Raw genomic sequence first — 219127 nt, 5'->3', positions numbered from 1 at the left:
GAGCCAGAAGTCCAAAATTCCAGATAAGCTCTGGAGATCAAAAACTCTAGAAAGTCCAAGGGGCAAAGAACACTGGTAATCCAAACGAGACGAGACTGACAGAATAACAAACATTCAATGGACCGCCAAGAACACAGAGACAGACAGGGCTTAAATACGCTGGGAGAAGTGATTAGGGAAAATGGGAGCAGGTGTGTGAAGTGAGAGCTGGAGGGAAGACAGGTGAACCTAATAATCAAAATGGGCAAACAGAAACAGAGGAGGGCCAAATAAACCTAAGAAACTCTAAGACACCAAAACTAAATCTAAAGGCTGCGGGAAGGACTAATACACACACACCAAGGCACTAATATATAAACGGGAAAGGGGAATGGACAAGCACACACACACACAGAACAACACACACACACACACACAAACACACAAACTGAGCAGGAGACTGGATCTCACACACACACGTTGAGCTGGGGACAAGGAAGCTGGGGACTACAAGGACACAGAATGTAAACGAGACCTGGAGGACCTGGGGAAGAATGAGATGACACAAAACCTGGGAGGACTAGACTTAAAGGACTATAAACATAAGACACTAAACTGACACGCAGAAAAAGGACACATGAGGGCGCCAAAGAGCTACAGCATAAGACACACAACAGGGATACAGACAAGGACACATGAGGGCGCTAAAGGGCTACAACACAAGGGGAGAACATGGAGTGGAGCACAAGAGGAGCTGGGGAACAAAGAGACACAAGAGGGAATCTAGAGAGGGATGGAGGACACCAGGAGACACATGGGGAAGACAGACGCAGACCATGACAGTACCCCCCCCTCTAAGGGCGGATACCAGACGACCATAAGACAGACAAACACCACAAGCAAAAGACAAGACCAAAACCAGACACGAAACAACCAGAGGGAGGGAGAGGAGGGAGCAAACAAAACACAACCCAAAAAGGGGCGGGCGAGGAGGGAACAGAAGAGTCTGGGGGGCCGGCGACGGGGAACCAGGAGCCTGGACTGTAGGAGTCTGGGGGGCCGGCGACGGGGAACCAGGAGCCTGGACTGTGTCAGCCTGGGGGGCCGGCGACGGGGAACCAGGAGCCGGGACTGTGGGAGTCTGGGGGGCCGGCGACGGGGAACCAGGAGCCTGGACTGTAGGAGTGTGGTGATAGGGGAAACTGGACCAAGACTAAGACTGAGAGGGAAAACTGGACCAAGACTAAGACTGAGAGGGGACACAGGACCAAGACTAAAACTAAGAGGGGACACAGGATCAAGACCACGACTACGAGGGGACACAGACTGGGGAACTTCAGACTGGGGAACTTGAGGGGGCGTAGACTGGGGAACTTCAGACTGGGGAACTTGAGGGGACGTAGACTGGGGAACGTCAGCCTGGGGAACTTGAGGGGACGTAGACTGGGGAACGTCAGCCTGGGGAACTTGAGGGGACGTAGACTGGGGAACGTCAGCCTGGGGAACTTGAGGGGACATAGACTGGGGAACTTCAGACTGGTGAACTTGAGGGGACATAGACTGGGGAACGTCAAACTGGGAGGCTTGAAGTGACTGGAAGGCTTGAGGTGACTGGAAGGCTAGAGACTGGGAGGCTTGAGGTGACTGGAAGGCTAGAGACTGGGAGGCTTGAGGTGACTGGAAGGCTAGAGACTGGGAGGCTTGAGGTGACTGGAAGGCTAGAGACTGGGAGGCTTGAGGTGACTGGAAGGCTAGAGACTGGGAGGCTTGAGGTGACTGGAAGGCTAGAGACTGGGAGGCTTGAGGTGACTGGAAGGCTAGAGACTGGGAGGCTTGAGGTGACTGGAAGGCTTGAGGTGACTGGAAGGCTAGAGACTGGGAGGCTAGAGACTGGGAGGCTTGAGGTGACTGGAAGGCTAGAGACTGGGAGGCTAGAGACTGGGAGGCTTGTGACTCGGGAGGCTGGGAGACTTGAACACTCGAGATGGGAACACTTGAGGCTTGGGGAACTGGAACACGTGTGGGGAGACTTGAGACAGAGATGTCCGCTTCAGAGCAGGAGGAGGCGACGTCGGCTTCAGAGCCGGGCGAGTCTGCTTCAGAGCCGGAGGGGGCGACGTCGGCTTCAGAGCCGGGCGAGTCTGCTTCAGAGCCGGAGGGGGCGACGTCGGCTTCAGAGCCGGGCGCGTCTGCTTCAGAGCCAGAGGGGGCGACGTCGGCTTCAGAGCCGGGCGCGTCTGCTTCAGAGCCAGAGGGGGCGCCGTCTGCTTCAGAGCCGGAGGGGGCGCCGTCTGTTTCAGAGCCGGAGGGGGCGCCGTCTGCTTTGGGGCCCGGGGACGTGGGAGCACCGTCTGCTTTGGGGCCCGGGGACGTGGGAGCACCGTCTGCTTTGGGGCCCGGGGACGTGGGAGCGTCTGCTTCGGGGCCCGGGGACGTGGGAGCGTCTGCTTCGGGGCCCGGGGACGTGGGAGCGTCTGCTTCGGGGCCCGGGGACGTGGGAGCGTCTGCTTCGGGGCTCGAGCCGGGTACGTCTGCTTCGGGGCTCGAGCCGGGTACGTCTGCTTCGGGGCTCGAGCCAGGTACGTCTGCTTCGGGGCTCGAGCCAGGTACGTCTGCTTCGGGGCTCGAGCCAGGTACGTCTGCTTCGGGGCTCGAGCCGGGTGGCGTCCGCTTCTGGACCACCGCTGAGGCGAGGTGCGATGCGTCCACCTGGACCACCGCTGAGGCGAGGTGCGATGCGTCCACCTGGACCACCGCTGAGGCGAGGTGCGATGCGTCCACCTGGACCACCGCTGAGGCGAGGTGCGATGCGTCCACCTGGACCACCGCTGAGGCGAGGTGCGATGCGTCCACCTGGACCACCGCTGAGGCGAGGTGCGATGCGTCCACCTGGACCACCGCTGAGGCGAGGTGCGATGCGTCCACCTGGACCACCGCTGAGGCGAGGTGCGATGCGTCCACCTGGACCACCGCTGAGGCGAGGTGCGATGCGTCCACCTGGACCACCGCTGAGGCGAGGTGCGATGCGTCCACCTGGACCACCGCTGAGGCGAGGTGCGATGCGTCCCCTTGGACCACCGCTGAGGCGAGGTGCGATGCGTCCCCTTGGACCACCGCTGAGGCGAGGTGCGATGCGTCCCCTTGGACCACCGCTGAGGCGAGGTGCGATGCGTCCCCTTGGACCACCGCTGAGGCGAGGTGCGATGCGTTCCCTTGGACCACCGCTGAGGTGAGGTGTGACTCAGACGCAGGTCTCCGAGTAGGGGCCTCTGAGATAGGCGGCACCACTCTGGCCTCAGTAGAGTGCTGGTGATGGCGTTGTCGTCTACGATGAGCACGACTCCTAGGAGGTGCGGGGGTGACTTCAACAGGTGCGGAGGAAGTGATACAGCCCACCGGAGATGAAGTGGTGGCGCTGTCAGAACCTGGTGAGGGTGTGGTGGTGTACTCCATCTGAGAAACTGAGGTGGCATCAACATGCATAGGAGAGATTGAAATGAATCCGGTTCTGATGGTCTGAGATGGGGAGTTGATGCAGTCCGGATCAGGTGAGGGTGTGGCGGTGTGACACATCGGAGAGGAAGTGGTGGCCCTGTCAGGACCTGGTGAGGGTGTGGCGGTGTGACCCATCTGAGATGCTGAGGTGGCATCAGCGACTGGTGGAGGAGGATCTCGGCCAAAAGTGCGGAGGAGCAATGCAGCAAAGTCCCAAAAAGACACAGCCTTAAGATCCTCTATGTCGAACCGGTCAGCAACCCACCGCATGGCTTTACCCCTCAACCAGAGCACCATATACGACACCTTGTTGAACTCTGAAGATTCCAAGTCCAAACAACGGGCACAGTCCCGAATGAAACCCATACAAAGGTCTGGATCACCGTCATAATAGAACATCTCCTGTGTACCTGGAGTTCCTGCTGGGTCCTGTTCTGGTCGGTCCATTCTGTCACGTTCTGAGGATGTTAGGACCCAAATATGCAGTTACCCAGGATGACACGAGGCAGAGATGATGAAAAAGTAAAATTCTTTATTTTGAAGGCGGAACAAAAGTAAATCCAGGCAGCGAGCCAGAAGTCCAAAATTCCAGATAAGCTCTGGAGATCAAAAACTCTAGAAAGTCCAAGGGGCAAAGAACACTGGTAATCCAAACGAGACGAGACTGACAGAATAACAAACATTCAATGGACCGCCAAGAACACAGAGACAGACAGGGCTTAAATACGCTGGGAGAAGTGATTAGGGAAAATGGGAGCAGGTGTGTGAAGTGAGAGCTGGAGGGAAGACAGGTGAACCTAATAATCAAAATGGGCAAACAGAAACAGAGGAGGGCCAAATAAACCTAAGAAACTCTAAGACACCAAAACTAAATCTAAAGGCTGCGGGAAGGACTAATACACACACACCAAGGCACTAATATATAAACGGGAAAGGGGAATGGACAAGCACACACACACACAGAACAACACACACACACACACACACAAACACACAAACTGAGCAGGAGACTGGATCTCACACACACACGTTGAGCTGGGGACAAGGAAGCTGGGGACTACAAGGACACAGAATGTAAACGAGACCTGGAGGACCTGGGGAAGAATGAGATGACACAAAACCTGGGAGGACTAGACTTAAAGGACTATAAACATAAGACACTAAACTGACACGCAGAAAAAGGACACATGAGGGCGCCAAAGAGCTACAGCATAAGACACACAACAGGGATACAGACAAGGACACATGAGGGCGCTAAAGGGCTACAACACAAGGGGAGAACATGGAGTGGAGCACAAGAGGAGCTGGGGAACAAAGAGACACAAGAGGGAATCTAGAGAGGGATGGAGGACACCAGGAGACACATGGGGAAGACAGACGCAGACCATGACACAAGGTTCCTTACTTTGTTCTCGGAGATTAATGTAATGCCATTAAGGTCAGGCGATTGGCTAAGCAATTTCCTTTTCTGGATTTCTGGTCTAAAGATGAGAACTTCCGTCTTGTCTTGATTTAAAAGCAAAAAGTTTAGAGTCATCCAATTTTTTATGTCCTCAAGACAAGCCTGTAATCTACCCAAGCGATTAGGTTCATCAGGGTTAATGGATAAATAAAACTGAGTATCGTTAGCATAACAGTGGAAGTTTATCCCATGCTGTCTAATGATTTTAACAATTGGGAGCGTATATATAGTAAAAAGAATTTGTCCAAGCACTGCACCCTGTGGTACTCCACAAGTAACCCTGGAGTATGAAGACGATTTGTCATGTACATTTACAAAATGAAATCTGTCAGACAGGTAGGATTTAAACCAGCCTAACGCTGTTCCTTTGATCCCCTACATGTTCAAGTCTCTCTAAAAGAACATTGTGATCAACTGTGTCAAAGGCAGCACTGAGATCTAACAAGACTAGAACAGACACAAGATTCTTTTATCTGAGGCCATGAGAATATCATTTGTAACTCTCACTAATGCAGTTTCAGTGCTGTGATACTCTCTAAAACCAGACTGAAATTCCTCAAACAAAGCATTAGTTTTTAAATGCTCACATACTTGGATGGCCACTATTTTCTCCAGGACTTTGGATAAAAATGGAAGGTTAGATATTGGTCTATAATTCATTGGGTCATCTGGATCCAGAGAAGGCTTCTTAAGTGAAGGTTTGATTACAGCAACCTTAAAATCCTGTGGTACATATCCATTTACTAAGGATAGATTGATTATATTTAGAATGGGGGTAGTAACCAAAGGAAATGCATCTTTAAATAATTTGGTTGGGATTGGATCCAAAATGCAAGTTGAAGGTTTAGATGAAGCTAATATTTTTGATAACTCTGAAAGCTCAACTGGATCAAAACGGTTCAAGCACAGATGAGGTTCTACAGTCACCTCTGATGCTGCCTCGCTTACTGAGGAAGAAGAAATCGCATTAGGGAGGATGCTAAAGATTTTGTTTCTAATAGAATTAATTCTACTTGTAAAAAATCCCATGAAGTCATTGCTGCTGAGGGCTAAGGGAATAGATGGCTCAGAGCTATGATTCTGTGGAAGTTTAGCAACTGTATTGAAAATAAATTTAGGATTATGCTTATTCTCCTCAATTAATGCTGAGAAATAAGCAGTTCTAGTTTGTCGAAGCTTATTTTTATAAAGCACAAGACTATTTTTCCAGGATAGGTAGGCCTCCTCATGGTGCGTAGAGCGCCATGTTCTCTCCAAGTTTTGTTTTAAGGCTTGTAAATGAAAATTAAACCAGGGAGCCAACTTCCTGTCCCTAATTACCTTCTTTTTTAAAGGGGCAACATCATCTAATGCCACACGTAAAGAGGAATTAACATGATGAACTAAGGCATCAATTTGTGAGGGGCGAGAACTGAACATATTGCCCTCTGCTACATGCCTCTGAGATGCTGAGGACAGTAAAGATGGAACAGTTGATTTAAAAGATGCAACTGCGTTGTCAGATAGAGACCGACTATAGTGAAATTTACTTTCATGTCTCGAGAACTCAGTTATAAAAAACTCAAAGGTTATCAGAAAGTGGTCCGAGAGGACTGGGTTATGTGGAAAGATCGTTATTTCCTCACACTCTATGCCATAAGTGAGCACAAGGTCTAATGTATGATGGCAGGAGTGGGTGGAGCTATGTATTCTTTGAGTAAAACCAATTGAGTCTAGGACATTACTAAAGGCTACATTGAGACAATCGTTTTCAATGTCCACATGAATATTAAAATCCCCCACTATAATGACCTTATCAGTATTTAGCACCAAATCTGATAAAAAATCAGAGATCTGATCCAAAAACTCAGAGTAAGGGCCTGGTGGACGATATAAAACTACAAACAAGAGTGGTTTTACAGTTTTGCAATCTGGATTAGGAAAACTAAGAATAAGATGTTCAAACGAACTGTAACTATTAATCTGTAAGGGACTGATTAATAAGTCAGAATGAAAAATGGTTGCTACTCCTCCTCCTCGCCCTGTACTTTGAGCAATATGATGATTTAAATAATTTGAAGGAGTCGACTCATTTAAGCTAACATAGTCCTCTTGCTGCAGCCAGGATTCTGTGAGAGAGAGCAAAGAGATCTGATTATCACAAATCAAGTCATTAACTAACAAAGTCTTAGAAAAAATGGATCTAATGTTCAACAACCCACATTTAATTTTTCTAGTTTTCTGCTCAGTTGAATTTGTTCTAATATTTATGAGATTTCCATGATTTGCTTTATTAAGCCTGATATTTAATCTGTGTGGTTTTGGCCGTGGGCAGGACACTGTCTCTATGGGGTAGTGGGTGGGTAACAGTACTGAAGCTGCAGAGGGGTGGGTTAAACTACGACTCTGCTTCCTGGTCTGGACCCTGGGTTGTCATGAAGGACTAATAAAACTGGTCATGTTCCTAGAAAGAAGAGTTGCTCCATCCAAAGAGGGATGGATGCTGTCTCTCCGCATCAGACCAGGTTTTCCCCAAAAAGTTTTCCAATTATCAATGTAGCCCACGTTGTTTTCAGGACACCACCTAGACAGCCAGTGATTGAAGGACAGCATGCGGCTAAACATGTTGTCACTGGTCTGATCGGGTAGGGGGCCAGAGAAAATTATGGAGTCCGACATTGTTTTGGCAAACTTACACACCGAAGCAACATTAATTTTAGTGACCTTCGATTGGCGTAACCGGGTGTCGTTACCGCCAGCGTGAATAACAATCTTACTGTATTTACGCTTGTCCTTAGCCAGCAGTTTCAGATAAGATTTAATGTCGCCCGCTCTGGCCCCTGGTAAACATTTAACTATGGTTGCTGGAGCCTCTAATGCCACGTTTCTGACTATGGAGCTGCCAATGATCAGAGTCGGCTTGTCAGTGGGTGCGTCACTGAGCGGGGAAAATCTATTAGAAACGTGGACCGGTTGGTGGTGGCCCACGGGCTGAGTTGTATGCTTCCTGTGTACCGTCACCCAGCCGGCCTGAAGTCCCGGCTGCTCGGGTTCTGCTGGAGGACCGCTACGGGGTGGTTCTGAGCTAGTTAGCCCCGCGCTAGCTAAGTAGCTACGGCTGTTTACGGGTTTTTCAACAGCGCGGAGCCGGGACTCCAATTCCGTCACCCTTGCCTCCAAAGCTACAAAAATGCTACATTTATTACACGTACCATTATCACTAAAGGAGGCAGAGGAGTAACTAAACATCTGACACAGAGAGCAAGAGATAGGAGATGGAGAAGCAGAGACAGAAGTAGCCATAGCCGTGCTGAGGCTAAGCTAACTGGACGAGCAAACTGTTCAACACCAAATAAACTGCGTGCAAACTCAAATGGTTCCCTAAAAGCTAGGTGGAACAACAGAAAATGTGTGTTTTAGCGTGCTTTTGTGCTACAATAACTCAGAGATATCCTAGTACAGAGAAATTAAATCAGCTTTAGCGAGCCCCAAACACCAAACAGCTACACGTAGTGCAACACTGAAAACAGGAAACGCCTTACCGCCAGGTGCAGCCAATCAGCAATCCAATCCAACTTCTCTGTGCCACCACCACTGGAGTCACTGAACGTCGATTCTTAGTGGGCTTCCTAAACTTATTTTGGCATGGCTTTTTCCGTCTTATTACTCATAGCAACAAGTAAACATCACGTAAAACGTTGCCTCGTGTTTCTGTGTGCTGCCGTTTACATGTTTTAGGATCACAGCAATTAACCGGCTAAGCTGTATTTAATTTTTAAGCAATGGCTGATCAATTGTCAGATCACACATAAAAAGCTTTACTTCCTCAAAAAGTTCTGTGAGCTTAAGAAGCTGTTGCATTACCTTAGCCAGCTCCTCAGACATGCTGTTTATTGACTTACGGATGTCCCCCATATCGTATTCCGTCTGCAATACTCTCTTGGGTGGCATCTTTTCTCTTTCAGTGTTGTATTGTTTAATTTTGTTTCCTAACTCCTTTGTGAGAAAAAAAAGTTCCCCTTGAAGAGACAGAAAGGAGACAGAAAAGCATTACTCTCACAGGGTGCCGCCATCTTGGAATTTTCTAGATAGATAGATTTTCTGGAAGTTGATTCAGATATCAAGTTTTACTTTTGAAACATGTTATTTCCTTTAGTCGAAACATGTTTTTTCCTTTAGTCAATATTTTTGTTCTATCAATTTCTTAATTTTTGTTTGACCGTCAAAGTGTTTATCTTGATCATTTTAAGAATCTGATTCAGATAGTAAGTTTTTCTTTTGAAACGAATGTTTTTTCTCTCAATGTCTTAAAATTTGTTTGATCTCCAATGTGTTTTTCCTTGATCTTATTGGCACAAATCTAATCCCATAATGGTTGCTACAACATTGAGCTTCCATCACAACACCTCACATCCACCAAACCACATCTCCTTATTCATATCTTGTCATGTATAAATTACTAGTTTAGGAAAAAGAATTTAATTCATTTTATAAACTATATACTTGACTCTGTCTGAATTAATACGAAGTTTGTTTATGGTTACTACAGAAGCAAAGAACCCTAGAATCTTCTGATTAAACATTCAAAGATCAATCAGATTGATATTTCATATTTCTATGGAATCATCACATCTTATTGATCATCATCAAAAATGTATTTTACTTCAATAAGCAGCCATCCGCCACAACTCACTGGGGATAGAGAAGACAGAGCAGACACACGCATACACCAACACCCCCCCCCCCCCACACACACACACACACACACCATATATACCAAGTAGTGTTTCTATAGTTGCAATGTGATTTCTTAGTAAATACTCTATTTAGTGAGAGATAAACTTTATTGTATTTATCCTAGTGAATCTATAATTAAACGGGTAAACTAGTAGTAGTACATTCAATGTCAAAGAAAGTAAAATGCCGTTATTGTCACAACGCGCTGGTGAGTGGAGCGGAGGTGAGGATCCAAACGCTGGGGAGGGATCAGGCAGGCAGACAAACTGGAAAACTTAAAAGGTTTTTAATGATCACAGGACACAGGACATGGAAACAATGAGGCAACAAGAGACACAGAACTGGAGGGGTTTAAATACAGGAGGGCTGGGAGCTTGGGTGATTGGGAAACGAGAGGCAGGTGGGAGCAATCAACAGAGACATAGGCTGAACCAAATGGGGAGACAGGACAGGGTGTGACAGTACCCCCCCCCCCCCCCCCCCCCAAAAGGGCGGCTTCCAGACGCCCACAGGAACACAGAGCAGGGAGGGAGGAGGGGGACCCAGAGGGAGGGCCAAGAGGGACCGAGGGGCCGATGGAGAGGAGGCAGGGACCAGCAGGGTCCCGGGGCCTGCGTCTAGGGCAGAGGAGGCGGCGACGACGGGCTCTTGGGGGCCTGCGTCTGTGGCAGAGGAGGCGGCGATGGGCTCTTGGGGGCCTGCGTCTGTGGCAGAGGAGGAGGTGACGATGGGCTCTTGGGGGGCCTGCATCTGCGGCAGAGGAGGAGGCGAGGATAGGACAGAGGAGACTGAAACACATGGGGCACTGGAGACTCTTGAGAGGACGTAGACGGGGGCCAAGACTCTTGAGAGGACGAGACTCCCGAGAGGAAGGAGACTCTTGAGACTGGAACTCTTGAGGAGGGGAAGACATCATCTTCTTGGACTGGAGACGTGGACCCTTTGGATGGATCTATGGGCATTGTCTCTGTAGGCTGGACCGGGGACAAAGTCTCTTGGACAGGGGATAAAGTCTCTTGGACAGGCTGGACTGGGGACAAAGCCTCTTGGACAGGGGACAAAGTCTCTGGACAGGCTGGACCGGGGACAAAGCCTCTTGGACGGGCTGGACCGGAGACAAAGCCTCTTGGACGGGCTGGACTGGAGCCTTGTGGAAGGGCTGGACTGGAGCCTTGTGGAAGGGCTGGACCGGATACGGTGCGACCTCTGGAACCACCGCTGGAATTGGAACTGGACACGGTGCGACCTCCGGAACCACCGCTGGAATTGGAACTGGACACGGTGCGACCTCCGGAACCACCGCTGGAATTGGAACTGGACACAGAGCAACCTCCGGAACCACCGCTGAAACTGGACACGGAGCGACCTCCGGGACCACCGCTGGAACTGGACACGGAGCTACCTCCGGGACCACCGCTGGAACTGGACACGGTGCGACCTCCGGGACCACCGCGGGAACTGGACACGGTGCGACCTCCGGGACCACCGCGGGAACTGGACACGGTGCGACCTCCGGGACCACCGCGGGAACTGGACACGGTGCGACCTCCGGGACCACCGCTGGAACTGGACACGGTGCGACCTCCGGGACCACCGCTGGAACTGGAGACGGCATCGACCATGGGACTGGAAATGGTGGAGATGTCGGACTAGAGGGGACGTCGACCTCTGGACACGAAAGAGCGTCGACCTCTGGACACGAAAGAGCGTCGACCTCTGGACACGAAAGAGCGTCGATCTCTGGACACGAAAGAGCGTCGATCTCTGGACACGAAAGAGCGTCGACCTCTGGACACGAAAGAGCGTCGACCTCTGGACACGAAAGAGCGTCGACCTCTGGACTGGAGAGAGCGTCGACCTCTGGACTGGAGAGAGCGTCGACCTCTGGACTGGAGAGAGCGTCGACCTCTGGACTGGAGAGAGCGTCGACCTCTGGACTGGAGAGAGCGTCGACCTCTGGACTGGAGAGAGCGTCGACCTCTGGACTGGAAAGAGCGTCGACCTCTGGACTGGAAAGAGCGTCGACCTCTGGACTGGAGAGAGCATCGACCTCTGGACTGGAGTGGGGGCGTCGACTTCTGGCCTGGGGGCGTCGACGTCAACTTCTGGCCCAGGGGCGTCGACTTCCATCGACTACTGGTCCATCAGCTCCTGGACCGCTGGCTTCTGGGCCGCCGGCTTCTGGAGTGGAGGAGGAGTTGCTGCAGACAGGACCGCTTGGACAGGTTGGACTGGATGCGGCGCGACCTCCGGGACCACCGCTGGAACTGGCGCTGACTGGACTGGTGGCGCGGGACCTGGTGGAGCAGGTAACTGGAAAAGCAGGGAGGATAGATTGTCCAACTGGAACTCCTGGAGACTGAGGATCTGACGGAGTCGGTCCAGCTCAGCTCGGTGACCGGCGAGCTCTGTTGGATGGACTGCGAGCTCGGTCCTTTGGCCTGGAGACGAGAGAGCTGCCGACTGGACCGGAGGCGGGGCCGCTGGCTGGACAGAAACCCTCCCCTGGAGGACAGTGTGTCCAGCTGGAACTCCCGGAGGCTGACGAGCTGATGGATCCGGCCAAGCTCCGCCCGGAGACCGGCGAGCTCTGTCAGCTGGGCTGTAGGCGTGGTTCCTCCGCGTGCAGATGACGGAGGCGCTGATTGGACCGGAGACGGGACAGCTGATCCAACTGGAGGCGGGTCCAAGCCGGTGCACCGAGCCGGGGCAGCTGCAAGCTCGCGGCTCCGTCCGGGGACAAGGGGTGACGGTGGAGCCCGGCATCCTTCCAAACGCCGTGGGCCAACTCCGGGGGAGCACATAGCCAGTCTGGTGCCCACATAGCAGGAGCGGTCCGTCTGCGCCTCCCCGTCCAACTCTCCTTCCGGCTCCGAGAGGGTGGAGAGGATCGCTGAAGCCCGGGCTCGGCGGCGGCGTCCGCGGCGAGGCGATGCCGGAGGAAGAGGAGCCGGCCAGTGGTCCGTAGCTAAAAACTGGGGCAAGCACTCCCAAGGGAGAACCTCCCCACTGGATCCTTTACTGGGTTGCCTCATTCTGTCACAACGCGCTGGTGAGTGGAGCGGAGGTGAGGATCCAAACGCTGGGGAGGGATCAGGAAGGCAGACAAACTGGAAAATTTAAAAGGTTTTTAATGATCACAGGACACAGGACATGGAAACGATGAGGCAACAAGAGACACAGAACTGGAGGGGTTTAAATACAGGAGGACTGGGAGCTTGGGTGATTGGGAAACGAGAGGCAGGTGGGAGCAATCAACAGAGACATAGGCTGAACCAAATGGGGAGACAGGACAGGGTGTGACAGTTATCAGGAGAGGGAGAATGTTTAAGTAATTAGTAGTGTGCAAATGATGGCCCCCTCCATGATATATATATATACACACACACATATATATATATATATATATATATGTATATATATATGTATAATATATATGTATTTGCATTTCCTCAATAAATCAGCAACTTTAAAATTAGAGAACTGTGATACCAAAGGTCTCATGATAGCCCAGTAGTAAAGTTAAAATGGGAAGGGATGAGGAACAGAGATATTAAAATGAAACTGGTGATGAGTGATGAGAGCTGGAAGTTGCTGGATGAACTGAAACAATGCCATCATTCACTCCAGAGCAACGCCCATTTGCAACAGTCAAATGAGCTCCTCTTCTTCCTCTGGACAGTCAGCCACCTGTGCATGCTGCTGCAGCTCTGTTCCCACGGCTCTGCAGACAGGCAGGATGGCCATGAAGTCCGCTGGTGACCTGCAGATGGAGAAGGGAGCAGGAGGTGTGAAGGAGCTGGTGGTGAGGTGGTTTTCTGAGACCCAGGCACCGCTCATCCTGAAGAACGGAAACTTCCCCGACTGGTTCCAAGGCCTGGCTGGAAGAAAGTAAGGGCATCAAGCTGTGGGTCTACTGGAACAGCAGGGAGAACCCCATTCCTGATTTATATTGATGGCTGATTAGCAGGAGGATTTAAGCGGTGAAACATTTACAACATGCAGGACAGTGGCTTCTGAGGACTTTCTAAAATATGATCAGTGGATGAATTTAATTCTGCAGGCAGTCAGTATTCCATCCAGAGGATTGTTTGTTCTCTAGAACGTTAGAAAGGAACATCTGTTTTTGATGTATTTGTCAGTTTTCAGTTTAAACCATCTCAGATGAACAGACCAATAGGTTTTCACCCTGAGAGGTTGGGCTCGGGGTTTAATAATACTTTTGTCTGCTGATGCAGGTTTGTAATCGTTTCTGTGTTTTTACCAGTTTCAGAAGCTCAAGGCTGATTTTTTGTAACATCATTTATGAAAGTGATCACCCAGACTAGTTATCCTGCTCAAACTAAAAGTTGCAGAGCTTATTTTAAATCTGTACATTATGATCCTCAGGATTTTGACTCGTTTAAAATGAATTTACAAAAACAACAACTTGCATCACAGATTTTTTTTTATCAAAAACCTAGCCCACACGACCAGAACCTCCATTAGTCTTCTGTAGGACCTCAAAAGTGTCTCGTGGTTCTGGTCCACTCTTCTTCTGAAGCACCAGTGCATCTCAGTTAGTTTCAATTCAATTCAATTCAAAGATACTTTATTAATCCCAGAGGGAAATTAGAGTTTCAGTACACACAATTCAGAGATCAGACATTCATGGGCAAGACACATGACAAGAATTGGTGACTGGTCATTCACAACCCTGAGTCGCGCTACCTTAATAGAGATAAGAGGGTAACATGAGGAATTGGAGGAGGGGAAAAAAGGCACTTCATAACTACTCTCCCACCAGCTTTGCTCTGCAAAAAAAAAAAAAAAAAACACCTCAGACAGATAAGCAACAGACTTCAGACAACACAACATAGATACTCCGATAGGATGGCAAGGGGTGGGCTGGGATCCTGTTTCCCCAGCGAGAGCAGCCATGTATGGTGCTCAGCCACTGTAGCCACAGGTGGGAGGGAGTTCTCGGGAGGAGCGCAGAGCACATTGACTCCTGCAGGTTGATGACCTCACCAGGCTGAAGTCCACCAATCTGAAGGCGGGGGTGGGGGTGGGGGTGGGGTGGGGGTTCACATCATCTGTCTGCATTCCTTCGTGGGGGTTTGTTGTTAGCATCTCGAGGCTGCTCTGGCGTCAGATTCGGATAACAAGACTTTGTTTGGGTCAGGCTGAGATAATTTTCCTCTCTGCCTTCAGTCTTTACTGATCATTCCAGTCCTTCAGTGAAGCCAATCTAGTTTTTTAAAACTTGTCCATACCATCTGGTGACCCTCTCCGAGATGACATCCCTTTTGCGCACTAATACCGGTATCGCAGCTAGAACATTGTCCAGCTTACGATTCACCTCGAGTAACGTCCCAGTCTGTGAGGTCTCCACACGGATGGTGCTTTCCTTGGGTGCGGGCCGCCCTTCAATCGCTCCCGTCTTCCCAAATTTCCAGTAAACCAGATATCCTCCCACTCCAATCAGGAGAAATCCAGTGATCATCAGGCCAAATATCCACACGTCTTCGACGTCCTCAATGGACAGCTGGGAGAGGCATACGATCTTCCACTCCCTCCAGTAATCCAGCATATACCCCGCCAGGTGTGTCCACTTCGGGCAAGTGGGAGCCCCCTGCTCCGTTCTCATTGTTGAAAAAATCTTATCAATGGCGTTGAATGACCAATTCCTCAAATCCATAGTTAAAAATAGAGTTTTTCAGAAGAAATGCAGAGAAGCGCTCTGTGGGCAGACAGGACAAAGAGCCTTGGGAAAAAAAGATAAGGGAGTAAAAAGAGAAGCGTCTGTACTCAGCGAGTGCCAGGATAATTCTCACATCAGACTCTAGAACCTTCATCTAGAGGAGTTCCCGATGGACTCAGCAAGTTCTGTCGAGCAAGAACCAGCCCAAACCATCAGTCCATCACCACCGTGCAGACAGCTTAGATCAGCTGATTGTACTGCAGTGCATTATGGGTAAACACCTCCACCCCGATCTTCCAGAAATCTCAAAGTTTATAACCAACTGAGCTGCTGTTGTCCTGCCATGGCCTTTGACCTTTAAGCTGCTACCTGAGCCCTGCACAATCTGAGATGATACTCTTGCTTTCATTGCCACTTCTCTGACCTATGACTTTCAGATGACCTTTTTGGGTTGTTGTTTAAGATTTGTGTCCAGTTCATGAGACTTTGTTGGACCCGACCATCTCAAAACTCGATCCAACTCTCTGCCAGACAGCCGGGCTTCTGTGGACATGCTGTCCTTTGGTCTTGGTGATCATTTGACCTCTTTTGACCCTTTAACTTCAACAACAAGAACAAGAATATTTAAAAATGCTTTTCTTTATATTTTTCTTTATTTGGGGTAAAAATAGGAAGACCAAACATTGAAAAGTGAACGAGTGTTTGAAACCAGATGGGATAAATCCCACATGATCAGCCAACCTCTGACTGAAGCATCCACCCGTAGTTTTCAGGTCCAGGACCAGAAGGATGCTGCTCGTAGTTCATCTGCGATTGCATGAGTTCAGGAGGAGAACATCTCGGTTTCTGGGTCGGACTGAAGCTCTGATCCATTGAAACCAACGAGCCGCACCATCCGAGCTTCCGTTCTGACCGCACTAACATTTTTAGACCTAATTTGCCTGCAGATTTGTCTAAAAGCTTCCATCCAACTTTACTGCAGGGATGCAGAAGATCTCCTGAGAGATAAAGCTCTGGGCTGTTTTCTCATCCGCCTCAGTGATAAAACCATCGGCTACATCCTGTCCTACAGGTGAGACAAAACAAGTCCTTCAAACTGAATGCTCTTCTCACCCCCGTATGACTAATCTACCCCCCTCCCCCCCAGAGGTGAAGACAGATGTCGCCACTTTGTCATTTCCCAAAACCGCGAGGGACAGTTTGCTATTACTGGAGACAGTCAGCTGTTCAACAGCCTGAGCGAGCTGATCAATCACTACCGGTTCTGTCCCATCCAGCCCTTTGGAGAGGTCCTAACCTCCACCTGCAGCCAGGTGAGTCTCACAACTGATTTGATCCTGGAAGAACTCCAGGTTCTCAAAGTGTATTTTTTATTTTTTTTTCAAAGACGAGGCAGAATGTGACTCGCTCAATCCCAGGATGCAGCATTTTTTAAATAACAGAGAAAAGTTTAACTCCTACAAGTCAGATATTTGCTTCAAGTTCTGGTTTACCCCCCTTTGGAAACCTTCTGTGATCTGGTTTTTGTTGATTCCAGACCACCAAAGCAGAACCTTTTTATACTGGGTGTCTGTTTTCAGGAGGACACCGGTGACCTGTACGATGTGGTGAATGTCAAGAAGAACTCTGGGGTCAGCGTTCAGGCTCTGAGGACCATGTGGGACCAGAAGAAAGAGGACCAGACTAGTCCTGGTGGGAATCCAAGGATCCAGCAGCATCAGAGGGACTCTGTTCCTGCACTGCCACCGAAATCCAGAACCAAAAAACTGACAGAAACCATGTCTGTAGATACCACGTCTCTCTCACAGGTAAAACCCCGACAGGTTTAGTCTATTTCTAATAAAAATACACCTTCAAATGGAACAAGACCAGATCAGAACACGACCCATACTGATCAAAACCCAAAGCACAAGAATAAGAACCAGGGTTGTTTATCAATTCCAGCTCCTCTAAACCTGCAGAAACAACAAACACAAACAAGCCACAGGTCCAAATGATGAAATTGTCAAAGTATTGGAAACAGGAAACAAAAGCTATTTAACTAAAGGGAAGTTATTATGCTAAACTCACCTTTTGCATCCTTTTGTGCTGCTGTGTGAGTCTCTACTGCCTCTATAAGTACTATAAACATGTAAAAATCCTTCCATCCATTTTTGTCCGCAATGCGCACATAGGAAAATTTCTAACCACGCGGACGTTCGGACGTGGAAAAACATGGCGGACCAGCAAGAACTAGTATGGCAGAGGTTCGTAAAGACATTTGTATGATTCAGCTGTCAAAGATCACCGTGATCAACATGTTGTTAATAATTATTGGAGAGAAATAGCTCGCACTGTCGGAAAAGACGAGGACGCTGTTAAAAATGCTGGAATGCCATGCTGTAAACAACAGTAATTTCTACTTCTACTATGGTGTAGTGTTGGATGCATGCTGTAGAGCTCCATGCTGCCCCCTTCAGTTTGGGAGAATATTGGCTCACCGCAGAGACAAGCCGCATGAACCATAAACGCTGCGAGTTGTGAAGCGCATTCCATCTGCGAGCCGCATCACCAAGTGGAAAGTGAATGCATCAAGCATAAACCAAGCTTAGCACTTCTCAGACCTGCCGGGACTACAATGGAGCAAAATATTTCTTCTTCTTCTTTGACACAACAGGCACGCGAACCATCCCACACCGTGTTCCCACAGAACCACCAACAAAAACCCACCACCAGCTCACACCCCAGTGAAAACACACAACCCCACATGGAGGCTCACCCCATACTCACACTCCCACCCTCACCATCTACAACCACCACCAAGGGTGTCCCACAATCCACAGCAGACTCAGAACCCCCAACACCCCGCAAACACGTTGCCCCCACACCTCCTCGTGGGACATGTCAGAAAAACCCAACAAGGCCCCCACCACTGCTGTCACCTCACGAGCTACATTGGACTTGGACACTCCATTCTTCACCCTCCAAAAGGCCTCAACTAGAAATGCCAAAAACTTCCTCTTATCCCTCACAACCACCACACCTGCCCCCTCATCCCCACCACCAGTTGACAGCATGACAAGGCCCGGACGCACCACTATTCTGCACCCCCATACAACGCACTGCCTCAGCATACGACACCTTATGCTCAGCCTGAACCTTCCCCACCTCCACCACCGCCCTATATACCACACAGCCCATATACGCCGCTTGATGGTTCCCACCACAGTTACAACATCAGAACGGTAAATCGCAACTCTTGCCATCATGGTCACCCCCGCACCTCCGACAACGCACCCCCACCACACAGGCACCAGCCACATGACCATATCCCTGACACCTAAAACACATCAGAGGAGGTTCCTCATACACCTTCACCATGAAACTTAGGAAGCCCAACTGGACACGAGCAGGGAGCTCCACCGCGTCGAAAGTAATCAGCAGCGGAGTGGACCCACCTGCGTTAAACCCCAGACGCTGAACAGCCACCACCGCCGCCCCACTCAGGGAACCATACACCTCCGACTCAGAGACCTCGTTGGAAACACCGTACACCACACCCTTAATCATACAACCAGACCTCGACTCAGAAACCATCACGTCCACCCCCAGGAACTTCTCAAGCTGCAGTGCTTTTTGGCACAGGGACTTATTCCGTCACAGCCCACTGAACACCATGGTAGCATCTAGCACATCCCCTACCACGGCACTCAGCTCCCGGGACACCGCCAGCGGGTTAGAGGTGGCAAAACGTGCACCTCCTACCGCCCTGATTCGCATCACAAAGCCACCCTCCTCCAGCCTCTGTTGCTTCAGCTGCGCATCCCAGTCATCATCTGACACATCACTGCCGCTCCCACGGTCCCTCTTTGCCACCCCCACAGACTGAACCGGCCCTCCTGCCCTACTCGTCCCTTTCCTCCCCATTGCCCGCAACAACCGAGGCTGCTCCGAAGAGAAGCCGGGCCGCTGTCTTACCGGACCTGTACAGGCCATCAACCAACCACCCGAACAACCCTCGAAGTCAGCCCAAACTCCAGCTGCAGGATGATGTGGGTGAGGGGGTGGAGGGTCTGAGTTTGGAGTATCTGGCCTCATTAACACTCACTAACACCATATTAGAGCAGGCAGAGGGAGACTAGGGGTCTTAGCACACCTCTGTTGTCGCTTGGCTTCCTGGGGCTGGAGGCTAGGAAGGAGATCCGGCCATCCGGTTGGGGTCTGGGGTGGTGGGTTGCGTTGGGCGGGGGAGCCTGCTCATCAGCACCCCAGCAGAAAGGGTTGAACTCTGGGAACCTGTAATGGTTGTACCCCATGTGCAGCAGTACCGGGACCAGAGTGAATAGGGTGTGTATGGGGAGCATGAGTGGGTGTCCGTCGTGCATTTTTGTAAGTCTTTGGTTGTATGTGTATGTGTGAGCATGAGGGAGGGAGTGTGTGACTGTGTTTGTGTATGACTGTATATGTCAGGTGGGGCCTTTGACTCCTCCCTTCTCCTGGGACTTCTTTTGATGATATAGATCTTCTTCTCCCCTCTCCCTGCCACACCTGGTGTGGAGTGCGGTGCCTTGGTCTGCCTGGGTCGTGGCTCCCGGGTCAGGGAGTTTAAGATTTTTGGCATCTGCCTGACCAATCCCAGTGGCTGCCTGGTGGGGTCTGGGTCCCTGGGCTCTGCTGGGTCCCCAGCGGGGTGGTGGCCCCTGGGTCTCGGGTCGCTGGGTCCCGGGCTCAGCCGGCTAGGGGGTGGGAGGCTGAGGACGGGCCTGTGGGCTTGCCGCCGATATCTCCCGGGCCTCTGCCGGCTGCTGGTTGTGGTCCCCCGGGGCGATCCTCTGCGCCTCTCGAGGGGGGCGGGGGCTTTTCTGGTCGCAGTCTCCCTGGGGTTCCTGTGCTCTGGGGCAGCTCCTGGATCTTTGGGACTTGGAGCTCCCTCCGTCTCCTGCACATCTTTAGGAGGCAGATCTGTGGTCCCTCACACTCTCTACTGAACGCTCCTATAGAGAAATCTTACATAAACAAGTGCGTGTACACACACAGGTGCTCACATGGTGCTCTCATAAGTATAGACTTGGGCACATTAAACACAGGTCTTAAGACTATGGTGGGCACTTAATGCACTGTGATTTATTATCGTGTGATTGTTTTCTCTTAAACAATGTTGATTATAAATTTCTTCATCAAGTTGATGCAGTGATAGCTTGATCTTGTTGTATTGTTGTTGTGTCCCATTTTTTGTTTGTTTTTTGTGTATTTGTTTTTTTTTCTCTCTTTCTGCAGGTCTAGAAGCAGACTCTTGTTCATTATTGTTTATTTTTGTGGACCCCCCCCCCCTCCCCCCCAACTTTTGTCTCTTCCCTTCTCTTTCACCTCTTTCTCCGTGTCTGGTCGGAATTAAAAAGCATTCAAAAACAACAACAATAAAGTTTTAAGTATCAGGCGTGACATTAAAAGCAGACGCTTTGATGCTCCACCTGAGAGTAAATCTGTAAGGCTTGTCACCAGCATTCAGACATCAATTCTGTTTGCTTCACAGCCAGACAGGACACGGGGGAATAAATAAATAAATAAATAAATAAATAAACAAATAAATAAATAAACTGAATTTGTTTACCTAAATAAAGAATGGACCAGCCTAAATTACATTAGGCCAGACCATGACGGAAGAAGTTACACTTATTAAATGATCATTAAGATGTGAAATTCCATATAAAATTGAATTATCAATCTGATTGGTTTTTGAATATTTGATTTAATATTAACTAAGATTCTTTAGACTATTCAGGGAACACACACTTCATATTCATTTAGTCAGAATCAAGGATATAGATTATACGAATGAATTTAATTCTATATTTCTAAACTAATAATGACACAGAACAAATTATGATGAATGATGGATGGACAAGATTACAGACAATGAATGATGGAATGTAAGCTCAGATGTTTTGTAGCAAAACCTTATTAAATATCTGTGAGATCTTAACAGCAAACAGTCAACGTCACAGGGACGTGCAGATAATGTCTATATTGAGTCTGTTGGTCCAGACCGGGGGTCGGCAACCCGCGGCTCTGGAGCCGCATGCGGCTCTTCCATCCATCTGATGCGGCTCTCTGTGCTTGTAAAACAATGAATGGATATTTAAATAAAAAGCTTTATATTTTACTGCATTAATTTTACATCTGTAAGCTAATTCTAAATGTAAAGATTGTCTGCGTAAACCTGAACAGTTCCAACCCGGTCTTACTGTGAGACCGGGTTGATGCGTCACGCTTGTGCGTAATCATAGGTGCTTTCTGAGCTGAAGAGGATGTGAGATTCTGGGATTCTCCACAGACAGGCTCATGGATGTGACGCCACATTGGAGACAGGAACAAGCGCTATTCAGCCAAAGTTTCATAATCAGGGAACATTTTCTAAGTGACAAGTCTCTCTGAGAGACCGGGTTTGGAAAATGCTAGCTTCAGTCGGAGGAATCTTCCTGCATGCGCTCTGGTTCTGCGACGCGCTCCAAGCCCCTCTCCACATCTTCAGCTCGCTGTGCACCTTATGTACGCGCTGACAGTGAGCTGCGCTGAGCAGTGTCCAGCTCAGATCTTCAGAAAGAAATCTTTTCTTGAGTGATTTAGCTACATCAGTGATGTGCATAACGAATAAAATGTCAGTTCGTCTGCATGCGTCGGGGTAATTCTTTCTATTCTTTCTCCGTTAAAATAAACGGTCAAATATGGGAACTGTCCGGTCAACACAAGCCCTGCTTTTAACTGTTCTGTTTTCTTGTGAAAATTGTTGCAAAGAGATATAATTTAACTTGATTAACACCAGAGCCTGGCGCACTGCGCCGTTATCTCCGTCACTGTAAATGAGGGAAAAACAAAATGATCGGATCCTTTTCTGACCTTCCCCACCTACAAAGTTTAATTACAACAATCAAACGTGACAGAGCCTGGATTTGTATTCTGAACAGTCTAAACATGTTTTAAAAAGAAGCGTGTGACAAAAGTGGCACCTGCTCAGTAAAACCACCAATAGGGTGAAAAATATCAAAATATTGTCGGCAGAGACGGGCTACGACTTCTGGATCCACTTTATATAAATCGTTTTATTGATTATCTTCTTATGAAAGATAACTTTGACGTACACGAGCGACCGGTACTGGCTGCTGTCACCTGTTGTGATTGGTTAAAGCAGCTCTCTGCTGTCTGAGGGTAGGCCCCGCCCACAACGCCGCGGCTGCTGTGGCTCCCAGTGTTTTCTTTACTGTGGGAAACGGGTAATAATGGCTCTTTGATGGGAACAGGTTGCCGACCCCTGGTCCAGACTATGTCTGTAGGACATCCAAACCAGGTCTTTGCACATTGGGATGATGTCTGGGTTGTAAAATCAGTCCTACAGTATGGTTTAACAAGCCATTAGTTATTCATGAAAAAGCCATCCCACGACAGTGTGCAGACCTATGATACCCTTGTGTGTCGGCAGCTCTCTGCGGTCCGGAGGAGAGGAAGCCAGAGTGGTGATGTCACCGGATTGAGTGGCTCCTGGAATCTTAAAGAGTTGCAGCTCCCTTTGAATTCAAGTATCACATAAGATGCTACCAGGGTCTGCTAGTTAGATGTTCCACGTCTGATGGGTTGATGCGTCTGATGCCACTTTCAAGTGCAAAGAGGCTTTGACCTTGAGTCAAGAGAGAGGATGGTTCCAAGTGCTTTACTTACCCGGTCGGCCGAACCGGGAAGCTGGCTGAGAACTGACTAGTCCAGGAAGTGAACTTGTCATGAACAGAACTTGGTGGACCCGTGATGACACCAAACACAGTAAGACATTTTTAACAGTCTTTATTAGCCAGAAGCTAATAGGAGGTCTTACCGGAAAAAACTCAGGTAAGGGCAGAGTCGAAGGCAGGCGTGGGTAGAAACCAGATCGGAGCTAAGCAGGTACAGGGAGCAGGCTGGAGACGTGGTCGTAGACAGGCTAGGGTCGTGGTGGCAGGCAGAGTTCTTGGTGATGGTCAGGCGCGGAAACGAGGTCAAGGGACTGTGATCAGGCTGGAAGGAAGGCTGGAAGATTTAAATCAAATCAAATCTAATCAACTTTATAAAGTGCTTTCACATGCCCAAAGCAGACAAACAAAGCGCTGTACACCAATAAAAAACACAGCAATAAAACAGACATATATAACCATTAAAATACAATAAGAATTCCCAAGTACAGTTTTGCAGTCCATATCAGCCCTGTTTCCAGAATCAGATCCAGAAACATTCAAAGTGACGCTGCCCACCCAAACCCAACTTCAATGTCCAAACGCCATCGAGAACAAATGGGTTTTTAGTCGGCTTTTTAAGCTCTCAAGTGATTGGGCCTGCTTCATATCGGCTGGCAGCTCATTCCAGAGCCTTGGTCCTAGCACTGAGGAGGCACGGCTCCCACGAGACTTCAAGCTGTACCTGAGCACACTTACTAGTCTCTGGTCAGCTGACCTAAGGGAACGCACCGGGACATGCCGGTGGATGATGTCTGACAGGTATTTAGGTGCCCCCCCAGTTTAACGCCTTAAACACAAACAGGATTACCTTAAACCTGATGCGATGGGAGACAGGGAGCCAATGCAAGGCACGTAGGACTGGTGTAATATGTTCAGACCTCCTGGTACATGTTAACAACCGAGCTGCAGAGTTCTAAACTGCCTGGAGGCGTGCTATTGGAGCTTGCCCAAGCCCCGCATATAGCGAGTTGCAATAATCCAGCCTGCAGGTAACAAAGGCATGGATTACAGTTTCCAAATGGCTACGTGACAGAAATGGCTTAATCTTCATTATCTGCCAGAGATGAAAATAGCGAGATCTCACGATTCCATTTACTTGAGAATCAAATCTGAGCTCTGCGTCCATGTTTCCCATCATTCATTATTAGACATGTTATTAAAACACTTTGGATTTAAACATATTGTCCATTCAACAAAATATGATTATGAAAACTTGTAAACTTATGTAGTCATTGGAGCCAGGGAAGATAAACTTCATTCAACTCTTGTCGTGATTGGCGCTATATAAATAAACTTGAATTGAATTCAAAGAGGATAGATAAGAAGTCCTGCATCCTCTGCAGCCATGAGGACTCGTGACGTACATAGACTTCATGTCGGCACCACGGTGTCAGATAGACCTGTATGAAGAAGTTTGGTCTGTAAGTTAAAAGTTCATTTCTGGTCATTTAGATGAAATATTTGGCCATTTGGTACGCTGCAAAGAGCAAACATGAAAACGGCTCACTTTACCTAAACATCAGATACCTTTTAAAAATCTTCTATACCTGTGTTTCTGACCTGACCCTAATCCCCACGTTGTGTTCCAGGTTCTGCCTCCAGTACCAAAGAGGGGAATGCCTCCAGCCTTCAGCCTGAGTGGATCTCTGCCTGAAACGACACCACATCCTAGTGAAACCCAGTTTGAGTCCAACAAAGCTCAGAGACTCAGAACCAACCCAACTCAAAAGATCAATGGGGATTTGTTTAGACCTTTAGAATTGGAATGTCCCGATCTGACCCAGGTGGAGACCAGGAGCCAGTCTCTGCCTTACCTGGGCACCAAAGTGGAGGAGGAGGAGGCATACTCCAACCAGTTAAGCAGCCTCTCCCTTCAAGCACCTTCTTCTCCAAAAAGGGTCACCTGTCAAACCTACTCCCTCCACGCCCCCGAAGGAGATCTGAGAAGTTTCATGTCAGAGCAGCAGATCAGAAACCAGGACCAGCTGAGGTCTAACCCTCTGTACGAGCCCTCCAGGGTACCTGGAGAAAGTGCAGCTCAGCGGCGGGGTGTCATGTACGCTGAGGTTTCTAAGGGTTCAGCACCAACTACGCAGACAGAAGACACCTATGAGCTGGTCCCTGGAGAGGCCACTGAAGTCCAAAGCAACACCTACGAGTCTCTGGAGGACATGAAGACTAAGAAACCCAAAAGCACCTGGGGCAAAAATGTAAGATGCAACGTCATGTGCTGGTTTTTATTACAGAGAGTAAATAAATAATCTGACGTTTTTTTTTAAATAATTTTGTCTCTACAGAACATAAAATGGAGGAACTTCTTAAAGAAATAAATATATCTTGTGGAGTTTCTCAAGTTCGGGGCTTCCTCCTGACGTCAGGAGACTTCATTCAGAATCTCTAAGAGATGAAAATAAAAACAGGCCTCCTGGAGTGAGATTCATACCTGCATGATCAATTATGGGGTGAAAAGAGGGGGATACTGACCACCACAAATTACAGCAGGCCCAGAAAATCCTCCCTGTTATCTTATAGCAGGGGTGGTCCCGATAGCCAGCATGATTTAGTTGTTTCCCTGCTTCAACACACCTGGTTGTAATCAGCAGGTGATTAACAGGCTTTTACGGAGCCTGAGGAGCTTCTGAACAGGTGATTCAACCACTGAATTATGTAGAGTATAGAGGAACAACGAAAACATGGATACCGCCCTTTGGAGACCAGGATTGAGAACCAATGTCTTAGAAGATTAAACTCTTGTGGATCAAATGACATTATCCTACATGTTCACATGTATAGGCTATGCTGGGCTACTATAGTGAGCTTAATATCTGTATTGTTTATTTTGGGACTGAAGGACATGGGACACTAGCCCCAGAAGCCCTTCAACCCCTCCATCCTAGAAGTGTTGAGATTTAGTTATGCAAAATGGTAAATGGCCTGTGGCGCCTTCTAGGATTCTAAAACCCCCCAAGGCACTTTACAACGAACCAGCCATTCACCCATGCACACACACATTCACATGCTGGTGATGGTGAGCTACAATGTAGCCACAGCTGCCCTGCTACAGCGAGATGTGCAGGTCACTTTAACTAACTGAAGAGATAAACACTCAGGTTAGCATCATTTTTATACTTTATTCATAGCCTAATTATACTGTTATTAATGAATGTATTGATGCCTAAAAATAAATAACTTTTAAGTTTGAAATCACTTTATTTATTTGACACTTGGTGAGCATACAGTATTCTACATTTAATGAAAAAATAATGTATTTATGAGTTTTAAGGCCTCCAAATTAATGTCTTCCTCAATATGCGCGTTCCCGTAACAATGCATGCAAATGTCTCGGCTGGCATTTTCGGTACACACACCTCCAGGTTGCGCTCCGTCCTGTGGCCGCTGGGGGGCAGAGTATCCGCTGCATTCCGCTGTCAGGATTCCAGCGAAGAAGAAACTATCTCCCATCTAATTCCCGTCGGACAGTAAAATCTCGTCTTTTCTGTTTTAACAAAATCATTTTTGGACCCGCTCTCCAGTGTTGGGACGATGGGCACCAGAGATGATGAATACGACTATTTATTCAAAGGTAAAGCGGTGTTTGTTGTTATTTGGCAGGCTAGGCGGTGGAGCTAACGGAACCGCCGTCAGCCTTTTGTGTTCGGGTCTCAACAAACTTCTCTGACGTGAGTCAGCGCGTTGAATCGGTTTTCCGAACTCCCGACGAACCATGTCTGACTCGTTCGGGTAGGAAATTGTTCATCCGGTGCTTGTTGTTCGTGCTAAAGCGCATCTTGGTTCGGGATAGCGGTTAGCTCGGGTTAGCCTGCCGACAGCCAGCGGGACACACCTAGACCTAACATGATCAGATCCTCCTGATGCGATCCGGACCGATCTGCCAGCAGCACCGTTAACGGGCCCGAGACGACGTTTAACAGCAAATTCAGAGCCCGAGGCAGAACCGGGCTGGTCCAGCTGAGGTGAAACTGGACGAAAAACTCTTAACTGCTTTATTGATCAGGTTATTAATATCAGATTATTGATCAGGTTGTTCATCTGTGGGTTATTTATATTCCACTCTCACGTGAGCTTCCGGTTTCGTATTCTCACATTTCTTCCACTAACCTCCTGTTTTCCCGAGAGTTTTAACTTCATTTATCAGTTTATAAAAACACCAAATCCTGAAAGGAGCAGAATCACCAAAGAGAACATAAAATAATCAAGTATCATTAAAATAACTCCTGAATAAGAAGTAAAACGGTTGTATTTGTCTTTTTCAACCCCCCCCCCAAGCGATTTATTTTAGTGCATCTTAGTTAAAATTGAAATATTCTGCTTAAAACTGTCAATGTTGTCAGGTAAAAACTCTGCACTGCATTCAAATTTAAATCTGCCATCGCTATTGGCTGAGAAGTACACTATGATGTCAGCTGGTACATTATGAGATCACAATGTTGTTGGCCTTGTTCGAGTTGAGCAGCGCCTCGCTTGGAAAACAGATGAAAGCAGACGGATGCAGCAGGGGGAGTGGCTGAAAGCCGGCGTTTAATGCCTGATTCATGCTCCTCCATCTGCGTCAGTGCTGAGACACGCAACGTCAGAGAGCTCCGCGAGGACGGACGGAGTCGAGCTCTCTTTTCTAAACATCCGTCAGTCGAGACGGAGAACGCAAGCTTGTGATTGGTCAGGACGCCGCTGTTGTCTACAGCGCCGCCATTGCGCCCTCAAAAACATAAAGAGAGCCGAGGATAACTAGTGGCAGACACGGAGCAGCTTGAAGAATACCTCGCGAAAAAACTCTAAAATATGAATGTTTAATTCCCCAGTGACAGGAGGAGTGAAAAGATGCGCAGCAAGCGTTTTATTAGTGGATGGAAATGACAGGAAACGTGGGTTTAGAGGTGGCGAGCGCATGAAGAGGTGGAGGAGAATGAGAGACAAATTTGTCTGTTAAAAAGTCTCTTATATACAAAAAAACATAATATAAACACACCATCTTGGACCGGATGCATGACAGGATACCACAGAACAGCCTACGTCCTCTGTTGTCCTGCTGGGGAATTGCTTTGCAACACTCTCCAGGAGACGGAGAAGTATGAGAGCAAAACGCTTCCGTCAATCCGTGCGTGTCTGTCCTTTGCGGAGCTGACGGAGAAGCATGAACCAGGCTTAAGATGATCAAATTTCCCTACATGTAGCTCGCAGGTGATGATGGATAAAGATATCACATTCATTCATACTTGTTTAATTTGTAATTAAAGTTCTGGTGCTTGTTAGCAACTGAAACACATCCTGACAATATCATGTAATGTTGACATGTGCATATGAAGTAATAATAAGTAAAGGTTAGCAGCTGTAGAGTTTTAGTGTGCTCATAGGAAATGTGACAATAAAAACACAAATCACATTTCTCTTTATGGCCTATATAGTTGTCATCTTAGATCAGGTGAGAGCGAGGCGTTTCCTGTCACGCCCTAGGTTTTGCAACCGGCGGAGAGCAACTGCAGCGCCTTGCTCCAAAATCTGCGGCCGCCTTGATCTCACGAGGTTATCGTTGCCTACGTAGGCATGACATCAGAGCAAGTCGGCGTCAAGTCAGACACAAATCTAACCAGCATGCACTGCGCGCCGATCACCGGTGATCGAATCTGCGCAGAACTGGATCATCTTGAACACGGCCAATGTGAGCCTGTGTGTGTGTGTGTTAGCGGCTCTGCCCTTTCGGTCTGCCAGGCAGCAGCATTTTTTAAACAGGAAATGGGAGTGGAGTGAGACTCTGGTAGGGGTGACTTGCTCTTTAACATGGCACCTGTCAGTGGACGGGGCCAAGGGGGTGGGACTCCTAACATCCTGATAAAACGATCCCGCTCCTATGTATTTTAGACCAGATTTTTATGGTTATATGTTACAAAGCAACAACTGGGAATTATTTCATTCATTTTCAACAACATTTTGATGGATATTTCCTGAAATTTATGGTAAAAACTTCAAATTGTCTCTTTAAAAAATATTGAGTAAAAAACGCCCAGAGACAAATAAAAAAATATAAATAAATTACGGGTGCACCAATTGCAGTTTTTGGCTGATCACTGTTCACCAATCTTGAAAAAAATAAAAACAGACTTGCTGATACTGATTTTTGTCTCAACTAAAAGCAGATTATGTCAATGTTTCAATTTCCTTTTATTGTGAAAACCAACATGAATACTCATGAAACAATACCATTTTCAACTGGACATGAGGTAATGCTCTCAAGTAGGGATGCAATGATACCACTTTTTTCCAAAACGATACGATGTCGATACTTGGATCTGAGTACTCCCCGATCCCGATTACCAATACCGATACTTCTACCAAACAAAAAAAATGCGATGATTTGGAATACAGATTTGATTTTCAACAGGAAAAGTTTGTGAAGTAGATAAAAAGTAAAATATATGAATGGAAATCATCACAAAACTAAAATATTAGGTGAACAGAAATGACAAGTTACAGGGAAGCCATTTTCAAGCAACTGCATTGGTATCAGTTCCTGGTATCGGCTAACTTTTACCAATACTGGTATCGGTATTGGTACCAGTATCGTATCGGTGCATCCCTACTTTCAAGCATAAATGAACGTCTTTAGCATTGCTGTTTGAACAACAAAATCATATTTGTTCCTTTAGACTTTCATTTTTCAAAATTTGAAAACAAAACTTTTGTACCCGTTTTCACACGCATGTTCAAAAATTATTCTATAGCAATGATTGGCTTGAAAAGAACCCGAGATTGGGGCCGATAGATTGGTGCACCCCTAAAATAAATGGCTATAATAGAAACTTTTGTACCAGAGCCAGAAAGGTCTAGAACCGCTCCCGGGTTCTGGATGCTTGATGTTGTTCTAAAGGTTCTTTAAGGATAGTGGGTCAGGGAGCACCAATAATCCTGCATCATAAATAAAATAGACATCCATTAGTTTCTCCTCATTCTTGTTACTTGGACTTTAAACTGTTTTTATCTTTATTTCTGCGGTTTTCTAGATTCAGGATGTCTGATGTGTTTCCTTTGTCCTGCTTTGCCTCAGTGGTCCTCATCGGTGATTCGGGTGTAGGAAAGAGTAACCTGCTGTCTCGCTTCACTCGTAACGAGTTCAACCTGGAGAGTAAGAGCACCATCGGGGTGGAGTTCGCCACGCGTAGCATCCAGGTGGACGGCAAGACGGTGAAGGCTCAGATTTGGGACACAGCTGGACAAGAACGTTACCGGGCCATCACATCAGCGTGAGTACAGAACCACAGGTCTGGTTGGGTTGGACCAGCACTGATGTCACACGGAATCGGTTTTAATTTACTATGACAGGATTGGTTATGTTTTGCTGCCTTTACCCCTAATTCCAGAATCTCACTGTGGGTGACTGGCCGGAGACACAAACATGCAAAAATATGCACATTTTCAGATTAAACTGGTCCGTAGACAAGTTTTAGACCTGACCAGGTCACGAGACCCTGGGCTTAAAGTCTGATCTCCTTCCTGGTTGGAAGCTGCTGATGTTTGGTGCGTGTGCTGCAGGTATTACCGAGGGGCGGTGGGCGCTCTCCTGGTCTACGACATCGCCAAACACCTAACCTACGAGAACGTGGAGCGCTGGCTAAAGGAGCTGAGAGATCACGCCGACAGTAACATCGTCATCATGCTGGTCGGCAACAAGAGCGACCTGCGCCACCTGAGGGCCGTTCCCACCGACGAGGCCCGAGCGTTCGCTGGTCAGTCTCGCTTCCATCCCCTTTAGGCTAGAGACGTGTAAAACATCCAAACTTTGAGTTGGGTCTGCAACCTGTGGCCAGAAACAACATGGAAATTCAATTCATAGAACCAGCCAATCAGATCCATCCATTTGAGTTGATATTTTATCGATCAAAATCCAGGAAGTCGGAAGCGTCCTTCAGAAAAAAAACATTTCAAACATCGTAATAAACAAATTACAACATTTTCGACAACAACAAATAAAGACTCAAGTGAATGAATTTAGCTAAACTGAACTAATTTATTTGGATTTAAATGTTGAATTTGTTGTTTTCACAAAACCTAAAAGGACTCAGAGTTTAGAATTTTATCACAAAAATCAAGAGTTAGTCCTTCATGCTGTATTTTTAGAGTTGGAATTGTATTTCTACAACAGCGTCAGCAGTTTTATTTTGTAGGAGTTTTATTTAGAGGGAAAAGGACAGAAGTGTGAAGGCTGCACATTGTGGTGAATAAAAGTAAATAATTGATCACGGCAAGAACCTTTGAGTCATCAGCTGAACAGATAAGAAGTTATGTGGTGGGAGGGAGTCTCTGTGAAAACATTTAGTGGTTCTGTGTGGTGAAGCGGGTCAAACGGGCCGTTATCAGAGGAATGCTGCTGGTTTCATGTCTGGAACTTTTCCCTCTAGAGAAAAATGGTTTATCCTTCCTGGAGACGTCGGCTCTCGACTCCACCAACGTAGAGACGGCCTTCCAGACCATTCTGACAGGTGTGTGTGTGTGTGTTTTACTCTCTCATTTTCGTTTGCAGGTGTTTTTCTTATCAGACATTTATGATAGGGCCCGACCGATATGCCTTTTTTGGGACTGATACTGATATAAAACTTTTAACAAAGGCCGATAGCCGATATAATGGCCGATAAATCTCCCTCACAAAAAAAAGAAATGAAAATGTTCTTAAGCTTAAACCCTTCATTCTCTGCCTTTTTGATGCAAACTTATTTCTCTATTACACACCAAAGAACTGTCTCCATAACTCACTAGGGCTTCCAAGTCATGCAAATAAGATTTATTTAGCAGATCTCAAAAACAACAGAACACACAAACTCAGGCCCTGTCCACACAGCTGGGGATCTGCCAAAACGTAGATATTTTTCTACGTTTTGGCCTGTCATCCACACGAAAACGGAGTTTTTTCACACGAAAACGGATCTTTTTGAAAACTCCGGCCAAAGTGAAGATCTGCGTTTTCTCCGTTTTGGGTGTCTGCGTGTGGACAGACAAAACCGGAGTTTTAAGGTCCGCAACGTCACTTTCCGCGACAAAAAAATGCTGACATCACGCGTGCGACCTGTGTTTACACTAGCCGACAGCATGGATGCCCTCAGAGCTGCGCTCGCTTTATCAATTGTCCAAGCGCTTTCTGCGTGTTTGTTTTTGCTCCTTGCGGGGGACCACAGACGAAGGACGAGGTTAAGAACGGGGGAAGTACTGCCGCCTACAGGTCTGGCATGTCTTTAACAACCAGTGGCGGCTGGTGAAAAATATTTTTGGTGGGGCTGTGCTATTTTTTTTTTAAACAAACTTGTGCTTTCTGAGCTTTGTGCACAACTTCACTATTTCCTGAATTAAGCACAGCTCTTTTATTTCCTGTCTTACATCATTGGACAAACTGATTAATCCAGGTGTGTCTGACTATTGGCACGCTGCCTTGCAGACCAAGGTTGAAAAATACTGCATTAAATTGCACATAAAATAACATGACCATAAATGGTAAATAGGCAATGCAAGAGGCAAGTAACAAAAACATTTTGTTTAGTTTCAACATTTGAGTGAACACCAAAAATTATGAGCAGGTCACTGTTACAGTAATGGTAGTAAACACCACTTAGACAAAATGCCAGAAATTTACACTGTTAAATATTTCTGGAGTGTTGTGCCAAGGTCAACTTTATACAAAGATCAAGTGGATGCATTTGTGTGTGTGTGTGTGTGTGTGATACCTCATTTGTACAGAAATTTTGCCCTTCTGTCCTTCTGAGTGGCAAAGCTCTCGATTAGCTTTTTATTGAAGTCAGGAATGTTTGTGACAAGCTTTTTTTTCCATGGAGAGCATGGCAAGAGCATTCAGCCCATCCTGTGTCATGGTGTTCCTCAAGGAAAGTCTTAATCCTCTTTAAAGTAGAAAAGCACCTTTCTGTTTCGGCTGTGGTCATGGGTGTGGTGACAAGAATCTTCTTTTGCATGGCTCAGGATGGTGTGAAAAACCTGTCATATGATAAATAAAAAACAACAGATGAGTACATAGGAAACACTTTCATAGGAAATAATGTCATCAGTATCCTCTTACAAATGTCATATTTCCCAGTTTTTGGGACAATAAAACATTTCTGATTCTCAATCAGATGTTTTTACATTTGAGGTAAAAACATCTAATTGAGAATCAGAAATGTTTAATTGTCCCAAAAGCTGGGAAATTTGTTTGCTGCAGCAGAAGTGTAACAAGTAAAATGGAATCAGATTGATGTATGTAAAAATTTACATGAAATACACATTTACGTGATTAAATATGTATAATAAGTATGTGTGTTGAAATTAGTTTTTACAGTTATTGCACATTAAACATGTTATTAAACAAATGTCCCGGTTTGTGGGACAACCAAGGATTTCTGATTCTGATTGTCTTGTTCACAGAAATGTAATGTACAGCTTACCTCTGCACCCAGCTGCTGTTGTTCCCTGCATGGCAACGTTAGCTCTGCTGCCTAGCATGGCTAGCTTCACCGTGTTGTCCATGTGTGCCCGGGATGACTCGTGTTTCTTCCCCTTCTCAGAAAAATGTTTCATGTCTGTAACTCCTGACTCATCCATGCCTTATCTGTCCCAGCCGTTTTGAATAACAAACACAGAAAGCAAAATAACGCATTAGCGTGATTGCATCCAGCTAGCCAAGCCTTCTTGGTGTACCAATTTCGGGAGAAGCCTAGTGTGTACAGTTTACCTCTCTCCTTCTCCTGCTGGCTTATACGTCGGGCTGATCTGGTCCAAGCTCTTTGACATTAAGTTTTTCCACCATAGTTCTCCTCTCGAACGGATACTGGAGAAGAGACCGAACTGAATTCAGTGGCTGCTGAGATCCGGTGTATGCTGGTTCTAGTCACCGGCGGCGTCCATGTTACATCTGCGTCACGACCAAAAACGACTCTGCCGAGTTCTACTGAACACCAACGAATCCTTTGGCGGTAGCTCCATCGCCCATCATGCTACTGAAACGTTCTGAAACAACGTCGACGCTGATTGGATACATTCCCATTCGTACCCTTTGATATTCTTGTCAGCAATTGGACAGCTGGTCTCGTCCTGTTTGGGCGATTGAAAAACAGCACACACAGCCTCCACCGCTCGGCAGAGGTCGGCAGAGACCAATATAGATATATATATATATATATGATTTATTTTTGTTACAAAACACACAATTAACTTAGAATATGTAATTATTGTTAATTTTATTTATTTATTTTTTAATAAAAATTAAAAACTGGGAGGGCGGTGTACTATCGCCCTCTACTGGCCAGCCGCCACTGTTAACAACGTATTTATCCGGATACGTGTGGACAGTTTTTTTTTAAAAACGAGGTGGTGTGGATGCAAGTTTTTGGAGGGGCGGATATTCGTTTTTAAAAAAACCGGCTACGTGCGGACTAGGCCTTAGTCACAGCATAAATCTAACATTGAAGATTTTTCTTGTAAACTGTGGTTTCCACAAATACATTTTAACTTTAAGGAATATTCCACCACTCAGTAAAACGGTGTCTTGTTAAGATTCCCCAGAGTTAGACAAGTCAGAAAAAGCATTTTATAACCAGCCCAACATGATCTGGCAGCAGCTGGTTTTCTTAGTTTAGCAAAAAACAATGTAAGTGAATTCACATACATTGTAGTGTTTTTTTATGTAAGTGAATGCAAGCCTTCCCTTCCATTGCTGTATGCTAAAACAACTGGTTACAACATGTTTATTCTGACTTAGCTAACTCTGGGGAATCTAACAACACACACACGTTTAGGGACAGAAGATCCCTATAAGAATATTAAAATAATAAAAATTCAGCAATAAATCAAACGTAATACGTGTGCTTTGTAACAAAGTAACACTCTGAGGAAGTTAACTTGGTGAACTCATTCACCCTGGGCAGGAAATAATTGCACATAAGAAACATAAATAAGAATAAATTAAAAAAGTTCCAAAACAATAATTTGTGTTCAAAGTTCAAAGAAGTGGAGCCACACAACATGAGTTCATAAAGCTGGCGCCATCTGCTGGATAGGTAGCGCAATATCGGCCGTCTTTTTGGCCGATAGCTGATACTGTTAATGACCCCAATATCGGCCAGCCGATATATCGGTCGGGTCCATCGACATATAAATATTGGACAATGGGTTTCCATAGAATCCAATAATAAGTTTTTGTGCTAAAATGGGAGGTGGCCACCACCGCCATTTTGACCGTGTCACAGGTTCCGTCAAGCCCAGACAATTCCATAAAAGGGAAGAGAGGTGGAGCTGAGGGTGGGGCTGTAAGGCTGGGATCAACTGACGACACCCAGTCGAACTAGCTACAAGCTAACCTGAAGCTAACCCAAAGCTAATGCGGAGTTGGGAGCTAAGCTAATGGAGGTAGCAACCTAGCTACAACCGGAGTTAACTGTGCACAACACCGGAGCTTCTGAGTCAGAGATACGCCGGGCTGACCGCTGGGTAAAACCGGGTGGAACACAGAGGTCTCCCGAGAGCTCCACAAGCCGGCAGCCGCACAGCAGACAAGCGCCGCTGTGATCTGAGATGCGCAGAGCTGCCGCTGGGGAGAACCGGGTGGAAAGGTTTCCATCCCAGAGCTCCACAAGCCGTCAGCCCGCACAGCACACAGAAGCCGCTATCAGACAGAGATGTGCCGAGCTGCGGGGAGGAGAGAAACGTGTGGGAAACATCCGTCTCCCGAGAGCTCCACAAGCCGATAGTCGGAACCCAGCTCCACCAACATGTTATATTTTAACCCATTTTCTAAAGTGCAGCATTATGTTAAATGTACTGGGTTTTTCCCTATTACATTTAAATTTCATGGTTAAACAGTACATGTTAAAATCTAAGCTCAGCTCGGCAGTGACCTAAAATACATACATATAATTTTACTTACTGAAAAAAATGAAGTGGAGACTCCTTGGACGCTCTATTAGTGCAATTAATGCCACAGCAAGTCATTTTGTCCAACAGTTGCACAAATAATATCCAAAAAAGAATACACACACAGAGAGACTCAAAATCCCGGAACAGTTTCCAAGCCAGACCGAGGCTCTACTGAGGCCTTTCCACGGAGGTAGCTCTGTGGTCACGTGGGTCTGATGCTCATTAATTATACAGAATTTTAGGCTTTTAATACACTTAAACAGAAGAGTGAGAAAAAATTCACCCCCCCTCAGAGTTGTCATGAGTGTAAACTAGATCATTTAAACAAAAAACATGTTTTGGAACCAGGCTGTAAACATGTTTATTTCTGCTGTGAAATTTGTTTTTTTAACATGGGAGTCAATGAGGATTTGCTCGCTTCTGGTACCAGCCCCTAGTGGATGAGGGTGGAACTGCAATTTTTGGTACTTCCGGGATTGCTCAAATTTTTGAGCTGCATTGTGGGGGCTTGGTCGGGTCCTAATTTATGATGTCGACAGGTTTGAGGAAGTCCGGTCTGGAGTGAAAGGTTCTGTTCTGACCTGTATCAGTGTGGGCGTGGAACCAACAACTTAAGAGAATGTATAAGTGTTTCTGCCTTACTCAGATAGCTTCATGAACAGCCTCTGCTCAGAGAAATTGGTTATTGTCCTTCAGAACTGATGTGCTAACGGCTAGTTTGACATCAATGTTTGTTCCTGTCGTCTTACAACAGCGACATTCCCAGTAGAGGTGTGAATCTTCACTTGTCTCCCGATTCGATAACGATTATTGGGTCAACGATTCAATTCGATTCGATATCCCGATGCATCACGATTATTTCATATTGATTTGTTTTCATCGATAAATAGAAGATGTCAGATAATTGCTTTTTTTTTAATCAGAAACATAATTGACACAACCTGCCATCCCTCAAAAGCTCTCGATTCACAACAGGTTAGGACAAAACATTTAAACATTTAAGAAGATTTAACAAAGTAAAACATCTGTTTCCTCGTTCACCACCACGCCTCAGGCTGAGAAAAACACGCTTTGCAAAAACTCACAAAATCTAAAAAAGTACTGAAAACCTACAGGACACATAATGTAATAATAAAATACATAATGGGTTCATATATGAGTGTTTAGTGTCTCTGAGCAGCTCTAGAGTCAAATATTTATGCCACAGTTGAAGGGTGTCAGAAATAACACCAAATTAAATGTTTGACTTAGTTTATTTTATTTGAACCCAGTGGTTCATTTCTGAAATGTTGGAGAATGAATCAAGTTCTGTTTGATGCAGAAAACAATAAAACATAAAACAAATTCTACACTTCCAATAATATTTAAGATGTGTGTTTTATTCTTCCTGATAATAACACCAGCAGAAGGCTGTGGGCTGGATTAGGATTAAATTACCCAGCTGATGGATCTCTTCCACTAACCAGCTAACTACAAACCTTTCCACTAACCTGACCTGTGTGACCCTCACCATGTGACCCTCATGTCCATGCTGTCTCTGGGGGAGCAGATAGGAGACAAGATCTCCTGTAACTTAAAAGGAACCAAAGCTTCCTCCCAGTTTCTCTTTAAGATGAATTTAACATCAGTTTATCTTCATGAAACAAAAGAATAAAGTGGAACAAGAACTTCTATCTTCTATTTCTCTCTCCTTTTAACTTTTCCGTGTCCCTACATAAAAGAGACAGACGATCACGCTGCAGCCGCCATCACTGACCCCGCCCCCTCCCCAAGACCGGATCTCCCAGCATCACAACACTCGGTCTGACTGAGCGCTTCCAGGAGAAATAATAATTAAATTATGAAAATAATAACGTGTTTGGAGCATCGGTTTGGAGGAGCGTCCTCCGATCCTCTCGTGTGAGCAGTGTCTCTCTCAGTCGCTGATCGAGCGAGCGGAGCACGCCGCATGACATCCTGCTCATTTAACATAATTCACGGCCCAAATCCAACAGAACCGGTCGGGCTGATTCGGTTCCGGTTCGGTCTCAGATTACAACTCCAGCGCTCAGCCCTGCAGTACCAAATTAAGGCGGAACCAGTTGGTAAATGTGGAGGACGCTCACTCTGACAGATTTGGATGCTGCGCTGGACAAACTACATTCCATTATAATCGATTATGGCGTACTCTTCTACGATGCAGAATCGTTTATGTCCCGCATCCCGATGCATCGAACAATTCATGCTACCAGATTATAAACACGAAAATCTGTGTTCATTTACAAACTAGCAATGCGTTCTTTGGTTCTGTCAGACTTTAATCAGAATCAGAATCAGAAGAATTTTATTGCCAGCGCTCCTTTCAGAGCGTAGGAACTTGACTCCACAGTACAACCTGACCAAGGTTACACACACACACACACATATAGACAAGACAGATACAGGCAGACCATGGGAGCAGCCATAACGGCGCTCCTTTGTAGATGAGTAAGGGAATACAGGAGGGAAGTTCAGGGAGGGAGAAAAAAGGCATTAACAGGGTTACACCAGCAGGGTGTAGCGCTCCAATGCAAAAAAAACACCCGACATGTAAGCAACAAACGTCACAGTTCACAACATGAGACCCGGTAGGTAGGGGGGTGGGGCTGGGATCCTGGTTTCATCAGCGGGGGCGGCCTGTGTGGCGCTCAACCAGCTGGCTCCGCAGGTGGGAGGGAGGTCAGGGGAAGCACAGAGAGCAGTGAGTCCTTCAGCTTCATGACCTCGGTAGAGAGCACAATCTGAAGGGGGGGGGGGGGGGGGGGGGGGGGGGATAGAGATTCACAGCATTTGTCTGCATTCCTTCCAGCATGGGGGTTTTGCATGCAACTCCAAGGCTGCTTATGGCGTCAGATTCGATAACAGAACTTTGTTTTGGGTCAGACAGAGATAATTTTTCCTCTCTGCCTTAAGTCTGTATTGATCATTCAAGTCCTCCAGTGAAGCCAATTCAGTGATTAAACATCTCCACACCGTCCGGTGACCCTTTCCGAGATGTTATCAATCCTGCACGCTAACACCGGTAACGCAGCCAAGACATTGTCCAGCTTGCGATTCACCTCGAGCAACGTCCCAGTCTGTGAGGTATCCACCCGGACGGTGCCGTCCATGGATGCGGGTCGCCCTCCAATCGCTCCCATCATCCCAATTTTACGGAAAGCCAGATATCCTCCCACTCCAATCAGAAGAAATCCAACGATCATCAGGCCAAATATCCACATATCTTCGACGTCCTCAATGGACAGCTGAGAGAGACAGATGATATTCCACTTTTTCCAGGAATCGAACATGTATCCCGCTGCATGTGTCCCCTGAGGACAAGCGTGAGCCCCCTCCTCCGTCCTCATTGTAGAAAAAATCTTATCAATCGCGTTGAATGACCAATTAATTAAGTCCATATTGAAAAATAAAAAGGTGATTGCAGAGGAAATGCAGAGAAGCGCTCTGTAGGCAGACGGGACAAAAAGAGCCTTGGGAAAACACAGATAAGGGAGGAAAGGCAGAAGCGTCTGCTCCCTGTGAGCGCCAGAGAAAGGGACTCTATTTAACTCTATTTTTATGAGCAGAGGCTGTTCAGGCAGCTGTAGAGTAAGACTTGAAGTATTTCTAAGTTTTACACAGAAACACGTCGGAATGACTCCATTAATCCCATTTGTTGTTGTCACCAATCTGCTCCTCTACCTCTATCTATGGGTGTTCCTCAAGGGTCGATACTGGGCCCAACCTTATTCAAAATCTGCATTAATAACATTGTTCATGCTATTCGCAGTTCTCATTAGGGTTGGGCATCGTGTGATTTTGAACGATTCCGATTCCAATTCCTCCTTTCGATTCCGGTTCCTATTGATTCCCGATTGCGATTCTTTCAAGACATTCCATGTTTTAAGTGAGCCAGCTAACCACAGGTCCTACTTGATGAAATAATCTTAACTTCAACATGGATTTTAATTCTATGAACAACAACATCACCTTCATTTAGACAAAAACATGTTTTAGAGAAAAAAATGGTAAATGGCCTGTATTTGATACAGTGCCTTTTAGAGTCCTGGAACGCCCCAAAGCGCTTTACAACCAATCAGTCATTCACCCATTCACACACACATTCACACACTGGTGGGGATGAGCTACAATGTAGCCACAGCTGCCCTGGGGCGCACTGACAGAGGCGAGGCTGCCGAGCACAGGCGCCACCGGTCCCTCCGACCACCACCAGCAGGCAACGTGGGTTAAGTGTCTTGCCCAAGGACACAACGACAGTGACAGACTGAGCGGGGCTCGAACCTGCAACCTTCCGATTACGGGGCGAGCACTTAACTCCTGTGCCACCGTCGCCCCCAAAAGACTTGCAGCACAACCAGTGTGTTTGTTTCTGACCACAACCAAAGTCTGGAAGAAGCCTCTGGGATGAGAGGCTAAATGTCTCCAGAAACGTCCAGCTGTTTTCCTACCTGCAGCAGCATTCAGTCAGAGCAGAAACTTAAATGTAGCTGCTGTCAGTAACAATCTAACAGATTTTAAACATTAAAACTCTCAACAGAAATAGTTCAAAAAGGAAATAAAAAATGTTATTTATTATTATTATAACTATTTATTGTGGCAGAAGCTGGTGTGGTCCACCACAGAGAAGCTTTTCTAGCATGATGACTTTAATTATTCTACAGGTTATTGTACGGGGGGCTCGGTGCTGCACACAGACAGCTGGTGTGATCAGCTCTGAAAAGCGTTGATCACAAATTGCAGATCACGTTTATTTTTCACGGAGAAAGGCCACGGATTCCTCTTCCGTCTGCATTCTAGGAATCAAAAAGAAAAACGATTCCGGGAAAAACTAACAGTTAGAACCGGTTCCAATCGATGCTCGATGCCAAACCCTGTTCTCATATACATTTATATGCGGATGACACCTTTGGTAGAGCAGGAAACGCAGGGATGGTAGCCCTCGAGGACGGGAGTTGGTGACGCCTACTTGAGGCAACCTGGAGTTTCATTTTAAAAGTCTGATCAGAAGATGTTTCTGAAACTTCCTGATTGAATCTTCTTCTCCTCCAGAGATTTACCGCATTGTGTCCCAGAAGCAGATGTCTGAGCGCCAGGAGAGCGACATGTCGCCTAGCAACAACGTGGTCAACATCCAGGTGCAGCCCACTGAAAACAAACCAAAGATGCAGTGCTGTCAGAACATCTAGCGCCGCCGTGGACCTGCTGCTACCCCCGCCCCATCCCCAGAGAACAGACTGCTTCGGTATGGAAACATCAAACCGCAGAGTCAAACCTGCAACCTGAACTCTACCTGCCCCACCTTAGTTAACCACCCACCCCCATTGTAAGACTAAGTGCCCCCCCCCCAGCAAAGCCCCATGTCTTTAGGCTACTGCAGGACAGCAGGCGTTTCCTCCCTCGTTAGATCTCCTTCCTGTAGAAGCGCTGACTCGTCTCAGAAACGTCTGAATGTGATTAGCTCCCCTCCTTCATTCCTCCACTTTTTTAATGACTCGTCTCGTATCTTCTTACTATATATAAATATATAAATCTGAAGCACATCGAATTCGCTCTGAAGCATAGTCCTCTGTCCACTCGTCTCCTGTCATTATAGCCCCGCCCCCTCCTATAGTGCAATGTACTGTCTGGAAACCACGTGGATGTATCGAGCGCACGAGCGCCGTTCGATCTGATGTCTGTGATTCTGTTCGCTTTGGGCGTGACTCGGTTTTATCATCACCTCTGCATCAGGTGTCTACGGAGGCCTGAAATGGACAAAAATCAATAAAAAATACATTTAAAAGGCTCAAAACAGTATTAATGTTTATCGATGCTTCTGTATGAATTTAAACTTCATTCTGTTATCAGTGTATTTAGAGCTCTTATTTGTTTCCGTATTTTGTTTTTAATTTACCTTTTAAGTAAATTATTGCACTTTTGAAAATCTGATGTTTTCTTTCATTTTCTCCTATCTTTTATATTTTCATGAGCTTAAATATGACGAGGCCTGTTGGCCGTTCTGGTGTCAGAACTACAGCTGATTTGGAGCTTTTGTGTTATTTTAGCTCAAGGCAGCTAGCCTTGTAGCTTAGAGGCTAAACAGGAAGTGTTTCTGTCCTTTTCTGGCTCCGTTTCAGGATCTCTGTTCGTCAGGAGATCTGAGCCAGCTCTGAGGAACAGACTCCGTCACAAAAGGAAATGGGAATAAAATTAAAGCAGAAATCAGAACAAATAAACACAAAATATAAAGATAAATAAGATAAATAATTAAACACATCTGATGAAAATAAAACAATTTTTAAAATCGGACAGTTTTTGGGCCGTTTTTGAATATGTATATTTTTGTCCTTTTCGGCTGTCCATACACCGCTTCTCATGCAGTGACCATCGCTCTGCTGCACTGCATGCTGGGAAACGACATGGATCTGGGTCAAGGGCAGGACTCCTGAACGTTCCGGTTCCGATGCCTGTGCTGAGATGTGATGAAACCCAAACAAAAGCGATTTAATTTTCACAGATCTAAAGCAGACCTGATTGGGTTTCTGATCCCACCCTAAACAGAACAGGTGAATCCCTTCATGACATTCCTCTGACCCACAGAACCGCTGGCTTGCAAAGATAAAGACTGACCCACGCGGAGGTCCGATTCCTGCACTAAACATCTGTAACTTTGTTCTGGTCAAAGATTAGATTTTTTAGCAGAACCAGAACCACTGTTTTAGAACCAGACTAGAGGAATCGGTCGAGCTGATTCGCAGTACCTCCTGCTGCTTGGCCGCCATCGACCCACATGTTCTGATCCGACCCGATCCTCGTGTGCCGTCACATAAAGCCTACATACACCGAGCTGCCTCTGACTTCCACACAGCGCACGGCTCCACCTCATATCGCCTTACATAGTCATTCAGTCATCAAGTAGTCAGAACCGTGCACGGTCCAACCCGACCCGGTTCGGTCCGGTCTGTAAACCGATGCCTCGCTAATGTCTCAAACCCCTGAGTGTTTGTGTTTAGTTACAGAGGGTAGCTCTGGAGTTTGTGAGCCTGGCTGGTTGTTTGGACCCGCAGCACCGCCAGCCTGACCTCTCCAGAACCAGCAGCTGGTTGACAGAGAATGAGTTCTGATCCAGATCAGTTGATTCCATTGTTGTTTTTTAAAGAAGTGTTTTGATTTTTATCTGGTTGATTCTGTAACTGACTGTAATGAAATGATGTCATTTCACCTAGTTGGAGGTTAATGTGAGAACGGGTCCAAATGGGTCCAAACCAACGCTTTTATGTTTGTACAGATCGATGAATTGTACAATGTGTCAATAACTTAAGTTATCAGTTTATCTTAATAAAGCTCACCAGTCATAAACCAGCAGACTTTCACTTCCTGTTAAACACCAAGTTCCAAGTTTAGAGGTGCCACCACGTCCCAAAGGTTCTGGACTGGTCTGAGATCTGAAGGTCGTTGGGAGACCTGTGAACTCATGGTCATGTTCTAGAAACCAGTTGGGGAAGATGTGAACTTTGTGACATGGTGCATGATCCTGCTGGAAGTAGAAGATGGGTCCATGTGGTCAAAGGGATGGACATGGTCACCAACAAGACTCAGGTAGGCTGTGGCGTTGAAACCAAGCTCAGGTGGTACTGATGGGTCCAAAGTGGGATTAGAACACCCCCAACAACTAATACACCACCAGCAGCCTGAAGGGTTGATACAAGGCAGGATGGATCCATGCTTCCGTGTTGGCGACACCAAATTCTGACCTGACAGCTAAAATCCAGACGCACCAGACCAGGAAAGTTTTCTCCGGTCTCTCCTGGTCCAGTTCTGGTGATCCTGTGGGAATTGTAGCTTCAGTTTCCTGTTCTTACCTGACAGGAGAGACACCTGGTGCAGTCCTCTGCTGCTGTGGTTCTGCAGACCTGAGTAGGAACCATAGCTGCTGTTGACTAGAACAAGGTTGGGGTGGTGGGGGCAGAGGTGTTGAGTGCCCACCCTGTAACTGGAGGGTTGTAAGTTTGCATCCCACTCACTTAAGTTGTTGTGTCCTTGAGCAAGACACTTAGATTTTGTGAAGCGCCGTGGGGTTTAGAAGGTGCTAACATTTCAGTATAATTTCTGGTTCCTTTCTGCGGTGTCTGTGCAACTAACAAACCATAAAACCACTCATCTGAGTTCTGACAGGTTTATTCAGTTCAGACTCGTTACACCTACCGAAGCTTTTCTCGGGTTCACGGATGAAAGCGTGAGCAGAAACAAACCATTTTACATCCGGTCAGCTTTGGAGCTCCTCAGGGCTCGGTGCTCGTTCGGCTTTTTTTATGAAATTGTTTTTATTCTGAAACAAAATCATCGTGTTTGACTCTGAGGAAACGCCATCTTTAGCTGCTTGTACAGTTAGTTATACGTCAAAAGGTGAATGACTATATTTAGCATTTTAAAGTCAGTTTTTCAGCTTCATTTCAAACAACTTAATCTCTTAATTGTAACATTAAAAATACTGACCAACAATTATCCTGTAGTACAAACAGTATATACACTCACTGGCCACTTTATTGGGTACGCCTTGGTAGTACCGGGTTGGACCCACTTTTGCTTTCCGAACTGCCTTAATCCTTCGTGACAAAGATTCAACAAGGTACTGGAATCATTCCTCAGAGATTTTGGTCCCTATTGACATGATGCCATTTCACAGTTGTTGCAAATTTGTCGTCTGCAAATCTCCCGTTCCACCACGTCTCAAAGGCTCTCTATTGGATTGAGATCTGATGACTGTGGAGTCCATCTGAGAACAGTAAACTCATTGTCATGTTCAAGAAACCAGTCTGAGATGATTTGAGCTTTAGGACATGGCTCATTATCCTGCTGGAAGAAGCCATCAGAAGATGGGTACACTGTGGTCATAAAAGGATGGATCAGCAAAAATATTCAGGTAGGCTGTGTCAAAGATTATCAGTTAGTACTAAGGGGCCCAAAGGGTGCCAAGAAAATGTCCCCCACACCATTACACCACCACCAGCAGCCTGAACTGTTGATACAAGGAAGGATGGATCCATACTTTCATGTTGTTGACGCCAATTTCTGACCCTACCATCCAAATGTCGCTGCAGGAATTGGGACTCATCAGACCAGGCAACATTTTTACAGTCTTCTACTGTCCAATTTTGGTGAGCCTGTGGGAACTGTAACTTCAGTTTCCTGTTCTTAGCTGACAGTAGTGACACCCGTTGTGGTCTTCTGCTGCTGTAGACCATCTGCCTCAAGGTTCAACTTGTGTGTTCAGAAATGCTCTTCCGCACATACCTTGGTTGTAACGAGTGGTTATTTGAGTTACTGTTGCCTTTCTATCAGCTCGAACCAATCTGGCCATACTCCTCTGACCTCTGGCATCAACAAGGCATTTTCACCCACAGAACTGCCGCTCACTGGATGTTTTCCTTTTTTTGGACCATTCTCTGAAAACCCTAGAGATGGTTGTGTGTGACAATCCCAGAAAATCAGCAGTTTCTGAAATACTCAGACCAGCCCATCTGGCACCAACAAACATGCCACGTCCAAAGTCACTTAAATCACCTTTCTTCCCCATTCTGAAGGACCGGTCGAACGCCATCTCCAAATCCATAAAACACATGTAGTTTGATTGGGCGAACTTCCACGCACCCTCCAGGACCCCCCTAAGGGTATAGAGCTGGCCCAGTGATGATAAACAAATTGATGACATACATAAAATAATTACTCAGAAATTACCCATCCATCCATCATTTGAACCAGCTTGACCACGCAGGGTTGCGGGGGTGGGTGGGGGGGTGCTGGTGTCTATCTCCAGCGGTCAATGGGCAATCAGGCAGGGTACACCCTGGACAGAGAGCCAGTCCATCGCAGCTCAGAAATTATATAAAACAAAAATAATATCTTTGAAATTTGAATCTTAAGCTGCTATTATTATTATTATTAAGATATAAATTGAGTGGTTCTGAAACTAATAAATACGATAAAAAGAACCAACATAAGATGTGTGTATCGAGCATAAACATGACATTTCCCATGAGCCTATGGTGAACCAGTAGGGGGCGTGTCCTGAGAGCAATCGGGGTTTCAGTAAAAGTGGCCCACCCCAAAAACATTTAGATTTTACTTTATGCATTTATATTTAATTAAAATACTTCATTGTGATATTGGAGCCAATGTGGCAACACACACAGCTGTTTCTTTTATTTGTTTTATTCACAAACAAACCCTAACCTGACTCTGGTCCTCAGCTTCTCTCGCTTGATGCTTTTCTGGAGTCCGCCTGGACGACTGGGTTCCTCTCAGGAACCTCATCTGGTTCTGCAATCTACAAACAAGAAGGTCTCAATCTCATCTGTGCAGAAACGAGCTACCAGACCGTTCCTATTCAAAGACTGCCTCTTCTCCAAGAACTCACAAAGATTTTACACATGAGGTCCAGATGAAGGAGGTGCTGTTGGTTCCAGGATGGAAACCTAGAAACTGTGTATCTGTACTGGGTTTAACTATCTTCAGGAGCAGCAGCCTGGTTGTTACTCTCAGGGGTCATCACCTGTAGTAACCATTATGTGACCTTTTAAAAGGAGGAACAAAAGTAAAAATATAATATAATATAAAAACAAAGTTTAGTTTGACTAAAATAATTACTGGTTAGGTTTGTGTTTCCTGTCTCAACAGGCTGAAAATCTATTAATATTTACGTTTTTAAACTTACACTACCAACACTATCTATAGTGGGGACGGTTTGCTGCTGACCTCTACTCAGGAAGTTGTGGATTGGTGGGCAGAATACTTCGAAGACCTCCTCAATCCCACTGACACGTTTTCCAGTGAGGAAGCAGAGTCTGGGGACTTTGGGTTGGCCTCTCAAATCTCTGGTGCTGAGGTCACTGAGGTGGTTAAAAAGCTCCTCTGTGGCAAAGCTCCAGGGGTGGATGAGATCTGCCCGGAGTTCCTTAAGGCTCTGGATGTTGTGGGGCTGTGTTGGCTGACGCGGCTCCGCAACATCGCGTGGACATCGGGTGCAGTCCCACTGGACTGGCAGACCGGGATGGTGGTCCCCTTATTTAAAAAGGGGGACTGCAGGGTGTGTTCCAACTACAGGGGGATCACACTCCTGAGCTTTCCTGGTAAGGTCTATTCAGGGGTTCTGGAGAGGAGGGTCCGTCGGATTGTTGAACCTCAGATTCAGGAGGAGCAATGTGGTTTTCGTCCTGGCCGTGGAACACTGGACCAGCTCTATACCCTTAGGGGGATCCTGGAGGGTGCGTGGGAATTTGCCCAACCAGTCTACATGTGTTTTGTGGATTTGGAGGAGGCGTTTGACCGCGTCCCTCAGGGGGGCCCTGTGGGGGATACTCTGGGAGTATGGGGTACCAGGCCCTCTGATACGGGCTGTTAGGTCCCTGTTTGACCGGGGTCAGAGCTTGGTCCGCATTGCCAGCAGTGAGTCGGGCTCGTTCCCAGTGAGAGTTGGACTCCGCCAAGGCTGCCCTTCGACACCGATTCTGTTCATAACCTTTATGGACAGGATTTCTAGGTGCAGCCAAGGTGTGGAGGGCATCCGTTTTGGTGGCCTGAGGATCAGGTCTCTGCTTTTTGCAGATGATGTGGTCCTGTTGGCTTCATCAGAATGTGATCTTTAGTTTTCGCTGGAGCGGTTCGCAGCCGAGTGTGAAGCAGCTGGGATGAGAATCAGCTCCTCTAAATCTGAGACCATGGTCTTGAGTTGGAAAAGGGTAGAATGCCTTCTCCGGGTCAGGGATGAGGTCCTGCCCCAAGTGGAGGAGTTTAAGTATCTCGGGGTCTTGTTCACGAGTGAGGGAAAACTGGAGCGTGAGATCGATAGGCGGATTGGTGCTGCATCTGCAGTGATGCGGGTGTTGTACCGGTCTGTCGTGGTGAAGAGGGAGCTGAGCCAGAAGGCGAAGCTCTTGATTTACCGGTCGATCTACGTTCCTACCCTCACCTAAGGTCATGAGCTTTGGGTAGTGACCGAAAGAACGAGATCGTAGATACAAGCGGCCGAAATGAGTTTTCTCCGCAGAGTGGCTGGGCTCTCCCTTAGAGATAGGATGAGAAGCTCGGTCATCCGGGAGGGGCTCGGAGTAGACCCGCTGCTCCTCCACATCGAGAGGAGCCGGTTGAGATGGCTCGGGCATCTGGTCAGGATACCTCCTGGACGCCTCCCTGGTGAGGTTTTCCAGGCACGTCCAACCTAAAGACCCAAGAGACCTAAAAGTAGACCCAGGACACGGTGGAGGGACTATGTCTCTCACCTGGCCAGGGAACGCCTTGGGATTCCCCCGGAGGAGCTGGCCCAAGTGGCTGGAGAGAGGGAAGTCTGGGCCTCTCGCCTTAGGCTACTGCCCCTGCGACCCGACTCCGGATATGCGGATGAAAATGGATGGATGAATGGATGGATGGATGGTTTTTAAACTTCAGAGAATTCATTTGGTAAATAAAAGAAGCAACAAAAACATAAACGTATTAAGTCACATGACAATAATTCTAAAAAAACCTGCAGTCTAATTAAAATTCAAACTAGACACGTGTTTTTCTGACTAACGCTTTGGCATGCACATGTTTTAGACTCCACAAAATAAAAGCACAACGATATTTACGTTACTTTGTCCACAGAAAATACAAAAAGATACGTTTCCAGAGAGAAAATCCTTTCAACATGTAAACAGGGAATAAGAAAGTGTGTAAAAATATCTGAACTGTACAGAGTGGGAATCCTTCACGTTGAGAAAAAGATCTGAACGAACAGTTCTTGTGTCAGGAGAAGATCTGATTAATGAACAGTTCTTCTGTTAAGAGTCCAAACCTGAAAAAGACGACTCTCTCTCTCACCAGGAGCTCCCGGATCAGTTTCAGGTCCAGTTCCAGGAGCTCTAGTCCATCGTTTCAGTTTTAGATCCTCAGATCAGGACACCTCCTCCTGTCTGACGAGACTTCAGTCATCAGGAGATCTTCAGAGGTAAAAAAGTATCTTACAGAAGCTCCAAACACACGCACGCACTCGTATGTGCACCACACACTCGCACAATTACGCACAAACGCAAACACACTCACGCGTGCACACACAGACGTAAATGTTTGTGGTTCTGGTTCAGAGCAGCGAGCTGGTGGGGCTGCCGGGCAGCGGGGGTGTGTGGCTGTGGGCCGGACTGGGTCGGACCGGCAGCAGGTCGTAGTGACTCGGGATGTGGCTGTTCCTGGGCAGGTCATATGGGTTCTGGGGGTAACCAGGAACTAGAACTGGTCCGGCACCCTGGATGATGCTGATGGTGGGTTCTGATGGACGGAGAGCAGAAATAAAATTGTTTGTTTTTACTTTCAATCAAATAAAAACAATCAACATATTAGAGCTACGGATTAGAAACTGGTATTAAAACCAGGTTTGGATCAGAACCGGGCCAATTAGAACTTTACTAAAGGTCTCGATCAGAGGACAGTAATGAATAAATACTTAAAAGTTTACTGGATCAGAGAAGAAAATCAACTTTTACACAAAATGTGGTTTTCAGTAAGTCTCACTTGAGACAAAACAAGTGAATTTATTTATTTTGTGCAAAGAAATCAGAAATTAATTCAGCTCTTTTATACTTTGTTCTGTTGTCTTAATCATATTTAAGCTTTATTTAACTGATGGTGATCACAGCAGGTCCAAACGTCTAGATCTGGGTTGGGGGCGGAGCCTCTCTCTAATAAATGAATAAAACCTTTCTGTCCACTTTAACCCTCAGAGATCCACCCGCTCTCACATTGTTTGGTTTTTAGGGTTTAAGCCTTTTACTTTTAAGTTTGCCATCATTACAACGGAACCGTCTCCAGGTCCGGTCCAGCCGGGTCTGCGCTGAAACGTACCCATGTCGTATACGTTCTTAGCAGGAACGCCGCTGCTGCTTTTGTTGATGACAGCGGCGGAGCAGCGGTGCGTGGAGATTTCGCGGTGAGCCGGTGACTTCATCTCCACGTAGCTGCTCTCGGAGTGTTTGCACAAGGCGGGGGCGTCGTTGATGGTGGCGTATGGGTTCTCGCTGTTCAGGGAGCAGGTGCTGGACATGGAGCCCTTCATGTAGTCTGGAAACACAGAAGAAGAAACTCTGAGTTCCTCCAACAGTCAGGAGGAAACACTGATGCTGAAACTTGGTCCAACTTCAATCTGGAATCATTTAAACCAACAAACATAAAAACCCGGAAGCTGCTTCTTCATTTCCGTTTTCATCAGAAGTTCTGATCATTTTAACAGACCCAAACCCTGACCCAGTCACAAATGAGACACAGAAATGTCCCACACAAGGACAAAGTCCACTGAACCGTTTCCATCAGTCACTGATTCAAGATCCTCAGAGGAGTAAAAACACCTCAAACTAAAATCTGTCATTCAAAGGTTTCAATTGTTTCCTAAAAACAGACAAAATCCAGATCCACTTCCACTACTTCCACTAAAACATCAAAACTCTCCCAAAAACTTTATTTATTTGTATAAAACCCATTTAAATTCTGAAAAGAGACTGATGAGTCACTCCGACCTTTGGGTCAGAGTACGGATCATCAGAACCAGAATCGCTCAGACGGTGTCTGATGGATTTGATCCTTTTGTGGAATTTGTTGAAAAGAAGAAATCCTGTTAGAATAAAGACTTGATCCCAATCTGGAGGCAGGAAGAGCTGGGTCCGTTATGGTTTTATTTTTTTAGAGCAGTTGAGGGAATGATGAAGGTGAGAAGAGGAAGAGGAGGAGTCACCCTGCAGAGGCACTAAGACACCGGTCAGGACAGGAAACCAGGCGAGACTCAGACCTGAGAAACATCTCATTGATTCAAACCACAACATGCAAGACATTTAAACACGGGGAGCTGATTGGCTGAGCGAGTGAGAGGATTGGCTGAGAGGTCAGGAGGTCAGTGCAGGTCACCCTGTACCTCTGCAGTGAGGCTCCAGGTGGTGGCTGAAGCGCCGGTCAATGCAGTAAACACCTGCACAGAAACAGAAGATCAACACAAATACTTCCTCTCCTCTGATTCCACTTCCTGTCAGCTGATTTCTCTCTGTTACCTTCATTAACCCAGTGATTGAAGACTAATAGCAGGCTAACAACTGATGAGTCCCGTGTGATTTCACGTGTGGAAGAACAAACTGATAGTTCAAACATGATAACGGGAACCAAAGATCTCCTAGAACACACACCATCCTGGTTGTAAGGTCTAGATTTCTATATGTTATTAGCTCGGGGGTGTTTGTTACCAAACCTGCAGAAATCTAAACCCCAGAATGACCTGGGAAAACGTGCAGCGCTGCTCAAACCCCAGTGGCCCCGCCCCTCTGTAGCCTCTGCTGTGTGGAAGGATCGCAGAAGCAGGTGAGAGCCCGAGTCTGAGCTTCTGCTCATTCTGTTTACAAACAGAAGTCCAAAACAACGCTGCAGTGAGACGACGGGAAACAGTTTCTACTTTTCAGTGAATCACTTAAGATCACGCTGCTGGGACTCGACCGAGCTGCAGGTTTCTCTGTGTGCGTGTGTGTGTGAGAAAGAGAGAGAGAGAGAGAGAGAGAGAGAGAGAGAGAGAGAGAGAGCTTGTGTGTGATTGTGTGAGTGTTAGTGTGTTAGTGTGTGTGTGACCGTGTGTGTGTATGGGTGTTCTTGTACTTTTTATTAATTAATTTATTTATTTATTTATTCCCAGGAATTCAAAACCTCTTTTTCAAGGGAGTCCTGCAACTACTACTTACTACCTACTGAGGACCATTTTCACTATTTTCCCTACAATGTGAGGATTTTTCAATGTGAGGACATATTTTTGGTCCTCGCGTTTTAAAAAGCTTACCAGTTGGTTTTAGAGCTACGGTGTGAGTTAAGTTTTAGTTAAGGTTAGGGCATGGGTTAGGCATAACCCAGTCACAAAAATGAATGGGAGTCAATGGATGGTCCTCACTATGATAGAAAGACAGACATGTGTGTGAGTGTGTGTGTGTGTGTGTGTGTGCGCGTGTGTGTGCATACGAGTGTGTGTGTGTGTGTGTGTGTGCGTGTGTGTGTGTGCGTGCGCGTGCGTGCATACGTGTGCGCATGTGTGTGCATATTAGTATGTGTGTGTGCATGCGCGCGTGTGCATACGAGTGTGTGTGTGCGCGAGTGTGCATACGAGTGTGTGTGTGTGCGCGCGCGTGTGCATACGAGTGTGTGTGTGTGTGTGCGCATGTGCATACGAGTTTGTGTGTGTGTGTGTGTGTGTGTGTGTGTGCGTGTGCATACGTGTGTGTGTGTGTGTGTATGAGAATGTGAGTGTGTGTGAGTGTGCACGTGCAAGAGTTTGTGTGTGTGTGTGTGTGTGTGTGTGTGTGCGTGTGCATATGAGTGTGTGTGTGTGTGTGTGTGTGTGTGTGTGTGTGTGCGTGTGCATACGAGTGTGTGTGTGTGTGTGTGTGTGTGTGTGTGTGTGTGTATATGAGAATGTGAGTGCGTGTGAGTGTGCACGTGCAAGTGTTTGTGTGTGTTTTAGCGCGTTAGTAAATGTGCGTGTGTGTGTAACAGACAGGATTTGAACCAGAGAACAAACTGACCCAGTTCACTCAGGTTGCAGTAAGCCCCCCACTCCGGGGCGCTGTTCCTGAATTTCTTTGTGTTCACCTGCAAACAGAAAACAGGTGAGAAGATCACTGACTGGAAACATCTTGGGATGTTAACACTAGAACTCCCAGCATCTTCTGATTCCCTCAGCTCTACCAGAGCTAATGTAGCCAGCCACAGATGATGGGCCAGTGGAACGTGCTTGAGTGTCAACAGTGACTCTACTTGTGTCTGTCCTGATTCTGGTCAACTGAACTTGTTCATCCAATGGAATTTATGACCGACTGCTTTTGCAAAGACTCATCGGAAGCACACAAAGAACAAAAATGATTTTTATATTGCGCTTATCAAAACAAACAAAGCACGAGGCGCTTCATAAGAACTATTAAAATATAAAACAGGTAACAAGATCATAAAAACATTGGAGATAAAATGAAGAGTTAAGATTTGAAAAATTAGAATAAAAAGGAAAAAAAAAAGGTTAGCAAAGGATCCTGAAAGTCTTCTGGGTTCTGGGACCTACAGAGGCCTGCCAGAGCCTCACAGGGTTAGGGTTGGAACTGTCCAGCTAAATGTGAATAGGTGATCTTCAGTAGGGGAACGTGCTGCAGTTGCATTTAAAAGGTGGTTCCTATGATAAGCTGCTTTTCAGGTGTTGAAAACAAGTCCTGTTCATGCTTTAGTGGGTGTTGCAGCGTCAGCCGTTCCCAGCCCCGGCCTCTGTTATTTACAGGTTTTACTTCTCATTAGTAACTAATAATCAGAAAGGAGTCTGAAGTCTGATTCTAATGTTTAAAAAATCATCTGAAAATTGTTTGTTGTTTTTGTCCCGTCTGAGATTAACGATAATCTAATGTTCCAAATTAAAATTAGCAACAAACAAAACACCAACAAAAATGTAAATAATCTGTTTTTTCTCAGTCTGATCACATTAAAATTAAATAAAGCAAACACAAATAGTCTGAAGGAAACAAAAACATCTTAATTACTTAACAGAATGTAATAGTTCTCATCGTTTCTGCTGCAGGATAAGAGAGCTGTTACTAAACTTCATAATAAAGGTCCGTAGAAACATTTGAATTAGAAACTCATTTCAATAACTTATAATTAAACAACTTTCACAATTCATTAAAAACATGTTTATTAATAATGAAACCGGCATAAAACCAAGTTCAGGTTTTAATCTGCGATGATTCTTTCAGGCAGAAACAACGCATCAATAACAGAAGATTTATGAAACAGTTTTTATTTTGATTCAAGCAGAAACTTAAACGATAAATTGTTTTTGTATTTTGCTCATCTGAGGGATAAAATCTGTTTTGGGATCGGAAACATTAGCACGACGACCTTCGGGAGGCTCACCTTGGTGCAGCTGCTCTTGTCGGGTTTGGCGTAGTGCACGGCGTACATGCGCGCTCCCAGAGTTCTGCAGCTCGGGTTGGAGAAGCAGCCGGCGGCGGAGCGGCTGCAGCTGGGAGGAGAATCTGGAGAAGACAGCAGACCTGCAAACGGCAGCCCTGCTGCACCCGTCATCAGCATCTATACAAACACCAGAACCCTGGTCCGGGCTAGAACCCCTGATCCAGTCCACACCTTCTGAAGGTCTTTCAGAGCTTTCTTTAGACTTTTTCTCTTTTGTTTTAATAAACTTGACCTAATTTATTTATTTTATTTATTTATTTATTTTTACCAAAACCCACCAGAACCAAAACCTGGGAGTGAAGAAGTCACATCAGGACAAAGGACTGGTTTGGTTAAACGTATAACCGGGTCTGAATGAGGCCGATATGCTGACCCAGACTGGAATCTGCTCAGAACAGTTCTGGATAGGCTCTCTGTGTCCATCATCCACCAGCTGATCAGAGCTGATGTTCTGGTTCCTGTCAGACCGGGTTAGCTTTGGTGTTTTAATAGATTCAACTCAAGAACCAGAACCAGAGCCCAACTGGGTCTCTGTGAGGTAACTGGTCCCAAAAAGTCTTTATAACTGGTTCCTTTGGCTCATCCCTTTGAGTTACGGAGCTAATTTCTGTCTGAATGATTCAGAGGTCAAAGGTTAAACATTCCTCAGAAAATGTTCTGGTACCAAAAAAAAAAACTTGGTAAAAAAAAAAAATATATATATATATATAACCAAACTCCTTCAGACATTCAGAGAGTCTGGAGAACTCCTGATCCAGAACCAGATTACAGTAAAGTCTGGACTGGATCAGGGGTTGAACCTGATGACCCTCCAAGTTCACCACCAGAGTGTAGAGGAACATTTTTCTCTGTGGAAGGCTCTTTAAAGGTTAACAAGTGAAAAAAGGGTCCAGTTTGGGTGGACCAGGTGGTTCTGCTGTGGAAGGAAGTGACATCATCCAGGTGAGTGAAACTACCTGAGAGGGAGTAGTCGGTCGAGTTGATGTGCAGGGCGGGGGTATACGTGACGTTGGGAGTGTGCTGGCCCTTTTCTCTCTGACGGTACCGGAACCAGACCACCAGAACCAGCATGGCCATGATGAGCAGCAGCAGGAGGATGATTCCCAAGATGGCGCCGGCGGACTGGCGCTCCGACGCCAGCGCCGGGCTGATCTTGGTGTACGGGTTCAGCTCCTCCATCATCAGAGCCGCTGTGAAGCCACAAAACACAGCATGGAAGCCCAACCAGCAACTCTTGCAGCACGCTTTTATTCTGAAAATGTCTCTGTGACAGCTGCCCTGCTGTCACACCTCGAGTGAATGGCTGTCTGGTAATGTTTCTTTTATTTTGAATATGTGAGTGTTTTGTTTCTATGGATTGACCATTTAGGTTCAGTTACCTATCGGTTTTAGTCTGTAGGTGTTAACATGATATATGTTTTCTTTGAGTTGCCAGTGGCCTTGGAGTGGAACAGCTGGAGCAGACCACTTTACTTGGCCTAATCAGCACCATTGGGTCATACCAACTCTTTTGTAAATAGTAGTTGGGTTTTGACAGTAATGTGTATTCATTTTAAGTAACTCAAACGTAATAGACTGATTAGTATGTATTTGTTCGGGGTAGTTTTTTATGTTCTTTGTTAATTGATGTCTCCCTACCCTAGTGTGTTGGCAGTGGTCTGATCAGCCACTATTTAAGTTGATCCTGTTGTGTCTGTAGAGTTTGTTTTTTTTGTACATTTCTGTAGTCAGGTCCTGAGTTTCGGTTCCTTTGTTACTATGTCCATTGTTGAGTAATTTCAAGTACTGGTTGGAACCCTCTTTTGAGAAAAGAATAAAAAAGTAATAAATTAAGACTCGATTTACCGGTCCATCTACATTCCTCCAGTCACGGGGAATTAAACGTTCATATTTTAGAGTTTTTTCGCGACGTATTCTTCAAGGTTCTCTGTGTCTGCCGCTAGTTATCCTCGGCTCTCTTTATGTTTTTGAGGGCGCAATGGCGGCGGTGTAGATGACAGCGGTGTCCTGACCAATCACAAGCTTGCGTTCTCCGTATCGACGGACGGATGTTTAGAAAAGAGAACTCGACTCCATCCGTCCGTCCTTCCGGGGCTCTCCAGCAGGCCCGCAAGGACGGATAATGGCGTTGAGTGTCTCCTCACTAACGCAGAAGCATGACTCGGGCTTTATTCTGCTTGGAAGGCTTCCTAAAGACAAAGATATTCGCAGAGCAACAGTTGGACAGAAGCGACACCGACCAGAAATGGCTACCCCAGGTAATGCCCCTTTAAGGGACCTTCAGGAGGCCGGTATATCTCCCAAACCATAAAGAACCTGTCTGGTATTTATGTGGTCTGCGAGGCCACACCAAGCCCATGTGTCCAAAGAACCCCCCTAAACCCACTCAGCTGTGTGTTGTCCCAATTAAAGAAAGACGACACCCATGTGATGAACAGTCTGTAAGACTGAGTAGGGTTAAAGTAAGTGGGAGGAGCATAAAAGCTCTGATTGATACAGGTAGTGTCCAAACACTTGCGGAAAAGAAACTGGTCCCATCACACATAATCTCCACGTCAGATGCTATTCCTGTTCGATGTGTGCACGGTGACGAACGGTTGTATCCCACTGCAGACCTGTATAGTGAAGTGCAAGGACAATCTTACTTGCTAAATGTGTGTGTCGTTGAAAGACTTCCTTATCCAGTTGTCCTGGGTGGTGATTTACCTGTCCTGTTTGACTTGATTCAATTCCCATTAAACTGTGCTGTGGTTACTCGCTCTCAGGCCAAGCAGCTGGAGGAGTCTCCACTGCTCCTCAGTGCACTGCCCTTTTATGATGCAGATCTGGAGGAGCGGTCTGGGAAAACACGCAAGTCTCGTCAACAGAAGAGACGAGATAAATTGCTTCACACAGCAGGTACATCTGCTGAAGACATGCCTGAGGGCTTCAAAATGCCTCTGAGGATGGCACAGATCCAGCGTGATGACCCGGAGCTGGCTAATCTGAATCAGAGGGCCGTAAGATCTGGAGGAGGTAAGCACAAGGCCTTCCTCTTCCCCTGATTGAAACCCCTTTTGAACGTTTGGGGATGGACATGGCTCGGCCCGTGGAGAGAAGCAAGACAGGACATCGTTACATGCTGGTGATCACTGACTATGCCACCAGATATCCTGAGGTGTTTCCTCTAAAGACAATGAAAGCGAAAGCAGTCGCTCTTTGTTTGGTACAACTCTTTTCAAGGGTTGGTTTCCCTCACGAGATAGTAACCGACCAGGGCACTAACTCTGTCTTCTCTTTTAAAGCAGGTGTATCAGCTGTTGGGGATCAAGGGAATGCGATCTACCTCATATCATCCACAGACTGATGGGTTAACTAAAGCCCTTTTCAGATTGACATTTTGGAACATTTGCGGACAATTCAGTCTGGTTTTTAACCAGAACTGTGTTTTCAGACACACCACTTTTGTACCGGAACTTGTCCTTTCGGCTGCCTTCACACAGCAGGGAAAAGTTCCAGATGTCTGGGGGGGAGGGGGTGGGAAGGCCGTACCCGGATATTGCATAAACATAGTGCGGCGGGCGTACATGCATCATTTACCCAAACAAAGCTACTCAGTCAAACATGGCCGACGAAGAGATAGAATTCCTCTCACTGATCGGACTTGTGTTAAGCATAATTCTGCGCACACGAAGACGCATAAGAGACCTGGATGATGAAGCTCAATGGTTAATAAAGGAATCACGGAAGCGGTGTGAAGCGCCCCGTCGCGCATCTAGGAGACGGTACCGTAGGAGGCGAGCTGCCATGGTTCGCCGCATGCTACAGGAGCGAGCTATCTAGGTGCGCACAGCGTCCCCCGGTCCCCTCCTCCTCCCCCTCCTCCCTGTCCGGAACTCGACCTCACCAGTCTGAAGCAGCCACCCTGTCCGTGACGAGTCCGATCCTGTTACTAGGGGCTTCGTCCGGTTTAATTACGGAAAAGTTTATCTGGATGTTTGTATTCAGACACATAGGTCTTAAGGACAGAGTCTCGAACATTTCCGTTTTTCATGGCCTGTCTGAAGGGGGCTTGAGAGATTTAACCAGACCCTCAAACAGATGCTCCATAAGTTTTTTGATGAAACTGGTTCTAACTGGGGTCAATGGTTGCCTTACCTTCTCTTTGCCTATAGGGAGGTACCCCAAGTCCCAGACAGTTTCTGATTTAAATTCATTGGATTTAAGGATTTAAATTCCTTATCCAGAATTAACCATAGGAGGGGGAGGGGAGAAGCCAAAGGTTAAGGTGTTAAATCAAATAAATCTGGACGTGCATAAATAACAATGGGGATATTTTCTACTCATTACTTCACAATGTGAGCTCAAAATGCCAGGAATAGCAACGGCTCACATCTCCAGACTCCAGGGCTTACTTGATGCCTTGTGTGGGACTATTTTTTAATACAGCTCCTGTTGCTCCATGGAAAGGCCAACCAAAGTCTTCAAAAGAAACTACAGCAAGTTCTGGAACTAAACCCCAGCAGCAGGCCTGTTGGTGCAGATCATGTGTTTGGATCCACCCAAACCAACATGAGAGGGGGGGGGGGGGGGGGGGAGAAGAAGAAGAAGAAGAAGAAGAAGAAGAAGAAGAAGAAGAAGAAGAAGAAGAAGAAGAAGAAGAAGAAGAAGAAGAAGAAGAAGAAGAAGAAGAAGAAGAAGAAGAAGAAGAAGAAGAAGAAGAAGAAGAAGAAGAAGAAGAAGAAGAAGAAGAAGAAGAAGAAAAAGAAGAAGAAGAAGAAGAAGAAGAAGAAAGAAGAAAGAAGAAAGAAGAAGAAAGAAGAAAGAAGACGAAGAAGAAGAAAATATTTCTATAGCGCCTCGCAAGATAAAAATCACGAGGCGCTTCACAAAAACAAAAAATGTTAAACTATCAAAAAGCATTTAGAAAATGTTTTAAATATATTTAAAATGAGCAAAAGTAGACAATTGTGATAAAAAATGTTAAGAAAGAGAGAGAGTGAATAGGAAAGAGGGAAATCAGTGGATCCTGAGGAAGGTGGAATAGGTGGGGAGAGCAGAATAAAGAGAGAGTGGTGAAGAAGGTCATACAAAAGCCAGCTTGAACAAGTGAGTCTTCAGCTGCTTTTTAAAGGAGACCACTGAGTCCACTGATCTCAGGCTCAGGGGGAGAGAGTTCCAGAGTCTGGGGGCCACGGCAGCAAATGATCTGTCACCTTTGGTCTTTAGCCTGGTGCTGCACAACCAGTAGGCTTTGATCACTGGACCTCAGGGACCTGCTGGGGGTGAAGGGACTAAGAAGATCACCAATGTAAGATGGTGCTTGTCCATGTAAGGCCCTATAGACCAGAACCAGGACCTTGAAATGAACCCTGAAGTTGACTGGCAGCCAGTGAAGCTGGAGGAGAAGCGGGGTGATGTGGGTGTGTTTGGAGGACTTGGTCAGAAGCCGAGCACAGGCGTTCTGAACCACCTGTAGACGGTTCAGGGAGGTTCTGCTCAGACACGTGAAAAGAGAGTTACAGTAGTCTAAGCGTGAGGAGATGAAGACGTGGAGAACTGTCTCAAGTTTAGAGCGGGACAGAATGGGACTCAGCTTAGCAATGTTCCTGAGATGGAAGAAGGAAGAGCGAACAAGAGAACTGACATGAGAATCCAGTGCTGCTGATGAGAGTTCTGTTTAGTTTGGTCCGACTCACCCTGGTCGCAGCGGATCCCTTTAAAGCCAATGCTGCAGTAGCAGGTTCCCGTCACGTAATCACAGGTGGCGTTGTTCATGCACTCACACAGCTGCTGGCAGCCATACCCGAATGTTCCTGCAGGGCATTCTGGAAGAAGAACCCAGGTTACACACACACACACACACATATGTACACACACACACACACACACACACTCACTGTAGCGTAAGAGAAGGCCATGTAACACAATGGTTATGACATTTGTCAAAAACCTGCCCTACCATTGGGCAGAGGTCACCTGGCATTAAGTATCCAGCCAGTTTCATCTGCGTGGAATATTCTGTGCTTGTCCATAACATTGCAGTCTCCTGTTTTTTTGTTCCTACCCTGGCCATCTGGATACGTCGTCATAACAACCTCACGTTTACATGGAGCTTCACTCAGAAGGTCTCCTCTAGCAGACCTGACTTTCATACTCTCTTTACTTTAATAAAATCTTATTTGGTCTCATAAATGATTTCTCCACTTTACAAGTTATTTACAATCATGAATGTTTTATCTAAAGTGATTTAACAATGTCTTGACTGCTTTACACCTTAAGATGATCTAAAATAAGGCATTTCAATCATAAACATTTATGTTGATTCATTCATTACTGCAAAGCAGTCAAGACATTGTAAAGTCACTGTAGATAAAATATTCATTGTAAATAAAACATTCATTCACACACAAGTACACACACACACACACACACACACACACACACATTTTCTAAACACTCACTGAGCTCACAACTCGGCCCAATGAATCCGGTCCTGCAGGAGCACTGCCCGCTGATGTGGTCACAGTCCGCTCCGTTCTGGCACCGGCACACCTCGGAACACTGGGAGCCAAAGAATCCTGACGGACAGCCTGCAGAGAAACGTGGAATAACAGCAGTCTGCAGAAGTTTTCAGCTTCAGAACCCACAAGCTGCTTTACTGGCATCAGCCGATCCAGTTGGTCACAGTGGAACCGGATCAGCTGGAGACTCAGATCATCTCCAGCACATTTGAAACCCAAAGTAACAGCAGGTGTGAAGCTGTGTCAGGAAGAAATACTCCAGGAAACAAAATTCCCAAAGAAGCAAAGACTCAACAAGCCCTCAGTCAGGAGCAGCCGATACACGAGTTCTGAGGACGCCATTTTTATTCCTGTTTAATAAAACTAAAAACTGGAACTTCTTTCTTTCAGAGTTTCCAGCAGGTTTTAAAAGTCCCGAAAGCTCCTTTCATATCATTTTTAGCTGAAAAGAGAAAATGTTTACGATGCTGTGAAAAACTATTGGATTTATCTTCATTTCAGCATCTGACTGGATCCAGGATCTAGACTGGATCAGGGATTCTGGTCTGGACCAAGTTGAACGGTTTTGGTCAGAAAGATAAAATTATCCATCCGTGCATTTTTACCCGCTTATCCGAGTCCGGTTGTGGAGGTAGCAGCCCCAGCGGAGAGGTCCAACCCTTTTCTGGTTGAGAACCTTGGATTCATATTTGGAGGTCTTCATCCCAGCTGTTTCATGCTCAGCTGAGAACCTCCCCAGCAAGAGCTGAAGGTCGCTGTTTGATGGAGCTAAGAGGACCACATCATTCATAAATGGCTGAGATGAGATCCTTCTGCCACCAAATGTTAAAGTCCCATATTCATCATCACACACTGGTGAAATTCATCTCCACATTTGACGCATCCCCGTCGGGAGCGGTGAGCTGCAGCTGTGGCCGCGCTCGGGAACTATTTAGTGGTTTAACCCCCCAGTCCAACCCCTTCAAGCTGAGTGTCAAGCAGGGAGGCGTTGGGTTCCCTTGTTAAAGTCTTTGGTATGACCCGGCCGGGATTTGATCCTCCGGTCTCCCAGTCCCAGGGTGGACACTCTTCCACTAGGCCACCGAGAGGGTTACAACCCCCCACACACCCCCACCCCACGGCTGCACAGAGGAATTCTGTCCATAAAGACAGCAAACAGAACCGGTACCAAAGGGAAGCCCAGGTAGCGTGTGGCCCTCACAGGGAACAGGTGAGTCCTGCTGCTGGCTGCACAGACCAGCTTCACACTTATTAGCCCTTAATAGAGGGACATCCACCCCATATTGCCTGAGTCCCCCCCCCCCCCCCCCCATTGGGTTTCCATGGTGACAGGAGCATAAGCCTCCATATCCACCAGACACATCTGGACTGGTTGGATTAGCCCCCTCCAGCTCCCTAGCCAGAGTCAAGAGCTGGTCCACAGTTCCACGGCAGGGACCAGAGCCCAGAACACATTTATAAACTGCTTTTATTGTCAGAAACTCGTGAATCAGAATCAGAATCTGGACCCGACCAGAACCAGACTTGTTGTTGGGAGGAGGTGATGTTCTATAAATAGCATGGAGACAAAAGGACACTGTGCACTTTACTGATCTCCCACTAGATGGTGGCGTTACTTTAGTTTATTAAAGCACTGTAGATTCAGAGAGAGAGAGAGAGAGAGAGAGAGAGAGAGAGAGTGTGTGTGTGTGTGTGTGTGTGTGTGTGTGTGTGTGTGTGTGTCCTACGCTGGGTGCAGTAGAGTCCGGTCCATCCTGCGCTGCAGAAGCACTCTCCATCTGTGGCGCTACACTCAGCTCCGTTCTGACATTTACAGGTATGGATGCAATCTGGACCCCACGAGCCCGCCAGGCATGCTGTCAGGACACACACGCACACACGCACACGCACGCGCGCGCACACACACACGCACACACACACACACACACACACACACACACACACAGAGTCATCTATGTTGTCTGAGTTAAGGACCAGCAGAAATCTGAACCAGGTGGGAGGGGTTTGTGCGGTCCACATCCAGCTTGTTTCAGATGTTTCTCTGCTGATTTAAATCAATGGGTGACTTCTGCAGAACTTTGGACCTGCTGAGGAGGTGAGTCAACCATCAGTCTGGTGTGCTGGATGGAGAAACATCTCACTCATGATGCACGTTAGACCTTCAGAACCAGGAATAGTCACCACTGCACAAAAGCATCTGACCCTGAGCCGATCTAGAACTCCTGATCCAGTTATCTCCTCCAGCAGTCAGACATTCCTTGAATCCCTTACACTTGTTCTGGAACATCAGCTCCAGACTCTGAAAGCATTTTCCTTCTTCAATCAGGTGAGACTGGATCAAGAGTTCTGCTCTGTAAGGTCATGACCCTGACTGCGTGAGGTTTAGCTCACGTTTGGAGCAGTTGTCTCCGATCCATCCTGGGAAGCACTGACAGGATCCATCGATGGGATTACAGGTGCTGTTGTTAAAGCAGGAACACGAGTCGGAGCAGGTCCTCCCAAACTTCCCGCTGGGACACACTGTGGACACACAAACATCTCATCACGAAACTGAACGTGGCCTCTAGAGCTTCCTGCTCCAGGTTTCCTTTCCTAAGAAATGTTCCAGCAGAGTAACATCAGATTTGGAAGGAATGAGGATTTATATTTAAATAATAAAAACACAACAAACGAAACTAACGAACCCAAAACAACCTGAATAATTATGTCCTAGCATCTACACTGACCTTTGAACCTCAGAGGCTCATCATGAGACACGAGAAGCTTAAAGTTTATGGAGCTGGTTTATTAATGAACTCTTATCGACCACCATCATCAAAGAGGGAAAAACCAGAGAGTGAAACCAGTCAGAACCCAGTTCTCAGAGTTCTGATCCATCAAGCTGGAACCTGAAGGATTTCAGCTGAACTTCATGAAGTCACCTTCTAGCTCAGAGCCTTCATCACCACCACAGACCAGATAAATGTACTCAGTACTTCAGAAGAAGCTCTGTTATCTCCTCCACTGAGATACCAGAACTTTGGTAGAGGCAGAGACCCCCTCCCAAGCTAGTTCAGAACCAGCTCCTCAGACTTGGCGGGGCTGACTCTCATCCTGGCTGTGAACCGACACCGTCTGGACCTGAAGACTCCAACAGAACCACATCATCTGCAAAAGGTAGAGATGAGACCCTGAGGTCCCAGACCCCTTCTCTCCAGGACCAGATCTTCGGATCTGGTCCACGAGGACCACAAACAGGCTCAGAGCCCAGGGACAGGTCTGGATTTGGTTCTGCAGGAATCGCACCGGTCTCTAAAGTGAGTCTGATGACCTGAAATGTGTCACATGTTTCCTTCAGGTTCCAGGTGAACTAGGTTCTGATGTCCAGCAGAACTAAAACCAATGTGGTGATGAACCTTCTTCACTTGGCTCTGATCAGAGAAGTTCAGAATTGTTTAGTCTGACCTCTTGGTTCTGAAGCTTCGCTGATTTAATCTCAGCAGGTTTGTTCAGGTAGAAAAAAAACATATTTGTTCAATCAAATGATGAGTGTGAAATAAAAGGAGCAAATTTCAAATTTCCTTTAATGGACTTCAGTCAGACCCGGTTCTGAGAAAAGCTCTGATGTGCTGATTGCCTCATTTTCAGGTGAAGATAATTACCACCAGGCTGACGGGCAGACCCTCGGTTTCTGCTTCATCTTTAACAGTTTAGGAGGAGGTTGGATCTGAGCTCATCTGGAGATAAACATGATCAAACCCAACAGGAACGAGGCTCTGGGAAGGTCCCCTCCCAGTTTCATCCTATTAGAAGCAACTCTGAATGGTTCTGAGGTCAAAGTTCAAAGTATTCCTATGAAAGTTCTGGTACCAGAACGAAAACTGGGTCCAATTTCAGACAAAAACCTGTGGTCCAGACTCGTGCGCAGGGTTCAGGGGCCACACAGAGGGGGCCCGTGGACTGCCTATTCAGGACCACCGGTTTATAACATGAATATTATCGTTCAAACGGAGGTAACAGAAACAAAAACCCAACAAGTTTTGGTACAAACACGAGATTAAAGAAGAAATAAAAAAAAGTGAAGGAAGAATTTGATGTTTAAGTCAGATGACCTTTGACCTCTGTTAGAAGAAATTAATTTATCCTGTTTTGTTCGTCTTTAATTAGAAGAGTTTAGTTAGTGATGATTTTGTAAAATATGAATGAATGAGGAGTTTAGCTGCTGCTAACAAACTGTTGTTACTGTAAAGCTTCACATGAAAGCAGCTTATAAATGGTTTATGTTTCTAATACGTTCTGTTCTCCAGGACAAAAGGACGAAGATACAAACTAACGATTCTGTCTCAGAACTCTGGAACAGTCGGCAGGAAACTGGTTCGTTTTGCTGATTCGACCTCGCAAAGACGAATTTCCTGTTGCTTTGGCGTCTAACATTCCTCTTTTATGTTGGCGCTCCATAATGAAACACGGACACGTGGATAGAGCCTGACAAGCCTGCCGGTGAATTCATGTGCTCCAGGCCTTTCTGATTATTACCAATTAACGTGAGCGGCTCACAGCGACGGCGCTCGTCTGAGAGCTTATTAACGGAGGGCTGAAAAAGGCTCCGAGAGCTTCTCGGCAACCTGCAGCTTCCTTCAGAAGAAACAAACATCATTTAGAGTCGCTCAGCGGCAGAGTCACAAGGCCAAGCTCTTCGTTTAATGACTCAGTCAAGGATTTTTTATACTTTTAGCAGCAAAAATTCAGTTTTGCTCTGATTTTAATTCTACTGATCATTTTAATCAATTCATCAAAATAATAATAAAAATAATGTGGTCCAAAAATGGCTATTTATTCATTTACTGACCTAAATCCAAACAGAACCAGTGAGCGGAGGTGGTTCTGATCAGGATGCTCTTCAGAACCAGAACTGAGGCAGACTCAGAACTCTGGTCCTCTGGAAGAGAGGTCGTGGTTTTTGTCCCGGACCTGGAGAAACCAAAGCTGTGGTGTTTGCCCAGAATGCACTGCAGCTAAAACCAGCTGATCCCAGCTGTCAGCACGGTGGTGGAGTGCTGATGATTTGGGCTGGTTTCGACTCACCAAGACTCCACCAGGAACTCCTCTGGATACCAAAGTGGAGGCTGATGCAAGTTTATCTGTCTGAAGCGTGGATCAGCACCAGGTCTAGAACAGAACCAAAGTTCTACAGAGGTCCAGTTAGAACCAGCTGCAGCTTCTTCTCTGTAAAGTTATTCATTAAGATCTTGATTAGGGCCGTTAACGAGATCTTCCCACTAACGTAACAGTTGGCAGAGTGTGACCATCGTCTGGAAACTCGGAATCAAAGCACTCTCAGAGCTTAAGGAGAATAATTAACCAGACAGGGAAGGATCGGCTTTCCCGGGAGTTTTGTCTGACATTAAACCAGTTTAACTTCCCTCTGTTCTGCTGAAAAACACCAGATTTAATTCAGAATCTGATGAAATTGTGAATTGTGAACAGGAAGAAACAAACGGTGCAATAATTCACTCATTCTGCTTTCTGCTTGGAAACACATTCCTGACCATCTGATGTTGCAGCTGAAATCCAAAATCATCAGACCAGGGAAGGTGTTTCCAGTCTCTTTTGCTCCAGTTCTGGTGATCCAGTGGGAATTGTAGCCTCAGCTTCCTGTTCTTAGATGACAGGAGAGACACCTGGTGTGGTCTGCTGCTGCTGGAGTCTCTTCAGAGTGTCTTAGACCTCCTTTCTTCTCCATCCTGATTCTCAGTTTGAACTTCAGCAGGCCGTCCAGGTGAATAAATGCTGCCCTCTGATTGGACAATTACATGTTTGTGTTAACGAGCTGTTGGGCAGGCGTGCCTGTCAGTGAAATGTGTTTGAGCTGATCTTTAGTTGTGAAAGAGAACTTCGGAACAATCTTTTCACTTCTTATTCATCTTTTGGGCTCTTGGATGAAAACATGGTGAAAACCTACAAGTTTGCTCAAAGTTATTTTCAAATTCAATTCAATTCAAATACTTTATTAATCCCAGAGGGAAATTGATTGCTGTAGTAGCTCAGAATAATAATAATAATAATCAAGTCATCAAAGAGTTGTTGTATATTACAATGGCTGTTGGCAGGAAGGATCTCCAGTAGCGGTCAGTGTTGCAGCCAAACTGAAGAAGCCTCTGACTGAAGACACTCTTCCGTTGTCGGACAGTCTTGTGAAGAGAATGCTCAGGGTTGTCCATCATTTTCTTGATTCTCTGGAGAATCCTTCTTTGCATCATCTCCTCCAACGGTTTTGAAACTGCCGAAACTCTGGCTGAGTCCTTGAAAGGGCTTTGAGTTCATCCATCTTGTTGGCCAGTGATCTCACATTGCCCATTATGATCGATGGAAGAGATGGTTTGAATTTCCTCTTTCTCTGTCTCCGTTTTGCTCCCGCTCTGCACCCACGCTTCTTGCGTTTTAGCTCATTTGGGATTTGTGGCTTCAGTTGAGGTATTATTTCAGCCTTTCCAATGTTAATCAGCTGCTACCATCAACATATACATAAATAAAGTCTGATTGGCTCGTTGAGAGGAATAGGTGTACCTAATAAAGTGACCAGCTAAGAAGACTCACACCTCCGTTCCACCAGACGTGAAAGTGGTGTGTAATATAATAGCAGTGTTTTACCCACGAGCTCCCTTACAATTGGATGAAACAGGAGCGAAAGCGTTCCACGCTGCTGGTCACGCATTGCACGAGACCAGGTGATGCTTTAACTCCAGTGTTTCAGAAGCACCCATGCAGCTTCAGGCGGAGGGAATCATGGGAAATGTAGGAGCAGAGGGGTCTGAAATTGCACCTGCTTTGTTCTAGTTTAGCATTTTAGAATGTTTCTGCATGTTTAGAGACTTTAAGTTCTGTCTTGTTATTATTCCCGTATCGGAGCATCTGTGCACAGGCGGCTGATCACTCAGGACTCACCTTGATTGCAGAGGGGGCCGAAGAATCCGGAGAGGCAGCTGCAGTGTCCGGTGACGTGGTGACACGATCCGTCGCTGTGGATGCACTGAGGGCACGACTGGGTGCAGCGGTGGCCGTAGGAACCAGGCAGGCAGGCTGCGGAGAGGAGCAGGTTAATCATTGATGGAGTGGGTTTGTGTCTGTTAGCTTGGCCCCTTTGGGTCGTTCCGTTTTTCCTTCCAGAGCAGATCCTCACTCATACGTCTTTATAAAGCGTTTAATTAGCTTTAATTGATGTTTCTCTAAGTGCTGAGGCTTTCCTCTGCAGGCTGACCTCCTCCGTGCTCCAGCCTTCTCCTAATTAAGGTAATTACTTAAACTGTGAACTGAGCGGCCTTAAATCTCTCACTGAGGGGCAGGAGGAGCTCCGATCTCCATCAGCGTGAACTTTGCTCCAACTCCCATTACCGATATGGAACCGGGTTCTGTTGGGCTGGATCTCTAGTGGTTCCAGGATGTTTCGGCTGACAGTCTCTGATCCTCAGGAACAAATCTGGAATAAAATCACCTGTCTGAACATTTGTTCTGACCTGATTATTGCAACTTTCCTAGGAATGAATTGCAGTGAGATACGAGGAATCGGACGAGTAGAAACATCCAGGATGTCTGCTGTGACTAAAGGAAGAGGAGTTTCCAGGGATGTGCGGTTAGAGGGTTCCCTTACTTCTCCTGCAGTTGGTTCCACGGAATCCCGGCGCGCACACGCAGGAGCCGTCCTCTGGTGAGCAGGATCCACCGTTCTCACAGGTGCAGCTGTAGGAGCAGTTTGGCCCCCAGAGGCCCTCCTCACAAACCCCATCACAGTGGACTCCTGTGGGTGGGGGACACACAAACGTTACGCCCAGGCAATGGCTGTTAGGAGGCTTTTAATGTAGCCATTTGTAATTTTTGCCTTTTAATTCGTAACGTTTTAGAACTTGTACATGAAACAAACGTTAAAAACATTCAAGCATGAGTTAACACATAAATCAAATTAACAGCTTAAACAGTTCATTAAAAGGTGTTCGCATGGCGGCGGGGGAGAGGAGAGAGCATGCGCAGACGGCCCGATCACTGGACACACGGCGGCGTTTTGAAGCAGATGGCAGCTTGTTAATCAACTTCCACAAACAATTAAGACAGATTTTCGCCTAATTTACTCACTGACAACGCAAAAAAATGAATAAATCTGGTAAATATAACATACTCAACCTGGAGGTAAGTGGAGAAAATTTAGAAAATTTGCAAATATATATTGACGAGGTTTTTGAGCTTTTTGTCATGGGACCGAAGAAAGCAGCAGCAGCTGAGACGGAAACACCTGGGACCAAGAGGAGCCGTCCCCAGGACTCGCCCGAGGCCTCATCTCCCCATAAGGATGTCTTAGATTTACTACAGTCCATAGATACACGGCTTCTGGGATTTGAGGGACGACTCCACCTGCTAGAGGTGCTTCACAAGGAGTTCCAGGACCTCCGAACATCTCTGGAGTTTAGCCAGGAGCAGGTGGAGCGGCTCGCGGCTGGAGTTGTAAAACAACGCACGTGCGTGTGTGTCGGCTGGGTAATCTAAGCGTGCCACCACCACGGTCAGAACGTCCAGATTTCTCTGCGAGAATCGGTTTCCTCCTTGACTGCAGGACTAGATCGGATCTCCCAGGACAACAAAGCTCTAAAGGAGACGGTTCTGGATCTCCAATCACGCAGCATGAGAGATAACCTGGTGTTCGCAGGCCTTTCAGAGCTGACCGGAGGAGAAGCTGAGGATTGCGAACAAACCATCAAGAACTTTCTCCACACCCACATGAAGATTCCTGAGGAAACGGTTAAAAACATCACCTTTCATCGGGTACATTGCCTTGGAGCCAGGAGAACAGACAGCAGAAGATCTCGTCCCATCGTGGCTAAATATGAGCACTTTAAGCAGAAAGATCTTGTTAAAAGCCGCGGGAGAGAGCTTAAAGGTAAAGACTACAGCGTTAACGATCAGTTTCCTAAAGAAATTCTGGACCGCCGCCGAGTTCTCTTCCCGCTGCGCAAGAAATACACCCAGGATGGGAAGCGGGCTGTGATCTCCGTGGATAAACTGTTTGTTGACGGTAAGATCTACAAAGACCGAGGAGTAACAGACTGGCTTTATTAGACGAACTTCAGGTACAACTTTATTATTATTAACAGCACTCACTGGGTTTGAACATGTCAGGATTTGCAGCTGCTAGATCCGTTTAGAAATGTTCACCTGTTCCCTCACCACCTCTCACCCACAACACTTTTTCTTTTCTTTCTTCTTTTTTAACCTTTATAATTCCTTTCTTTCCCTTTTTTTATCTGCTTCTGGGTCTTTACATCTGCATGGCACAATTTTTTTCCCTCTTTCCACACTGCAGCACACAACTTGCGCACACACACACACACACACCTGCAGATTGACAATTATTATGCAGAAAGTGCATTTCCCTTTGAAGCAATCCTGCAGGCTGACCTGCCCTTTGTTTTGCATTACTGGACACACACACACACACACACACACACACACACACACACACACACACACACACACACACACACACACACACACACACACACACACACACACACACACACACACACACACACACACACACAAGGATCAGGCTCATTATTGATTCGTATATATTGTCTGTTTGTCTATTGAAATGTCAGGAAGAACAACACATTAGTGTTTAATGAAACTGGGATGAAAGGTGGTTAAACTGGTTCTGCCTACGTTTAACTGATGACACAACATTAATCACCAGTTTTACAATAAATAAATCCTCATTAATTTATTTAATAGCAGCAGAGCATCTGATTCATGTGACAGATGTTATTATTTATATTTGCTGAAGTCCAACGGAGACAAACAGCCGTCTGAGAATCCATTTCCAACACAAACTAATAAACGTGTCACTGCACAGTCGGAAAAGTAAAATGGACTCATTCATCTGGGATCAGATAAAACAAACAAACAATAAATCAGTTTTAAAACTACATATCTGATCATAAATGTAAATGTGTTTTCCTGCTGTGACAGACGTCTCATTTATGTTCAGTTACTTTACAGGTGAGTGGTAATGTTTTTGCCTGTTAGTGAAACAAGTGTTGAACCAACGGATGGATTTTGATAGTGATAACAGATAAGAAACATCAACAGCAGTCAGCCTGTGTCAAGATGGCCGCCACAGCTGACCAACCATTACCAACATATAAATGTCTGCTTGCCATGTTTGGTCATTTACATCCCACTCTTGTACCCAAGCAAAAGAAAAACCAAGAAAACATATAAAAAAAGTGCCCACGGTATGTGGGTGTGGTATTTATTAACTAAATCCAGGTGTGCTGGCAGGGGGCATGTCAAAGCTAAAGGGACAGAAACATAAAGACACATACAATTTAAAACTACATGGATTCAAGAAACCCAATAAATCACAACCAAAACATGAAGAAAAACTTTGAGTTTTATTCTGGAACACCTTTTGCTATCAGCTCTGTTTCTTACCTTTTCTGGTTGACCTCCACGCCTAGTTAACCCCAAACCCTGTAAATATCCACACCAGGTTCACCTTTAGCCCTGGTTGACTTACAAATCACATTAACCACCAAACAAGGTTCACTTTCACACCTGGTTAACCTCCACAACTGGTTAACCTCTACACCTGGTTAACCTCCACAGTTGGATACCCACCACAGCTGTTTATGCTTCACACCAGGTTCACTTTTACACCTAGTTACCACATCAGGTTTCTGGTTTGTTTTACTAACTCTGAAGTTTATTTTTTAATTTCCCGACACATGTCTGTATTACACACCGGCCGCCGAAGCGCCGGGAGGCGAAGCGCTCACAAAATTCGGCCGCTGCTCCTCAGTTCAGACCAGACGCTTGTTCCTCCGCTCGAGGCGCGCCTCGTAGTTTTTCTTTTAACCACTTGGTGTCCTCCATTTCCAAGTGGTGCTCGCTGCAGAACCACAAAGGTGGAGCTGCACCAGAAGGTGGAGCTGCACCAGGGTCAGCCCCACCCATTCCAGAGTCAGCCCCGTCCATTCCATCAGAGTCAGTACAATTCCTTCCAGTTGTCAGACTTGATAGCATTCTGGAACCAAAGAGGGTTTTATAGCTAAAAAATACAAGATTGAGGACGGAGGTGAGAAGTTAACTGAACAGTTTTTGTAAAGGTTCTATATAATTAAAAATCTAACTTTTGGAACTTTTTTATCATGTTATATTGTCATTTCCTCATAAGAAACACGCCAAAGCCATTTTTGGCCTCATTCATGCATTTTCCTCCCATCTCAGCTTCAATTTGGTCTCCTCCCCTGAAGTGGGTCTGGTCTTGGTTCTCAAATCTGGATATTCTGTGAATTTTCTGACAAATTATTTCTGAAATGACTTCTACTGAGACACCGCCAATAAACCATACATCCCATCTCCAAAGACACACTGGATAGGACAATTACATGTAACGCCACTTACTTCATATCAGATGTGGTGGGGTAGAGGCTATGGAGGCAGGTTGGCATATAGTTTTGCGCAGGTTCGACTCCCGGTGGCAGAAATCTTAGGTAGATTACAACCCATTTTCTTAATTTCTAGCTACACTTGCCAGTACTATGTTTACAACAATTTACTGGTATACTGTTTACAATACAATGACTAATGTGTTTATTTATTTATTCGTTTATTTAGCCAGTGTGAGTCCATTTGTGAGCAGAGTTTCAACTAAAATGCTGTTTAGGAACGACCAAATTCAAAGAACTTTTAGAGACATAAATATTTTGCTGAAAAATAAACATTACAACTAAAATATAAACAAATTCAATGTTTCAGCTGGCTAAATAGATTGATGCCGACCTCACTGAGAATCGAACCAGCATCAGCTGAGGGTGAAGCAAAATTTGCTTCAGATGATCTTACCACTGGACTACCAGAGCACATATGACAGTCACTCATGCTGTTGCCCCACATTATTGTTAGAGCGGCTGTGGGCAGATATCTGCTAAAAGAAATCGTTTCATTTCAAGATGTATTCAGGCTTTGTCATGTAGCAAGTTATATTTATCTTGTTTAATTGGAGCATTAACATTTGTAAAGTAGTAATAGCCATAATTCATGTGGGTCAGGTTAGTTTGCGATGAAGTTGGAAAACAAAAACGGAAGTCAGTGGGCTAGGCTGAGTTTGCGTGAATGGGCGGGGCTGACCCTGGTGCAGCTCCGCCTTTGTGGTTCTGCAGCGAGCACCCTCTCTCCATTTCCTCTCCGCCTTTTCTCTGCTCTTTTCCTTGACACCCCCCTCCCCATGCAGTTTGTGTGTGTGTGTGTGTGTGTGTGTGTGCGTGTGTGTGTGTGTGTGTGTGTGTGTGTGTGTGTGTGTGAGAACCTATGGTGTGAACCAGTTGTTGGCCTACGACTTTCTGCCTCTCTGTCCTGTTTGCCCCGGTTGAAAGACACCCAAAACCACAACCCCTTCACGTGGTTGCACACACACAATTTCGCTCTGTGTGTGTGTTTGTGTGTGTTTGTTCCTGTGGATTTAATGCATTGTCTGTTTACAAACACATTTGCCTATCACGGAATTGTATTTTGAAATGCTTTACTTTTTTAAATTTACCAGCCTGCCTCTTATGTCTAGGTTTGACTTCCTGCCAGAATTGACGCGGTTCACCCGTGGCTCTCGAAAAAAATAGAGCAGACGCTGAAACGATCGCTGCACGGCGCAGGCTGGAGTGGCACGCGGCGCTTTGGCGGCCCATGTTGTCTATAGAATAGGATAACAAGGGCACTGAATGAAGGCGGCCCCCTTTTCGCGGCGCTTCGGCGGCCGGTGTCCCCTCGGCGTTAAACTTCACCTCCTGGCGGATATCTGTGTCCGTTTTTATTTCAATAATGGTTTCCATCTCAACACACATTAAATGTAAAAACTGTAATATTTCTACATTTTTTCTATGACTCTTTGGCCTTTAATCCTCTGCTGAAGTGTCTCTTTATTTCATCAGTCTTACGCGCACACGTTGGTGTCTTTGTGCGTCCTGAGAGGCAGGAATCAGTCTTCACAAATGCTGGTTTGCAGAATGGATCAGAGCCTTCGCTGCTCACGGGAGATGGTCTGGAGACGGCGGCACCCAGGAGGCCTGCATTACATTAATTCTTACTTACTCCGACTCTCTGCACACAAAGAAGTTTACCAGCAGGTCTAAATTTAGACAGAGACACGCAGACGGAGGAGTGTATCTGCCCCCCGTGGTGCAGCAGTCTGCTATGCCGGCAGCTCATTACAAACTTTCTTTGACTAAGAATATGAGAGAATATGAGAGTGAGGCGCAGGCATCCATTAGGATTAATAAACTTTTAAGTTGGTGAAAATCAGAATCTGCAAAGTTAAAACAAAAGCTGAGGAGGAGAGGTGGAAGAAAGGGAAGTTTTAACACGTTCAGTGAATTCAGAGTGACTCAAACTCTTTCCGACCTGGTTCAGTTTTAAACGAACAAACTGGAAATTCATGTTTTATTCTATAGATTTATTAAGCATTCAGATCCACCGTTTGTATTATTGATTATATTATTGTAGCGTGATGAATTGCCCATTTCTGACCTAAAAGGCCCTGCTCTGTTTTGCTCTGCTCAAGCAAAACCAGAAGTTTCTGACACAGAACTCATCTGCATGAAATATTACTCAAGGTCTCATGCTCTGCTTCTAAACTGCTTCCTTTCCAGCTCAAGAGAAGAATGAAGACAAAGGACTCTTTCTTTTAATAAATCAGAAGAACTATTTTTAACAAAGCTAATCAAACAAAGTGTTAGTCCAATAATAAAATGTGAACCAATCTGTGAAATGACAATGTTTATGATCTGTAGTTGTAATAAGTAATATAACTTTAAATGTTTCCACTAGAGACTGATCACACGTAATGTTAAGTCACATGACACATTTCCTTTTTCTGATCCAATCAGAGCCTTCCAGATGTGTCGCGAGGCGTGTTTTGTTGGTGCTTGGTAAATCTGTCCTTTTTTGATTCGACCGTAAATCAAAACATCCAAATTATAAAACTCTGCCCACGTCATCTGAAGTTCAGTTCAAGCGTTCTAAAGAAGTGGCCAATCCGTAACTTTCCTCTTCAGCCGAAAGAACCTAACAACAAGCTGGATAAAATCTGTTGCTGTTCCAACTGCTGCAACGGTTCCTTTCAGAATAAAAGCTGAACCATCACGACCCCCTTTTTGGGTCTCGCTAGATGCTAATAAAACTGTCGTGACCCGGAAGTATCCCAAGACTGGTCTGGTCGGACGGCAACCGCTGCTTTTCCTACCGGCTTCGGTTCCAGAGAAGGTCAAGCTGTCATGGCCTGAGGTATATTGTTCCCCACACTAACCCTTCTCCTGCAGGTGGGCGGTGCCGGAGAACTGCCCAGCTGCAGCCACTCAGCTGCAATCACCGGCTGGCTATATGAGGGGCAGTCTGAGACCTACACGACGTCGGATGATTAACTCGTTTGGGTATACGACCTAGTCTCGAGCTCTGTCGCTATCTTTGAGCGTGTTTTGTTTTTGTGCCCTTGCTGATTGCATTTTCCTACAGCAGATATCACTCTACATCATCCCGCCAGCCGATCTCTCTCTCTCTCTCTCTCTCTCCCTCCCCCCCCCCCCCCCCCCCACCTGCCTCGCTTAATGTTTTGGACCCCTCATCATCCTCACTCCACGTCTCCAAGGATTGGATCTCCACCTCAGGCCAGACCTATCCTCTCCTATGCATCTACACCTCTCGACCATAAAGTAAGATCGCATCAGTTTGCACCATTTACGCTCCCTGCCGCCGTCCCCTCACCTTCCTGTGTTTCTCCTGTTAGATTCTGCCCCGTACATCAGAGCTTCCTCGAAAGTGCCTCACCTGTCATCACCTCGTTAGATAAATATCATTATTGTCTTTTACCTTTGTCTCCCGGCTCTGATTCTGCATGTGGGTTAGAAAATTAGACGCCAACATGACACAAGCTGGACCTCGACATTCCTGATCTAACGGGGACTTCCGCAAAGGGTACGTAGGCCGACAGAATGGCGTCTCAATGTGTGTTATGAATCTCCAACCAAGCTTAGCGCGAAACATCATCTTCACTCCCATCAGAACTAATCGTTTCTCTGGATCTGCTGGTTCTGAACATATGCACACATACACCATTCTCAGTCTTACTTTGTTGGATAAAAATAGTGTCAAACAGAGTTCATTAACCTTATCCACATTTATAATGGTAAATAGTTGGATGCATAAATGATGATTTTGTCTGGGAAAACATCTGGTGTTGTTTTGCTCCTGCTAGAGGGAAAAGTCGACCTTGTAAGTCTGCAGTCGTGTTATCACAACAAAGCTTCTAAGGAGGAGGTTGGGTCAACTTTCAATGTGTGTGTGTGTGCTTTGACATCTGTGAATAAAACCTTTTGATGAGTTTCTGCTTGTTGAGAGACTAAACGACCTCCTTGTTGTGCGAGTTTCCTTTATTCTCTCCGGTTTTGCAAAATCTGATTACTGATTATTTATGGTTATTGGTAAATGGTTTTAATAACAACAATATTATTTCTAACCCCCTTTGTGTGCTTTGGACTTTCTTTGAGGTACGCCTGGATTAAATAAATAAAAAATACCCAACATACTTCATCTTAGTTACACCATACATTTAGTGTTTAAAGTTAGTCTAGTTTAATTTGTTTAGTAATAAATCTTTAAACTTTTAAAACTTGACTCACTCTTTTCTTGAAGTTAATATGAAGTGTTGCTCAATCCCTGCAATAAAAATATTCGATCTTCTGATTAAATTTACTTAAAGATCCATGAAGGTGATATTTCACATTTTATGGTTTCTAAATAAATGTAGGAACATCTTCTCTACATTATTAAGATGAGCCAGTTCTAGGGCTGGAGCCAGCAGGGATTACATGACTTTTCATGTTGTGTGACATTCACGTGCTGTTGTCATGTTATCAGCATGCTGATATATTCATTTTTGACATGTTAAAGAATGTAAACATGAACACATCGACATTAGCCTTTTTCAGAAATGACTGAATATTTGTACTGTTATAAAATATATATAGACGATCATACTAATTATCACAAATACCAAAATAAGACTCCACATAAACCTTGTGTCAAACAACTCAAATCGATATCTGAGATTAAATTGATCAATTTTTCACCTTGTTAAGATAAAAATGAACTCTATTTAAATCCAACCTTTAAACCTTAATGTTGGACTGCTTCATCCTTGTCATCAGGCTTCATCTTCATCACGTCATAAAGCGATGGCATCATCAACATCGATCCGCCATCAGAAGGTTGAACACAGACATTTGACACACCTGGATGGAGTGGAGTCTGAACTGACCCATTTAACTCATCTGAGCTTGAATCTTCATCAGTTTCTAAATTGCAGGTTTGGACCTGATGTGTGTCACATCGATCTCTTTATTCACCTTCGCCTCAGGTGTTTTCATCCCAATAAACAATAGAAGTTTCAAACATCAATTTCCCGTTAAGTTCTCGGCTTTAAGTGTCACGGAGACGTTTTACACGCTTCTGCAAGGATTGTAACATAAATATATATAGACCTACCTATAGATGAATGTAGAAGTGTGTGTGTGTGTGTGTTTTGGGTCATAGTCATTCCCCCCAGAACTCACCAGTCCACCCAGCGAGGCAGCGACAGGCACCGGTGGTGGGATGGCAGCTTTCAGCATGAACACAGTCACATTTCTCTGTGCATTCCAGCCCGTATGATCCGTCCTGATGAAAGAAACACAGGAAAATAAAAACACACATGGACTTCGGAAAATTTTTACAAATTCAAATAACTTCTGGTCACAAAAACAACATCTGTGACAGCAAAACGAATTAAATAAAAAGAGAAGAGACAAACGATCCAGAGTTCCTCTTATAAACGAACTAAAAAAATAATATATATACATATATATATATATATATATAAACGTTACCAGTTTTATTTGACCTAATTATTTTATAAAACATGCTAATCTAAATGTGGAATTATAAAGTAAACATACAGATGATTAAAACTAAGCATTTAGAACAAAATATAAACACACTGCCTGGCCCAAACAAACATCAAACACTCTAATATTTAATTGGACAGCGTTTTGTTTTATTAAGGCACGCGTTCGCTGTGGCGTTGTTTCAATAAGCCTCTGGAGTGTCACCAGATTTATTTCCATCCAGTGTTGCATTAATGTTTCACCAAGATCTTGCATTGATGATGGTAGTATGACTGCTGCACAATGCCTTCTCCAGCACATCCCAAAGATTCTCTCTGGGGCTAAGGTCTGGACTCTGTGGTGGCCAATCCATGTGTGAAAATGATATCTCGTGCTCCCTGAACCACTTTTTCACAATTTGAGCCCGATGAATCCTGGCTTCATTGATCAACAGGGGGATCACACTCCTGTAACGGAAGGAAATGACTGTTTTCCACCTAAAAGTCATTTCCCCCCTCTCCTCAGCAAGAACTAATCTGCATGAGACTGCCTCAAGGTCTCATGCATTTGCTTCTAAACTGTTTTCCTTTCCAGCCCAAGAGAAGAATGAAGACAAAGGACTCTTTCTTTTTAATAAATCAAAGAACTCTATTTTTAATAAGCTAATCAAACAAAGTGTTAGTCAATAATAAAATGTGAACCCATTTGTGAAATGAAAATATTAATTACTTGATATTATAACCCTACAGAATATAATAAGTAATATATCTTTAAATGTTTCTACCTGAGACTGATTACACGTAGCGTTACGACACATGGCACATTGCTTTTACTGATCCAATCAGAATCTTCCAGATCTGACGGAGGCGTGGTTTTGGTGGTGCTTGGTAAATCTGTCATCTTTTCATTCGACCGTTAATCAAAACATCCGAGTTATAAAACTATGCCCACGTCATCTTTAACTCCAGTTCAAAGCGTTCTAGAGAAGTTGTCGGAGTGGCCAATCCGTAACTTTCCTCTTCAGCCGAAAGAACCAACGACAAGCTGGATAAAATCTGTTGCTGTTCCAACTGTTGCAACGGTTCCTTTCAGAATAAAAGCTGAACCATCACAACCCCGTTTTGGGTCTTGCTAGATACCAATAAACTGTCGTGACCCAGAAATATCTCAAGACTGGTCTGGTCAGCAACCGCTGCTTTTCCTGCCGGCTTTGGTTCCAGAGAGGGTCAAGCTGGACCTCGACATTCCTGATCTAACAGGGACTTCCGAAAGGGTATGCAGACCGACAGAATGGCATCTCAATGTGTGTTATAAATCTCCAAATCAAAGCTTAGCGCGAAGACATCACCTTCACTCCCATCAGAACTAATCGTTTCTGCGGATTTGCTGGTTCTGAACAACATTCCACACTACACCATTCTCCGTCTCAATTCACCTTAGTTACACCATACATTTAGTGTTTAAAGTTAGTCTAGTATTAATTTGTTTAGTAATAAATCTTTAAACTTTTAAAACTTGACTCTCTTTCTTTTGTCTCTGAGTGAATACGAAGTTGTTACATAATCCCTGCAATAAAAAGTTCCAATCTTCTGTTTAAAGATTGATTTCATATTTTCTATGGAATCTCATGTCTTATGGTTCATTAAATAGATGTAAATTAAATTCTTACACTCCTGAGACTTCCTGGTGAGGTCTATTCAGGGGTTCTGGAGAGGAGGGTCCGTCGGATTGTTGAACCTCAGATTCAGGAGGAGCAATGTGGTTTTCGTCCTGGCCGTGGAACACTGAACCAGCTCTATACCCTTAGGGGGATCCTGGAGGGTGCGTGGGAATTTGCCCAACCAGTCTACATGTGTTTTGTGGATTTGGAGAAGGCGTTTGACCGCGTCCCTCGGGGGGCTCTGTGGGGGGTACTCCGGGAGTATGGGGTACCAGGCCCTCTGATACGGGCTGTTAGGTCCCTGTATGACCGGTGTCAGAGCTTGGTCCGCATTGCCAGCAGTGAGTCGGGCTCGTTCCCAGTGAGAGTTGGACTACGCCAAGGCTGCCCTTTGTCACCAGTTCTGTTCATAACCTTTATGGACAGGATTTCTAGGTGCAGCCAAGGTGTTGAGGGCATCCATTTTGATGGCCTGAGGATCAGGTCTCTGCATTTTGCAGAAGATGTGGTCCTGTTGGCTTCATCAGAACATGATATTCAGCTTTCGCTGGAGCGGTTCGCAGCCGAGTGTGAAGCAGCTGGGATGAGAATCAGCTCCTCTAAATCTGAGACCATGGTCTTGATTCGAAAAAGGGTAGAAAGCCTTCTCCGGGTCAGGGATGAGGTCCTGCCCCAAGTGGAGGAGTTTAAGTATCTCAGGGTCTTGTTCACGAGTGAGGGAAAACTTGAGCGCGAGATCGATAGGCGGATTGATGCTGCATCTGCAGTGATGCGGGTGTTGTACCGGTCTGTCGTGGTGAAGAGAGAGCTGAGTCAGAAGGTGAAGCTCTTGATTTACCGGTCGATCTACAATCCTACCCTCACCTATGGTCACGAGCTTTGGGTAATGACCGAAAGAACGAGATCGTGGATACAAGCGGCCGAAATGAGTTTTCTCTGTAGGGTGGCTGGGCTCAGCCTTAGAGATAGGGTGAGAAGCTCGGTCATCCGGGAGGGACTCGGAGCAGAACCGCTGCTCCTCCACATCGAGAGGAGTCAGTTGAGGTGGCTCGGGCATCTGGTCAGGATGCCTCCTGGACGCCTCCCTGGTGAGATTTTCCAGGCACGGCCAACCGGGAGGAGGCCTAAAGGGAGACCCAGGACAGAACATCTTTTCCACAACCACCAGATGTGTCTTTCCACGTGGTTGTTTAAGAAATGAGAATCAACTCATTGCACCAGCTGGGTTAAATAACTTGTTGCAGCTGAAGGATAATCCTGTTTGCTTAGTTAAATCCAGCTTGTGACTTTTAATTGGCCTGACCATGTATTTAGTTTGCATCGACTCTAATTTTTTAGTAACATTTATAATTAAACACCAACATTTAATTTGAACTTTTACTTTCAAAATTAGATTCCAAATGTTTAAATTAAACTTTATTAGAACTTGTATTCAAACATTTAGACGACCCACAATAATGCTCTCTATTAACGTGGTAAAAACCTGACTAATCACTTCACACCACATTTATTATTTTATTAAATTAGGCTAAATGCAGATGTCATTTCATGTATTAATTTCGGCCCAGCACCCCATAAAAAGCTCTAGATTTTAATTTTTTTACTTCCCAAGTTTCAACAACTTGTTTCCAACTTGAGAGTTAAAAAGGAATAAATGAGGCCAAACTTCGAGTGGTGGATGACTACTGAGATGGAACCACTCACAGGACAAGGGACCTCGCAGTGCTCGCCCCTCCAGCCCGGCGAGCAGCTGCAGGTTCCGTTGGCCGGGTCGCAGGCCGCCTCGTTGGTGCACTGACACGTCTGGTTGCAGCCCTGACCCCAGGTACCGCTGGAGCACGGGATGCTGCAGTCCACGCCCTGCCAGCCTGAAGAAATAAACATGCATTTGTTCCAGAAGGTTCTTCAGCAGTGTTGCAACATACAGGAGTGGATTCATACATTACTACAGGTGGGCAGAATATAGTGGGATAATTTTTTATAATATTCCATTTAACAGATGCAGGAACCATAACCTCCAGATGTGGTTGAGTTCTCCCTAAAATGCTGATCTAGTTGACTGTATGTTTTTTTTCCATTAATTTTTATTAAGGAATCTGTAAAGAAAAAAAAACTAATTTAACAACCAAAACCAATCTTCGTGTTTAAAACCAACTCAAACCCTGCCCTCCCATCCATGTCCACCTGATCCAGGTGATGGTAAAGATGTGACGCTGACATTTTCAGCAAGTATTTAGATCATCTGAAGCAGGAAGCTTTTAAAATCTGAATTTGTGGAAGGTTTGTGAAAATTATGCTGATTAAGACTTAAAGGGACACTAAGCTGTTTTGGTTGCTTTTAGCACCCCCAAGTGTCTGTTAGTAAAACCAAAAGTGAAACGATCTCCTCGTTGTGCGTTTGACTTTTTTACATCTTAATCTAACAGCTGGAATTTCTCCCAGCCTTCATTAGTGATTTGTTTAATTTATTGATTCACCACTAAATTAAACAAATCAGGTGTGTTCATGAACTAAAACATGTAGGAAACGTGCTGGAAGCAGACTCAAGCACCAGGCATGTCAGCCCCACTTTAGAGGGACCGGCCCAGCAACTTTGAAGTTGCAAGAGCAACATTCTGGCCACAGAGGGCGGTGGGGTCTGAGTGGCATTTCATTATCCCTGTAAAGGATCATTTTAGAGCATTCTGTAGATGATGCTTTTATGTTTTATTTCTTACAGTGGAGTTTAAATCAGCAGGAGGAGGTCGGTGGCTTTATCTGCATAAACTGTTACTGTGGTCAATGTGAGAGCTGATGCATGCAGAGCTTGTTTCTCAGGTAAAATATAAACGTTTGAAATCATTTTGAATGAAAACGGACAAAACTGAGGCTAGAATTAAGTGTTCCTGCTGGATTCCAACAGCCTGGGTAAGATTAGGTTATATCCTGTTAAGATTTGAACAAACATGACTGGAAGTAACAGGATGAGGTCTGATTTATCACCAATAATTCAATCTGAGGGAATTCTGGGACATCTAGCACACGTACAGCTGAGTGTCATTTACATAGAAATGATGTTTCTTATGGTTTGCAATTAACTGAACAGGAGGAAAGAAGTAGAAGAGAATGGGGTGAGGAATGACCCCTGAGGTACACCACAGCTAAGCAGAGCTGCTGAGGAGGTGGATGGAAAAGGTTCCGGTTTGGAAATACTGAATGCAGAGTCCAGAGCTATAAATATGAGTGTAGAGACTGAATTTTGAAGGTAATAATCCTATATTCTTGGAGACTGAATGACTCAGAGGACACGGGACATTCCACTCCAGCCCGGCGAGTGGCTGCAGGTTCCGTTAGCTGGTAAATAACCGCTGGGGAGCTAATTACGAACATAGCACACGAGGGACTTTCCAAAGTGTTTCAGAGCTTTCTTAAAGGTTTTCAGTTTCCATCTGAGAATTTTTAGTATGATGAATGAAGGATGAAGGAAAGGTTTATTCCAAGCTAACAAATCAAACATAACATACTGTACTCAATTTATGTATATTATTCACATCAGATAACAAATAAATAAAATGTGTGCAACTAATTTCTCCTCAGGAACAGGCACAACAACAGCTTTAATTTCTCTGCAATTACATCACATTAACATCCGGATGCAGTTGCCGCTCCACGTGAGAACAGGAACTCTTTCATGAACAGAAGATTGAAGCGAGTCAAACCTTCTCTGCAGATGCAGGAGCCATCGATGTGCGAGCAGGAGATCTCATTGTAGCAAGAGCACAGGGAGGTGCAGTTGGTCCCGTAAAATCCTGGAGGACAGCTGATGGAGCAGTCGTCTCCCTGAGCATAAAAACACAGAGTCATGCCCCATTCATCTACTTACTCCAAGTTCAAATCAAAGCTTTGTTTTAAAAGAGGAACGTTGGTCATCAGAATCAAGTTGTTAGTGCAGCTAAGGTTCCGGCTGCTGGAAGAAAAACATAAAAATTAGGACAGGATCTAAGTTTATCCTGGATTAGAGATTGAACTGTTTATTTAGGAATCTGGATTAAAATGTGATTAGATTCACTGTTAAAAGAGCAAGTTCACTGAGAATTATTTTTTTATTTGTTTTACTTGAAATAGAATCAGTCACTCTGAATTTCTAAACATGAAAAAACGTCCTTTCTCTTTATTTCCTATTAGCTGCTGATAGAAAACAGACGGGTGAACGATCGGATTAGGAGCCAGTCAGATCTAAATGAAATTTAACATTCACGGACTCCCCCATCTTGGCTCAAGACGGGGGAGGCTGTTTCTGGTTTAGCGCCCAGGAAACAGCAGAGAAACGTCTCGGCTAGTAGAAGCTAACTGTTAGCATTAGCAGCTCCGCCACACGGCAGAATTTGTTCAGGCTTGTGTTATTTGTGGAGTTAAAACATCAACATTTCAGAGCAAATGAAATTAGAGGAGAGATGTCAGGAAAGAGGACTGTCGGCTTCTGCTGATCTCTGCTCTGTCTCTGATGGGTAAAAGCTGATATTAACATTATTAATGTCTTGACTGTTAAGCATCTGGTGTTTTAAACGTGGCTTCATCCATTTATTCTACTGATAGATAACAGGCCCCTGCAGGTCTTACAGGGAGGAGGTTTTAGGGGGATGACCTAGCCTCGAAACGACCTTTATCAGTAAAACTCCCTTGAGAAAGTCCAGAAACTGCTTTGTTGATTTAGTGCACCTGGAGAAAGCTTAAGTCTCCCTTTTTTACGGCTTTCCGCCTGAGAGTCTAAGGAATGTCAAAATGTGTGTGCGTTCATCTTTTGAGTGTGTGTGCTTAATAAATACTGTCGGAAGGTGTCAGGCCAATGAGAGTGAACTGGCAACCGTTGACTGGTGTGTATTTTTCCTCTCCAATTTGCAACGTCTAAATTGATTGTTTTGATTGGTATTGGTGTTGATCAATTGATTACTATAACCCCCTGTGCTTTGAACTTTCCCTAAGGTAGTCCGGGATTGATAAAATTACCCAACAGTCTCACTTCTAGTTCCTGAAACAGGAGCGCCAGAGCTTTTATCCCACAGACATCAACTAAAAACAAAAGAACCTGGTCTTTAAAGCATGTGACGGCTCTCTGCTCACCATCAAAACAAAAACAACATAATCAACAACAACTGATATATGTGGTTTAAACTGGAACACAGCGACCTGAATCCAGGCGCCCAGATAGGGTGGGGGACGGGGGGGGGGGATCTGTCCCCACCAGATTCAGATCGACCCCGATCCATCCCCTGCACTAAGGCCAGAAAGAAAACAAAATCGGAGGTTAAGCGCTTGAAGCTCCTTTTTCCAATTGCATTGAATGCAGCATGACGTAAACAAACAGACTCCAGAGGCACCTAAGTGGTTGCTGCTAGGATGCAGGATGAAGCGAAAAAGACAAGCAACGATTACTGCGTATTTTAAAAAGACCAACAGTGTAAGTAGGCGGACCGATCTGTCTGTTTATGCATGTTGGTTCTAGTTTCAGTACATCGTTGTCAGTGTTGGGACTTACTCGTCATAAGCACCAAAGCCTCATTGCTGACTTTAACAAATCTCATCTACAAATATGATCCCTCATGAAGTTACTACTTTACATCAGAAGATAGTGGAGATGTGGAACCTTCAGGCTGAGCAAAGTTTGGGAGTTTTTACAGTTTGAAAATTGCCTCCCGCCTAGAGGCTCGTTTTGTTGCCAGCGTTCCACTGCATTATGGCTTCAAACACGTATATAAAAGTTTTAGTTTTTACGTAAACCGTTGGATGAAATTACACAAACTGACTGAGCTCTAGTTAAGGCGTTTGCAATAGTTTGTGTATGTGAATGTGTACGTGTGTGTGTGTGTGTGTGTGTGTGTGTGTGTGTGTGTGTGTGTGTGTGTGTGTGTGTGTGTGTGTGCACGCGCGCATGTGTTTGGGAGAGGGTAAATTGGAACTTTGTCCCCCCCAGTTTGAAAATCCTATCTGCGCCCCTGCCTGAATCCTCCTTCTGAGAATGAGTGGAGGGAAAAATAGTAAGACATGGAGGTGAGTTGGTCCGGGCACTCAGCTTCACACCTTTAGGAATTAAACCCATCCTTACACACACTTAGAGATGAAAGAAGTCCATTTATCAGAATTTTCATGGTCTAATTAAATGAATCAGGAGGAGTTGAACTTCAGTTTCCAGCATGAGGAACATCTACAAGTGAGGGTCATTTTCATTTATCATCTCAGCTGATGAGGAACTCCATCCTTCAGACTGAGTCAGAGTCTCACTCACTCACTCACTCACTCACTCACAGTAGGTCACGAACACCCTGATGTTGAACAGAAGAGCGGATCCTATGTTATGAAAAATCATTTTTAGAAACTCACAGATAAATGATTTGATCTTTTTTGGTCTAAAACAGGAATACTTGTCTGATAAGAACTTGTCTAGCTGAAACAACAACCTGCTGGGGGCCACATAAACACACTCAGAGGGGTGCTTGTGGCCCCCAGGCCGTGGTTTAGACATACCGGATCTAAAGCACAGAAGGTTTTATTTTCAGGAATATTCTTAAACATAAATAAAAATAAACTATTTTGTAGTTAATGTAAAGAACTTCCTGTTATGAATAGCTCAATCACATCTGAGTGTCTGAATGGTGATTGGCTTTGGTGACCATCTTGAATAGTGCTGCTAACCCTAGAAGCAGACAGCTGTAGGTGTATCCCTGGCTTGTTAGAACCCATCCGCCCCATGGTTCTGTGAGGAATGAATCTCAGTTGGGTCTGAATCTTTGCTAAATCATCATCTAGACGTTCAGCAACTGGACTAAGTTTCCATCATCATCATCATCATCACCATCACCCTCATCATCATCACCATCATCATTATTACCATCATCATCATCATCATCATTACCATCATTATCATCATCATCATCACAATCACCACCACCATCACCATGACCATTATCACCATCATCACCATCACCCTCATCATCATCACCATCATCATTATTACCATCATCATCATCATCATCATCATCATCATTCTCATGCCCACCACCATCATTACCATCAGCATTATCCTCATCACCATGACCATTATCACCATCATCATCATCACCATCATCATCATCATCATCATCATCATCATCATCATCATCACCATCACCACCATCATCACCATGACCATTATCACCATTATCACCATTATCACCATCATCATCCCCATCATCACCATCACCCTCATCATCATCATCATCATCATCATCACCATCACCACCATCATCACCATGACCATTATCACCATTATCACCATTATCACCATCATCATCCCCATCATCACCATCACCCTCATCATCATCATCATCATCATCATCACCATCATCATCATTACCATCATTATCATCATCATCACAATCACCACCATCATCACCATGACCATTATCACCATCATCCCCATCATCAAAATCACCCTCATCATCATCACCATCATCATCGTCATCACAATCACCACCATCATCACCATGACCATTATCACCATTATCACCATCATCCTCATCATCATCCCCATCATCACCCTCATCATCATCCTCATCATCATCATTACCATCATCATCATCACCACCATCATTATCATCATCATCATCATCACAATCACCACTATCATCACCAGGACCATTATCACCATTATCACCATTATCACCATCATCATCCCCATCATCACCATCACCCTCATCATCATCATCATCATCATTACCATCATTACCATCATTATCATCATCATCACAATCACCACCATCATCACCATGACCATTATCACCATCATCCTCATCATCATCCCCATCATCACCATCACCCTCATCATCATCACCATCATCATCGTCATCACAATCACCACCATCATCACCATGACCACTATCACCATTATCACCATCATCCTCATCATCATCCCCATCATCACCCTCATCATCATCCTCATCATCATCATTACCATCATCATCATCACCATCATTATCATCATCATCATCATCACAATCACCACTATCATCACCATGACCATTATCACCATTATCACCATCATCCTCATCATCATCCTCATCATCACCATCACCATCACCCTCATCATCATCATCATCATCATCATCATCATCATCATCATCATCATCATCATCACAATCACCACCATCATCACCATCATCACCATGACCATTATCACCATTATCCTCATCATCATCACCATCATCATCATCACAATCACCACCATCATCCTAATCATCATCACCATCATCATCATCACAATCACCACCATCATCACCATTCTCATGCCCATTTTATCCTTCTCAGCAGCAGCACTGCAGGTGCTCTCCATGTCCAAAATGTATGTATGCCATAGTTAACTTAAAGTTGCGCTCATTTTTCCGCTAAGTTTTCTTTCATAAATCCCAAAGTTTGCGTGGAAAGTTTCTCACGCAGTTTTCCGACCCTGTTATGTGCGTAAGCAAGCTCGATAAATGAGGCCCCTGATCAGAGTTAGGAATAATAAAGTTCTATTCTATTCGGTTTTGTTCTATTCTATGTACCAGTTTTGAACCTTCTGCTGTGCAACTCTTTAACACATTTTTAATACTTTTAATCACTGATTTAGACCAAATTTTTACATTTGAAAATAAAAATGTTGATGTTCATTTATAAACACGACTGAACTGCAGTTATGTGACTAGACAGTTTGACCTCTGACCCTCGTCCAGGTGAGATAAAAGGAGGTTTCATTCTTCCTGTTCTGCGGTTGTAAATTAGGCCCGACTCAAGGAGAACTTCCTATAGGAACCAAATGAGAACAACAGATTCAGAACCTCTGAGCTGCACAGGTTTACGAGCATCGATCCGATTGTCCCAACCAGTGACAATTCCACATTTAAATTCTTTTGAAAGCTGCTTTCTCATCCATGTGGCCGTTACTGGAGTCGGAGCAACCAGAACCACATAAGTCTCCTCTGGGTCGATCCCACTCAGAGCCACATCATCTGGGTTCAGCTGCTATAAAACTAACAGAGGTCCAATCCCTAAGGGTCTCAGTCCAGCTATCAGAAACCGGGACGAGAGGACAGGACTTAGAAGTTCTGATCCATCCGACCAGGGGGTTCTGGCCCACACAGACCAAAGAACACTTTTAGCAGATTCCTATCCAAAGAAATCATATCAGAACAATTCCAGCTGAATGAAACAGGAAGTGACAATTATCCTTTTTAATTTTATCCTGTTTTAGTTCATTCTGCTCCTCACTAACTCTGGTTCCCTGATGCTTTAAAATGTTTAATAAAAAAATAAAAATAAAACAAAAATTAACTAAAGGCAAAAAACCTGGAATATTAACATTCAGGACCAAGATTATTTGAAAACGGGTCAAAAATCCTCATAATGTTCTGGTGATGAAGATGTAAGTCAAAGATTTTTAACTCAGGGGACAGACACACACACACACACACACACACACACACACACACACACACACACACACACACACACGTTCTCGGTGGGTTCCTGGACACACCTCTGGCTTACCCACATCACCTGGTTCACACCTGCAGAATTCCCCCGATCCCGAGTCTAAACCTGCAGAGTCAACAGAACCTGATAAATCACCTCCAACGTCTCAACGTGCACGCTCTGCACCTGCTCGTGCACACGTCAGCTGGAAACCGAATCTTAACTATTCACAACAGCGACGGGGCGCCTCTGGGTGAACGGTTCTGGAGGATTTAAACACGCTCGTCTCTCAGGAAATCCCTTTGATTCCTGTTTTGTTCTGAACGGTCCAACAGCTGATGCAACCCATGCAGACAGAAGTTCTTGCAGACTGAGGACATTCATTAGGCGGTTCTGAGTCAATACCGGCATGTTCTGATCAAAAAAGGAATGTTTCTCTGAAGACTTTGGAGAAGAAAGGCGGATGAAGGTTTCTCTCTCCTCATCTCAGATTGGATCATCCAGTAAAATAAAACAACCAGAACTTGGACAAACTCTGCTTGGTTCTGTTTTCATGTGGCTTCTCTTCCCTGGTTTTTAATAGACTGGTACCGGATGGATCGAAGCCCAGTCTGAATTGGGTCTGTGTGTTTCTGAAGATTGGACCTCAGGTGATGAGGACTGCACCAGAACTAAAACGCTCCAGACCGTCTGGCTTTCACACTTACTATGAATCCTGGCGCGCACGTACAGGATCCCGTCACGCCGTCACAGTCGGCTCCGTTGGTGCAGTCACACTCCTCCCTGCAGCCCTCGCCATGGTAACCGGCAGGGCAGGTCTCGTTGCAGTAAAGCCCCGCCCACCCTGCTGCACAGGTGCACTCCCCTGACAGAGGGTGACAGCTGAGGGGAGAAGAAGAGGAAATAAATCTCAGTTTTGATTAAACCACACGATCAGAACCCCAGGTTCTGGTCTGGATCCGGAGAAAACCACTGTTGCTAAATATATTCACATGCTAACCCTAACCCTAAAAAACTGCACGGCTCTAGACCTACCAAATAAAAATGTCACCTGTAACCTGTTTAGTGATAAGACCCGTTGACTAGAACCCATCCCGCTGCGGTACCTGAGCGTGTTGTCCATCTTGCAGGGACAGTGTCTGTCACAGATGAGTCCGTACAGACCAGCGGGACAGAACCGGTCCTGGCAGCTTGGACCCTTGAAGCCCTCGTTACACAGGCAGGCTCCGTTGATGTGGTAACACTTGGCCCCGTTCTGACAGTCACACTTGTGGGCACACTGGGGTCCGTATGTCCCTACCGGACATTCTTCCTGACATCTGGACAGGGATAAAAACAAGCAGAACGTCAACATCTGATGGGAGAATTCTCTTCCTCCTGAATAACTCCTGACATGTTTCTGACATTGATACGAAGTATTTTTGTTAAACTGATAAATAGAAAGAGCTGAGAACCATCAGTTGTTGGTTCCAGGACACAAACAGCAGAACCACCAGTTCAGGTCCTGACCTAGCATCAGACTCGGGTCAGAATAACCCGGTCAGTCATGAAGTTCGTCCACCTAACCAGTCCCAGCCAGCCTCATCCTGCTCTTCTATGGACCTCTGAGCTTCTGACCCATCAGCAGAAGATGGGACCTTTATGGTTCAGACTCATCCAGGACATTCCAAAATACTTCATGCTTTTGCCACAGGAACCCAAAGCAGCACACTGTCCTTCATCCCATAATGCAACTTGGTGCCATGTCTTCTCCAGGGAGACCACCATGGACTGGACCATTTACATGAAATGGAATAATCAGTATCTATCTAGTGATTGGCTCCTTGATCTTCTTGTAGAGGGTGGACCAGTGAAGAGATGAGTGACCAGAGTAGGAAGGAGGACCAGTTTTAGTTGGTTCTGACCCAGTCTCTGCAGACCAGAACATTCCATTGAGTTGTAGTTCCGGAGATCCTGATCCAGTTTGGTTCTGCATAAAGTCGCTTCATCAAAACAGGTGGTCGCGTCTCCACCCATTCCCCTTTTTAAAATTATTTTACCCGAATGAACTACAAGTTTAAATAAAGTCCAGATATTTTTATTAGTTAATAAAACAAATTAAAATAAAATAAACAGAATAAAAAAATGGGAAGAAAGATTATTTTCCAACCAAACAGAACCTGGACTGTGTTGATTTCAGATACAGATAAATGACTTCAACATTATTCAGGTGTGATGTCTAATTGCACAACGGAGGAGGCAGATTTTCTGTGTAAAATGTAAAAAAAAAAAAAAGAGTTTAACCTTGAGCTGAAATCCTTCTGTAGAGAAAAATAACTTCTAATCAACGCAGAGTGAAGCTGTTTCATCAACTGTCTGAAATAAATATTATCTTCATATAGAATTAAAGTCAGAATATTTATGGTTTCACAACAACAGGAAGAACATTTCTGCTGACTGAGGCAACATTTATTCTAATCTGAATGGATCCACTTATCCACCTGGAACCATGCTCCGATAAAAGCAGGGATACCCTAACCCCACAAATACCCCATAATGCATCGCTGTCTGAGCAAACAGCATGCTAATGCTAACAACTGATTATAAAAGGTTTTCTGACTGGTTTCTGATCATTCTAGCCATCTGACCTGTAAAGGGTCTTGTCTCTGGCTGAGCTGCAGGAAGGGAGAGAAAAGTCAAATGTGATAAAACCTATTGTTCAAATTACAAATTAATAATATTAAAGGTTGCATTCACTAGTGTTTTCAAAGATGCCTTGTGAGTCATTTTCTGTGGAAAAAAAGGCTCCTATGCTTGTGTGTGTGTGGTATGACAGAATCATGAATCTAGCTTATTGATTGTTGTGATACGCATACATCTAGCATCTGATTGGCTAACAGCAATGCCTTCATTTTCTCTTCTTTCTTTCTCAGAGTTGCGTTATCTCCTCTATTAACCCAAGCCTGAATGTATAAGATGTGTTCCGCCATGTTGAGGAGTTGCTATTGCTAACGGTTAGGTCCGACTTTCCGGCACACACACTGCTCTCTAGTTCCTGTGGGCAGTTGACATCCAAGGTGGGCGTGGCCATGAATAGTAGTTTTTCCAGTGACGTAGAAGAGACTGGCCGTTTTCTGACCCGATTTTTTCCCCGTCCATTTTCTATTGAAAGTAACACTGAACAGTTTCCTGCTCCTCTGCCCTACTGGTTGAAACTGGAATTGCATCTGTCATAAACAACCCTGAAGCAGCCCCCTGTAGCTAGCGTTAACAACGAGCTAACACTAACATGAGTCAACTAACACTAAAACAAACTGCTAAGTAAAAAGATCCACATTGTTGGACAAAAAAAGTCCAGTAGCAACAAAGCCAGGTCACCATCAGTCTGTGATTCTGTAGCCTCCATTAGCTCCCTCAGGCTGCGCCGATGTTCACTAGTTCTAGTTTTAGCTCTTTGCTTCACCTCTAAAGACATTACTCTCTTACTTTTACTTCCAGGTTCCGCCATGATGCCAACAAAAAATGCTCAATTCTTCTTTTTATTGATGATCAGCGAACTGAAAATGCTGACCGCTAGCATCGCAGCCATGTAGCAGGTTAAGAGCTCCCCCTAGAACACCTACCCACTCCACAAAAATATCAACTGCAACTTTCGGTCAGCAGAGTGGTGTCAAATATGAAACTGGTCAAGTTTCTAACGCAACAATTACTGAGAACAATGTTAAAGCTCTAGCTTAATGTTTAAAAATGATCTGTTGCTACTAGAAGGCAGGTGATCTGGGCTGAAAAACATGTTTATGCTCAGCAACTTGGAGTGATCAAAAGTATTTCATAAAGAACAAGTATTACATGGTTTCTCAGTGAGCCGGACCTCAAAACATCCCAAAGGAATGCAGTTCTAAAGCAGCTGGATGTGAATTATTAAACCTTTATACTGAAATACAACATCTGATTATATTAACTAACAATGGGTGGATGCTGAAGGTTGTGCTGCAGCTGCCGGTCCAGACTTGTTACTGTAATTCGTTTCCACGTGGAACCAGGGAACTCTGGATTTAAATCCCAGCTAATGATGGTAAAAGTAGCTGGATAACAGCGTCAGTCACCTCAGATCCAGGTGGCTTTCATCCAGGTGAATCCTACCTGGAGATATTTACACATTAGTTTGGAAATTTGGCACACAATTATGAGTCATGCTGCATTTAAGAGATGCTGGAAAAGTCAAACACCATTCCGACTGTTTCCTACACAGATTAAAATATGGTCTATGTTATTTTCTTCTTAAACAGTCAAATGTGTTTGCTGTTTATTTTATTTTGACCCTTCAGAGCTTCCGTACACACGGGCGCAATTTTTCCTAAAACATATTAGAACCAATAATGTGAAGAAAATCTAAGAACTTAAAGAAAAGTTATTTACTTTAAAGTTTTTTAAAGTACTTTCCTTCAGCCATTTCTCTCCTGAATCTGTAGATTCTTTTACCATCCTTTTACTATAGTTTTTAATACTTAATCAGTATGCTTATGGATATGTGTGTGTGTGTGTGTGTGTGTGTGTGTGTGTGTGTGTGTGTGTGTGTGTGTGTGTGTGTGTGTGTGTGTGTGTGTGTGTGTGTGTGTGCGTGCGTGCGTGTGTGTGTGGGTATGTATATAGGTGTGTGCGTAAATGAACATGTGTGTGGGTATACATGTTCTTATGTGTTTTTAGGTATTTTTATTCTCATTTATTATGGTTGTTGTATGTTTTAGAGAGCGAACATCTACCGAAGACAAATTCCTTGTAAATGTAATTTTACTTGGCCAATAAATCTGAAATCTGAAATCTGATCTGAATCTGTACTGCACCAAAACATAATGTCTTTGTTGTAAAACCAGGAAGTATTTGACATAAAAAGCCTGAACTCCTCTGTAGCTCTGTGAACTCATTTCCTCATTGATGACACAAATGAATCATTTAAAATCATATAAAGCCAGAAAATTGAGTTTTAGAGCAACAATGACACAAATGGACGAACATAACCGATTATTATTTTTTCATTTTCACTCTAATTCGGTTGCAGACTTTAGCTTGGCTCAGGAAGTTAAAGCAGAACAAGCTGACCTGCAGATGCTAAGTTTGAGGTTTATTGGAAACAACTATCAGGAGTTATTACAGTCAACAACGTGCGTCCCGCAGTAAATCCTCCTTTATGAAGGTTTTTATTGGACCTGCTGTGGAGACGAGTAAATCCAGCTGCAGGATCATCGAGGAGAAGCACTTTGAGGAGCCGGAAAATCTATTATTCAGAGAGGGTCTGGGTTAATTAGACTGCACTCACTGATATTAATGTGGTGCTGAAAATAATGGAAACACCTGACAGAGGAACACAAAACAATGAAATATTTTAATGCAACACTACTGGAGAATAAAAAAAGTGGTGGGCATTTAGTTTCAGGTTCAGTTCATAAAGAATTTAACAGGTTTTTATTCTGATGATTCCAGGTGACTTCAGCCAATCAGAAAGCGTCCTGAGTATGAACTGCAGGTGAGAGACTGAGAAGAAAAAACAAATAAACTAGAACAGAACAGGAAACCGACCGCAAAGAAGGTTCTAGAACCAGAGAAAACAAAAGTCCAGAAAACAAAACAAAGGTAACCCAAACCAGAAACGGCAACACAAACACAAATGCCTCACTCTACATTGCTAAACTATTATTTTAAAGTACCAATAGATAGTTTTTTAAACTTTAAAGAGCGAGTGACCCCCTTGCAGAGTCCAACTCTATTCCCATTTCCTGTTTGAAAATTGCGTCACAAAGAGGCGTTGCCTGACAGACTGAGAGGACGGAGCCGCTAACAAATACACACACACAGGCTCACAGCGGCACTGTGACATCATAGGGTACCAGCTAGCATCATAGTGTCAGGTCCTCATCACGCCCAACCCGCAACACCTGCGCATGAACTATTCCCCGCCTCACAAATGGACAACATGAGCCTATGGACCTTAATTGTCGAGTATGTATGTCAATGATGGGAACTCCGGCTCTTTTAACCGGTTCTTATGGCTCGGCTCACCAAAATGAACCGGCGTCAGTACCAGATCGGCTGGGGGTCCCGTGCCTGCCGATGACATCACACAATGGCAAATCCACTTGGCTTTTACACGTAAGTTTTGGAAAGATTTTAGCAGTTTTTATATACTATCTTGTGTCTTTCCACCCAAAGTTTTTTATGATAAAGTATGTGTTCCGTCTTCATGGGATTCCCAAGGAGATCCTCTCGGATCGCGGCCCCCAGTTCGTTTCCAGGGTCTGGAAGGAATTTGCCACCGCTCTGGGGGCCCGTGTGTCGCCGACCTTGGGTTTCCACCCACAGACCAATGGACAGTGCGAGTGCATGAATCAGGAGCTGGGCGCCATGCTGCGCTGTGTGTGCGCCACCAATCCCGCCTCCTGGAGCGACCCCCTTGCCTGGGTGGAATACGACCACAACAGCCTCGTGTCCTCAGCTACAGGTCAGTCCCCCTTTGAGGTTTCCATTGGTTACTAACCCTCTTTGTTTCCCCTCCAGTCTTATCCAACCACCACCACGCCACAGTTTCTCCGCCGGGCCCGTCATGCCTGGGCCGCCACTAGGGCCGCTCTTCAGCGTACTGCTGAGAAGAACCAATGGTTGGCGGACCGGCATATTTGCCTGGCACCGGTCTACACTCCTGGACAGATGGTCTGGCTGCCCTCCAAGGATGTACCCCTCAAGGCCACGTCTAGGAAGTTTGCTCCTAGGTTCCAAGGCCCTTTTAAGGTTGCGGCCGTTCCCAGTCCTGCGACCGTCCACTTGGACCTCCCGTGGTCCCTCAAGATCAATCCCACGTTTCATGTATCCTTGGTTAAGCCCGTGGTCACCAGCTCTCTGTGCCCGACCCCGGCCCCGCCTCCGCCTGCCCGACTCTACAAGGGGGGTCTGGTCTACCAGGTTCGGTGGATCCTCGACTCTCGAGGGGTGCAATGCCTGGTGGACTGGGAGGGGTATGGCTCGGAGGAACGTTCATGGATTCCTCGGTCATTCATCGAAGATCCCTCCCTCATCACCGACTTTGAGGCCTCCAGGACCGTTGCTGGGACGGCTGGAAGCGCCCGTTGGGGGGGGGGGGGGGGGTTGTTCATGATTCACGAGCCGAGGTGAGTGCCTCCTCACTTAACCACCTTTGAGGCTCTTTTTCCACAGGTGAGGAGCGGAGAGGACACCAGCTGTGCCGCATTCGCAATCAGAGGCTCTGGGTCAAAGGTCACACAGAGGTTATTTGGATCAGAGCAGGCAGAAGAGTAGAGAGATGTTAGACTCTGCTTCATTCTTCACACGTCCACAAGTTGAAACCATCAAGAAATAGACAAATCACTCAATTACCAGGCTCGGTAAGGACTTCTGTTTGGTGTCACGTTTAAATCACACAGACTTCCTCAGGACTCTTATCTTGGATAATTCCATTAGAACGCCAACAGAGAGGAAGGGAACTCCATCTGGAAATTATTCCATGTAGGCTAATTCACCTGTCTGTAGCCTGAATGGATGGAGGTAATTTGGCTCAATCGAGAATTACGATGAGAGAGGAGTTGGGGGGGCAGGTGACCAGAGGACGGTGGGGTAACTGATGATGGAGGCAGTAAAACGAAAAAGAACTTTAAAAGCGTTCTGGTCAGTATAAGTACGATTCCGTTCATTTGGGAGTGAGTTGGAAGATGGTTTTGTCTACTCTGCTTGGAAAGAAACAAACTCATCAGGAGGTCAGAGCTTTACTTTACACACTGGTCTCAAGCAAAACCACTCCTAGAATGAATAATGGTGTGTGTGTGTGTGCGTGCGTGCGTGCGTGCGTGCGTGTGTGTGTGTGTGTGTGTGTGTGTGTGTGTGTGTGTGTGTGTGTGTGTGTGTGGTGATGGTAGGGGGGAACCACATTTAAACCAAAAGGTAAAAAAGTTTTAACCCTCCCACTGTCTTTATGGGTGACCCCACGAGGAAAGCTGACCATTGAGCAGGATTGATGGTTTATCCCTTGAGGTCCACGTGGCAGGGGTGAGGTGGTGCTCACTCCTCACCAGTGTTGGGAACGTTACTTTTAAAAAGTAGTTAGTTATAGTTACTAATTACTTTGTCAAAAAAGTAACTCAGTTACTAGCTGAGTTACGAGATTATAAAAGTAACTAATTACCAAGAAAAATAACTACTTAGTTACTTTTTTCATTAAAGAATGCAAGAAAATGGGTTAATAGAACTTACTTAATTTACTATAAATTACTACAATAGTGAAATATAAATGACTAATGACTGGAACATAATAAAATGTATGTCCAAATGTTTTTTATAAACCTGAATAATTGAAATAAATAAGCACTTAACAGGAGGAACTACTAACAGGAACATTACACTAATCTAGACTATTAAAAGGTCACTGTGTGATTTTTAACAAGACCCCAGTCAGCTAAAATTTAAAATTGCAAATAGAAACACCTGTAAAGGTTCCAGAGCCTTTAAATGGTCTCCCAGTCTGGTTAAATTACAGAAATAAATGTAATTTTTTGCACAGTATTTTAATTTTTCCAGCTTCACGTAATTGTGTGTTTTTAGCAGCATTTCTGTTGCTGATAATCTAGTACTGGTTAAGCAAATAAATAAATAAAATCCTTTAAAATGACACTAGAAGAGGCACAAGCCTGATGGAGGACTTACATTTACTAACTTGGGTCAGACCCAACCACGGAAGAGCTGACGCTGGGCGGTAAACACACACAGGTAGTTCTAATAACACCTGAGCTCCATGAGGTCTGAGACTGATGCAACCAGTGATACAGCGGGACTAAAGACATTTAAGACATTGAAGTGTGGCGGTCAGAAAGCCTCACACTGTTGCTCAACGTTCGACAAGCACATAGTAACGTACAACCTTCCATCCCCAGTAACGTAACGGCGTTGCAACAGTGGGAAAAATAATTAGATTATTCCGTTCCCCAAAAAAAGAATGCTGTTATTTTAAACAGCGTTATTCCCATCACTGCTCCTCACCCCTGCCACATGGACCAAAGGGATAAACCATCAACCCTGCTCAATGGTCAAATTTCCTCGCGGGGTCACACCCATTAGAACAGTGGGAGGGTTAAGCCTAATTTATACTTCTCCATCTGCGTCGGGAAGGAGACACGCAATGCCATTATCCTTCCTTGCAAGCCGGCTGGAGAGCCCTCGCAAAAACTGACAGAGTCGAGCTCTCTTTTCTAAACATCCATCCAAGGAGACAGAGAATGCAAGCTTGTGATTGATCAGGACACCGCTGTCGTCAACATTGCCGCTATTGCGCCCTCAAAAACAGAAAAAGAGCTGAAGATACCTCTGGAAGACACGGAGAAGCTAGAAGAATATCTCTCGGAAAAATTTGAACGTTTTATTCACCCATCACTGGAGGAGTGAAAAAACATGCAGCAATTGTTTATGCAACAACTATCAAACTCACATTTCAACACTTTTCCAATTCTAAGCTTCTTATTTAAATCCTTTTTGTGTGATATCTTTTGTGTGCTACTTCTATTTTATTTTACTGTACTTGTGCTGTTACGATACCACAATTTCCCCACTGAGGGGCTTTTAAAGTTATATTTATTCATATAATTCGTGGATGGAAATAATGGGAAACGTGGGTTTAGAGGTGATGAGCTTATGAAGAGGTGGAGGAAAATGAGAAACAAATTTATCAGTTAAAAAGTCTCTGAAATACAAAAAAACTACAATATAAACAGAATAGTAAATGTACTATCTTGGACTGGATACATGACAGGACATCACAGAACAGCGCTACACCCTCTGCCCTCTGTGTCTGAAGGCAAAACGTCTCCGTCCGAGCGTGCATGTCTCCCTCGTGGAGTTGACAGGAAGTATAAATTAGGCTTTGGACACGCCCCTGGCCACGGCTTCCTCGCTGTGCTCCTTCCTGGACTCGCAAGATCCCGAGATCCCTCGAGGCTTCAGAACACGGTTTGTTTATGCAATTCACCATTAAACCAAAAAGAAAGAAATCACGTTTGATATCGCTGCTTGACGTCATAAATGATGTTGTTCCTCTCCACTGCCAGGATTAAAGCCATGAAACACACACCGCTGCACTTCTGGAACAACACTGTGAGTAAATAAGCTGTTGGGTCACACGTAAGCTTCATATATATGAAATTGCATCGCTGCAGTACTTTTATTTTGAAAATTACTGGGGATTTTACACTGAAAAAGTGTGGGATTTCCTGTTTAGCCCTAAGTTAACTGCGGAAATTGATGTGTCCCAGAAGCGGCTTGCGGCAAAAACAGAATCCGGTCCTGTCTTTAGTGGCGTGGCGTGGCGTGGCGTGCCGCTTCTGGGATGCGTCTGGAAATTTCTGCGTCGCTGCTGGTTTGAAGCAGTTCATAGACTATAATGGATTCTATTTGAAGCAGTGACGTTCCGCGCCGCTGATGCTTTCAGCGTGAAACCGGGGGTTAGTCTGATCTCAGTCTGCTGCATTAGTCTGTGTTCAGCTGGCTGTGTGCTAATCTAAACTTAGTAGTATTTGTGTTAATCTGGTAATCTTCTGACTTATTTATTACCTCTCTCCGATGTAACCGGCCGTGCACTGGCATTGTCCGCTGATGTGGTCACACAGGCCTCCATTACGACACGTGCATTCCTCGGAGCAGTTGACGCCAAACCATCCGAACGGGCAAGGCTGAGCACATACTGGACCCTGGAGTAGAGGTGGAAGGGTCACAGGTGAGACAGGTGAGGTACACGGCCTATTGCCTGTTTGTGTGTGTTGTGTCGGGCCGCACCATCCAGCCCGGGAGGCAGGAACACTCTCCGGTGATGTGGTGGCAGGTCCCTCCGTTCTGACAGGGGCAGCGCTGCTCACACAGAGAGCCATGTTTCCCAGGAGGACACGGCTCTTCACAGCTGCAGGAGACAACAACAACTGGTGAAACTGGTTCAAAACCATTCTACTAAATGGTTGAAGGAGACGAAGCAGAGGAGCCTGAAAACACGCTAAAAACAGACCCTTTAAATTTGATTAAGAGCAAAAAACAGAAGCAACGTTTTACCTCTGATTCAAGTCAGACCAACACAGAGATGCCCATTAAACTGAAATGTGAGGCACTTTGATGCTCACCTTCATCACACAGAACATCACATCACATCATATTTAAAAAATTAACAGCATGAGAACAAATCTGAACAAACGACTGTTTTCACCGTATCGCAGCATGGTGTTAGCTGCTAAATGTTTTCAGATATAAAAATCCAGTTTATTAATACAGATGCTGACGGGTTTAATTAATTAACACCTTGCGGACCTTTTATTTATTTTACACTGACAAAAAGTTTTGTGGTCGACTTGTTTTCAATATTCATGTCCGCCAATTTTATTTAGAGTAACTCAGGATTTACAAACCAACTGTAACAACGTTCCTTTTGCTGGTGGCTTAGAGCTGCTTTCTGTTGGAGCCGCTGCCTTAAGTAACCTGGACTGCCAGACTCCTCCTCTGTTTAATTCTGCACAGAGAATCTAAAACATGACTATGTCCTATTTCTTGGTGATTTTAACATCCATATCTGCTGTCCTGACAATGTTTGCTAAAGGTTTTTTGAATTTGCTTGATTCATTCCATTTAACTCAATGGGTATCGTCCCCAACTCATGCCAGGGGTCACACCCTGGACCTGGTTCTCTCTTTGGGTCTACCTGTCATGAACCTTGTGACTTTGCCTCCTGTGTTCTCTGTGCAGAATTAAACAGAGGATGAGTCTGGCAGGCCGGGCTATGCCTCAAGGACACAAGCTCTCAGATGAAGAACAAAAATAAATACAGAGAACTTATTTAACATTGAGCAAAAATGAGCCTTAAAGGAATTTTTTTTTTCCTGAAGTGATGTTCAATCAGCTGCTTATCTGCAGTAACAAATACTGGAAGAAACAGGGAGAAGTCTCTCCAGCCAATCAGAGGTGAGAAAGGTGGGACCTTCCCAAGATACTGCAAGTCACACGTTCACAGGCTTGAGCAAAACTCAAGGCTAGCCAGATCTCTGGTTCTCTAAATCACTCATTACTGTTACTTACTAGACTCCTGTGTATCCCGGAGCACAGAGACACTCTCCGGTCTGATGGTGGCAGGTGGCGCCGTTGAGACACTGACACTCCTGCTGGCAGTCTTTGCCGTAGAGGTTTGAGTCACAGTGTTCCTCACAGCGCCACCCTTGGAAGCCCTCAGTGCAGACGCAGGCTCCAGTGATTGGATTGCATTTGGCGCCATTGCGACACTGACAGCGGTTGCTGCAGTGGGGACCCCAGAAGTCGCTCTCGCATCCTAAAAGCCATGAAGAAGAAAGTGTGAGGCATGGAAATGAGCCGTTTCTGATCATTTTCAACCCATAAAGAATCCAGTCAGAATGAATAATCCCGACTGGATTACTTATTCTGATAACATTTAGATCCTGTTAGCAGCTTTGAGACAAATTTACTAGTTGTTCATGACTCATCAGATCAATGCTGAAGCAGAACAATCATTGGTCTCCTCTGGTATCATTCATAATGAGATTAAAAATTCCATAAATCACTCATATTATCAGAAGGTTCGATCTGATTTTATGTTACAAATAAGAATAAATAAAAATCCACCAGAAATGAGTCTAAACTAAACTTCTGATTTACTGATGCACGGACAGATTCAAAACATTTAACATTATGACTTTTTTTTTTTTTTTTTTTGCTGGGCTGCGCAGTGACGCAGTGGTTAGAGCTGTTGCCTTGTAGCAAGAAGGTCCTGGGTTTGCTTCCCGGCCTGGGATCCTTCTTTGCAAGTTCTTCCTGTGCATGCATGGGATCTCTCCGGGTACTCCGGCTTCCTCCCACAGTCCAAAAACATGACTGTTAGGTTAACTGGTCTGTCTAAATTGTCCTTAGGTGTGAGTGTGTGATTATTTGCCCTGTGTGTCTCTGCGTTGCCCTGTGATGGACTGGCACCCTGTCCAGGGTGTACCCCGCCTGGTTGACCATTGACCGCTGGAGATAGCCCCCCCCCCTGCAACCCCACGTGGACAAGCGGGTTCAGAAAATGGATAGACTTTTTTGCTTGAATGCAACTCTTTCAAAGTGCAAAATTAAAAATAAATAATACATTTCTGAGTATAATGTCAAAATGTAGATCAAAACTTTTTGTCCCTCTAAACCAGTGAATCCCAACTGGCTGTCACGTTGAGGAGATGTTTAGGACCCAAAATGCAGATTACCCAGACGACAGGAGGCAGAAGTTGATTCAAAGTAAAAATCCTTTTATTTACAGGATGAAAGAACAAAAATTAATCCAAGACAGCGAGCCAAAAGTCCAAAAGTCCTGGAGCACAGGACACCCAAAGTTCTCTTAGAGCACCAAAAACCTTCAGACGAAAAGCTCAGACAGAGCACGAACTAAGGGCTGCATGACTTAATTTTTTTAAAAGTCGACAGTCAAGTAATGAAAATCGAGTCGACTTCGACTAGTCGTTGATGACGTCATACACCTGAAGGGGCAGGGGGTGGGGGGTGGGGGTCGGTAGGTTTGCTGGAGTTTTTGACAATTAAAATTGCGTCCACATTTTCTAAGTTAACACATCTCTTTTAACAACGGTACTTTCTGCATCCTGCTTCAGCCCTCTCCCCCCTCCCCCTGCGCAGCGGCCGCAATCTCACTGATGCGCCTGCAGCCTCTCAGAGTTCCTGCTGCTCTAAACATTAAAATAATTATTTCATTTTCTGTTCCTCACTTCTGATTACTTTCAATGGTGTCTGTTTGTTGCAACCACCAGGTATAAAAACTAACTTGTTTTTATTTGACTATTTTTCTGTCCTGTTCATTATCTTCCTGCATCTCCTCTCAGTCCTAAAGAAAAACTACTACCTGGCTTCATATCACCTTATGAGTTACCTTTGAACTGCAGTTCTAAGATCTACAGACCAGAAAACAGCGGAGTGCCGCTGCTCGCCGGCCGACTACAACGGGACCATTTTTGCTGCGGAGTTTGTGCCGGAGCGGAGATAGTGGAATTTTGGGGGTGCGTCACCGGAGGACAAAACAGGTGATGTGCCTCGCTCCGCAGCAGCAAAACGCATCAGGCACAAATAACAGACAGAAAACATGAAAGGAAATGAGCCGACACGAACGATCGCGTGTTTAATTTGTTTTTGAGGTGGTGACACCTGATTTGGCGGTGCTCAGGACGCAGATGTCTGGAGCGCATCAACGATCAGAGCTTTGCATGCGCAAACTGGTTAAGATTAGGATGGGGGTGAGGGGAAGGTAAAATTGCAAGAGGGAAAAGGTCACAGTTTGGTTAAATGTCCATTTTACCGCCGGTGTCGATGCTCTGGCACAGCGCGTCGCCTCCGCCTCCCGACGCAGGGGCTCATCACCTGCTGTCTTTTCCGAGGACTGCATCTTGTCATTATCACGTGACAGCGATTAGTCGATGACAGGCATAAAAAGTCACTACAGAGCCGTGAAGTCGACTAGTCGACTAGTTCATACAACCCCTAGCACGAACACACGCTGACAACAATACAATGGACCGACAACCACACAGAGACAAGACAGGGCTTATATAGACTGGGGATGAGAGGGAGATGAATTGCAGGTGTGTGGGGAGAGGGACCAGGTGAACACAATTACTAACTAAGGGAGGAGGAAGAAAACACTGTTGGGAAAAAAACACACTAAATAATGAAAGGCTGTAACAAAGGAAAATGACCTAAGAGAAAAACAAAAGACCAGAAGGTATGAACCATAACTAATATTCTAAGGGGAAGCTGACACTAAAGGAAAACACTACAGAAAGAAACTAAAGGGGCGTGGCTAAGAGGGGGCCAAGAGAGCACAGGACCTGGGAGAGGGAAGTCTGAGGAGGGAAACCTAGAGGGCAAATGGGGAACACCAGGAGACACATGAGGAAGACGCAGACACGACACATGACACTGGTGGCCCGTGGGCCACATCCAGCCCCCCAACCCTTTCCACCCAGTTCCCTAACGCCCCCCAATTGTGGGATTTTTAAGTTTAGCAGTACAATTCATGTCCCAAATACCAATATTTGTTTACGTTCTCTAAACACAAATAAAACTACAATCCAAACAGTTTAGATGAAAAACAAAGCCATTTTAAATATTAATAAATTAAGATAATATAAAACTTGAGCTTTATTTTAGAAGAGCATCTGGCCCTCACAGTGTCTGCTGGAAAAAACTCCGGCGCTTGAACACATTTAGCTGAGGACCTCTGCTCTAGACAAATCTAAGCAATAATAATAACAACAACAACAACAATAGACAAGATATCTGCCTGTGTCTTGGACACATGGGTGAAGAGAGGGGTGGGGCTGAGCTATCAACTGACCACCACCTGGTGGTGAGTTGGCTTTGATGGTGGGGGAATGCCAATCAGACCAGGCAGGCCCAAATGTATTGTGAGGGTCTGCTGGGACTGTCTGGCGGAGTCTTCTGTCAGAAGGAGTTCAAATTCCCACCTCCGACAGAACTTCCAAATGTTCCTGGGGAGGAGGGGGCCATTGACTCTGAGTGGGCCATGTTCCGTGCTTCCATTGTTGAGGTGATCAACCAGAGTAATGGCCACAATGTCGTCAGTGCCTGTTTTAGTGGCAACCCCAGAACCCACTGGTGGACACAGATAGTTAAAGATGCTGTCAAACTGAAGAAAGAGTCCTATCTGGTCTTTTTGGCCTGTGGGGCTCCAGAGGCAGCTGATGGGTACCAGCAATCTAAGCAGAACGTGGCTCAGTTGGTTGCAGAGGCAAAATCCCAGGCATGGGAGGACTTTGGCAAGACTATGGAGCAAAATTTCTGTACGGCTTCGAGGAGATTCTGTTCCACCATCAAGCGCCTCAGGAGGGGAAAGTAGTGAGCTACCAGCACTGTTTATAGTGATGTGCTGCTGATCTCGATTTAGGACATTGCGGATTGGTGGGCGGGATACCTTGAAGACCTCATCAATCTCACCATCTTCAACTGATGATGCAGAATTCAGAGACTTTGGGTTGGGCTCTCCAATCTCTGGTGCTGAGGTCACTGAGGTGGTCAAAAAGCTCCTCGGTGGCGAGGCTCCGGGGGTGGACAACATCCGCCAGGAGTCCCTTAAGGCTCTGGATGCTGTAGGGTTGTGATGGCTGACGTGGCTCTGCAATATGGCGTGGACTGGATTGGCAGATTCAGGAGAAGCAATGCAGTTTTTGTCCTGGCCGTAGAACACTGGACCAGCTCTTTACCCCTAGGGGGGATCCCGGAGGGTGCCTGGGAGTTCACACCTAACCAATCTACAAGTGTTTTGTGGATTTGGAGAAGGCATTCGACTGCATCCCTTGGGGAGTACTTCGGGAGTATGGGGTAACAGGTCCCTCTAAAACAGGTTGTTAAGTCCCTGTATGACCGGTGTCAGAGCTTGTTCCACATTGGCGACAGTAAGTCGGGCTCGTTCCCGGTGAGAGTTGCACTCCACCGAGGCTGCCCTTTGTCACCTATTCTGTTCATAACCTTTATTCTAGGCGCATCCTAGGCCTAAGGATTGAGTCTCTGGTTTTTGCAGATGATGTGGTCCTGTTGGCTTCATCAGAACGTGATCTCCGACTTTCACTGGAGCGGTTCGCAGCCGAGTGTGAGCAACTGGGATGAGAATCAGCACCCCTAAATCTGAGACCATGGTCTTGAGTCGGAAAAGGGTCAAATGCCTTCTCCAGGTTGGGGAGGAGGTCCTACCCCAAGTCGAGGAGTTTAAGTATTTTGGGGTCGTTCACGAGTGAGGGAAAGATGGAGTGCAAGATCAATGGATGGATTGGTGCTGCATCTGCACTGATGCGGGCGTTGTACCGGTCTATCGTGGTGAAGAGAGAGCTGAGCTGGAGGGCAAAGCTATAGAATTACTGGTTAATCTATATTCACACCCTTATCTATGGTCACAAGCTTTGGGTAGTGACCGAAAGAATGAGATTGCAGATACGAGCGGCTGAAATGAGTCTTGGCTGGGCTCTCCCTTTAATATAGGGTGAGAAGCTCGATCATCTGAGCGGGCCTCAGAGTAGATCTGCTGCTCCTCTGCATCGAGAGAAGCCAGTTGAGGTGGCTCGGGCCGGTCGCCTCCCTGGTGAGGTTTTCTGGGCACATCCAACTGGAAGGAGACCCTAAGGAAAACCCACGAAACGCTGGAAGGACTATGATTCTCGGCTGGCCAGGGAACGCCTTGAGATTCCCCTGGAAGAGTTGACCCCAACTGGCTTGAGAGAGGGAAGTCTGGGCCTCTCTGTTTAGACTGTTGTCCCCCGATCTGATTCTGAATAAGTAGCTGTAAAAGGATGGATGATAATAATAATAATAATAATAATAATAATAATAATAATAATAAGCTGGTCTCCCACTCCCTCTGCTTTCTGAGCACAGAGGGATTTTTGAGAATTAATGTCTCTGAACTTGTTGAGTATTCGCTGCACATATCATCCAGATGTTGAAGAGGACAAATGGCTTTTAGAGAGACTCCGCGGCAGGATGGACGCTTCCCGTTTAGCATTCATGTTTGAAGTAGCAGCTTCCCGACGTCTACGTCTGGAGAGTTCTGCAGAATAATTCTAAGCAGATAAGTGTGACCTCTAATGCCGCAGCTGAAGCTGCTGTGCTTCTGAATTAAATCTCTGATTGTGTGTCTTTGTCGTGGCTAAAATGAGGAGCCGAACAAGGTGAGAGTCACCTCCTCTCCTAAGATGAAACGCCAGTTGTTTTAATTTACCCTGAAAGCATCAGGAGGCTTTAAGCGAAGTGCTTCGTCCTCGCTCTGTGACACATACCAGCATTTAAACTCACGCCTGCATTCATAGCATCATTGTGCAGTAAAAATCTGCAGGAGTAAGTGGAGTTCACAGTTTCACGGAGCTTTAAAATCATTGTCTGGATCATAAAACTGCCTCTAAAACAAACTCCTATGACGGCTGATCCTCCTCCTAAAGCAGACAGAAAGATGCTGCTGCAACAGTCTGGGTGTGCAGAGGTGAGAACAGGATGATGAGTTCAACTTTTATTGAGTTTGCCGCCGAACTTCGACACATCTTCCTTCTCAGCGTGTCGACAAACAGACAAATGCACAGATTCGTAGGAGAGATGGGCAGGGAGCGTTTTCCTCCCAGCTCCGAGTTCAGTTTCCAGAACCAACAGATTCACTTTTAAACTAAACCTGGAACACTGAACGTTCCTGATGTGTCCTGATGTTTGATAAGAGAGAAACTGCTCCGGCTGCATAGGAAACATTCTGCTACGCAACCCCACTATTCTGTGTTCTGGTAGACTTCATTTACCAAAACACTCACATCAGTCGGGTTTTGGGACATTTTTCATGGGAAGTCAGTTCCTCCTCTTTACTCACAATGATGGTTTCACATAAATATACAATAAGTTGAGGAATTGTTGGTATAGATGGAAAACTAATGAGATGGAAAAAACATATGATTGTGTTTTATCTTAGAAAAGGGAGCCAGCCCTTGTATGTGTGATATATGATTATGGGTTGGATGTGAGGGGAAGCCGCTCAGAGCCGACGGTCGTTTGTTAAACAGAAAATCTGAAATGTCGCTGCAGCTGGCTGCAGGATGAATTACACACGTTTTCCTTCTTCCCGGTGGCGGTTTCACAGATTATAATGTTAAATGTTTCATCAGAACCGTAGTGGACAAAACAATCTGATCACCCCCCCTCCTTCCTGCGGTTCACGTTTCTCTCCATCTTCTATGTCTCTCTTACTCTCAGGGAGGACGCTCTCCTTGTTTCCTTTAACTAGTGAGCCAGCACAGGCAAATCCTTTATCCTCTCACTGCCTCAATTATTCAGAAGCAAAGAGTCCAAATCAAGTGACTAATGACTTTGATCAAGAGTAGCTCGCTGGCACCAAGTAGAACTTCCTGCACTAAATTAACAGCTGCATAATATACTTTGGCAAAGGCAAAGTCTTGCAGGAATATTTCTGAATTTGTCAACAGCACCCTCCCCCCAACACACACACACACACACACACAACCAATAACAAACTTAGGGCTTTTTTCCCTGATGTTAGAAGCAGAGTCACACCTAAATACCGTCCAGAGGAACAGAACCGAGACTAACCAGTAGCTTTGGTTCTGACACAAAGGTTAAAAAAGAAGGTACAAGAACTGAAACATTCCAACATTTGTATGGAAATCAAAAGCTACCGGGCCACTGATGTTCATATGAAGGAGAATCAGAGTATTTTTAAGTAATTTCAGGAAAAACATTTATTTAGCTTGAAGGTGTTTTTAGGTTTCTTTCCATGATAACAGATGCTGGACACCCTCCTGTCTCCATCTCCATGGTAACAGATACTGTACACTCTCCTGTCTCCATCTCCGTGGTAACAGATGCTGTACATCATCCTACTTCTTTCTCCATGGTAACAGATGCTGTACACTCTCCTGTCTCCATTTCCATGGTAACAAATGCTGTACACCCTCCTGTCTCCATCTCCATGGTAACAGATGCTGTGCACCCTCCTATTTCTTTCTGCATGGTAACAGATGCTGGACACCCCCCTGTCTCCATCTCCATGGTAACAGATGCTGTGCACCCTCCTATTTCTTTCTCCATGGTAACAGATGCTGGACACCCCCCTGTCTCCATCTCCATGGTAACAGATGCTGTGCACCCTCCTATTTCTTTCTGCAAGGTAACAAATGCTGTACACCCTCCTGTCTCCATCTCCATGGTAACAGATGCTGTGCACCCTCCTATTTCTTTCTGCATGGTAACAAATGCTGTACACCCTCCTGTCTCCATCTCCATGGTAACAGATGCTGTACACCCTCCTGCTGCAGCTCTAAGCACACCTGAGCAGGATTCTGGCAGCCGCTGGTTCCCTCAGACGAGTTTCCCATTAATCAAACTAACTCATGACCACCGCTCAGTAAAGTCCCAGGCTGGCCCACGAGGCAGCACAGATCAAAAGCGAGAAATTCAAAACAACATTCAGCAGCTTTAATGGCATTTTTTACCTCCTAACTCTGAGATGCAAACAAAATTGGAACAAGAACTCAGCAAATGGATCTAACACATTTAGGATCAAAGATCTGATGATGGTTCCCAGTGGATCTCGCTGCCCATTGAGCCAATGATGGACGAGCATTCGGATGGGATGAGAACAACCTGGGAATTCCCTGCCAATAAAGAGGGGCAGAGGAGGGATTCTGCTGAGTGGCCAGAAGGCTTCAGCAGTTGTCAGAGCAGGTCGTGTGCTGAAGAATGGAGCGTCAGTCACACTCATTCGTCTTGGATAAACCTCACCCTGAGAGTCGAAGCTCTACGTTTGTTAGGGAACACCTGGAGAAATCAGACGTGAAAGTGGAGCGCCGGAAAAACGCAGGAGGAGGACGGTGAAGCTTACAGCAGAGAAATGTTTGTTTTCATGTTGCTGGTCTTTAACACTTCTTATTTCCTGTTTGATCCAGTTTTGAGTTGAACAGACTTTTGTTTGGATCAGTCGACTGTAGAACCAGCTGGTTTCACCTTCATCACTCAGCGTTCAGCTAATCGAGAACATGATCCACTTCCACCTTAATGTTTCTAGTCAGCTGATTGATAAATGCAGGGATCAATACTCAGTAGAAATGGTCTGCCTTGCCTTCTGGGTTCAATTTCAATAATCAACCACAGAAATGAGCTGGTTCTTCTCAGAGTCCAAACTGGATGAAGGAGAAGAAATGTGATTACTGTAAATCCTCTAATATTAGCCTGTATTTAATTAACTGCCGGGTATCATATTTTGGCCGGTGTCGGAGTCGGCGGAGATGAATAATGGCCGTTTTTTTTATTGTGGCCAGGTGGAATGTGGTAACAAACAAGTACGGGGGGTGGTTGTGTCATCCTTCTCACTTTTGATTTGCCAGTGATAGACCGCGAGGGTAACTTTAACTCTGCGGAGACGAAGAGGAGGCGAAAATTTGATATCAAGTTCAAAGAAAACGTGCTGATTATGCTGCAGAACACTCTGGGGAGCAGTAGGGGTTGTATGAACTAGTGACTAGTTGACTTCACTGCTCTATAGTGACTTTTTATGCCTGTCATCGACTAGTCGCTGTCACGTGATAATGAACGGCAAAATGCAGTCCACGGAAGACAGCAGCCTGCTGTCAGCAGGTGACAAGCTCCTGTGTGTCGGGAGGCAACGCGCTGTGCCAGAGCGTCGGTACTGACACCCGCCGTAAAACGGACATTTAACCAAATTGTGACGTTTACCCTCTTGCAATTTAACCTTTCCCTCACCCCCATCCTAACCTTAACCAGCTTGCGCATGCAAAGCTCTGATTGTTGACGCGCTCCAGACATCTGCGTCCTGAGCACGGCCACAGTATCATAATCAAATCAGTAGTCGCCACCTCAAAAACTAATTTAACACGCGATCGTTCATGCCGGCTCATTTCCTTTTATGTTTTCTGTCTTTTATTCTTTTATTTGTGCCTGATGCGTTTCGCTGCTGTGGAGCGGGGCGCATCACCTGTTTTGTCCTCGGTGACGTACCTAACTGATGTGGCCGGGAGCACTCCGCTGTTTTTGCGGTCGGTAGATCTTTTAGAACTGCAGTTCAAAGATAACTCATGAGGTGAATATATATGAAGCCAGGTAGCAGTTTTTCTTTAGGATTGAGAGGAGATGCAGGAAGATAATAAACAGGCAGGACAGAAAAATAGTCAAATAAAAACAAGTTAGTTTTTGTACCTGGTGGTTGCAACAAACAGACACCACTGAAGGTAATCAGAAGTGAGGAACAGAAAATGAAATAATTATTTTAATGTTTAGAGCAGCAGGAACTCTGAGAGGCTGCAGGCGCATCAGTGAGTTTGCGGCCGCTGCACAGGGGGAGGGAGGAGAGGGCTGAAGCAGAAACTACCGTTGTTAAAAGAAATGTGTTTAACTTTGAAAATGTGGGCGTAATTTTAATTGTGAAAAACTCCAGCGAACCATTAGTTCATTTTGCTCAAATAGAAATTGAGGCCTGCCTCTAATTCTGGCCCTCCTTCCAATAAAGGCCTGGAGCTTGGTGAGCTTGAGCCCGGGCCTGTATTAGAGGATTTACGGTATCTTGGAAGAATGGGCTGACTGGTAGAGGCTAGCTGCAGACAAAAAAATCCCAGAAATGTCTCCAAACTTTGGGATTTATCAGAATGGTTTGGTTCTGGAAATTATTATAGCAAGAAATTTTATATCTGGCTGGGTCACTGTTGGGGTAAAAAGTAGGGATGTCCCGATACAACTTTGTTCACTTCCGATACAATATTGCAGCCTTCAATATTGACCGACACCGATATCAATCCGATATATCAGCACAAATCATGCACACTTTTACCTATTTCATAGTGTGGAATGTATAAAAGGCTTGATCAAGTGATATTAATCAAACAGAAACCAATAGCCAGCAACAATAAGTATAAAAAACTGACCAATTTTTTATGCACCTTTGGTTGCATAAATGTGATCAGCTGAGGTTAGGAACACAAGAATATATATATATATATATATATATATATATATATATATATATATATATATATATATATATATATATATATATATGATGTCAGGTTCCCGTCAGTTGAGAAAAGCTGTTTTTCCACCGACATAATTACGTACTGGGTAAATATAATTTGTGGATGAGGAACAGAACACGCATGAATGACTGATGCCTTCAGTACTGCAGTTCCCCTGTTCTACCACTAGATGCTGTTCCTGCACATGGTCAGAGCTGTTCTTAGGGACATTTTCACACACAAGTACAAATTGGTAAAAAAAAAAAAAAAACGCACAAAGCGTAAAATTGTTCCCACACACAAAATACACGGATCTGTTCGTAAGTACGGTTGATAAATGAGGGCTCAGGTCTGTTCCAGATGGGTTCAAGACCAGTACCAGACCAGTCACAGATACATTTTAGACAGGCTCCAGACCAGTTCTAGATTCATTTAGACCAGTTCCAGGTGGGAAACCAGGCCTGTTTCACTTGGAATCCAGACCAGTTTTAGTGTCATTCCAGACCAGTTCTAGATGGGCTCCAGACCAATTCCAGATGGGCTCCAGACACTTGAACAACTTAATTTTAAAACTAAATTTGTCCCAATTTTAAAAAGATGATAAAAATTCCACAGAATTCTTTGGGCACGAGGCGCTGGGACTGGTGAGAGGAAGCTGGGAACCCCGGAGAATGTTTTAAGACAGAGTTGTTCTCCACTAGTCAAACTGCAGTGGACATACTGGATTTGGAACCTGGGAGACACCCAGAGTTCTCTTTGGTGGTTCTTGTTCTCTGACAAGCAGCAGAGACTGTCTTTAGTTGAGGTCAAAGGTCACCATCTTCTCTCATCAATCACAAGTTAAACCCTCAGATTGGAACAGTGACCAGTGTTTTCAATGGTTTTTCCTGGTTCCAGTTTCAGAGGAACTTTCTGTAATCAAACAACTGTTTACTTTTTCCGTGTGGTTTAATAAAGTTCAATTAAACTGCGCTCAGATGGAACAGATCGTCGTCGTGTCCTCGTGCCCTCACGTGGATGTCTCCTTTATTGTGGCCGTTGCTTTTATTCCGAAGGGTTTTTATTCATTATTGGTCCTTTAAAAGCTTCTGCTCCGTCTTTAGTCCGATCTTCCCTTAATGGTGCTTTTTCCTCTCTTCTCTCGTCACTTTAAATGGAATCTAAAAACTGTTTTATCTGCATTTCTTTAATGTACTTTTAGTCATTATTCTTGTTTGATAAATCTGTTTTCCTCCTTTTTTTCACGGCTCTGCAGAATAATAAACCCACTGACGCTGTTTCAGTCCTCTGTGGTGTGGAAACGGTTAAACCTTACTTAACTGATGATGAAAACAACAGATATTTTTATTTTTATTAACCTCAACTTCATAGTTTTATTAAACAGTTTTAAATAATCAATGAAACTGTTTAATTGATCTGAGTTTACACTTTTATACCTATTTTTATGTACCGGTATGTCAAAGTGAGAAAAAGTTTTTAAAGGGACACAATTTTTTTTTTACATTTGATTTAATTCATTGCAGGTTTGTATAAAAATATATTTCTGCAAAAATAAGTATTTGTATTTATTCTTACTATAGGAAATAATTTGATTTCGAGATATTAGAAATAATAGATATAAATGAATGAAAAACTTATTTTTTTTTACTATGGATTGATGAGGATTGATTATTTCCACATATTTTAATTAAACTAATTTCTCACAGTTACTGTTTTTCTCAAAAAGTGTTTTTAGTTCTGTTTGAGTCATTCTATCAAAAAAAAAGAAATAATAAAATAAATGTACACAAGTTTGACTCACAATCATAAGTAAATACATTTGGTACATCATTTCTTTTGTCATTTAAACACATTTCATTTATTAACTTGACTTTTTTTATTTTAGAAACATCTATAAATATTATGTGGGATTTTGTATGAAAATGAACAGAAATGTTCTATATTTTCTCCCATTTTTTATTTCACATTTCCCCTCTTAACCCTCCCACTGTCTTCAGGGTGACCCCGCAACGAAAGTTGACCATTGAGCAGGATGATTGAGGTGGTGCTCACTCCTGCCACGTGGACCCAAGGGATAAACCATCAATCCTGCTCACTGGTCAACATTCTTTGCGGGGTCACCCATGAAGACAGTGGGAGGAATAAACACAGTGAGGATGATGATGATGATGATGATGAAGAGGAAGATGCTCCTGCAGCAGAACAATCCGGTAAAATGAGTAAAGGATTCTGGGTTCTGCAGTGAAAAAATCAGCCCAGTGTGGGTTAATACCAGAGCCTTCTCTCATTGGACGCTGTCTACCAGGTGACCGATTATGTCACCACTCGCCTCCATACACGAGTCAACAAGGTTGAATAAAACCAGCAGGAGGTAATTGTTCTGTTTCACCTCTGCACTCAGGAGGAGGCTGCGGCTCTGCTGCCTGAAACGGGCCGGCTGCGTGTCAAGCCCAGCTGAATTATTAGGAAACAGCTGACCCATATACAAACATGAACAGTTGGGTTTAATTCACAGCCATTGATTTCCTATTTCCAATTAATAATTGTAATTAGAGGCAGCATATTTCAGCGGTACGCAGGCGGGTCGATGAGGACGGCCCAGATGCATCACACGGTCCTGCTGCTCCGAGGCATGAAGTGTCAGTTTACTGTGACACTGACCGACTCCTCGCTCCTGTGATGGAGTTTTTCCAGATTTTCTTTTTAATGAGGCCATTTTCACGTCCAGTTAATAAGCGGAGCGAGTCAGAACTGCGTTGATCGATGCTGGAGTCTGCAGGCGAAGCGTTCGGGTCCTCCTGACTCCTCCACACCAACAGACTGAGCTCCAGGACTGAATAATTGCTGTCATTAGTGCTCGTCAACAAGTTAGCTGTGGAGTGGTGCACGAGATGAGACAACCTTTCACTTGATCGTTTACAGAACCAACGTGTGTGTGTGTGTGTGTGTGTGTGTGTGTGTGTGTGTGTGTGTGTGTGTGTGTGTGTGTGTGTGTGTGTGTGTGTGTGTGTGTGTGTGTGTGTGTGTGTGTGTGTGTGTGTGTCCTGGGCTCAGACGCTGGCGTGTCTTCTTCTGTGGTAATTGCATTTTAATGATGTCTTTTTATGCAAACTTGGGGCATAAATCTGAGATCAGGTCTAATGAGAGCCGGCAGGTGGCCGTCCTCCCACTGACCCGCCTGCAGATTCTACACGGGTGAGAGCTGCACATCCGACCACTGATGGTGTCATTTAGCCGGGGTCAAAGGTTAAAGCATAAAGCGTTTCTGAACCAGAATCAGCCATCAGAACGGGACAACGTGACCATCATTCAGATTCTGGGGCTGATTTATAAAGGAGTTTTTCTTTGATGAGATCTGTCTGCATTTGGAGCTGAACCATCAGCAGGAAGCAGCTCCTTGCTCCACGGAGAACATCAGGAACCAGTCAGGGATCTGGAGGAGTCCCCGCATCCAAAACCATCACAGAACCAGAATTACACCCTGATGTTGCCCAACTCCAGAGATGGTGAAGATGGAGGTGAACCACAGGCATGATGACTGTGATGGGAAAATACTTTGGAGAAAATGGATTCTGTGTGCTCCAGAAGCAAAAGAGTGTCCAAACTGGCCTCAACACCGAGTCCAAACACTCGGTTCTGCACAAGCTTCAATCAGGGTTCTGTGAGGGTACAGGCTCACGATTCGGTCTAAAAACATGGTGGTTAATTCTTCTTCTGGCGTCTGATTGGATGGCTTGGACGTGTCCTCTCTGTTTGTCTTGGAAGACAGCTCCAGAAAAGGGTTAGTCAAGTGTCATCTTAATCCGAGGGTTTGAGAGGACTCGGTGGGTCCAGGAAGCAGACTAGCTTAATACAGCAGCTCTCAGTTGGGGGTCACATGGTCTCCTGCCTCCGCTTCACTAAGGTCAAGAATGCTTGAAGTGTAAAACGACTGGAGGAGGAAATAAAGAAGACCAAAACTTTTACTTCTTCTCTGAGAAAATGCAGAGTGATGAAAGGCTGATGAATAATTCCTAAAGTCAAAGAGGGTGGAGGAGCTTCTATTGTGGAGGCCACTTAAGCTGAAAGGAGGCAGAGAACGATAAACAAGTTGGTCTGAAAATTAGTCTGGGTGAAGAGAGACAGAGGAAAACGGAGGGAGGAGAAAGATGGAGGAGGGTAGGGAGAGGAAGAGGGAGGAGGAGGTCAGTAAAGCAGAGGTGAATGGTTTTAATCTGTAACGGCGTGTCCGCCACGGTGCCCGGCAGCGTGGGCTCCCACGCCACGAGAAGGAAAATAAGTAATCAGGTTTCTGAGGTGAGACGCTTTCCTCTCAGATGACTGATGAGAAAGAAAAGAAGTGAAAACAGCAGCCGGAAATTCTCTGAGTGGAAAAAACAAATATTTGTTGCTTCTGATCAACAACTTGCTGGAGTTTTCTTTTAGATGTTTTTCTTGTTTTTATTTCACCCACATTCTAAGTTCTTTACTGTTTTATTGTTTGTGCTCTGTTGTAGAGCACGTTGGGGCAGTGTGAACTGTTAATGTGCTACAGAAATAAACGTTGACCTTGGAAGGAGGGAGAGAGAGAGAGAGAGGGAGAGAGAGAGAGAGAGAGAGAGAGAGAGAGAGAAAGAAAGAAAGAAAGAAAGAAAAATGGAGTAATGATGGTGTGAGGGTCTGTCTCAGGAATGATCAGTTTAATCAGAATTGTGACCAAACCTGTAAATAAAACTGAACCATCACTGATGAAATAAATCAACCTGCTCTTGTAGAAGCTGCATGAATCCTTCTGAAAACTACATTCTGCTTTTCCCACAACAACCGTGGATGTGAAGAGGAAGTTCAGTGACTTCAGCGGGAAACGGAGACGTGAAACCAGGAAGGACATTAGTTTTCCCAGTGGGACATTTGGGACGGTTTTCTCTGAACCACAGAGCAGATGATGGTTGAACAGTGGGGCACCATCTGAAGCTTCCCGTTTCACTCTCAGAAATATTCCACAAACTTGTGAGTTTAGTCAGGAAGTTTTTATATCTCAGATTTATTTCCCCCTTTTTTGCTGATCCAACTCCCACATGAGGGTTTACGCCGTCCGAATTTTATAGAAATATCCGGTTCTTATCCTAAAAAGGGTTTCAGACCATCGTGGTGGTTCCATATCGGTTCTAGTGACATCAAGGTTTTACTATCACCAAACAGCTGATGATGGTCGCCTTAAAATGTGGACCCTGTGTCACGTTTTGAGGACGGTTGGGACCCAAAATGCAGATTATCCCAGACGACACGAGGCAGGAGTTGATATAAAGAAAAAAATTCCTTTTATTTATAGGATGAACAAAATAAATCCAAAGGCAGGGAGCCAAAAATCCAAAAATCCTGATTCAGGAGGACAAAAGCTCAGACAGAGCACAAAACCTAGAGGCCAGGTAACAAAAGCTCACTTGGAGCACAAAAACATGGAGACAAGATACCAAACAACGCTGACAAACAAACAATGGACTGACAAGACACTGAGACAAGACAGGGCTAAAACACTGGGGCATGATGGGAGGCAGATGGGCTGCAGGTGTGTGGAGAGAGAACCAGGTGAGACCAATTAACTTATATTCTAAGGGGAAGGGAAACTACAAAAAACCTGTGGAAAAAACATACTAAAGAGACTAATAAAATGAGAAGCTGAACCTATAAAAAACTGCAGAGGGGTGACTGGGGGAGATTGAAGGAACACAGGACCTGAGAGGGAATATCTGGAGGGCTGAAGACCAGGGGACACATGAGGAACACAAAGAGACACAGACGATGACACCCTGGGTATTTTTTCAGGCCCTGTCCACACGAAGCCGGGGATCTGCCAAAACGTAGATATTTTTCTACGTTTTGGCCTGTCATCCACACGAAAACGGATTTTTTTCACACGAAAACAGATCTTTTTAAAAACTCCGGCCAAAGTGAAGATCTGCGTTTTCTCCGTTTTGGGTGTCTGCGTGTGGACAGACAAAACCGGAGTTTTAAGGTCCGCAACGTCACTTTCCGCGACAAAAAAATGCTGACATCACGCGTGCGACCTGTGTTTACACTAGCCGACAGCATGGATGCCCTCAGAGCTGCGCTCGCTTTATCAATTGTCCAAGCGCTTTCTGCTTGTTTGTTTTTGTAAGCGGAATTACTGCTCCTTGCGGAAGACCACAGACGAAGGACGAGGTTAAGAACGGGGGAAGTACTGCCACCTACAGGTCTGGCATGTCCTTAACAACGCATTTATCCGGGTACGTGTGGACAGAGTTTTTTTTTTTAAACAAGATGGTGTGGATGCAAGTTTTTGGAGGGGCGGATATTCGTTTTTAAAAAAAAACCCGGCTACATGTGGACTAGGCCGCAGTTCCAGAAAACGTCTGAAATAAAAAATGTGTGTTTTTAAGAATAAAAAACTGTTAATTCTAAAAGCTTTTTAATTCAAAATCTAAAACCAAACAAAGCTGAACAATGGTAACGCAAACACAGACCATAATAAACTATCTAGTGCTTTTATTTCGGCGAGTTGCACCACAGAGTGGTGTTTTAGTCTGAAGAGGAGAAATAAATGTTGCGTGTTTCTGAATTCAATGAGCGAGCGTGTTAAATCATCCTAAGTGTGATTTTTAGTGGAACTGAGCAGCTCTGAATCCTGCAAAGCTGCAGGTGGAAATCCAGACCAGCGCTCGTGATGGGAGCTGATTAATGGATAAGCAGTAAAAAGGAAGCTTTACGAATCAGCAGCAGTAATGAACGGACTCTAACTCACATCCAGCTGGAGTCCACATGGTGACGAGTGTGCTTGTAGTTTTAGGATCTCACTGACTGACGGAAGCTGCTTCATTACAGGAAACTGAGACATCGGCAGCGAGTGTACGTCTCACACTTTAAATTATTCTGACATATAAAATAAATGACATCTGAAGCTCTGCAGGAGTGTGTTGCATTGATATAAAAAGACTTCCTAAGAGGAACGAGACTGTCCGACTCTCTTAACGGCAGGAAATGTGTGCTGAATATCAGAATTTCACATAAAAACCCAGAGTGACATTTGAGACTGGTGCTTTTTGCTGTAATGTACCTGACCTGCACAAAACACTGAAGGGTCACTTTTCTTACAACACTGCAGACAAACTGATGTTTCCCAGCTGCTCCGGGCCTCCGATTAGAGGAGAGGGATTTCACGGCGCCAGGTGGAGCAGAACCACTCGCCCTCAGGGGCAGGAGAGAAATTTGATTAAAAAGTTTGTTGGTAAATTAATTTTGACCAAACACAGAGGGCATGCTGATGCTGCTGTAGCTGTTAATTGGACTTGGCAGCAGAGTAAGTCAGCTCATCAGCGCTCTGTGAATGTGCATGTGTGAGGCTGCGGTCGTGTCAGGCAGGACAATCAGCGTCCCCTTGGACCGTGTTTTATCACTCAGGACCTGAATGAAGTGGGAGGACAAACATCCAGAGGAGCTGCAGCCTTGGTGAACGGAACACACTCTAAAACCTCTGGGTGAAAAAAGGACGCCGAATATGTACAATCACAAACCTCTAGTTACGTAACTGCACACACACACACACACACACACACACACACACGCAGAGGCACGCATGCACACACACACACACACACGCAGAGGCACACACACACACACACACATCCACACACACGCAGAAGCATGTGTGCAAACACACACACATGTGTGCACACACACACACACACGCAGAGGCACGCATGCACACAAACACCCACACACACACACGCAGAGGCATGCATGCACACACACACACATCCACACACACGCAGAAGCACGTGTGCAAACACACACACACGTGCACCCACACACACACAGAGGCACGCATGCACACAAACACCCACACACACACACGCAGAGGCATGCATGCACACACACACACATCCACACACACGCAGAAGCACGTGTGCAAACACACACACACGTGCACCCACACACACACACACACACACACACACAGAGGCACGCATGCACACACACACACACACATCCACACACACGCAGAAGCACGTGTGCAAACACACACACACGTGCACACACACGTGCACACACACACACACACACACACACAGAGGCACGCATGCACACAAACACACACACAGGCACGCATGGACACACACACACACAGAGGCATGAGTGCAAACACACACAGAGGCATGAGTGCACTCACACACACACACGCAGAAGCATGTGTGCAAACACACACACATGTGCACACACACACACACACACATATATGCACAGAAGCACATGTGCAAACACACACACACACACACATGCACACACACACACACACACACACACACACACACACACAGAAGAATGTGTGCAAACACACACACACACACACATATCCACACACACGCAGAAGCACGTGTGCAAACACACACACACACACACACACACACACATATCCACACACACGCAGAAGCACGTGTGCAAACACACACACACACACACACACACACACACACACATATCCACACACACGCAGAAGCACGTGTGCAAACACACACACACGTGCACACACACACACACACACACAGAGGCGCGCATGCACACAAACACACACACAGGCACGCATGGACACACACACACAGAGGCATGTGTGCAAACACACGCAGAAGCATGTGTGCAAACACACGCACATGTGCAAACACACACACACACACACACACACACACACACACACACACACACACACACACACACACACACACACACACACACACACACACACACACACACACACACACACACACACACACACACACACACACACACACACACACACACACACACACACACCTTCTGTACCGGAGTGGAACAGTCTTTATGTCGGAGGCCAGTTTTCTAACGCACATGTAAACTAGGATAAAGACTCCCAGCTTATTACAATAAGATCGACCTGGATCGACTTAGGTGTCAGTCAGAGTGTGGGGGTGTCGTGTCTCCTGAGAGCTAATACTGCAGCGCCGACAATTGTAATTTGATGACGGTCTGCAAAAAGCTGAGTTGAGAGTTGTTGTGAAGTGGTTGCAGTAACCAAATGTTACCACAGGATGTAATTTTTACTTCATTTCTACATATTTTTGTCTGAAAAGAAAATCTTTAAAATGAGCTGCTCCAAGCTATTTGGTGGGAGGTGTTAAAAACATGTCTGTCTAAGGGCGGGGGTTGCTTTGGCCAATCACCATAGGATAATCTAAAGTCTGTGATACGCTGGTATTAGCGCCCAACTTGGCTGCAAATTCACTCATTGGTCGGTGAATCTGCTGATTCGGAGAGGGAGAGTGTTGTAGGATTGTAGGCCTTTTCCAACTGTTCAACTGAATGCTTATAATGGATTATAAAGGGGCAGCTGCCACTGCCTATACATATTCAGACATCACATTTCAGGTGGGGTTTTTTTCCAGGGTCCACCTCTTCCTCTCTGCTGTCTCTCATGCACAGAAACTCCAGCAGCGCTGCTCTAAACAACTCGCTGAACTCCATCTGCTGGGTAATAGAATATACACTTTTCATGAGTGTTTTCCTGAACGGGGTTTAGAGCAGGACAGAACCCACAGGACGCTCCCGCTAACGGCGGCTGACCTCACAGTTTCACCTCCTCCAACTCAGTCAACAGGTATTAGCTGCCTAATGAACTCGATGCTAATGAAGAGCAGCAGGAGTTCAGAGTCGTGCACGACCAGGCAGAGGAGGGCTGGAGAGACGGAGCCAAAAGCTTCGACTTTAGATTAAAAATAAAACAGAATCAAAACAAAGACGAGCCGGATAAAATTTTTCTCTCGGTGCATTCTAATTTTAAATGGAGTCAGCCCTTTTCAGTTTTTTTCTGAACATAACGCTGTAAAGCGTGGAGCTCCAGGTTTGAAATAAAGAAACACCAACACGCTGTAATTCTGAGGAGCTAATCATTTTACAAGCATGACTGAATTTTTCATGTCCTGAGAGACCATCTGAGAGGGTTTTCATTAACCTCCCAGAAGCAGCAGCACCACGTGTGACTAAAAAAGACACAAACTGGCTGTGATGGTACACAGTCGGAGAAAAATAGTTAGGCGGGACAAGTTAGGAAGCACAGGAAGCTGCAGCTAGCTTAAAGCTGTCACTCCACCCCACAGGAGTCTTCATTCAGCCTACACGATGTACAGATTAAAGTTCTACAACCACAGAAGATTTATGTGCAAAAGGTCGGGTAATAACACAAATCTGGGCCTTTCCTCTCGAGGATAAAGCTAAAGGCAGAAACGGTTCTGAGGTCAGCTGGAGACTAAATTACAGCAGAAAGTGTTGAGTTCAGCCGCATAAACAGACCAAAAGCTTTAGCTCCCCGCAGTTTCCATTAAAAAGAAAATCATTCAGAACTTTTCACATCTTCACTTTTAATAAGAAGTTTTAAAACTGAACAGAAAAACACACCTTTAGAAGCAGGGAGTGGGCAGAATTTAGTTTTGCTTTAAAACAGAAACAAAAACGCAGCTAGCATAGATGCTACTAACGTTCTGAACACACCCCAACCCGACAGGAAGATAAAAACATCGTTCCTCGAAGGAATGAAGACGTCCTGTCAACCTTTAGTGTCGGATATAGTAGAATTATAAAGGTTTTGGTTCATTCATGAAAATAACGTGAAAGCACACACACACACACACACACACACACACACACACACAACCATGCACCCCTACAATTACGTGCACGTGCATGCACACGCTCTCAAACGTGGATGCACAGACACACTCAGATTCACCCACACACATTCACACACACGCACACACACTTATGCACCCACACATGCACACACGCACCTCCACATACGTGCACGTGCATGCACAGGCAATTAAACACACACACACACACAGTGTATTTTCTGAGTTCTGGTGGTTCTGATCATTGTTCTGGATGGACTGCAGAGAAGGCCTTCAGGGATGGATGGTTGCGCCACACGGATCTGGCACATGAGCGGACACAGATGCATGTTTAAAAACACAAGAGGTAACCAAACTGCCACAAAGCAGCAGAGGATGGAAGCTAATGAAAAAACCACGGGGACGAACTCAGACCACGTCCACTTCTGTCAGCGAGCAGAAAAGACGAGAGAGAAAAATAAATCCTGAATCTTCAAACAGCTGTGAGAAAAGATAAACAACAGGCAGATGGACGTCCAAACAGATGACACCTTCATCAAATGCTCCGTTTGATAGCAGAGCCATCCACTCATCTCCTAATTAACTCCATTAGTTGAACTTTCTGTTGGGACTTTTCCACGGGAAAGGTAAATGTATTCCACCACTGGTGTCCCGTGGGACTGAGACGGACCAGCAGCTCTCCTGCTGGAGTCCTTGAACTCTGTGACCTCTCAGATAAAAACACTAACTAGTGTGAATGAGTGAGTCCTGGTGTCTCATTCTGATGGAGGTAATCACCATGAAAGGCCCAGCTGAACTGCTCCCATAGGGTTTCTCTTCTTTCAGCTTAGAACAGCCTATCAGCTCCTGATGGGGGCTTTGCGCCTCCTTTACTCCAGTCAGTTGCTCTCCATGGTGCTGAATTGGTTTCCTTTCGTCTCCCTAAGGACGGATGGCCTTCCTGTCCCATTCAGGACCAAAGAGCCACCGGTGGGCTTTGAAAACTCTTTTCTTCTAGAAACACGTCACGTTCAAATCAAAGCCGTCGCCTCGTCAGGCTCCGGTCTTATTCCAAACGACGTAATCTCCTTCACCTGCTGCTGAATTCCTCCTCCTGGTAATTTATCTCCTGCACCTCCTGAACAAGAGTTTCCTAAAGCAAGTTGGGAGACGCGATGAAGCTTTTTTTTTTCCCCCAGAACTTTTTAACTTTAGTGGGACGTTTCATCACTTATGGATCCAACTAAAACCAGTAAAACTAAAGTTCTGATTCTAATCATCTTTTAAATCTGGAGCTGGCAGAACACAAATAGTTTATGAATAACTTAGTAAAAGATTCCAAATAAAAGATCCGATCTAGCATGGCTTTAACGCCCACACATGGAAAAAGAAAAGGGGCCTTTTTTTGAATTTCTCATGAATATTAAGCAACAACGGTTATAAGGAACATTAATAATATTTTTAGTGAGGTAAGCATTAAACAACTCATGTTGGAGACAAACTGTCTTCATCAGGACATTTCAACTGATTTAAGTCCAAAATCTGAGCCAAACCAGCTCCTAATGCATGACTACAGCTCTAGCTAGGATGTGATGCATCTTCTGGAAACACTCAGCTGTTGTCCTTCATGTAAAAGCTGGAACAGCTGCTGTAGATCCATAAAACCTGGGAACACGAGGCCGATAGAGGGGAGTCCAGCATGGAACTGCTGAGTCTGAGAGAACAAACAAGCCAAAGCGGAGCTGCTTTGTAACGGATCGGTTTGGATCAGCTGAGCTGCAGAGTGGCACCAGGAGATAAGGAAGCTCCAGGAGATAAAACCCAGGAACGGTGTCTTGCATTACCCGACAGGAATTCCTTCAACAGGAATGTCAGCGAGGACACGGAGAGAAGCGTGTTCTTCCGAGTATTGATGGTCTCTGCAGGAGGAGACTCGAGGACCAGGGCTGCAGCCGAATGCTACATCAGTCCAGAAATGTGTCATATTTTAATTTCTAAGATCAATTTGTAATATCAGAATCTGTTTATTTCTCAGCTGTTTTATGTGGCAAAAAATCCTAATTGTGTTTTTTGTCAAACCAAAGAAAAATGGTTGACATTCAACACAGTCATAAACTAAACAGTTGATTTTTGTCATTATGATAACATTTAAATAATGAATTAGACAATAATCTCAATCCGATATTTTTAATTAAAACATTTACTATCTAACTTCTACAAATTGAACCTGCGTCTGTAATTATTATTACTGATCATGGGGGTATTTGTTCTATTTTCTCTTTATTTCTTTGTTTGGTTTTTAAACACCAACTTTTTTAGCATCTCTTTCTTGCGTTTAAGCCCAATTCTTTAAGGTGGTATTGTTCCCCTCTCACCCAGAACCATTTGGGTCTGTGGTTCTGCGTCTCAGGAAATGAAATGAGAGGTTTCTAAAATCATCAGGATCCAAACCCTTCTTCTGTTATTATGACGAGGTTCTAAGAAAAAGGGATCTGTTCCACTTCCTGTCTTTAAATAAACGTATCATTGGGAGTAAACCCCGCTTTTCTTTGTCTGATGGTCAAAGTTCATCCATTACAGGAGCAAACAAGTGAAGAAGCTGCTCACCACTTGTCAGGAAAAAAAAAGGCATGCTAATGTATTGTGTTAGGACACTGGTGGTTTCCATGGCGACAAATGGAAATCTGTACTGAGGTCGTCATGTATGTTCAAATAACAACCAGAAAAAGACAGAGGAAGACTGAGGAGACTTTATCAGAAAATCCACCCCAGATAGTCCATCCATCTGACGGGCTAGCAGCCTGGTTGCAGGTTTGAATCCCACCGGCAGCCTTTCTGTGTGGAGTTTACATACGTGGGTTTTTCTGGTTTCCTCCTGCTGACCTGAAACCTTTATGTCAGGGTAAACGGGAGACTCTGCGTTGTCCCTGAATGTGAGGGAGTGCGGGACTGGTTGTGTGTCCCTGTGATGGACTGGAGATAAGTCCAGGTGTCCCCCGCCTCTCACCTGGAGACCGATGGAGACACCCGCTTTCTGAGACCCTAGTGAGGATGAAGCGGTTCAGATGATGGGTGATTGTAATCCAGAGAAAACGTTATGAATAATAGAGAATTCAATCAAGGACAAGTGGAAAACTGATGGAGAGACTTGGCTGAGAGCCAATCGGGAGCTGATGGAGAGCTTCAGGAGGTGGAGTAGGTAGAATCTGGCTCCATCCTCGTTGGGGGATGCTGTAGCTCAACAATGTTGGAGAAACCGAAACCGTTCTGGAGCACAACAGAACTTTAATCTATTATTGTTATAAATAATCCAGTGTGACTTCAGGGTCACTTCCTGTCGACTCTTGTTTTGTCTACTGAGGGGTTCTGAGATCTTCTCCTCTCTGCTGTTTGAGCTTCAGCTGTGTTTTTCCATGGTTTGTCTTCTCCAGACGAGGAACCCAGGGTTCCCACTGGGAACTATGTTTTTGGTCACTTCGGTGATTTTCTGCCATCTGGTGCGACACCAGATCCTCAGATTTAGTCCACGTCAGAACTAGAATTCCTGTTTGATGTTCCACACTGGATAAATCAGACACCAAAGCTAATAAAGAAACCAGAAGTTTGGTTATGTTCTTCGCCCTGACGGTGAACGTTTCCTAATGAGTCACCTGTTAAACTGCCTCAGCAGCAGTTTGTTTCCATCTGACTGATTAAGAATCTTTATTATCTGAAAGCGTTTCTCAGCAGAATTCTCTCTTTTATCTGATTCGTGGTTCCTTTGATAAACACTCTCATTATAATCACGACCCGAGGAGAATGTGATCATTTTCATTAGCATTCGTCCACAACTGTCCTCAACTCTGCTTGTCCATGATTGTCTCTGTCCTACTGGACCGGAGAACAGAGGTTCTGCTGCTGCAGCTCACCGGGTAACAGAGGCCTGATCCAGGTCTGATCCTGGATCATCACATGTTCATACCGAGTCTAGATGAGCTCTTAGATCAATAGAAGTGATGAAGTCATTGTGATGAAGCTTGAATCCGTCTCCTCTGTTTTCATTTGGGAAGGTTTTTCAAACATTTTCTCATCAACCCAGCATGGAACATTATCTCCACCAATCAGAACCCCCAACCCAAACCAGCTCCACGCCACTCCGACTAAACCACAATACTCTCCTGAGATGAAGCAGATTAAAAGACTGGCAAACCTGCGTGCAGGCGCGTTGCAAGATTTTCAAAAGTGTGGGGGATGTTGTCTGTGCCTAAAATAATTTCATGTTATTCATCTTAGTTTAATTTCCATAATAGCGGAGCAGGTGCGAATTATAGACGCGTCACGCATGTCTCCATTTTAAACATGTTTAAAGTGTTCAGAATACAAATCCAGGCTCTGTCTCGTTAGATTGGTGTGACTAAAGTTTGTACTGAATGAAACTTTACAATCGTTTCCCCCTCATTTACAGTCACGACGTACAGTGCAGTGCGCGTGGCTCTGGGGTTAATAAAGTTTAGTTGTTTCTCTTTGCAACAATCTTCACAGGAAGGCAAAACTGTTACATGGCAGGTTACAGATATTTACATTTGACTTTTATTTTGATGGATAAACTCAAGGATGTTGGTTGTTTTGAAAGAATTACCCCGACGCACACTGATGCGCATGGATGAGCTGACATTTTAATCATTAGGCACATCGCGGAGGTAACTAAATCAATCAAGAAATGATTCCCATCAGAACATCAGAGCTTTATACTGGACACTGTGCTCAGCGCGGATCGGAGCGCACACGGTGGACAGTGAGCTGAAGATCTGTAGAGGGGTTCGCAGCGCAGAACCACGGCGCATGCGATAAGATTTCCTCGCACTGAAGCGGTCTGGAAAGCCGGTCTCTCTGAGGGATGTGTCACTTGGAAAAATGTTCGCTGATTATGAAACTTTGGCTGAACAGCGCTTGTTCCCGTCTCCAATATGGAGACGCATGACGCATCCAGTCTGAGACAGAATAGCCTCTTCAGCTCATAAAACACCTGTAGAGATATTTGATCACGCACGAAGTTTATGTGGAGCAGAAGCGGTCGGGCCACAGCAGGTGAAATGTTCCTAGCCTACATGAAGTGAAACTGTTTAATTGTAACATTAATGTGTTACTGGACACGCTGGTCTGGTTGGTTAGACCAGTGTTTGAAGTGGAAAACACACACACACACACACGCACACGCACACGCACACACACACACACACACACACACACACACGCAAACACAAACGCTCACACACCAATTAAAATAATGCTGATAGCGTGGACTAGAAGACAGGTGATGGTTTACGTATTTAAATGATGATCAGGTTGCTGTAAAATTTAATCTCCATCCACATCCAGACAGAATTATCCTCTATTCTTTCTCTATTTGCTCTGCTCTTGTCTGGGCTGACATAGCTGATGGTGCGCACGGCGCGCCTAGCGGCTGTGATGCACATTTTACACATTTGGAGAGGTGGGCTGGATGCGTTGCTTTTACTGGAAGATGGATTTTTTTTTTGTTCAAAAATGTCGGAGATTTCGCCCCATGAATAACCGTAAAAACTACTGGTGTGCATGTACCCTTATGAAAGAGTCCTACGTGGAGAGGTAAATATTAGAAGTGCAGGTAATGCATTCTGGTGCCTATAAATGAAAAATGACTAAAAATTAAATTGGGACTTTTTACTTCATATTTTAAAAATAGAAATGACGGGGGGGGGGGGGGGGGGGGGGGGGGAATTTATGACGTCTTTTTAAACGAAATTTTCTAGCGCAACCTGCCTGCTTCACTGAAGTCACTGCTTATTAAGGTCCGTCCAAAATGGCCGTGGCCCACCCAAAAATGAAAACCTGGCGCCTCGCCTGTTATAAACCTCTGCAAATTGTTGTTCTTCACTTTATCAAACTCAGAGTTTGTACAGCTAATGTCAAGATGTAAAATTATGAATTCAGTCGAGCTCTTCCCTCTCTCTTCTGTTTTTCCTTAAACCCGACAGCCGACGCCGACACAGGAGAGGGAGGGGAAGAAGGAAATGAGGCAAACGGAGTGAGTGCGATGTAGAGAAACCAGACTGGTGTGGAGGTGAGCAAAACGGCTGGAAAAGTGTGGGTGTTGAACGATCTCAATGAGAAATGTGTGGGTGTTGAATCCCCCACATCCCCCACGGGTGCGACGCCCATGCCCGCGTGAGACAAACAAAACCAGAGGATCCGATTCCTCACAACAATCCAGTCCAAACAGGAAGGAGATAAAAACACTTTTCCATCCGGACGGTATGTGGAGTATCTTTAAGACAGTCCTCTGCAGGTGATGGGCTGTTAGTTCAGCTAACCGAGAGGTGCACATGATCCTCGTGCACACTGATTTTTAGTTTATGATCAAATTAAAAAATAAATTTAAAAAAGACTCTCAGGCTCACCTGGACCCACCTGAACCCAGCTGTGGGCTTTTAGCTCCTCCCCAGACAGAGAGCTTCTGACTGATCAATATTTCATCTTTAGCCTAAGAGCTGTATTTACCTAACCTCTGTGTCAGCCAGCGGGAGGCAATAAGAACAAGTAAACATAGTGTGTGTGTGTGTGTGTGTGTGTGTGTGTGTGTGTGTGTGTGTGTGTGTGTGTGTGTGTGTGTGTGTGTGTGTGTGTGTGTGTGTGTGTGTGTGTGTGTTTGTTTAGGATACAAACACCACAAATGAGACTCCTGCTGAAATAAAACTCCTCGTTTTAGCCTGAAGAGTAAATCTGATCTGATACGGATCGGGCTGCTGTAGGGCCAGAACTCAGGTCCAGCCTGGGTTCTCCAGCTGGTTCTCCTGTTCTCTATACCTGCAGCTCATTAAGGAGACGGACTCACCGCTGGAGCAGTCCAGTCCGCCCCATCCGGGCTCACACTGGCAGGTTTCAGGAGACACACATCTGCCATGGACACACTCTTCGGAGCACAGCGCTGAGGAGACAAGGACACAAATTATCACAAAACACCTGAAATTATAGCAAGAACCAGCAGGTTCTGGCTGAGCAGAACCCAGAACCCCAGGATGCTGATCCGGTCCAAACTTCATCTTTGTGAGAGCATCAATTCAATTCAATTCAATTCAAGTTTATTTATATAGCACCAAATCACGATAAGAGTCGTCTCAAGGCACTTCACATAATAAACATTCCAATTCACAGTTCATTAAGCCAATCAGAAATAATGTTTCCTATATAAGGAACCCAGCAAATTGCATCAAGTCACTGACTAGCGTCAGTGACTATACAGCAATCCTCATACTAAGCAAGCATGCAGCGACATTGGAGAGGAAAACTCCCTTTTAACAGGAAGAAACCTCCAAAGAATCCTGGCTCAGTATAAGCAGCCATCCTCCACGACTCACTGGGGATCGAGAAGACAGAGCAGACACACACACACACACACACACACACACACACACACACACACACACACACACACACACACACACACACACACACACACACACACACACACACACACACACACACACACACACACACACACAGCAGATTCCTGTTCCTTATGACCTGTCAGACAATTGTGGATGATTAATTTAAAATAATAACAATATTAATCCGCCCCCAGGGCATGACTTTGCGTGGTCATCGGGGGCACTTCCTGTGGAGTGGCAGACCGGGGTGGTGGTCCCCATCTTTAAGAAGGGTGACCTGAGGGTGTGTTCCAACTATAGGGGGATCACACTCCTCAGCCTCCCTGGAAAGGTCTACTCCAAGGTACTGAGAGGAGGGTCCGATCGATAGTTGAATCTCAGATTGAGGAGGAGCAATGTGGTTTTCGTCCTGGCCGTGGAACTGTGGACCAGCTCTATGCCCTTGCAAGGGTGATGGAGGGGGCATGGGAGTTTGCCCAACCAATCCACATGTGTTTTGTGGATTTGGAGAAGGCTTATGACCGTGTCCCCAGGGGCACCCTGTGGGGGACGCTCCAGGAGTATGGGGTGGGTGGCGTTCTGTTAAGGGCCATTCAGTCCCTTTACCAGAGGAGCGTGAGTTTGGTCCACATAGCCGGTAGTAAGTCGGACCTGTTCCCGGTGAGGGTTGGACTCCGCCAGGGCTGCCCTTTGTCACCGGTTCTGTTCATTACCTTTATGGACAGAATTTCTAGGCGCAGCCGTGGTGTGGAGTGTGTCGAGTTTGGTGGCAGGAGAATCTCGTCTCTGCTTTTAGCGGATGATGTGGTCCTCCTAGCTTCATCCAGCTCTGACCTTCAGCTCTTGCTGGGTAGGTTTGCGACCGAGTGTGAAGCAGCTGGGATGAGGATCAGCACCTCCAAATCTGAAACCATGGTTCTCGACCGGAAAAGGGTGGCTTGCCAACTCCGGGTTGGGAGAGAGGTCCTACCTCAAGTGGAGGAGTTTAAGTACCTCGGGGTCTTGTTCACGAGTGAGGGTAGGAGGGATCGGGAGATCGACAGGCGGATTGGTTCGGCGTCTGCAGTGATGCGGACGCTGAGCCGATCTGTCGTGGTGAAGAGGGAGCTGAGCCAGAAAGCCAGGCTCTCGATTTACCGGTCGATCTACGTCCCAATCCTCACCTATGGTCATGAGCTTTGGGTAATGACCGAAAGAACGAGATCGCGGATACAAGCGGCCGAAATGAGTTTCCTCCGTAGGGTGGCCGGGCTCAGCCTTAGAGATAGGGTGAGGAGCTCGGACATTCGGGAGGGACTCGGAGTAGAACCGCTGCTCCTCCGGATCGAAAGGAGCCAGTTGAGGTGGTTTGGGCATCTGGTCAGGATGCCTCCTGGACGCCTCCCTGGGGAGGTGTTTCGGGCATGTCCTGCCGGCAGGAGGCCCCCGGGTCGACCCAGGACACGTTGGAGAGGTTACATCTCCAATCTGGTCCGGGAACGCCTTGGGGTCCTGCCGGAGGAGCTGGTGGAGGTGGCCGGGGAGAGGACGGTCTGGAGCTCCCTAGTTGGCATGCTGCCCCCGCGACCCGGACCCGGATAAGCGGAGGAAGACGAAGACGACAATATAAAGACTAAAACCTGATTAATCCATCTAAACCTGAAAACCTGAGGTGTGGTTTATTCCTCCACAAACCATTGTACCTGATTCAGGTCCCACAATCAGACACCAATTCTAGTCAAATAAATACAAATAAACTCAAACTACAGCTGATGAGATTTTATTGTTTTATTATTTTAATATAATCTTTCAATTCAGATCCTTCAGAATAAAAGTCAGCGTGTTTGGGAGGGAAGTCATCCATCAGCAGTTTTGTTTCTGACTGAGACACATTCATTCATCACAACTTATTTTATTATTGTATGTATTTATTTATTTAGCAGCTGAAGAACACCTTGTCCGGATGTGAGGAGATGCTTCCTGCTGCCTCCTGATAAAAAAGGAAGCCGATAAGACCACGCTCACCTTCATTCTCACCTCGTGGTGTCATATTTCATCATGACGTGAACTTAGAGCCCAGAGTCACCAGGTCTTATCAGCCAGCTCGAAAACAAACAAACAACTCTATCGCAGAGTAATAAACGAGGCGGCACGCTGCTGAGTGTCACTCTGTCGTTATCGAATAATGAGGCGGGAGAAGAAGAAATCCTTGCGAGGAGAAAGGGACGACCAACAACAGCAGGAATAAGTCTGACCTTCTTAAAATGATTGAAATGAGACAAAGAGATTCTGAACTTAAAATGTTTTGCGATATTTTAAAATAAAAACACCAAAATCAGCTGAGAGTTTCTGTTTGAGGCTGAAAGTTTCCTCTGATCCTGTGATGAGAATAAAACCAGAAACAGGCAGAAGCTCTCGCCACATCCCTGATGAACTGAAGCCCGTTTCCACACCCTGTCCAGCTGCTCTCACAAACATCTCTGCGTTTTTATGAACGAGGCTGTAAAAAGCCGCAGAACTTTCACACGGCCTCTCAGACCCACTCACTAATTATCACGCAGCAGCAAGGCGTCGCTGTTAGGATTCGTTGGTGGGAAAAAGTAACCTCCAGGAGTCTGAAACTCCGACGTTCCCTAAGAACAATCAGAGGGTGTGAAACGGATCTGAGGAAGGATGAGTTCTGACCCGGTTCTGTTGGTTTAATCAGTCCTCCATCTGCCTCTGGGTTGGATTGTCCTTCAGGAACATTATCTGATGTTTCACCACAAACATTAATCATTAATCTCTCCTTCTTCTTCTCCTTCTTCTTCTCCTCCTTCTCCTTCTTCTTCTTCTTCTTCTCCTTCTCCTTCTTCTTCTCCTTCTCCTTCTTCTTCTCCTCCTTCTCCTTCTTCTCCTTCTCCTTCTCCTTCTTCTTCTTCTTCTTCTTCTTCTCCTTCTCCTTCTTCTTCTTCTTCTTCTTCAACCTGAAGCTGCTGAACTGAGGCTCTGACTTTTGGTTTTGGTTCCAGAACCATTAAGTGGAACCCTTCCAGAGACTCCTCAGAGACAGCAGCAGGAGGGGGTCAGGAGGGGGAGGAGGTTTCTCTCCTCACTCTAAAGGAGTTCTGGGAGTAATGGAGCACCGCGCTGAGCCTCCTGAACCTGGCTGAGATATTCTCATGTTCTTCTTCTCTGGTTTTCAGAAACCAAAACAGAAAACCTAAAATGGGAGTCAAACTAAACCTTTTAGGCTCAAATTGTTTTCTGAATCTAACCAGACTTCTTATTTTATCTCGACTCAGCTTCCACGAATGAAAGGGTTTGACCTTTCACCTAAGCATCTTTTTGTATTCAGTCTGGTTGTTGGTAAAGTTTTACCCAACATTTTATTAGAGCGAAAATGGGACTTTTTGTTAATGTGTGTCGATAAAAGCTGGGAAACGGGGGTGTAGTGATGAAGAGGAGCAAGGTGAAGTCACAGGTTGGCGGAGGTCTGATGAGGTCTGAGAAGAGCGAGCTGCATGGGTTCAAAGGTCAGATGGGCGACAGAAAAAGAGGAAGGAGATGAAGGAATAAAGTCACAAAATGACCTCAGAATCAAAAATACTTAAAATGAAACAGATTTTAACTGAATGAATCCTTCATGTGTTCATCTGAGAGTTTCAGATAAAACAGGAGAGAGAAGAGTAACCAGACCATCTTATCAGCCCTCCTCCTCCTGGAAGCCTCTAATTAGCCCCGGTCATAGGACGCATCCAACAGAAGTCCTGTCCCGGCCCGTTGTCCTCGTTAAGGATGAAGAGATGCTGCTCCGCATTGAGGATGCTCAGCCAGTCGGAGCGGGACGCTTCATGAATGCGCAGCTTCACACAAAGGAGCCAAAGGTCACTGGTTCAAGTCCTGAGGCAAAATCTGATGTAGTTGTTTACAAGCAATGGGGTATGCATACTCCTTCTCTGTTCAGGGACAAACCCAAACACTTCATCATCTGGGTCGGAAAATTCACTCATCCAGCTTCATCGGGAGATAAAGGCGAACTGGAGACATTTTCTTGGATGCTGACACAGATTCCAGCTGCTCCCGAATCCGGCTCCAGTTTTACTTACATTTATTTATCAGCCCGATTGTAATCAACCACTGATGATTATAAATGGCCTCGATATACTTGTTTGAAGGTATTTCTGAACCCCCACCTTTTAACTCATTCACTGCCAATAATGACTAAAGTCGTCATTTGCATGTTTTTACTGTGTGGGCGTCGGAACGAGCCCCCGCACCGTGAGAACAAACATCCCAGCTCTAAAGCCGATCTTCATTCGCATACGCCACAGGTCACGTGATCAGGAAGCAGAACATCCACGTTAGGAGATCGTTTTGGGACGCTGCTGTAAAAAAAAAAGTGAGGCGCCAACCGAAAAAGCATCTGCCGATCGCAGTTCGACAACAGATTATGAAAGAGCGGATAAAGCTCGAAAAGCGCGGATTCTTCAAGATGTAAGAGGTGAGTCTCCGCTTTGTTTTGGTTGTTTTGGTGTTGACATCATCCTAGCGCGCAACGTTCTGTCACTCTTAAAAAAACACTGAGAAACGATGGCAGCGAAGGGCTTTTCTGATCAGCAAACAGCTGGCAGAGAATGAGTTAAAAATAAAAAAAATAATAAATATAAAAAATGTATAAATTATATTAGTAATAATAATTATGATGATCATAAGAACATGAGAAAGGACAAAATAATAAATAAGTCCGTCTGGTTTAAACAACAACAACAAAACGGATCATTAAGCTTTTATTGCATTTGTGAACTCTTATTTTGAAAAAAGCAGGTTGTGCTTAGGGTTAGGGTAAACGTCACACACCTGATATGATCTGACTCGACACGGTTTACTCAGATGAAAGCAGAACCCCACGAGTGGTTTGCTACACCACAGCTTCAGGTTTAACAGACTCCAGCTCCACAAACACTCCGAGGTCAGATTTAACTGTGAATGGATTTGTGGCAGTGCCGGATTGATCCGGACCCAACGGCCGGATTGATTAATGTCTGACGGCTGGATCGATCTGGTTTTGAAGGCCAGATTGATCCGGATCCGATGGCTCCTCCAACCATCGCCATACAGATCTATTCCTGAGTGGAACCAGAACAACTCCACCAGAGCATCAGGTGGAAGAAGGGGAGAAAAGAAGTGATCAGACGACAGAAGCTAAGGAGGTTCTTCTAATGAAGAACATCAGTTTAAAAGCAACCCCTTCACAGAAAATAGGATAAAAGATTTTAGAATCCTCAATCCTAAACTTCCATCCGTCCGTCCGTCCGTCCGTCCGTCTATCCATCTATCTATCTATCTATCTATCTATCTATCTATCTATCTATCTATCTATCCATCTATCCATCTATCCATCTATCCATCTATCCATCCATCCATCATCTATCATCTATCTATCTATCTATCTATCTATCTATCTATCTATCTATCTATCTATCTATCCATCTATCTGTCTATCTGTCCATCTATCTATCTATAGAGGTAGAGATAAATGTGTCAAATGTAGCACAGGCACATTTATTTGTTATATATGTAATAATATGTAATATAAAACAATTTCATTTCCATCTAGAGGTAAATCATGTCCTATCATCCACAATATTACAGGTTATTATTTCTTGTCTAAAGAAAAAATATCAATTACACACACTCACAGGCGCACGCGCACGCACACACACACACACACAGAATTAAAAATAAATGATGGGAGCGGGGGGGGGGGGGGGGACTTTTGTTTCCAGATGTTAACATGTGCTTCACCTAAGCAGAGGCACCTCTGGAGCCGCATTCTGTCCTGTTTTCTCACCACAGATAATAAATCCTATTTAATCATGTAAAGGTGATGACATCACTCACGGACACACAGGTCTCCACTCTCAAAGAACCCTGGGCAGCACTGGGAGCGTCTCCGGTACATGGTCCTCACGCCCCTCCGGTACGCCGTCTTATAGCTGATCCTGGATCAGATTAAAACATGAAACACTGTTTTAAATGTTATTGTGATAGCTGTCAGAATCACTGAATACAGATTAAGAAAACTCCAGTTTTACTGCTTCTTATGACCGTTTCCAGATAACCCACAGACCAGTACCAGTCCTTGGTCCAGAGGTTGGGCACCACTGCTTTAGGCAGAAGAACCTGATTGGATCAGAACCAAGACTAAAAGTGTTCTGACCTGTGTCTGGTGCACTTGAACCAGTTGAGGATGTCGGTGCAGCGGGTGTAGTAGATCTGGTCAAAGGGATGGGCATAGGACTCCTGCACGGTCACCGCGTAGCTGCAGCACAACAATCACAGTTTTATCAAGAAAACGTCAAATTTTCCTCTAATGGCACAATACAGCGATCACAATCAACCAGCAGATCACAAAGGTAGTGCCGCTAGATCACAACACATTAATATAATAGAGTTAGCCAGTAACCTAACTGATGTAATATTTAGCCTATCCACTGTTACTTTGGTTACCATAACAACGTCCCTCTTTCTTGGAAGCTGAAGAACAACAATCACAATCTACAAGCAGCAGCAGCAGCAACGTGAGCTCGCTAGCTTTTCAAGGAATATAAAAGTGTTGTATACTGGTTAATGCAGAGAGTTTCTCTATTTTTCCAATCCAAGAGGATAGTTTTCTTAGCGATGCATATGGCAGTCAGAACCACGTGAACCACAGATGTTTCAATCGGGACATCGTCCAGGTTTCCCAGTAAATAAAGATAGGGGGAAGTTGGGATATGACATTTCAGACACTTTGACAGGTCTTCACACACTCTACCCCAAAATTCCTGAACAGGTGGACAGGACCACAGTGCATGAATGTAATTGTCAGGAACGATGTTTGTGCAGTGTGTACAGGTGTCAGACAACACAAACCCCATCTTGAACATCCGATGACCTGTATAGTGTACTCTGTGTAGAATTTTGTACTGAATTAATTGTAAATTGGGGTGTCTGATCATTTTAAACGTTTTTAAACAAGTTTGGGACCAGAAGTCCTGGTCATGTCTGACTGATAGATCCACCTCCCATTTTTCAATATGGATTGCTATTCTATCGTCTATTTTGGACAGTGTCTTATATACTTTAGACAGTAGTTTGGGGGGGGGGGGGGGGGTTGAGATTATAGAAGTCTAATACCCTTGGTGGTGTTTGTAATTCTATTTTATTGAGCTTAAATTTTTGTTTGACTACAGATTTAATTTGGTGATATTCTAAAAAGCTATTCTTATCCATTCCAAATTGGGAGACTATTCTATTAAATGGGATGAAGTCCAGTCCTTCATATATGTGTTCCAGGTATAGGATTCCTTTATTTTTCCAGTCCGGAAGGTTCCTCATTTTATTATTTTGCAAAATATCAGGATTATTCCAGATAGGTGTGCGTCTGCATGGTACTAGTGAAGACTCTGTCATTTTTAGATACTCCCACCATGCTGTCAGAGAGGTGCTGATACTAATACTTTTGAAGCCTTCATGTTTTCTTATGCTTGAGCTAATAAATGGTAAGTCTGAAAGCTCTGTCGTATTGCAAAGTGTCTGTTCTATGTCTAACCAAGACTAATCTAGTGGGTTATCTTGCAACCATCTTGGTATATATTGCAGCCTGTTGGCTAAGAAATAATAATAAAAGTTGGGTAGATCCAGTCCTCCTCTGTCTTTGGTCTTCTGAAGCGTTTTTAAGCTATTTCGTGGAGGTTTATCCTGCCAAAGGAATTTGGTAATTGAGGAGTCCAGAGATATAAACCAGTCAGCTGGTGGTTTGTTTGTTTGTTTAGAAATCTTTTGTTAGATCATATTACACTTGATTTAGCTTCTGCTTCCACTTCAAATCAATCTCTCTGGGCTCCTTTGATCGGTTCCATCACATAGCGAGGGTGGGGGACTGCTGATGTTGCCCTGCGGGATGGTGTGGGTGGGGGGGGGTCTGAGTTTGGAGTATCTGGATGTTCCCTGGAGGTGGGTTCACTGGGGGTGTCTGGGACTGGGGGGCCGTTGCCCCCCTCGGGAGGTGCTTGGGTTGCCTCGGGGGGTGGACTACTGGCGGTTGTGAGTGGCGCCCCTTGGGCATCTTGGTGGCGACTATGGGTCACTGCCTGGCAGCTGCATTGCCCCTAGGCGGGTCTGGGTGGGGGCCTGGGGGCTCGGGGTTTGGGGGTGGCCGGCCCCGTGTGGGGATCTGGGCGGGGCCTTGGGGGTCGGGTCCTGACATGTATGCTGCTGGGAAGAAGGCAGGAACATGCAGCAGTGCCTGGCCCAGGTTCGGGGGCCTTGGGTAGACCTTGGCTCCTCTGCTGTCCCATCACAGGGGAGGGGGAGGTCCAGGAGGGGGAGGACCCAACCTTACCTGGATGTCCCATGTCTTATATATTCTGGAAGTTGTGCAAATGCAGGGATGGGCATAGATATTCTGCTGGGGTGGGGCTGGGTTGGTGCCCTCGGACTCCGTGAGGCTCTGTAATGCTGCTGCTTTGGGCCCTGGCAGGATGGGCTGGGGTCTCCATGCCCTGGGTGGCAATTTGACAACAGAGGAGCCTATTGGGGCCAGTAGGGGAGCTGGCTCCCTGGAGGGCTAAGCCCAACCAGCCATTCCTCCCCAACCCCGCATATTTCTCTCCTCCTGCTCCCTCACATCATCACACAAACCGCATTCCTGTGGCAACCTGCCCCCCAATTTTATTTGCACCTTATACACTTCCACTGATGACATTCCACACAAACACACACTTAGGGCCTTGGGAGTGAGCACATTCAACGGCATTTGGCAGGGGGATATCTCAGCCTCCTCTCGGGTGCCAGTGCCCACTCCCAATTTTAAACCACACTTAGACAACGAGGGCTGAGGGTGTAAGTGGGGTGGTGCGGTGGCATCAGCTGGCATAGGCCGGATGATGCCCGCACTGCCCGCTCACCACAGCCATGGAATACACCTCATGATCACACAACGCTATATTGGAGCAGGCGGAGGGAGACTAGGGGTCTTAGCACACCTCTGTTGTTGCTTGGCTTCCTGGGGCTGGAGGCTAGGAGGGAGATCTGGCCATCTGGTTGGGGTCTGGGGTGGTGGGATGCTGTGCTCAGCATTGAGCGGGGGAGCCTGCTCATCAGCACCCCAGCAGAAAGGGTCAAACTCTGGTTACCGGTGATGGTTGTACCAAATGTTCAGCAGTACCGGGACCAGAGTGAATAGGGTGTGTACGGGGAGCACGAGTGGGTGTCCGGCGTGCATTTTTGTAAGTCTTGGGTTGTATGTGCATGTGTGAGCATGAGGGAGGGAGTGTGTGACTGTGTTTGTGTATGACTGTATATGTCAGGTGGGGCCTTTGACTCCTCCCCTCTCCTGGAACTTCTTTTGATGATATAGATCTTCGTCCCCCCTCCCCCTGCCACACCTGGTGTGGGGGGTTGTGCCTTGGTCTGCCTGAGTGTTCGTGGCAACCGGGTCTGGGGGTTTAAGATTTTTGGCATCTGCCTGATCAATCCCGGTGGCTGGCTGGTGGGGTCTGGGTCCCTGGACTCTGCTGGGTCCCCGGCGGGGGTGGTCGCCCCTGGGTCCCGGGTCGCTGGGTCCCGGGCTCGGCCGGCGAGGGGGTGTGAGGCCGCGGGCGGGCCTGTGGGCTTGCCGCTGATATCTCCTGGGACTCTGCCGGCTGCTGGTTGGAGCTCCCCCCGTCTCCTACGCATCTTTTTTTTTTGGGGGGGGGGGGGGGCAGATCTGTGGTCCCTCACACTCTGTTGGACGCTACTATAGAGAAACCTTACATAAGCGACAGTGTTGGGAGTAACGCGGTACAAAAGTAATCAATTACTGTAATGCATTGCTTTTTGCTGTAATGTGGTAATGTAAGGCATTACAGGGAAAGAAAATGGTAATATATACTCTGTACAATTGTCAGTAACGCGGTAATTACAATACATTTTTAAACCCAGAATCAAGATGTGGGTTTTCTAAAAATTCTAATTGCGGGAAGCCTGAAAAAAGATCCAGTATCCACATATATGACATCATTTATGGACTCAGCTTTGCGGGCATTCTATGAGCAGAGAGGACGCAGCGGTAACGGCTCAAATACTACAGCTGCATCCTGCGCACGGCCGCTGTTATATTAACAAAATCGCTCCACCAAAACAAAATAATTCGTTTGCGATCGTTTATATCCGCCCGTATTCTCTGGTACTTCATGTACTTTTCAGCTGACTTCATAATCTGTGCCCCGGTGATTTCAACTCATTGCTGCTGGAGCGCAGCGCATATGAAGCTTTTATTTATTTTTTTTTTTTGCGTTCGGTAGATCCCTTTGGCTGGTTAGTTAGAAAGTAGGAAATCTAGTTAACAGTTTTTCTGGAAGACGGAGAAAACATGCAGCATGCAGGAAGGTTAGAGAGAGAAAGGGCAGGAAATTATTCTAATAAAATCAAGAAAACAAAACAAAGTGCTTGAAAAGAAAAAAAGTAGGTGGATTTATCCCCAAAACACATTTTTACCAGTGAAAAGCAATAACATATAAGCATTTAATATTTACACATGTGATAGAATCAGATCGCCCCAGAAGTCAGTCCCACATCCAGGGCCGTATCAAGGCATTTGGGGACCAAGGCAAATATAGGCTTGGAGCCCCCACCACCTCACTCCCTGCTCAGATGGCCCTATAAGATGGCAGCATGCTGAGAGTACAGATTGTTGTTGCTTTTATTTAATAAACAATCATTCTAAAACACTGTTATTATATCTGACTGTTTTTAACAGCAACCCTAGCTCAGACACCACATCACCTTCCACATATATGTCATGAGCTCACTGAGCGTCACATTACCAGATTCATACTGAAGTTGTTTTGGTGAAAGTAACTTAAAGTAATGCAAAAGTAGTGTAATGCCTTACATTTTAAAATCAGTAATATTGTAATGTAATGAATTACTTTAAAATGAGGGTAACAAGTAATAAATAATGCATTACAGTTTTGAAGTAACTTGCCCAACACTGATAAGCAAGTGCGTGTACACACACAAGTGCTCACATGGTGCTCTCAAAAGTATGGGCTTGGGCACATTAAACACAGGTCTTAAGAGTATGGTGGGCACTTAATGCACTGTGATTTATTATTGTGTGATTCTTCAGTTAAACAATGTTGATTATATATTTCTTCATCAAGTTGACGCAGTGATAGCTTGATCTTGTTGTATTGTTGTTGTGTCCCATTTTTTTTTGTTCTTTTGCTTTTTTTGTCTTTTTCTGTAGGTCTAGAAGCAGACTCTTGTTCATTATTGTTTATTTTTGTGGAACCCCCCCACCCCCTGCCCACCTTTTGTCTTTTCCTTTCTCTTTCACCTCTGTCTCCGTGTCTGGTCGGAATTACAAAGCATTCAAAAACAATAACAATAAAGTTTAAATAAATAAATAAATAGAAAAAAGGAATATAAAAGTGTGTTAAGGGTCTGATAACAAGTGGACGTGTCATATTCCACGCATGTCTGTTTAATAAAATATTCTAAGAAATTGACACTGCTGCTTTGAGTAGATTAAAACAGACTTTGCATGACCTGAACCAGAACCAACGACAATGTTCAGGTGCTTCTTATTCAGGGGAAGAGTCACAGTGTAGTGTGTTTCTGAACTTGAGCAAACACAATAATCATTGTTATACTTGTATTCACACACACACACACACACACACACACACACACACACACACACACACACACACACACACACACACACACACACACACACACACACACACACACACACACACACACACACACACACACACACACACACACACACACACACACACACACACACACACACACACACACACACACACACACACACACACACACACACACACACACACACACACAGCCTTTGTCAGAAGTGAAAACTATAATCATCATCAGAGCTCATATCCATTTTCAAACTTCCCATCGATCACAGCAGCTCCACTGGCTCTCATCAGAAATGGCACGGTGCCTTTTCGGGTCGGACCACATTGCAGCCGCTCAGAATTTACAGCCTCCATGTGTCCCCGCAGTAAACCTTTTCCTTTCTGCATCTGATTATTGGCAAACCCCTCAGCCTTGATTTGTGGCAGGAAGTCCATTAGTTCACTGCAGCATTTCAGAGAAGAACCTACCTCTCCCAGTGGCTGCACACATTTGGGTCATCCGGGTTGAGGGGCCGCACCAGAGGGATGAAACTGAAGAGGATGAGACACATCAGAGTGAGGGGAGGGACCCCAACGACCCCCATCTTCCTCCTACTCCTCCCTCTCCCTCCGTCCTGCAGGAAGCAGAGAGAAAACAAAGGAGAGCTGGATTTAAATCACTCAGGTTCTTGTGACTCCCAGGTCCAAACATCCAGAACATTCAGCTGCACATAAAGACGGAATTAGATTTCCTGGAGCTTTAAATGCAGGTTAAAAGGTTCAGAAGGCGTTGAGAGTGGCAAGAACTCAGTCCGACAGGTAAAAAAGTATAACTGGAACAAGATACGGCAGCAGAATCTTAATTGGTACCAAGAAAAACCCGTTCTGAGGGAGGGAGGAATGAGGGTGATGGATGCACTGAAGAGTGAATGGATGCTTTGATGGATGAGTAGATCAAGGACGGATGGACAGATGGATGGATGAGTGGATGATGAATAGACGATGGACAAATTTCAAACATGGATGAATGAGTGGAGAAACGATGAGTGAATGATTGATGGATGAATTATATATGAATGGTAAATAGCCTGTACTTGATATGGCACCTTCTAGAGTCCTCCCCTCAGAGTGCTTTACAACACAGTCATTCACTATAATTCACACTCACACCCTGTTGGTGGTGAGCTACATCGTAGCACAGGCACCACCCACCACCAGCAGCAAGCAAGGTGGGTTAAGTGTCTTGCTCAAGGACACAACAGCAGCATTCTCTGGTGGGAGCCGGGATCGATCCCGCAACCTCTCATTACTGGAGAGCCCGCTCTAGCTCCTGAGTCACTGCTGCCCCACGGATGAATGCTGAATGGATGAGGGATTGGTTTATTTACTCCTTTGCAGTTTTTGTTTCTTTATTCTTATTTTTCACATCTTCATTTATTTTAGAAATGAAAAATATCATTACTTTCATAATTGTTTATTTTTATTTTCTCTGAACTTTGGACCAACTTGTGCAAGTAAAGTTGACCCGATGCAACTTTTTTTTATTTAAACTACAAAGTCGTGTAACAGAAAACATCCACTTTTATTTTTCTCCAGCACCTTTAAAGAACTTAAAGCATCGCAGGAGGAAAACAATAAATACCATCATTTACAGACGCGTTTCAGAACAAACCATGGGACGAATGAATGGAAGGGACCGGAAGAGTGACAGGCAGCAATTCTGTCTATGTCAGAATACAAAGAGCAAGAGGTTGTGGTGTAAACACATTTCCTCTGACGGGAACAATACAGAAGCACGAGGCGGTGACACCTGAGGAAGGGCAGGAGGAGAAAAGGGGAGGAAATGCTGAAATCTGCATCTGCTTTATGCAAAATAAAATAGAGCCGGAATGGCGCTGAGCCTCTGGCAAGCTGTGAGCTGCGGGTCGATGAAGGGTTGTGAGCGGAACACCAATTTAACTTGAAGAAAAATCACTCCACCTTTTCCACAAACACGTGCTTCAACTGGAACATCAGCAGCAGGAGATCTCCTCTCCTCACGGCCGCTTTTCCTCAAGACAAAATAACAACCCAGACATGATTCCAGCATCACATCGGACCCCAGGAGGATCATTACAGATGTCAGAAAAACTATCATGTGTTTATTTTCAGGTCTGATTCAGAGCGTTTGCACATCGTCCAGGTGATGCTGGACGAGCCAGAGTGACAACAGCCCACGCTGTCCTGCAGACGGATGTCTACACGGCTCTTCGCTGTCATCATTAGTGAGACCGAGACGTCGTCTGTTTGTCAGCAGGCTGCAAACAGGTGAGACGCAGGTGAGGCAGCCAATCAGCCTCCACATGATGAAACAGTGACGAGTTTGATTTCTGCTCCCTAAAACGTGAGAATAACCTCAACTCCTCGCCTAATGGGACAAAGAGCTCATCTAAAGTGTTGAAACTCAGGAATTTCATTTGTTTTTATTTTAAATATGATGACTGCAGCAAGTTTTCAAAAGTTGGGCACGTGACATGTTTACCATGGCGTTGCATCAGCTGTTCACAGGTAATGACACTCGGGCAGGTGAAGGTCTGGAAACCCAAACAAAAAAAAACCGTTTTCTCCTTGATTTCCAGCAGCTTCCTAAAACAAACAGAAATAAAACAGAAATCTGCAGAGCCTTACAGAGAGAAGATGGATGAAAGGTGTTGATGGTGATTTGTTATATTTTACACACTGTGGTGAACAAAACTTCATCACCATCACGTGAAAAGAAACAAATGTTTAAGTTCTGTTTGTTTTTGAAGATCTACTTCCTGTAAACTCTTCTGCTGCTGCCATTTAGTAGATATTTCTCAAGTTGTTCAGATGGAGATGAACTTCAAACATCTGTTCCTTAAAAGGAACGTTTGACTTTTTCACAAGTTTTGATTGTTCTATGGTCAATTAAAAATATGTTAATTAAGTTCTTTGCACTGAATCCTTCTCACATGAAGCAATTTCAGCAGTTTTATTGACAGTTTTATGACCTTCCAGAATGAGCCATTTCAGGGCTCTGTCACTTAACTCACTCACTGCCAGCAGTTTCCTGATCAGAAAAGGCCTTCGCTGCCAGCGTTTTCACTGTTTTTTAAAGGGGCATTATGGACGTTTGACAGCCAAAACATGTATAGAAATAATAAATTTCTTCTTCATACATTCTCCTGCAATGCCCTGGTCCTGTAGAATGAGCACTGGCATTTTTACTGTGATTGCCTGTTTTTCTGTAAAATCACAGAAAAAGAGAGCTGCTAGGGTTGAGCAGGCTGCTTCATGCGCGTTCACGCTCAGGCATCGCCCTCCGAACCGTTCTTTGAACGTTGTTTCAGGTGTCATCAAGGATATAAATGTTAAAGATACACAGAATTTCATTGGTGCTTTAGCTTGCCTAGTAAGACATTGGACTTTCGTGCAGAGGATCCAGGTTCGATTCTGGGTGTGAATATAGTTTATTTAGAGTTTCTTTTTTACATTAATGGTATATTTTTTTTTACAGTAAGATGCCCAAATTTTTATTTGAGACTTGCCGAACGGCATTGAATTCACCAGTGTTGGGCAAGTTACTTCAAAACTGTAATGCATTATTTATTACTTGTTACCCTAATTTTAAAGTAATTCATTACATTACAATATTACTGATTTTAAAATGTAAGGCATTATACTACTTTTGCATTACTTTAAGTTACTTTCACCAAAACAACTTTAATATGAAACTGGTAATGTGACGCTCAGTGAGCTCATGACATATATGTGGAAGGTGATGTGGTGTCTGAGCTAGGGTTGCTGTTAAAAACAGTCAGATATAATAACAGTGCTTTAAAATGATTGTTTATTAAATAAATGCAACAACAATCTGTACTCTCAGCACGCTGCCATCTTATATTAACTGAGCAGGGAGTGAGGTGGTGGGGGCTCCAAGCCTATATTTGCCTTGGTCCCCAAATGCCTTGATACGGCCCTGGATGTGGGACTGACTTCTGGGGTGATCTGATTCTATCACATGTATAAATATTAAATGCTTATAGATAATTGCTTTTCACTGGTAAAAATGTGTATTGGGGATACATCTACCTACTTTTTTCTTTTTTTCTTGATTTTATTTGAATAATTTCCTGCCCTTTCTCTCTCTAACCTTCCTGCATGCTGCATGTTTTCTCCGTCTTCCAGAAAAAAACTGTAAACTAGATTTCCTACTTTCTAACGATCAGCCAAAGGGATCTTCACATGCGCGGCGCTCCAGCAGTAATGAGTTGAAATCACCGGGGCACAGATTATGAACTCAACTGAGGCAAAGCACGTCAGAAAAGCACAAAATACCAGAGAATATGCGCTGATATGAACGATCGCAGGTGAATTATTTTGTTTTAGTGGAGCGATTTTGTGAATGTTGCAGCGGCCGCGTGCAGGACACAGCTGGAGTATTTGAGCCGTTACCGCGGCGTCCTCTCTGCCTGCAAAGCTGAGTCCATAAATGACGTCATATATGTGGATACTGGATCTTTTTTCGGGTTTCCCGCAATTTGAATTTTTAAGGAACACATCTTGATTCTGGGTTTAAAATGCATTGTAATTACCGCGTTACTGACAACTGTACCGAGTAAATATTACCATTTTCTTTCCCTGTAATGCCTTACATTACCACATTACAGCAAAAAGCAATGCATTACAATAATTAATTACTTTGTACCGCATTACTCCCAACACTGGAAATCACAGATAAAAAAGATATGAGTTCAACTTTCATTTTGGAACAATTTTTCAAGCAAGGGAAGGGAATGATCTGAGCGTGCAGGAGGACTGACCCATCATAAACCTTTGTCGGCTGTGCTGAAGAGAAAGGTACAGAACTAAATTATTTAATTAATTAGCTGCGCGTTCTCCTGTCCTCTGTCCTCCAGGCCACACACACACACAAGGGACTGTCTCAGCTGTTATTTTCTTTAAGGAATGTGCACGTACAGCATGCGCGCCTCGTGCACGAGCCTACTATTGAAGCTGCCATTACGCTTTTGGCCTGAGGGGGCAATCGCGAGCATAAAAATTCAAAACTCCGTAAAGTCCCTTTAATGGGCTCGACACATGGGAGGCGACGAACGACCGCGATCAGCAAAATTCATCACTGTCGCTTTTATTACCCGACACACGGGAGGCGACCCGCGGCAGCGGCCAGCGGCAAAACCGTCTACGCGTTCTGTTCCATGGCGAAACTGAAACTTCCGTTGTTTTGTTTGGCTGTGCCAGGTTGGAGGGAATTAAGGTTATTTAAGCGGTTCAGAGTTAATAAAGTGGTAGATATGATGTTTCACAAGGTGCTGTTAGAGTTATGTGAAATGATTTTACTATATAAAACATAATAATCAACTTCTCCATGTTTGCTCGGAGATGTACGGAGCATTATGTCCGCTCATTGGTCAGTGAATGAAACCTCCGTTGATTGGTCCTCGTCCGAGCGACAGCGATGAAAAGTTGAAAATATTTCAACTTTCTGGGATCGCGTCACTGGGTCGTCCGTGCACGACAGGTGCACAAGCGCAAAATTTCGCACGCACGTTTTTCACGTTTCGCTTGGTAGGAGGGAGACCCGCGATTATCGCTTTGTCGCGCATGTCTCACTGAAAATGAATGGAGGAGAGGCGATTTCGCCTCCCGTGTGTCGAGCTCATAAGAGCCACAGAACGATGCGCGCTATGATGATGTTGACACCAAAACTACCAAAACTAAGAGTAGACTCACCTCTTACATCATGAAGAATCTGCGCATTTCGAGCGTTATCCATTCTTTCATAAGCTGTTGTCGAATTGTGATTGGCAGAAGCTTTTCCGGTTTGCGCCTCACTTTTTTTTTTTACAGCAGAGGCCCAAAATGATCTCCTAACACATGGATTTTCTGCTTCCTGATCATGTGACGTGTGACGTACATGGATGAAGATCAGCTTTAGAGCTGGGATGTTTGTTCTCACGGTGCAGGGGCTCGTTCCGACTCCCACACAGTAAAAAAGAAGTCATCATTGGCAGTGAATGGTTTGATTTAAATTAACAATTTTTGAAAAAAATTAAATAAAATTAAAAATAAAATGATGACTTTTGTCGTCATTGGCAGTTAATGAGTTAATAAAACAAGGTGGCACTGGCCACACCCACCCAAACCCCACTCAGGCTGCTATAAGCTGAAAAGCTCTGACATCTGGGAGGGGCTCTGAGTTGAACTGCTGTTCCTCCAGCAGCAGCTTTCTCATGGGAGGTGGTTCTATTCTACTTTCCTCCTTCGAGACATCCCAAGCAAGGAGTTTCTGTAATGGCTGAAAAAGAAAAAGAAACACTCTTTTCTTTAGCACCTCTCAAGATAAATATCACGAGGCGCTTCACAGATCAAAAATTATAAAATAAAAATGATTACTAAATTATTACAAATTTATTTTTCTTTAAATCATTAAATTAGAAAAAGTAAAAACTGTGATTAAAATGTGAGGAAAGGGGAAAAGAAAATGAATAAGAAAGGTAACCAGTGGATCCCGGGAAAGGCGGAATAGGTAGAAAGAGCAGACTTAAAAACCAGAACCAGGATCTTGAAATGAACCTTGAAGTTGACTGGCAGCCAGTGAAGCTGTAGAAGCGGGGTGATGTGGGTGTGTTTGGAGGGTTGGCCAGATGCTGAGCGCAGGTATTCTGAACCACCACAAGTGAAAAGAGAGTTACAGTAGTCTAAGCGTGAGGAGATGAAGGTGTGGAGAACTGTCTCAAGTTCAGAGCGGGACAGAATGGGACTCAGCTTAGCAACGTTCCTGAGATGGAAGAAAGAAGAGCGAACAAGAGAACTGACATGAGAATCCAGGGTGAGAGCTGGGTCAAAGGTCACACCAAGATTCCTGACAAAAGCTGACCAAGAGAGTCTCTGACTTTGGGAACCAACTTGTCTGGGGCACAGATGAGGATCTCAGTCTTATCTTCACCCAGCCATCCAGGTTTTAATGGAGTCTAAACAGGTGTGTAACAGCTGCAGCTTAGACATCTCATGGTTCCTTTTGAAAAAATAATTCCTAAAACCAAACACTGATTAAGAACACCTTTTTCTTATGTTTGAAGTGTTTATAGAGGCAGTAGAGACCCAGTTGGCAGCACTATAGGATGCATCAGGTTGAGTTTAACATAATACGTCCCCTATAGAAGATAAAGCCGCCAACACTACAGCTCTGGGGTCTCATTTATCAAACATTGCGTAGAGTACTTACGCTCAGCAAAAAAAATGTACTTACGCCAAGTAAGTTTGTGATCAATCAAACATAGAGTACGCACAGCTGCACGCAGTCTCCGCTTCATAAATCAGAGACTAACGAGAATGTTTCTCAGCTGCATTTTAGTCACAGCCCGCCCTCACCACACCCATTTACTGCCATAAATGGTCAATGCAAAGTGCCTTGTGGATCTCATGCATATACATAAGCCGGATTGTTGCAGCATTTCGATCACGACCGCAGATCAAGGAAGCGCTATTTCACAAGCAGAAGTTGAGCTACTTGTGGGTGAGGTGGAGAAATGAAAGGAAGTGCTTTTGCAAAACAAATAAGAGAAAATCCAGGGAGTGGCACAGCGTTGCTGAAGCCGTCAATGCTGTGAATTCTTCAGAGAGATCTGTGGCGGATATAAAAAAAAATGATCCAATCAGGATTCGATCCACAGACTCCCAGGTGAAAGTCACACACTCTAACAAGTCACCCAAATAGAGATCTCCCTGGTCCAAGTAGCCAGGGCGCATGATCAATTGGGTCACAGTGACAGGACACACACTGTCACAGACGCATGACATTCTGTCTCAATCTGTCCCCCTGCATTCCGTATTCTGCGCTTCAGGCTGTGTGTGTGTGTGTGAGTGTGCGTGCACATGTGTGTGTACGCACACGAGTGTGTGAGTGTGGGAGGTCTTGTTCTGTGTGAAAAGATTCACAGCTTCAGAACTTCTGGGTTCAAAACCGAGAAAAACTCAACATTACAAAACGATGTAATAATATTAGTGTTCCTACAGAACCAAGCAGCTGGTTCTGGGTGAATAAAACCCGAGTTTGTTGTTTCATTGATTATTCCAACTTTAAATCTGCACCTCATTAAGTGTTTCTTTGGGTGTTTAACTGCAACAATATTGTCGTCATCAGCGCGTTCTTAAACACACCTGAGGACACCAGAAGTGCCAAGAACTCACTTCCTGTAATTAGCTCAGCGTCAGCACATCCAGAAGCTTCCATCTGAGAATCTTTAAGATTAAAAGAAAAGATTATTTAGGAGCATCAAACGTTCAGTCAGCAGGGATTTTACTGAGCTCTGCTCAATTTTATCACTGCAGTTTATGAAAATTAAAACACACACACACTCCTGTGTGTGTGTGTGTGTGTGTGTGTGTGTGTGTGTGTGTGTGTGTGTGTGTGTGTGTGTGTGTGTGTGTGTGTGTGTGTGTGTGTGTGTGTGTGTGTGTGTGTGTGTGTGTGTGTGTAGAAAATGTTTCTTTAGCTCATGGCTTTCTCACACATTCACCTTCTTTTTATTAAGGTTTTTCTTTTTAAATATATGTTCTTTTAAAAAACGTAATTCTAACGAGTTTAGTTCTTCAGAGGTAGAATCTTCTTTGAGTCTCAACGACTCCTTTTTGCCCATTTTTGGTTATTTTCTTTTCCTGTAACCAAACATGCAGCTCAGTGGGGAGAGGGCTGCTCGAAGCTATGGTATCAGAGCCACCAAGGGGTGGCACGGGGGGCCAAGGTCCCCCATGGAAAATTTCTGGGTCCCCCACTGGCCTGCCCAGGCCAAATATGAATGTAAAATCCAATAAATTAAGTAAATAGATAAATTGCAATCAAAAATATCTTGCTTCTGCTCACCATTTTCAAAAAAAGTATAAATAAGAAGTTTTTGTGGACGCTTTTGTTAGAACTGCAACAGATGAATGAAACTATTCTAAATACTAAAACAATAAATGTTGAAATTAAAATAATTGACATAACTGAAAGGCTTTTCTTCTGAAATGTTCATGTTTCTCAGATTTGAGGTAAACGTGTTGGATGCAAAGACCTGCTGATTTTTTTGATGACAAAGAGTGAAAGAGCAATCCAGTGCAAAGGCTAAACACACACACACACACACACACACACACACACACACACACACACACACACACACACACACCTGAACAGTTGGGGTGCCACTGGCATCAGAATGTCATAAAACGATCGTAGTTTGCTTTATTAGAGATAATCTTGATGTTCTGATGCTAAAATCCTCTGTTGGATACTTTAAGTGGATCATCATTCATGTAAATCCACTCAGATGTGTTTAACTCAAAGTCCAGAACTCCTGATCCCTTCCAGAAGTGGAGTCTTCCTGTATTCCTTCAGCTCAGGAGTTCTCCAGACCTTCTTTCAGAGTTTTTCTTTGGATTTTGGGTTTTTGTTCCTGACCATTCTCAGAGACGCCGTTTAAACCGAACAAGTTCTCCCCACTGAACCAGTTTCCTTTTATGTCCGTTTATCACAGCAGCAGAGGACTGAAACCCGCTCCTGCAGCTGCTGCTGCTCTTCATGAGCAGAAACAGCAACAGAAAATCAATAAAAATGCTGATATTGTTGGTTAAACAGGATTTCCTGCTTCTGAACGTCCCAGCATCAGGACCGTTCAGAGCTCTGAGCTGCCAGCATCTTCATACAGGAAGTGAGTCACAGCTGTGTTACGTCCTCATCTGTGAGTGGCTTTGGACAGAAATGACTGCCAGATTCACAAGCATGTGAAACAGAATGAGCAAAGAAAACAGATTCTCGATACTAAACAACAACATCTTCCTTCAGGATCCTCCCGCAGGAGGATTTATAATAAAAGAAGACAGAATAAATCCTGTTTGGAACATTCTTGTTCTGCTTCAGAACTGTTAAATGAACAGAAGGCTTTCCATCAAACCAACTTTCACCAATAACTAACCCTCCCGCTTCTGTTTACGTCCAACTCGCAGCTTCCTGTAATAAAAACGGATCCCAGATCATCCCCTGGCTCAGGTTTTAGGTCGTCTCTGATGGCGAGTCACATCGGACCGGACAGGACCGCGGCTATGACTGGTATCTGCCGCTGCAGAACTTTAATAAGAGTCTTCATTGACCCGAACGCTCCCCCGAGACGAGGCTCAGCTCCTGGTGATGGAGAGCTGCTGACGAAGAGCTGCTGACGGCGATTCGCTCAGAATCTAAATGCAAACTTTAATGTAACCCGTTAAATTGAACAGAACCGAGGCACCGTCAGCAAAGCTTTTACATTTAAATACAATAAAAGGTTTCTAAAATAAAAGCAAGATGGTTCTTCAACCCAACACATCCCACCCGGCCAGAACGGTTTAATCCGAAAAGGTGAACTTTATAAAAAGTTTATATTCTTTTCTTTTGATGCTTAAAATATGTTTTTCGCATTATACAAATTTGTAAACCTAAACAAAAAATACAAGCACAAATGAGAAGGTCCATTATGGATAAATAAATTACTTTTATTTATTAACCCCATTTTTATTTTATGGTTCAGATCAAAGCTAATATGGATTAATAAATGTTCCTAAATCTGTTTCATGGACATTTTGTGTTTCAAACTAACTATCTGGTGTTTATTTTTCATTTCATTTAATAAAAATATTTCATCTGTAATTAATGTTAAAACACATTTGATGGGTGAGTTTTGAGATGTTTAAAAAAGTATAATTTCATAATTGATTTTATTTTTGACTTGTTGACTCGTGTTGACTCGTGTTCCTTTCAGCTGTGCAGTGATGAAGATTGAAGAATTTCCTTTATGATGCGTTGATTTCAGATGCACGCAAATGATAAATGACCTGCCTTTCAGTGTCAGAGGACTCCAAAGCTTTTTACACTACATTGTATCACACACACAGTCACACACTGGTGGTGATGAGCTACAATGTGGCCACAGCTGCCCTGGACCTGTCATGGTCCGTGGTGAGCTGCCAGCCTGTAACCCTGTTTTCTCCTCTGAGTATTGTTTTCACAGGTGGGCGTGTCTGAGAGCTCCGAGCTGCAGCTGGTTTCACCATCAAGGCCCAGGGGATTTAAGGAGCTGTGTGACAATTCACCACGCCGGATGATTACTCTGTTTGGGAAGCTCTAGGCTCCAGCCTGACTTTGATATTTGTATTTTGTTCTTGTTAACCTGTCGCTTGAAAATCCCTGAATGCCCTTCCCTGCTCTCCTCCAGGTTCCTCTTAATCTCTCACCATCTCCAGAGCAAACCCGGATCTCAGCCTACCTGACCACACTGCTTCATCCCCTGGCCGCCCGCTCTCAGCCGCTCACCTACCAACATCCATTCCTGCTCCTGACAACCCTCCCTGTACATTTACCTCTACCAAGAAACAGTAAGCCCAGCCTCCAGATAAGTTTCCATTATTTCCACCTCATATTCACTCTGTCTCCCTCAGAATCTCCTCCTGGAATCCTGCTGCCAGTCTTGCATCTTGTCTGTTCCCTGTCTCTCCCGTTGCTCCTTATTTAGTAATGAAAACCTTTTTACTTACCTTCTTGCTCTCCGTGTTGTGATTCTGCATGTCGTGGGTCAAGAACCTGCCACCCACCATGACAGGACCGCACTGGCACGAGGCTGGCACCATCAGCCCATCCGACCACCAAGGTGGGTTAAGTGTCTTGCCCAATGACACAACAGCAGCACTCTCCGCCAAGAGCCGGGATCAACCCCACAACCCTCCAATTGCCTCCTGAGCTACTGCTGCTCAGGTCTTCACGAACAGCTGATCAGATGTCCGTCCACACAGAGACAAGTCCCACCATCCTCCAGCCTGTCGAGGCAGACGCCCTGGAGCTACAAACACGAGTCACACGGAGAGAGACTCCTTTAAAGCTTCAGCCGAGACAAACTGATGAAACAAGAACTCATCCTCTTGTTAGAATCAACTCAACAGTGTCGTCTCTTTGTGTCGCTGACATGAAAAGAAGCATCTGAAGAACTCATAAACACAAAGACAGAAGTGAGCAAATGGATCCAGAGCAGAAACAACTCCCGCCTGGAGATGAGTGAAAGCGTTTAGATGCTAACAGGCCTGATAAAAAATCTGAGTGTGTGTGTGTGTGTGTGTGTTTACACAACAGGTGTTACTGATGAACTCTTGTAGAGGAGCTCTTCATTTGCATGTTTCTTTATGTTGCGGCGTTTTGATCTCTCCACTAACTAGGAGCCTCTGAGCTGATGTGAACCCACACAGATAATGGATTCCTGGGTCTAAAGATTCATTCCATCCAAAAGGCGTTGGAAAATAACCCTGAAGTGATGAAGGGATGAACGACGGTGACAGTTTAAAGAATTCACTCAAATGTTTATAAATAAATACAACATCAACTTACATAATAATCACACACACACACACACACGTGTATGTGTGTGTCATTCCATCCATCCATCATCTTCCACTTATGTGGAGTCAGGTCATGGGATCAGTAGTCTAAGCAGAGAGGCCCAGACTTCCCTCTCCCCAGCCACTTGAGCCAGCTCCTCTGGGGGAATCCCAAGGCGTTCCCTGGCCAGACGAGACACATAGTCCCTCCAACGTCTCCTGGGTCTTCCTTTAATCCTCCCCCCGGTTGGACGTGCTCGGAAAACCTCACCAGGGAGGCGTCCAGGAGGCATCCTGACCAGATGCCTGAGCCACCTCAACTGGCTCCTCTCGATGTGGAGGAGCAGCGGATCTACTCCGAGCCCCTCCCGGATGACCGAGCTTCTCACCCTATCTCTAAGGGAGAGCCCAGCCACTCTGTGGAGAAAACTCATTTTGGTCGCTTGTATCCACGATCTCGTTCTTTCGGTCACTACCCAAAGCTCATGACCATAGGTGAGGGTAGGAACGTAGATCGACCAGTAAATCAAGAGCTTCGCCTTCTGGCTCAGCTCTCTGTTCACCGCAACAGACCGGTACAACGCCCGCATCACTGCAGACGCAGCACCAATCCGCCTATCGATCTCACGTTTCATCTTTCCCTCACCCGTGAACAAGACCCTGAGAAACTTAAACTCCTCCACCTGGGGCAGGACTTGCTTTGTTAAAACAAAGTCCAGCTTCCCGTGACCCGTTTAAACTCTGGATGATATTTCTACTGGGACGTCTACCTGTGCTGTAGAGTTCCAGAGGAGGCGGGGCTACATCACCTGTATCACCTAAATTCCACTAATGTCTATGGGGACGTTCCTTTGGTGGGAAAATGGATGAAACTCCCTCAGAAACAGGAAGGGAGTGTTTCAGACTGTAAGGATAAAAAACTACAGACTCTCTTTATGTAGCAAATCTAAATCTCACTTAAAAAAAATCCTTTTCACAGCAGAAGGAAGTTGTTTTTCTTTAAGCATCTAATCAGTGAACATGGAGTGATAAACCACCGTGATGCTGCTGACCTCATCAGATTTCCTCTCCTCTGTGTCTTTAAGAGCTCAGCTCAGCTGCCGATGCACCAAACTGTGAAATCACCCTAATCTGCCAATTCACTCTTCATCCCTCCTGATCAATGAGCACCTATGGACGGGAGGAGCGGAGGATGGAAGGATGGTATTGATGGTCATGGACCCGGGTCGATAAATAGATTCCTGTAGTCCCCTCTATCTTTAAGACACGCTGCCATTATTGATCAGAGGCTTCTTGCATTTTGCTGCAAATGGTTTTCAAATATTAGCTCTTATTAAACTTGCTAAGCAGGCCCCACAACAGCCAGGAAACCTCCACGGGGCCTCAGAAACTACAAGATGAGAAGTTTCTCTGAGCTGCTGCTGCATCTGTAATGAGCTCGAAAGACAAGTGTGGTCATCGTCTGCATCAACAAGCACCAAGAGTATGTGTGTGTGTGTGTGTGTGGGGGGGGGGGGGTCATTAATTGTCTGTGGTGACCTCCTTTATTTCCCTCTGCAATTAAGACGACAAAGCCCCGTTTGTCTCAGGAGTCTCTCCAAATGAACAGGTTGAAACGCTGGAGAACTTTCAAACGGAGAACAAATAAAAGTCAGTGACGGTTCAGATCCGGCATCATAATTAACGTTCGCAGAGACGAGACGACAGAGACTCCGGGACCGTTCCGACAAAACTAAACTTTACATTTCTGGGTTTTTAACAAAAAGAGAAATAAAATCAGAACAACCTTAACTAAGATCCGACACAGAATCAGAGAACCGAAGCTTCACACAAACAGCTCCTGGAGGTCGGGTTCGATCCAGTTTCCAGAACGCAAAAGATTAATGAGTCAAGTTAACCACAGAGCGCCTTTCTCTAAAAATGCTGAGTCACAGTTTCTTGCAGCAAATAGAAGATCTGAGTGTGGTGAGGAAGAGGAGAACCTGGAACGTGTGATAGGGGGTGGGGTGTTACGGCTGGGTTGTGTGTGGGTCTTTATGTTTGTTCTCTTAACTGTGTTTGGATTCAAAAGAAGCAAAACACTCAAACCTGTTTAGACTTACAGGAAGTGAACTTTATTTGAAGCAAAGTATAAAAATAAAAGCTGTTCTAGAGTCCAGAGTGTGGTTCTACTGGAGGAAAAACGGGTTCCACGAAGCAGAACTTCCCTGAATGACAGGAGATCAGGTGTGAGTCTTCACTAGTCCTACGATTCCATTCTATTATGATTAAAGATGATAAATGACCCGCACTTGTGTAGCGACTTTCAGAGTCAGAGGACTCCAAAGCGCTTTACACTTCAGTGCATCATTCATCCATTTACTCACACATTCACACGCTGATGGTGATAAGCTACAATGCAGCCACAGCCGCCCTAGGGAGCACTGACAGGCTGCTGAGCACAGGCGCCACCGGTCACAACTTTTTATTTATTCTCATTTTAACCTTATTTTAAATCATTTAAAAAAATCTTTTTTTTTTTGTTAAATTGTTTGTTCTTGTACGCCTCGTGATTTTTATCTTGAGAGGCTCTTTATAAAAGATCGATTTCTTTCTACCAGTCCCTCCGACTACCACCAGCTGGACAAAACAGCAAAACTCTCTACCTGGAGCCGGGATCGAACCTGCAACCTTCTGATTAGTGGACAACCCACTCAACCTCCTGAGCCGCTGCTGTACACAATTACAATTATTATGTCAGTGATTCAATTCCATTTGACATCTCAATCCATCACTATTATTTCATTTGGGGTTATTTTCATCTATGAATAGAAAATGTGTCTGTAGTATGGAGTATAATCAGACTTGTTAATGTATGGAATTAAGTCTGGATTATGTCTCTCATTATGTGAAATCAATTCTAGGCTTTACAAGATGTATCCGTGTGTGTGTGTGTGCGTGTGCGTGTGTGTGTGTGTGTGTGTGTACAGGCAGCCGTCTAGCCCCCTGAACTGTGATGTCGTAAATTAGTGATGTGCCTTCACTCTGCTGATATGGTCAAACGATTCATGTTGTGGATATAACCTGTTTTGACCTGAACATATGTTGGGAGTAAGCATGTATGTCATCTTTTATCCTCTGTGGAGTTGGTCAAGATGCTATAAACATACAAATAAGACATCTTGTCCAGCTCATGTTGGAGATGACCAGTTGACCCGGGACAGAAGAAGAAAAGGGAGGGGTAACCACACGGCCCCCCCATTGACCAATGGCTACGAGAGGAGGTGATGTAATCCCAAAGAAGAAGAAAGGAAAGCCTGCAGGAGGCGCTGAGAAGAAGAAACAAGTGAACGGATGAAGACTGGGAGAAGAAAAGGTGACATCATGACATCCAAGATTTGTGGTCTCTTCGGGGCTGTTGGAGAAGTAACAAGAAGAAGAGGAACACGTGACCAGGAAGTCTGAAGTCTGAAGCAGCAAACAAAGAAATGACTGTGAGGGAGGGGGGACAGAGTGAATAAAAGGAAGATATTGGGTCTGTTCAAGAGTTGAGCTTGATGGGATGAGTGAGAGTCAGTCAGTCTTTGACTGAGCGTTTTGGAGAAAGGCTTTTGAGAGTTTTTAGAAGAGGCCTTTGATGGGAGGAGTTTGTGAGGTACAGAGATGGAAAGAAGGAAGCTTTTCCTTTGAGCTTTTTGTCTGTGATTATCTGACCTAGTGTCAATTTTGGAGAGCTTTTTCAGCTCAACTTTGCTATAACTCGGTTTATTGGCAACAAGTTGTTTCACTTTTTAACCCGCTTTGTCGGGGTTTCGTTTGGATTACTATTCTTTTTTCATCTGTGTGAAATAAAACCTAGTTCCTCGGATTCGAGGAACAAAAAAAAGGATTTACGTGTGGGGTCTCCTCCTGTCGGTAACCGAGCAAAGGTGAGATGCTGGTTGTAAATGCCATTCCTAGGTGTAATTGATATGAGTGGTTTCCTCCATCCTAGGCTACAGGTAAAGTCAGTTGCCTCCTCAGCATAAAAGGAACAGCTGGCAAGGGTCTTAACCTGAAGTGTACACAAGCTTCATGGACTGAGGGTGTGTTGTGAGTAAACTGAGTCTCCACTGAGCTGCATAAAGTTGGTTTTGTCAGAATCAGAGTCTAGGTTAGCGGTGATTGCTAATCAGCTTCTACAGAGTGCGGGCATTTTAAAGAGTGGCTGGTGTCACGCCCACGCAAATAGAAATACAAGTCAACCCTGAGACGTTAACATCTTTTGAAGAGTGAGGCTAGCCTGGGAAGATGGCTTGCAACAGTGTCTGAAACAACATGCCTGCTCCTTAGGACAATGTAAAAGTTCAGAACATTTTAAACATTTAAAATGTTTCCAGGCTGTTGGAGAAACATGCTCTGCAGATGTTCAAATCTCAAAAGAACCTCAACACTTATAGAACGTGTCCAATTCTTGCCTCCGTTTGGTTGATAAAATCCACAATGAGTCCATATATTAGATTTGAATGTCTTTGGAGCAACTTTAGAATCAAATATTAATGTTGCGGTTAAAAATCAAACTGCATTACATAATAATTGATTCATCGATTTGATTCGCAATCATTTGTTTCCACATCTTGATGCATCGATTATTAGATTAATTTCCTCAGCTCTGGCCGGTTCAGGTGACAGGACCTTCAGGATAAACACCAACTCGATGAGGATCAGTGCCACACCTGGTCCTGGTCTCCGCGACACTGTATAACCTCTACAGAACCGAGTGGTTCTGAGTGAGTTTGTAAAACGAGTGTGAAACTTATCACCTGTAATGAGGCTCTGTTAAAACGGTGGTTCATTAAAAAGTGATGTGCAGAACCGGAGGACCCTTTCTACCAGCTGATTTGGGCAAGATTACAGATTAGCAGATTATACAAACTTCACGTATAGAAGCAACGGCACATAAATGCATTTGTAGCGTCGAGAGGATTTCTGCCAGAATGTTTGTCTTCCTGTTAGCTTGTTCATTAGCCTGTTAGCCAATTTGATGTTCTATAGCTAACTTAAGCCAACTTCTCAACACCACCAGAACTCCCAGAACCAGAAGCAGCGGCGGGTGGCACAACCTCTGTTGACAGGCCAACGGTCCTCTAGAGACAGCTCGGAGTTCCTCCAGAGTTAGCTGGTTCACACCTGTTTTAGTAAAAAGCTCTTCCAGGACCTCCTCAATGCTCCTGCAGACAAACGTTTACCTCCGCTGCTTTCTTTATCCTCTGTTTGATTTCACACCTCCCTAAACCAAAAGGACCAAACCTCCATCAGCTGGACCTCCAATAAGCTGTCTAAACATTTGTACTAAAAATAAAAAATGATCAGAGGTAAAAATCATGTGGAAATCGAAATTTCGTTTCCTGGAATCACAGATGAGTGAGGTGCAGTAAAAGGTTTTTTTTTTTTTTTTTTTTGAAAATTGAGTATTTCACCCTAAGCGATGACTAAAAGGTCTGAAACTTGTCACAGCCAGACAGGAGACCATCTCACCTGAAGATCTGAGAGCAAAGCAAACGTTTAGACCTCAGAAACAAAACTTTACCTGGATTTTTCCTCCTCTACCTGGAAAGCTGGAACACTTTCGGTTTCAATTTTTCGTAATGGCAGGAAAAATAACCTTCTTAGCTGTATTTATCCATCCACATGTTTCATTGTGACTCACAAGCTCAATGAATGCTTCCAGCAAAAAGACTTTTTTAGTGTTCATTCAACCTAGATGTCTCCTGCTGTCCTCACAGGATTCATCAGAGATTCAGGAGCTTTTCTTTGAACCCGAGAGGTAAAAACAGGAAGGTCTCTGACAAAAATTACTTTAAAAGCATGCTTTATTATAAATTGCTGTAACCTGCTGGAATAACGTTCCTCGGTAGGAGAACCAAGATGTAAGAAACAGAAGTCCAGGTCAGAAAAAAACACGAGCCTCCATAGTCACCAGATCTCAGTCCAGTCCAGAATCTTTGGGATGTGGTGGAACAGGAAAGTCTGTCAGTTTAGCCCAGAAGCTCTGAGGAACGTTTCCAGCAGCTTGTTGGATTTGTGACTGAAGATTTAAGGTGATTCTGAATATGGATGCATCGATACCGATACTGGTATCGGTATCTGCATCGATACCGATACTGGTATCGGTTAAAAATAACCGATACCAATGCAGTTGCTTGAAAATGGCTTCACTGTAACTTGTCATTTCTGTTCACCTACTATTTTAGTTTTGTGATGATTTCTATTCATATATTTTACTTTTTATCCACCTCACAGTCTTTTCCTGTTGAAAGCAGAGAAGAAAATAAAATCTGTATTCGAAATCATTGCATTTTGTGTGTGTGTGTGTGTGTGTGTGTGTGTGTGTGTGTGTGTGTGTGTGTGTGTGTGTGTGTGTGTGTGTGTGTGTGTGTGTGTGTGTGTGTGTGTGTGTGTGTGTTAGAAGTATTGGTATCGGCAATCGGTATCGGCGAGTATTTAGATCCAAGTATCAGTTTGGAAAAAAGTGGTACCGTTGCATCCCTAGTTCTGAAAGAGGAAGGAGGTCCAGAGCAGGTACCGGTACTAGCCAGCTCTACGTAATAAAGTGACCGGATGATGCTTTTGTAGCTTTGATCCTTTTAACTTTAAAATTCATTTTCCTGTTGACTCAGTCAGGAAACAAAAACCGTTGCCATCTTCCTGCTCCTTCCTGTCAGAGCAGCTCCCATCATTTAACCCACGTTTTTTATACTTGGCGTCACACATGACTAATCACAACTTTAGAGCTACGTTCATAAAACACTCAAACACAATGCCCCGTGATTACCACACACGCCTTCTAGACTTTTAATCGCCTATTTAATAAACGAAAAATGTGAAGAATCAGAGCCGAACACAAAGCTCCAGCCTGCAGGACGGGAAGTGTCTCCGTGCAGCTTTAAGGTTTGAATGTGAAAACGGTTGGAAGAGCAGAAAGTTTCTGTCTGGTTATTTATGCTGAAGAGTTCCTGCAGAAGAAACTAGATATGAGAAGTTGACCTAAAAGCTAAATTTCTGCAACAGAAAGCCCAAATCTATCTGCTGTGATTAGAGGAATAATCATCCCTCCAATAACTGACCTGCTTTCACAGATGACAAACTGAGCCTCTCTCTCTGTCCAGCCTCTCCGAGCATCTTGTTCTGTTAATTAATATACAAACGAGTCCACACCCAGCGAGCAGGAGCAGATCGATGTACAATCCTGCATAATGAGTACAAGCTGTATAATGACCCGCTCTGCTTTGAACGAAGCCTCGGTCTGCTGAGCACAAACAGCTGACGTGACCCAACTCGCTCGCCCGCTCTCAGATGGAACTCAAACATGGATGTCCCACTTCCAGGGACTCTTAGGGCCAGAGATGTGAATGCAGTCCCGCTCAACCACAAATCTGTTCGACCTTTTCTAACAACATGCTGCCGGAGCTCTCGGAGCCGATTCCAACTGATGAAATCTGAGTCAACACGTGTTCTGATCTCCGTTCAGACCTCGACTTTCCCTCAGCTCAGACTTTAAAGGCCTCCAAGAGCCGCGAAGCAGAGAGGAGGTGAACAAACAGCTGATGCAAAACCTCCCGTCAGTGATGTCAGCGGTGATTCATGTGCCAAGCTTGTCGAGGCACACGCACATGCACACGTACACACACACGCACAAGTACACACATGCACACGTACACACACACACACGCACACATACACACATGCACACGTACACGCGCACACCGCTTTAAAGCTCCAATCAGGACAGAATCTGTGTGACTTTGACTAAAACTCGTGATTAAAGCCTTCCTGGTTTTATCTTAATGATTTTATTTAAATGATTTAAATAACAAAATACAAGCTGATGTTTCCACTAAGGAATTTCACCATAAGCTTCATCACTTTATAAACATCTGTTCCTTACATCCAGCTCTGAAATCCGTGCAAAGTGGATCAAATTTTTTAAATCAGTCCAAAATTTTGTAAATGTGTGTAAACACGTTTTTTTGTTTTGTTTTGTTTTGTTTTTTCCTGAGAGAACAGATTTCTAAAAGCTCCCTTTGTTTTTGTTTTTGGGGCTGAAGAGAAGTTTGACACTCAAACTGCCCAAAATGCACAGAAGTTTAAAAATCGGAAGCAGAAACGAACGGGAAGCAGAAAGCTGCTGCTTCACAACATTTAAAGTTTTAACACAAAATGTCACTAAGTCAGATTTTTATTTTAAGCGTTCATCCTGACCACAGAACAAAACCACCATTTTACCACAAGGTGGTTAATTTAAAGTCAATAACGAATTTTCAACAGGAAACACTTGACTAAGGGCTCCATGATGACTCAAATCAACAAAAACAGATTTATTCTACATTTCACCTGCTCTCTGAGGACTTTTAGCTGTACATGTGACAAAAACCTAACCTTTGACCCCATCTGTTACAACCACAACATCCAGCTTCCATGCTTCATGCTTTGATTATTTGATCAACATTTAATTTTGGTGTCTTGATTTGACACAATTATGATCAAAACTCCATAAAACCCTCCTTTTGTCTCAATAAAAGCAGCCGGAGAGAGAAAGTTCAGGTGTTTTTCTCTGTTTGGCGATTCTTAATCTGGAGGTATTGATGAGTTCTTCTCTAATCGCTCTTTCGAAGGCGCTCGCTCCTCTGTGTTTATTGAGCGTCGGTGTGAGGAGTTTAACCGCAAGGCTGCAGGTTGATGCTCCCCTGAGTCATCCGGCACACACAGGAAGGCATATCAGCACTATTTGTAAAAAGTCACACCGAGCTCTGCAGAGGACGCCACGCCTGTCACTGAGATAAACGGACTAATAATTGATCTGTGCAGAGACGAAGGGAGGGTTAAAGAAAACCCTGGAGTCCTTCAGTGTGTGTGTGTGTGTGTGTGTGTGTGTGTGTGTGTGTGTGTGTGTGTGTGTGTGTGTGTGTGTGTGTGTGTGTGTGTGTGTGTGTGAGCCCAGTAATGCAAAACAAAGGGCAGGTCAGCCTGCAGGATTGCTTCAAAGGGAAATGCAGTTTCTGCATAATAATTGTCAATCTGCAGGTGTGTGTGTGTGTGTGTGTGTGTGTGTGTGTGTGTGTGTGTGTGTGTGTGTGTGTGTGTGTGTGTGTGTGTGTGTGTGTGTGTGTGTGTGTGTGTGAAGACATTTAGAAACAAAATTAGTTTCTCTTTCATTTTGTTTGAAGTTTGCTGAAGTAAATTTTAAAACATCTTATGATGCTATTTTCTGTCATCATGTTGGCGAATCTAACATCAGACCAGCCAGCAGAAAAATCCTCCATAATAAAGAAAATAAACTATGAACAGAGATTTTATATTAAAACTACGTTTCTCCTATCAGGAACTTCATATCAGTAAAACTGAAAACATTCAGAGCGCTTCGGTTGCAGGAGGAAGTCCGTAAATCCACGTCTGTCTCGTTTTTATCGGCTCAGACTAAAATGTATCAAACATGAGTGAATAACTCCACATAGACTAAGGCCTAGTCCACACGTAGCCGGGTTTTTTTAAAAACTAATATCCGCCCCTCCAAAAACTTGCATCCACACCACCGCGTTTTAAAAAAACGAAACTGTCCACACGTACCCGGATAAATACGTTGTTAAGGACATGCCAGACCTGTAGGTGGCAGTACTTCCCCCGTTCTTAACCTCGTCCGTCGTCTGTGGTCTTCTGCAAGGAGCAGTAATTCCGCTTGCAAAAACAAACAAGCAGAAAGCGCTTGGACAATTGATAAAGCGAGCGCAGCTCTGAGGGCATCCATGCTGTCGGCTAGTGTAAACACAGGTCGCACACGTGATGTCAGCATTTTTTGTCGCGGAAAGTGACGTTGCGGACCTTAAAACTCCGGTTTTGTCTGTCCACACGCAGACACCCAAAACGGAGAAAACGCAGATCTTCACTTTGGCCGGAGTTTTTAAAAAGATCCGTTTTCGTGTGAAAAAAACTCCGTTTTTGTGTGGATGACAGGCCAAAACGTAGAAAAATATCTACGTTTTGGCAGATCCCCGGCTACGTGTGGACAGGACCTCAGTCTGAACGGACTTATGTCCAGATTTTGTCTCCGTTAATCAGGACGTGTTTCTAAAACATGACTAACATAGTTCCACCGCTGTCAGGACCTCCGACGTTTCATCGTTTTATAAACTTCAATATAGTGACCCGCACTTGTGTAGTGCCTCTCAGAGTAAGGACTCCAAAGCGCTTTACACTACAGTGCATCGTTCATCCGTTCACACACACATTCACACACTGGTGGTGATGAGCTACGACGTAGCCACAGCTGCCCTGGGGCGCGCTGACAGAGGCGAGGCTGCCGAGCACAGGCGCCACCGGTCCCTCCGACCACCACCAGCTCACCAATATAACTGGATGGCTTCAACTCAACTACAAATCAAACCGTCCAATCAGAGAGCAGACGGTCGGTCTGAACCACAAGTATAGACAAAGGAACACAGAGCAAACACCCTCTAGTGGCGGGTTATAGTATAGATATAGGCTAGGTGAGAGAAAGACCTTCAACCAGGTGAGTGGGCGGAGTTTTCAGTCATCTGGACCTAGGATCATGGCGGATCCTGTAAACGATCTCATGGCTTCATGGTTCCGTCTCTGTGACATGAATAACTGAAGGTTTTAGACACATTCAGGACATTAAGGCGTTTCCATGCTTTCAGAAGCTTTTAGCTACCTGAGTCACGCAGGTGAGGAACAGCGAGGACAGAGACCAGATCCTGTCTAACTAATGAAGTCTTAAACATTCCCACACTGGGATCTTCGGGGTTCTTGTTTTGCTTTGATCTGAGAGAGTTAGATTACATTACTAACTTATAATTCACCGACTCAAAACATAAATTTAACAAGTCATTTCTTCAGTTTTCTTTATTCAACTTCATGTGAGTAAACGCTTAACTCAGAGCCGTGCACACGCATGTGTTCAGACTCAAACGTGTTCAGGACCTCTCAGGATCGTCAGTCATAATTAGTATGTTGTTGCTGCAGGACTAAAGCAAAGGAAAGCAAATTTGTCTCCAAAGTTCCTTCAGATACGTTAGGATTCCCATCAGAGCCGGTGAAGGTGTTTCTGATGCGCTGCAGCAATCAGCGCTTCCCTTCATTAGCAGCCTGAAGGCCCAGCGCTGGTCTCCACTGCTGGAGACGCTGCAGCAGCACTTTAAACGGCTCAGAGACGAGTCCGTTTGGGATGTGAGAGTCTCCATCAGTCACATGATCTAAGAGTCTCACCTGAAACCTTCAGGTTCTCTAAGGAGATCCCATCAAGGTCACCTTTAACACGGGGAGGTGAGCCGGAGGAAAGACTAACACATCATTACTACGGAGGTTTCTAATCTGCAAATTTCAGAAACGTAAATGACTGAAATTAAAATTCAGTCTGGTGTCAAATCCAACCTTCAAACCAATGATTATAAATAAACGCATCATCAGATTGATTTGGATCCGTTTTAAGCAGCAGAACTCGTCAATCTGAGTGAACATAAAGAGACAGAACCAAGCCGGTCCTGCTGGGCCCTGCTGGACCCCATAATCCACGACGTATTCAGCGCTCCGGGCTGTCCATCAGGAAAAGCTGGTTAGTGAGACTACTGACATCCCGAGATGAGACAGAGCTTCAGACCCAATCAGGATTCATGGCGTTCTGCTTCTGTCACCCCGACCCTCCACAGGACGAGCTCGGGTTCAAATACGCGTCTTTATTAGGAAACATCTCAAAACACAGCAGAAGTTCTCATCCAGATTGCATTCGAATTTGATAACGGCAGGACAATTCACTGAAACATGATGACATCAGAGTGACATCATCTGCTGGCAGGTAAACAAACATATTCCAACTTAAACCAATCAGAGATCAGAACACCAGTTCAGCCATGGAAACTTCCTGTAACCCGTTTAGACTCTGGATGATGTTTCTACTGGGATGTCCAACTGTGCTATACCTGGTTCACCTAAACTCTTCTAACGCTTATGGGGGCTCAGCTCATGAGTGCGGGCTGGTCATTCTGATCCTTTTATTTGGGTTTAGTTATGAAAACGTTCCGACAGCAACAAGGAAAACAGACGCTTTGTTCCTGATCTATAGGAGCAGTTAGCCATGGTAGACTGTGATCAGAGGCAGCAGTCAGTGAGAATCAAACAGAAAACAAACATCTGTCCCAGTTCATCGAGCTGATGGACCCCAGAAACCTCCACGACCCCCCACCCCCACAGAGCTGCTGTCTGTTTAGTGCCACTCAAGCCCTGAGGAGAACGGTCCCCCCCCCCATCCACGCCAAAGTCCCCAGAAGGCAGGAGCACTTATGTTGCTCCTCTTCCTTTTCTCCTGCTCACGCGCTTTGTTGGAGGATGAATAAGAAGCTGAAAGCCGACGGGCTGCTGGCCTTAATGGTCCCTGCGCTTACCTCCACCTCAGGACACATTTGAATTTCATGGCTGATGCTTCTTTACTGATTCACCCAGAATGAAAAAAACCTCATTTCTTAACTGTCCTTCCATAACTCATCACACACACACACACACACACACACACACACGTACACACACGTACACACACACGCACACACACACACACACACACACACACACACACACACGTACACACACGTACACACACACGCACACACACACACACACACACACACACACAGTTCTACGTTAGAATATTAACTTGTTCTGAAGTCAAAGTAAAAAATATTTCTAACGTTTTATGTCTCAGAGCCTAAAAGTAAAAATCTGGACCTGCTTTGGTTTTAAAATGTTTTTTATTTACGACGAACAACGAGTGATCGGGATCAAAGAACTGAGTCCAAGCGGTCAGTGGGAGGGGAATAGGTTTAGGCCTCCGGAGCATACAGGCGTGTGTTAACACAAGGAGGAGAGACATCAGCAGAAACCAGTCACACCTAGGGACAATTTAGAGTCCACAGTTATCCTGACATGCATGCAGGAAGAAACCAGAGAAGCCAGCATTTGAACCTGTGGCCTTCTTGCTCTGAGGTAACAGAGCAACCAGCTGCTCCACATGCAGGCCAGAAATTTTATTCACAGTTGGAAAACATGTCATGCATCTCAAGGTCAAAGGTCAGTGCTTTGACAATGACCCAAGAGCTCTTTCGGCAGATTAAAATCTTGTTCGGTGAGAAAGCGTGTAACACTTGTTCTGTCTGAAACACAAGCGTCACTCTGAGCTGCACATGCAAGCTTCAACCCCTTCGCCTGCTTCAGCCGCAGAGGAAGCAGACAAGAAAATGATATAGTCACAAAGGCCAGTCTTCTCTACGTGACATGGAACATTAGCATTCGTGGCCCCACCCACCTTTGCTTGTGACCGCCCGCAGGAAGGACAGAGCAGAGTGCGTCTCAGCTAACAGAAGCTAACCATTAGCATTAGCAACTCAACATCACGGTTTGGGCTTGTGTAATTTGTAGAGATAAAACATCAACGTTGCATTTCTTTTTACCCAAGAAAGAGCGAAAGATGTCAGCGGAAGAGATGTGTTGCCGTTAGCCAATCAGAGGCGAGATGTTTGCTTGTCATGAATATTAAGGAGTCAGACTCATAATCCTGTCGTTTTTGGCCCCCACTCCTCTGACTTCTGAAACTGGAGCGCCAGAGAATGACTCACAAAGCTTTACTGATGCTGACCAGCGCCGATTTATAGAAATAACGAGTGAATGAGACCTTTAAAGGTCACAGCAGCTCAGATTGATCTGAACAAACCAAAACTCCAGGATCTAGAAACGTTTACCCATAATGCACTGTAGCACCAACACCTGATCCCAGTCCTCAGCACAGTGGTGGAAGGCTGATGGCTTGGGCTGGTTCTGACCCAAGAGGACACATGAGTTCACCTGGACCCCTCTTCAAGAGTCTGATGTGAGACCATGATCCCAACACAGCAGCAGATCATTAGAACAAAAGTTCTGTAGAGATCCAGCCAGAATCCACACCAGAACCTGGTGAAAACTTAAGAGAGCTGAATGTGTGGGGACCAGAACTCCTCCAGAACCACACCATACTGATGTGGTCCAACAGAAGAGCTCCTGCTGCTGGAGGTGGTTCTGGACTCACTCTCTAGTTCTGAACTTTAGTTCCATTTCTGTTAAATAAAAAAGTTCTGTTGTTGGATGTCTAACTATCATCAAATCAATCATTTATTCTGCTCTGATCCAAAATCAAAAACTGAACCAGAATCCCATCTGAGTGAAACAGCAGCTAGCATTCTGATCCGGACTCTGGTATCGACCCGGCTGATTATGGATGAAAAGGTCCATCAGACCGGAAACACAGCTGCTGCTGCTGTTCCCACTGAGGACCCTGGTTTAGATGAGGCCCACAGAACCACCGTCCAGTTCTGAATGAGTCCAGACCCAAAGAACCAGATAAAGAACAGCAGCCTGAACACGATTCACTCAGACGCAGAATGTGAGATGTGGTGCATTTCTGTTCTGTGACCTTTGACCCGAGGACTCCTCTGGTAGGATTCATCATTAATAATAATAAATTATATATTATACATTTGTGTTTTTTGGACATAAGTGATAAAACAAAAGCTAAAAAATTGTTTTATCCCTGAAAGACTTTCAACAGAGCTGAAAACTTGCCGCTGATTTATTAAACTCACCAATAAAAACCTGAATCCCTCCAGAAAACAGCAGCACTCAGAATTATTCTTTTATCTTCAATGACAATAAATACAAGGTATTGTATTATTCTTTGGACAGGTTCCCAAAAAAATACGTGTTTGGAGAAAGTTGAACTAAAACTGATCCTAGGTTGTTTTTATATGTATTTTTTAATTCTACTGAGATTTTAGGTGAGTTTAGCTGCTGGGGAAAACAAAGTTCATTCATTTTCACTGTCCGTTTATTTCTGTATTTTTAGGTTTATTTATTGTGTTTTTAAAGAAAAGAGCAGTGATGAAATGTTTTTCTGTCTAAATAACGATTAAGCCTCGGCATTTTGTAATTGTTTAAGAGCAATTTACAAATTAGTTTTGACCTTTATAAACGTCAATCATAATCAAGAGATTCTTCTCTTGATTATGATTGACTGAATCAAAGTATTTATAACTTCTGACTCAGAAGCTTATTCCTCTCTGAGCTCCGAACTTCAACCTCCGAAGGCTCAGCGCCTGGAGGGCAGCACCTCAGCATCGCCCCCCAGCGGTGATGGAGAGTTCCGACACTACACCCAGACCAGCCAATTAACGCCACCTGGGGAGGACGGGGAGCGCCGTCCTCCCCAGGTCCGCGTCTGGTAAATAAAACCGAACCAGACACGATGCAGCGGAACCAAATGGGTCCCAAAACGAACTTTTCAGAACACCAAACGGAACTAATAACTGACTCATAACTATTCGTGTTTTCGTAAACATATTTTTAAGTTCCCTGCCGCTCTGAACACCGGCCCGTCTCTATTGCGTCAATATGAGTTAAACTCTAATAAATGGATCCAGTCTGAAAAACACGGGTGAAAATCCCATTAAATGTGTTTGAAAAAAACAAAGTGTGACGGGTTTAACTTCTTCTCTTATCGTTTTTTCATGTGAGTTTTCGCGTTCTCAAATGTTAACGGGAGATGTGTGAGAAAACAAGTAAAACCTCAGAGACTCACCTGAATAAAGTTCGTTCGGACCGGCTGAGGGTCTGGAACTCGCACGAGCCGCGTGAGAAAGGTTCAAAAAGGTTCCGGTCCTAAAACGAGACTAAAGTCCTCCGCGTCCACGTCGCTGCCACCTTCAGCATCTGAAGTCGGAGCTCAGCCGCAGCGACTCTCCACCGAGCTGCCAAAGAGCAGCGAGGCGACAAGAGAAGTCGCCCCTTCATCACCGAGCTGCCAAAGAGCAGCGAGGCGACAAGAGGAGTCCCCCCTTCATCACCGAGCTGCCAAAGAGCAGCGAGGCGACAAGAAGAGTCCCCGCTTCATCACCGAGCTGCCAAAGAGCAGCGAGGCGACAAGAGGAGTCCCCGCTTCATCACCGAGCTGTGAGAGAACGTTCTCTACGTCACCGAGAGCACGAGACGACTCTTGTGAACGCTTCAGTTTAAGCTAATAATGGTTCACTATGAACTATTAGCTTAAACTTGGAGTGGAAAAACGTCTTCAGGAAACAAGAAGAGTCCAGTTGTGTCCAACTACCCTTCAAGAGCGTACAGAAATCCACAGAGACAGATTTTTCCAACCACACTACTCTTTTATTTCCTACATCTAAAATAAAACAATTGTTTGATCAAAAGACTGTATAAATTAAACCTAGCTCATACTAAGAGTGGCCTTGCAGGACATCAACAAGATAAGAGTGGATTAAATTGTGTTAATGTTGTAATGGCCATGAAGAAATGGTTGCTTCTGAGAAAAGCTGCAATCAAACATCATAGACACCTCAGTAAGCATCTCAAAATTGAAGCCAACATGGAAGTGACAAAAATTGCAGCTCCACTCTCATGGGCTAGGTGCTGGCCTGAGAGCAAATTCCCATTGATTGCCATGTAAAAAATGCTAACTTCACAGCAGGAACAAACATGATAACAGCCTGAAACAGAAGCATTTCAGGTTTAATTGAGCTCCGGACGTCACATGACTCTCAGAGAGTAGACACCATGTTGGCAGGCAACAAAGGTAAACAAAATGAACGGGATCGGCGTGGATTTTACTTCGTCGGAGTTTACTTCACACTTTAAAAACGAAGAAATCGTTTTATATAGTCAGAAATTAAATAGACTAAACATCTCCTACCCTTACCGTGCCCCTGGGATACTTTTTAAAAATGCCAGAAGCTGTCGGAGCGGACTTCTTACCGGACCTGGCCAGGGAACGCCTTGGGATTCCCCCAGAGGAGCTGGCCCAAGTGGCTGAGGAGAGGGAAGTCTGGGCCTCTCGACTTAGGCTACTGCCCCCACAAGCCGACTCCGGATAAGCGGGTGAAAATTGATGGATGGATGGACAAATAACACAGATTTACATGTAAGAAGTTTAAATAGAGTGCTGTGCCGTTTGAATGTATAAACTGAACGCCAAGAGAAATCACTAGTCCGATTTTTTTCCGTGAATAAAATAAATTTGTCAGGCAGGAACATCTCAGGACCTGTCTGAGATCTGTCTCGGTGAGGCAGATAATAGCAATCCAAAGTGCTTTTTATGTGTGATCTGACAATTGATCAACCATTGCTTAAAAATTAAATACAGCTTAGCCGGTTAATTGCTGTGATCATAAAACACGTAAACGGCAGCACGCAGAACTCACGAGGCAACGTTTTACGTGATGTTTACTTGCTGCTATGAGTAATAAGACAGAAAAAGCCACACCAAAATAAGTTTAGGAAGCCCACTAAGAATCGTAATAAAAGCATTTAAAATAAACACCATACACAGTTGAGGAAACGTTGGTTTAAGTACCTGATATGAAGTGGTCGCTGCATAAGTGAAATCCTTTACTCTCGGGATCCCACAGCTTCATTTCAGCCCGGTCACTAGCGCGTTTTATTACAATGATCCAACGTTTGCGGCGCTCCGGATCTTGGGGAATCCTGTAGATGGCTCATTCCTTATGTCGTCATCTGTTCTGCATCCTGGGGCACAACAGGAATCTACCATATTTCCCGTTTGATTGAGTTTTCTGACAACAACAAATAGTCCAGCTGCGGGCTTCTGCCTGCCAATATGGCGCTGTTTCGATTTGAACTGCTGCATGCCGGGAGATGTGACGTCAACTCCCGGAGCTCTATAGGTCAAGTTTACAGTCATGACAAATGGGGGGGGGGGGGGGGTCTATTTTTGTAACTCAGTCATTTAGATGTAATTAAAGCTAGAAATTATGAATGATTAGATTGACATGTAGTGCATTAATCGTCAGATCTAGCACTAGCGGCTTGCTCCAGAGAAGGCCACAGCCCCACAGTGAAAGTGTTTTGATTTTCTTAACTTTAGTTGCCTCCTCTTTGTATTCATGTTTGGATGCTAATTTTGCATTGATTGGACAAAGATGGTTAGCTGTGGACTTGGTTGTACTAACGGACCATCAAAGAAGTCTGAGCTCCGTTTTTAGTTAGCTAAAACGCTCAAAAACCAAGCCAAACACACAGCCTTGAGAGAATCAGTTAACCTGTCCCTTCCGGCAGACAGAACCAATTTAACCTCTTAGTTATCACACCGGTCTATTCATTTACCACTTTATCACACCAGTGTTACGTTTCTATTTTTCCGGCTAAAACGCTTAAAAGCCAAGCAAAACACAGCATTCCCGAAATCTGTTTATACATCTTTTCTGGTAGATAAACCAGTTTAGTGTCCTCTGAGTTTTGTGTATCAAAACCAGAGTTACGTTTATATTTTCGGCTAAAACGCTCAAAAACCCAGCCAATACAGCATTCCAGGAATCTGTTTAACAAGTTCCTTCTTGCGGACGACACCACTTTAATCTCTGGTCACCTAGGATTTTCTCTTGGTAAGACAAACGACAAAACAAGCTTGTCTCACCAGATCTCTCCGCTCAGGTCTTGACTTCGTAGATCTGCATGTCTCCCAGCGACGTCAAGACCCTCATACCGACCTCCCAGCGAAAGCTCAGCGCTGGAGGAGATTCGGGTTGTCGACAGTTCCCCGGCGTGGGCTCTTGGCGCCGCGAGGTGAACTCAGGACCCCGGCTTTCGAAGGACCAAATTATGTTAGGGATTTTATCAATAAACCCATTTCCTGCAGTCGAAGAGAAAAAAAGAGACAGTAAACAGATAAGCCATCAAATTGCACTCTGGGCAGAGCTCATTTGCATCTGCCAAGAGATCCTGCCCTGAGAGTGTATTTTATAACATAAGGAAAGAACAGAGGTGTGTGTATGTGTGAATGGGAACGAGACCGTCACTGTGAGAGAGACGGCGTGAGAATGCTTTCAGGCATTAGTTAATAGGATTAAAGTAATGAAATATAAAATTTCCATAACACAGACTTTGAATGAATGCCAGATAGATCCACAGCCGGCCAATCAGCACCTAGCTCATTTAATTCCATGTCCTGATCATAAACATTGACCCTTTGCACCTTCGCCACCTAATCACGGTGGGTCCACCATACTGGACGGTAAAAGCAGCGACACAATTACTAAACAGAGAGAAAAGTGGGCTGCATGGTGGCGCAGTTGTTAGCACTGTTGCCTCGCAGCACGAAGGTCGCAGGTTCGAAACTCGGCTGCGGCCCTTCTGCGTGGAGTTGCGTGTTCTCCCCATGCATGCGTGGGTTTCCTCCGGGTACTCCGGTTTCCCCCGAAGATCACAACACGCCCTATAGGTTATAAATTGTAAGTCGCTTTGGATGAAAGCGTCTGCTAAATAAATAAACATAAACATAATAAACATAAAAGTAAAGCCTGAAATTGTTATTGCAAGCTTTAGCATTCCTTCAAGTAGTTCACGGTCCGTTCAGTTATCAGAAGAAGTAGCACACCTAGGAGGGTCTCATAGAGAGCAGTATGTTAACTAGCTTACAAACGTTAGCTTAAGTTCTCTCTGCAACTGTTGTTTACCGATGGATTTATAACATTATGTTAAACAGCGCTTCACTTTACACCGAAGCTGAGTTGCGTTTACATCCTTGTCTGTTAGTGCAGCCAACTGCGCTGCAAGCTATTATTATTGTTCTGTGAAATCAGCAAAATAAAGCAGTAAAAGGCTAGAAACTGGCATGTTTTGACAAGCTTCACTGGAGTTTCATTGTGCGTAAACTGTCTTTTTGCTGTCCATCATAGCAAAGGGGGCGGTCCCATGAGTGGTGTGACGTCACAAGTGAAGGGTCAATAGAGAGACTAAGGCCTAGTCCACAAGGTAGCCGGGTTTTTTTATAAATGAATATCCGCCCCTCCAAAAACTTGCATCCACACCACCTCGTTTTGAAAAAACTCTGTCCACACGTACCGGGATAAATATGTTGTTAAGGACATGCCAGACCTGTAGGTGGCAGTACTTCCCCCGTTCTTAACCTCGTCCTTCGTCTGTGGTCTTCCGCAAGGAGCAGTAATTCCGCTTGCAAAAACAAACAAGCAAAAAGCGCTTGGACAATTGATAAAGCGAGCGCAGCTCTGAGGGCATCCATGCTGTCGGCTAGTGTAAACACAGGTCGCACACGTGATGTCAGCATTTGTTGTCGCGGAAAGTGACGTTGCGGACCTTAAAACTCCGGTTTTGTCTGTCCACACGCAGACACCCAAAACGGAGAAAACGCAGATCTTCACTTTGGCCGGAGTTTTTAAAAAAATCCGTTTTCGTGTGAAAAAACTCCGTTTTTGTGTGGATGACAGGCCAAAACGTAGAAAAATATCTATGTTTTGGCAGATCCCCAGCTACGTGTGGACAGGGCCTGAGTCACTTCCGCATCATGGGTCCCCTGAAGAATGAAAATAAATGCAAATCAACGGGGATAAAAAGGCTATTTTCTAATCTGCTTTGCCTTATGCCCTGGATCGCAGATATGTACTGCAATTTAAATGAAAAGTAATGATGGGTGTTTTGACCACGCCAGTCATGTACTTTGAGATTTTTCAGCTTGTAAAAGTTCATAATTAGCATGACTACAAACCAGAAATCGACACGTCGCATATATGACATCATCACATAATCTCCTCTCCCCTAGCGTAGCTGCTTACCAAATGGCCAGATTAATGGTGGCTGACCGATGTGGCTGACCTTACATCCATTTTCCCACAGTTTTCTCCATGTCTGGTTTGATAACGTCACTTTCGTGAAGCTCAATTGTAGTCCTGGACTTATTTTCACACAAAACCTAAAATAGTGTTTCCCCCTATTCAAAAATAAGCACATTCTTGGTATCAAAATGCATCTTTAAAATCCACTGACATCATATGTGAAATCCATGGCACAGAACGAGAGGAATTAGAAAATAGCATTTTTAGCCCCGTTGACTTGCATTCATTTTTTCGTTCTTCCGTGGACCCGTGGTCCGGAAGTAGATGGGCGTGACTTAGGCTCCCCATAGGCGGCTCCTAACACCTTCATCTTGGCTGTGTTGCACGTCTCATCACGCCCAGACAGTCCAAACATGAGAAAAGAGATGAAGCTGAGAGTCGGGCTGTGAGGGTGGGAGCAAATGACTGACACCCATAAACTGAACCAATCCAGCTACAACAAGCACTTTTTTTACTTCCGTGTTGGTTTCAGGTCTGGGTCTTCGGGGTTTCTGCTTGGTTCTGACCCAGTGGGCTGGCTAAACCAGTTTATAGGTCTTATTTGTAGGTCTTTATTATAATTTTGTGTTTGATCATTTATCAGAGCTCCTGGGCCATTGTAGACCCCAACAACATTTCATAGGCTGTACAAAGGCTCAAAAAACAGTTTCTAGTTGTAAAAAAAATGTTTTGGGTCTTTTTAAAATTGTATATAAATGTAATATCCTCTGGTGGCAAGAATAAGCTCACGGAGAGTGGGTTGTTCTTTGGGAATATTTATTACTCCAACACAGGTACAGCCATGCTTCCCGGCAACGAACTTCCGCTTGTCTAATGTTAAAGTACACCCCACTTTGCATCCAGAACACTAGGTCCACCTAGAGGCTTCCTGTAAAATGTTTAACCTCTCACAATACTACAATAAATTCATCACATGAATCATAAAAGATTTGCTGTTTGCCACAGAGGGGGGAAAAAAAGTGCTGATGACAGAATTTCCTGTTTAGTATTCTAACCAGAAAAGGTGTTCAATACTAGGCTAGTAAAACTAGACCAGATTCCTCCCTTTTAAGTTTAAATACAAATAATATACTTATTTAGTCTGGCTTGCCAGGCTAGTTCAACACAGATACCTTTAAGCAAACATTTAACTGTTTTGTGAACAATTTTTTAATGTGAAACTTTTCCAGATAAAAGTGTTTTTAATCAACCCCTAGAACATATTTTGTAAACGTCGTCTTTTTGTTTATTTCAGAAAATTCTGGTAAATTCAAAAACCTTTTGAAAAACACCTGAAGAATTTCTGTTTGCGGGACAGAAGAGAATCCATGAGTTTTCTTTTGTCCGACAGTACATGAACGCAAAAGGACAGCACCAACCGTGGCTCCGACTCTCTCAACACGGAAACAGGTGTTGTGCCGAAAGGAGCATGCCTGCCGAAATGCGTATCCCCATGAAATAAGCATAGAGGTAAACTAGAATACTTTATGAGCGACGAGGCTAACACGCTTCTGTTACGTGTTTTTCGTGAAAGCGTTTTGTTTTTGTTTACAAATATGATGAAATAGTTATAAAAAAATTACGTTTTTGAACGTTTGAGAATAATGTTTTAGTGAGCATTTTTTATGTATTTTTGTGCTTTCTCCCAACTATTTTGTTGTTGGTTCTTAAAAAACACACGTGACACAAAATTACTCATTTTAAAATATTTATTACTACTTTATTACTATTTCTTCAAATAAAAATGTTTTAAACATAAATTTCTTTAATTTATCTGCCTACAAACGATCTTTTTGTAAGGAATCACGCAGATAAACATAATAATATTACATTAATAGTACTTTTTAAGCGCCTTTCCACAACGGGGATGCACATTTCGCCAGGCATGCTCTTTTCGGCACAACACTTGGAGCTTCCCTCTCACAAGTCCGCCAAAACATAGTCTTCACTTTAAAGTTCCGGTTTGTAAACTTTGGGTCAGCGGCTGCTGATCCATTTCGGTTCAGAGTTCGGGATGATTAAAACCGAGAAGATTCTGCACCTGAAGAGTTACCGAGGCCGGAGGGTTCGGGTGGTTCGGGAGCACTATCTGAGGGAGCGGGTTCCCTGCTTCAGCTCTCTGTGTCAGGCGGCCTGTGCTAACGGTAAGTCCGCCAAAACACACAACTAGTTGCTAAAAACACACAAACAGCCGTTTAAAACACAACTAGTCGTTACAAACACAACCAGTCTATAAAACACACTACTAGTCGCAAAAAACAAACAAAAATAACTAAATAAACCGGCCGATAAAACACATCTAGTCGCTAAAAACACAGCCAGCCACTAAGAGCTAACGAGTGTTTTATTTCCAGTCCTTCATTTATTAAACCTTTATTTATTTTTATTTAACCAGATGAGTCGATTGAGAGCTCATTCTCGTTTACAGAGATGATCTGGCCAAGATGCAGCAGCAACAGACACATAGTTAGCTTTACACTAAAGAAAAACAGATAAGATAAAAACATACAAGATAAAACAGTTAGACATAAAGACAAAGGACTGTTCTATTATATAATATGTACCAGCGATCCAAACAGACTTAAAACTGTCTTTAATGTGCCAGTGTGTATTTTTCCTGGTTGATGGGGAGCAGTAGACACCTAAAACATTGCAAGCAAGCAGCATTTTTGTGTTGGAGTAAGACCTTACCAACGGATGCCTATTAGGGTCAAAAAGCCCTGAGGAGTGCAAACTTCAGGAAAATGACAAGCACATCAGACCTCCTTTCATCAGTGGCAACAAGTGAAGAGATAAATGTGTAAAACAATGTTTATTAATAGTGAAAGTTTTATAATCGTTTGTTACTAATCAGTAAATGCATGGACGTAATTGGGGGGGGGGGGGGGGGCATGTCCCTCCCCACTTTTTCCAACGTCAAGTTTTGACCCCTGCACATTTTACCATCCAAAAACAATATTACGCTATACTAAATTGACACTGGTTGAGCTCTAGGACCAAGCAGAAACCAACCGTTTGTGTTGAGACCTGTTTCCCATTAGAGCATACTGTAAAGATTTTTTTTGATTCATTTAAACAAAATTTTGCTTTAAACTTCATTTTCTCCAACAGATTTAACAAGCAGATTGGTTAAACTTGATTTGATGACTCGGACTGGAGCTGTTGGGCTGCGCAGTGGTGCAGTGGTTAGAGCTGTTGCCTTGCAGCAAGAAGGTCCTGGGTTCGCTTCCCGGCCTGGGATCCTTCTGCATGGAGTTTGCATGGTCTCATTTTGCATGCGTGGGTTCTCTCTGGGTACTCCGGCTTCCTCCCACAGTACAAAAACATGACTATTAGGTTGATTGGTCTGTCTAAATTGTCCTTATGTGTGTGTGTGTGTGTGCATGATTGTTTGTCCTGTGTGTCTCTGTGTTGCCCTGCGATGGACTGGCTCTCTGTCCAGGGTGTACCTTGCCTAATTGCCCGTTGACTGCTGGAGATGGGCACCAGCCCCCCCGCGACCCTACATGGACAAAGCGGGTTCAGAAGATGGATGGATGGATGGATTGGAGCTGTTGGTAGACTCACATTCTTGTCCAACCGAACGTTAGAGGACCGATATAATTTAATATTTGTATTTTCTCTGATGGATTTATTATCACAGGTAGATCAGTGTAACAGAACATCTGATTTCTGTATAAAACAGTGAATATGTTGTGTGTAGCCATGGTAACGACCTGATGACCCCTCAACAGATGGCAAGGTGTTGCCCGGAGACTTGACCCACTATGTGGTGCCGGGGGTGGAGGTGGTGGTCAACTTCCTGGAGATCCTGGAATTCAGGGAGCTGCAGGGAGTCATCTTCACCCAGACGGCCTGCCAGGCTCTGCAGAGTAAAGGGCGCAGGTACAACACACACAAACACACACACACATAGAGGGTGAAGTGGGTTGTCTGAAGAACTCCAGTCTACCGTCTTTTTTTATTCCAAAGTGATGGAGAACATCTCATAAGTTTTCCTGACAAACCATTAGCAGCTGGTTCTGGTGTGTGTGTGTGTGTGTGTGTGAGAGAGAGAGAGAGAGAGAGAGAGAGAGAGAGAGAGAGAGAGAGAGAGAGAGAGAGAGAGAGAGAGAGAGAGAGAGAGAGAGAGAGAGAGAGAGAGAGAGAGAGAGAGAGAGAGAGAGAGAGAGAGAGAGAGAGAGAGAGAGAGAGAGAGAGAGAGAGAGAGAGAGAGAGAGAGAGAGAGAGAGAGAGAGAGAGAGAGAGAGAGAGAGAGAGAGAGAGAGAGAGAGAGAGAGAGAGAGAGAGAGAGAGAGAGAGAGAGAGAGAGAGAGAGAGAGAGAGAGAGAGAGAGAGAGAGATCGGCTGGCGGGATGATGTAGAGTGATATCTGCTGTAGGAAAATGCAATCAGCAAGGGCACAAAAACAAAACACGCTCAAAGATAGCGACAGAGCTCGAGACTAGGTCATATACCCAAACGAGTTAATCATCCGACGTCGTGTAGGTCTCAGACTGCCCCTCATATAGCCAGCCGGTGATTGCAGCTGAGTGGCTGCAGCTGGGCAGTTCTCCGGCACCGCCCACCTGCAGGAGAAGGGTTAGTGTGGGGAACAATATACCTCAGGCCATGACAGCTTGACCTTCTCTGGAACCGAAGCCTTTAGGAAAAGCAGCGGTTGCCGTCCGACCAGACCAGTCTTGGGATACTTCCGGGTCACGACAGTTTTATTGGCATCTAGCGAGACCAAAAAGGGGGTCGTGATGGTTCAGCTTTTATTCTGAAAGGAACCGTTGCAGCAGTTGGAACAGCAACAGATTTTATCCAGCTTGTCGTTAGGTTCTTTCGGCTGAAGAGGAAAGTTACGGATTGAGAGAGAGAGAGAGAGAGAGAGAGAGAGAGAGAGAGAGAGAGGGAAGGGAGAGGGAGAGGGAGAGGGAGAGAGAGAGAGAGAGAGAGAGAGAGAGAGAGAGAGAGAGAGAGAGAGAGAGAGAGAGAGAGAGAGACCGGGACCGGGTTGACCTCATTATGTCAGAGTTCTGCTGATGCAGGTGTGACTTTAACCTTCTGCTCCGGTTTCTGACTGACTTGAACAAACCTGTAAATAAGGATTCCCAGCTGACCTTGTCTCCGAGTCCAATTTGTTTTGGGTTTCCGCCGACTCGGCAGTGTCGCATCATTAGAGTGAGGCTTCGTTTCTGATGGTGTCAGGATTCTGTTAGGGCACTAACACGCAGAACCAGAACTGACATGGGTACGCTGGGTTCTGGTCCGATGCCAGGGGATTCAAATGCTTTGAATAAACTTTATTAGGGTTTATTTCTTTAGATGACGTGGGAGCTGTTGTAGTCTTTCCACCTGAGCGTCTTTTTCTGCCTCCTGCTGGTGAGCTCTGTGTTCTGATGCTCCTGTGTCGTTCAGGTGCTACAGCCGTCTGAGGAACCTGGTGAAAGACCCTCGACACGACTGTGTTCTGTTTGCTAACGAGTTCCAGGAGCACTCGTACCGCCCGAGAGAGAAGGGCGAGAGCCACGAGCAGTGGCAGACCAGGTGAGTGGTCCCAGGGTGTCAGGACACCAGAAGCTTTCATCAGATTTCCCACCTGAGGTGGGGTCAGAGGTTAGTATAGGTTTATTTATAAATTCAACAAGTTATTACATTTCAAATAAATGTTGGGAAATTAGAACTGAAATTAGAACTTTCCTACTTAATCGGGATTATTTGTAATAAAAAAAACAGAATAAGTTTAGTTTTCAGAAGGATTCAGAACGAGGCGACCAGGGGCCTCATTTCTAAAGCTGCTTACGCACAAAACGGGTCTGAAAAGTGCGTAAGTGACTTGCAACGCCAACTTTGTGATTTATAAAGAAACACCGGACAGAAAAACGTGGCAACTTTAAGCAAAACTTGCAGACTTGGAAGAGGGCGAGATGGTAAAATGTTTAAGGACACATTTTCACACCGTTGGCACAGTTTCATAAGTCGGAAAATCAGTTTGCGTAACTTTTTCATTTTTAGCTGAGCTTAAGTGGGGTTTTAGTAAGGATTCTATGCAGTTTTACAAACGAGGCCCTTGGTCTTCAGGAACCAGAATCAGCAGGGGTCCGTGTTTTTAACTGTTTAAACCAAAGTTTCAGAAGTGTTTTTAAATGTAAAGTTTGGATAAACGGTGTAAAAACCATCTGATGTATTATTTGTGGGTAGGTGTGTGTACGAAGCTGCAGTGTGGTACTACAACCACCTGGCAGGAATGATGAGCATCGTGATGGTTACAGAGGACGAAGATGTTGTGAGTCGGTTCAGCAACCTGAACTCTGGAGTTTTTGTCGTCACCTTCAAGGTAAACATGTCAGTCAGCAGCCAATCAGATCAGCCAGGGTTAGCCTAGCCCCAACCCAGGCTGATGGGCTAGGGCTAGGCTAACCCTGAAAGTCAAGGGCAGGGGGTGCTTGATCCTGGTCCTGGAGGCCCGGCATCCAGCATGTTTTAGTTTTAACCCTCCTCCAACACACCTGGTTTCAGTCAGCAGCTGATTAACAGACTTCTGCAGAGCTTGATGAGTTTCTGCACAGGTGATTCCACCACTGAATCAAGTGTGTTGGAGCAGAGAAACAACTAAAACATGCTGGATGCCGGCCTTCCGGCCCACTGCTCTGAGGCTAGGCTCACACTGTGCTGATGCAGTATTTTAGACAAAAGGAGGTCCAACTGGCAGGGTATCTGCAGGTCCTTAAAAAGTCTTAAATTTGCTTTTCTAAATTTAAGGCCTTAAAAATCCTTAAAAATGACTAATAATCCTTAAATACAGTTTCCAAAGGTCTTAAATTACCAAATACCCAATAAACAAGAATTTCTAGTTAGTCTTCAGCATTTTTTGTGTATGATGTTGGCGTAAGCGGAACCGTACACATTCAGTTGGTTGTGAAAGAGGGCTATTTTTAGATGAGCATATTAGCTGGTTAAGCTAGTGGGAGCTTGGTAATCCCACGTTTCCGACGTGGCTAGCACCGGTTCCAGGCAATAGCTGGAAATTATAGCTTAAATTTAATTTAAAAAATAGCTTAAATTTGGTCAAAGTGGCCTTAAAAAAGGTCTTAAAAAGTCTTAAATTTGGCTCCCTTAAGCCTGCAGATACCCTGAACTGGGTAGTGATGCACAAAAGCAGCCCCACACATCCAAACGTGTGCATTTCCTCCCAAGGAACCAAAAACGAGGAGAGGGTGCTCGCTGCAGAACTACAAAGGCGGAGCTGCACCAGAGTCAGCCCCGCCCACTCTCGCAAACTCAGCCTAGCCCACTGACTTCTTCTGTTTTTGTTTTTTAACTTTATCGCAAACTAACCTGACCCACATGAACTACGGCTGTTACTGGTTTACAAATGTTAATGCTACGTTCTATGCTCCAATTAAACAAGATAAATATAACTTGCTACATGACAAAGCCTGAATATATCCTGAAATGAAAGTTTCTTTTAGCAAATATCTGCCCACAGCCGCTCCAACAAAAGCGGCCTACAACAGCATTTCAGGCTATCGTGTGGGTTCTGGTAGTCCAGTGGCGAGATCGTAAAGTTTTGCCGTTGATGCTGGTTCGACTCTCGGTGGGGTCGGCAGCAATCTATTTATCCAGCTGAAACATTTAATTTGTTTATATTTTAGTTGTAATGTTTATTTTCTGCAAAATATTTATGTCTCTAAAAGTTCTTTGAATTTGGTCGTTCCTAAACAGCATTTTAGTTGAAACTCTGCTCACAAATGGACTCACACTGGCTAATTAAACATTAGTCATTATATTTTAGACGGTATACCAATAAATAGTTGTAAACATAGTAGTGGCAAGTGTAGCTAGAAAAGAAGAAAAAGGGTTTTAAACTACCTAATATTTCTGCTACTGGGAGGCGAACCTGCGCAAAACAGCACGTCTATCTTTGAACATCTTAGGTGTGTTCTTGCTGTGTCGTGGTAATTCCATGCTGTCGTTCTTTTTAAAACACAGAAACAGATTTGTTTACCTGTTTTGTTGCTACGTTTCGCCGCCGGCGAAACGTAGCGACAAAACAGGTAAACAAATCTGTTTCTGTGTTTTAAAAAGAACGACAGCATGGAGCATGTCTATCTGACTCCATAACCACTTCACCACTACATCTGATAAAAAGCAAGTGGCATCACACTAATTGTGCCATCCAGTGTGTCTTTGTAGATGGGATGTATGGTTTTTTCGGCGGTGTCTCAGTAGAAGTCATTTCAGAAATAATTTGTCGGAAAATTGAGAACCAAGACCAGACCCGCTTCGGGGGAGGAGACCAAACTGAAGCTGAGATGGGAGGAAAAATGTGTGAATGAGGCCAAAAATGGCTTTGGCGTGTTTCTTTTGAGGAAATGACAATATAACATGGTAAAAAGTTCCAAAAGTTAGATTTTTAATTATATGAAACCTTTACAAAAACTGTTCAATTAACCTCTCAACTCCGTCCTCAATCTTGCATTTTAGATGATGTTAGCTATAACACCCTCTTTGGTTCCAGAATGCTATCAAGTCTGACAACTGGAAGGAATTGGACTGACTCTGATGGAATGGGCGGGGCTGACTCTGGTGCAGCTCCGCCTTTGTGGTTCTGCAGCGAGCACCACTTGAAAACATGCATGATGGCTTCATTCACAGCTTTGGTTTCTAGAATAAAGTGTGACTTGGTCTCCTATTTAATCAAACATAAGCATTGTTCTTTTGGCAGGAATATAACTTACTGACATTTATGAGATGGATTAGAGCTGCATTTAAAACGCCAACATGTGTTGTGACCAGCTCAGACTAGCCGTTAGCCCATCAGTCTGGTCAGAATTAAAGAAATTGCTAAAGCAGAAAGTTAGAAGGTTAGGATCAGCTCTTCTGGTCTAGATGTTCCCCTGAGACCTGACTTCATCCCTTCCAGGATTATCTGCAGAACTTCTGGCCCGATCTGCAGGCGGCCCACGAGCTCTACGGCTCCATTTCTCAGGCGCTGCAGGAGAAGGAGAGCGAGGACACTCAGAAGGAGTTTTGTGAACATCTACCTACTGAAGTTCTGGCGGCTGGCATCAAATCTGGGCGTTACATTCAGGTAGAACCTCACCTGATCGGGTCGACGTCTAAACTCAGGGTCACACGGGTTGGCTAACTGGTTAATATTCTGTTGAACCAGGGGATTCTGAACGTCAGCAAACATCGAGCTCAGAACGAAGCGTTTGTTGCGAATGATGATATTTCCAACAAGAACTCAGGTACAGAACCTTCCTGAACCTCTCTGCAGAACGACTCAGAACTTGTTCAGAATCCCCCCGGTTCTTCTTCCCAGATCTGATTGGGGGGGTTCTGGTGTACGGCGTGAGGAACCGCAACAGAGCCGTGCACGGGGATTCTGTGGTTCTGGAGCTTCTGCCGAGGAGCGAGTGGAGGGGAAAGGTCACGGCTCTGACGGAGGGACCGGTGGACGAGAGGACAGGAGGGGACAGTGAGAGTAAACCAATGCCCACAGGTGAGGCCGGACCTGAGAGTCCAGCAGGCCCTGGGTGCTTCTGATTGACTGACCAGGTGTGGTTCTGGGTTCAGGTCGGGTTGTGGGGGTCCTGCAGAGGAACTGGAGGGACTACGTGGTGACCTTCCCCCCAAGGGAGGGGACTCAGAGCAGGAACTCCCAGCGCATCCTGGTGATTCCTTGGGACCGACGCATCCCTAAGATCCGGATCAGCACCCAGCAGGCCGATGTTCTGCAGGTCTGGGTCCAGTTTCTCTGTTGGGTGTTTTGGTTCTGATAGGTCCACTTTCTGTAGGAACAAGTTTCATTTTTTATTTCACAGGAAAAAGTTTTATTTTCATTATCGACTCTTTATGCTGACAGGATTGTTAGTGCTGAAGAGGGATTACTGTGTCCCGGTTCTGGAGAATTGGGTCTAGCTTGTCCATGAAGCTCCATTCTGTTTTGTCCTGCAGGACCACAGAGTGGTGGTGCGCATCGATTCATGGGAAAGCACCTCCCTCTATCCCAGCGGTCACAGCGTTCGGGTTCTGGGTCGGGCCGGAGAGCTGGAGACCGAGGTCCAGACCATCCTGATAGAGAACTGCATCCATGTTCCTCCCTTCTCAGAAGCTCAGGTCAGAACCGGTTCTACTGTGATCTGCTGACTCCCACCAGGGGCGGGGTCCAGCGTCCCCGTCAGAGGTGGTTCAGGAGTCAGGAACCGGGTGCGAGGCAGCGATAACTCGGGTCATCGTTAGCTGGTGATCCGAGCAACAGCTGCTTTTTGGTTTCCATGGAAACGTTTTGTATTTACCCAGCATCCATAATGTTTGACAGCTGACTGAGCCGGTAGAAGTTCTGATCAGAAATCGCCATCACAGCCTTCCTGTGACCTTCTCTCCATCAGCTGAGGGAAATGCCATCGACCTCGGCAACAAAGCCATGGACGGTGGATCCGGTTCAGGTGTCAAAGAGGCGGGACCTCCGGGAGACTCACCTGGTGTTCAGCATCGACCCGCGTGGCTGCGAGGACGTGGACGACACTCTGTCGGTGCGCCGTCTCCCTGGCGGGTCGCTGCTGGAGCTGGGGGTCCACATCGCTGACGTCACTCACTTTGTTTCTGAGGGATCGCTCACCGACCTGGAGGCTCGCTCCAGGTGAGCAGAACCAAAACTTTAGACTCGGTTTTCACTCCAGACCTGGGTTTGGACCCCTGATCTGAAGGCTCTGTGGAATTTCAGGGCCACTACCTACTACCTGGCAGACCGCCGCTACGACATGCTGCCGGCTGTTCTCAGCGCTGACCTCTGCTCCCTGCTGGGAGGTGTCGACAGGTGAGTGGATCCATCATCTCCTCACAGAAGCTCCGCCGGTCCAACGGGTTCGCTCTCGTGTTCAGGTACGCCATGAGTGTCCTGTGGGAGCTCGACGTTCAGACGATGGCCGTCGCCAAGGTGTGGTTCGGTCGCACGCTGATCCGATCCTCGTACCAGCTGCACTACGAGCTGGCCCAGGCGCTGCTGAACGGGGAGGAGGCAGAGGTACCGGAACTGGCCCAGCTCGCCTCGGAGGAGCGGGACGGGAAGCTGGCCGAGCTGGTGGAAGCGCTGGAGACACTGACGCATGTGGCGAGACACCTCCGTGCGCAGAGAGACTGTGGAGGTGCGCTGGAGCTGGAGGGGGTGGAGGTACGTGGTTCTACTGGGTCGGTTCTGAACTCGGGGTTCTATATTGAAACCTGGACCCGGTCCTCCTCAGGTCCGAGCCCAGCTGGATGAGAAGCGGAACATCACGGCGCTGGTCCCCCGTCAGCCGCTGGAGGTCCATGAGACGGTGGCAGAATGCATGATCTACGCCAACCACTGGGTGGCGCGCAAGATACAGGAAGTGTTTCCGTACCAGGCTCTGCTGCGGCGCCACCCGCCGCCACGCCAGGAGCTGTTTGGTCAGCTGGTGGACACGGCCCAGGCCCGGGGCTTCAGCATCGACACCAGGTGACACACAGAACCAACAGGTCCATCAGAACCGACCAAAACCAGCTGATTTATAAACTCATTGGGTCAAAAGATCTCGAGGGTTCTTGGTTTCCTGGTGAGTCTCGGGAACATCTGGAACCCATTTGGGTTCAGATCAGAACCACCAGATGACTTTGGCACCAGATTCAGCAGGTCTTGTTGCTCAGACCCGATCAGAACAATCCGTGGTTCTGTAGTGACCCGTGTGACATCACACGTTGGCATGGGATGTTCCTGCTTCTTTTAGAACAGAACTTGTCCTGGATCTGGTTTAGGAAGGGACCATGTTCTAGCCTCTTCCGTTCTGGGCCGCTTTGTTGAAACCAGAACCTTTGTGACTAAATGAGAAAATCCCGTCTGCATTGGATCACCATGACAACGGCACCAGGTGATCTGGTTAGGAACGTGTCACCTGTTGCCGTTTATCCCTACCTGACCTGGTTCTGTGACCGGACCGGATTCTGGTTCAGGATCTAAACGTGCCCCTCTGATCCCTGCAGCACCAACAAGGCTTTAGCTGACTCTCTGAACCGGGCCGTGGACCCCCGGGACCCGCTGGTAAACAGGCTGCTCAGGATGATGGCGACCCAGGCGATGTCCCAGGCCGTGTACTTCTCCACCGGTTCTGAACCCGAGGACCAGTTCTTCCACTACGGTGAGCCCGGCGTTCCCGCTGAACAAAGCCGTTGGTCTCAGTGACCCGACTGTTCTACTCTGATGTTCTGCAGGTCTGGCTCTGGACCGGTACACCCACTTCACTTCCCCGATCCGACGGTACGCCGACATGGTGGTTCACCGCCTGCTGACCGCCGCCCTGGCCACGGAGCAGGGGGCGGAGCCTGTCGAAGCGCCCGCTGGAAATAAAGAAATGGAAGAGCTAGCGGAGCACATCAACAACAAGAACCGGGTGAGAAGAGCGGGTCGGTTCTGAAGCTCCGTGGTGTTTCAGTCTGATGAGGTTCTGAGCCGTTTCCATTCTGCAGGCGGCCCAGCGGGCCCAGAACCTCTCCATCGGGCTGTTTCAGTGCCTTTTCTTCAAAGAGCGAGACCCTGAGACGGACCCGCGGTGCGTGGCTGGCGCCGTCATCTACTCCATCCGAGACAACGGCGTGCTGGTGTTTGTCCCAGAGTAAGGAACCGACCCGGTTTGTCAGCAGCATTGAGGTTCTTTAAACAGAAGTTTGGACATTACCCGAGATGGGCTCCAGTTTACAGAACCGGGCCTGGACTCCGGACTCTAAATGAGTTTGGTTGGACCCGGTTGGCTATTGGAGGATTTTTTGTTAACAGGACGGCGTGAACTTCATGGGATCGGGTCGTTCGCGGTTCTGCAGGTTTGTCGGATCCGATTCTGATGAAAACAGAAACTTCTTCCTTGTGATTCTGGGTCGGCACCAACTGAATTCTGGGATATTTGTTTAGATATTAGAAGTCTGGGAGCGTAAATAAGTGGTTCTGGTTCTGACCCGGGTCGCTGCTGTTTACAGGTACGGTGTGAAAGGTCCAGTCTACTTGAAGAACAAGGAGGGTCAGGTGGTGTCAGTGGGACCTGACGGAACCTGTGAGTGGCAGAGTGGTTCTGTCCAGCGACACTCGGACCACATCAGAACCACCTCTGCCTGTGGCAGCGCCACCTTCAGGCTGTTTGACCACATCACCGTGAGTAAACGTCTCAGAACCGGGCCTGCTGAGAAACCCACTGAGCTCCCGTTTGTCCCCTCAGGTCCGCGTCTCCGTCCTGTCCTCCAGCTGTCACTCGGACACTCTGAACATGGAGGTCATCAGCAACAAGCCGCACCGCAGCAGCTCGACGCCGCAGCAGGTCTCCTCACAGGGCCGGAACCAGCTGGTCCAGGAGGTGGTCCGACTTGCTGAGGAGGCACAGAAGGAGACCCGGAAACCCAAACTGTCCCGAGAGGAGAGGGAGTTCCGGCAGAGTAAAACTCCTAATCTGTACTCCCTTCTGGAGGAGATCCGAGAACTGTCCCTGTTGGACCCGGAGACGGAGCCACGCCCCCCCGAGGGGACACAGGTGGACACCTGAACGTCCTGCAGAACGTTTGGTTCTGTCAAGTTTTATTTTTAAAATCTGAGAACGAGGCTTTAAAAATAAAAACCGAAGTTTCAGGAAAACTCAAACTTTATTCTGACTTTTATAATAAAATGTGATTCGTATAAACGTCTCTGACCTTTGACCTGCAGCCACAGTCTTTGTGTCCCAAAACCTGGACTCTTTCTTCACCTTCAGGTCACAAATGTCAAAACATCCAGAACCAAGCACAACCAAGTGGACCAGAACTGCAGGTTGTTCAGGTTTTAGAACCACGCTGGCATTAAACTTCTTCCTCCGGCCCCTCTGGGACCGGTTCCTCCTTACCAAGAGTGGACTCAGTAGGAGGTTCTGGGTCAGCGTGTGGAGGAGCAGGAGGTTCTGAGTCGGCATGTGAAGGAGCAGGAGGTTCTAGGTCCATGTGTGAAGGAGCAGGAGGTTCTGGGTCAGCGTCTAGAGGAGCAGGAGGTTCTGGGTCAGCGTCTAGAGGAGCAGGAGGTTCTGAGTCGGCATGTGGAGGAGCAGGAGGTTCTACAGGAGGTTCTAGGTCCACGTGTGAAGGAGCAGGAGGTTCTGGGTCGGCGTGCTGAGAAACGGGAGGTTCTGGGTCAGCGTCTAGAGGAGCAGGAGGTTCTGGGTCCTTGTGCGGAAGAGCAGGAGGTTCTAGGTCCACGTGTGAAGGAGCAGGAGGTTCTGGGTCCTTGTGTGGAAGAGCAGGAGGTTCTGGGTCTGTGTGTAGAAGAGCAGGAGGTTCTGGGTCGGCGTGTGGAGAAACGGGAGGTTCTGGGTCAGCGTCTAGAGGAGCAGGAGGTTCTGGGTCTGTGTGTAGAAGAGCAGGAGGTTGTGTGCTGCAGGACCGATCCAGGTCCAGATCTTGCATCTTCTCCTGGTCAGCAGAACCATTGAGGATGTTGGAGGAAGCTGGCGAAGGCCCGGTGTCAGAAGGTTCTACACAAGAAGAGAAGACAATTAGCGATCCATTTGTTCTGGTTTTGTTTTATATGTTTTCTGAAGATGAACCAAGTAGAACCGATCCCTCGGGTCGGTGAAGCAGATCAGAACTTTTTCAGTTTTTAATGAATTTGTGAACAAAATTATCAGCTGGTTTAAAACTCAAAGATCCTCTCAGACCTTTTGGATTTTGTGTTTCTCTGATAAACTAATAATTATAATTTAACCGCCGGTCCCGCCGACCACCACCAGCAGGCAAGGCGGGTTAAGTGTCTTGCCCAAGGACACACCAGCAGCATTCTCTGGTTGGAGCCGGGATCAAACCTACAACCTTCCGATTGCTGGACTACCCGCTCTCCTTCCTGAGCTACAGCTTCTAATCTTTTACCACCTTCTGACATTTGTGATTTCTAAGTTTTTGCAGCTGGAGGAATCATCCCAGAGCTCCAGCGACCTCTAGTGGTAGACACCAGAAACTACACAAGTAGAATCTAGATTAGTCAGGACCGATTGTCCTCCCCGGGCTGCCATAGACCAGGTAGTTCTGGTTCTTCTCACCTGTTTGCTGCTGACGAGCGATCCTCCTCTCCAGCGCTCGCTGCCGGTTCAGCTCCATCCTGTCGAGCTGATCCTGAGTCAGAGGCGGGACAGCCGGAGGAGCAGGGACCGGGGTGGACCGGAGAAGACCTTGTGGGTCTTTAACAGAACTCTCACTGCTGAAGGGATCAAAATCCTGGAACACCTGCATCTCAGGTGGAGCTTCTTCCTCACCTACAAAACATTTGGAGAACACGTGAGAGAGCGGAGTCAGAACCAGCCAGTAAGCCGCTGGTTTTAAAAAGGTTCTAACTCAGGTTCCATCAGTTTTACGACCTGAAACATGGAATTCTGTCCTGCTGGAGTCGCTCTACATGCTTTAGATCTGTAAAATGTTGTGGTAATTATATCAGCTGGTCCAAAACTCTTCATCTGAACCACGGGAAAGTCTTTGTTATGAATCAAAAGGGTCAAGTTTTCGCCATCAAATTGACACAGCATAACCTTTCACACACGCCAGAGCCGCAAAGTCAAGGCTGCACCAGCTGGAGGATCCAGACGCACAAATCAACCCTTTGCTCACTTATTGTTCTTCACCGCAGACATAAATAAACTGTCAAGGTCTCCCTCAAAAGCCCTTCTCTCTCTGTGTAAAAGTCAGACTGCTGGATTCCTCACTCTGAATAAAAGTGAACCTACACGAATCCTACAAGGCTTTACAACTTATAAGTTAATTAATCATATGGTTGAATGAACACGATGTTTAAATGAAATGTTTGAATAATTTGTGATTAAATCAATGAAGTTGAAATGAATATTGCTCTTACAACGATCCATTGCCGATCTTATGACCAGTATGTGTTTGATTTAACAAGTTAATCATCGTCTACACTCGTACATCTTCATAAGAGTCAAATTCAGGTTAAGCTTCACCTCACATAAGTGTTTCAAGACAATCTCATTCACAGTGTTAAAAAAATCTTTGTATCTGAGGAGGACGTGGCTTTCTGAGGGATGTTGGTGAAAACTCAGAAACGTGTCTAATTCTGATTGGCTAAACTTGGCCAGAAATCATAATAAAGTGGTTTAATGAAACAAGAATTACTTCCCGAGTGATGCCGTTTCTAGCAGAGTTCTGAACTGGCCAATTCGGGACAAGCATCCTTGAGACATCTCTTCTGACATACAGTCAAACCTGTTTGCACGCTGCAAGCTGACACAGCCAGACGGCTCCCTAAGAGCCACATCCACTTAGACGCAAACAAGCATTCCAGCTACTGTTGTGACCTGGAGACGTCTCAAGACTGGACGGGTCGTATCGGAGCTCATCTACGGGCTCCCGGTGCCGTGAGATCTACCCGACTTCTGACAGTCCGGATCTGCTGGGGGTCTCCGCCAGGGTTTGTAGACACAACAGATTGCGTCTGATGCTGTTTTATTAATAATCGACTCTCTAGTTTAGAGCAGACAACAAATTATTTTACACCCAGATTTCACAATTTCTTCCAGATACAAAGATTCTGATTAGGGCTTCACGATTTTAGGAAAGCCTGCGATATTCGATAATATAGATTCATATTACGATGACGATATCACTTGTGATAAATAAAAACTTAACTCAGGAACAAAAATGATAAAAAAATAATAAATTAAAATGAGAAAAGCAAAAGATGTGAGGAAAGGGAAAAAGAAAATGATCAAGAAAAGGCAATCAGTAGATTGCGGGAAAAGCAGAATCAGCAAAAAGAGCAGAACAAAGCTAACTCAGGTGTTTGCTAACCATCAAAATTGAGTGCCGTCCGCCTCGGGGGCGGGCGTCTGACCTATGAGAACCCACCCAATTGGCCAAATGGGTGAAGAGCTCTATTTGATTTGTTTAAAAACACATAATACCGGTACTTCCATTTGATTGACAGAACGCATTATGTTTAGTTAACATTTGAGCTGACCATTCATTGCGATATTTATCTGTTCTTTTCGATATGCATATTGTGCATGCTGATATCGCGATAACGATATATTTACGATATATTGTGCAGCCCTAATTCTGATAAACATCTAGCTTACATCACACCACCTACACATCACGGCATATCCACTCCATCACATCTCATTATTCATATCTTGTCATGTAAAATCATTAGTTTAGGAAAGAATAAAATTTCTTTTTTAACTATATACTTGAATCTGAATTAATACGAAGTGTGTTTATGATCCCTGAACAAGTAAAAGTAACTATAATCTTCTGATTAATCTTCAAAGATCAATCAGGTTGATATTTCATATTTATATGGAATCATCACACCTTATTGGTCATAACTCATTCGCGGTCGTCACGCTATAAAAGTGTGACTGCTACATCTGGATGCTGGGAAGGAGCATGGGGAGTTCTGGACTGGATCTTGTTGGTATCCCAGTCTTAAGGAAAAGTTCTATCTCTTACCGTCTTTGTCCATGAAGTCCTCGTGTGTCAGCGGCATGTCCAGTCGAATCCGTTTGAGACACGTCTGACAGCAGAAAGACCTTTAGGATGAAGTTCTGGTATCTTTACGGAGACACTCAGCGGCTCTCGCTCACCTGCACGTCCTTCTTGCTGCCAAGTTTTTCCAGCTTCTCTATAAAATCTTCAAACTGCAGTTTGGGATACAACCTGTGGGCCCAGTTCTCCATCTTCTGCATCAGCAGCTTCAGGTCCTCCGCCTGATGGGACACAGATGCGGGCGGGAGACAAAAAGGTAAGAAACGCTGATGGAACCAACAGTCCATCCCAGAACTGGACTGACAGTTGGGCCAGTGAAGATGAGGAAGAACCAGAACCCAAACACCGTTCCATGGAAGCATGTCATGAAGGCTGAAGCTTCCAACTTTGAGGTCATCCAGACGCCGGTCTGACTTCGTTTGAAGACCTGATCTGATGGTTTGAGTCAAACATTCAGAACGGTTCTCCTCACTAACAGAACTCACCTCGTGACCTTTGCCTCTGAAGTGAACATCATCAAACAGCGTGCGTAGAGCTGGAAGTCCTCTCTCTGAAATTAGTCTGAGGAGAAACGAATATCCATCCGTTAAACATCACGTCTTCTCACACAGACCTCCAGACCGGCTCAGAACTGCGTCTGAGAGGTTCTGGTGGGTCCGTTTCCTCCCAGAAACACTTTGAGGTTTCTGGTTCTGAAACCTGAGAAGAATCTGAGGTACCTCTGAGAGTCCAATTTGGGTTGTGGTCTCTTCACTCCTTTTCGTTTAGCAGCAGGAACGTCGGCCAGCTTCGACACCTCCCCCTCCTCCGCTGCATCCCATCACACACACACATTTCAAAATAAGAGCATCTTCAGGTGTTTCCTGTTTTAATGTTACATTCTGACAGCAGGCTCACCATCTCCAAACAGCTCCCCGTGTTCCTGCTGTCCAGGAGAATGGGGGGGAGGAAGAGGAGGGAAAGCTTCATCCTCTAACCCGTCATAGTCAGGGATGTCACCAAGAGCGTCCTCCTGAGAGTCAATCATGGTGAAAACGCCTGGAGGAGACAACAATCAGCCACAGCCAGATGAAAGCTGATCATAGAAACAGCTCCTTATTTTGTTTGCATTCGCAGAATCACAAAACATCTCATTTGCAGCGGATTTCAACTAAAATAATTTATTAATATTCAACTGTGTGAATGAAAATCTGTTAAACCTAAACCAAACACTTTATTTAGACAAACAGAAGATGTGAGATTAAAGCATCAATGTTTTATTACTAATGGATGTTTTTTACATCCACGTAAAAATAAAAAACTTATGCACTGTTTTTGTTTTAAGGCACGATCTGACATTATTTCTCTGTTCGGGTTTTCCAACAATCTAACAGGCCACAAATGGCCCAAGAGCCACACTCTGCCCATCCGGGTCCGGCAGTTGAACTCTGCTTAGTTTAAAACAGAGTTCAACACTTATATTACATTTGTAAATTCAGATATCATTTGTATCTAAACGTTTTAAGTCGTGCTTATATACAATCGGAGCCTCATATTATATACCGCCTGCTGTAAAAGGAAAGTCCTAACCCTTTAACCGAACCTACGGTTGTAATAAACCGGTTGACTCGTTTAACTAACTAACTCCACCCAGATCAACGTAGTTAACAGGTTTAAATCTGCGAAAACAGCTCCTTAACTCACCTTGTAACAAAAGACTCGATGAACGAAATTACATGCAGAAGGAATTTACCGCCAACTTCTTCTTCGTTGGTGTCCAACAGTGACTGGTTTCCGGTGTTAAAGCAAAATGTGTTATTCCGTTAAACACGGTTTCCAAACCAAGCCTTCGAAATTTCACCCTTCTGATTAATTATACAAATCACAGACGTAAAGATGTATTTTTTGTGCCATAAATACATTATTCATGCCTATGGTACAACTAATAACAGAAGAACGGGTCAGCCGGATGTGTCTCACTACTGTTTCCGGCAGAATGACATTGATGAAAAACTGTTCCTGTGTGTTCTTGCAGCAACTGACAAAACAATTCAAAAAAGGAAGAGTGAAAAATGTGGCTTCTTTTTTTCGGGAAACATTGTTCTCTAAAACATCAGATTAAAGTGAGAACCAGAACGGAGTGAATCTGGAGCGACCATGAGTGTGGAAGATTTTTTGACGAGGAAACACATTTCGACATAACACCTAGATGTTGCAATCAAGTTTTTTTTTTCAAGGTTTGATGTTGTAAACTCGTTTTTTCTGCATGATGGGTAACAGGGCTGTCTGCCAACTTAAAATAAGTCTTGGAGTGAGATTTTCTTTATTTAGATTTTAAAACCAACACACGTATATTAAGATTTCGACAACTGTGTTTAATTTGTAAATTCAAATATAATTTAATTTTGATTCTAAATGTTTTGTTTGATTTGAGTACAGATGAATAGTGCATTAAGTTTGATGATACAGTCTGGCAAAACACTGTAACTTCAGTTTGCTATGTAAAAAAGCCACGTGTTAATTAATTAGCGTGCAAAGACAGTAATGTGTTTCTCACACACTCACTGCTTGGGACTTGGCAACCATGCACATTCTATTTATCAGCTTTTACATCCACGGCTCAGTTTTTTTCTTATAAAATGTATTTCATCAGGGTTGGACAAAAAATTACAAATACTATCTCAGTCAAATCTGATGCCAAATTCTGGTCCTGTAGAATCACTAGGCTGCATGTTTTAGATGTTTCTCTGCTCCAACACATCTGATATTAAAGGCAAACTAAAATCTTCAACAGGGTCTGAATCAATCTGAAATGTGTTTTGATGGATCGATGTAGGCTCACACACACACACGACTATGAGTTCACCAGGGGGTTGGATCGTGCTCACTGATTAAAACCGAAGGTCATCAGTCAGGGTTCTAGAAGGACTCACAAATCAGGAGATTCTGCTTGTTTTGAATTTTATTTTCAACCTGAAAATAAGCTTCTCTTCAGATAGACGAGCAGTACAGTTAAAGCAACAATAAATAAATGAAGTCGGGCTTCTTCAGCTCCACGGTCTCTGAGCTCTGATTGGAGGAAAACAGGAGGCATCCTAGATGCGTCGGCGCAGCAGGAACATGAAGAACACGGCGCTGAGGAGAATGCAGAGCGTACTCACGGTAGGAACAACGATCTCTGTCACCATCTCCATGTGGCCGATTAGCGGATCTGAAACACACCAGAGCTGTTCTGGGATCTGTTTAACCAGGGATCAGGACTGTAAACAACTCTAGTTCTAATCATGGTTAAACTGACTTAAATGGTAAATGGCCTGTATTTGATATAGCGCCTTCTAGAGTCCTGGAACCCCTCAAGGCACTTTACAACACAATCAGTCATTCACCCATTCACACACACATTCACAACCTGGTGGGGATGAGCTACAATGTAGCCACAGCTGCCCTGGGGCACACTGACAGAGGCGAGGCTGCCGAGCACTGGCACCACTGGTCCCTCCGACCACCACCAGCAGGCAATGTGGGTTAAGTGTCTTGCCCAAGGACACAACGACAGCGACAGACTGAGCGGGGCTCGAACCTGCAACCTTCCGATTACGGGGCGAGCACTTAACTCCTGTGCCACCGTCGCCCCCTTGAACCATCAAAGGGACTCAGACTTTTATTTTGGTAATTCTTCTGTTTACAACAGTCTGACTCTGGATGTTTTTTTAACCCTCCCACTCTCCTAATGGGTGAACCCACGAGGAAAGTTGAGCAGGGTTGATGGTTTATCCCTTGAGGTCCACATGGCAGGGGTGAGGAGTGAGCACCACCTCATCTCTGCCATGTGGACCTCAAGGGATAAACCATCAACCCTACTCAATGGTCAACTTTCCTCGCGGGGTCACCCATAAAGACAGTGGGAGGTTTACATATTTAGTGTAAAATCTCCACCTTTTTATTTAGATATAACATTTAGGTTCAGCTTTGCATGGTTGGATTTAATTCTAAATCTTTGTTTTCAATGTTTTAAATTGAGGTTCAATTTTTGGATGCTTTACTCAGTAATCAGCACCCCATAGAGAATGCGTTTACTCGGGATTTAAGGGTAACTCCTGTGAACAGGTGACTCGTGTAGAGGCTTAAAACCATGAGTTAAAACTGTGTGAAGACTCTGATCAGGAACTTCCTCCTAACTATCAGATTCTGTTCACATCTCAGGACTTCTGTGATGAAGCTTCAAAGGCCTGAAGAACCCCATCCTGTTTCCATAGCAACAGTTGGACCTAATCATCATCACCTGCTGGTGTGGAGTTTAAACATTTTTCTAGCTGATGAGAGAAAAAATGACAGCTTGATGAGTTTTTCTGTGTGTGTCCTCCTCTCAGCGTCCTTCGTGGTACCGACCTGCAGCCAGCAGCTGGTTACTGGAGGAGCACGTCTCCACAGCTTTCCTCTTCCATCCTTCCACCTGGAGAACCAAACAGGTCCGAGTCAAACAGGATTTTAAATGCTGAGCATGTTTTTTCTTACCTCTCTGGGGTTGGGAAAGCCGTTGGAGCTGATGATGCGTTTATAAAACTGGACTGAAGCCTTCGGGTAGCGAGGTTTGTTTTTGTTCCTGAAGTCCACAAAGAAGAGTCCAAACCTCTGTGAGAATCCTTCATCCCACTCAAAGCTGTCCAGGAGGGACCAGGCTGTGTAGCCCTTAACGTTCACACCGTCTTTAACAGCTGTGAGTTCACATGAGGACACTTTTAGACGTAACACCAACCAGAACAACTTCCTGTTCCTGCTCCAGACAGAAAACTGTCACCTTTCAGCATCTCATTGATGTAGTCCTTAAAGAACTGCATCCTCCAGTCGTCACAGAGGTCGGTACAAAGCATCTTCTCCGAGACGCCGTTCTCCGTCACGTAAATCATCGGGTTTCCATACTGGGCCTGTCAAGGACAACCCACATTACTGTCCAGAGATCCAGAACCTGATCCTCCTGAGTCCAAACATCCAGATCACCGTTTGTAAAGTTAGCCAAAGTCCAAAGGAAAACCTTTTAGACCTTCAGAAGCTCTGGAGAACTCCTGATCCAGAACTGCTTTAACAGATGACAGAAACGCCTGGCTGCTGGGAAGGGCAACAAAACAAGATGAGGAGCGAACCAGTGGCTAGTCTGGTCTGGATCAGGGGTTCTGGTCTGGATCAGGACTTTGTAACAGTTAAATACATCAGTGACTAATTCCTTCCTATCAGAGTTAAACTTTGGCTTTTCTAATGGAAAAAAAACCCCAAATCATGAAAGTTTAACAGAAAATTGTAAAAATTTTTAAAAAAAATCGTGGAATTGTGGAAAAAATGATATCCTGGTACGGACACCTTCAATCATGGATCCGGTCCTACTGGCGAGGCTTTACGTTTGTACCTTAACAAAGTTCAGCAGGCGTCGGAAGCCCCAGGGGACTGAATAGAGCCACTCAGAACCAGGATCAGGCCACCGTGGGTCAACCAGCTCAGCCAGGTCCCGATCTGCAAAGTAGCTGTCCCCAAGGCCTGATGGGAAGTTCTTCTGAGTGATGTAGCGGGTGGTGTAGTGTCCCAGCCCCAGAAAGTCCACCGTGCCTTTGATGTAGCTCTTCTCCTGAGGTGAGAAAACAGGAAGCCGAGAAGCTCCCAGACCCTGCTGACCGCTCTTCCTGCCTAGAGGTCAAAAGGTCAGGAGTGACGTCAGGAAACAGACCGAGGCCGTTTCTCAAAACTCAAGGACATTAGTGCATTCTTGTGTACTGGACAAGTATGCTCTTGGCATAGACACCAGAAAGTCCGTTCTACCGAGTACGGTAGGGTGAGGATGGCATTTGGAACAGAACAATACTCTGTTGCGTCATGGCAACAAGCGCTGCTTGTTTCTAGCTACGGTTAAATGACCAGATATAAAAATAAAAGTTTAGTTTGTTCATTAAATAACAAAATAACAACAAAAACATATTAGTTGTATTATATTTGGACCACGTTTGATCAAAACTGATAAAATACCAGCCTTTTCTGCTGTTAAATGAATTAAACAATTTGTTCTTCATCAAAACAGAGCTATTCTGCTTTTATTTTGATAGTGGGTTAGCTAATTAGCTTTTTGAAGGATCATGAAAAGTAAAACCCAAATACACACGGCAAATTTTACAGGTTACACAATTATTTACAATAATAGACAACTTAATATTTGTTTATTCTTATTTCTGATATAAAACTCTATAGTTGTTAGATTGATAGTAGAGAAAGGTTGACGCAATGCATTGTGGGTAACTGCTGTCCCAAGTCCACAGAAGGATGCATTAATGCATCCTTGATTCAAAAGGAAGAGCAAGAACACATCCGGGAACTTTGAGCGAACTTGCCATGATGCATACTTAGGATTGGAACAGTCCTTGAGCCATCGTTGATGACGTTTCACAAAGACGTGGGTACACAAGTACACACAAGTACACATAAGTATGCATATTGAGAAACGGCCAGTATGTCTTAAGGTTCTGTCCAAAGATTTTGATCCAGATTTATTGTGTTAGTATTCTCCTCCCTAATGTTTCACTGGGGGATCTCTCAGGTCCAGGTTCTAAAGCACGGTTAGATTTTATGTACACCTGAGATCCACAAGAGACCTGCAGAAGATCTGGAGAACGTCTGATCCAGAACCACTTAAACTAGTACAGGAAAGTCTGTTGACGAGGACCCAGTTAGAAGTTTTGATCTGGATTAGGAGGGCTAAGCAGGGGCGGTTTTACCATTAGGCACAGGCCGGAGGCCGCCTGGGGCCCCCTAGCCCTGACTGATGGCACCCCTCTGTTAATGCCACAATGGACTATTCCTTTAAGATGCCAATGCACAAACAGGAAGTGATTGGTAGTCATTCCCCTCCAATCCAGTTGGTGGCAGTAATGCACCAAATTGTTGTTTGCCAAGTGCCATAAGACCACAAATAAGAAGAAGAGAAAGCAGAAAAAGAAGAAGAGAGGCGGGAGCGTTTGTAACAAACTCGAAGCGATAGTCAAAACATGAAGCATGAAATGGAGTTATCCTAGTGGCTCCAATAAGAGAAGAAGCAGCTTGCTTTAAAAAAGCTTTTATCTTCACTTCCGAAAGTGACGTCGTTTTAAAATGTAAACATCAAAAGGAAGCAGAAAATGAAAGACAATGGAAAATGTTTAAAGAGAGGAAAACAGACCAAAGTAGAAAATAAAAGAAAAAAAAGAAAGGCAAAAGCAGAGGAGCACTGACAGGAAGAACAAAGCAGAGCAAATATTGAAGGCACTCAAAGGGAGAGAGAGAGACAGGAAATAAGAGGAGGACTAATAAAAAGTGAGAATAACTCATGTCAGAAGAAAGTGGAGTTTCGCAAATCCAGTTAAAGATAAGATTGTCCAAAGTTTTGTGAAAGGGGGCCCCATGTCTGTGTTTGCGTTGGGCACCCAAATTGCTAAATCCGCCACTGGGTCTAAGAACCCTCAGCTTACCGATGTAGTCCTTCATGACGTGAGGGTAGTCCCCGCTGAAGAGGGGAGCAGCGAACCAGCCCAGGTAGAACTGAATGTACCGGTCCGCCGCCTCAATGTCTTTCTGGCTGGAAATGTCCACTGGTTCTCCCCAGTCGGCAGTTAGAGAGATCCCAATCTGACCTGATGACAGAACCCAGACCCGTTTATCCTCTGAAATGAGCACAGAGCAGAACCTGAAGATCAGGTCTCACCTTTCTGTTTACTTCTCCACTTCAGGTCATACGTGTGCCAGACTTTAGCGTGAGCCTGTGAAGAACCAACAGGATGGTGTTAGCATGTTCCACTCTGATTCTCCTCTCTGGAGTCGGATCCTGGAGCTGCTTTTAGGAATTCTGACGTCTCGTCTCGGACCAGACTGAAGAACCGGGCCCTGGACCATTCCGTCTTACCTTGATGATGTGATGAGCTGCTCTGTAAGCTCCAGATCCTCTCAGCTTCAATCCGGGAGCATGTTCTCCTGTTTCATACCCCTCCACAGCTATGGACTGATTAAACAACACACTGATCTACCCAACAGGTCAAAAGTTACAGCAGCAAACAGGAAGTTGGTACCTAACATACCCATGGGTTGTTGAAGGTGATCCAGTACTTCACTCTGTTTCCAAACCTCTCAAAACACAAGTTGGCAAAGTCGTTGAAGGAGTTGATGATGCTGGCATTCTGCCAGCCGCCATGTTTCTCCTGCAGCACCTGCGGGAAGTCTGTTTCAGCGAGGAACCGACACCAGAACCGCTAACCTGCAGGGTCAGAACTCACCTGCGGTAAATCCCAGTGATACAGAGTGACAACAGGTGTGATTTTGTTGTCCAGCAGCTGGTTGATCAGGTCGTTGTAATACTGGATCCCCTTCTCGTTGATGTGCTCACCTGAGAGTTTATTACATCATTAATAAAACCACCGGTGAGAATTTTAATGTTTAGTTTTATTAATGACTGTGGCCTGTTTGAGCTAACCAGCTTACATTAAAACAGAGAAGTTACCCAATCGAGCTGTCATTTATGAACATGCATCAATCAATCAATCAATCAATCAATCGATCAATCATCACAGGCTTTGGAGAAGAGTCAATCGTGATTTAGCATCATATTCACTAGAAAACCTCTGTTACAGATATGGATTGTTTAACATTTTATTTATTGTTTAGAGATATTTGTGTTGTTGAATCAGCATCAGTTATTCTCATGCCTGGGGTTCCACAGGGTTCTGTTCTTGGTCCTATTTATTTGTATTTTATGGGCGACAGTGGCACAGGAGTTAAGTGCTCGTCCCATAATCGGAAGGTTGCAGGTTCGAGCCCCGCTCAGTCTGTCGCTGTCATTGTGTCCTTGGGCGAGACACTTAACCCACGTTGCCTGCTGGTGGTGGTCGGAGGGACCGGTGGCGCCAGTGCTTGGCAGCCTCGCCTCTGTCAGTGCGCCCCAGGGAAGCTGTGGCTACATTGTAGCTCATCACCATCAGTGTGTGAATGTGTGTGTGAATGGGTGAATGACTGATTGGTTGTAAAGCGCCTTGGGGGGGTTCCAGGACTCTAGAAGGCGCTATATCAAATACAGGCCATTTACCACTTGTATTTCATTTGATGCTTTCATACCTTTTTATGTAACATTTTAGTAAAGTCTCTGCTGATGATCTTAAGTTTTTACCTTTTAACTTCAAAGGTACAAGCATTTAGTTCCCTCGTCTGCTCTTGATTGTTTATTAACACATTTTTGTTTTTATTTGAAGGTTTCAATTAGTTTAATGTGGCACATCTTATGATCTTGAAAAGTGTTTTTCATAGAAAATATTTGCTTACATAAAAAATGTTTTTTAAGGAGCAAAAACTGTCAGGAAAGTGTCAGAAAGGTAGAATCGGGTGTCAGGACCAGATATGAAAGGAGGTTTTACCAAAAATGGGTTTCAAGGCTTGCTCTAGAGGTCAGGTCCAGTCTCAAGGTCCAGTTTGCTGGTAAATGGAGCTCTTGGGGAGGACTTCACCTGGGTTCAGTCACCTCAGGGGTCATAGGTCATCCAACAGTGAAGGCCTGACCTCTACAGGAGCTACAAGTTAGGCAGAACCTAACTCAGAACTGGACCTTTAGTTGTTTGTTTTTATCCAGAACCAGTTCTGGTACCGCCTCCTGCTGATGAACAAACATCCAAAACATTCTGTTGTTGCTTCTAACTCTAGGTTTGTTCAGGAATTCATTGAATTCTGTTTTGATTTTTATGAAATAAATATTCAAGCTAAGTGATAATAAATTATAATAGATAATAAGGTCTCCTCCCATCTGACTGCCGTTTGTTTTTTTTAAAGTATTTTGATGTAAAAACGTGTTTCTATACCTCTTACAGTAAAATATCTGAACTAAAATATAAAAGTTTTTACTTTTTATGCCGGTGGGTAAAATCCTGGGCCAGGAGATGGAGAAGCGGTAATGATTCAGCTTCATGTCTTTCATCAAAGTCACGTCATCCTGCAAAACGGCAAAAACATCGTGATAAATATTCTGGTTCTGAACAGAAACACACATGGTCCGGGACAGAAACTCCAAACAAATGAGTTTTTATTTTCCACTGAGTTAAATCAGCCTCGCTTTCAGAGAAAAGAAACACTCAGATGGAATTCTGATGGTTTTGTTTGCGAAGGTGGTGAAAAACAAAATCATTTCACTATTTATTACACGATTTAAAATCTAAAACCAAAGTGAAACATTTCAAACCCATCAATTGTTTTAGCTTCAGATTTTTAAACTTTAAGGGGGAATTTTAGATTCACCTTGACTTTATAGTATCCATCACACGACGAGTCTCCTGTTTCATTGGAGGGGATTTTTCCTGTTTTATGAGCGAATGCATCCCAGATGCTCATTCCTTTCCCATCGACGTTCCAGGCTCCTTCAGTCTGATAGGCTGAGCTGCCGACGCCCCACGAGAACCCTGCAGAGCAACACAAACCGGAGCTCGACAACTTCATCGCACCTGTGTCACGGTCTGGGTTGTTTCTGGACATCACTCGCTGGTTTTGAGTTTCCCTCTGCAGGTGGGCGTGTCCGGAGGTGGCCAAGCTGCAGACTCCTCATCAACCAGCCAGGGAGTATTTAAGCAGCTGAAAGACACCTTCACTTTGCTGGATGATTACTCGACCTGGGTACCTTCTAGCCACTTGTGTCTTATTCAAGCCCTTTAACCTTTGAGAATTAGATGTTTTTGGATATTGGAATTTTTGCCCTTTGACCTCCTGCTCTTGTCACCAGACAAACCTTCACCCTCATCTTTGACTGGCAGAAATCTGGAGCCCACACCATCTGGAACTCCAACCCCGTTCACCTCTCAGCCTCTCCCTGGCCAGAGCCACCTCCGGTAACCCACCTATACTCTCCTGGATCTACAAACTCAGCTCCCTCCACGTCTCTATCTCTCTGGATCTCAACATCAGGATAACCCCGTCAACCCAGATCGGACCACTCCCCCCTCGAGCCATGATCTCCCTCTCCAGACTGTGAGTCCTCCACGTCATTCAGATTCCCTGTGCCTCCCCCCTCGAGTTGGTTCCAACTCCTGTCTGTCTGCAGATCTCCCGCACCGGATTCCCGTTGAAGATATCAGCTACGTTTTATGTCGCTCCCTTGGTTCTCCTTTTAATAAATTATTATTTAACAACCTTTACCAACGACTCGGTACTGATTCTGTATGTCGTGGGTTAGACATTTACCCCACATCATGACAACCTGATTCATGGAGAAACTCCAGAGATGTAATCAATTTAAATATCCATCCATCCATCCACTTTCCTCCGCTTATCCGGGGTCGGGTTGCGAGGTCAGTAGCCCAAGCCCAGACTATCCTACTCTCCAGCCACTTGGACCAGCTCCTCTGGGGGAATGCCAAGGTGTTCCCTGGCCAGATGAGAAACATATTCCCTCCAGTGTGTCCTGTGTCTTCATTTAGGTCTCCTCCTGATTGGATGTGCTCGGAAAACCTCCCCAGGGAGGCGTCCAGGAGGCGTCCTAACCAGATGGCCTAGCCACCTTACCTGGCTCCTCGCGATGTGGAGGAGCAGCTGGTATGCTCTGAGCTCCTTCCAGATGATCGAGCTTCTCGCCCTATCTCTAAGGTGGAGCCCAGCCACCCTGCTGAAAAAAACTGATTTTGGTCGCTTGTATCTGATCTTTCAGTCATTACTCAAAGCTCGACCATGGGTGAGGGTAGGAACGTAGAACGTCTAGAAATCCTGTCCACATAAGTTATGAGCAGAATTGGTGACAAAGAGCAACACTGGTGGAGTCCAACTCTCACAGGAAACGAGCTCGACTCACTGCCGGCAATGCAGACCAAGCTCTGACACCGGTCATACAGGGACTTGTACCATACTACAGAAGTACCCCCCCCCCCACAGGTCCTCCTGAGGGACGTGGTCAAGCGCCTTCTCCACGTCCACAAAATACACACAGATTTGTTTTGTGAACATCCACGCACCCTCCAAAACCCCCCAGTGTTTCACAGCCAGGACGAAAACCACATTGTTCCTCCTGGATCTGAAGTTCAACTATCCAACAGACCCTTCTCTCCAGAATCCCTGGATAGATTTAACCTGGGCTCAGGAGTGTGATCCCCTTGCAGTTGGAACCCATCAGCTGCCTCTGGAGACCCACAGGCCAAAATGACCTGATAGGACTCCTCCTTCAGCTTGGCAGCATCCCTAACCAGCTGGTTCGGGGGACGCTGCCACTACAGGCACAGATGACCCTGCAGCCGCAGCTGTGGTCGCCCGCCTCGATAATAGCCCCCTCTCTCTCCCTGGAACGCTTTGAAGTCCTGTCATAGGTGGTAATTGAAGCTGTCATCACTTAATGGTGTAAATAGTGTAGGGTGTGGTTTTTGAAAATGTCGGTGAAGACAGCAGCAGGAAGAGAGTGTGGGTCTGTTTCTAAGCGACCTGATCCCAGGTGTGCTGAATCCCCTGACAAGTGAACCGGGCTTGAACTAGTAGGAGCTCTGCTAAACTGGCAAAAACAACCTCAGTCTCCACTTTTGCCATCCTTTCAACACTCATAACTCACTGTTGACATCCACCATGGCGGACACACGTGATCTGGTGACGTGGTTGCAAAGGGTCAACAGAGCTCCAAAGGGGGCGGGGCTACATCACCAGTTCCACCTAAATCTTACTAACATCTCTGACCGGTGGACTCTAATCATAACCTGAAGATCACAGATGGTTAAAATCGACCTCCTAGTAAAAATCAAGTCAGATCAACAGATCATGAACCAGTTGGAACAGGTCAGATTTCAGATCCTGACGACATAAACCAGAGTCAGAACCCAGGAAAGTTTGAGGAGCAAAGATGTTAAGAAGATCTCCAATCTGTCAACGAAAAAAACCTTTAAAATGCTTTGGACCCTGTTGGGTTAAACGGGCCGGGTACCTGCTGGGAAGGTGCTGTAGTAGAACGGTGTTCTCTCATTCTTGGTCCAGTCAAAGTCTCCCTCAGATGACACACACTGCATGAAAACCAGCAGGTGGAACAACTTCAGGGTTCCTCGCTTCAGCATTCTGAAGTTCTTTATTCTCACCTGTGATGCAGGTAATCAGGGCGACAGAGTCAGACCTGCTGCATCCGTCTCCAGGAGAAAAGAGAAGTCCTGGAGCTTCTGGGCCAGGCCAGTCAGCTCAGCAGCTGCTGCAGCAGAAACCGAATAGAGTGAAGCATCCAGGGCACGTTCAGTCATTCATGAGAGCGCGCGCGCGCGCACACACACACACACACACACATGCACACACCGATGAGCAGTGACAGTAAATCTGCTGAGTAAACAGGATTCTCTCTGTGTCGGTTCTGTTTCATCCTGGTTTCATCCAGTCTGAACTAGTATCTTTAAATAGCCATTAATTTGTCACATCACAAGTTTAATGAACTTGTTGAACAGAAGAACGTTTTCATGAACAGTCGGCGTCTTCCCTGCTGCAGATAACAGCCTCGTGTTGCTTTAAAGCCCGCGTGTTTGTTGGCTTCCATGTTTATTTCTGTAGGATTATTACCACAGCCGGAGTTCTGAATGTAAACTGAAATGTTTAGAGACCTGAGAGGGAAGTTGAGTCTGCACGTAATTATAATTCTGAGCAAGGGAGAAACTGGTTCCTGTGCTTCAGCCAATCAGAAAGCTGCTTTCTGACTCACTTATTCTGAAACATACCAAAGTGCTGCTCCTGGTCATTTAAATCTGAAATCATCTCTTCGGGCCATCGAGGGTAACCCCCCCACCACACACTCACCGACATGTTTCCAGATCATTGCTGAAGGGAAAATGCTGAAATGTTCAAAGCTAAACTGTTGGCACTGCACTCTGGTCGTTGTCTGTCTGCATTCACTCAGTGTGTGTTTGTTTTGTGCACTTTGACAGCAGAGTGAAACCGGGGACGTCACGGGTTTGTGTTTAGCATATGAAAGGCCTGGAGGGCCCCGGCGGCTGCTGTAGAACCCCTCTGAGAGTTCTGGCAGCGGTCTGCTGCCTCCACCCCACATATTTAAGGGCCCTTTTTGTGGCTCCGCAGAGCTGACATGAACATCTTCACTAAGGCTCCAGGACTAGCCCAACAAACCAGGTATGTTCAGAACACCGCGCTCCAAACGGGCCTTACCCAGAGCCCGATGTGAAGGGAGCAGGGGCCCCTGGAAACACAAACAAAACATTTAACCCAAAAAAGGCCCAAATATTTATAATTATTTAATATTTAACCTGTTTCTATGTGCAGCAAGCTGGGGTCCGTGCTCCAACGTGCCTTCTATGGGTCCAGTGGGAGGGTGAGTCCAGCGTAATCGGGTCGGGGGGGTTTAGCTGGCAGCAGCTCTGACATCTATCTGTAAAAATGCTTGTTTTGATGTCTGAGGTCTGAATGATCCCAGCCTTCTGAAGGAGATTAAAAACATATAGAAAAGTTCAGGATGGTAAAACCAGAACCCCTGGTCCAGCCATGTTGTTTGACCTTTGATCGCTGTGATTGTCCCTTCGTCTCCACCCCCAGGTGACCCTTTTTGAGCAGCGAAACTTCACTGGGAGACGACTGGACCTGAACTCCGACTGTCCCAGGATCAGTGACAAGAACTTCCCAGAGAGATGTAACTCTGTACAGGTGGAAAGCGGAGCGTAAGTCCACCTTAAAAGTCCATTTATATCAGGATCCGTGATCTTCTAAGGACCAGGACCAGGAATGGTGTCATGTGGAGCTTGGATCCTGCTGGTCTGCTCCAAAACACCTGGTTTAAGTTAAAGGGTGATTCTGTATAACCTGAGGAGCCTACATAGGTAGAATCAGGTGTGTTGGACAAGAGGAACCACTCAGGTCCCCCAGGAGTAGAACTGGCCACTAAAGCTGTAACAGGACCAGAACTGGGAGAAACCTTCACTTGACCTAGTTTGGTTTTTGAGGTGAAAATGAACTTCTGTTTGTTCTTGATGTCTCCTGAAGATGGGTCGGGTTCGAGAATGAGAACTACCGGGGCCGCCAGTACCTGTGGGACATGTCGGACCGGGGCGAGTACAGTTGCTACGACAAGTGGTGCGCCCAAGTCGACCGCATCTCCTCCGTCCGCTCCGTGAAACAGGTGAGACCCATTACGGAGCCGGCATAGGCTGAAATCAGAACCACCAGAAACCTGATCCAGAGTCAGAACAGCTTCTACACAAAGTCATAGGAATGCCACATCTGGGTTTGTGTTTCTGGTTTTCAGGACAATAACACTCCCAGAGCTCAGCTGTTTGAGCGAGCCGGTTTCTCTGGGAAGAAGATGGAGATCCAGGACGACATTCCCAACTTGCTGGGTCGCTACAACCTGAACAGAGTGGCCTCCATCCGCGTCCTGGGAGGAGCGTGAGTCTTAGTGTTCAGCAGGAACTATTTCTGTTCCTTCCAAAACTAAAATGTCAGAAATTAAAACAAACCCTGCGAAACATGAGTTCTGCAGCTGTTTTCCGTGATCAGCTGAACATTGATGTAGCTTCATGTCTCTGAGGCTCTAAACTCAGTTCGACACCAACTCAACTAAAATCTAACATTTATACAAAGGAAATGTGATCCAACATAACCTAATTGGTTTTGTTCCATCACTGAGACAGGAGGGAACATCTTAAATTTACCAGAATTATGCAGCTAAAAGATGAAGGTTCTAAAAAACCAAAAACAATGCAGGACAGAACCTGCACTGTGCATAAACTTAATCAAAGAACCAAACACCCTAGAAACAACTGATTTATTCATGCAGCTTTTTGATAAAATACAGCTTCATCAGCATAGAAACAATGTGGTTTAGTGTTACTAACACAGAGCCCTGTGGCACTCCATCAACATTAGCTTGTGTCTAATAAGTGAAAATTTTAATCAGAAGCAGCTGGAGACTGGAGAGAATTCCTCACTGGACCATGATGTTCTGTTTCAGATGGGTGGTCTATCAGGAACCCAACTACAGAGGACCTCATTACGTTCTGGAGAAACGAGACTACAACAACTTCTCCGACTGGAACAGCCAGAGCATCACCGTGGGCTCTATGCGTCGAGTCCGCTTCAACTGAACCAGAACCAACCCAAACCAAACACTCAAAGAACCTGTCAGCTTGATACACAATAAAGACTATTTTAGTAATGAAAACATTTTGTCATTGTTTTATTGTGGCTTACAGAGCGGGTTCACTGAGAAACAGTTTTTTTTTTAATGGAAAAATGATCGGTCACTCTGAGTTTAACAGAAAACAGACATAAAAGCACTCGGTTAAAAAAATCCTGACAGATGCGTCACACTGTCACTAAACATTCATGAACTCACTCATCTGGCTCGCCACAGGGAAGGCAGTTATTGGTTTCAGCATTCAGGAGCCAATAATAGAAGCTGACCACGTCTATGTAGTAGAAGCTAACCGTTAGCATTAGCTGTTCCATAAAATAGAACGCCTTCAGGCTTGTGTTGTTTGTGGAGATAAAACATCCATGTCACAGAGTCAGTGTTGGAGTCGTGTTACTGTTAGCCTACGGGCAGGGGCGCAGATAGGATTTTCAATCTGGGGGTGGACAAAGTTCCAATGTACCCTCCCCCAAACACACACACACACACACATATGTCAGAGAAGCAGCAGCAGGCTTCCTAGAAGAGGACTGCTCTTTACGTCCTTCACCAGAGGGAAGGAAGGGTAGGATTTCTGGAGCCGTATCGTTTCATGTCCGCTTGTGTGAGGCCGAGCCAGCTGGGCATGGTCGAAACTTAGCTGCAGTGCTGTGCAGATCAGCCACGTCAGAAGTCGTAAAGTAGAAACTAGCAACTTAGCCAACAGCAAAGACCAACTCAAATTCAAATGTTGTGCAGACTTAAGCTGAAGAGGGTGCTGCACTAAACAGTTTTAGGGAGACTATTAAATAAATATCAAAATAATGACTGCCTGTGTCAAAAGCACTATTAGACATTTGTTTACACTTTATCAGCTAAATAAAGGTTGGTTTGGGGGTGACTTACTCTTTAAAGTTTCTCCACTGGATTAAAAAAACTTCCTTGAGTTTTTAAAGAGCAAGTCACCCCCAAATAAACTTTTTTTTGCTGATAAACTAAATAAACGAGTGTCTAATCGTGCTGCAGACACGTGCAGTCAATAGTTTTGCACTTTAGTGCATTTTAGTTCAAATTTAAATTTTCTGCCTAAAACTGTCAGTGTTGTGCCGTTGTCAGGTAAAAACTCTGCACTGCATTTGAATTTAAATCTGCCAAATCACTACTGGCTAAGAGGTACCCTAGAATGTTAGCTGGTACCATATGATGTCACAATGTCGCTGAGCCTGTGTGCATGTATTTGTTAGTGGCTCCGCCCTCTCTGTCTGCTAGGCAACAGCATTTGTTGCATTTTTCAAACTGGAAGTGGGAGTTGAGAAAGAATCTGGTAGGGGGTGACTTGCTCTTTAAAGAGCAAGTCACCCCCTACCAGAGTCTAACTCCACTCCCACTTCCAGTTTGAAAAATGCAACAAATGCTGTTGCCTAGCAGACAGAGAGGGCGGAGCCGCTAACAAATACACACACACTCAGGCTCACGACAGCATTGTGACATCATAATGTACCAGTTTACATCATGGCATACTTCTTAGCCAATAGCGGTGGCAGATTTAAATTAAAATACAGTGCAGAGTTTTTACCTGACAACGGCACAACACTGACAGTTTTAGGCAGAATATTTAAATTTTAACTAAGATGCACTGAAGTGCCAAATTATTGACTACACGTGTCTGCAGCACGATTAGACACTCGTTTATTTAGTTTATCAGCAAAAAAAAAAAAAGTTTATTTGGGGGTGACTTGCTCTTTAAATAGATGAATTAAAAACTTGGTCTGTTGTTGTGAGCATGAATTAGCACTTTCCAATGGTGAATTCATGGAACCTGAAAAATGATGGAAATATGTTGTTGCTCCGGCCTCCATCCGATAGGGACCAGAGCCACTGCGGTTCAGAATCAATCGCACCAGGCCACTTGTGTTGTAATTAAGCACCTTGGGTGGTAGAAGGCACTACATCTCCCTCCAGCGTTTACACCTTTAGCTGGTTTACAGTTAAGACACATTTACTCATAAATCATCAGCTGCAACTAAAAACCCACTCAGGCAACAAGAGTCACAAAGAAACTTTATATAGTTCTCAAGTATTCAAAACTGTTAAATAAGTACAAGATGTGTTCACATGATTTACATACTGGACAATATACGCACTGCCCCTTTTAATTCTCTTTACATGTCTCCTGCTACCCACGCAACACGCTAACACGTCTGCAACCCATTCCCACTGGTTTCTGTACATCTGAGTTCACTGGAAGTTGTGACAGCAGTCTATTGGACACGAGCACAGACGGACACCTGGAAGAGGTTACAGTGTGTGATGGAGACGTCTGAGTGGCCGACAGAGGAAAGGGGCGGGGTCACAACGCTGATTAGCTGCTGGTGATGTGGACAGTAACATAGGAAACGGGGTTAACATTCAGTTGATCCCTCGGTCTGTCCGTTCCTACATGACAGAACAGAAAAGCAGACAAATATGGGGGGCGCTGAGAGGGACAATGGCTCGCTGTTGGTCCACGCAGCTGTCAGTCAGGGGACAACGGAAATGTACAACAGTGCAACATCTGTGTGTGTGAGAGCAAGATGGACTTCCCGCTCAGGAGATGAAGAAACATTTTATAAAAAATATTTTTCTAAAAGTTTTCTGGTTCAAATTCAACAAATTTTTGTAAACAAACCAAAAACAAAGATTCCTTTTAACACCTGGAGATGAGCTCCTCCTCCACTCACACGTCTAATCTCCATCATCTAACTCTTCTAGACGTGACTTTGTGTTGGGTTAGTCAGCTCCGCCATCACCCCCCCCCCCCCCCCCCAGCAACATGAACTCAAATTAGCACCACAGAAGAAGAGAGAACACAATTGTACACACAGACTGTAGTGTCAGTGAACGCCACTTCATTTGCTTTAAAGCAAAAATCCTGATGAATGAGTTATTGTGAGCAGGTTAAGGAAGTCTTCCTGATTACCAGTAATGAGTGCCATGATGTCATCACAGAGCAGGAAATGGCTCCACTAAGCCCCGCCCCATATCTGACCATCAATGTCAAACATTGCAGTTCACATTTCTACTTGTGTGTTTAATGTAAATGCGATGACACACTCAGCTGATGTTCTGACCCATACATCGTCTCTGCATTCAGACGTGGGCTGAACTTTAATCCAGTCTAAACATCCTTAAGTTTATTTTAATGACAATGAAAAAGAAAACAAAACATAATTTTATCCCATTTCAAAGGTTATTTTAGATCATGTACCCATCTATGCTCTAAATACCAACTAAAATGGACCCATCTGGTTCTGCAGACCCAGATTGTTCTGGCTTCAGTCTGACAAAATCAATGAACTCCGTCCACATCTAAACCAGATCAAATAAACTCAGCTTGTTTAATCGTGAACAGCCAATCAGAGGCCGGTCTCAACAACCACGCCCACATAAAAACGGGTCTGACAGAAACAACCAGACAGTAAAAAGGTTCAGAAAACAAAACCACCTTTAAATAAAGAAGTCTCTCTATAAGAAATCAGAAGAGCTTTAACTTCTGGAAGAGAAAACAAACATGGAAGCTGTTGTTGCTGGCGTGATGCCTTCAAAAGAAAACAAAAAAAAAAACAAACAGATGTTTGAGTTACAGATCAGCTGATTGCAAATCAAGTAAACCATGCCACTGATTGGCTGATTATTTTGGTGCACGTCTTAATATCTGCATTTTAAGTGTTTAGTTCTTGATTTTAGCAGCAGAAGAAACAAAGGTGTTGAGGAGTAAAAGAATGATGGTTCTGATGTCAACGGACAACTGGTGATTATTATTAAAAGCTGTGACTTTAAAAGAGACCTGAACTCTACTGGTGGGTCTGGGTCTGGACCCATCTCCAGTTCTGGATTTGGATCTAGGTTTGGTTCTGTGATGAGAACATGGCAGCAGCAGGACAGACTGGTGGTCACACATGATGAGACAAAAACAAACAATAAAACCTGCCTGTGAGACAGAGGGGACGATCACCAAACTGTACACTTTCTACACGTCCATGATGGACAGAACAAGTGCATCATTTAAACAAGAAGATCAACCTAAAACAAACTCTGTTTCACTCCGGATTACTGAAACGCAGCCCGGTTCTGCAGCCGGGGGCGGCCCGGTTCTGCAGCCGGGGCGGGCTGAGGGAGGACACTGATTAATGGGATTTCTATGATTAGAACTAAAAGGATTAAAGTGAAAAGCAGAGGTTTGTTTAAGGTCAACAGCACCCTCATTTAGATTGATTTTTCAGCATTTTAGTTGTTTTTTTTTAATTACATAATCAGAACAGTCGCTTAGCGGCCCGTTTTATTTACACGGATGTCCGATGCTCACGCGTTCAGCCTCAGAGACTGGTCTTCTCTCCTCCTGGAGGAGATATCGATGTCTATGGAGTCTTTACCCACGATGAGTCGCAGCCGTTTTGCTGGAGGAAGTGGAATGAAATCGTCCTCAAACTCATTGTGGAAGTAGTCGTCGTCATCTTCGTCAACATCGTTCTCCTCCTCCTCCTCTCCTTCCTCCTCATCTTCATCAGAAGATGTTTCTGCCAGGACCTTCTGGGTCCGATGTCCACCGTTCCTACTCTCTAGGCTCTGAGCCATGTCTCTATTGTAAGACATGGTCTCCATCTTGCTCTGGGCTATTCTGCGAGCGTCGTCCTCCCTCTTTAGCTGGATCTTCAGCTTGGTGGCGTTGCTGTGGACCACTGGCGCAAAGCCGTTATTCAGCTTGGCGATGTAGGAGCTACCCTTGTCCTTGTCGTGGTCTTTGCTGAACTTGATGCTGATTTTACTGGAAGAGGCAGAGTTGACGGTGGAAGAGCCGACGTGCTCGCTGGGGTCGTTGGTCTTGCTACTGCTGCTGTCCCTCCGCCGGCGGAGTGTCAGCTTTGGGATGCCCGTGTTGTTTTCCAGGATCAGCTGAGCATCATACCGCGTGATGCGACGCTTCTTCTTCGCCTTGTCCTGTGAGCGGCAGCTGCTCTTGCCCTTGTCCCTGCGGAGCGCCTTGCTGCTGTTGGCGGTGCCGTTTAAGTCTCTGTGTCTGTCGGCGAAGCTCAGCAACACGTTGCCACAGTCTGAGAAGTTGGAGGCACGGCTTGCAGCCACCGGTGAGAACGGCTCACAGTTTGAGCCCGCACATTTAATCGTCCGCTCTGTCCGAAGCCAAGCTGGCCGTTTCCGGCTGGTGCGTGCACTTTTTCTGGTGTAGCTGGCATCAAACACCGGCTGCTGCAGTCCAGATCCTTGGTGGAGGTACTCGTCCATGTCAGCAGGCTCGGTTTTGATGACCACTCCGCCAGGAACTGGGCTCAAACCGTCCATGGCACTGGGCTCTAGTTTGACCCCAGTGGCCAGCTCCTGGGCCTTCACGAGGGTCCGAGTGGACCTGCGAGTCCTGTAAGCGGAACACTGGCTGCCCTCGCTGCTCTCCACGGCTGGAAGACTACCATTTTCCTTGGCGGCGTGCCGGGTCAGGCAGCCTTTCTGGCCCAGAACCACTAGGTCCGATCCATCTTCCTCCTTGACAGCAATGCCTTTACACAGAGACACCTTCGAGTCCCTGAGGCCCACCTGGACAGCCTCGGATTTGGCTGATGCTTTAGGCTCCGCCCCCCTCCTACGACTCCGCAGCCGGACACTGCTGAGCGACGGCTTGGACCTTAGTCTCTTTGGTACCCTGTTATTGTTTACACGACCTTGTTTGGAACATGAGGTAGAGAGGGCTCGGGACAACATCTGTCTGCTCTGAGTCCTGTTTTTATACTTCAGGCCAGATGACGACGATCTGTTTCTGGCAGCTGCAGACAAACAGAGACACATATTTATAAATGAGAGACACCATCCCACCAGTCCAGGACCTGAAGCTCCAGCAGACTCTTACATTGATGTGTTTTTGGATTTTCCTGAGAGTCCACGTCGGTGTGGGAGCCCACAGAGTGACTGTCTGAGCTTGGATTTCCTTCTCCCAGCTTCTTCAGCCTGTTCAGACGCTTGTCAGTTTCCCGCAGCCCGTACTTGCTGTTGATCACCGGGACCTCCGCCGGAAGCCCAGCTTTGGATTTGAACGCTCCAGTTCCTCGTCTGCAATAAAAACACCAGTAAAACCCTGACCACCTCAGCTGATCAGCATCAACCTATCAGCCGGAGTAAAGTGCGATGTGTTTGTGACTGAATAAATATAAATCCATCGTTTCCCAACATCAGATGTGAGTTTTAGACTCTGGAGTGAAGCGCGGAGGCTGGTATGGAATCCTGTCATTCCTGGCTCCAGCTGGAAAACTCCTCTCTGCTCCAGTGAAAACACTGCAGGGGTGTGGTTCTCCTCCTTGTGTCTTAATTATATTATTATTATTATTAATGTGGGAGTGCAAGTCTGTGTTTTAATTTGTCTCTGGGGCAGCAGAAGCTCAGGTCGGCCAGTTATCGGAAAGTTGCAGGTTGGATCCCGGCTCTGACCAGAGAATGCTGCTGTTGTGTCCTTGGGCAAGACACTTGACCCGCCTTGCTTGTTGGTGGTGGTCAGAGTGACCGGTGGTGCCTGAGTTGTCAGTGCACCTCTAGGCAGAGTTGGCTACATGGTAGCTCATCCCCAACAGTGTGTGAATGACTGATGGTGTTGTAAAGTGCCTTGGGGGGTTGCAGAACCCTTAGAAGGCGCTATACAAATACAGGCCATTTACCTTTTCTGTAAACAAGCACTTTCCCTTCGGCTTATGCAAGTAGAGCCGACTGGAGTCGGTTCGAATCGGAACTCCTGAGCCGTGTTCACACAAGGAAACCAGGAAAGTCGCACCTCCTTGACTTTTCACGATCAACCAACTGATTTTGACCTTTTTGATCCAATATGTGAACAGAATCAGCTCTTGTTGTTGTTTATCCAGTTAATCCATAAAGATCCTAATTTAATCCAGACTCACGTTTTTGAGCTCACCTTTCACACGTATAACATTCACAAAACTCATTGTTTTCTCCAAAGAACCCGTCTCCATAGTAACATGAAATTTCCTCTCCTGGTTCCGTGTCCCTCAGAACCTTCACGCAGGCCGTGTCCCGCCCCGTCGACACAAACTGGAAACACGTAAACCCGTTGGTTACAGCGCGGTTCTGTGTTTACACGCTGCTACCCGACAAACGTGTCGAGGAACCTACCTTGCAGTTTGGTCGACAATCTGAAAGCAACAGAACGAGTTCATTTAGATAAAAATGATATTAACAATTCCACTTCTTCTAAGATCGAGTGTGAAGACAGATACCATGATTGATGAAGGCTGCGGGCCCGAGCCACAGCTGAGCACAGTTCTTGCGCGTGGAGTACATGACGCTGAAATCGTTCTCGCCGTGTCTGAGGAGCATGTTCTCCTCGCTCTCGGACAGCTCAGCGATGCAGCCCACCAGATACTCGATCTTATCGTTTCTTTTCCTAAAACATCAGAGGTGAGACGCTTCACAAACGAACATTCATCCAGAAATATTCAACTGAAGAGCTGAAATGTATCTGAAGCAGAAACCTAAAGACCTCATGACTTTAGATACATGAAAGTCTGGCGGTTGGGACGGAAATCAAGAGTTGATCAGGGATTTTGGACCAGACCAGGAGTTCTGAACTGGATCGGGGGTTCTGGACCAGATCATAGGTTATAAAAGGTGCAGGAGGGTCTCACCATTCCTTTGTGGCCACTATTTTGGCTCCATTCTGCTCCGAGGAATAGCGATTACAGGGCAGAATCTCGAAGCCGCTGTCAGCAGCAAACATTCGCAGATAAACAAACACCTGTACAAAACACAACGTCAGCGCTGATCTCTCACACAGACCAGCAGGAAGAACCAACAGTGTTTACATGCTGCTTGAAGAGCTTTTCTTGAGCCTTGGACTTGTGAAGAAAAACATTCCTGCACCAGTCTCCAGACATCAGAGCTTTGTAAGCTTTCTCCAGGTTGTCGTGCTTTTTGAAGCGCTCGATGATCTCCTTCAGCTCCTCTTGTCTTCCCTTGATTGGTCGAAACCTGCCAGCAAACATTCAGCAACACAAAAAACAAACTGAGGTCAAGTCTGACTGACATCTAGAGAACCCCACATGGGCCTGCTGCTGTGGTGAGCTGACCTGGTGTTCATTTTGTGAGTCTGAAAGCCCAGATACGGATCCAGAATGAGACTGGTGGTCAGATCGTCGTTCTCACACAGCTCCTTAGCAGTCATTCCTGAGGAGGGCACGTAACGCCGCTCCGCCTCCAGACTAGCAGCATTACACCCTGAAACAACCACACACAGACAGGTGTTAGGAGGTGGCTGGATCTCTGTGTCGGTTTGCAGCACCAGCACGGACTCACGGCGGCTACATCTTCGGTTTCTTGGGTGGCTTCTGTTCTGGCGCTGAGACGCTCGCTGGGGGTGCTGAGAGCGAGTCTGACTCACAGGCTGCTCGCTGGTCAACTTGCTTCCGTGTCGTCTGCCATTTACTACCATGTTCTTGGATTCGCCCAGCCACTTCATGCCCACAAGCCCCCTGCTTCAGTCGCATTTAGTCTCTGAGATGACGCAATGCTCTTGAGCAGGGAAGACTGGGGTCTGGAGTTTGAAACCTGGAGGCAAACCAGAAAAACCACAGATTACAGACATCCAGAGGGCAGATTTGATGCTTGTCGTTAGTCAAAATGAATTAGTTTACATAAACATAGTTTCTGGCTGTTGGTACGAATGTGACAACGAGCGTAATAGGGCCCCAGAACCGGACCAGCCCCAGCCCTGAGACTCCCCTGGAGCTCCAGTAATTTTTCCTAAAAAGTAAAAAAAAAAAAAAAAAAACAGAGAAAAACACAGGCCATCTGCTATTTTGAGCTAAACTCAGAATTTTGCTGAAGGTTTTCAGAAAAGTATGACTTTAGATTTCAGGCTTTAATGAAGTGGCCCTACAGTGCCCCCCCGTGGTAACTCAGAACACAGCAGCCTGTAAAGTTCTGCTGCGGTTCTGAATCCATCTGCAGTAGACCGTCTATGAATCTGACCTCTTTATCCAGAGCATCCCACAGATGCCAGATCATACATCACACTGCCTCTGCTGATTCTCCTCCCTATTATGCACCTGGTGCCATGTCTTCTGCTGAGAAAAACGTAGACCAGAGCTGTTAACAAGTGATCTAAAGATCAGAACATCTTCTTCCACTGCTCCATGGTCCAGATCTGATGTTACTTGGATGGTGGGCTCGGGCCAGCATGCACATCCTGAACCAAACACAACATCCTGGGATGTTCTGAACAGTTTCTATAAGACACTTCCAACAGCAGCTCGTCTACTGGATACGAACCACACGAGCCAGACTTCATTATCTACATGCATCAGTAATTCTCGTCTATGGATCTGACAGAAATCCTATGGTTTTCCTTTCATGGATCACTGGAAACAACCAACAGGACACGGGTCCCGCACTGCCTGGTGAGGATTCTTCTGTCGGTGGTCATAATGTAATGGCTCGGATGGGTAACCTCATCTTTATATTTATATAATCACGCAGCGCCCCTCAGTGGTAACCTCAAACTCAGCAGCAGCTTGCTGTCAGCTGCTCAGTCCTCTCCACTGTCATTAAAGCACATAAAAGTATTTAGTGTTCTGGTTTAAATCCGCTGATTGTTCACGGACGCTACGGTTCGACCCGAGAGACGGGGCAGCAGCGGTCCCGAACACTGGTGGCACCGGCTAGCCTACAGGTTAGCTTTAGCGCCAATCAAAGAGCATTCCGATCAGGATAATGAGGCTGTGGGAACCCGGAAGGCCACGCCAACATCTCCGTCACCAAATGTTGGAGATGCTGCGGAGATTTTAAAGCAGCAACCGTCACCAACACAGCCAGAAAGCGTTAGCCCAAAGAGCAGTGAGGGGACGGGGCCGTCAAATGCCCGATGGCTGCACATCCCCTAACGGCTTTCCTGTTAGGCATTCACGCGAACAATCACCGAACGCAGCTCACAAACACGAAAAAAAAAAACCCACATAAAAAGGGCGTAAAGTTCCGATTAAACCCACTTGGAGCGTCACCCTCCTTATAAACACGACACGTCTCTCTGTTCGTCACTTTAATCACTAAATAAATTAACTCAGACACTCAGCAGCACAGAAATAACACCGATCACAAAACCGGCGGAGTTCGGCTCTTAATACCGACTCTCACGGCTATTAGCTTGGGTTGCTCGAAGCCGATAGCCTGCCTAGCTCTCCGGGCCACAGCTCTCACCTGCAGCACGGTTCAAACGTCGTTTTAGGTGCCGACGGCCGTGGAGAGAAAAGCTCCGGCGGTTGTGAGGAAATGAGTGGCCCGGAACATTATTTATCACAGCGGCTGTTAGCAGGTAAATATCACGCTGAGGGATTATTTACACGCGTTAAAAGTCCCAAACCCACCACACCGAATACTCACGGGCTTACCGGTAAAACAACCAGATCCGAGCCGGCCACGACACTCTGAAAACATTTATAACAGGAAACACATTGTTATTATTTTTTTCTTTAAAAATTAACATTAAAATTCAAGATGGCGGCCTGGCACAGGCAAGGGTGGACCGGAGCACAGCCATCCGAGAGAAAGTAGATCCAACAAATCCGCCACCAGTTCTGTTCAACTGCACCGAACCGAGACACGCTACGTCTGGGTCCGGGGTAACACTCGGTAAACCGGCACTGCTGTTTACGTTTACTTATTTACCTTGTAAGTAAAAGTAAAACTGGAAAATGTTTGGATACTTTTTGTTCGTCGGATGTACACAAAAGTAGTGCTGCATAAACAAACATACGCTGCCCTTAAGAACCCTGAGAGCAGGTTCGGTTCTGCTAACGAGTTCTACTAGAACCCGGCAGCAGAACCTCGACAGAACAGAGTTCGGTCCAGTTCTATTACCAGGCTCTTCTAAACTGTTAATGGCCGTTTTTATAACTTTAAATTACGATTTCCTGATAAATAATTGCTGGACAAATTTACCATATCTTTTATTTATTGTTAACTGTTTTAATGTATGCTTCAGTTCGGATTTGTTGACGTGGAAACTGCAAATGAGCAGAAACTGGTGGAGGTCCAGTCTCAATAAAAGGCAAACACTGATCATTTAAATATTAAAACTATCAAAAATGACAAAAACAGGAACACGAATGAACTGACAGGAAATAAAAGATAAACCGTTCTGTTTGTTTGTTGGTTTTTATCTAAACGCCAAAAAGTCACAAAGAGCAGCAAACAGATTTCATTTGTTATTTTAGCTAACATGTGGGCCTGTTTAATCCAGGTGGCACACCTGGTTCTGCGCCTGTAGTCTGCTGGATAAGCCTGTTTTATTTTCTTGAGGGATTTAATTTTAAATGCCACATCTTCATCTGCTGATTAAACTGTGAGTTCAGATCCAGAGGTGAAATATCTGCAGCCACTGCTCAACTAGCTAACAAAATTCTGATGTTTGAGTTTTTATTTCAGTCTGTTTCTTTTTTATTAAACCTTTATTCATGTAACCTTTATTTATCCAGGTGAACTGTCTGAGAACCACTTCTCATTTACAAGCATGGCCGGTTATGAAGAGGAACACATCTGATGTTCCCATTTGTCTAAAATCAGATTTAACAGTCCTGACCAATGGGCTTCAGATGAAA

The 219127-nt window shown here is 45.3% G+C and overlaps 8 protein-coding genes and 1 long non-coding RNA gene across 18 annotated transcripts; 5 read left to right on the top strand and 4 right to left on the bottom strand.

The window, feature by feature from the left end:
• The first annotated feature begins 12982 nt into the window (after positions 1-12982).
• LOC107381537 (SH2 domain-containing protein 7) lies at positions 12983-26273 on the top strand. Its single transcript, XM_054731977.2, has 5 exons — positions 12983-13543; positions 16318-16407; positions 16483-16648; positions 16916-17143; positions 24664-26273. The coding sequence occupies exons 1-5, from the start codon at positions 13308-13310 to the stop codon at positions 25333-25335; spliced, it is 1392 nt and encodes a 463-aa protein (XP_054587952.1). The 5' UTR covers positions 12983-13307; the 3' UTR covers positions 25336-26273.
• A 219-nt stretch (positions 26274-26492) lies between these two features.
• On the top strand, positions 26493-43336 carry rab11a (RAB11a, member RAS oncogene family). Its single transcript, XM_015953263.3, has 5 exons — positions 26493-26657; positions 30135-30330; positions 30620-30813; positions 31486-31566; positions 41045-43336. The coding sequence occupies exons 1-5, from the start codon at positions 26618-26620 to the stop codon at positions 41179-41181; spliced, it is 648 nt and encodes a 215-aa protein (XP_015808749.1). The 5' UTR covers positions 26493-26617; the 3' UTR covers positions 41182-43336.
• Positions 43337-48889: 5553 nt separating this feature from the next.
• On the bottom strand, positions 48890-169060 carry LOC107381579 (multiple epidermal growth factor-like domains protein 11). 6 transcript variants are annotated; one of them, XM_054731970.2, is made up of 25 exons: positions 168841-169056; positions 141303-141448; positions 135350-135451; positions 135031-135131; positions 128616-128708; positions 100618-100864; positions 99337-99457; positions 99115-99251; positions 89640-89852; positions 89241-89415; positions 82770-82890; positions 80776-80939; positions 77103-77205; positions 68105-68251; positions 67402-67536; positions 62869-62997; positions 62205-62333; positions 60418-60546; positions 59653-59781; positions 54931-55164; positions 53915-54072; positions 52546-52612; positions 50907-50960; positions 49847-50062; positions 49089-49273 (listed from the first exon to the last, which is right to left on the bottom strand). In XM_054731970.2, the coding sequence occupies exons 2-25, from the start codon at positions 141416-141418 to the stop codon at positions 49089-49091; spliced, it is 3405 nt and encodes a 1134-aa protein (XP_054587945.1). In that variant the 5' UTR covers positions 141419-141448; positions 168841-169056. The 6 variants fall into 6 exon arrangements, with proteins under 6 accessions (XP_054587950.1, XP_054587945.1, XP_054587947.1 ...); XM_054731972.2 differs by having other exon boundaries at positions 53915-54069; XM_054731973.2 differs by having other exon boundaries at positions 53915-54054.
• A 6714-nt stretch (positions 169061-175774) lies between these two features.
• Positions 175775-187526, top strand: dis3l (DIS3 like exosome 3'-5' exoribonuclease). Its single transcript, XM_015953255.3, has 18 exons — positions 175775-176040; positions 177631-177781; positions 179300-179428; positions 180083-180218; positions 182808-182975; positions 183057-183135; positions 183210-183389; positions 183464-183627; positions 183845-184006; positions 184279-184529; positions 184614-184706; positions 184772-185060; positions 185131-185366; positions 185888-186042; positions 186116-186294; positions 186371-186516; positions 186875-187046; positions 187111-187526. Exons 1-18 carry the CDS (start codon positions 175911-175913, stop codon positions 187429-187431), a joined length of 3141 nt encoding a protein of 1046 aa, XP_015808741.1. The 5' UTR covers positions 175775-175910; the 3' UTR covers positions 187432-187526.
• On the bottom strand, positions 187510-193216 carry tipin (timeless interacting protein). The gene is made up of 8 exons (XM_015953258.3): positions 193088-193216; positions 192302-192442; positions 192124-192214; positions 191890-191965; positions 191503-191625; positions 191369-191432; positions 188947-189159; positions 187510-188385 (listed from the first exon to the last, which is right to left on the bottom strand). The coding sequence occupies exons 2-8, from the start codon at positions 192429-192431 to the stop codon at positions 187721-187723; spliced, it is 1362 nt and encodes a 453-aa protein (XP_015808744.1). The 5' UTR covers positions 192432-192442; positions 193088-193216; the 3' UTR covers positions 187510-187720.
• Positions 193217-193815: 599 nt separating this feature from the next.
• On the bottom strand, positions 193816-205075 carry lctla (lactase-like a). 2 transcript variants are annotated; one of them, XM_054731979.2, is made up of 14 exons: positions 204466-205075; positions 204318-204393; positions 201668-201828; positions 201278-201365; positions 199666-199775; positions 199471-199599; positions 199299-199394; positions 199101-199155; positions 198868-199029; positions 196785-197059; positions 196182-196308; positions 195899-196098; positions 195773-195836; positions 193816-194594 (listed from the first exon to the last, which is right to left on the bottom strand). In XM_054731979.2, exons 3-14 carry the CDS (start codon positions 201758-201760, stop codon positions 194479-194481), a joined length of 1515 nt encoding a protein of 504 aa, XP_054587954.1. In that variant the 5' UTR covers positions 201761-201828; positions 204318-204393; positions 204466-205075; the 3' UTR covers positions 193816-194478. The 2 variants fall into 2 exon arrangements, with proteins under 2 accessions (XP_054587954.1, XP_015808743.1); XM_015953257.3 differs by having other exon boundaries at positions 204318-205075.
• Positions 194602-199304, top strand: LOC129153099 (uncharacterized). Its single transcript, XR_008559296.2, has 3 exons — positions 194602-195671; positions 195754-195852; positions 199126-199304. It is a non-coding gene; the product is annotated as an uncharacterized lncRNA (long non-coding RNA).
• Positions 205076-205156: 81 nt separating the features above from the next.
• crybgx (crystallin beta gamma X) lies at positions 205157-207536 on the top strand. Its single transcript, XM_015953259.3, has 6 exons — positions 205157-205495; positions 205646-205694; positions 205916-206037; positions 206360-206495; positions 206622-206761; positions 207327-207536. Exons 1-6 carry the CDS (start codon positions 205452-205454, stop codon positions 207457-207459), a joined length of 624 nt encoding a protein of 207 aa, XP_015808745.1. The 5' UTR covers positions 205157-205451; the 3' UTR covers positions 207460-207536.
• A 1993-nt stretch (positions 207537-209529) lies between these two features.
• Positions 209530-218321, bottom strand: kmt5b (lysine methyltransferase 5B). 4 transcript variants are annotated; one of them, XM_015953253.3, is made up of 10 exons: positions 217911-218321; positions 215829-216080; positions 215603-215750; positions 215339-215504; positions 215162-215271; positions 214754-214920; positions 214650-214669; positions 214432-214568; positions 213382-213581; positions 209530-213298 (listed from the first exon to the last, which is right to left on the bottom strand). In XM_015953253.3, exons 2-10 carry the CDS (start codon positions 215989-215991, stop codon positions 211827-211829), a joined length of 2583 nt encoding a protein of 860 aa, XP_015808739.1. In that variant the 5' UTR covers positions 215992-216080; positions 217911-218321; the 3' UTR covers positions 209530-211826. The 4 variants fall into 4 exon arrangements, with proteins under 4 accessions (XP_015808739.1, XP_015808737.1, XP_015808738.1 ...); XM_015953251.3 differs by having other exon boundaries at positions 217919-218321; XM_015953252.3 differs by lacking the exon at positions 217911-218321 and adding an exon at positions 217728-217890.
• Between the last annotated feature and the right edge of the window lie 806 nt (positions 218322-219127).

This window comes from Nothobranchius furzeri, chromosome 9, assembly GCF_043380555.1.
Source record: "Nothobranchius furzeri strain GRZ-AD chromosome 9, NfurGRZ-RIMD1, whole genome shotgun sequence".
Classification (NCBI taxonomy): domain Eukaryota; kingdom Metazoa; phylum Chordata; class Actinopteri; order Cyprinodontiformes; family Nothobranchiidae; genus Nothobranchius; species Nothobranchius furzeri.
This window is presented reverse-complemented; position numbering and strand designations above follow the sequence as displayed.

What these genes read in the sequence shown, in the direction of transcription:
- kmt5b (XM_015953253.3), bottom strand. Translation starts at nt 215,991, where the DNA reads ATGAAGTGGCTGGGCGAATCCAAGAACATGGTAGTAAATGGCAGACGA. An exon ending in ATTGTCGACCAAACTGCAAG is followed by an intron (nt 214,569 to 214,649) that starts GTAGGTTCCTCG and finishes ACGTGTTTCCAG; the next exon opens with TTTGTGTCGACGGGGCGGGA. An exon ending in GAATGTTATACGTGTGAAAG is followed by an intron (nt 213,582 to 214,431) that starts GTGAGCTCAAAA and finishes TTTTTATTGCAG; the next exon opens with ACGAGGAACTGGAGCGTTCA.
- LOC107381579 (XM_054731970.2), bottom strand. Translation starts at nt 141,418, where the DNA reads ATGGGGGTCGTTGGGGTCCCTCCCCTCACTCTGATGTGTCTCATCCTC. An exon ending in GAGTGGAGACCTGTGTGTCC is followed by an intron (nt 128,709 to 135,030) that starts GTGAGTGATGTC and finishes TTGTCTCCTCAG; the next exon opens with CGCTGTGCTCCGAAGAGTGT. An exon ending in CTGCCTCGCTGGGTGGACTG is followed by an intron (nt 68,252 to 77,102) that starts GTGAGTTCTGGG and finishes CCCCACCCACAG; the next exon opens with GAGTCCACTGTGATGGGGTT.
- rab11a (XM_015953263.3), top strand. Translation starts at nt 26,618, where the DNA reads ATGGGCACCAGAGATGATGAATACGACTATTTATTCAAAG. An exon ending in ATACGACTATTTATTCAAAG is followed by an intron (nt 26,658 to 30,134) that starts GTAAAGCGGTGT and finishes GCTTTGCCTCAG; the next exon opens with TGGTCCTCATCGGTGATTCG. An exon ending in CTTCCAGACCATTCTGACAG is followed by an intron (nt 31,567 to 41,044) that starts GTGTGTGTGTGT and finishes CTTCTCCTCCAG; the next exon opens with AGATTTACCGCATTGTGTCC.
- tipin (XM_015953258.3), bottom strand. Translation starts at nt 192,431, where the DNA reads ATGATTGACTCTCAGGAGGACGCTCTTGGTGACATCCCTGACTATGAC. An exon ending in CGGGGAGCTGTTTGGAGATG is followed by an intron (nt 192,215 to 192,301) that starts GTGAGCCTGCTG and finishes GATGGGATGCAG; the next exon opens with CGGAGGAGGGGGAGGTGTCG. An exon ending in TCAGAGGCAAAGGTCACGAG is followed by an intron (nt 191,626 to 191,889) that starts GTGAGTTCTGTT and finishes GTGTCCCATCAG; the next exon opens with GCGGAGGACCTGAAGCTGCT.
- LOC107381537 (XM_054731977.2), top strand. Translation starts at nt 13,308, where the DNA reads ATGAGCTCCTCTTCTTCCTCTGGACAGTCAGCCACCTGTGCATGCTGC. An exon ending in CAAGGCCTGGCTGGAAGAAA is followed by an intron (nt 13,544 to 16,317) that starts GTAAGGGCATCA and finishes ACTTTACTGCAG; the next exon opens with GGATGCAGAAGATCTCCTGA. An exon ending in GGCTACATCCTGTCCTACAG is followed by an intron (nt 16,408 to 16,482) that starts GTGAGACAAAAC and finishes CCTCCCCCCCAG; the next exon opens with AGGTGAAGACAGATGTCGCC.
- dis3l (XM_015953255.3), top strand. Translation starts at nt 175,911, where the DNA reads ATGATTAAAACCGAGAAGATTCTGCACCTGAAGAGTTACCGAGGCCGG. An exon ending in GTGCTGGTGTTTGTCCCAGA is followed by an intron (nt 186,517 to 186,874) that starts GTAAGGAACCGA and finishes TGCTGTTTACAG; the next exon opens with GTACGGTGTGAAAGGTCCAG. An exon ending in GGCTGTTTGACCACATCACC is followed by an intron (nt 187,047 to 187,110) that starts GTGAGTAAACGT and finishes TTGTCCCCTCAG; the next exon opens with GTCCGCGTCTCCGTCCTGTC.
- lctla (XM_015953257.3), bottom strand. Translation starts at nt 204,444, where the DNA reads ATGCTGAAGCGAGGAACCCTGAAGTTGTTCCACCTGCTGGTTTTCATG. An exon ending in CTACAGCACCTTCCCAGCAG is followed by an intron (nt 201,829 to 204,317) that starts GTACCCGGCCCG and finishes GTTGCTCTGCAG; the next exon opens with GGTTCTCGTGGGGCGTCGGC. An exon ending in TAACCAGCTGCTGGCTGCAG is followed by an intron (nt 194,595 to 195,772) that starts GTCGGTACCACG and finishes GGTGTGTTTCAG; the next exon opens with ATCCGCTAATCGGCCACATG.
- crybgx (XM_015953259.3), top strand. Translation starts at nt 205,452, where the DNA reads ATGAACATCTTCACTAAGGCTCCAGGACTAGCCCAACAAACCAG. An exon ending in GTACAGGTGGAAAGCGGAGC is followed by an intron (nt 206,038 to 206,359) that starts GTAAGTCCACCT and finishes TGTCTCCTGAAG; the next exon opens with ATGGGTCGGGTTCGAGAATG. An exon ending in CCGTCCGCTCCGTGAAACAG is followed by an intron (nt 206,496 to 206,621) that starts GTGAGACCCATT and finishes TCTGGTTTTCAG; the next exon opens with GACAATAACACTCCCAGAGC.